General features: G+C 43.1%; 12 protein-coding genes and 1 long non-coding RNA gene across 26 annotated transcripts in view; 4 read left to right on the forward strand and 9 right to left on the reverse strand.

Moving 5' to 3' along the window:
- Positions 1-5,408: 5,408 nt before the first annotated feature.
- On the reverse strand, positions 5,409-8,392 carry LOC128876407 (apolipoprotein D-like). The gene is made up of 5 exons (XM_054122748.1): positions 8,206-8,392; positions 7,059-7,180; positions 6,463-6,593; positions 6,162-6,341; positions 5,409-6,087 (listed from the first exon to the last, which is right to left on the reverse strand). The coding sequence occupies exons 1-5, from the start codon at positions 8,381-8,383 to the stop codon at positions 5,943-5,945; spliced, it is 756 nt and encodes a 251-aa protein (XP_053978723.1). The 5' UTR covers positions 8,384-8,392; the 3' UTR covers positions 5,409-5,942.
- Positions 8,393-9,070: 678 nt separating this feature from the next.
- LOC128876405 (apolipoprotein D-like) lies at positions 9,071-12,462 on the reverse strand. Of its 3 annotated transcripts, none has more exons than XM_054122745.1 (6): positions 12,218-12,462; positions 11,178-12,089; positions 10,960-11,107; positions 10,563-10,690; positions 10,189-10,429; positions 9,071-10,027 (listed from the first exon to the last, which is right to left on the reverse strand). In XM_054122745.1, the coding sequence occupies exons 3-6, from the start codon at positions 11,071-11,073 to the stop codon at positions 9,599-9,601; spliced, it is 912 nt and encodes a 303-aa protein (XP_053978720.1). In that variant the 5' UTR covers positions 11,074-11,107; positions 11,178-12,089; positions 12,218-12,462; the 3' UTR covers positions 9,071-9,598. The 3 variants fall into 3 exon arrangements, with proteins under 3 accessions (XP_053978720.1, XP_053978721.1, XP_053978719.1); XM_054122744.1 differs by having other exon boundaries at positions 9,072-10,027; positions 10,960-11,092; XM_054122746.1 differs by lacking the exon at positions 12,218-12,462 and having other exon boundaries at positions 10,960-11,187.
- A 913-nt stretch (positions 12,463-13,375) lies between these two features.
- LOC128876404 (transcription factor Ken 2) lies at positions 13,376-46,916 on the reverse strand. Its single transcript, XM_054122743.1, has 6 exons — positions 43,626-46,916; positions 19,132-19,422; positions 18,541-18,713; positions 17,984-18,211; positions 17,416-17,707; positions 13,376-16,826 (listed from the first exon to the last, which is right to left on the reverse strand). The coding sequence occupies exons 2-6, from the start codon at positions 19,417-19,419 to the stop codon at positions 16,365-16,367; spliced, it is 1,443 nt and encodes a 480-aa protein (XP_053978718.1). The 5' UTR covers positions 19,420-19,422; positions 43,626-46,916; the 3' UTR covers positions 13,376-16,364.
- A 991-nt stretch (positions 46,917-47,907) lies between these two features.
- LOC128876408 (uncharacterized) lies at positions 47,908-87,926 on the forward strand. Its single transcript, XR_008457020.1, has 3 exons — positions 47,908-48,550; positions 51,005-51,157; positions 87,802-87,926. It is a non-coding gene; the product is annotated as an uncharacterized LOC128876408 (long non-coding RNA).
- A 242-nt stretch (positions 87,927-88,168) lies between these two features.
- LOC128876400 (tyrosine-protein kinase Drl-like) lies at positions 88,169-159,201 on the reverse strand. The gene is made up of 9 exons (XM_054122732.1): positions 158,623-159,201; positions 133,438-133,565; positions 107,986-108,253; positions 102,063-102,237; positions 96,291-96,495; positions 89,567-89,723; positions 88,903-89,170; positions 88,541-88,727; positions 88,169-88,422 (listed from the first exon to the last, which is right to left on the reverse strand). Exons 1-9 carry the CDS (start codon positions 158,765-158,767, stop codon positions 88,174-88,176), a joined length of 1,782 nt encoding a protein of 593 aa, XP_053978707.1. The 5' UTR covers positions 158,768-159,201; the 3' UTR covers positions 88,169-88,173.
- Positions 159,202-181,178: 21,977 nt separating this feature from the next.
- LOC128877171 (uncharacterized) lies at positions 181,179-188,271 on the forward strand. Its single transcript, XM_054124247.1, has 14 exons — positions 181,179-181,277; positions 181,366-181,557; positions 182,186-182,260; positions 182,319-183,022; positions 183,317-183,648; positions 184,018-184,221; positions 184,709-184,844; positions 185,730-185,875; positions 186,315-186,441; positions 186,534-186,645; positions 186,861-186,922; positions 187,713-187,850; positions 187,935-188,018; positions 188,087-188,271. The coding sequence occupies exons 1-14, from the start codon at positions 181,179-181,181 to the stop codon at positions 188,262-188,264; spliced, it is 2,589 nt and encodes an 862-aa protein (XP_053980222.1). The 3' UTR covers positions 188,265-188,271.
- Positions 188,272-190,611: 2,340 nt separating this feature from the next.
- LOC128876399 (cuticlin-4) lies at positions 190,612-215,607 on the reverse strand. 3 transcript variants are annotated; one of them, XM_054122730.1, is made up of 6 exons: positions 214,542-215,607; positions 203,242-203,323; positions 192,480-193,261; positions 191,972-192,289; positions 191,265-191,589; positions 190,612-191,025 (listed from the first exon to the last, which is right to left on the reverse strand). In XM_054122730.1, exons 2-6 carry the CDS (start codon positions 203,308-203,310, stop codon positions 190,615-190,617), a joined length of 1,905 nt encoding a protein of 634 aa, XP_053978705.1. In that variant the 5' UTR covers positions 203,311-203,323; positions 214,542-215,607; the 3' UTR covers positions 190,612-190,614. The 3 variants fall into 3 exon arrangements, with proteins under 3 accessions (XP_053978705.1, XP_053978704.1, XP_053978706.1); XM_054122729.1 differs by lacking the exon at positions 214,542-215,607 and adding an exon at positions 205,199-206,350; XM_054122731.1 differs by lacking the exon at positions 203,242-203,323 and having other exon boundaries at positions 214,542-214,583.
- A 21,727-nt stretch (positions 215,608-237,334) lies between these two features.
- On the forward strand, positions 237,335-245,274 carry LOC128876401 (5'-nucleotidase domain-containing protein 3). 8 transcript variants are annotated; one of them, XM_054122739.1, is made up of 9 exons: positions 237,335-237,352; positions 238,308-238,625; positions 240,625-240,800; positions 241,314-241,541; positions 242,454-242,594; positions 242,777-242,934; positions 243,019-243,205; positions 243,324-243,464; positions 243,594-245,274. In XM_054122739.1, exons 2-9 carry the CDS (start codon positions 238,433-238,435, stop codon positions 243,948-243,950), a joined length of 1,581 nt encoding a protein of 526 aa, XP_053978714.1. In that variant the 5' UTR covers positions 237,335-237,352; positions 238,308-238,432; the 3' UTR covers positions 243,951-245,274. The 8 variants fall into 8 exon arrangements, with proteins under 8 accessions (XP_053978714.1, XP_053978712.1, XP_053978708.1 ...); XM_054122737.1 differs by lacking the exon at positions 237,335-237,352 and adding an exon at positions 237,358-237,375; XM_054122733.1 differs by lacking the exon at positions 237,335-237,352 and adding an exon at positions 237,430-237,971.
- Positions 245,275-245,576: 302 nt separating this feature from the next.
- Positions 245,577-249,240, reverse strand: LOC128876403 (dnaJ homolog subfamily C member 3). The gene is made up of 6 exons (XM_054122742.1): positions 249,045-249,240; positions 248,860-248,970; positions 248,567-248,766; positions 248,107-248,432; positions 247,617-247,960; positions 245,577-247,538 (listed from the first exon to the last, which is right to left on the reverse strand). The coding sequence occupies exons 1-6, from the start codon at positions 249,091-249,093 to the stop codon at positions 247,120-247,122; spliced, it is 1,449 nt and encodes a 482-aa protein (XP_053978717.1). The 5' UTR covers positions 249,094-249,240; the 3' UTR covers positions 245,577-247,119.
- Positions 249,241-250,402: 1,162 nt separating this feature from the next.
- Positions 250,403-259,041, reverse strand: LOC128876397 (ATP-dependent RNA helicase bel). Of its 3 annotated transcripts, XM_054122725.1 has the most exons (9): positions 258,855-259,041; positions 258,630-258,740; positions 257,897-257,984; positions 256,999-257,582; positions 256,449-256,921; positions 256,060-256,364; positions 255,674-255,973; positions 255,325-255,600; positions 250,403-255,212 (listed from the first exon to the last, which is right to left on the reverse strand). In XM_054122725.1, exons 2-9 carry the CDS (start codon positions 258,672-258,674, stop codon positions 255,091-255,093), a joined length of 2,193 nt encoding a protein of 730 aa, XP_053978700.1. In that variant the 5' UTR covers positions 258,675-258,740; positions 258,855-259,041; the 3' UTR covers positions 250,403-255,090. The 3 variants fall into 3 exon arrangements, with proteins under 3 accessions (XP_053978700.1, XP_053978699.1, XP_053978701.1); XM_054122724.1 differs by having other exon boundaries at positions 258,630-259,041; XM_054122726.1 differs by having other exon boundaries at positions 257,903-257,984; positions 258,630-259,034.
- Positions 259,042-259,369: 328 nt separating this feature from the next.
- On the reverse strand, positions 259,370-261,021 carry LOC128876406 (60S ribosomal protein L8). Its single transcript, XM_054122747.1, has 5 exons — positions 260,938-261,021; positions 260,514-260,661; positions 260,163-260,304; positions 259,778-260,091; positions 259,370-259,603 (listed from the first exon to the last, which is right to left on the reverse strand). The coding sequence occupies exons 2-5, from the start codon at positions 260,649-260,651 to the stop codon at positions 259,424-259,426; spliced, it is 774 nt and encodes a 257-aa protein (XP_053978722.1). The 5' UTR covers positions 260,652-260,661; positions 260,938-261,021; the 3' UTR covers positions 259,370-259,423.
- A 204-nt stretch (positions 261,022-261,225) lies between these two features.
- LOC128876398 (proline-, glutamic acid- and leucine-rich protein 1-like) lies at positions 261,226-264,067 on the reverse strand. The gene is made up of 8 exons (XM_054122728.1): positions 263,880-264,067; positions 263,353-263,751; positions 262,935-263,281; positions 262,689-262,868; positions 262,357-262,621; positions 262,064-262,267; positions 261,704-261,996; positions 261,226-261,614 (listed from the first exon to the last, which is right to left on the reverse strand). Exons 1-8 carry the CDS (start codon positions 263,991-263,993, stop codon positions 261,398-261,400), a joined length of 2,019 nt encoding a protein of 672 aa, XP_053978703.1. The 5' UTR covers positions 263,994-264,067; the 3' UTR covers positions 261,226-261,397.
- Positions 264,068-265,637: 1,570 nt separating this feature from the next.
- LOC128876341 (uncharacterized) overlaps positions 265,638-266,419 on the forward strand; it is a 50,682-nt gene continuing 49,900 nt past the window's right edge. Inside the window, exon 1 of the mRNA XM_054122613.1 lies at positions 265,638-266,033. The gene's annotated coding sequence lies outside the window, so the exon portion shown is untranslated. The remainder of the gene's footprint in view (positions 266,034-266,419) is intronic.

The raw sequence follows: 266,419 nt of genomic DNA on the forward strand, positions 1-266,419 counted from the left end.
GCAGATATCGTTGAAAAAGGACGCCATGGCCTGTGCCTGGAAGCTCCCATTTAATCTAGAGCAAATACGGGACGCTCCGCTTAAATCAAGACAGAGTCAAGAAGAGAGAACAGTTTTCTTTGTCGGGTCTAATCTGGACAAACAAGTCGTATATCACCGAGGGTCGTCCAGATTCTTGTTTTATTCCGCATTTATCCTAGTAGCGGCTACCGTACCGTTTACAGGAACCGGAAGTGTCTTCGAAGGACCCCTCTATATTGAAAAAAAATAGGGGTTTCGTTATGGAGAGATGTTTGTTTGCTTTGGTAGAGCAAGAAGGTCTCGACCATGTGACTGCCTCCTCTTTCTCAACTTGGTAATAATAGTTTATTTACTTAGTACCCTTCTTCTAATTCATAAATGTGGCTACTACGATGTTTGTTGTAAAAAAACGCGCCCGTGTAAGCGAACATTTGTTATTGTTTTTGTGGTTTCGATCGACTCCTGAAGTCGATCCGCACATGTTTTGGTACGGCCTCTATAATGGGCGCGACTTTTCAACGGAACGTCATTTGGCCGCGATGCTTTGACGCGCGATTGGTGAAACGGTGAAAAGCGTGCACGTATACCGGGTGTACAGGAAGCAGGAAACGGCGTTCGCTCGTTGTCCTGGGTGGAAAGGAAAAAAAAAATCCGGCAGGCTCTGTCACACGAAGTTTCCCCCCTTTGAAAAGTCTTTCTTTGGCCGATCGTGGCGCGGTCTCCAATTAACGCTTTCCGCGCTGTCAAAAGAACCGACGGCGCGCTATAAAGTGGATTAAAGCGTGCTCCGTTTGCTACCGCCTTTTACAACATTTACCAAACGCGAACCTACGTGTCGCGCTCCTTGTGCTTGCTCCCGATGCCGACTACGTGTTTTCAATTCTCGTCCCTCCTACATCCACCAGCGCGTTCAAATTTTCTAGATCTCTGATTTGCAGCCTCCGGAGTTGGGAGGATCCAAGGGACGAATAAATCGCCGAGTTTGATTCGCGAATAACGAATAAATTCTCTTGGTTCACTCATGAATAACGAATAACTGTTTCATTCGACGAGGTGTTGTTTGATTTTCGACAATATATTTATTATATCACTGGATTCAGATTTATTCAAACAGGGATTAATAATTTAGTATGCAGTGTTATTCTTCTTTATAAAATTGATTCGCAGCCTCCCAAAGCCAATGCTTTGATCCAGCCCTGGCTCTATCCTTTCCAGTCCACATTCGATCGGCTTAAACGCAAAAAACGATTCCGTCCAGCTTTGGATAGTACGCCGTACCACGCATATCGCCCGGTTTAATTACAATTAATGAGACAGAAACGTTTGTGCGTTTCAATTGCGATTCGTGCGCGCCTTTTCTTTGCCACCTGCGTAACGCTCGCGGCAGGTTCAGGCCGTTAACTGACTTTTCGACGTTCGCAGGTCTTTAATTCCTTTGAAGTGTATGAGTGGTAGAATTCAAAGTCCCCCCGTGTTTGAACGTTCTTAGCGACTTTAATTAAGCGTTTTTTAAATGGCAGAGAAACGAGTTCAAAGCAACGTTTTCGTTAGATCGCAAAGTAGACGTGACGATTCTTGAATCTCGCGCGAAACGTTTTTAACTACTCCCCTGTCAACTTTTTTTTTTTTTTTTTTTTTAGTGGACTCGATGCAACATTTTCTTATTTAACTTCAAAGATACTCAGAGATGGTCTGAGGTATATTTAAAAATTTCTGTTTTAAATATTACATTCCTCCTCTAGGTTGTAATATTATTTCATATTTTTGTAAAGATAATTCGTAGTTTAACCTTTTATCGCATAAGCTCGCAAATGATCATTTGCCAGTGGACTCCCCTTTCCAAATCAGATTAGCCCGAGTTCTGACGTCGCGAAGCAAAGGGTTGAAAGTAGAAATTGCAGTAGACGAGGTATATAAAAGGGTGCGTACGAAACCAAAAAGATATAAATAAAAGGAGCTGGCTGCACGTTGGACTAACAAGACTCAGGACTCGGGGGCTATTATCATAATTGTGGGCTGCAGGCAGCGGCTGTGCCCACAAACCAGAATGCCTCTTGTCTCATCTACCTTCGTTTCCTCCTTCTTTCCAGCGTTCCTCCACCTCTACCGCCACCTCTTCGTCTTCTTCTTCCACCGCCAGTTCTTCTTCGAGTCTTTTTACTCAAACCCTCTCGTACTCTCGCATTTTGCACGTCTCTTCGCTGGTCTTTTGCACGTGCTAGAGACAAATGGATCGACCCCCCAGGGCATTTAACTTCCACGACGCGTATTTCCATTTAGATTAAAAAGCTTATGCGATATTTGAAGGATTCTTGGCGAAACGAGATAAAATTTGACCACGGGTATCTACCTATCCGAGAATTCGTGAGCTTTTCGCTCTGAAGCTATCGTTTATCAAAATACAAATGGAACTTATGATATCCGTGCTTCGCAATAAGGAAAGCGACGTCTTAGCAATATCTCTAGGACTGTCGAGCGGAATGCATGCGTCTATAGTTGCAGAGTCTATTCGGAAACAATGGCGAAATCCAAGATGTAATGTCCGTCGAGCATCGTTCCATTCTCTCGTATTTTTACTTTCCTTGATTACATGGCGGACTCTAAGATCCTTCCAAACTATCCATGCGCATTTCGGCTCTCATCCTAAGGAACGACCCAGCGATACGTCCAAGTCGACGTCAAATTGTACAATCCTCTAGATCAAACTTTTTCTAGCGAAGTGCGGGGATTCGAAGTAACTGCGAGTGTTCTGAGATCGCGACAGAAATTCTAAAGTATCCTAAAGAAATACATCTGAACAAATTTTATTTGAACGTAGCAGATTAAATAAATTGTAGTTTGAGCAAAGATTTCGATTGCTCTCAGGGGCTGTAGCGGTGTTTGTAGCTACAGTACGGGCTTAGCAACCCCGAGGTACCCGAGCTAGAGGAGAATAGATGAGAAGCGAGAGATACTGCAAACCGTATTAAAACAATGCAGGAGTCATGTAAGACGTTGATAAGAAGAATGGAAATAAGCTAGTGATAAGTAAGCAGTAGTGCAATAACTTTGTATAATAAGTCACGCACTTTAAATGAATGAATGAATGAACAGTTCTCAACGAGATTGAGATTCGAAACGGGCTGTGAAAATAATATGTACACGTAAGTGGATCTTAAGCAACGTGTCCCACTTAACTTGAGCACCTTAAATGTCTCTGTTGCTTTTGACGATATGAAAACATAGGAGAAAGTTGCCTGGCTCGAGAGAGCAAACATGCTTAAAAGGATAAATTATGTACGCGGAATTATTTTTTGACGTTCGAGTCATCGGTGTTATTTCTAAACAGAATTTCGTGCTTTTTCTCGAGCGATGCTCCAAAGTCCGTACCAAACATGGATTTGAATGTTGAATCGAAAACTCAATATTTCCAAAATCATAATCCCAAGATTTTGAGAAATCAATTATTTCCTCTATGCAAATTAAAGTTCTGGCTGAAGTTTTATTAAAAAATTCGCTGGTGTACGTCTTGTGGGCGAAGCAAGGGCCCAGTTTTCTGCTCAATCTTTCGGTATCTATCATACTTCACCTCTCCATCCTTTAAGTGGCGTGGCTAAATTGTTTCTTTTCTCCTTTTTTCTTACATTTCTTCTCGTGTGTTCTTTCAACGAGAGCTGCCAGGGGCGTGTATGTTTGTTTATCCTCGGTGTACCCTATTATTAGGGTCCGGTGCTCCTCGAAAACCGAATGGCCCACGCGGATATTTGGGCCCCGAGAGACGATCGAGCATCCCCTGGTCCTCTCTCGCTCTTGCCCTCCCGTGTACCTCGATTTTCTTCCTCTCTCCCATCCGAACCACGGCTGCCCGCTTTGTTCAGCGCGTAAGAACAGTGCCAGCCGAAAAGGATAGCCGAACAAATCCGTGGAGCGGTGGTTTCCCACTTGGTTCCCTGGCGGGGTCTCCTTTGGCTGCCCCTCTGGACCCTGATTTAGACTCCACCGCATTTTAATTTATCGCCGTTGATCGCGCCGATTATAGAAACGCCTATTCTCGGGGAAGAACACGTTCCTCGGCGCTTGTAATCAGCTAATGCCTTGGCGAATAGACGTACGCCTTCTGCAGGACGATCAACGTCATTCGCACTGACCAAGACCAGAGATGGAAGGGATTTCGAATCTTTAATTATTTGTTCGATGACGAGGGTGCTAGTTGATAGAATCATGGCGTAGCCAACTAGTCGCGTTAGGGAAAGGATGATTTAAAAAGCTTCGGTATTATTAGATGGAGGATCCAGGTGATAATGAATACTTTGAAGGAACCTTCAGTATCTTGTAACGAAATCAATAGAAACTTCGAAATGATATATTTCGGTGCCCAAAATGTCATTATTTGTAGTTGTAAAGTTACCTATATAGTTCACTGTATCTCTCTCCAATTTGAGCTAATTTTTTTCTTCTACACTCACTTCGTAATTAGAAATAAAAATAACCGATCGTCGTCCACCGCAGTGGACGTTTACACGGCTCCCTTTTCTCGGTGGACGTCAGTTTCAGTAGGGTGTCCCGTGGGATCTTCGGTCTCTTCTTCGCACAATGCCGCGCTGATGACATATCCTGCAGGTCCAGCGATTGAATGGTGTCTGTTTGCACGGATGGCACGTGACACAACAGCGTTGGGGGCAGCCGCAACCGGCCACGCCCCATCGCGTTATTTGTTTAATTTAACGGTATTGTGACGCGATGTTTTCGTTGGTGAACGCTCGATTTATTTCGTTCGGTGCCCCGTTTCCTGCATTTTTAACGTGGGAGAACCTAACGAGGCGAGGCCGTCCAGTTCACCGGCTGATAGATTACGCGCGGTGTCTTCGTGTGAAAATCTACCGCACGTTTTCATGGGTTTGGCCTGTTGCCGAGACACACGCGACGTTTTGCTGTCGGTGCGTTAAGTACGGATGGTTGGGGTCGGAGATTAATATTCATTGATGATTCAGTGCGTCGTTTAGCCGGAGCTCTGGCGGGGAATAATGTGGGAGACATTTTTGGGAACGCCGAGAGAAAATTGTTTCTGAGCTACTGCCTAGGAAAACTATAATATTAAAGTTATGTAATACTGGTAAGTCGAAATACAAAGTAATAGGTAATTAGTTAGGAGACAGTTGGAAGTAATTTTCTTTTAATAGTTACAAGGAAAAGACAGAATTTTTAGCCGTGTAATTAAGTTTCTGATAATTTAGTTGATTCCATAGCAAAACAAGTTCGGTTACATTTTTTGAACGTCGCTCCACGTCGAAGGGCACAACGACATCTAGTACTTCGGACGAGGGATAAGGTAGAGTAGTATCATCGAGGATATTGTCGAACACACCATTGCCCGAGGTTGTCTCGGCACAGTGAGTCTCAATTCCCACCACTAGTAGCGCTGGAGTCTTGTTTCAGACTGAGTGGATAACGTTGAAAATGACAGGAAAGTGATAATTTGACTGACGAACTGCTTTACGATAAAATTATAGACGTAGGATAGTTTAATAATTAAAGCTTAATAATTACAGCAATTTTAATTTTCTTTAAATAACAGAAAATTAGTTCTCCCCGTCTATTTCGATAAACAAAATTTTATTATCGTACATTCCATTGCTCCTCGGTCCATTACATCGCGCGATAAACAAATAAATAAATAAATAAATAAACATAATGCGAGTTCCACGCCCGTTATTGAACGTGCAAAATAAATACGATCTAATAAATTGCTTGAGAACAATACGCTATAAGTCTTAACATAAATATCATGGGAACGATAACTATTTACGATCACGAAACGAATTGAGCATTCACAATGATTTACGATTTTTAAAACAATCGCTGTCCTAAAAAAAAACGTCGTTAACTTATTTTACAACGAAGAAAGACTAAAGATGCCCCGCAGCACATTTCGATGTATTTATTTAATTCCCTTCCGGACAATTCTTTTGATCCGTACGAATGAAGTATGCCCTGCTTATGTTGTTCTTATCGATCACCTGATAAGCTTTTTCCAAAATTGAAACTGGTGGTTTCGGTTCCCTCGTCAGGATCCAAGCGTTCCGCACGCTGTAATTGAATATTCATTTTATTTTCGTGTGAAAATTAGTAAGGATAACTGTTGATTTTTCACTGATTTTTACCTGAATACACCAAAATTTGAACAACTCCAAACAACGGCGTAGGATTTATAGTCTGTGTCGAGTATCCAATATGGCGCGTCGAAAGGCAGTGGCAGGGATGGGAAGGTCACTGTTAACTTAGGATCCTCTGTCCTGCCTATCACCCTTCCAATCCCCTCGATACTAGAAGACACTCCGGTCCTAAATTGAAAATAGAATTGAGAAAATTGAAAAATTTCTTCGATTAAGAGAAGTTCCATAAACGTTCGAAAAATGAAAAATATTATAGAAACAGTCGACTTTGGAATAAAATCGTACTCACAGTGAAGATATTTGCTTGTTCAAGATTTTTATCAATCCATTTTCACCTTGGCTGTAATTCGCAGTCACGCATTTTCCACCGAATTCAAAAATGGCGAAGTACCTCTCCACTTCGTACCATTTCCCTACATACTGAAAAATATACGTTCGATATAATAGTTCATAGATATAAACACCCCTTTCGACATTTCCTAATAAGTCCATTTTTAATTATCAAGTCAAAGAAGTAACCGATTTGTATATTTCAAGAAAATTATACGATGGGTATAATAATTCCTTAAGCGAAAGAAAGATCTCCAATTAGTCTCGTTCTTTATCTTTTACTCGTTACACGAAGCCCTCCATTTAGACAAGAATCTTGGCCATCTCTGCACGAAGAAAGTCAGAACGAACATCCGTGGAACTTGAACAGTTCACGCGTCCCTCGTTACGCCGAATGTATATCACTGTCCCATTGAGGACAACTTTCTAAATGCAGGTTGCATTACCTCATAAGTAAGTCAATAACACAGGAAAAGGCAGGAAAACCCCTATTCTAGTTTCTAATATTTCTCGCTGCTGCTGAAATAGAAAATATGCGTCAAGTGCTATGCTTACCCTGTTCAGATCGAAGTTCGGCATCGTTTCCAAATTTGGGCATTGGCCTAAAAATGGCACCTGTGCCACTGCCACGCTTACAATTATTAGAAATAGACACCCGCGCAGCATCATCTTCCCTTCTGCAAAATAAATTGCATAGATTAGTATTTGTTCAAAGTATTTGGAGTATTGTACTTTTTTTGTTATTGATCTCCTCTTGAGGATGCCCTTTTTGTTATTAAATACTAAACTTCATATTTTATACAATAAATAATAAATACTCTGTAATAAATTCCAAGTACCGAAAGTGTTAGGTTTTTATTACCGATTTTTCTTCCGTAGAACCCCTCGTTTCTTAAAGAAATTATGAATCCAGTTCGAACGAGTCACATCAGAGAACATCAAAAGAACAGTTAACTTTTATTGGACGATGCTGCTGCAGCGATGCAGTCACGATGCAGGTATTTCTTGCATAGTCACCGTTACTTGCCGATATTGGATGAAATAATTCAAAATGATAATACAAATTACACCATTTCGAAACGAGATGGTGACTTTAACGTAAACAACATTCTCCCATAAATTGCAAACTCATTGTGTAATACTTTGATAAATTCTGGATCGAACTAGTCCGTAATTTATTCATTTTCAGTAATCAACACGCGCTTCCTCGTTACGTACATAAATCTTGCGGAACATGTTCTCCCATTAAAAGAGACTTTTATATTATTATGGTACAACATTTTACATTTATCCCTTTTTTATGGAAATTAATGCGTGTTACGCTAAGTGAATTTTTTAAATTATTTGTTAGATGAATACTAATGGCAAGAGAAATAGAGATTCTTGAAAAATGAAAATATCCTATATATTAATTCATTTCGTTTATTTCTTTTTCTGCGCCTGTGAAGATACGAATTTCCAGACATCAAAAGTCAACTTATTACATGCTTTTCATTTTTGCGTACGTTCACCATACTCTATCTCATAAATGCACAAAATCTGCAGTCTATTTATCGCACAAACCAAATCATTTCTATTCCTGTATCAAGTACCCACGAAACCTAACTGATCCGCGCCCCTCTCCCTCATAAATCACCTGTTCGATGTGACAACTGCGAAGATCACGAATCGAATCGATACTGTTATAATACGAAACACGTACCGAATGGATGAACAGTTGTACACACGGTGAACTTGGCAACTCGGAAAACTGTCGTCGGGATGGACTGTGTTACACTTCTCGCGGTGAACTGTCCGCTGGTGACTGGCTTCTTCCTTGTGGCATCCACTAACGCAGACGAACTGTTGAACGCTGAGTGGACGCGTTCGAAAAATTTCATTCAGTTAGTGGGTCAGTAACGGTACGTTCCAAGTTCAAAAAACCCAGCTCCGCGATTCAAATGTACCAGGCGATCAATTCTCTTTTGCGCCGGTTCTTTCGCGGCTGATTTCGATGGGTCAGATGTGGCTTCGTCTAAAACGAGATGAGAATGTGAGCGACGAAATGGTTAACATTCGTTTTCAGGTCATTCTCAATCGATTCTTCGGTATTTGATATTTTTTAAGAGAGAATTTCTGTTATGGATTCGTATAATCGACAGAATTTTTATATAAAATTACAAAAAAAAAAAAGACAGGATATGTTCCTTGTTGAACTTGTTCTCAATTCGATGGAAAGTACATCTATATTCGTTATTGTCAATCAAATACTCATTTCTCAAGGATTGTTCTTTATCCCCGCTGTTTATATTCATGTGGAACGATTTTTATTGCCCTCAGCTCGAGATAGAGAAATCGTCACCTTCCCCACTTTCAAAAATTAAAATGGCGTTCCAGATCCTGTTATTCGAAAATGGAAACTATTGAATCACAAATCGATGAAATTTTTAGATACTCGTGGATGGATCAAGGAAACAACAAAAATATAGAATTACGTAAATTATTATAGAAAGTAACACAAAATTAATTGTTATTACCGATAACGAATGATATGGTCTTCGATATCTTCTAATAAGGTCAGAGAGAGAAATTTCTTGGGCAGAAATTATATTTCTATATATATATATCTCATATTTTTTTATTTCCTATGTTTTCTATATTTCCTAGTACTTCCCACATTTCCTATATTGCTCATATATTCTAAATTTCTTTCAAAATGGTGTCTATTCTAGATTCTTCCCCACTGGCTTCTGCTTCGTGATGCATATTGTTATTACTACAATGAATATAATTATTCAATGAATAAGAGAACTCATTCTAAATAAACATACCACGCAACACATTCAATAAACACAACTAGGATTCCGTAGCAACGTTTTATATAACAATTTATTAAACTTTTCTTTTCGCGTTTGTACATGATTAAAGACAAGCAAGTATCCCCCATTCCGTCCATGAACTTATGAAAGTGACAATTGTCGAAGGTACGATGACTAACGAGCGATCCACGGGCGAGACTGGTCTCCAGGTGGAAACCGCTACAAGCCCGAGACCATTAAACTAATCTTCCACCATCTACACCTGTATTCTCGAACGAGACAAGTCAAACGCTGTTTTCAGACTGTCTTCTCCGTCTGTTTAACAATCTTCGCGGCGGTCTCCTTCTCGAGCTCTTTCTTCTCCTCGGCGATGTCGGCAGGTTGTTCGTCCTTCATGGCCTCGGCCACTTCCATGATTCGCTCGGGAACGGTGTTGATGGATGGTTTCTTCGAGTCCTCGGCGATCAGGACGTTCTTCGCTAGCTCCTTGTCATCTTTGGGGTTCTCCACTTCGACAACCAGCTGTGGAGGCTCTGGCATTGCGGCGGTTCTTACGTTTTCAGAGTCCTTTTCAGGTTTCTTCTCGGGGTTCTTGTCGGCGTCCTCCACGGATGGAGCGGCCTCTCCGGGCTTTGTTTCCTCTGGCTCGGAGTATGCACAGTCATTCTGGTCGGTTTTTACGAAGAACGTTCTAGAGATCTTGTACTTGTCCAGAACTGCGTATGCCTGTAACGAAAAATTGTTATGTTGGAGTCTCGGACGTAAATTAGGTTTGAATTTGATATTAGCAGTGGTTCAAGTTAAATGTTAGTTGGAAAGTAATTATTTTAATAATAGAAAATTCAATTGAAAAGTCTGAAGGCGTTGTTATAGTTTGAAAATCTTACCTTTTGTATGACTGGTCCAGGAGCCAACCTTTCTCTCGTCATCACCCAAGCGTTCTGTGTGTGGAATGGTCCAATACCAGAACAGCTCCACAGGACAGCATAGTTGTCATAGTCTGTTTCTAGAACGTTGTATTTTGTCTCTGGCGTCAAAGGTATCGTGTACTTGACGATCAATTTTCCTTCCTCGGCCTTGGAAGCGGCTTTCTTGATTTCACCGTCTACCACCCTCTTGATGCCGGTGCTAAATATGAAAATAATTAAAAATTACCTATCATCGAGCGATATGAAATGCTTCACTTCAATATTCGATCGTTCACTTTCTGATATAAAATGCAGTCTCGAGGAGTAATTCGTACTGGAGTAACAATACTCACAATCTATTCGTCACTTGGTTGCTGACATGGAATTTACCGCCAGATAGGGTATAGTTCGCCATGACACACCGTGACACTACCTCCGTCAGCTGGAAGTACCTCTCGGTCTCGTACCAAACACCCAGAAACTGCGACAGTAGTAAACACTAATTAACTTAACATTTCAAACAAATACATTTTTCCAAATATAAATTCATACGTAGCACAATCATAAGAGACGACGTTAAATTTGTTAAGGAAGACGAACAAAAAGTTTATTTAACTTTTTCATGCCAAATTCAATTCTCCGTAAGATTTATTCAAACCATTTTTCGAAATTTCGACAAATTACGAATACATATCGGAAAGACCAAGAGACGTATCAATGATAAGTTGTCGATATCAACACCGTACTTACTCTGTTCATGTCGAAGTTCGCCATGGGCACGTAGTCAGGGCAGAATCCCAGGCTGGGTATCTGTGCCCTGGCCAACGCCAGCGCGGAGAGCACCAAAACAATTTTCCCGATCATGTTCGTTGATGATCTGTCGCTAGAATGGTTCGAACTTCTTGTCTTATATACATTACCCGAGGAGTGCAGGTGCGTTGACCGGCCACTACCCCCCTCTGTCTTACCTGCACGTGAGGATCCTTACGGTACTCTCCGGTGGCCCCAGAATCTGGTCGACAGACGACCGTGGTCATTGGTCAATGTTACCGCCGACTTCTTGGCAACCGGGTTCACGGCAGGCCGGTGGACGTCGACTCCATCGAGAAACGGGGAACGCAAGCTCCATTATGCAACTCCTCGTCGACGAACGGTACTTTCGGTCGTTGGGAGACGAATCCCCGTGGTTTGGCGGATTGGTGTCAGTCAATTTGATGGAACGCCAAGATTTCCTGGATATACATGTGGCAATTGTAACGGGGACCCGCATGGGGCTCGAGGACTCTCTTCGGTCGCGGGTTGCGACTTTGGAATCTATTTGATTTCATAAAATGACCCACGTGGTGTAGGAACGTCGATAAGCTACAGGTGGGACGTATATTTTAATTTAATTGAGAATATGTTTGGCGTGGAAGTTAATTTTGGGAATTTCTGAGCTACGCTTGCCATTTATTTATAAACAAGGACTACATCGAGAGAGTTTAGAATTCATTTTTAATATTTCAAAAGGAATATAATATATATGAGAAGAAAAATATATATATATATATCAAATTTATAATACAAAATAGTTGAAAAATATGTGAAATAAGAACGTTGGTACCAGAGTACCCAATGTTAGTTGTGTACTAGAAGATGGCGACGTACGCAACACAAACATCGAATAGTTCGAGCCATGGTTGTTTACATACAGTTCCTCGTAGGCGACTCGATCCTTATCGTCTCGTTCGATTACCGTTACCCAGGTCGACGATTCAAGATCACAGTCTCGTTTGGGACTTTCGTTTGCAACAAGTGGGATTAGAGTGTACCCAGACCGGTCATCTTGGAATGCACGATTGTGAAACTTACACCTCCGATGGCGTTTATTCCTCCTCTTCCTGCAACCATTCATGGAGCCGGTTTTCAGCAACCTCGACCTTTGGCAAGCCTGTATTTATGCTTGCAAACGGAACAGGTAGATGGCAAACGTACCCGAGCCCTCCTCCGGTGCAAAACAAGAACCTACCTATTACTTATCGCGTTGCAATTATGCAATCGACGCTGTCGTCGGTGTGCTTAGCATACACAGCCGCGCCGAACGTTAGGTCTAACGCTAACGGGTCCCACGACGAGTCCTCTTTTTCTATGAAATCGTTGAAGTCATCGAACCGTTAGTTTCGAGTAGACACCGGTTATACTTTGTTCAGACGGTAAACAGGGAACCGGTACGAAGAATTTGAATAAATTTTTCCACCGCCTCTACAAACAATTCTGAAAGCGAGTAAAGTATTTATTCGATTATTACATTCATTGCGATTTATACGAGCTTTAGTAGGGTGCTTCGCTTATTCTTCTGTAGTTTTTTAATAAGTATAAATAAATATTAAACGTATCTGAAACCAATTTTTGAATTCCTGTTTAAAATAACCCATTACTTTTTTCCAGGTCGAATTCTCAGTCGAGCTCTTCAAGTTTGAATGAAATTTACCCAGAAAGGGAGCGGGGGAAAGGATACTGACACGAGCTCAGGTTCGTCCTCGCTCATTTATCTCCTCTTACACGTTTTGTCGTCTGAATTAATTTATTTCTTGTAAACCTATGAACACTAAGAAAGCACGCGGAGAACGGTCTCCGCTCGGAAATTGCTTAAAATCTACGATACCCCGACCGGATGTCCAAAGGGGAGGACAACGAAAGACGAGCCACTTTTTGCACCTCGGGAACACGAAATAACGTTCTGCTCCGATATTGGAAGCCGAAACACGGACAATCCTCGGTCGATTTCGATTCTCTACGCATCTTTGCCTCCGTGAACATTTAATCAGAAACATGTTTTATCCTTTTCTATGTATCGCATGGAGTAAGAAAAATCAGACCTTTCGTACTCGCGGTACCACCTTCCCCTCGAAAGACGATCTTCCTTTCTCCACGCGATACATTCTTCTCCGCTCGATTAGTTAGGAGTAATTTTCTATGTATCGCGCGGAGAAAGAAAAATCGGACTCGAACGATTCGGACATTTTCGGACTTCGGTTAGGTCTAATTACTGAGTAAACGTATACTCGACGCTGTTGGTACTGAATTTATTCGTGGTACCATCTCCCTCTCGGAGGATAATCTTTCTTTCTCCGCGCGGTACATTCTTCTCCGCTTGATTAGTTGGGAGTAACGAATGAATCGTACGATCGATCTAAAATCATTTATTTTCACAAGTATTTTGTTACGCCTGAGAAAGACGACGTGTCCCGTTTGGACATCTGGACGCGAGCGTGTATGTGTGTGTGTACGTGTACGGTGTGTATGTCTTCGTGTGTGTACGTGTATGCATACACGGTAAACGTAACTAACGAACGGTATGATAATCTGTATACGTAACCCTAGTGCACTTACGTCTCGAGAAGGGGGGACGAGAGGGGGTCGGGTAGGGTTCTAGGAGAAGGGGGTTGAAAAGAGAAACGACGAAACGTTGGTTACTAACAATTATTTAGGCGGCCAGCAGATGAAAAGGGATCGTCTGTCGGCGTACCGAGCGAGAGACTAGTTCCTTTTCACTGCGGGTGCCGCAGATTGCGCTCGTGCCGTCGCACGCTAAACAATAATTACTTTATCTTTATTATCATTTAGTATCACATTGCGTTCACTGTTTTGTGCTGGCCGTTTTTTTTCTGGCTTAACGAGAGCGCACACCACCCCTCCAACCTCTTCTTGCGCTCCCGTCCGCGTGCACGAGGATTCCGTGAATTTCACTTGAAAAGGATCGAGAGACATCCTGCATGATCACTGATTCTTGAAATATTCTTTTTTATAAAATCCCAGTGAACATAATTTAGATTCACTTGGCGCAGCCTTGCAGCTAATAAACAGCTCGATAATCGAGATGCACCCACACAGAGAACTTAAGGGAGCCGTTATATTTGTTCCAAAATAAATTTGATCGATACCAGTTGTAGAATTGGGCATCACTCGCAGAGGCTGGATGAAAGCTGATCTTTACGATTCAACTTGTACCTTACTCGTCACGTTTGACCGTGACACCTTGAGCTATGGCTCCTTGGTTTCCCACCTCGAGTCTAGTGAATATTTTCGAGGCTACAAATACTCGTCTTCAGCTATCGCTTCTGCTTGATCGAATTATACGACTATAGGCGAATTTCCAAAAAAATTGACCGTTACAGCAAGGGAGCATGTAATTGTTGCAACTATATCCCCCAACTTTCATCCATCGGTATGACGTTTGCCCCAGCCTCTGTCTCGTGATATTTGCCCTTTTCCACGAGTTCGTAACACACGTCTGAACTAATTTTGCTATTTCTCTTCGTCGACAGAGCCAGCTCGTTTCATGCTCGAGATTTTCACGCGGACGAGAAGCTAAGAAGAGGTCGAGGCCCTTCTTCAAGGCACCTTAGGTAATAATACCTACCTAAAAAAAAAAAAAAAAAAATGATTGATGACGTCCCGCGCCAACGAGAAAGGAATTACAGAGAAACAAAAGCTACTACATACAACGTTCTATCTAGATCCTAACGAAACATGGATTAATTCGAGTGATATTGAAAAACCTTCTACGTGAATTAATTAACGTTTCTTTCGATTCCTAAGCGAGCTCGTATTCGTCATCTTACACGTGTACTTGTACCTTAAGCCTATGAACACATGAAATCACTGCCCAATCGACCAATTTGGACCCATTTGACAAGGCACTCGAGTCGCTGAGATACCAAACATGTCTACGTTGGAAAGAAAAAGAAAGAGAGAAAAAAATAAAACCGCGCACATAGAAGAGGTGTAAAGGGGAGGCAGGAGGGGTGGAGGCTGAGGTGAAGGTGCGAGGGAAGACGAAAGGAGCGACGATGAAAAGTGGAAGACGAGGGGATCGTACGCGGAAGAACATTAGCAACGTTTCGCACTACCGAATTCGGCGCAACATTTTCGCTTCGAGAATTACCGTCGCTACCTTCAAATAAATTCGCGTTCCCGTCGATAATGTTCCTCTTCGTAGGATAAAGGAGAGAAACGCCAATGTCTCGTTATCGTCTCGTTAATCCTTGGCCTTCGGAGATATCGAATCCTTCTCCCCAATGCGTTAATTTCGACACCGTTCAGCTCTCGACGAGCGTAATTTGTTCGAGGCGATTTGGCGGGGCAGGACACCTAAGATCTACCTAAAGACAGAGAAATCGATGGAAAAAAAAAGTCGGTTGGTCCCTTTTTGCAAAGTGTAAAATAAATAAATTCTTATCCGTCTGCTTTGTTATTTTTTTTTCCTACGACCTAAACGTAAACGTTATTTACATGTGAGATTTATTTATGGTGCGCGCGCTGAGGTAAACGAGACGTCTTGCTGAATGTCACGTGACGCTGAACGAAAGCGCTGAAAAGCTTGTTTTCCTTGTCGTCGATAAGTAAGACGCAACGAGACGACGATTCTTTCCAATCGTTCAAATTACTTGTACATTCTTCGCAACCACTCTCGTTTCGACTTCCTTAACGATTACTGATAGAGTGACCGTCAACATAACCGACACACTTCCGACTGACGTCGATTGGCGGAAATATGTTATTTGGTCAGAATTACTGGTCATCGCTTATTATAATAAACTGGTAGTCGGTCGTTGGGACGTCCTAGGGCGACATAGTGCTCCAGGAGTCGACGAAACGACGGAACGCTTCTGTTAGAGGCTCTTCCCCGTGCCACGCGCTGTTCCATCCGCGAAAAACGCGTTCCAACCCTTCCGCGACGACTGGTCCCCCTCTCTGTCCGTTCGTGAAATTTCGTTAGAAACTTTCGAATTGCGCGCGTTCGAAGCAACAGCGGACGTTGCCTGCGTCCTCGGAAGACTCGAAACGTCCGACGTCCCTCGAGACGGTAAAACAGTTCTCGAGTTGCCGTGGAAATTTACGAAAATAATCGCAGACAACCGTCCGATAGCGTCCCGGCGTGCTCGAGATCAATGTGTCCGGACGATTTTTCCTATTAAAAGCAGCGAAAACGAATGCTGGATCTAAACGCGCAAATACTGAAAATGGCTCGCGTCGCGATACAAAAAATTTGGCGAAGGCACTCGTACTTTCTGGACACTCGGTGGGGGGGGGGGGGGGGGCGGGGGGGGGGGATCGTTCGAAGGACGCGTTTTAGGGGATGCTCGGGCACCGAGTCGGCCTTAACCTTGTCGCTAATCGTGCAGATTCTTGCTGAGCAGCAGGTTGTTGTGCGGCCCCGACAAATGCCTGATGAGCTCCTGCAGGCTATCGAAGCTCAACGAACAGAAGCAACACGTGAAGGTATTGTCGGGGGCGGCTATCACCCCTCTGTGGACCGAGCACAGGTGCTTCAGCAGGTGGGCCTTTTGCTTGAACATGGCGACGCAAAGTCTACACGCGAACGGTTTCTCGCCCGTGTGCACTCGCAGATGCGTCTTCAAGTTCCAGGACATTCCGAACTGTTTGCCACAATAACTGCACCGGTACTCGCGAACGGGGGTGGACTTGGGCGGATCGTCCGTCGGTGGAGGCGGCGGGGCCCTGGCCGGTGGCAGGGCCCAAGAGCCCCAGGGTGGCTCCAAGCCGGCTGCCGACGCTGGATCCGCGCTGGGGGGACGGTGAGAGGCTCCTGGGGGTGTCACCGACCTGTCCTGCTGCAGAAAACGAGATTTACGATTAGGTAGGAATAATAGAGTGTTTGAGTTTCAAATTATTGAGATTAAGGAATATTTGAAATGACCTCTGAAATAACCTATGGGTTGGGCCACCGTGATACTAGTGGTAGTCCCAAAGGAGCAAAAAATGGTATCACTTAATTAATCAAAAATAGCAACAGTCTAGAAAAGAAAGAAAAACAAAAAGAATAAGGTAAATGTTATGCGCCTCAATCTGTATAAAGAACCATCAACTTCAAAGTTGAATTCTCATTAAAATGAAACAATGTAATGTTTCTATTAAACAATGTATGTTTAATAGATAAACGATTTCCCGATTACCATCGTTAATTCGTTCATCATCTGCTAGAAAATGTAAAACAAGTGATTGCCGAGGTAGGATTGATAGTTAGTGACATTTACGATCTGTTTGGTATCCGAGTTAACAACAACATCGTATCTCCGGCTCGTTACACGGTAATGTGCGCGTATTTTTATCGCAGCATTTGCCTTTTTCCTGTGCTTGTTACGCAATGAGAATGTTATCGCTATTAATACTGCCAAGAGGAATCATATTTATATATCGTACCAGGTACGGTGGTGCCGAGACGCTGAGGGGATGCGGCGCTTGCAATCGCCTCGGCGTCTCGAATCCAGGATTAAATGGTACGAAAGCCGGATTCTGTGCAGGTGCATTGTGAAAGCCTGGCCTTCGTTTCCTATGAGGCGTTACAACGTACGCCTCCGCAGGTGGGATAGGTATTTCCTCCGGTTTCCGTTTTCCAGGTTCCAAGCTCAGCGCGAGCCGAGCCGCCAATTGCCTTCTTCTCTCCTCCGCCTCCTCCAGAGACTCTCGCCTCTCCAGCAGTTGTTTCTCTTGCCTGGGCAAACAACAACATGTCAAATTCGTCGGCATTGTTATTCGAGTGTTTGATAGTCGAAGATTGATTTTTAATTTGTATTCAAATTGAATTATATTCACCACCTACTTCCATCCCTCTACAAACCGAGCCCAAACAAATTGTTCTACAACACCACAACCAGACCATTCTTTCCCATAACCAGTATCTGAACCTCTCAAATAAATCTCGTGTTTTGGATCTGATTTACATTTACGTATTACCTAAAAATTATCATATCTCCGTATTAATTAATACCTAGGGACGATGTCGTGGGAACTTTCGCTGGTAGTGGAAGTCCCAGAATTTAGACTGAGGTTCACAGGATCGGAGCTATCCCTCCTTCGGGGCGGTTCTATACTGCTTTCCCTGTTCTCCGTGAGTAGCGCCTCCCCCTCGATGCCCTCCACGTCCACTTCCGGTTCCTCCTCGCAGCCCTCGGTCTTGATGAGAACCGAGCAACAGTCCGCGGGATTGTTCGACTGCCTGAAATATCAGGAGCGCACACTACAGACCCACATGTATTCCTTCGCCGTTAAATTGACGGCAATTTTCGAATTATCCCAGCACGATATCACCCTCACGTTCATCTGGGAACGCGACCATAAATGTCGAAAGTAGGCGACCAAAGGCGCGAACCAATGACATTACGCGAACCGATAGCTTGCATAAGCGCGGCGTTCTCTGCTGGAGCAATGATCGAAACGAAATGCAGAAATTAATCTCAATAGTTCCCTATCGCGGAGATTATGGTGTACGTTACGCTGATCATTTTGACATATCACGAACGCTTTAACGCCGATCGCACTACCAACCTGCCGTCGTATTGCGACTCGTAGCTCGAGCTTTCCTGGCCCTCCGAGGGCTGAGGGGTGGGTATTCTCTCGGGGTCGGAATTGCTAGAGGTTTGGGGTTGGTTGGGCTCGAACAGCTCCGACTTGATTTGAAGAAGCTCGAACAGCTCCCTCAGCGGCGTGAGTTCCGTCGACTGAAACGAAACGTTGCTTTTGATGGGAAATTCTCGGAATGGAAGAAGCTTTCAGCAATCGATGAGCTTTAGTGCAAGAGATGGTCGTCCACAAAAATGAAGGTACTCTAGGAAACGAGAAAAAGTTTCTTCTTCTTTCAATTGATATTTATAATTATATCGTTGATATTTTTTATTTGTTATTCGTTACATAATTAATATTTTGTTTTTGTTCTAGGTCATTTTTAACCTAGAAGTGGCTAAAACTGGGGATGACAGACTTCCTCGATGGAGTTTTTACAAAGCAATGAAATAAAACTATGATATTAGAACAGGTTGTCTCCAGGAATGAATATCAACTAGCGAGATGCTTTCTAACCAAGAAGTAGCCGAATGTTATGACTTATTTTTCCACTAATGGTTCCAATGACTCGTTTACCGGTATAAGTGCTTCTCCATTATAGAGAAATTCCAGCAGGTGAGTTAGCTGGGTTTTTCGGACCCCCGACAGGTGGACCACGTGATCCAGGGCGGGGTTACGAAGGAGACCAGCCAATAGAGGACTAGCTGCTGCCAAAACTACGCGATGGGCCTTGACGACGGAACCATCGTCGCAAGCCAACGTCACGTCCACGTGACGGTCCCCGGTGTACCAGGCTCCGACTTCTGCGGCCAAGGTCGCTGGATGCTTCCCATAATGGAGTGTTAGGAGACCGTCAGTATACATCGTCTGCAAAACGAAAGAAAAACAGAAATTACAAAAAAAAAAAATATTTAGTCGGTATCATCAGGGATGTATGAAATTTGAAACAGATGGAATTTTAAACATGGAAATCGAGCGAAGGAGTTGCACACTTTGAGATAACGCGAAATCAATTATAAGAGAAACTGTTGGTACCTTGTGTTATATAATTACGAAGACTGTAAGTGGACTGGAAATCTCAAACAGCGTTAGTCATTCGACAAAAATTTTATACTGCACGACCAACGCTGTCTAACGTTGACTAATTAACTAATTCTTCAAAGTATGCAACTTCGTTTTACGTCTCTTCTATAGATCTAAAATTGTCAGCGTTTTCTTGAAGATGACCAATTGTATTCGATTTTCTTTTTTTTTTTTTTTTAAATTGATCTCACAGCGATTACTCATACCTCTACACGCGATTCGTCACGGAATGTGGAAACGAAATGAGAAAATAATAGAAGCAGCCTATATACAGCGATAATATGCAGCAATGTGGAGCCAAGATACAATTTCCGTGGAAATTCTTTCGCAATAACGAAATAAACGAAAGACGTGTGACGTCCTTAACCCAATAATGCGTTCTTCTCGGTTCGCGTCATGCAAAGGCAGAGCTTCGTTAGACTAATTTCATCCTTCCGTGCCCCGCCTCTCTTAGAAACGGCGGAAGGCGGTGACGTGTCGCAAGATTATGTTTCTCACGTTTCTCTGACATTCGCTTAGCTTTCTGCTAAGGAATTGTGTTTGATGAGAGCTCATTTATGTAATTAAGCACCGAAGCTGTGCTCATTCTTCGAATACGGTACATTAGAATTATGACCGGTGGTCGACGATCGTTCTCGATCTTAGAATGCCTTGAGACGAAGGTATTTCTGAGAGTGGAGATGTCGAAGTTGAAATTATTTTTAAAAACAGGCTAATTGAAATTGATATTATCGTTGAAAATAAAGATGTCCACCCACGCAAGTGAAATAACACATCTTCGAAGTGACTCCTCGCAAAAGTCCCATGAGATAAAACAACCAGCAATCATTTTCGAGTGAAACTATGCGCTTCGTCGAAGGAGCTCAAGGTAATAGCTGCGACGCTACGAATTCAGCTGTTACTCGAACAAATAGAATTTTATCTTTCTGGGAATAGAAATCAACATTGCCTACCCACCGAGATAATTGCTCGCGAGTAACCGTGCATCGATAAACATAATAGAATCTCATCTGGGACGCGGCAACGTAACGAACCACTCGCGTTCTCGCTGATTAATGATCGAGAGGGGAAATCCTGCAGATCTCGAGAAACTTCCTGTTAAAGAAGTAACGCCGAGGAGCAAGCTCCCAACGAAATGTTACCATGATTCACGTAACCGCGGTGCAATTTAATTCGCGATTAGAAAATAACGCGGCAACTCAGTCGTGGAACAAGTCGCGCATTCGCTCGGTGCGTCGTAACAAATTATACATTACGCGTTCTGCATTATGATTTATTTATAATGAATCCACCGCGCATGTCGATTACGGGGACGTGACGCAACCACGCGCGGAGGGGAAGCTTTCAGAAGTTATTTTAATAAATCTGGCATTTCGTGGCGCGAGCCATCGTGGATCGAACCGCCGTCGATCGTGCATTTCTTCGTTTCACGAGGCAAGCCACTGGGAGAGAAAGTTTCGTTTCACGTTGTACTCCCGAGGACCAGAAGTATAATTAACATTATGAAACCAATGCCATAAGCATCGACGCGTTCCGCAATGTCAAACGTGTCCCAGGCACAATGGAGTTTCACGCTTGGGACACGAGAACGCGAGCGAAACTTTCGTTCCTTTTCCTTGTACTGGCTCGAGACTAGGGCTGGGTTTCTTGGAGTTGCTCATTGTTCGAATAGACAAGTATTCGAATAAATCTGTTCGAATGAACATAAATGTGATTAATAATAGTCAAACGATAGCATTCTATTACTCGAGTATTCGAGTGACGATATTCGAGTACTCAAATATTTGAATAATTGTATTTGGATACAAGTAGCTCACGGTGGTACTCGAGTAATGATATTCGAATACATTGCTTGACTCACGTATTCCATAGTGGTATTCGAATACCGATACTCGGATGCTCAAATTACAATTCATGTTCGGATGCCCATACAACATTTGAATATTAAATTAGATGAATAGTCCCAATGTTACTCAGACGAAGAGTGATCAGAAATCACTGTCGCCGTGCCGTCCACGCGTGGTATCGGTTCGGTACAAGAACTCGTCAAACGAATACTCATCGGCGTGACCTTCGATGAGTGATTCGATCGAATTGGAAAGGCAAGGCCTTGGGTAAGAGTCACGAAGAGGACGCGAATTCCATCCATCTAAGCAATCGAGGCTCACGTACGTTACTTTCTTCATTGCGATCCATGTCACAGGTACGTACGTGGCAACGTTCTTGTATCTTAGTCCAATATTAACATTGTTTATGGTCTGCTGACAAATTTCATAAGCGAGAATGTTATCTATTCGAATCAATTCATAAATGGAGCTCCCTGTCTAATGGAAAACGTCCTTCTTATCATGTCTGCGTGAAACTGGAAACATATATGTAAATGGTATGTAGAAAGTATAAGAAAATGATCAATGATCATATTAAGAGCATTATACGCTCGAAGGATGTATCTGCATGAAGGCAACTTCATAGGAAATGACGTAAACCTTTCACAAACTGCTAAAGAGAATCTACCATCACTTTATCTCTTTTCAACGTCAGTAGGAAGTTGAAGGAACTCTAATTAACACATTCGAGATAGGTAAACACACAATGAGCGTAAAAACCGCAATTCAGAGTATTTGCACTCCCTTCTTGCGCACGATACGATGATCCCATCCCCTAATGAAATGGAGTCTTAACCAATAAATCCTAAATACGTGAAGGACCCGATCAGTTAAATGTTTCAAAATCCAGGAAAATTCTTGGAAACCCACGGAGCATAAGTTAATTGCGTTATTTCTCGAAAGAAATGAAAAAGAAAGGCTCGAGCGAAGGAGGAAAGAGGGGCATGATCATTGGACGAGAATTATGGCACGACGGCGATCGCGGGGCATTACTCGATCGCATACGTAATATCGCCGCTTGCTAAGAAAATCGCTGAATAAGGAAATCGTTGCTGATACGTCTGCGTCGGTGCTGTCGCTGTTAACGAACACGGCTTAGCGAAGTTCAAGGTCAATCGCTGGCCGACCGACTGCATTACGTCCGCGCTTACGCTTACGTTCGTCTTTCTTCTTCTATTTGGGCCTTGAAGACCTGCCGGGCGGGGTCTCGCGTGTAGTGGGAGCAAGGCTTCGCATCGATAAGTATAGAAACTGGCCCACTTGCGCGCTGAACGTGGAGGGGCAACCGAGGGGCACCGTAACTCGCGGGCCCTGTTCTGTCCTGCCATCGTCGTGCCGGTTCGAAACTCGCGGCACCCCGTCGGTAAACCTCGACGAATGCCTGCCTTAACGATCGCTGGTCAACGTAAATCCACAGCGTCGGCGCTGTAAGCGGCGAATTCGAACGTTTCGAACTGCAAAATGCGAGCTGGCTCGGCTTACTTCTGAAAGTACTGGTTATTACGATTGCGTTACAGCGGCAGCCACCATGTTTGTGGAATCGGCGGAGATGGATACATCGAACAAAGAGAAAGAGTTGGAAATATTGGGCATCCGTAAGGTGGAGCGCTTTCTTCGAGAAGGAACACTCTTTCCATGCAGTTTACCGAAATATTTTCGGTTCTTACCCAACAAAGGGAAATTTGGAAAGGAGAACGACAGGCATGGCATTTGCGGCAGGAACAAGGGAGACGATGCACAATGGGAATTGGTGCAACGAGTTCGTGAGGAGATAAGATAAGATAAGAGGAGAAAGTCGGTGGAATTCGTAAATTTTGTTGCGCGAACTCCCCGTGCCCGCGGACGACGATTCGCTTATCGTCGCGGCATACTAAGCGCTTTTACGTGTGTATGCCTGTGTGCGCTCGCACTTTCGGTTTGTCACGATCGGTGCACGTACACGGTGGGGGGGGGGGGGGGGGGGCCCCCCCCCCCCCCCCCCCCACACCGGAGCAGCCTCGGTGCAACGATGCGCAGTACCATGCACACGCGAGCATTATAATCTTCTATCCGGATGGCGGACGTTACGATCTACCATTGAATCGAACAATGGCGAAACTGGGTTACGCAAATGTCGAGGCTGGAAATTAAAGCGCGAGACACCAGGGGTGAGGGGAGGGGGCACGGGAGGGGCCGCGACTCGTCGGGGTCGAGTGGTGAAAAAGATTCGCGCACAGAGAGCAAAAAACCGAGGCCTCAAACGGAGAAAACGGCCGTCGATGGGACAATATCGGCCGCGTTGAGAACGGATTAGTCATTGGTCTTTACGGGACACTGTTTTTATTCGAGACGGCTTCACAACGGGAACTCTGTTACGTCTCGTTTCCATACGTTTCGGGGGCACTTTTGGGATATTTGGTTGTAACGAAGTCGGTTAAAATGAAAAACATTTAAATATGTAACTATTTAAATACCATTCTAACAGTCTGCCATTGAAATGCTTGGCTCTTCGAACGTATTGACGACGTGTCTAGATATCTGTAGTTGGCAATAACGTGAAGTAATGCTAAATGTTAAATAAGTGAAAGCAGAATTTTATACAAGTCATTAGTAAGATGTTGACACTGTTCTTCTGTGTAACTTGAGTTTCATTTTCCTCTTAAATCGCGTGGCTCGAAGTGTCAATATATTTAAGAGAGCGAGGAGTATCTCGTGACGTCTATATTGACCTGTTACTAATCATTTAATTACTATCAGATTTGTCAACGATACTATTCATACGTATACAAAATCATATAAAGTGTACTCTTGTACTGTTCAAGAAGCAGTCGGAAATTTAATTACCGCTTAATATACACAGTGGTAAATTGAACAATTTCGAAAGTTTGAAAAATGCTCCGATATGCAATTAAATATTCGTAACGGTTAGAACGTACCTAAGCTTCGACGAAATCTGTAACAGCTGCTCTATGATTAGTCCGATTTGTCATGGAATGACCCATAGACGGAATGCGTCACGATGATTTACCGATAACAAACGGACACGTCGAACGAAACAATCGAGACGTTATCGTACCAGCGGTTACTTTCGTTCCGACGATTAAATAACGACCGAAGAAACAGCGTTACGTCGAGGTCGTCGAAAACTATTTCGCTGGAAAGCGAAACGCGACGAACCCCGTCGACGGAGTATCGTTGGAACGAGTCGACGAACGTCCACGCTCCAGTGGCGTTCAACGATTAGCCCTAGGGATAATAGACGAGGAAGGGAGAGAGGGAATCCTCCAATCCACGAATCAAAAAATCTGAAATCTATCAAGATTATCTATTTATTTAACAAGTGAAATAGTATTTATTGCCTCTTGTGGTCTTTACATTGAAGTATTCATTTAGTCCCTAAAATTAAAATTTGTGTCTTACGATTCAGAAAAACGATGTACCCACTTGGTTGTTTATCGCGAATCGAGCAGATCGTGACGGCGCGGATTAAGGCGAGGCGGTTCAAATCGTTCGAGCTGAAGAGGATTGAGCAACGCGAAGAGAACTCGTTACGAGGCCTGTAATGGGGTCCGTGCGTTTCCGCTCCATTTTTTGTGGGCCCAATTACGTTTCGCCAGCCTCAATAGGCCGTGTTTCGCGGTCTCATCGGGCCTCTCGCGTGTACATACATTCCACCCTCCGGAACCTCGAAAAGCACTCGCTCGGAACAGCGTGGAGCTTCACGGGAGAGGCTACGCGACGCCTCACCGCAAACTCCCATCAGCTTGAAAGAAATTCCGGCGTCGCTGCCAGCCGTGGCTCCTCGGCAACTGGACCATATCGGGTGAACGATAAAATGGTGCTTATAGTTCGAATACTTTTTCTATTTTAAAATGTTGAATAAACTATACACTTTAAATTTACTTCGATCTCCATGGCTGAACTGGAATTTCCAGAACCGATTGACAATGGAGTTGAAATCGAGCGACATTCACTCCGGGTTAGAAAAAGCTTCGTGGCTCGTTAATTCCTCGTGAAGCGGACACCGGTGTTTCATATTTTCGAAACGAAAACGCGTAACTCTAGGGCAGGGTTATGACACCCCGTGAAACCTGTGACTCACACCTTTCCCCGATTTCGAATCGCTATTTTCCACCTGGTCTCTCACGCTCTCCCGGCTGCGCGTCGCTCCGTCGACTGTGACGTACTCTCTCCCGTCGTTCTTTCTCTGTCCCTCCCCTACATTTTCCTCGTACCTCTCGGTTTCCCCGGTTTTCAGCGACCAGTTACGAAAATTCCGCCTCGGCGCCTTCGAACGTTGCGAAAAAGCTATATCGCGAGACGCGAACGAGAAGAACGCCCGTTCGAAAGAAACAGGATCGCCATCGAGTTGCGCGCGCACGCGGGGGTCCCCTATTCCTGCCGTTCGCGGGCAATCCCCTTTGCCGTTTGAACCTCGTTGCATTTCTGACACGCTAGGTGGCGCAATTCAAACTTTATACGAATGAACCGCGCGCGCGCGCATTTAGACTTGTAAATATTCCTATTTTCCGGAACTGTACTGGATGCTTATACATTTTATGTTCTACTTCGTGGAGTTACTTTCTCTTTAGTTATTTCTGTTATATGTTTACTTTATTCATAGTTTCTCCGTGTTATCTGTTAGATGCAGGGAAGTGCTTTACCGTTTTTAAATTTCTTTTAATAAAAGCGATTAGCATATCTACATATTTAAGACTTCATACATACAGGACATAAAAGATGGTGACTTAGCCTCTCAAGAGTAGGAATGGCCTACTTGACACTTGCTAATATGTTGGAATCTAGCCAACAATCATACGTTTGAGTCCTTCGTCCTACTTCATTATAAAATGTCCTAGTAGAATCTTAATGACGAAGACTCGAATTGCGTAATGGTAAATGGCTTTTCAATGTCTCCTTCCACGAGGAATTTGCACGTTTGACTTGCGTTGAGGTCTCCGAAAATAGCGACTTAATTAAAAGCGAGGAACACAGAATTATGACCATTCCTTTCCACAGAAGATTCCCTGACATCACGTTGTCCAGTTCGTCCCTAGACCCAAGGTCCCAATGAAAAAGTCTCAGTTTCTCACTGACCCAGCCTACTTAAAACTTGTGGGTACCAACAATCACAGACACTATCCTTCCAGGTCCATGCTCGCGAAGCATCAGCCGCGGATTTCCGACCGTGCTGGCCGTTCGATTTGGTTCGGTCGCCTCCTGGTCGCTCGGTTTCCGCGATTCCGCAACGCTTTCGTACTCGGCAAGAACAATAACGCGCTGACGCGTTTCTGGATCGTAGCCTCGATAACTGCGCCGCTGCCGCGAAACCTGTTATTATCCTATCCACTTGTCCGTAGCGGCAATTAAACCAGAAATCGGTTCGCGCGAGCGACACCGCGCGGCGCTCGTGTCAGAAGTAACGACGACGACGGCCAGGAAAGCGATGGCGAGGACTCGTTACGACGTAGGGGAACGACGAAGTTCCCTCGGCCGATCGGCGGCCGTCGAGTCACCGGATACATTTCGTTCAAGGCCAGAAAGTAAAAAGCCTTTTCAGCTGCACTTACGTACCAACCTAGCCGACTCTAACTGGTACGCGAACGGTTGCGCGCGCCGCGGCGCACCGACACAACCATAAGTTCTCCAGGTGCACGGGGGACGCGTGTACCGCGACACAAGTCGCGTGGCCTTGTGTGTGTACAGCTAGCGAGGGCGTCTCTCTCTCCGCTCTCTTCTCGTTTCTCTTTCTGTCTCTTGTTTCTCGAGGCGAGTCCGTGAAGCGGCTAGTTACATGATCCATTCATTATATAAGAACAATCGCCTCCTCTAATAGATGCTCCATCATTGTGGATCTGAAGGGCACGCTCGCCGTGCGCATGCGCCGTGTACTTCTACGCTCTATGGGGCAATCCCGTGCACGAGCCGTTGCGCGCGACCCACCGATGCCAAAATTGGGGAAATTCGGTCACCAGATCGGTTGGAAAAGGTTCCAAGGTCGACCAGGGGATACTGTTAGATACATGAAAGGACTTTATTTGTTCATCGGGGTCTTGGACTTTCTTCTATTTCTTAGTTTCCACGAGGGTCGTCTACATTTGCGGTTAGGTTTGGAGGTACCGATTAAAACACGCGTTATTTTCTTTCGACAATGTTTACCTTAGTTGCCTGATACTCCATGTTGCGTGTAATATAGGCGTTAAATAAATAAATAAAGGTCAAGGGGGACTTTCTTTAATTTTTGTTCTCCAAGGACATCAACGTTGGAGATCACGTTTCGAAACAGCATCTCGGGCGTAGCTTCTTTCAACACGTTATTTCTTTTAGCTATATTTACGTTACGTTCATACTGCCACAGGCTTCTCGCAATAATAATTCTTACATAAATTAAATGAATGAATACAAGTCACAGGGATTCTCTCGAACGTTTTCTTTTTGATCGACATCAATGTTAGGTTTCCTGCCCGAGTTTTCTATACGTCATATTTTCTTCAGCAATAATGTCACGAATTCGCAGCAACAAATAAGTGATTAATTGATCGATAAATAACATCCTCTTCCACAACCAAATCAATTCCCCTCCTGTTTTTGTGCCCGAAATCCAAGGTACTGCGAAAGCGTTACAGTCTTTCGACTCTTTTTTCTCCGAGCACTTTGGTTTTTTCTTTCCTTAAGGATTTCACGTGATAAACATGATGTCAGACGTAAGATCGACCGTCTGACACTTTTAACCAGTTGCGTAACCAGAAGGACGTCCGAACGTGGCGCACCGAAGCCGCAGGATCACACGGAAACGCGGAAACGCGACGGAGGAACGATTCCACGTGGCATGGAAGAAAAAGAAGTACATTTCTGCGCGGACTTCGGCAACGTTGCTCTCTCGATCCTCGACGATCGTCCTTTCTCCCGTTGCATCGTTGGATGAACGCGTACCCGAGTGTTCGTGAGCGCACACAGCCTTGGTGCGCGCGAACAGTCGCTTTTATGCCACGCACGCGTCTTTTCGCGATGCGTTCGCGAACAAATGAGCATTTCTGTCAAAGAGGAGGACGCTCCTTGCCCTTTGCGAGATATGAGGATCCTGCCCTCAGGGGCTGTAGCGATGTTTCTTGCTACAGTACGGGCTTAGCAATAACTTGTATAATAAGTTACGCACTTTAAATAAATGAATGAACGAACGATACGAGGATCGAAATGGATCATTGTTAATGCGAGGGAGTGGGTAGGGAAGGTTGAAGATATTTGAAAAAATTGGCATTCGAACGCTATCGGAATAGTTGAGAAATGAAAGCATAACGAGACAAATAATCTGGAATGACGCACGTGGACAGAAGGTTGAAGCGCGTAATTTGCGAGTAAGATTGAAAAAGTTTGCACGAACGCCTACGCTACGAAAGCATCGTTTGCGCAATTAGTATCACGCGAGTCGCGAACAAGGCTCGCCAAAGGGAGGGCAGAGGCGAGAGATTTCGATCCGTTCAATGTCAAAGCCTAACATGCTCTATTGGAGAGCTTCGACTATGCCGTCCGGCAGATGCATCGCGCGCGGTTAGGCTAGTCGAAGCCTCCTCTCGCGAGTTAGTCATCGGCTGGCGGAGATCCGATCGCGTATGCAGCTGTTTGAGGACTATTAAACAGATGACCTTTCACTACCTAGAAGATCTACATACACCTACGTACCGGGAGCGTACGTGGCCGCGAGATACTCGCATGCATTCGAGTTACGCAATCACGATCGTTCTTCTCTCCCCCCGTCTCACTCGCTTCCCCCATTTTCCTCTATTTCTCTCCGCCTCTCCCTCGAAGAGCAAACATGCGCGCAGCTTCACTGTTTCCGAACCAAAGGGTGAATCGACGTATTCTCCCTTCTTGTATAAGAAAAAAAAAGTATTTTAAAAATTTGAAAAATAACATTTGCAATTTTTATTGGTCGATGGTTGGATTCGGTGGTGTAAGATTTGAAGCTGGAGGTTGTCTGGTAGCTGGTATTCGATTATTCGATTGTTTACAAATTCGAATTTTGGAACACGTGAATATTCAGTTATTCGAATTTTTTTAGTATGCGAATGTCAGAGCACTCGAATATTGTCTAAATAGTCACGTATTCAAATACTACTTCGATAGTCAGAAGTGTAACTCATTTGTCATCCGAATACAAATATAATCGACGAGAACAAACTACAGCGCATACATTTCATCCCATGGTTTCTTCAGGCCGCGCGGTACTATAATCCATATGTGTAACAGAATGTCGACAATCGTTCGCGTCTCTTGCGATCCCGTTTTATTGTTAATATCGCGCATCGACAGCTCCTAACGGAGTGGAATTTTACGAGAAGTCATTGAAATGCACCGACACGCGCGTATTTTTTTTCTCGACAAAACGCCACAAGCAAACTTCTTTTATTTAGTTGCACGCGCGTTCACTACCTTGCGATCGCCTTGCAGGCATATTTTAATAAAGCCAAGATCGCTGCTTTTGGCTCGGCCTTGCCGCTGCTTCTAAATGAGTCAGACGGAAACGAGAGACGTCAAGTGATGACCAACGTTTTGCCGCGAAGTAGACTCTTATTCTACGTGCAATTTCGCGTCTCACGCGAGATGAGCATACTTTCTCGAAATAGAACGCGCCATCGCGACGATCTAGCAAAGGATTTTTATTCCGCGACCATTTCGTTTCGTTCGAAGCGACGGGAAAAGAATTTAAGGTTCCTTGAGAACATCAATAGTTGTTAAATTTCTTTAATTTAGTAATTGCTAATATAATGCACTATTAGGAAATATTCTTGGTTTTCTAAATTCCGTTCCATAAATAGAAATACAACAATAAATTCCAGCATTCCCATCGTACTTTCCTCATTTCCAGCTTCTTTAACAATAATTTCTGTCCTCTCGATTCGTGTCTATTTTTAACCCTGTCGCCCAATATCCACTAAGTGTACCGACGTCACTTGTCTCCGTTAATTTGATTCATGTGGGCCACTGCAACTGCAATTACGTAACTCCCATTCCATAAACTTTTCGTTCGAATAGCGATGAAAATAATCGCTACCGTTTTTTCGTTTGACGTCAACGGGAGAAACGAATGCGTTTTCATAAAAGGGTCGCGTACTATTAAACTCCTTAGCGGTCGTCCATATGCGTTTAGCTGGCGCTCTTTAAACTCGACTTTCATCGACGTAGACAGTCGATACAATTGCAACACACACACACGGCCGCAAATGCACACGCATAGGATAGCCTTGAATAATTATTCCCGCTGCCTCGTTACGATTGTCAATTGGCAACCATCGCGTCGAGTCTCCTCTGCTACCGATTGCTGAAAAAGAAAACGAGAAGAGAGAGAGAGAGAGAGAGAGAGAGAGAGAGAGAGAGAGAGAGAGAGACGAAAAAAAGTGGACGAAAAAAATGATCAGAGTCGACGAAACTTGGTGCTCGATTCGATGATCCGAGCCACTGGTCGGTTGTCCATTTGTTTATTCACGCTTGGTCGGTCGTGACGGGACTTCTAGCTAGAGTTAACGATGACTTCCGACACGTTACGTCGACTTTTCAAAATGTTATGCAATCCCGTGTTGCGGTTGATCGTGTGTTACCTGTGAATCCTATTACAGACGCCACTGTTGCATCCATCGATCATGGGCGCAAACGAAATACCGGTCAAACTCGGTTCTGTGCTCTATTCACCGCTGCTCGTTGTAACAGACAATTGGGGGATCGTGTTTCCGAATAGTTTGACGGATCGCATTTTAATTTCTACAGGATTCAGGGTTAGCTTGCGTGAAAACAACTCGACAGCTTTCTTTAGTACAGAGTAGTAGATATTATTGTACTGACCATAATCATTATAAAAATCAACTTTATTTTTTTCAAATAATAATAATAATGTTTCGATATAATATTATAATATAATGGGCAAGACATTGAAATCTTATTAAAAGAAAATAAATTTCAATTTTCATTAAGATGCTTTTGCATTCCGCGCAATAAAATCGTAAATTTGTTTCCTGTTACGAAGAAGAAAGTGACGAAACGAATAGGAAATAAATTAAATTTCAATTTAAATAAACATGCATCGCGTTCGAGATAATATCCGTGTCAAACGTCCGAGTTACGGAGTATGTGGGTGTTTTAAAGTATCGGATACCTCACCCGTGGCAAAGTAGCCATTTAAGTTAACGATCCATTAATTATTTTAAGCATCGTATTTAATTTGTGTCATTTCTCGATCATGAATGCTCGCGTATGCGCACTTAAAAGTGACGAAAGATCATTTAACGAGTCTTGTATGACAATAAATGATATAATTTATACGAATAACAAATACTATGACACAACTGGATATAGTAATCCTTACAACGAACCGAGAACACGGTACTGCTCAAAAGTGTTCGATCATTCGAGTATCCGAATACTGTCTGAATACTAAAAGAATGTGGAATGCATAACTGAAACGTATACGTATAATAAAGAATTTTATTTACAGTCCGCATCGCACCATTCAACAACCACGAATTCCAAGATGCAAAGTACAGAAAAATTCGGCGAACCCAGTTTCACAGATGGATAACAAACTGACAAACGAGGAGTAAACAAAGTCCAGGAAAATCATCTCGCAATCGATGGAAATCGACCAACTTCCCCCCTCCGTGAAATTCTCGCGTGATGGAGAACTATCCGGACGCGATCTGGCGATCTAGAGTGGCATGTGCAGTGCTATCCGATACTTTTATGCGCGTCCACACCGTGGACTGGACACTTACGTAATCGCAATGATCTCACATTGTGGGTGGGGACTTGTCGCTACCGCGTGTGCGACTATTACAACCGTGTCAGAGAGGCGCGCGCTCATGCAACTGGTGTGTAGAAACAGAAGCATACACTGTGTCCAAGAAGTGGACATACACTGGTTCAGAGTATGGTTTGGATGCTCGTAAGGTTCTCAACATCTACAACAACGTTTAAAAGTGCCCAAAGATACAATAAATTATTACTATACAGGATTGCTATAAAGGATCCTAGCAGTACTGTTCAAACAATTTAAAATAATTTCTCATAATCCTTATAGACACCATGAAATATCGCTGCAGGATGCAACATGTCCAAATTCCAACAGAATCCGCAGCGTTCCTCCAATAAACAACCCCTTAAATATACAAGAGGTCCTATCATTACTATTCAAACAGCCGCAAACTGACCAATTTCTATAATTTCTCATAATCCTTACAGACACCATGAAATATCGCTGCAGAGTGCAACGTATCCAAATTCCAACAGACTCTAAACTGATACTCGAAAAGAAATTCCCATTTGTCAGGGATCAAGCCATCCATCGCTCCGTTTGGCCGATCCCGCCAGAGAACGTGAACCAGCGTTAAAGCGGGGCGAGGGGGACGATAACTCATTCATGCGTTTTCGTTCATTCTCTCGACCAGGGCTCGGGTACCGAGCGTCCGGTTAGGTTCGGCGAAAATAACCGGGAAACGGCTCGGTCAACTGCGCTTTCGGTTAGGACAAAGCGGGATGAAATTCGGTATGTGGGTCGGCCGTTCCGTGGCGCGACGTGACAGGCTTCGGGGATGATTAGCGTGTCACGAGAGGGACACGGCGGTTACGAGATCGTTTGACAGCAACAATAGGCGAGGAGAAATTACGCTGTCAGATGGGTGTACGAGAGGACCGTGGAACGCGCAGCACGTCAGTATTCGATCGTACAAGAAAGTTGCGCTTTTTCGAGACGTCCAACAGATCTAACGGACGTTGCCGAGACGCTACGGTCGCCTTTAAGGGTACTTGGTAAATGCCAGACGAAGAAAGTCGGCTCGTTCAGGACAATAGCTACGGTTCGCCCGTTTTGGAAATAAAGTCAGAATTCCTGTAGCGACATTTACAGGAGACCTTTTATTGGCCGCTGTCTGGGCACTCGATACTCTTATTTTAATTAGGGTGAATTTGCATCTATGGTAGAGACAATGGAGGAGACACAGATGTTTAGATTGCTCTTATTAGATAGGATAAGGTCGTAATTTCAATAGACATTTCTTGGGATGGTGTCTAGGTACTCGACAGTTCGATGATTCTTTTTTTCGTAATATATGTCATCTGCATCGATGGTAGGGATAGAGAGAGAATCAGCTTGGTAGTCCTCCTCCCATCAGTTCCCTCGTCGAGGGGAATACCCCCTCTTGGTACCTTGATGGATCGCTTGGATGCTCAGAGCCCGGCAGCACTCGATGAAAGTAGCGATGGGATCGAGGAGATCGCGCGAATTCACGTTATCGTGAGTGTTATAATACCTCGATAAAGTATTACTCACGAAATTGACTAGGTACTCGAGTACTACCATTATTCCTATATGCCACAGGTTTCTACTAACGATCGACATAAATACTTCACCTAGACGAGTTTCGAAGCTAACGACACCGTCGCCCAACGTGCGTATCATTTCGCAGATTGGCGAGATTAATTGGCCGGCTATGGAGATCGATGGAAAGCTATCGAAACGCGGGTGAAAGAATCGGACATCGATCGCGAGCGATAGCGTGGACATAGACGTTTGAACCTCGTACGAAATAAAAGCACGATAATCGGGACAGTCACTGCTTCTAACGAGGCCTTTCGACGCAACAGCCGAACGACAATTGAAACAACGATTGCAACAAGAACTTATAATTGCAAAACGTGAGCGCGGTTATGGTAAGGAGCCAGGAGGAATCCGTGGGCGGGCGTGCGACTGAAAACGTCGACCGATAATCCTTATCGCTGTTACAATTTGCAACATCGTTTGCAACATTTCTTTCGTGCTGTTTACAGAAACAACGATAACTGTTCGAACACCGCGTTACGACAAATGAACAGCGTGGTAGCGATGAGAAATTGTTTTCGAAAAGAAAAACAAATTAGAAACATAGATAATTGGTAAAAGTGTTAGGTTGGCGGCTTCAAAGACAAGAATGACATTCTCAACGTCACGTGCCCCTTTGGATAATTTACGATGGACGATCCATTTTGCTACGCGTGCCTCGGTATTCGTCTCGACAAGCAACAGGAATAAGAGTCGACGGTACGCTCCAAGTCGGTGACGCGCGCCCCGTATTACCGTTAATGTTTTCGGAAACTCTTTCTCTCCTGAAAATTGGGACACTTTCACTGTCGCACGAAAGACTACGGCACTCTGCTCGGCCATATTTCATTCGGGTTACAATGGAAGGTTACAATGCTGTTCGTCTGCTGGTCCCTACTTTCGATCGCGCCAGGTCTTCGTTTTCCATAGTTTCGTTGCTGCCATACTTGTTCCCGCTACTGACCATATTCGAATGTTTTGTTGCTATCGAAAGTTACTGTGACACTTGAAATATTGAAATGACATTCTCAACGTCACGTGCGTCAACGTTACATATTCGAGTATCGTCCTTTAAATATTCGAATATCAGTATTCGAATACGTGACTATTTGAATATCATTCTAGTAATCAATTATCTAAATGATACTCGAATACCTAGTCAAATGTCATATTACATTCGATAGCACCAGGTACTCTAATACGATCCGAGCAAGCACAATTTATATTATAGAAATATGTTAGACCTAAAGTAAACCGCGTTCGCTCAGATTGCATTTACCACGATATTTACGATTCAACTCCGACTGAGAATTAGGAGCCATAGTGTCGTTTGTCCGAGCGTAAAATTAATCCCCTGGACGATTCAAGGCCGAGTCAGCCAGCGAAACAATTCTTTCGTTGCACATGCCGTACATTTTCTTTCTATATTCCCCCCCTTTTTTTTTTTCTTTTCCTGCGGCGCACGTAGAGAGCAAGTAGGTAGCAAAAGAGTAGGCCAAGCGAGCGAGAAGCAGGCGAGTTCTGAAGGGGCCTCGAGTATACGCGATAGATGAAAGTGAAAGGGAAGGTAGAAAGGGTTGGCGGACGTATATACTCTTAGCCGCTGTTACTCGGCCGCGGGGGCCCAGAGCGCAAGATTTACAATCGCCACGAGCCAGAACGGGCCAGAAACCGAGGAAAATACCACCAGCCGGCCGCGAATACCTGCGCGAACTGGCAAGTCGCGATAGCAATTAATGATAACGCGTCCCCTCATCCCGCGAATATCGTCAATTCCAGAAATTCAATGATGATCACTCAGACTCGTGGAACGATTCCATAAGGTCCCACGAATGAAAGGCGCTGGGAGTGCGAAAACAACTCTTGCGAATCGAGAGAGTAGAAACCTTTGATAGGTGTATGAGATTCAATAAAAGTTCACGCGAGTAAAGTTCAGAATGAATTTCTGACCGAGTAGAATGTAACTTTGGTTGAGTAGAATATAATTGAGCGGAACGTTAGTACTCGAGTAGTTTTATATTTGGAGCGATAGTATTCGAATTCTCAGACACTTGAATAATCATTTATTCTACTCAACTACTCGAATACAAGTATTCTAATACTCGAGTTCTCCAGTAATACAGTTCCAATAATAACAGAGATGTTATTCCAAAATCTATTCTTAATTTTGCTATTCACGTTCACGTACTAGATGCTCGTACATATTGTACCACATACATTTTTAGCATTACTATTCTCTTATGCGTATTGACATTACCATATGGGTAACAAGGACGTCCAATAACAGTGATAATACAAAATAAAAATAATAATACAACGTTGGAAGCGTAATCCAACGGATGTTTCATAATCGGACGGTACGTGCCACGCGTCGGCTAAATTCTCGGTGCCCTCTCAAATGTGAAATAATCAAGGTTGCGACACGTATGGCCAAACGCGTCCGTGTGGAAACCATCGATTAGACCAAGGAGAGGCTCTTTCTATCGGAGGTTTTCGTTTCAGGGACGTCGGTACTTTCTTCGAGCACGGCGGTCGCGAGTGATAGCGACTCCTGCTGGCCACCGCATTAAACGTGGCTAAACGGCCGCGGGGAGGATCGTGACAACGCGCCAAACCGTGTTTCGCATAATCGACAAGAAACCTCGTCGCGCGACGTAATCGTATCTGCCAATTCGGCGGGACGACGGCTCCCGAGTGAAAGTGCACGCCGCCCGATGGAACACATTTTCGCCTAACGTCTCGAGCCATTAAAATCGCTCGGCTCTCGGGTTTCGTGCCCCGGGACGTCGCCGATTTTTTATTCACGCGCGGAAACAATAATCGCGATTCGAGCTCGATTTCTTGCGCAGCCGGTTATGCAATCGGAATCTAACCGAACGATGGATTTGAAATGGACTTGAAGTGTTTCAGTTTCATGGAATATCAGCACTAGGAATATAGCATAGGAATGGCTGTATTCGAATTGCGAGCAGTCGGACGCTACTGCTCCGATATTACTGCTTAAATATTAGGTATTATTCGAATATTGTTATTCGATCGATATCGGTCTTTGTAATTTGAAATAATAGTGGTATTCGAATATGAGTAACCGGATACTACCGCTCCAATATTATTACTCGAATATTAGTGTCCAAGTACCGATATTCGACTGCTTAAAATTGCTATCTGAATATTACCAGTCACTACATTGCTGTTCGAATATTTCTACACAGCGACATTTACTCTTTTAACTCGAATGAAAGAATGGCGAGTGGAGGAGTTCGTGAAAGCGTCGAGAGCACCCATCGGAGCGAGTCTGGGCGATCGCGAGCGAAAAGCTACAAGAGACGACAATCCGAGACGGTCAACGTCCACGACCATTGGCGCGCCGAGGGCCGATTATCAAGATCCAAAAGCAGAAATGGGTGGCCGAGGAACGAGACTAAGGACTTCCTCTCTCCCGCGGCGCGAATCGCACGCGCGGTTTCCCACGGTGCGAGATAACGCTTGCCGGAGATAAAGAGAGCCGAGAGAGAACGAGCATGGAGAGATGTCAGCGGCGGCGGCGGGGCGGGGTTACGAGGGGAGGGACGAAACCTTGGATAAAAAGAGGAGGAAAAAAGGAAAGGGAAATAATAAGCGGTGAGAGAGGAAAGGAGAAAAGAGGGAGCAGGGAGGAGGGAAGGAGAGAAAACGGCGAGGACGATGTGGGAAAAGAGGAAGCTAATCAGAAGCGGAAGTACGCTCCGGCGAGGCCCGAGGCCTTGAGAGGCATAGTCAGCCGCGCAGCTTTTAGCTCTCTTAATTGCAACTTCATTTAACGTGTACACCGCGCGCGTCGAAACCGTACGACCAATCGGAGAACACCGTGCGGCGAAACCGCGTCTTAATAACCGTCTTATCGATAGCCGACAAACGCTCGAGGGAGGAGCCGACCGCAACCAGACGGTGGAAGGTGAAAATTCTCCGAAACACGCAAAAAATACTCGTTTCGCCACTTTGTAAACGGATGACAGGATGCACTGGCAAATGAAAGTGGCGCAGGTCCATTCATTCTCGTTTCCAGGTGAAACAAAGGTTTTGCGTCTGGGTCGATCGAAAAATATCGATTAGTTCGAATAGGTCCATTGGAGGAGTCTGATAATCCCGAATACAAGTCGAATTTAACGTGTAAGGAGTTTAGACTAATTATATTCGAATACCTACTCAAGTACTCGAGAAATGATACTCGAATATTCGAAATACGTTCGTAGTATCTGAGTACTCGTAACGTATATTCGAAAATCTACTCGTGTATTTAAATAATAATACTCAAATTCTTACCAAAATATGCCTCTAATAAATCTTAATTACCTACTCGAATATTCGAAGTTTATTCGTACTATTCGAGTACCTATGACGAATACTCGAATATTCAAGCGATTTGAATTATTCCAGGCTTGAAACGGAGCACGCGTACGTCGAAAGTGATAATTTCGTTGTAGGTACGCAGCCCGCTGGTATAGTTGTTCTCCGATCGTCGATAACGCATACTAGACTGTAATATTCGGGTACGTATATATAAGCATCCATGTTTTGCCGTAGGTTATTACTGGCGCGTAGTGTGTCTACGACGTTTAGCGCCAAAACAAAAAATTGCTACAGAGTTAAATATACACACGCGGCGTACACACTATTCGAGCTCCCGATTATAGTTATCTCGCGGCACCTATATTAGTTACAATCGGCTCGCGATAATCGACTTTTTATTATCGACCATGAAACGTTTCTGCGGCGCGATAATTCCGCGCGGTGCAGTCGCGCCGAGTTTGGATCTCGTTGATGACGTATTTAGCCATGATTACTATTTTTAAACCGAGCGTTGAGAATTTTATAGCGACGTTCAAAGATCGGAATTAACAGTGCTGCGCTTATTACTGTAATTTCGAATGTAAAGAAAGTATCGGAAATTGTTGAAACGACGATGTTTTCAAATAGATATTCACTTTTCGAATGTTTCAACAGTCGGAGTAGATAGTTCGCGAAACGTAGAACGAGAGAAGCAAGTAGTCTACCTGTCGATCGCGATTACGCGAAGAAACGTAAACTATAGCCTTACGTAAGATCGATTGGGCGTGATTCACGATTGATTTAGTTGACGCGTCGATCGTCGAGATTTAATCGGCGCCGATAGACGCCAGAGGTGTGAGACATTGTTTCGAGTTGGTATCGTGGTCCTATGTGAACTGTGCGATGCTCATTACGGGCATCCTCGTTAATTAATCGTTCGCGAGTCGCGATTATGGCCTGTAATGAATCGATGACGCGCCCATCAATGGACACGTAACCGTAGATAAAAGGAAAACGGAATTCGCATGCCGAACGTCATCGTTTGGTTGGCTACGGAAAAATAGATGCGTGGAAAAGTAGGTTTAATTCGTTTTTATTCCAACATTGTGACTCGAACGACTCAAATTTTTTATGAATACAGGTCGAATACTTGTGTACACGGAGCATGTAATTTCGAATTAGCATGAGGGTACCTAGACGATTTATTTAACACTGAAGATTTTTATGGAAGATTGGCATAACTTCCTACGAGATTACAGTGTTTGCACAGTGAGTCAATTGAGGATAAGATCATAATTACGCGTTGTCGTACGTGTGATGCAGTACAATTCAGAGAAAGCTACGCGCAAAAGTTCACGTTGAATACTCGCTTGAGAAAGTATTCAAAATATCTGGTGTATTCATCGAGTATTCATATATTCGTAATATTCGTAATATTTGAATAATATAATACCGATTGTAAACAAAGTTCTTTGAATAAGGATTATTCATATTGTATAAATGAAAATGACTCGACGAAGGTTCGCGTCAGATAATTGTTATTGGAACGAAGTACTGTTTTGCCATACAAAACTAACGGTAAAAGCAATATTTATCTTATTCAAATAAAAATTCAAGGCTTACAATTATTGAAAAGAAATATCGATTCAGCGTGCGATATTCATGGTTGGTAAAAACGAACGTAATGTAACCGTTTGAATCATTGCACGTGATGATTTATGTAGTGAAATATGTATATCCTTATGCTAATGTTAATTATATACGACGTGTCAAAATTATTAAGTAGAAAACGATCAGTTTATTGCACCTGCTCATAAGAAATAGATTATAGCTTCGGATTTCTTAAATTCATAATCGACAATATCAGAATTATTAGCTGTTCCTCGTTTATACAACGTGAATAATAAATAATTTAAGCTATCGAGCTGCTAGTAAATCTCACCGAGAATATTTTTATTCGAGCAAATGGTGTTTGAATACTCAAAAAATGGTATTCGAATTTCCATATAATTGAGTAACGCTATTCATATATCGAAATGCTCGAGTATTCAAAGTTTATTCCTAGGATACGAGCACCCAATAAGATATTCAAGATTTAAATTATTTGAATAGCTCTGGCTGCATCGCAATCGCGAACGTTGACTATCGCGGAAAGTTCGTTTACCTACGAGGCTAATAATTTATTCGCGTACGCGTCTGGTAACGTGGAAGCTGCTAAAGCATGCGGCTAACCCGTCTTCGATAAAAATATTTCCTGCCCGTCGCCTGAAACTTATTCCGTTGATGCTCTTCATTTGCACACATTAATCGGATCACCATTTATTCCTAAACGAATATGAATTATTCCTGAATTATAATCCAATAAAAGTCGAAATTTAGACAGTGCAATTATTACTCGATAATAATTGCCTTTTTAATGCATGATTAAGTTTTAAGAAGATTTAAAGGATACTCATCAAGGGAAATATTAGGTTGTCCCAAAAGTTTCTTTCCTTTTAGTAATAATTAATACACACACACACACACAATATTTTATGTTTTATGTTACATTACAAAATTGTGTACAATTCATTTCGCTCCATTACTGTTACAGCATCAATGTCTAAGAAATTAGATTGTCTATTTATATAAACACTGCCACACAAAATAATTGAACGCAACTAACGAAAGAAACTTTTAGGACAACCTAATAGTATCTGTTTTTCTTTATTACAGAACGTTCTTCGAATCTTCTTGAAAGATGATTGGATAATTATTAAAATTACTAGATAAGAAGTTGACAGATATTCGATCGCTCAAATATTTGAATAAAAAGATCGAAGTACAAGTACGTTCAAGTACTGAAGTATCCAAATACTGAAATATTTGAATAGTGCTACTGGAGCACTCAATTATTGGAATCCTGCTATTCGATTATTTTAATATACCAGCTCACGATCCGAACGATAAGTGACCCGGGCCTCTGTCTATCTCCGATAGGCCTCCGATCGGTGGATGACGATGATTCAATCGTGCAGCTATGCAAAAACCTCCTTACCGAACGTATCATTCAAGTTCAGGTGTTCCATGGCCGTACGAACGTTAGTTGCGCAACCGTTTTTAAGAAAGAAGAAGGAGGCGAGCTCGCCGAGAGTCCAATGTGGTCATCAATGGCTCGCGATGACGGATCGTAAAGAAAAAGCGATCTCGAGTCAAGGTCGGGCTCGTCGAAAGGCGTCTTTACGCTCGTCATTTCGTATTCATGTGGCCATTATCTGCCGGATATATTTATGTTACGCTCTCGCGTAGCCCGAGCGCATATAGGAGTTCACATCTACGCAAATATACTCGCGGGATGCAGGTCGGGAAATTACGGTCAAGTTTGAGAGGTGAGCCGGTCGGAATTCCGGGTTAATTTTACTTTTCCTAAACGACCGCGTCGACGTGCAAATTTCGCGAGAGATAACGAAAAAGACCAGAGAGAAGAAAGGGGAACGCGACTAACCGACGATAGAATTCCTCGGTCATAAGCGGAACGAAAAGAAGGACAATTCGTTCGTTTCGGAGCGCAATTTGTATTCCCATCCGTAACAGGGACTTTGTGTCTCGGCTTCTTTTTTTTTTTTTTACCTTTTACTTTCTCGATGAATAATTCCACGTGTCCTTACTTGGCGACTATTCGAGTATTTTATCGGCTGTATAGTACTGTTGGAATATTTGAGTATTTGACTCTCTAATTATCGGATGTGTTTATTATTAGTCGTGTAGTTTGAACAGCAATATTCTTGGTACAAGGAGATGTCTTCGTTTAAATTTACTGCAACAAGGCAACAGCGTTGGAATTACTTTCGCGAACTCGATAATCGCGCAATTTGTTCTACATCGCGCTCCTATCGTCTTCTCCCATTGTCGGTGTGGGTAATCTACCTGGTACTGAATGCGTTAGACACCGCAATCGTTTTTTTATTACAAATCGTGTTACTACTTCAATTTACGGAGCCTTAGAGACTGCTACGTATCCGTGAAAAGAATGATGCAAGTTACGAGTAAATGATAGCTACTTTAGGCTTTCTAAAAAGGAAGACACGTGGGTGAGACTTAGTGGAATAACTCTAAAATGAAGATTAAAAAGTAACACGGATTTTCTACATTAAATTCACGCATGACTCGAACAATCGAGTCTAATAAAAATGAAAAAATGTAATGCGAACTAGCTGAATTAAATTTACACACGAATCACACACACCAAGGTCCAGTGTATCCTACACAAACTCCGCGAGATCTCTTCGATTCGATTCCTCGAACAGATCGAGGCTAGCACAGCAGAAGGCAATGGTGTTGACATCATAAACATTTCTCCTGGTGGGAAGTGGGGTCTCAAATGTCACTCTTTGCGAAAGATATAAACACGAGAAAATAGCCTGGGATCCACCGAACTCCGTGGCATTCTGGGGCTAGGCTACGGATTGTTGCACGGGTAAGCAGAACCCAGACTTTGCCGAAGTAAAAGTACAAGAAATCGATGATGAGAAAATATAGCAAAGTTGGGATGTGAGAAATGAAAAATTCAAAATAAAGAAAGTAAACAAAACATAACGTGTACGAAGTAAGCTATTTGCATCGCAAACATTCTTCCCGGGTGGTTGTAGAACCCCAATTGTCACTGTTTACAAAATATCTAAACACATGAAAATAGTTTACAGTCCACTGGTCTTCAGTGGCACTCTACGCCTAGGCTAGAATGAACCTAAATACATGTTCTGCTCCAAACAGAAACACGAAAATTCACTGATACGAGTATGCAACAGATGAAGACGAGATCGAATAAATAAAATACGCGGAATAAATGGAAAGCAATGGTAACGGTACCGAAATAGGAATAGAACGAAAAAACTAGGGTAAGATGGGAGAATGAGAGCGAATTGCGTATCAATTCCGCGCCAGAAACGGTCGGGCGACGCGGGCGCGAGTTTAATGTAAATATTATCAGCCGTATCGTTCACGTTACGCGTACAAAGAGCTACATTTAGCTACGTAAGTAACGAGATTTACAGAAGTTGTACGTTCAGTCGCGTTTAAATCCATTCGTCGCGATAAGGAAACGTTTACCAATATGTTTACATTAGAGTAACTTCCACGCTCGGAGGCGTCTGTTATTTGCCAGTCGACTCCGAAACACGCTGACAACCGAACGATACGGCTACAGTCTTCGACGAACTACGGATGTTTATGCAGAAATATATAAAACACCAACAACAATATACACTGTCGGCCAGAAGTATCGGAACACCTGTTACATCTGTATCAAATTAGATATTCATCGCAGAATTACGTTTCCCGTTTCTTTTATTTTAGAAAACAAAATAAACATTCCACGAAGTTCCAAATCCTCTTCTGTACCCGTGAAAATATAAATTTGCACAAACATTCGCGATCCGATCATTAGAAGGAAGAGAAAGAAAGCGAATAGCGCAAGCATCGTTGTTCCTCACCTCGTAATTTTGATCGTCCGCACTTTATCCAATATGGTATCCAAAACAATAGGAAACAAATCGGCGAACGCAGTATTATTTATCCGTTAAGACTCTCTCGAGGAGTCACGAAGCATCTCCACGAGCCGACGACCCGAAATCCCGTGATAGCGGCGACGTGGACGACGGTACATACACGTGACGTACATTGATACTCCGGAGCGTAGAATCTCACCACCGAATGAACAGATCGCGGGCACGTTTAGTTGCTGGGGAAAACGTGAAAACGACGAACAAATCGCAACGCGATATCGGCCACTGAGACACTTCACACTGCTGAGCACGTCCACATGGTACAGCGATACGGCGCGCCGTCGAATTTCTGGCGTATTTTCGTTTCGTCGTTGCTACGGAGTTCCTCAGCGTCCGCGGGGAAATTCGATTGGAAAGCGAGCAGCGATTCGTTGGCACGTAGACGTTTCCCGGATGGCACACGTGGCCAGGATTTCGTTTGGCCACCACGAAACGGGGATGCAAACGAAGGAAAATCCACCGACGACGACGACGACGACAACGCGGAGAACTTTTTTCCAACGGGGTCTGCTCCGTTGGCTGCCCAGGGTCAACCGGCTGGCTCCGCGCGCGGCACTTTTACCCGTTGGGTACTCTCAAGGACTCGGAGGTGGCTCCTATTCCTTTCTCTTATCCTTTCGCGCGCGCGCCTTTTTTATCCCGCTAACCTTTTTAAGCGCACTTTTAATTCCGCTCGGCCGCGTGTCCCCGCGCGCGGCGTTCACGGAGAGCTCGAGATCTCGCGATCCAGCGGGATCCACCAGGTTGGGACGAAGGTAAGGAGGAGGTTATCGATCAACGATGTGCCCTGGGAGAATCCAGTTCCAGGACGAAGGGGGGCGGGTGGTGGGGGGGCAAAGTACGAAGATCGGCGAAGCACGCGGTGATAGAGACTCCGTAAGATAACGAGTGGATCCAGCCACATCCGGATCTTCTTGGTAGCGAGGTCCGCGACTGGTCGTCTCGGCTCCTTCGCCCTTTTCCCCTCTTTCCTCCTCGGATGACTCGTTTTCCCGTCCGTCGTCCACCTCGTCGTCGTCCACCCTCGACGGGAGGTGCTCGAACACCGTATCTCCACGATTTCCTGTGGCCGGGGATCGTCTCTCTCTCCTTCGTTTCTTCCTCCCCCTGCCTCTCCCTTTCTCTGTCTCCTTTCTCTTCTGGTTTTGTAATCCGTTTTACGAAACTTCTGCAGCGAGCGGGACGCCGATCGAGGAATCGAGAGACAGGCTTGCGCGCCGATACCGCCGCAGAAATCTGTTCACCAGGCAGGGTAAAGCCTTTTCCGATCTTCGTCCCGGAAGCGGGTTACCGGTGAGATACAGCCGACCTTGAGCACTCGCGTTTCGTTGCGCACGACGCCAGCCCGAGAACAATCGTTTCCATCGCTTTCTTCAGCGGAATCCCGACGGTGACGGTCTATATCCTGCGCTTCCTTCGATCGATTTCCCACCTCGATCGAAATTGCCCGCCGATTTCCGACTAGAAACGTCGCCGTTGCACAATTCCACGGTTCTCTTTCACGACGGTCCCGTTTCCCGTTTCGTGTTCGCGTTCGGTACCGCGGGCGCGCGCGTTCCGCCGTTCGAATTCCTGACAATCACCCGTGTTCTATCCGCGGGAACGACGGTTGATCGACGCACGGTCACGCGGGGACACGCGCGCGTCGAAACAACTGGGTGGGACCGAAATCCGAAAGCAGCCAGAGAGAAAGAGAAAGAGAGAGGTAGGAGAATATTCGGCTATGCCCAGCCTACGAGACAGGATCGGATTTTAGCGCGCTCAGCACGCGCTCCCGCGAGCCCCGAGTCGGCGGTTTCAACTTTTACTTTCAGCTCTTACACAACGGCCGGCCCGCTCTTGCCACGGTACGTAAGCGGTAAACCGAACGGCGAGTTCTCTCGCTCTTCGTTTCTGATGCTTCTTCTTTTCCACGTTTCTTCCCTTTCCTTCTCCTTCACCTTTCACTTCCTTTCTATCGATCGGCTGGCTACGCGTTCCAAGCACGGTGCGCGCCACCGGGTGTGTGCACGCTCCACGTCGACGACACCTGTTTCGGTGAGCGCCGATATTCCCGTGGAATTTCCAACTCGATTCCTTCCAGCTACGAGCGGTCCCACCACGGCTGGAAAACGTCGGGGACGTTTCTCCCGACGGTTCTTCCGGGGGTGTCCCGAATGGACAGGCCGGAGCACGCAAAGCCGGACCTGGCCGTGGAGCACGTGCGTCGTCGAAAGCACGTGCGGATGAGCACGTGTTCCGGTGTGTTTTCGTTCTCGGGGAACGCTCACTGGTGGACACACGATAGCACGCCGCTCGGGGCCTCGTTACGAGACCCTGTCCGTGGAATTTCGCGAGATTAGATCCATGGAAAACCCGGAAGAGGATGGAAACCAATGGGTACCACGTGGCCTCTGTTATCGACGACGACGAAACCGACGAAACGTTGACAACGTCGACGACGACGACGACGACGACGACAACGACGACGACGACGACGTCCTCGTTACCTTTTTGCACTAGCACATGCACACGCGCGCACACACACATACACAGCCCGCGGTACGACACACTGACTCCGACGCACTCGATCGAAAACGATCTATGGTTTTTCGCGCGTGGTCTCTCTTTCGCCGGAGGACTTCTTCAGGGAGAGAGGGTCTCTTCCGGTCTCCGCGGTGTGTCTCACTGTTCCTCGCTCCGTCGTAACTTTTGCGCAAAGCCGAGACCCTCTCTTACTCTTCGCCCTCTCGCTCTTTTGCTCTTTCGCTTTCTCTGTCTGGTCCTAGGTAAACGCGGAGAGAGGTAGACTGGGCAGTCGGCGAGAGATGGTGGTGGTGACGATGGTGGTGGTGGCGGTGGTGGTTGGTGGTGGTGGTCACACACGGATCGGAGCGGCGCGGTGAACGTGTACGTGCAGCACACCATCCAGCGATCGGGACGTCGGTACGGTGACGGTGATGATAAATCGTAACGGTGGTAGTGACTCCCGCTCGTTGGTGGTGGTGGTGGTGGTGACGTTGGTGGTGGTGGTAGAGAAGAGGCCAGGTGGGCCCCGGTGGGTTACAGGCGAGCCCAGAAAGGGTTGAGGGTCCGAAAAGCACGGTTCTCTCTCTCGAGAACTCCCTGGCGGAATACTCACGCTAGAGAGGAGGCCTCGCGAGTCTTGTGAGTTGGTTTGTAAAGGGACCGTAGTATTGGTTCCTCGTCGAGTGGCACCTAGCTCCGTCTCGCTTCCACGGTTGCTCGTTCTCCCTCTGCCTATCTCTTTCCTACGCTTACTCTTTCCTCCCACCATCGCCCTTCCACCTACCACCACCTTCCTCCACTCTCCCTTTCCCCACTGGTGCTCTCACTATTACATTACAAATAGCTCTCTTGCCTAGGCCTCGTTTGTGAGGTGTTGCTCCTTCCGTGTACGTTCACTCGCCGGTGCGGCGAGTGTGTGCGCGTACGTGCGTGCCTCGATTTGCCCGCGTGTGTATGCGCGCGTGCATGCGTGCGACGCCGGCGTCGCGTCGGTGTTGCCTCCCGATGCACATGCACGGGGAACGTCGCGCGATAGGAGTAGAGTCTCTCCGTCTGTCTTTCTCCGTCGACCTTTCCATCTCTCTCGCTCTCGCTCTTCCGCGGTTTTCCTTCTCGTTTCTGTGTCTAGCCGTATGCATAAGTCTATCGCGACGCGCGCGTGCACCGCGTACGCACACACGTTTCACCGTCAACGGTTCTACACGGTGCGCGCTTTCATCCTCGTCGTTCGGATGCGGTCCGATAGAAGGCCTCTTTGTCACGGTAATGGTGTAATACAAGACTCGGCTGGTACTCGTGCACGTAATACGTAAGAATGAAGCGAGAGAGGCTCCCCGCGTAAAATCCCCTCCGCTGGCTCTTTTCCTTTCGTGCAAGTCTTCCCCTCGTCGTCCCTGGTCCCCACGTACGTTTCCGTTCTTTCTGTTCGTCCTCCCATGAGCCTTTTCTTCTTGCGTCCACGCGCTGTCTCTGTAGAATTTCTATCTCGTTTCACCCGATTCGAACCGTCTCCCTTTATCGCTCCAGCCTCCGGGAACTTTATCTTTTGCTTTTCTTCTCCCGCCCCCCTGCTCCCACTCTTTGTCTTTTCCCGCTTCTTTTCTCGCTCCGCCACCGCTCGCGGTGCGCTCTTCATGCGCGAGAACGCGCTTGCGCCGTCTCCTCAGTCTCTCGCGAACCGAGGAGATAGAAGTTACGTTTTCACCCACCTCCTTCTTCCTTCCCTTTCCGCTCTTCCTTTCTTTCTTTTCCCTATGCTCTAGAACCACCTCCAACCTCTCCCCCCCTCCCCCCTCCCCACCACCCTCCGCCACCAATCTCCACGTATGGTTCTTTTCGTCGACCTTCCAACCCGTCTATTCTTCGCGCCACCTATCACGCCCACGTGCTTTCTTTCTCTTGGAGCACGGTTGGCCCGCTCGCGGGGGCCCAATCGGTACTCGCGCAGCCAGCGCGTGAAGAAACTTTTTCATCCGGAGGAATTATTATGCCGTTGCTCTAGTTATGCATCGAATACGCTTTCAGCCGTGATCGATAGTGAAATGCTTGAATGACTCGCTGGTAAACACCTTCGGCTTCAGGTTTCCTCCGTGTTTACTTTCATTACTGGTTTAGCTCGCGACAGCAAACGTCTTTGACGACACTTTGTCGTTTCGCTTAAAACCCCGCGTAAACGTCTTTGCTACGACGCTAGTTGCACCACGACAAGTTTCGCGACTGTGAACGATCTCGATCCTAATCTAGGTTCCTCCTCGCTAGTAGGACAATTTCAGTTAACAAGTTGACCGCCCCGTATATGGCCGACGAGGCTTTTCGTCGAGGAACCGAATGAATTATTACCGAAGGTGAGGTGTTAACGAAAATACTAGGTCATCTCACAAAGTACTAGCGATCATCCGTCACTTATAATTCTGCTACTCGAATTAGTATCTGAAGCATACCTTCCAGTGTTACGAAAAAATGTAATTATCCTCTCTATTTGTGGTATTTCGCCACCTTTCTGGTGAAGTATTTGTGAACGTTAAAGGATGAGGTCGAAGTACGTTTGTCACGGTTATCATTGCTCTTCTAGTGAAAATCAGTCGATGAAAGGACCTTTTTCTCAAAGGGTAAGAGTCGCTACGGTCTTGGTACGCTCTGCAGAGCAGTAAATGCACTGTGCGAATTTCGAATTAGGGTGGGAGTAAAATAATGCTGAAATGGGCATAATAGTGTTTTAGTCGCTCCGAAACGATGAGTAATCGCACAGCTAATAGAAAGACAAGTTGTCCTAGTTTGTTTGGCAGCTCGCAACGGTGATCGAGATAAGGAGGATTTAATCCCAGAGGTTCGTCCTCCTTGCTCCGTTTATGGAATCCTCTTTGGGCAACTCATTTCCCCGAACAAAGGATCGTGTGTGCCGCAAAACAAACTTGGACAATTCGTCCACGTACTGGCTGCGTAATTACTCATTGCGCAATGGATTGGGTCACCATTTGCCTCTGATACAGCTATCCTTGGAATAGATTCATACAGCTTTTGAATAGTTTCCAGTGGAATGTTATCTCGTACTTCTATCGGAATGTTTTCCAATTCCCCTGGAGATGCTGGATGAGAAGACCTATTAGAAGAATATCAAATGGGTATCAGAAAACATTGTTTGTCCACCCATGAACTTAAATGTCTCCTCGCACTCAGAGCCATTAGACCTTGTTTATGTTGGAACGAAGTATTCCACAGGCCTGAAAAATTAACTAAGGCATCGGAGTCTCTAAAACCTCACTAATAATCCTCCATACTTTCTGTCAGGATTTAGGATTAGTTTTCACCTTGGCTCTATAACGAGCAGAAAGTGCCTGGCATGTTTGGGCACCACTGCTCTAAATTGATAGGTGCGTCCCCGTGTCGCGACTTTACGTAACCAGCCATGCCGTCGAAACACCCAAAGTGGCCCACGATCCCTCGAAACCCTTTCATTCATCACGTGGTCGCGCATCGATCGCGCGCCGGACTCGTTTCATTAACGAAACCTTTAGCTCGGTGAGCGTTTTACTTTTCATTGGAACTATTTATAAACATTCTTCGAAAGAATTTCATGGCCGACCGGTGCGGCTTTAATTCGAGTCGGTGTACCAGATACGTGATTGTTTCTTTATCCCTCTTTCTCCGAGCTCGGTCGCGACGGACGGGCGTACCCGCAGCTATTGCCATTCGTAGATTCGGTCAACGATGTGCACGCGTCCGGAGATTACGGCAGCGCCTGGCTATACTTAGAGCGGTAGACGAATTTCGCTCGAGGGCCGCACGGAAAGGAGGTCGAGGAACAGCTGATGCGATATGCACGCCGGCGACGGCGCAATTCGGCGCGATACCCGCTTCCTTTTGCTCTTTCTCGACGCGAAAGTACACGGAATTGCTCGTCGAATTTTTCTGTTTTCGAATACTCCAATTATTCGACGAATCGAATGTTCGGGAGCTGAGTTTGAATATTCGATCATTAAATACGAGAATATTCGAGTATTTAATTATTTAAATGCTACTCGAATATTTCATAGACAAACACTGCTCAAATCTTCGCTTTTTACTCGAATCACCTTTTACTCGAATTATATACGAGTACAGAAAAATTCAACAAGCAGTCTTATAATCAATTGTTTTTGAGCCCACCGCTAAGAACGAGAATGAAATAATAGATGTCAGGATGCAAAATGTCAATGCGCCCTTTTGCGGTCCGTACGAACTTTTCACGACTACGATCGGTCTATTTCGAGGATATTGAGCCATTAAAAATGTCATCTTGCCGAGTAACGATTTAACCTGTAATCGATGAGAAATCGGTAACCTTTTGGACAAATGCGAACGCTCCAGCAACTAACGTTGTCTTAATCAGTCTGACGTTACCGAGTTTGTGTGGCTCCAATCTTTTCGATATCATCGAAAACGATCGATTCCTTTAAACAATTTAATAATACTACGTACAGAATTTCTTTACAATCGAGTTCCACGACCTGACTAGCTCGGCTCGAGTAGTTATAAATTGGGCTTGCCTCTATATTGTTTCGTTGGCCGAAATGAAGTTCGACGAACGACTGCATCCCGAAAAATGCCAACAGTTTCTCAAGGAGCGCGTTGTTACGTCAAATGTTTGCGCGCGTTATCAGCGCGGTCGTAATTGGCGAGAAATTAATTAATTCGCGTGCAGGCCCGCCGGCTCATCCAGCTACCTTGAGTTATCGTGCTAGATATTATTTATTTATTTATGGTGCGGTCTAAATTAAAAGCGCGTCGAGAAGGCCGAACGTTTTGCGTAATCGTTACAGGGAGCACGCGGCTGTTTATCATTACGCGCGAAAGAGAAGAGCGTCAGAAAAGGAGTGAAGACCAGGGGAGGAGGCGGAGAGGATGGAATAGAAAGAGTCAAAGAAGGAGACCGAGAAAAAGAGGGGACGGCTGCAAGGTCCTCTTCAACCTCGGTACGCATGCAATTAAGCACTTTGCTATTTTTTCGCATTCCCTCTTGCGTTTACGCTTTCATGTTACCAAGGCGTTTCGTTATCGCGTTACATCGATACGCACTTATCGTTATTAATTTCCGACAATTTTTATTCAATTTACATCCGCCTCGTTCGATGTTCCAACATGGAAACTCTACTTTTATCACGTGTACTGGGATACTTCGTAAGTGGACGAGATATTCAAGTACTCGAGTAATTGAGTATCCAATAACTATAACAGAAATTATCCCGTACAATTACTCTCGAAAAGCAAAATATTCCAAGTTTATTCGTCATCATTCGTATATCTATAAAATGCTCGTACATTAAACACTTCGGATAGTCGCAGCCCTATCTCGAGCCGGAGAAAAACACGCTCGGCGTTCCGTCAGCTATTTCTAGATTAAAAAGCATCAAATACGCTCAGAGACGTTTCGCTTACGTCGTTACCGTCTACACTGAATTTTATCTCCCTGGAACCCGCGGCAGTTGCTCGCGTAGCTACACGACTACAGCGATAGGTGATACGCAACATTTCTCCTGCTATCCGCGCAATCTTATCAACACGGACGTTGTTTTCCTTGTCTGACTCACGCGACACTATAATTAGGACAGTCTACTTTGCCCGACGACGGCAAACGACGGAGCAAATTCTAATCTCTTTTTAACGGAACCTGAGAGACTCTCTTCCGTATCCCAGCGTTTTCCCGACCTACCAGCCACCAACGAAAATTCAACGATGTAACGTTTTCGCGTAAACGGTTACGCAGCTCCTCCAGAAAATCTGTTGACACGCCACCTCGAAATTATGAAGCAACATCCCCCCTAGGGCCACTTGGTCAGTCGTGAGACAGTCTCACCTTCCCCTGAACTGCACCACTTCTCTTTCTCTCTCTACCCTCTATCGTCTCCTTCCCTGATACTCCTTTCTAACAGTGGCGTCGCTAGGGTTACTGTCAATCTATACGAAAATGTCCCTGCAAATTACAGTAAGAAATTACAGTAAGAAATTTAATAGAAACTGAAGTTTTCCAGGAATTGAATCCAATCTTTGATTTGATTCGCTCCTTTGAATTGCGAAACTTTTACCACGTTGTAGTAGAGTATTACAAATAATTATATTTTGTCCTTAACATATTTTTAATATCTCTTATAGTTTCGGAGATATTAGCGCATGTAGCAGATCCTGTCTAATAAGAGGCGCGCGACTCTCCCCACCACTTCTCGTGAATGATGGCTCGGAGCGCCGCCACCTTGGCTGCTAGCTCTTCTCCACAGATGTAGCATTAATTCTTGTCACTCCCAATTTTGTAACAAGTACGTCTATATTTTCATACAGATGTACAATTACACTTGTAAATATCATTCGAACATTAGTTGATTTCGTTATGCGAGTCAACAAGAAGCATCCGAGCCCCTGGTTGAGGTTCGATCCGCTACCGAGCGCGTTCCACGTTAACAAGAAAAGAATATCTTTATTAAAAAGTAAGAAATTTCTGCGAAAGCACCGTTCGCAAATCGCGCCGAAGGGGTCGTTTCGGTGTGTCGTCCCCTTTGACGGTGTCACGCGGCGCGCAGCTCCCCAGCGACGCCACTGCTCCTTTCTAACACACCTTAGCCTCCACCTCATCCCACGAGGCGGTCGAACGACGGTCGTACTTGCACCTTTCTCACAACGCGACTCGCCGGTTCTAGCCATCCCTTCTTTCCGCGAGAAGTCCCTTTCACTCGAATCGCGTAAGACGAGGACGGACGCCGCGGCGGAACCGGCGAAAGAAGGGAACGGAGAAAAGGGCACCGTCGAGGAGAAGGGGAGGAGATCAAACGTTGTGGCAACGGGATGAGGTGGAGAGAGAGAGGTAAAAGACAAAAAAAAAAGAGACGGAGAGAAATGGGGCCCGCGTGGTGGGGGACCGAGGAGAGAAAGATGGAGAGGGAAGAGAAAGAGAATGCAGAATGAGAAGTAGAAAGATGGAGATCCAGTTTGACCGTATATGTTAGATCCTCGTTGGTCCCGTGTGTTTCGCGGCGACTCGTTTTATTGCGAATCCGGTTTGCTCCCCGTGACGAAGGGAGCGAGAGGACCGCGCGAGGACGACAGGAACAGGAAAGAGAGAGACGGCGAGCTGGGACGCGCTAGGGCTGCGACGGAGGACACGAAGGAAGAGGAGGAGGAGTCCTTAGCAAGAGGAAAGGGAGGGATCTTTCTTTGCTGGTTCCACGGAGTTGAAGGGCGAGGAGAGTGTTGGCGGAAGGGGACCCTTTCTCCTCTTATTCTGCTCTAGTTGTTGCTGCACGACGATGGCTAAGTTGCTCCTCGTTGCTTCCGAAGGGACAGCCTGACGCGCCGGCGTTGAGTCGGGTTCCTGCCACTACCGCCGGTTGCTACCGGTCGCGCTCGTCGGAGCCGCTGATGCGCACCACGCGCCACCGGGCGTAGGTGATAGAGGTGACGAAGTTGGAGGTGGTGGCCAGTTTCAAGGTTACCTCTCCTCAACGGCCGCAACTCCGCGAGACGGTGTACGCTGGTAACTAGGCGTTACTCCTCTTAGGCGATCTCTTACGTTAGGCGTGCTTTCCTACCGGTTTGCGCGTCCCCGGCGTCCGCTCGAGATATGCGCACGCTGACCGTCCGTAAAGTCACCCGACACTCGCCTGTCCGGCTTGGAAAATGCTAATTCAAACTCAGATGCCACTTTTTTTTCTGTTTTTTTTTTTCTTCGCAACGATCTCGTTACCTCGGGTTGTTTGTTTGCCGATTTCGAACAGGGCTCTTTACGATATTTTACGATCGGCCATGCTGGTATTCGAATTAATTCTTGAAATGTACGATGCAGATATCGAAGATGTTGGATATTCCAGTTGCCCATTGGAAACATTATTATTTAAATAAGGACGTGTCCGAGTATTTGAATGTTTGAGTACTCAATGAATAGTTGGACAGACGAATATTCGGAGAGTATTCGAGCAGAAATCGAATGGTCAGTTATTCGAGTCGTATATAAATAATTCTATATTCAAGTAATATTATTAAAACAACGGCTACCGTGGCATTGATCGTGTAAAACTCTGTAACGAGCAACCTTTGCCGCGTTGAGACAGAAACGCGTCTCGTAGATTATTCCATTTTTTGTCCGCGTTGTAAGATGATAACGTCGCGAAACGTGAATTTAAAAATGTGAAAAAACAAGCTCCCTCGCATGAAAAACTCGCACAAACGGCCGCGCCCCGCCAGGATTCGAGGAAAATACCTTTCCATCGTGCTTCGATCGTCGAGCGGTCTTACGTCATTTACGGTCTCTTTGTCTTCCTGTTCGGAATATGTATCGCAGCCGCGGTTTCTCGTAATTGATCACACACTTTTAGCATTATGCCTCAGCGAGATTTTAATTATACATTCGTCGTGTATCGACGGTATGAAAATTATCCTGGCTTTAATGGAATCCGCGATCCAGGAACTTGGAGGAATATAAGACGACGCGATGGAGATTCCTCCGGTAGTCGTTACATTGTCGCGATAAGTGTCGTGGTAACGGTTGATGAAAAAAATGCTTATGTTTCTCCGTGGAAAGATACGGCTTGCTCTAAAACCAGAACAAGGTTGTGCAAGCGTATGCACAGACTGCTAACAGCGATAGGTACACTATTTTCGTGGCGTCGCGTTAGCGCAGTGGTTCTTAACCTTTTTCAACGTGGCATGATTCGTAAAAAAAATTCCTAATTTCTTAACACTAACGATAAAGTTTGATGAGAAATATCTCGATTACATCGAAGCCAGTGTTCGAGTAGTATTTAAATCACACTTATTCGTATAGCAACATTTTTTTAGAATGTAGTAGAACTCCCTCTTCACCTCAAAAAATTCAAGAATAGTGTTTGAACAGTCCGGTATCCGAATACTACGATTTATGAACGAATCCAGTTGTTGGTCTCGAGAAATTCACACGACAGATTTACAACAAATCACATATCGTTAACTCGTCAAACGTTTCCTTCGTTCTCTTCGTCTTATACCACAGCGATTTTCAGTCCTTGAAACTTAAAAGCTTACGTGAACGCGTGGTTAGGCGCGGGAACGATTTTTCCTTCAGCGCTTTCTGTGAAATGCAAATGCAGGAAACAAGCTGAATGGATAGAAACACAAACGCGATGGACGTCGATACAATGTCAGTGTACTAGGAATCGTTTTACGACTTTCAATGAATTTATGAATAATAATTTACTCGCCTCGTTGGCAAAACGTCCGGTGATTTGGTCAATTTTTGCCGCCGACGTTCGGAAAGAAAAGCGCTTAGCATGACAAAAATGGCGCGTGATTTTGCAAACAACGTGAATAGGCTGCATAAATGGATAGATTTGTTCGGGTTCGCACTATTAATAGCACGCTCGAGGAAACACTCGGGACGTTAATTCGAACGTTTCGAGTTTACTATCGATAGGCAAATGAAATTTCGATTAAACGAAGGTTTCTTTCGTTGAGCAGGAACAACGCGTTTCGAGCGAAAAACGTTGATATTCGAGAATTTTTTGAAACGATACCTAATGTTCGATACAAACAATTCTTAGATGTGTTGAAAGTACATACTTTTAACTATATTTCTGCCAATTTTCATAAAAAAATCTTGATCTGTATAGAAAGTACATGCATCCTTGAATGACCTTACCGAAAGTTCCGAGTTGCACTGCGGGGTGGATTTCTCTGGCTTCAGTGGTCCGAATTCAATAAACCTGGAATTTTTAGAAACTAGACGAATGACACTATAGTGCATACGGATTTCTATTTTTTTAGAAAATAGAAACTTTTAGAAAACTTCAATCATTCCCAACTTCCATTTTCAAAATTTACATGTTCTTTTTTGAAAGCTTGCAGTTTTTAATCGCACGAATATTTTTTCAAATCCTTGAATGTGACGATAGCGACATTCATCTAGTTTCGAAAAATTCTGGGTTCATCTAATTCGGACCACTGAAACCAGAAAAATCCCCCTTATTATTCGACTCGAGAATTCTAGTAACGTGTGGCGAGGATGTGTATATTTTCCATATACATGAATATTTTTTAATGAAAATTGGCAGAAACGTTGACCAAAGTATGCTCTTTCAACCCATGCATGGACAATTTATAGTGAACAAGCGGTACCCAAAAAAAAAAATTTCCGAATATCACAATTTTTTGACGTGAAAATTACCTGAAAATTACGTTCAATTGATATTTGAATTTTAATTGTATGGCCTGAAGATCACTCAAACTCAAAATTCGAAAAATTACAATAAACATGCTCTGTTAACGATTAAAAAAAAAAAAAAAGAAAATGGAGCCGACGAGGTTTTGGGGCGACAGAGGGAAACGCGACCGAACGCTGTCGTCGCGGTGAGCGAAGTAATAGAATGTTGTAATAGTGCGGGCTGATGTCATGCGTTAACCTTCTACTTTGCACGTACAGCTGTTCACAGAAACGCGCGCCTACTGCGCCGCTTCACAATAAAGTTTCGCTGGAATATTTTCGCACCGCAGCGTCCACGGAGCTCCGGTCCGGCGAAAAAAGCCGCGACGCGGTCGTAAAATTGCCTAGGAAGTGGTCGCGGGAACGTCCAACGCAATTACTCGTTACGTAATTAGGAATTCCGCTGCGGTTCCGTGGCCGTTACCATTCCGTTAACCTGTTAACCGTGTCGTTTCTCGTCCAGAAACGCTCTCTGTCACGAACAGCCGAAGAAAAGTCACCTCGTCTTGCTGGAGACGCGAGTGAGCATATACAGGGTGATTCAGAATCTTATGATTATGTTTAGAGAAGGAGGTTCGTCGACAGGGGAGGGAGAAAAGGTGTAGTTAATGGATAAATTGAGGCGTTCGGGTGAGGGAAAATTCGATCTTGAGGAAAATTAAATTAAATTAAATTCTGCATTGAAATCTACACTTATTATGGGAACCGATGGAGAAACTTGTAGTTTTAAGGTATAAAGGGAAGCCATATTTGGAGAACGGCGCACCGTGCGGTGGCGATTGTGAGGTCGCGTGCATCTAGTTTCGAAATCAAACAATTGTGCGTGAAAAGAGCCGGTGAACAGAGAATCCGTGACGAATCTTTGTACGGCGTGGAACGGCAGCAGATAAGGCCCCCTTTTTCCGTGAACGTGACCAGATAATGCCTCGAAGGCCCTCGACTTTCCAAAGCGGAAAACGCGCGCGGCGATGTGCACGCGCACGCACCGCGGCCGCCATTTTCCTCGAGGTGTAGCACGATCGCTGTTCCACAGCCCAAAGACGGTTCCAAATCCATTCTTTTCGGGTGTCAACTGTATCGAAACAACATATTCTACATATTCTACACATTCTACACATTTTACATAATTCTGACCGGTTTCGAAACTACAGCTCGCTAACTGTGAACGTGTACCTCCTGCAGCATTCCTTTAAGTTACTCCGAATTTATTTCTGGAAAATAAGATATTTAAAATTCACGTCCAAAATGGTTAGCTCCATTGAGATCGCATGAACAAAATTTCTGTAGAATGGCCAATCGAAGGAAGGAAAATCGCAAACGCTGTTGAATAGGCCCGTAGCCGCGGTAAACAATAGTTAGCCGGCTGCGGGAGAAAATGAGGAAAAAAATCGATGCGAACAAACGTTGATGCAATCTCGGTATCGAGTGCGAACTCTGCTGTAACGAGACTCGAAACGGGTCTTTCGTGAACGGAAAAAAAAAATGGGAAATCTGATGCCAGATAAACTGTTGCTTCGCGGAATTTTCGTCCCGATAGCGATCATCGCGATGCATAATCTGCCGCGCGCCATTGTACGCGAATCTACGATTGATACGAGCAAATTATGTGCGAATAATCTAAGAAGAATATTAAATGGCGTTGTACAGTGTGTCGCAAAAGTATTCGCATATCCCGCGAACGTGTTACTTTCACCCTTTGCACTTGAGAATTATTTTAAAAACAGATTTTCGAAACACAACGCGTTAGGATTTGTTTAATTTTTATTTCATCTATTTAGTACTATTATCGAAGTTTCGATTTATTAACAAAAATTTGCAGAGTGTATCCGATCCAATTTAAGGGATGAAAGATGAATAGCTAGAAAATTTGATTTTCATTTATATCGTCGTAAATTGGGACGTGAAAAGTGGTGACTTTGATCCGTGCCAAAAAAAATAATTGAGAGGGGAAAGAGGAGGAAACGCGTAAACTACCAAGTGAACGAAAATAAATATTACTTTTATGTGCCGTTCGGAGCGAGCAACGTATCCGATCATGGTTGTTTTCGCGTAGTTCCAGAACATTGTCGATTACATTCAGATAAAAATTTGTTTGCTCAGCAGTTAAAAGTGTTGTAACCCTATCGACACGTGGGGAGAGGTCGATCATAGCTCGTGTAATTTAATGGGCAAACTCTATAAAATTTCTTTTTACGATCGGGAAGTATGGATCTGGGCGAATTGAGATAGTTAAACAAATCGATGCACGTCAAACTTTCGGTAACATTCCAAGTGCAAGTTGCTAATCTTTTTAAAAGAATGCGAGGTAAATTTAATCATTATTCGAATAATTTGAATATTCGGATACTTGGTCAGAGCACGAAATAACAGAGTACTCCAAATGCTCGAGTACAACAAATACTTGTCAAATTTGATAAATATTCGGATACTTGATCGGGGCGGAAAAAAATTAGTTTATTCAAGCATTCGATACAGTATTACGAGTACACTCTTTCCTGATAATCTAGGAACGCTCGGGATTGGAGCCCGCGTATCGATTGCTGACCGTTCGGAAGTTCGTCCGCGAGGCGATAAATAGAAAATGCTCGATAAACGACACGACGTATCGCTCGATCTTTCGTCACCTTGACTAGAAGATCATTAAATCCCACATGTACCTTCTTGCCTTTTTCTAGACGATCCTGATCTCTCATCTGGTTGTCGAGCACGGCAGACACGACATTGCAGCGGCATTACAGATCATTATGTAATGTCATAACGTTATGTGAACGTTTTACATTCGATGCCTTGCACCATTGCGGTCTCAAGGTCTTTACATTGTTGTTTGTACAACGAGTTAACGCGTCGATGCGATCCAGGGACGTATTCGTCGGAGAAAATCCCGACGGCGCCACGCGACAACGCTGATCAAGCACGACGATCGTAAAATTCGTTACCATAACAGGAAAACACTTTCGTTCCGTCTCGAAGTCGTCATATACGGTTTCAGGCTACGCGTTGGCGATTTCTACTTATATTGGCAGGAGTCGCAGGGGTTAATTCAACATAGGGTTGGCACCGCGCCGAGTTTTTCAGTATTCGAATACTCGAACTTTTTATCACGAGTCGAATAGTTCCCTATTCGCTATTTATACTTAAATATTGAAATACTTCTTAGAAGTAAATATTCGCGACGCGAATCACAAAGGTAAATTATATCCTTGTTTCCCAAGTAGTGCAATCGTCGAACTCGATAATTCGATAATACGAATTCTCTGTTCGTGAAAGGAGAGCGGGATTATTCCAACGAAACGGTTCGCTGAAATAAACTCAGGCCCGGGATAGTTGGTCGTTTTTTGCTAGACGAAGAAAAAAAAAAGTGTAACCCTGGAAAAGTCTTAAAATTTCCGTCGAGTTACGGGTTCCGGAGGAGAAAATTCTCCGAACCGATCAGCCCCCTGGCCATTCTCCAAACTCTTTCCCTCGCTCGAGTTCGTCGCAACTGGTCCCCGGTCCGTGCGAACGCATCAATAAACCGTGGAAAGCTAGAGACACTGGCTGGGCAATAATTTCGAACGAGAAGCAAAACTTTCCGTCTCTCCGCGAGCCGGAAATGTCGTAAACGTTAATTACTCCGAGCAGGTATAAATAAGGCTCAAACGACGGATCGCCTGTTCTCCAGAACTACCTCGCCGCCGTAAACTTAACCCCTTCACAATGGGACTTGCTCAGCACCGAATTCCGCTCTTGAAAGGGTTCATTGTCGTTTCTCTATCTCCGTAAATTATTTTCTAGTGCTTCGTCGTAACCTTGCGAGAGGATCTCCGTCGGTCCTTGAAACTAGACGTTGGGAAAGATTACTATTCCGATAAAATGGACGATGCTTGTCCTATCACGCTATTCAAATATTTTGTTCCGATATTTGATCGGCGCACAAAATAACAGAATTCTCTAGTATTCAAAACAGTATTCGAATATTAGTTAAGAATATTAGTTCGAAAAATAGTTTAAGCAGTCCCGGAGCATCTGCACACTCACTCAACGTTTGAAAATGTTTAGGGTTGTCGCAAATCACAGATCGGTACGCTTTCCAAAGTCGTCGTCTTGCTTTAACTAGCAGCAAACTGTCTCCAAGCTTCTGAATTATTACCAAGAAAGCCTTCGACTCGACGAGATGCGAAACAGAGTACTGTCGAACTGAAAATCACGGTTGCACGGGTGTACGGTTGACGTTCAGGAGCAATTGCGCAACCCGTTGCTCAGAAACGATGTCAAAAGCAATAATCTTATGGAACTCGCTAAATATCTCGTTAGCTCGATTATTACGCGATTGCGTAAGTTCCATCGCGTCCGGCTTTTTCCTTCAGAGACCGCCTCGGCGAACGTCGTATTCCGTAAACACCATTCTCACTGGACGATAGCAGAAGAATTATATCCTCCTTCCTGTATACGATAATTGCGGAGGACTAATTGCAGCCACGGCGCTCGGTCGTTCTGCCAGTATTTTAATAAACCCCACCTACGCGGCGATCGAGACGAAGGAAAGCCGATGATGCGAGCGTGTTCGATTCATCGTCGGGGCGTGCACGTTTCGCGGATGGCCCGTTGGAAAGGGAGCCATTGAAGGGAGCGAAAGAGGAAACGAGGGCCTCGCTTCCAGGACGCTTTCATTCACGCGACGGTGGCGGCGACCTTCGCAATCCTTTGGCTTCTGTGCGTGGGAAGGGCCTCCGATCGTGCGTGCAGCTGGTCGAAGGCAAAAACTAAAGATAGGCCAACGAGATGTCCGAATGTGAGACGGGACAAAGAAAGTGGAAACGGAAAGCGAAATGGAAATCGAAGGGAGCGAAATGTTGCGGAGGAGGAAGACGCTAGGGATGCTGGTGGACTCCTCTGGTATTCGAATATTTGAACACCTCGGTGGTAGAGTTCTCATATAGTAGTTGAAGAGAGATGTATGAAAAATCAGGGATCTAAATAATAGTCGAAATACAAGGTATTCGTATGGTACTCGTCGAATTAAGTATTTGAATGACAGTAAAAAATCAAGTACTCAAATGGTAGTCGAAACTTCAAGAATTCAAATATTAGTTCAAGGATTAGGTATTCAAATGGTTACATGGAATACATGGTGAAATCATGTATTCGAATGACAGTCGAGTAGTCAGGTATTCGAATAGTATTCAAATTCCAAATAAAAAGCCAACCTGTACACATTCATACATGCACGATTTTTGTGAATTACTACCGACGTTTGCCGTCTATTTCATTCGACAGCCAGGAAAGTAAACGCCGTGGAACTATGTAATAGGCCGAGAAAAAGAGAATCTAGTACAGAGACGCGAAGAGAGAGAGAGAGAGAGAGAAAGGAAGAGCGGGCGGCGGGAAATACGAAGGGAGTCAGAGGAAAATACGGTAGAAGTTAAAGCCGCATGCGTACATTCTGATAAGGCCTTATCGTGTGAAAGCACCGTGGCCTACTTATAGTTGGTGCGCGGTTATACGCGTCTCTGACGTTTACGTGATCGCACGCGCACTTGCGCATCCCATCGCTCACACACATGGCTTCACGCGAGTCGTTGCTAGCGAAGTCTATCTATATGGCGGTGGAAATAAAGTTCTCTTTCTATTTACAACCGATTCACAACTTACTTTCGCAGCGTTTCCGTTTGTTCGACCTCAAACGAGCGTTTCCTCCGCACGAAACTTTCGGACACGGTATAATCGAGCCAGTCCGTCGGCGATCGTGTCACCTGGTGCCACGGAAGAATCACTCAGCGTAGAAATATTTGAACACCCATTGCATCGTATTCGGACGGGCGTATGGCATGCATAATGTATCGCCTTAGAATCTTAAGCAGCGATGATATCAAGTTCGGTCTGTACTCGCGAATGGTAATTAATTTTTAGGCACACGGCTGGCTCTGGTACGATCGACTGGTAGCTGTGAACAGCCAGGTACTCGAATACCCCTATTAAAGTCAAGCATTCGAATACTCGAATCGCTGCAGTATCCCCAGAGAAATTCGACAAGTAGAGTCCCAGCTCTACCCGCAACAAGTGCAATAATCCAATTTCCGATTCGGGTACACGCAACGGACGCGCGCATAGACGACGACGGTCCTAAATAAAAATTCACCCTCTTTGGGCGGAGCCACGCAGGGAGACGTCGATAATCGGTGAACTCTGCCGATCCGGCGAAAGCTGCCACGGTAGAGGAAACAATAAGTCGGCGATTCGACAGTTCGGCATGGTCGGATCGCAGCGGCGTGCATACACACGCGAGGCCCGTACGTAGATACGATAAATTGCGAAATTGGGTCGGCCAGAAATTGAAGCTGATCCGCTTGTTCTTCGCGGCGATGACGGCAACTGCGATGGCGACACGTGAAATTTTACCGATAACGCTTATCGTACCTACGCTACTCGAAACCTTCTTCCCCGAAGACACCCTTAGCTCTTGGTCGAGAAACGTTAAAAGTTTCGGTTCATTTTTTGGATGACTTTGCCTCGATCTGGGTTGATGTGAATACCCATATGATTGACCGGAGAGGAGAGGGGAGGGTATCGAAAGGGTCTCCTTATCGAGGAGGGTCCCCTGGAAAGCGAGTATTGAGAAACTCTGGTTTACATCATTAGGCGTTAGATGTGTTTACTCTCTTCGCGCGAACCGTGAAACGTTGATTCGCAAGAGCGAGAAGTAAATCACGAGTAAATGGAACGTAACGATTTTCTTTTCCCGCGATAGGATTCCGTTTCATACGCGAACGCTTTTTTCTTCCGCGGCACGACGAACGCTTTCCGAGGGAACTTTCCATTTTGTATCTCGAAACGCGGCGTAACAACGGCCCCGGTCGGGGAGATCGCGCACCCGCGAACAACTGCAATAAAACGTAACAGCGAGATAGGGCGCCGTGCTAAAATTCGTGAATGCATTTAACGCCTGCTATTTATGCGCGCGCTAACCGAGATTATGCAATATCATAGATGACACGCGGACTCGAACCGCGGCTTCGCGTCGAAAGCGGTCGCGTAGCCGTGGATCTACTCTCTATTCGTTTTGAAACTAAAATCGACACGAGAGCGTCAAATAGAGACGGGCCATTTCGTTGAATTTTTCTGTATTCGGATATTCGAATGCGGCAGTCAAATGTTGAACGAAGGCACTTTCAGTGTCTGAGTTCTATTCGAATACTCAAGTACTACTCGCATTCCTCGCATTACGAAAGAACACTTGTACTTGAACTCGTTTAAAAGTTATAAAAATTGATCTATGTAATAACGTCGGAAATTAGTGGCTAGTTTAACGCTACGATTTTGTATTTCGTTTTCCTGTGAATCTTGTTTCAGCAGAAAGCTTCAACTAGGGATCGCCTTGGAACGTCTCGATCCACCTTGGGGATTCTTCCTGTCGCGCCTGATTAATTAAGCAATTACGGTTCGACGGAATATCGAGGCTCGATAATACGGAAAATTGATTACACGGTTTCCGTGCCCGTCGTATTGACTTATCGTTGCGAAACGTCGTGCCATGGAACGATGCTCGATCGATTGTGACGCAACGTTCGTAAAATGTAAGCATTCTTTGTCCGTTAGACGTACACAGTTCCACCTCGTAGGAAAGTGTTATTTTTATTTTCTTATTCTATTCGCCTACTGTTATCTGTTTGTGCGCTATCTCGCTTTTCGATGGCCTTGTCTCGTCGTAAAAGTCGCTTTTCAACGATGTGAAATCAGGCTCGCCGCTTACAGATAAAAAAAAAATATTATTTAATTCACGAAGAGCAGCCGAAAGTGTTTCAAAAGTAACAATTGGACACGACCCGTTGCCAAATATCGAGAAAGTTCGAGTGTGGTAACGACAACCTGACTGTTCGTTATGAAAGTGGTACGAGTCCATCTTCTTGAAAAAATGGAGTCACATCGTCGATACCTCTTCGTGGGAATGTTTCGCAAGGAATTTCTTTTTCGATGTGGAGCGCTATTTTTCTTAAGGAAAAGGGATCATTTTGGAAGTAGAAAAATTAGGATTTGCAGTGAAAATATTGCCATTTTCACACTTATAAAATATTCAAGAATAGAAACTTTCTTTGCCCAAGAGAATTTCAATTTGTTGACCAGAGTGGGGTTTGTCACACCCCTCCGTTCAACGCCTTTGCTCTCAACACCCTTTCACATAATAAGTAATGATAATAGTAGTCGCTATTACGTTTCTTTTTTTTTTTTTTCTAACTTTTTCACGTGTTTCCATTTCAGCTATAAAGTATCTCCCCGGTAGCCACGTTAGCCGCTCGGTATTTGATAATTATTTCCTTTGACAATGTATCGAAATTACGCAATCATCGGACGTTATCGATTCCGCGAGCGTTTGCACGCGGCTCCCCGGCGTTTTCCTTCGGCTTCCACCGTGAAAACGCAAAAACTTGCGTCCTGATGGCAGGCAGTATAATCTCGTTGGGAGAAACAGCGCGCGACAAAATTGCAACCTTGAACGAGCAGATAGGAGAAACGAAGCATAGATACCAAAGAACCATCTGAGACAGAAACGCTGTAAAATGTAGCCTCGGCCAACTTAGACGTGGCCATAAACGACGTTCGTGGCAACCGTCAGTACACTCGAGAGGTGAGAAGAGGCGATAAGGATAAACAGTAGGAAACAAAGAAGGGACGAAAATATTCGGTTGTTTGCCGCATTTTTTCAGAAATTTTTCTCGAGAAAATTTTGTGAGCTGTTTCGATAGAATTGCTCCCGAAATTGCCAGGTTTGAAAATTAATTTGCTCGTTACGTCTTGGCACTCGTCATGGAAGAGCTCGGTATTATTTCGTTTACTTAAAGAAACGATCTTTGAAGGAAACGCACGTTTTCAATAGCTTGAAGAAATTTCTAAACTCGTTGATTATTCTCTCTCACTGGTACTTCCGTCGAATAAACAAGCGTAACTCTTTGTTGTAAAAAAAAGCCAACCTTACCTTTGGAACGAAACGAGTAATTTCCCGGCACGTGAAACGAAACGTTTTCGAACATCAACAGTAAACACAGCGTTTGTTCTCTGCATATGCTTTACATATGCGTTAAGAAAAACAGAATCGCAAAGGAAAACGATCTCTTCGCGGAAACGGATAAAAGTGCAAGAAAAACATTTCCAACGTTTGAATAACCATGAAGCACTCCCAGCTCGCCACGGGAATCATTGAAATAAACTTGTACGTCTACGCAAACGTGGTCGTCCGCTAAAAATGCGCCGTAATTTGCATGCTTATTGGGTGGCATAAAAACGATCGTTTATCGTATACACGCAGCGATTTGCACGCGATTTCAACGAGGGTATCGAGGATTATTTGCAAAATTATCTCGCTGATGCATCGATTCGAGCGGAATGTCGACGCTAGTGGTCATTTAATTAGAAATAACCGAAGAGAATATTTCACGGAAACAAGACGTTTCGCTCGTGGAGCTAACGTAACGCGCAATTATTCGAAAACAACGTCTGATTAAGCGGGATAGTTTGTTCATCGTTATTCATAGTTCACTCTTCATTCGATTAATGAAGTTAGGCGCGGAGAAGGTGACGATTACTTCCTCGTCGCTATTATAGAACTTTGAGGAATCGATCGACGGCGTTGAAAATTAATTTACTCGCTACGCCGAAGGAAATATAATTGTGACTATAAAATGGAAGTAAATATTCGATTAAAATGAAGTCACCAAATTCTTTTGCATACGTTTAAATATGGTAAAGACTATGATATACATTTTCATTCGAATTCGCCCAGTCACTCCAAAAAAAAAAAATACCCCCCATGGCCCAAAATGGCCTCCGTGTGTTCCCATTACTCCTAAACTCGAGCTTGAACCGAAACTCAAAGTCGAAGGATCCAAATGAACCCCGAAGGCCGAGAAAACTGCAAAAACCCTTTTCTCCCCCCGCTGCGTCTGTCCAAGGACTGACCAAAAAGGGCCACGGTCGTGGTATTACGAGGCGTTTACGAGGTCGTTTACAAGCGACCGGCTGAAAATTATTCGCCCCGTTACCGGTCACAATGCTCGAGATTATGAGAGTTTTTATGCGCCCCTGAGCAACCCTCTCTTTCGCTCACTACCTAGTCATCTTTCTTCTTTTTTTTTTCTTCTCTTTTTTGTTTTTATTATCGCCACCGTCAAAGAGGTTTGAGGAAGTTGCCTGGGGTTTTTGTAGAGGTTGCGCCCTTTCCGCCGAAGGAAACCGCCGTGTTATCCAAAACGATTTCCACCGGTCTCTCCTCGTCTGTCAGTTTCTTTTCTTCGCGGTGTTTTTCGTCGGACTTTTTGTCAACGCCGTGTCCGTTCGAGGCAAGTAGAGGGCCGCGCGTTTCTCTTATCCTTGAGTCGAAAAGGGGATTAGAAATTGGCCTTCGACGCGCACGTACCGCGAGAGTGCCTCTAAGGGCCACCGACACGGAAACAGGGAGAAACGATTTTATTGCGCTGGCTGCGAGGCTGTTTTCTCTCTCTCTCTCTCTCTCTCTCTCTCTCTCTCTCTCTCTCTCTCTCGGTGGGAAACTGTGTCAGTGAAATCGGCCTTTCGGCAGTTTTGCATCGAATCCTTCGAGAATCGACGCTGCATCTGTTTGACTGATGCCGAGGTTAACAGCTAAGGCCTTTTTTTTCGAGGCGCACCCTTAGAAACGGATTCGGTAAGATTATTGGGGGGTAGGGGGCGGGCTTTCAATGTTTACGGTAATTAGAATTTTTTGCCCCTTCCGGAATGAATATTTTATGACGTAGAATCTTTACCAGAATAAAATTAGATCAAAGAAAATCGCTACTGGTTGCACTTCGGTTTAGCTTCGCCCTCGCAACGTGGCTGCAGTTTTATTTGCGGCCATCTGCATTTTCGCGCGGTCAGTTTTCATTCGAGTAGCCGTTTCTCGTGATACGAATCTATTTAAACGGCCTCACCTCGACTAGAGAAATGGGAGCAAGGTCCGGAAAGTTAGGAAGAGGCTGCTAAGGTGCAATAGGTGGCTCGGAGCCAACTGCTTGGTCAAGTGACTAAATTACTAGAAAATAGATCAGACCGAGAAATATCTCTTCCATCCTCGACGAGTGATCCCTGAATGTTATAAATTGCATCTACTACGCACTCGATGCGTTTGCTTGAATTCTTTGGATAACGTATTCCATATCTACTCGATTAATCGAGAGGTATTCAAATTTCTCGAATTTTTATCTGGTCTAATAATTAAGGAGTATTCGAGTCGTTCGAATGCTTGCACATACACTAGGTAGTTCGAAGAAGAAGTTCGGTAAAATGGGTCGGACAGAGTTGATAGTTTCAGTGTTGATGTAGGAAACATACGGTGTACTTTTTTTAACTCGGCGTGCGTCGGACAGGAAGTTGTGTTCCACGGAAAGGAACTTTTACCAAACAAAGGTCCCCCCTTCTCAGTCGTCCAGGCTCGCTCATGCTATCCTCCTCGGCAGCTAATGATAGCTAGCGGGCTCGCCGACCCAATGTTTGGTCGCTTTACTTTCATTTTCATTTCGTCGGCGTTCGCGGGCACGTTGGCGGTCGGCCGGAATTACGTAAGCGGAGAACGCGGCTCGCCGCAGCGTTGCTCGACCCGAGTCATGTCAAAATAATGGCGCCCCGATTTTATTATGCGTTTCTCTTATTATTATTTACCGAAAGTTAATTTTAGAAATAAGAAAAATTAGAATATACATAAGTTAATTTTGTGGTTTGTGATCAAAAACGCATGTAAACAACCAAAGTATGTATACTATGTGCAATAGTCAAGCTAGGAATTAGAAATAGGAACTGAATTCATTTTAAATAGATACTCGTGCGTGTCGCAGTGATTAGATCTGGCACGACAAATGTGAACTATGATGTTCCGTGGCCTTATTACGTATCTTGGTCCGTCGCAGTCCTCTCGGACCTTTTGCTCCTCTATCGGGAGCACTGGGAATACCTGCCAAGAAAAACTGCTTCAAATCGACCGCCAAATATTTGCGGACGCTCGATCCTCTTGTTCACGAAGGACTGATACCGAATATACCTGGTAAACGAACATGGCGCCCAATGGGACCAGTTCTTTGAAACGTGGCGGAATACTCAAGTATTCGAATCGTTCGAATTCCTACACATGCATCCAACTAGTATTCGAATTATTCGAATGCCCATTTCTTAAATGATTTGAATAGTATACTGGAACCTACTGGAATCTATTGGAATAATCGAGAAGTATTTATATTTTTCATTTACATCGGTTACATCTACTTTGACCAAAGATTATTTTATGTGAAAACACAATCTTTCGTTAATTCTTCAAAGTTAATTTTCACGAAATCATTCATTCTACGAATATGCAAAACGGTGTCATTCACGTCTGAGCTACCCTCCTATTCGCAATTATTCAGGACTGTTACGAACGCAGCCGAGAAACGTGGAGATAAACACGTCAGTTTACCCGTAGCGAGGTTTTCTTATTATTATAATAATGTCTTTATTACGCAAATTAGAAGAAAGCGTGCATGTCATACCAGAGCAGTTGCATAATTGCGTAGAGTCGAGGTACAGTCGAAGGCTGCTTTCAAGAGAGCATGCACAATACACCCGGTAGGGCGAAGAAAGACTATTTTTTTCCCTTCTATACTAAACAGTTTCGCTCATTTCGCGAATTCAATTGTTGGCAAACATCGACCTGCCTTTGACTTTTCCTAGCCCATACAGAAACTTAATACTTTAAGAACACGTTCGACAAAGAAATCACCGTATGCTTTGCTAGTTTAATCCATCGAGGTTTGAATTTACTCGAAATTGAGTTTCGGTAAAAATTAATGTACCACATCCACCTCCGCATCGCACAGCACAAATCTCTTTAAAAATATACGCCGTTAATGGACTAGGCTAGGCCACAATGTCCAATTACCACAACGAATTACAGTTTAATTACTATTCGATTTTTTTTTCATCGGATTGCGGCGCAGTTCGTTTACGAGCACCGTTGCGAAATCGTGGGGAGAGGTGGGAGGTAATTAACATAAATTTGTAAACAAGAAAGTTCGTGCTCGCGAGTCGCTGCGACTGGTTTCCCGCCTACGATTAGAAAAACCGCGGATTTTTACCAGCCGAAATCGATCGACATACTTCTCTTCTCCTTTTTCCGTGTCGGAAAGTCAAACGCCTGCGCGTTGAATTGGCACAATTTTCGTCTCGATCGGTCTACGAGTGGTAAAATAAGGTTAATTTAGTCCCCGGCGGTCTGCGGCGTTGTTTGCAGTAACTCTAACAGGCTTCAAAGAGTGTCGCGAACGACGCATTTAGAAGCGATGCTCCCGTTTCAAGACTAGAGTTAAGGTCGGCCACAGATCGTCGCGACTCGACAACCTCATAGAAGCTCGTCGAAGCACTTTCGACTAGTTTCTTCGAATCGATTTAGAAATTTCAGCGTATCCGTGGGTGCTATGCCTTCTTGTCTGCGAGATGGACTCTTCAGGGGTTGATGCGACGCGTAGGATAAGGGAAGAAGTAGGGAACTTTGAATTCTCATTGAAAAATCGGTATGTACGAGTAGTACTGGTATTATTTCAATTATATACCGAATATCTACTCGAATAATCGAGGAGTATTCGTATTGCTCGAACTTCTACTCGTGTACTCGAATAGTATTCGTGTTATTCGCACTTGTATTCAAATATCTGTATAGTAATCGAATTGTTCGAATGCCAACTCATGTATGCCAACTCATGTATGCCAACATATATTAATCCATCTGCAATCACCAAAAGACGCCACGAATATCTATACAAGCTCGATTACGTTCAAATTCAAGTACGACTCCTTTTGAAACTACACTTTCAAGTCGTGAAATGTCACGTGCGATCGAAAGTGGGTTCCAACTCAGGCGATCGAATATTATCTTACGGTACATCGAGTCGTTATCTAGCCCGGTTGCCTCCAATTATTAATGTCACAAAAACACGACCAAGGTTACTATCGACGGCACGTTATGGCTGACGAGCGTAAACAACGCAGAGTTGCCACATACAAATACTTCGACGTACACGGGAATCATCGAAATACGAAATGTCGATCCAAAGGATGTCTCGAGCGAGATAGCTGGCGCCAGTCGAGTGGCGCCAGTACCGTACGCGCGTGGGAAGCCAGCGTGGCCGAAAAATTGCAAACTGGATCTGACGAATCGAGGAAGAGGGCTTCGTAGCTCTGTCACAATAATCAGGCTGCGCTGTCGCGAGTGTCGCAATCAGCCGATCCAACCATAAGCGCGCGCCCCTCGGTACACGCACTCGACACGCGTTGAACGCAACAGTGTCGTCTACTATTAATAGAGAAGAACGAAGTGGAAGCGCGATGTCAAGGAAGGTGGAAGGCCACGAAGAAAGCCACCGGGTAACCCGAATTTTTCTTAGGGACGTCACTGCCCTCTGACCTATTTTCAGCTTCCCTGCGCTTCTCGAACCCACAGTTATCTGTAGTAACTTTTCCCTAGGATCAGAAGGAGAAATTAAATTTTTCATTCGATCTACTGTTCTATTTCTACTGATTTGTTCGCACTTAATAATGCGGTTGGGTGAATTTTACTCTGGCTCCGATTTCTGCGAAAGGCTATTTCTCTTCCCGCGTGTCCCGTAAAGAGACATTGCCAAATTGCTAGTGCATCTAATGCTGTGTGTTCTAATTGTTATGCGGGAGCTTCCATGCCAAGAAGATGGCATTATAACGTTAAAATGAGACGTTGTGTCTAATCTTTGTTGCAACCGATAGTTGAATACCCGAGTGTTCGAGTAACGATACCGAAGTGCTCAAGTATTGGAATAAATGTACTTGAATATTCGAATATCCAAATATTTTAACAACGATACCAACATATTCGAATGGTTGAGTAATCGCCAACGATTCCAAGTATGTTGACAAGGTTTGCAACAAAATGACTCACGTCGCGACAAACATTGTTGCTAGAACGAGAAATTTGTCGCGTTGGCAAATAGTGGAGAGGAAAAAATAGTCCGCCGACAGTCAGCTGCGTCGTTTCATTAGTAAACAGGAAGAAAAATCGGAGGATAGTTAAACGGCATTGGCGATAAAATAAAACAGTCTTATCCACGATAGCCTGACCTATTTTACGACGGACAATTGCATAAACGCAGTCGCGTAAGCTCGTACGTGTATTTATAGACGAGGAAGGTCGGGAAGAAAGCGCCTAGACCGTTTAACCATTTGGCAGAGGCAGCTGTCAAGCAATCATCCAGACGGGTCACTAATAATATCATCTGCGCGTTGTGTAACGTTATTCCTTGCAAATAAGGATGTAAACGACATTATTGTGCCCTGTACTCGACGCGGACGAATTGGAAAATTATATACACACCGGGCTAATAACACGTTCGCGTCCGCGGTAACGGGCCACTGTCCACCAAGTCGGCGTTTCAGTACCGGAAATCGATGATAGATCGCTCTAACGAGAACGTGATTTACAACTATTGTGAATGCCAACGTTCCTGCGTATTCGAATAATATCACGTATTCGAATAATATTCGAATTGTTCGAACTCCTACTCATATATTCTAGTAATATTCGAATCGTTCCCCTTCGTCAAGAACTTATGAACTTCACGAACCTTTTCATAAATAAATTCTTAAATTCAAACATTTTCTCTGAATACAAACAAAAATCTATTACAAAAATGTATGAAATCTTTACAAACAAAAATCTATCACAGAGAAATCGGTGAAATTCAGAGTGTGAATCGAGGGGGGATCAGTTTTGGAGCGAATCCACGTGGCCCACGGTGGAGTTCTGGCTCGTTAACGCTCGCGTTCGAGTCGAAAGTACCTAGGTGTTCGACGTCGACCTATATTTCGCTCTGAACAATTGTTGCACAAACGATACGCGCTTGTAAGCTCGCACGCACCGTGTCTTTCTAGTTTGCGCGCGCACCAGCTAGATGTACACACATGTACGCTTATTTATAGACTAGGAGGAAGGTCACGAAGAAAGCGCGGCTAGACGAGCGAACCGTTTCGACATCGTTTCCGGCGCTGACCCATTTCGTCCTCGATTCTTTTCGACATCGACGCTTCTAGCGCTCTGACCCAGTTCCTGCGCGCGATAGCCTCTCACGCATTTTTGTTTGCCGGCCACGGCGATCGGCTCGCGCATAATTCTGCATACGAAACGCGACGTCCAACGGAGACGACCGGCTCGCTCGCTAGACTTTGCAACTTTTGAAGTTTGATCTCTTCCTATGACGTAGCGCGGTGACAGCGCCGGGGAAAAGCTGTTTCGAACAACAAGCGACGGGATACGAAGTTCGATTAATTTATTCATTAATCGGATATAATGGATACGTAGATTTATCTGTAAGTTGTATGCGATGATTAAATTGGTTTTGTTCGCGGCTCTCGGTTGATGTTTGAATTATTCATTAACCATGACTGGGAAATTAATTTAATCGATTCGTTATTTACAAGTAACGAAAAAGTCAGTTCGAAATACAAACGCTACTAAAAATTACTTGCTATTCACGAGTATCGATATACTCGGCAATAATAAATAAATAGATTTATCCCTTGATTGTACATGACGAATAAATCGATTCCATTAGCGAATATAAATAATTCATTTATAAACATGACCATTCTATTTCATGAATTCAATTAATTTATCAATGGCCGTTTCTCCGGAGAAATGAATATATTTCAACCATTTCTAGATACTGGCCTTTCAATCGTTCGCTCATAATGCGCTAAATTTATCACAGTCCATTGCTGCCAAACGGGTCAGTATTGGAACTCGAACTTAATGTTAAAAAATTCGAAATTACCAACAACTCTCAATCGCCGGACTACGTCTTAATCTTTCCGTACCCCTTTTAGTACCCTCGCAGGGAGTCGAGGAAGTCAAACGTGGCTGCTTTAAAGCCGCTCGGTACGAGCATTTCACGCCCGAGGCAGGTAAACGTCGCTGCGTGTACACAGTTCGCGACACCTTCCACGGCGAATGAGAAGGAAAGCTAGCACGATTCCTTTTTTTTCCTTTCATCAACGGCGTCACACCGGCGACCTATTTCCGTGACAATCGTGAGCACGCATTTGCACCGCGACGCGGCGCGCGTATTTCTCCCTCGATCGACGATCCAAGACAGTTTTACGGTCCCGACTTCTAAACGATCGACCAAACAATCGGTTTGATCGGAAGTAAATTCTGAACGTTACAGAAAAATTAATCGTTTCTGGTCTCTTCGGTAAAATATTTGTTCATATACTTTGTCGTGATGTTACATTTTTCTTACCATTGAACATTCTTTATCTACTTGTTGCTCATTGGTAGACGACTTTTCAATGCGCACGATAATATTAACATGCAACGAACCGCCGATAACATCAGCAATATGGTAAAATGTTGCAGTCTACCTTAATAAATTTGCGAACTATTCTGAAACATTTTCAAAATCTTCTAAGGAGAACTCTCTGACACAATATTTATCTAATATACGCTTTCGAAAATTGTTGGCAATTTTTTTCGTCAGCAATTTATAAAAAAAAAGAATTAATTGCTATTCATTAAAATAACAAATTTAAGTTTGCTCGGTGTTAAATATTCGATTGTATAAATTGAACTCCAATTTTTGCTCTACGAGTAACTATTAAATCTTCGTTTATTTTTTATTCTCTGTTCGAAATTATGAACTGGATAATAATTCTGTCTTGCTCTCGAATATTTCAATCGGATGGGAAGGAAAAACGAAAGCGCGGACTGGAATAGAATCGACGACGGTTATGGAAAAATGACGATAAAGTCGGTAACAGAAGTACATGTGTAACAAAGTATAATTAATAACACTTGAAAGATAAAGTGTAACTCCGATAAAAAAAACAATGACTACCCGTGAATGAAGGCTCGTTATTGCAGCCATGTACGACGACACTCCGGAGATAAGGTAATACTATACTAATTTTGCATTGCTATCGGCCTTTACGCTCGCGGAAGCCACCGCGAAAGTGATTCGATAATTACCGACAAGGACGATCGATTCTTGTTTTATTGCCGTTTAAGTAATCATTGTTTTATAGGAACAATTAATGACACGACAGAGCCACGGCTTGCGGCGTCGCTTCGTTAATTAATCTTAGCCGTAGTTACTCGCAGTGGTGGATACGCTTATTGAACTTGAAGACAATTACTCAGAAGGGTCCTAGAGAATTTAATAAACTATTTTTTCAAAGGTGCATTTTATCGTTAGAAAAATACTAAGTCTACGCAGTTATAAAAATGCTAATTCCAATAATTCAGAATTAATTATTCCACGCGTATTAATATTTTCCTTTTTCAACGGAAAGTAATACAAAAATTGGTGAAGTTCAAATTAATATAAACAATAAAATAACCAGACGTCAGATCGATGTAGCAAACAAATGGTAGCAAGACCCCAAAGACTCACCGACGCACTCGAAGCCTGGGGGGGCAGCCTCGTCCCAAGGTAACACGCTGACGACCACCTGAGCCCCAATTCGATCCGGGGTACCTGTTTGCTCCAAACACAATTAACCCCCTACAGAGGGTCGCAGCTCCTTTTGTCGCGCCTCACGGGGCGGATTGTCATCGTGGAACGGTCCCACGTCAGTGCCACGCGTTCTACCTGATTTACAGCCGATTTGCATTTTATTTCCAATCTTTTCAACCCCTGACACGGAGACCCCCCCGAGACCCTCTCGCCTCTATTTTCACCGGGGCGATCCGTTGCACAGCACGGAACGGTCAAACAGGAACGCCAGAGGCAAGGAGGAGAAGAGATTTTTCAGCTCTGCAAATCTTGCGAACCATCTTTCGGAAAAACAAGGTCAGTAATGTCAACAGTTGTATGGATTTCCAGCTAAACAACTTGGGGGACCATACTTTGCAGAGATTCATTGTTCTGGTACTCTTTAGGGGGGATTTTGGAGCGTATAAACGTTTCAGATACTTCGGATTTTTACTCTCGAGGAAATTCTGTGAACCATCTACTTTATAAGGAAATAAACAAATCAATAAAATTATTTTCAAAATTTTCGTATAAACGACATCGTTTTTTGAATCAAGTTTGTACGTTACGTTGCGTTTTATAAACGCATTCATTTTTTTTCAAATCAAAACAAGCATAGATCGCTTTAATAAAGAAGAATTTATTTCATCTGCAATCATTCTCTTGCATTGCTTACGCACGATTGTTTATAACTGTGTCTATTTATTAACAGGGATGGAAAGCAGAAGTCGAAATTGAACGTTGCCCGCCGCACGGTGCTGCTCAGACACGTTAGCTCTAATGTTACGGAACGACATGACAGCTGCTGTCGCAGCGTGTCGTTAATTGCTCCGAAGATAAATCCGATCGAGATCCATGGATCTATTCCAGGGATTGTCGTCCGCGCGCTGCTCGATTCGAAAGTTTGTCAGTGACTTAGGAGAACGTACGATCAAAGCCTGCGATTGAATTTAGATTAACTGCTTCCTGAATTATAAATTAGACGATACATCGAAACAGTGATAACGAACGCCGCAGGATTTATCAGGACGAATTCGCTTCTCGAATACTCAGAACCTCGTCTTTAGTTACTCGTTATTCGAACATCGAATCGTTCAAATACCGAATAATTCGAATGAATCCTGTAATACTCGAGTAATAGTATTCAAATTACGTAATTGATCATCGTCGCGGGAGGATCGCCCGTCGCTTCGAGTGAACTTTCGTTCAACGTGAAAACATAAAAATTGAATCGGGAAGGGAGAAAAGTAAGTTTGTTCTTCGCGTGTTAGGTTTGGTGCACGTGAATGGCGGTCTCTGGCGTCTGCCCCGTCGATCAGGGGTCCGGTGGCCCCGTGGTGCAAGAAGCTAGCACGTTTATTTATAACGTTTACAGAGAAGCGGGCAGACAGTAATGGCCGTGTGTACGTATGTGGCGTATGCCTACCTACATTTCCCAGGCAGGCTCTCTCGGGCAGCTTTCTTCTGACATAACCGAATGAAGGCGCGGGCCGCGGTTATGCAATTCGAAAGTGCCCGCCTTACTTTACGTATCGCGGCGAGGATACGCGGTATCTTATGAAGGAGCGCACGCTTAGTCTCGTGCTTTTACTTGCCTGCCAGTCAAGGAGGGGAAAGGGAGTAGAGAACACGGGAGAAGCGAGGAATCGTCGAACGAATTGCACGCGAACGGTTCGCGGTTCGCTGGAAGAGGAAACTCGCGTTTTTGGCGGGATTTTCAAACGCGCACGGAAGACCGCGAGCGAACGAACGCGAGTTTCGGATTTAGAACGTCGCTACGACCTTTCTTGCAGGAAATCAACACGGAATTATGGTTACGATTACGTTACGTTTCTTTAAAATTTTTACGAAAATACTGAAGGATTATTTATGTATGCAGTTTCCTTTAAATTTCCAATTCAAATTCGAGGATTTACTAGGTTTTATTATTAGGTTCAATAGGATAGACAATGGTAACACGAAAATTGAGGAATGATTGGTACATGGGAAGATAAGTCTGTGTTTCATTTTAGTTTAAAAAAACGTCGCTTATATGAATTCAAAAGTAGCGGTAAAATATCGTAATAAGGTATTTTGCAAGTTTCAGCTCGCATGCGACGTTTGAATTCTAAGCGGTTTGATAAACGTTTCCTGTATCGTAAAAATGTTAACAATTTTTGCATACATGCGTTTCTCCGCGCTATCTATTGGAGAACATCATATTCGTGACAGTACCTGGATATTCGTAATACGAAATTTTCATGCGTTTTCACGGTCGCTTTTACAATTAGTAAATACGAAAATTTCAAACCACAACCTTTTCCTACTAGTATTCGAATATTGCTACTCGAGTAGCGGTATCCGAGTACTCGTCGAGTATTCGAATAGTCCTACAATAATACGGATCGACACGTGCGCAGACATGCGTGTTGTGTATTCTCGCTCGCGTACAGCTGGTACATGACATAACCGTGTAATGCACGCGTTTGAAGGAGACCATGGAAGAGATGCGAGCTTTCTTACGGGGGAAAGCGGTGCTCACTTTCACCGGTTCGCAAGGCGTTTACATTGTACGATACGCGCGCAGGGAGCGCACGTCTTTACGCCCGTTTCGATTTGCCGTTTAATATAATGCTCCTGCTGCTCTCACGTAGATCTGCATCGAACTTACGTAATTGGCGACGAAGCCGTTTCATTCCTTGAAATTTCTTTCTTCCTGGAAACACGTCGCAAGATGCTTGACGCAGGATTCAGAATATTCCAATAACTTGAAATTCGAATAATCTAAAGGTATTAGAATTCGGGGAAATGTTTACACTCCAAAAATAACGTTTCTTTAATAATGTCGTATTATTGTTATTAAGAGATGTATACAAATCATCTTACGTCGTTGGTAACGTGTATCAGGGAACGAAATTTCGATAAAAATTCGACTGTACTTTCACTGAAAAGCCTGTGTGGGAGAATTGCCATTATTAGACGAATACTGTTCGTACAACATTCGTTAGAACGTTGCGGTATTATGGCAACGGAGAGACAAGTATAGGTAGCAGTAACGTTTCGCAAACCCTTCTGCTGCGATGTCGACGCTGGTAATGGGTGATTGGTTAAACAGTCATCGGCCTTAGAAAGTGAACCGGCAGGAACTTTTTTCTTCGCCTAGAGTCCTAAACAATTTGGAAATTGACAACGAACGCCGCTGTCGGTGATCGTTCACTAAATTCAATGAAGATATAGTTCGATCTTCGATAAATATAGATTGTCTCTAATAAACAGGAAAGCATATCGAGAATACATTCGTGTCTCTTACACTTCAAAATTTCATTGAATAATAGATGAAATTAGAAATTAAAATAGAACCTCGAGATTAGAAATACTGAAATTAAAAAGAAATTTATCATTTCGTACGAGTTGAAGTTGACTTTCATTGCCAGGATTGCGTACGCGGCTTAACGTTACATTTTATCGTTTGTCACGTCAAACGAGCGTACACTTCTTGCGCGCTGACCAAGTAGCCGCACGCCATTGCGTATACGCCTGACACGGTTCGTTGTACATAGCTTGGGATGCGTGCAGGTGTGCCTAGGGACGTCCCAGCAAGCAACGGGACGCCTGCCGGCGCTCACCGGTCGTCCAGGGTTCTGCGACCTTCGTGACATGCGAACAGTAATCTTAATCAGAATCGAGTCGTCCCGAGGGGGAAGTTTATTCTACCGTGAAAGGCTAAGGAGGCATCAATGTGCAAAGATCAGGCTCTATTTTTATTAGACGAATTATGGCGAAATGCGGGGTTGCTCGTGCTTCGAGCCAATTCGTGGCATTAACCAGTTGATTTCCACCTCACCTTCGGAACAGTGTATGTACCGCTTTCACCTAAATGCCTTTTCTTCATTGGCCCGTTCGATCGTTTACTCCTCGCATGTACTATCTATTCTCGATGAATAGTCAATTAGATACCCGAACGGTTAGGAAAAGACGGTGTCGATGAAGTAGATCGATTACTGCACGAAACATTTGTGGATCTGAAAGAGTGTCCTTTTTAAATCGTAACATTAATTTTTGGACGGTTTGTCGACGTTCGTGTGGGAATTCGAGGCTGCGACTATCCGAATATGGAGTGCTTTTGTATTTGAATATTAGTATTTGATATAAGTATTCAAGCATATTCGAATATCCAGGTATCCTAGTAGCATTGGAATAGTCAAGTGTTCGACTGATATTTAAATATTCAATTATTCGTATACCTAAGTGATTGGAATATTCTTCTAATATTTGAACATTCGCGTATTCGAATAGCCAAGTATACCCTCCCTCTAACGAATCCAGTAGTTCCCCGAATTTTGGAGCTCCGTTCTTTCGTCCGGATCGCCGAGTACAAGATCATGCTCGACTTGTCCCTCGCGGACTGAGTTGTACAGTTTCACGTGTATTTTTGCCCCATGCCGGCGACACGCAGCATTGCTCGAAGCCTGAATATTGGGTAATCTAACGCGTCCAAGGCTAGCCGAGCCTTGAGCCGCCTTTCCAAGTGTTTCACTAACCCGACCGTTCGCTCGATCGCGACGGTTTGATCCGAGTCTCCTTATGATTAGATCTCGGATCGCTCATCCGTTTGTCCAGGTGTGTTGCCATCTACGTGTGAAGCGGCTTTTCACTTTTTCTCTGTCGAGTCGCTGACAGAAACAAAGCCAATGATGAATCTTTGTTACGCTTTCGATCCTCTTTCCTTATTATTACACCGCGATAATTGTATCAACCGTTGGAAATATTCAACTCATTTCTGTACACTTTGCGACATAGCTTGAGTGTCTTGCGATATCAGTCGAATACCTGACTACTCGAAACTTTACTTCGCCCTTCGTCCAAAAATCCGTCCACATTCCTTACGGTATAATTATACATTTCATCATTTCTTGAACCTAAATGAACATCAAAGATAGACTCGCAGACTCCACAGGAGGAACCATGTAATTCGTATTCCACGACAACGGATGCAGTGAAAGGACGACTCCTCGTCAATTTCAGTTTAATCTTTCTGGCTATCAGGACGACAAAACGTTCGTTCGCATTATTCCTTTTCTGAGTTTGTTCATCGCGGTTCCGATCTCCGGTTCGCCGCTCGTGGGACCAGTTTTTCCTTGTCCGAATAAGGACCGGTCGGCTCATGCTCGTTCGTTTATGTAGCCCGGGAGGGTCGATTGTTTTACCCGGTCTAACTGGAAAGCACGATAATTGCTATTTAAGATGAACACGCAAGAAACAAAGAGTTTTGTCAGGGAATCGGCGGTCGGTTCTTCAACCTCCAACACGGAAGCTTGTCTAGGCAGAAAAATTGCACCTATTCCTTCTATGACTTCTCCTCGATGACTTTTATGGCAGCGTTTCATTTTTTATCTTTATCGCAATACACCAGGAAAATTCCTGAAGTAAGAAAACAATTGCACTTTAAATCGCTTACTTATAATCGTGCGTGGATAATTATACATTTCGTGGAGAAATAAACTGGTCATTAAATATGTCATCAAGTAAGTAAATTTTTTAAAATACCGGAGTAAATATTGTGGACTGGTGTCGTTAGAGCAGAGGTACGCCAGCCTAGACCATTCAATACATTGTGTATAGTTGATCAAATCGTTTACTCATCGAGGCATCTAAGAAAGATTTACAAAAAATTAATTTCTATTTTAACCGACGTTTCCATAGCCGACAGCTAACCGGTTCAAACGCAGCCAACTAGTTTCGGTCTGAATTAGGCAATCTTGTCAAATAACATGTGGCCCAACCTTAATTCTAGACCAGAAATTTCAAAACGATGCCAGCATCTCGTAGTCGAACAAATAGACTTTCTAAGCAGATAATGGAATGATTTATTACACACGGCTGAACGGCTCGGTAGACCTTTCGACCTGTTGTTTAAATATTTGACCGTTAATCCAACGCAACAACGAAGCCAACGCGCGAATGTGAATGACTGCCAAAGCGACTCGTCGCGTTTCCTCGTCCAGTTATCAGCGTGGGTAATCCGCGTGACTAATTTAAGAAGATACATTTTTTCTGATATCTCAAATTATGACACCGGTGTAAAGTAGACGACCGGCTAATTAGGCTAAATCAGGGCTGGAGGTGTTTGCGCAATTATCGAGGTAACTGAACCAACAAGAAGTGAGAACAATTACACAGGGTAAGTTATTATAAGAGATGTTGGAATGTGGTGATTGGTAGGTGGTAGTTAGCAGCGGAATGTTGACAGGTGGCAATTGTGACAGTTGACAAGTTATGGTGTAAACCAAAGTTGACAGTTGACAAGCCCCGAGGGGCTGTAGCGATCCCACGGTGCCCAAACTAATTGGTTCATGGATTCGATGTACCTCGAACGATTACCACTTCGAGTACACCGTGCAGGAGCGAAGCAGCGTTGAAAATAAAAATCCAAAGGCTCGAAACCGATGTGAATTGCATTTTTCTGGATTGGATCGCACGTCTCCCCCGATGGGGAAGAAAATCGATTTCTCGTACGAGCTGGGGACTCGTAAAAAGTCGAATCGGCCAGCTCGAAAGTGACGTTTCTCCCGCACCGTAAAACAATGTAATTAGCTTCTTGCGATGGTTTCCATCCTTTTTTTTTTTTACCTACGACCGTGGGGGCAATTCGTTCCCTACCCAACCGGACGCGAGGACGCATGTCCCGTGCCCGAATTATGTAACGTCGCACTTTCGTCGATGCCTCTTATGTCAGTAGGCCTTTACCATCGCTGCCCGAGCACTAACGCCGTTGATTACACGCCTACGAGACGTGTGTTTCGCTTTTTTTTATTTTCTTTTCTTCGTCTATCCTCTCTTTTTCGAACGCCGGTGTCCCATTGTGGGCCCGCGCGGGCAACCTTGTCGCAACGAACGATTGCGACGCGGAACAAAAACGGAAATTAAGTAACGAGAGAAGAAACCTTTCTTACTTTGTTACATCTTAGCCGCGAAAGAGCTTAATGGCATTTTTCACGGTTCGATCGCCTCGAGGATCATTTCTTTCTTTCATAGACACGCGCGTCCGGGTGGTCCTTGACGGAGCCGAGGAGCAGCTTTCTCCTTATCGATACTTTGACGAGTTTCGTTGGCGGGATCGTACGATTTTAGAAAAAAACAGTGATATAGTATCGAGAAGTAGTACTTCGAAACAATTTTCAAGTATCATATGTATAAGAGAAGAATGATTTGTTAAAACTTGTACACAAATTTCTCTTGTCTAGATAAGGAATCTTGTCCATTTCTGGGTGGTAGTAACTATCCAATCATCGTTAATAATTCCATTGTATTCTGTATGTTTCATGGTAAATAGTCAAATTTCCTTTTTTCATACACAAGGAACATACGATACATATATTTTTCAATAGTACATCCAGTTGAAATCTGGATGTATCGGTTTCCATTATAATGCCCCATGTATCGTTAGAGCGGAGGTTGATCGGTATTGAAACAATTTCTAATTACGTAACAACGTCTGACATCAGCGATCGTTGGAGGAATTGTTCGTCGTAGATAACGTGAAATAATCAATTTGTCCCATGGACAGTAGTCATGTTTCCGTCACAATAGCGGTTAATAATCTATTACGATTTATTAAGCCGAAGAGAAAGTTTCGAGATATCGTAATACCAATGATCCATGGTGAATGGCGTAACTAACACGGGTGGAGGGGGGGGGGGGGGATCTTGGGGCTTTCACCCTGCCAAATATTCGTAAGACGTTTTTGGTAACGATAGACTCGACGTGAAAATCAGATAATAACTCGCGGGATTGCTATTGCAGCTGAGATCCTAATCGAATAAACATTGGGAATAAATTTCCGAGAGGCTTTATTCGTCGAATAAAATTATTTCTCGCACTTTAATGTATATTATACACATTTATACCACATGTAAATTAAATCAAAGTGTTTCTAGATGTTTGCTATACTAGATCAAAATTTGTTTATTTATTTAATTTTATATTATATTAAATATGTATATAATATTTATAAAGTGTACATATATACATATATATTTTAGTTTGCATACCGAATATGTTTTTAATATTCTTATACTTTAAATAAAATTTGCCGTCTCCTCGTCACTTTTCTGACGCATCTCGCATCCCCCGCTCTGATTTATCCGCCATTTTCGTGTAAGGGCCTTCTTCAAGGACGTCCGATGTCCAAAGATTTCTAAATTATCAACCACTCGCTGTCCCGCCAGCTTCCGTTGCGAAACCTCCGAGCGAGTAGAATTCTGGCGTCGAGTAGAAATTCTCTCTCTTGCGCACTTTTTCGCGCCATTTTTACGCGCTCTCTGGCTCTTTCGGTTCTTCGAAGATAACGCGCCATTTTGTCAGTTCTGGAATATCTTAAGAAATTCACGTAGGTCCTACTCAGCGTTGAAAGTAGAATATTAATCTGGAACAAGTTGAGTGATTCTCAACGGGAGACATGTGGGGGCCCCCCTCAGTGAGCCATATTTCTTGAGGCCCAGGAGTAAGAGACGTACAAATGGGTAGCCGCAAAAACTCCCGAGCGGGTAGCGAAACAGAATTATCAAAATAAACGTTCGAATGAGGTGTTGCTATCGATGTGTAACAGTGAGCAAGTGAATTTAATATTGGTTCAGGTGTAACGAAAGGTACGTAATTCGTTTTAAACCAATGTAAACAAAAGTATAATATAATATTCCTTCTTATCACGAGGGATCTTGTTCGTTATCAACCTATCCGACCTGGACAGAGAAAAAAGCAATCGAGATGGTGTCAGCCCTTAATCGAAGGGTGTATTAAAAAAATTTGACATCGTTATTTAGCCGACACACCTCGCGTACGACGGTGCCCACGCGTAATCGAAAACCAAGGATCGTTTCAGAGCCGCGGTGTACAACGTCGTCGCACGCCGGGCTTTACGCTTCGTAACAATGCCCCAACTTTCTCCGTCACTTTCATTTTCGTTGGTCGGTTGGCTCGGCTCTCCCGCTTCTCTCTCGCTTGGATTAGGAAATAGTGCGTACCCCACCATTTAGCCAGCGGTCTGGCCCTCCTTTTTCTCGTTCGTGTTCTCTGGTTCTGTCCTTTTCCCGCTAATCCCCCACCATCGGTTGGTCGCTCCTCGTTTCACCTTCTGGGCCCTCTCGTACCGCTTCCGGCCGACTCCCGCGATTTTAGAAAGGGTCTCCTACCAACGCCGACTCTGCCCGTACGGTACCTTCGCGCTCTTTGGAGAACACCGATCGCCGCGCAGATCTACAGCGCAGGGACAGAACGATAGCACGCTCGAAATAATTATTTCTTTCGACGTTTGTTACGCGCCACGTCTGCCTCGCGCGGGGCACGGTTGCCGCCGTTCGAATTATTCGGTAGTCGATTCCTTTACGAGGATGGCTTGGATACCTGAATGGTAGTATTCGTGCATCAGTATTCGTATATTCCTATAAAAATATCGTTAATTTAACATTACTATCCGAATATCGTTACTCGAGTATTGCTATTTGAATACCATTATTCGACGATACGCCGGGGACGGGGATGAGAAAGCACCATCACACGTATCGTTTCCTTTTTTTAACACGTATATTTCACTTTCCGTTGAAAAATAATGCCGTAAATCGTCGTAGGAAATAATAGAATCTGCACAAATCAACTCACTCGGCGCACCACTATTATTCGCTAGAGATATTTACAGTGACTGGAACTGTCTCTCGATGAGGTCTTCGGTTGCGTTCAGGGGGTTGTCGGCGAGATCGAGAATCAGAGGACGTGCATCGAAAAAAGCTCTCCCTCGCCATTTACTTTTTTCTTTTTTTTTCTTCTTTTTTTTTTATCCGTGCGTAGAGCCCTCGTAGAAGGAGGGACGAAAGAGGGGTAACATCGGCGTGGGAAACACGAGGCATTTTCTTTTTTTTTCAAATTGTACAGCGATAGCGAAAAAGTGTGCAGCGCTAGCCTACCCTGTTCCTCCATTAATATCGTAAAAAGACATCCAACGAATAACGAATACCGGGACATATACATATATATATATATATATCATAGTGACGACGATTTCGCGAAATAAGTGAACTCTTAGGACGTCGTAATAAATAGTGGCGAGCGATAAGTTACTTTAAGTAGTAATATTAATTATTAGTAGTGGAATGCTCGTAGCGATAGTTTACGAGGCCCCAGTAGACACGGGGCCTTCTGTATAAATGTCGAAGTATAGTCGTAAAAGGGAGCTTGGGGGAAAGGGACGAAAAAGAGAGAGTGCGATAAAGTTAATGGTCGTAGTCAGGAACATGCGACATTTACACATCGAGTACATTTAAAACGTGTGCGTTACGTCATCTCGCGTCTTTTCAGGAATTTTCTGCCGCGATTATCGCCGGCTTCGAGAACTTCGAGCCGAGGTGGGCGAAATTCGCGTCTAAATAAAGGATCTCGAATAACGAATGAAAGATAAACGGCTTTCGGTTCGTTGTTTGTTCGATCCAAATTAGAGTTTTAATTGTACGCGCGAAGTATATTTCGGTTTGAACGTATAAATAAAGTTGCGAATAAATTGCTGTACAGAGCTTTTATTCGTTATTTACTGTTCGAATAAAATTATTCTGCCCACCTCGATCGATCTATAGCGTCGCGCTATCGAGAATGTCTTCCAACTCTCCGTACATCAAAGTCCAGTTTCAAAGCTAGAATTGGAACCGTGATAATAAATAAATGAATAAATGTACAAAATGAATCTTTTCTCGAAGATGAGATAACTACCAATTAATACTAACTTTCGAAGACTGACTAGATAGAACTCATTTACTTGCTGGCAGGGTCCCAATGAATAAATACAAATCTACTTAAGATACAAAAGTACCCGTTTCGAGAGGGTAAGTAGTTGCTCGATCCACGCGTGGCGCCTAATTTGAAAAGCAGCTCGCATAAAAGACACAAAATATATCCGAACGGTATCGTTCGAACCATTGCTTTCGATTAATCCTTTGCGACCTTTGTTACACTCGACGCAGTTTAAATCAATTTACGAGAATAGCGACGCTTTGTTAGGAATTACGGGATTTATTCGAATCCTTCGAATAAAGATACGAGGAGGTACGAAAACATTATTCGAAGCTGAAGCTGAATAAATATAATATCTTCATTCATCGAATAAGTACACTCAATCTTTATTCGTTAAACAAATACACTTATTCATTATTCCCTTTATCGGATTTTTTTATTAAAATAAGTACTTCATCCATGTCCACGTGCGGATCGAAATGGGTCGCCAAACGATGGTTCTTACTTTCGGTTCTATTCGCTCGACGCGTAAGATGATAACGCCAGGTCGCAAAGGGTTAAATCTGTTAAATGCTCAGCGAAAACCACGACGTCGCGAACTTGCATAATTCGCGCAACCTGACGCGAGACGTGGATATTTAAAGTGACTTGCGCGGTGTGGCTAATAGATACATAACTACGAGTACGTATAGTTCGACCGCCCATTTACGCAACAGCATATGCCTACCGAAGGTCAGACACGACAATAAAGATTTCTACGTGTTCCGAGCTTTGATTTTGCTCTCTCCGTTGTTCCACATACGATCACCTTCGCAATCGCGAATTGTTGATAAATAACTATTGAACAGTCGTGCTTTCGCGCAGTCGGCCGACAGGAAACACTTTGGACCTCTTCGAGGATGACCACGATTTAATCCATCTTTAAGAGATACACGCGCCTGGAGCACCAACAATTTTTCTGGTGTTTGAGAATTTTCTTTTTACGATTTACGATTCAAGATTGGCACACTACAGGAAATCCTTTACAGTGTAATCACCTCTATACGATGAAATATTAAAATAAATAATAACTTTATTTAATATGTAAATTACACGTTCTGGTTGTATGTAAAGAATACTTTGTCAATGCACAGAATATTCGTATACTCGAGTATTCAAACAGGACTCTCAAGTCACGCGTTCGAAAGCTATTCAAATGTTCGAATATTCTAGTGGTATCCGAATACCTTATTGTTCGTATTCGAACACTTCAAATATTTGAGTAGTACCCGAATACTTGACTACTCGAGTACCGTTAGAAGACTCGACTATTCAATTCCTATCCAATACTCAAGTATTCGAGTTACATTCACCGAATCACACGAATCTTGGAATATTGTCGTAACCAACGAAAAACAAAAAAAAAAAAGAAATTGGTTAACTAGCCCCAGCCCTATTCCAAACGAAGAATTCCCATGACGCGCCTGAGCAATGACGTCGCGGCTCTTGCGACGAGCGGCGTCGGTTGCCGGGACGCAGGCGTCGTCGCGGTTTCTGCTGCTGCGTCGCGTTCACCTGTCAAGCTATAAAAAATGTTGTGCGCTTCGAGTGGATTCTTTTTTTTTTGTTTTCTTTGTTTAACTGCTATGGACGGATGTATTCGCGTCGATCTTCCTATCGCCGAGCCGTTCGTCACCCTAATCGAGTCGTTCCAATCCACGAAATTGCGGCGCCGCTCGGTCGACGATCTCCTGTTTTGATTCTCCGGTGCCCTCGAAACGGAATTTCGAAAACGATTACGCCCATCCCACGAATGAGGACGCGTATTGTCGTTGGCAATCAATAATCGCAAATGGGCAGTGATTTTTCGCTCTTCTCTCGTACGATTTCATGTCCACGTTCGTTCTTGATCGAGATTTACGAGCACTGGTACGTGCTCGCGCTCTCGGAGGGTTTCGTCCTTACTTATCACGTACATCGTCCTTGACGATGTTCGTTTTACATCCCGAACATCGTTGTACAAGTTACACCTCGGGTAAAAATTAGACAGAGTTTGTGATCTTGCATGTTTTCTCACAAGTGACTAGGCCATGCGTACTCTCACGCATGGTTTCCATAATTGTAACTGTACAATATTTTCCTTTTATACTTCTAGTATACCGCGACGCTCGAGTCAAAATACGCAAGAGATGGTGGACAGGACTAGAGTCTGGGTTCTGAATTAGACATCAGGCACCTACCACTGGACCCTATGTAGGATGTGACGCGTGGAAGAGGAAGAAGCCCAACCCATAGACTGCCTTGCATTGGGTTACTTATTGACCACATGGAGAATTGCTCTCAGTTTTCCCTTCGACAGAGGGTGCTTTTGTTCATCGCACGTCCAGTTGAACAAGCCTGATCTACGTATCTCATCCTCCCTCTCTCTCTGGACGAGATCCTCGTTTTAATTCTATCCGAGTACGAAACGATTTTTGTCCGATACATTAATTATTCTCAAGGAACCACGCATTCAGGTGCGAATGTTTTATATGAACCCGCCGAGAGCGTCGTGGAAGTCTTGCAGATAGGCTAGGAGCTGGGGCATGGTCGGTCGATCCCTGGAGAGGCCTAGCCAACAAACGGCCATCACGGCGAAGAGTTCGTCGGGGCACGGTCTAGGTTGAGCCAGTCGGTAGCCATCGCGAAGACACGCCATCATCTCGAATGGGTCCACTTCGACGTACGGTTGCTGGCCCAGCGTCGCCAGTTCCCAGAGAAACACTCCGAATGACCACTAAAAAAGGAAATAAGAAGCAGTTCATTAGGTCCGTAATCCGATCGCTCGTTTTCTGCAGCAGCGGATAGCGAAGTGTCAACACTTTATTGGGACGCGATAGAAATTATGACCGTACCACGTCCGTTGCCGTGCTGTACTGACTGTGCTGGAGGGTCTCCAAGGCCATCCAACGAATGGGTCTGTTCTCGTTATCGCCTAGACAATGGTAATCCTGAGGGAAGAGATCTCGCGCCAGAGCAGTGTCGGCTAATCGCACGCGAAGACTGCTTGGCTCGATCAGGCAATTTCGGGCTGCGATGTCCCTGGAAACATAATCTCGGTACCATAATCTCGTCTAGAAATTCGTAACTGTTAGAAAACCAGTTGTACTTTGGATGCCTAGGCATAGTTTTTCGCGCAACTGAATTCTTTCCTACAGGAAGCAGTTCAATTAGCGGTTCGGTCAAGCGCATCGTACAGAGAAACGAAAGTAATCACCTGTGTAGAAGCCCACGACCGTGCATGAATGCCCCTGCCCTGGCAACCTGCGCGCCAACGTGCACGAGATCCCTGGTCACAGGATGGTGGTTCCCGTCGGTAAGGTACAACTTCAGGTTCACCTCGCCGGACGTGCTCGTGTACGCCAACAATGGACAAGAGCTGTCCAGGCAGGCAGCCGCGAGCGAAGCTATGTTTGCGTGCACTAATCCCGCAAGTTGCGAGCCCTCCACCACCAGCAGAGACGCCTGATAGCTCGACGCCACTTCTAAAATTTCAAATTTACCGCGTCAATTCGAATTACCGCTATACCAACGCGGTGAACTTACGAACTTTTCAATTCGAATCGAAAGGGTTTAAAAATCGCAGGGTTTAAAAATCTCGAAGGGTGTTTTTAAAACTAATCTCGCTGTTTTCTGATAGGCGAGAAAATATATCATGCATTTTACATCCATTTATGGTCAAAATACTGTTTTAGAATTTGACTCGAGTTTGTAATCGACTGTCGTGATGTGGATTCTCTATTTTACTGTGCGTCGATAATCTAGAGTGTGTGGATCTCGAGCTGCCATGTATGGGCGCTAAGGAAACGCACGTTTGAATGGTATTAATTAATCTAAGATGGAATTATACTTTAATATTGCATAAAATGACAATATTGTACCTGTCACTGTTTTTATGATGACTTCCTGGTCCCGACCAGCCAGATCCAGGGTGCCCTTATAAACGCGTCCAAATGTGCCCTCCTGAACGAGATTGCGGCAGTATAACGAGGACCTCGACACAGCCAGTGCCCTGGCCTTGTCGCAAGGATCGGTCGACTGCAAATTAATAAATAAAATCAATCAATTTTTCAAGTGTCTATTTACACTAAACAGAAACGACTACTTAATTATATTTCAGGGCCCGACAAATCGGTTACCTATCGACGAAGAAACTGAGAAACTGAAGTTCGAAAGACACCGTATCAGAGGATTCGAATCTGCGCGCGCCCAAACTCCCAAGAATTTCTCCAACAATTTTCCAACAGTTACCAGACCTGAATCAACACACGTGGCGCGCATAATTCATCGCGGAGCACGGAATCCCTTCGCCTAGGAACTCATTAAAAAAGCATTTGTCGCCCGTAACAGGATACGAAGGAGTTCGCGAGGTCCCCGAAGGACGAGAAGCGCCAAGAAGAGAAAAGAACGAACCCTTGGCAAAAAGCGTCGTCGTTATATCGTCGTTCCCGTCGTGGCGGGGTTCTCCTTTGTTCAACGTGGCTTTTCCGTCGGTTCCCGCGCCACTGGAGCTGGGGAAAGCTTCCAGGCGGGAGCCAGTAGCCCGGTTATTCATTAATTTCAATTTTCCAGAGTTTTGCCTCCAAACCCTCCTCCGTTCCATTTGCACACGCCCACGTGTACATGCTTGCGCGAACGCATGCGCCCGATAATGGCAAGGACAATCAAGCCGAAAAGCAACTCGACGATTACAATTTTAAAATTGAGGTTGACTGTAATTATTTCAGGGGACGACGAGTACGAGAACTAGTGCGATGGTGTTACAGTGGCACCACCAGTGATGGGGTAAAATAATGGGGTATTCCCCATCACAATGACAAGAGTGGCCAGGCCTGTTCTAGATACCCAATTTAAAGAATCATCAAGTATTCATTCAATTACAAATAAAATCGACAACTTATATTCATATTGAAACGTACAGGTGACTTTTAAGCCTCTATAGACGCTAGGTTTAGTTTTAATCAATGATAAAACAGCTCGAAGCATAGTAAAGAACGCGTACCTTCCCCGAATGGATGGAAGCGAGTGGAACCGATTCGAGAACATGCAAACAGGGATTGCAGTACCATTCGGTGGGAACGCGAATGCTAATACCAAGGCTTATCGGACACTGTGATTATTACGTAGGCAATTTTCAACGAGGTAGTTTTATACGCAGTCGCAATAAAAAATAAAAAAACCAACTATGTTCTCAAGCGATTCTCCCCTTCGCATTGCTGTTTCCCAGCTTTCGTCGTCTCGAGTGTTTCTCCATTCCGTGTTTCTCGTTTCTCCCTTCGTTTTGCCGCGTGAGAGTCCATCTTGTTCTTCTCCCCTGGATATCCGTCCCCACGTTTGTTCGTAAAAGTGTCACGAGGCAATTTTCATTTCACGAACAAAAGCTTGAACGTGTAAATAGACTAGAGAAACGAATCAACTGTTGCAACGGAGAAAATGTATTATTTTCTTGATTACAACAAAATCGAGAGGCAGTAGTTTATTCACGTTGCTGATATAGTTTGCGAAACAAACACGGCGACCTGCTCGAAGGGACACTGGTACATTGGTCTGTAAATTTCGGTTGCTTTATCATTCCTTTACCTTTATTTGCTTTCTTTATTTTATTTTTATTTTTTCATTCCATCTGCTGATTGCCTTGCTTGCTCTGGACAATATCACATGACACCTACTGGAACGAACGGTAGATCTAAACGATAGTCTAATCGCCCTCATCTCCTGCCACTCGTCCACGTTCAGACCACTTCCTCGGGGATCTTATTATACTCGTCGAACTATACGTGAAACTATACGACGCGCGTACAGGGTGAACCACGTAATAATGGGGATCTCATTAAACTTGTTCAGCTATAGGTGAAAACATGTCGTACAGCGTGGACCACGTAACAATAGCGATCTCATTAAACTTGTTGAGCTACACAAGAAAACATAACACATACGCTAAACCGTGTAGGAATAGGGATCTCATTAAACTTGCTTCAAAACATGACGCACAGCTTGAATAGCATCACTTGTCCACTACTGTTATTTCTGTCGACAATGGGCCAATCGACTTTGCGTTTAAACTCCCATAGAGACAATTACTGCGTCGATATCAAAGTCTACAGTACAAAGAAAAACACGGACCAAGCACCATGTGATCAATCCCAGAAACGCAAAGATGCCCCGCAGAGCTATCAAGCTGCCATCAAATATTATGACAGAAAATGAAGAATAAATGCCATTCGGTGTTGATTGCTATCGTTCGTCGAGTGTTTGTTCGCCGCGATTGATTACTGTGCGCGGAATCGTTCGTCGATAAACGGGGGGAAATGAAAAAAACTGACGAATCGCTCGCAGCAACGCATGGTGCATAATTAACGCCGCGCGCTGCTATTAGTTAAAAAGCAAAAAAGGAGGGAGAAACAGATTCGTAATTGCCGCGGCAAACGAATGGTAGGTAGCGAAATCGAACCGGCGGCGAATGTTTCTGTTGTAATGAATGTAGACTGACGAGTCGCTTTTATACAATCACAATCGCGCTATTGATTTAACGGCGCCAGCAACCAACTTTTTGCTGGATGGGCACGGTTCAGCAATTGGATTTATTTAGCGAGAGGGTCTCGTCAAACATCGCCGTTTGTTTTGCCGGTCGGCCACTCTAAAAGCTTCATTTTCGGGACACCCAGGCCAAGAGCTACCCCGGCCAACTTTCCATTCGACGCACAGTGTGGAATTTCAGCGATCTGCCGAGACAAAACTTATGTTGTCTAATTAGGCCGTTTGCACACGAAGCTGCTCGAAAGAAACGTAAATGGTTGGTGATTGAAATCACAAACTAGTTACTTATTGATTAGTAATGATTTCGAACATTTTTAGATAAAGCGTCTACCGCTACTCGGTATTAGAAACGTAAAATATCTGCTGGTCGGGAATGTGTCGATGTAAACATGTACAATGACGAACATCCTAATGAAATAAGGTAATCAAACATATACCATGTTATACAAAATTTGATAAAGAAGCTAGGAACAATTTCAAATCCCATTAAAATCGTTCCATTTGTTGTTTAGATTAACCAGAACGAACACTCTTAATGTTTATCACTCCAACTTGGCCAAACATTCAGAGATACCCTGTGTACGCTGAACATTTTTGAGAAACTTACCTATCCCTAATACGCCGGTTCCTCCTACCCGTTTTCGCACCGCTATCGAGTTCACCCAATCATGTAATCTGGGAACGTCTTATCCCTCCTGTAAAACGATACGCCTGAGATCCCATTGCCGAAGAAGTTATTACTGCTCCTGTCTACCGGAGATCTTCGGTACAAGAACAGACGCCCGTTTTCCGCCCGATTCTCTGGATAAACGTACAACGACGTTGCCCATTCCGCTCCCAAAACAAGGTATCTTCTTGTTTAAGGAAACGGTCGCCGCGTTCGGACGGTTAAAGCGGCGGATTTCCCCTTAATATGCATAGCTTTGCAGCTGCATGCATTTTAGTTGGAAATTTCTATCGTCTAACGGCTAACTTCTACGAAAATCCCACAGGAATCGCTTTCGACGTCTTTCTTCTTCCTGATACGTTCTTGGACAAACGGTTAATCCACGACGGTGTCCGGAAATTGAGCTCTTCAATTATTTACACAACTCTTGCTTCTGTTCGTAGAAGTTCCAGACAGGCATTGCGTAACAGTGCGGGAGAGCGGACGAAATTATTACGAAGACGCTTCGCTTATTCTATGAAACATGTGTAAGACTATACTCGAGAATGCGACGGCGGTAACGACTCGACACCGCAGACGACCGAAGATGATTAAACCTGAAGTGCGACGATGTTGTGAACCTATCACGCGCATGTGGCATGTTTGCGCCGTAAGTGTTTCAGCTCCGACGCTTGACACGCGTTCAAACCACTTGAAACATTTTAACGCGATTACAATTTATTACTCCATAATATCTGTACAAACTTTGTAGTATACTGTTGAACCTGCATCTTGTTTCACATTTGAAATTAAAAAGATATCAATACTGAATCTTCCATGAAAATCGTTTCAATGATTCCTGACATCAACTAGGTCAAACCCTTTCAATCCTCATCGATTCACGATATCAGCATAGACACAAACTAGCCACGAGCATAAAATCCTCCTGCTCGTAAGGTTGCACAAACATTTAACGATTACCCTGCCCGCTCGCTGATATCCGACGCGTCCAACGTTTGTATGCGTTTGCACAAACACTTGGCTCGTCGTGTTTCTTCGTGTCGGTGCACGAGTCCGCCGACTGAAGGGTGGCGCTTCAGACGACGAAGGGTTCAGGCATACGCGTATACCCGGTAAATTGATCCAAGATCAAAGCCGAAACAATCACAGGACTCACTTCCAGTTTCCCTCTCGTCCCTCCCTCTCCCTCGCGCCCATCCCCTCATCCTGTTTCTGGTTGCGTAGGGTTCCGTCGTAGGAGGAAGGTAACCGCGTGTGTAACCTTCCTCCCGCCTCAAACCCTCTCGACTTCGTCTTTGAATCCCCTCGACTCAGGTGATACCGCGCGCCATTTCTTTTTTCCTGGGGGAATTAACGTAAAACGCTCGTTCCACGAGGGGAAAATGACGGTTAGAACGCGCCGCGAGAGCGGAGCCACGGTCAGCTGCTCTTTCCAAACTCGATTGCATATTTATTCGACATTTCCGCGATCTTTGTTTCCCCATTTTCTTTTTTCGTTCCTCGTCTCCACGGCGCGAAAGGCAGAGAAACGCGCAGGGAACCGGGAAAACGAGCTCCGTGGAGCACGAAGGGTTATTATCCTGGTCGTTTCATGTTCTCGGGGAATTCCCCGCTTTGGGTCCTCGGGATTTTCAAATGATGCCGGGTATTGCGTTCTCGTGTATTGATTTCGAGGACGCGTTTGTGTGCAGTTTCTCGAATAGCGTTTTTTCTTTGATTTATCGAGGAGTGTATAATCATCCTACTTTAAGCATCGAATACATTTTGCGACAGTGAAGTGTAATAAAAATGTAAAAAGGATTACTAAGGACATATTTTATGTATAATTTCTAATATAACCCCCAATTGAAATCGTTCCACGATTAGTGAGAAATATAACTCCTACCGTATAGTCATCCCTGTGACAATTATTTCATGCGCCTAATCCAACATTTAAAAAAATATCTTTAACAACAATTCCTGAAAGTCGCACTGAAGAATTGTTGCAAATAATACCAAATTTAAAGTACACCAAAGATAAAGTTCTTATCGAGACACGTCTAGCCTCCGTCCATGTATCGTTCGATTTCGTACGATCAATTGAAATTTGAATACCGAAGGAGCGAAATGATCAGCCAAGCGGGCGTGCCCCGATGGAAGGCGGCGACAGAAGTGAATAGAGGGATCGTATTCTTCAATGGAGAACACGAGGATGTAAAAGGCCGAAAAAGGCAACCATGACCCTCGTATTCATTTCCCCGCGTCAGTTTGCTTTACGTCGAAGCTGGATGAAAATTGTAAATTGCCGTTTCATTCGCTCGATAACCTCGAGCACTCATGATCGATCACACCGGTCAGGATGAGCTCTTTGTGTACATATGCTCCTGCTTAAAAGCCTCGTGACAAGAGGACCTGATGAATCGAAGCGTGGGACGAAAAGGTTATCGAGTCTTGACGCTAGTTTTTAATATTGGATATATAAATTCTTTCTGAAATTTTACGAATTGTCGATGTGAAACTTTTTAAACGATCATTTTACAAATCAATCTAACACCACCTAAGTTGTATACGTACCAAAAATAAACGTCTAAATTATTATTACTTAAATTACATACACCTCAGGTACCCTACTCGATTCTCACCCTCTGATCGACACGCTCTACAGAAAACCTAACTCTCCGTGCGAGGAACCAAGAACCAATATGTTTCCCTAACGACAAAAGTCCAGAGATCCCAACTTCCTTGAAAGAAAGACCGCTCCCAGCGTAGAAAGGAGAAGCTCGACGAGAGCAACGGGAATCAGGAGGGAAAATAACGAAGAGGGAGGGTTTTACACGTGTATCGGTTTCTCGTGGACAAGGTACGTTCGCTTGGTTGCACGAAGGTTGTAGGTCGGCGGGCTCGGAATAGCTGAATAAAGAGCCGAAGGGCTGGCGAGGGTCGCCTGGAGAGCGAAAGAGAAAGTTGTTGGTAGAAGGCAGCCTCCCATCCCTCTCACGGCCACAAATTCGATAAAGTTTTGAGCTTGCCTCTCGTCTTGCACGAAACACCAGACGAAAGGCGAGGCGTGACGCACGACAAGGAGTCGAATCGCGGTTCCTCCACTTCCGTCATCGAAAGAAAGATCGCGTTGGGAAGAGAAACGTTGCAGGTTCGAGCTAACCTCGCAATGGAGAAGTAGCGTTATTTTTTAATATAATATTTCTATGTATGTACTGAATTTCTCCGTAGTCTCGTCGAGTTTTCTTTGAACAAAAATTCTCCAGCTCCGGCTGCTAACCGTCTCGGAATCCTAGATAGCTTATAACCCCCAGGCTAGAACCGGTTAAACGTTTACTTCGGACTTCCAGCGTTTCTGGCGTACGGGTACTTAATGCAACATCTTCCGCGAAGTTTGCAGCGAAAATGATTCTGCACCGTACCTGGCTGAGATGCGTCACATGGCTGGAAGCGTAGTAACTCGCCCTGGAACCGCACGGCCTCGCATAGAGTGGCTCCAGGTCCGCAATGGTCGCGTAACTTCCGGAATTCGCGCTTCCGGGTCGTGGGTCGACCCTAACCAGAACAGAACTTCTGGCCAGGCCGCCGGTGTCTGCCGCTGAATAGCTGCAGCAGGGCAGCGTTTTCCTGAAAGGACAGACGTCTCTGTAGCCATCTAATGATTATGCACGGGGGTTAATTATTTCGGTAATGGACGACACGCAGCCAGCATCGTCCTAAAGCACGAGTAATAACCGTGGCACGTAGCTGCGCGATGCCACGGGCGGTTCGTCTGTCTTCTCCGTTCCCAGGGCGTGTTTTCTTAGCAGCTCGTAGGACACGGCGGAGAATTTACCGAGGAGACAGTGGACTTCGAGGTGATTACATTTCGAGGACAATGGGACAGGCTTGACCTCCCTGTATCCACGCTGCAGGGAGGGTAACTCGATTTCAGAACTGGGATTTTATTTTTATCGTTACTTTAGGGGTCGATCTTGGTGAAAAGAAATTTTGTATTGGAGAGAGTCGTTGGTCATATGTCGAATTTTATTTATATTTTTTCATTTAATGATTCAGTTGACACGTATAAAGATGGTTGCTCAATAAATACCTATTTGTTGCACTTACTTTCAAATAGTTTCATTCGATGTGCTGGTTCTCATGTGCACGACGTATAAATGTATAAATGATGTTGCTGACATAACACTTGATTTAAGGTTTGCCTTTTTATTTCAGAAACTCGTTCATTTCTAATATTGTACTTTTTCCCTTAGAATGAAATCATCTATTATCGAGAATCTCCATTCATATTTGTATTTTTTTGTTTTTACAAATAATTCCACCGATCGTTTCAACCTCTCGGGACGGATAAATGGCGGGTCCTAATGGTTACATTGAAATGTATATATTATACATACGTCATTCGCGAGCATAATACGTGGAGGTCTACGCGAGAATTCTCCGTATTTCGCACAAGAATTACATTTATCCGCGACGTCGCGAGTAATGATTCTACCGGGTCGCGGCATTATGCGCACTTAATAAAAACTGGCGAATGCACTCTCCCGTGTAATAAAAACGTACGGGTAGGGCGGCGGGGAGGGAGGGACTGGCCGTGATCATATTTCAGTAACTACTCCAAACTGCGGTCCTCGGCCGTATAATTCTCAATGAGAAATTATCTTCTATAAGGTAGTCCTCGACTTTTTCGTATCCCAACGAAATTTACATTTCCTTTGGAGACAGTTGGTAATGCGTCCAGGATTACCCAACCCTTCCCGTTCTTACCAGCGACGACGGTGAAAGTCTGACGGGACCCTTTGAAAGTATCTCGCGAGCGGGTTTAAACTTGCTCCGCCGAAAATCAAGTATGCTCCATGAGTAGATTGTCGAAGCCTCGCTAGACTTCAAGCATAACTCTTTCGTTATCGATCAGACCTAGACAAATTTATTCAACAATTTTAACGGTCGTTGAATTTGATCTCAGTGAGTAACTATTAAGAAAGTGTCATTCTCGGCGGCAGAGTAATCTAAAACCCTCAACCCTCCATAAAAATTCTAACGACAAATTTCTACGATAAAAAGAAATAAAAATGCATTCAAACCGAATAAGACGTTAAAAGCATATTTCGAAACTATCGAAATCGAAGGTCTGAAATACGAGTCTTCAACCCCTGTGCTCCACCTGTGATCATGCTTATCAATTTCCGTGGCAGACGACCCGAAGCGCCCATAGATCCGAAAATTCTCCCTTTTCTTTCTCGGACTGGCATACCGGAAAGTTACCGAATACGGTATCCCGTTTGATCGATTCCGTCGAAGGTCTTCGCAGCGCGTGAAATTACCGTTTAGCCCGCGGGGAAAAATTTTCAAAGAGGGTTCCGCTCCCTTTGCAGCGCGATATTAGAGAGGAGGGCCTGAAAGGCGGCGAGATAGGAGCCGGGAAAGCCGAGAAACGGCGTCGTAGATACCGGGAAAACTGAAATACTGCGCGAGAATCCGCCGAGAAATGGCGGTACCGATATTTCCCTGAGTTTATTGGCCGTTTCGCGCATTACATGTAAATCCGCCCCGGCGCGATTCGGCGGAAAGTCTGAACGAATAGCGGAATGCGTCGCGTCGGCGATTTCAAACGTTCCTGGGGGTGTTACGTGGATTTTTGCATCACCGGGTTCGCGACTGTATTTCACAGTATGCACTGGAAGATTGTGTTTGTCTGGTTTCGTTCGGTTTATTTCGAACATATTCGCACGTTTGTGGAGGGGAATCGTTGGGAGAGCCACGCCTACTCGATATAGCGACGGGAATTCTCTTACGTCTCGGTCTTATATCGAAGGTACGATTTATTGAATATATCTGCGCGCGAATGACGTTAATTGATCGATGAGATGCTTTCGATTAGAACGAGTACCAACACGACCCTATTCGGACGATTTTTTATTTTCGGTTAAAATAAATAAGTCAGTCACGTGACAATCCAAATGCTCCGATGGTGGTCGTGTTTCTATTCGTTTTAATCGCGAGAACCCTACGAATCCATTCGTAACATTTTCATTAAGATGTCGTGAAATAAACACAAATTTCCACAAATATTCGCTTCAAAACAGAAAGGTGAAATCCAAGCAACAAATTATCAATAATAGTGGACGCTAGCCACGGTATGTTCCGTTCAAGCCACGCAGAGAATGCAAGTCAGAGAAACATCCTTATCGCTGTTCACGAACGGAGCATTCGGCCGCAGAGAGCATCGTGTTCCCGTCGAACCCCCAAAATCGTCCTTTGTGCGTCGAGATCGACGCGGCGACGGGTATGGAGGGTGCAAGGATGTGCGCTGTGTTTACTCGAGCGAGCGGATGTAAAATCTGCAGTCTCGCCCCCGGGGGAAACGAACAAGGGGCAGAGAAGGATCCAGGAGCCTCGTTTTCCCGCGCGTTATCAGCCTGGAGAGTCTCAAAAGAGCTAATATATCCCTCGAGAGACAATTGGCCCGTGCCGAGACTTCGCCGATGTAAAAGAGACAGAGAGGGAGAGATACAGAGGACGCGAGAGCGAGACTGGGAAGGAAGGGAAGCTACTTGTACCCAAGCCATGTCCATGCCATAAAGATTCCTTACCATGGAAGCGGCGAGCGTATTAAAACGCGAGATTATTGGGGTACCAGCTATTCCTGCAATGTGACCAGTGGTTTTAAAAAATAACGGAAGTTCAATTACGAAAGGCGATGGTGCAGATCTGATCGTGGTAACGAGAGGGTAAATGAAACCCTTTTTGGTCTTGTGTTGGTATGAAACGATAGAGGGTTGAATCAGGTATGTTGCTCTTGTAAATTATTTTTTTATTCTGGTTTTATTGACGGTGTGGTGAATGAGTATGCAAATTATTCTGTGTCAATGATTACTGAATGTGTCTAATTTATTATTCATGAATAATTAAATATCTTTTTCATTTTTATAATTCTATTTTCAAGGATATTGTTTACTTCTTTTAGTATCAAGGTCCTGAGTAATTACACATCCCGATACGAATGCACGATTATAAAGGCGCAACAGCCAGAAATGAAAAAGATGGAAATTGATACCAGCGATAATTTTCTGCTTCGAGTGGTTTAATTTCGCCCGTCGTGGGGTAATTCAAGTATAATTTGAAGCTTTGCGGGTCGTAGGTCTGGAGATCTAATTTTTACAATTCCATCGCGCTGAAATTAATCCCATTGATATCGTGTAATCGCGCAAGAACGCATTCGGCTCGTCACTACCAGAAATAACTACCGTTTCGCCGAATGCGTAATTAATGTACACACAGAACCGAGAGATTCTCCACTGTACTTGTCGTTAAGTAGATTCCTCGTACGCTCGAGCTTTAATACGACCATTGCGACGAGCGTCTCTTAATTAGAGTTAGACTTAATAAGGGTTTTAATCGAATACCTTGCTCCTGGGTATAATATCTCGCGGGATGCTTCCGTTAATAGCACTTGTTTCTTGTCAAATTTATAGCCGTACACTGTTGGTTAAATGTATTCTATGTTCTTATACTAATTGTAAACTTCTCGGGTTAGAAAGCTTTACTTTAGAAACAGAATTGCTGAAAATCATTAAAATAATGCGAATTTTTACTTCTATCTACGTTGATTGTTTCTATTCGTATGTAAAAAGATTAACGTTATTTTATATTTTATTCACAAAAAAATAGTTTACAATTAAATTTAAAAATACCAGAAAAGTTGCTGCTTTTTCGAGCCAATTTATTAAACAAGATTCGTTAATAAATTGTAAACGATGAACTTACAATGTAAACAAAATTAATTTGCCGAAATTCGACTGTATTTAATTTTTCGTCGCCAGAGAGCAGCGCTTAATCACTAAGCTCGTAATTATAGCGGCGGTGAGGGACGAGGAATAAAAATTGAGAATATAAACTGGATGATACGGATCTCCGAGGATTTGAATTACATCCTTTCCGCGCAAATCGCGCATAAAATCGCGAGTAGAGGAAGTCTCGGAAGAATTAATATATTCAAAGGAAGTATGACAAGTCTGCATAAAGTGGAGGAAAGCTAGACCAAAGGAAAGACGAAGAAGGGCTGGAGAGAGTAAAAGTTTCCTCCTCCTCGAAACTTTGTCTTGGGATCTTCTTTTACCAGAATTTCTTCGGGCAAGGTATCCTTGAGCAGACATACTTCATAATGTATGCACCATAAAATGGATTATAAAAGCTCGATGAAGAAACTATTCTCCCCTAACGCGCGAATGGTGTCCCTCGGTGTCCTGCCTACGTTAAGGAAATATTAAAACATAATCCCCGCTATATTTCTCGGCACGAGTATATGTCTGACCTCCTTGCCACTTTTTGGAACCGCAGGAAGCTAGTTTGCCAAGCCGGAGCGAGCTTTGTACTTTATGGGTGGTAAGAGGGCGACACAAAAAATTGTGATCTGCTCGGTTCATATCCTTGAATATACAATTCAACCAAGAAGAGTCTTATAAATCTTACTAAAATTATCAAGCTTATCATAAACATGCAACAGACCCAAAGCGATTTGTTTTTAGGCAGAGTAACCCGTCTGGTCGGTCACTCGTAAAAGTCGCACAGCTGACGGGTTTTCACGTATCGTCAGGCGCGTTCTCATTTCCCGCGAGCCAGTCGGAGCGAAAAGCAGTCGCGAATTCCCCGGGTGGATTCGTAAACTCGGAGGCTCGCCGGACCCCGGTTCACCGAAGGGAAGAGACAAAAAGGTCGGCGGGAAGATCTCTGCCACCCCCGCGGGGTATTCGTTGGGGGGTGGATAAGCTGGATAGGAACTCGTCCGCATGAAATATCCTTTCAATAAGCCCTGGTGATCCGTCGGTCGCTTGGCACGGCAGCCGACATTTTATTGCAGGGCTACGCGCCTCCGTTGAAGAGGACTCCTCCGGGAGAGGACGTAAGAAGGAGATCCGGAGGAAGGGAAACCGCTATCCTCAGCCTCTGTTCCACCCCTTCACGACCTGGCTCTTCCCTCGATGGGAGCAGAGAACACTTGTCTTCTTCCGAGGCAGGCTAACTTTAACTCGAGGAACGCTTCCTCTATTTGTACCGATAAAGCACAATGATTGCCAAGCCCGTTGATCGATTCTTACCTCGCCGTCGCGTGATCTTTCATTTCATTTTATAGGAAGGGAATTATTTCGTTCGGAGTCATTCTGGAAATTAATTAATTGCGTAATTATACTTACTGCGATTCTTGAATGCGTGCCTTGCTGTTGCGAATGTACAGAGCGCTCGCCACGCTACCGACGACCAATATTAAGGCGCATGCACACGTCGCGGCGACATAAAGAGCCCCCGCACCGTTTACTAGAGGTCCTGGCTCCAAACGAACAGAATCATTCCTTGGAGGCGCTTCCACTCCTAGAACACAAAAATTTCAACGATTTTTGTTGCATTGAAATTCATCTCAATCTATAAAGCGATGGTTGTAGCTTTCATTTGTTGATTGTACTTCTAAGAAAGAGAAAGACATTAAACACATGCACAAACATTGATTCAGAAAGAGTCTCTTCTTCGATTAAATCGAATTTGCTTCCGGAATGAAAATAAAGGAAAATCAAACACCATTGCTAGAGAATGAAATACTCGTAAAAATAAAACGATTTTCCCACGGTTTCCTAGCAATTTCTATTACAAATCTCGAACTTTCCATCGCTAGTACCCTAAATTGCAATTTAAAATCTATCGGAAATGATCGCCGGCGAAAATCAGGCACGCAATGACCGTAATTTGTTAATTGACCACGAACGCTTCCATCGGCGGGAATCGCTCGATGAGATTTCAATACTCTTCGCGTATCATCAAAAATGTATTCCCGCGATATTTACAGTATCGCCGGTTGCGAATATGCCCGCCAAAGTTCCACGGCACGGACAAAGGTAATGCGCCGTTCGCAGGTGTTTCGTTAAAATTCTGGTACTGGAGCGCGACTCTGACAGCGTAATAACAGAGAAATGCGACGATTAACATAGATTCGTGCGCGATTTAATGAGCGGACTTCTGCGCCGCCGTGAAATAATTGCATTACATCCACAAAGCGTGTTTCAGCCGCATTACGCGATCGACAATCCATTTTGTCGATTGAATCGTTTCCCGCCCGGTGCGCGCATGAGAGCCCATTTTCATCCGTGAACCGTCGACACGTTGATGGGTCGGTCGTTTATGGGAACCAGAGACGCGACAATCGTACGAGTCGATACGTCGAGTTGCGTCGACGCTTTTTGCCACGTCGTCGATTTCATCAATTTCTTCCGTGGTGAAATTTCGATACTCGTGGTCTGTTTTCATGAATTTTTATTTCTAGACATACTGCGGGGACGTAATAATTCTTTAAATAATGCCATGTGTGTCTGTTAAATATTATTCAAAATTGAGTATGTGGTAGAATTAATTATTCTTAGTGTCGAATGAAAATTGCGCGAGTACCTAAATACAGTCAGTACCTAAGTACAGTCGCATTGTATATTAAACGGAGCGCTATCATCGTTTTCTTCTCCCCATCACTCCGAGCGATCACCGTTGCAGTCATCCTTTGACGACCTATCGTATCATCATAAACAGCAGAATAAATGGTGATCGCATGTGTCGCGACGCTATCGAGTCAGCGACATCGACGAACCTTCCGAGGGCGCAGGGAGATGGAAAGTAAGGGACGGGAGAACCAAAGGAAGGAAATTCCTTTGAATCAGACCTCCTGGCCTGCTCGGTCCACCGCGAACGACGAATCTTCTACAATGCGCAGCCACCGGTGCAAGCTATATAGTCACATTTCTTTTCACGTTCGTTTGCGCTTTCCGCCGTAGATAACTCTTTGCCGCATTCCACCTTTATGCCCCGCCGGAATCCCGCGTGCTAAACAAAAGTGGAATTTTTGCACCTCCCTTGCAGCCCGCTCCCGACGACGTCATGCAAATTTTCTCACGAACCGCGGGTCGAAATCGCATTCCCGCCTCGTCTTCTTCGAAACGCGTTATTCTCGGGTTTTTTTTTCCCCAGAGGATTGTATTGGAAATTGAAATCCCTTCGCGGTCCGTCGACTCGTTCTCTTCTTCCTTTGAACCGGTGCCCTCCATTTCGCTGGCCATTCTCTTGCGAGTCTAACTTCGGGGGTGGGGAACTCCCGCCTTTGAAATTGCAGCTCGAATCTTTTGAGACATTTTGGTTTGACGAGGTTGAAGTTTGCAACCGTTGGATATCGGTAACGGACTAGTGTTGCTGGCAGATACGGGCTGCAGTTCGATTGCTTCCAAGCTGCGAACTTCTTATTTCGTCGAATTAAGCGCAGCTCGAATTTGTAGGTGGCGAAATGAGATATTAGAGATTCGCGAAGTTGCGAACGTGTTTGTCGAGCACGAGGCGTACCATAAAATTTCTTCCCCTTTCCAAGGAAAATAACAAAACTGTTCTTCAGTAGACGATACAAATACTTCCTCCTTGGAAGAGCTAAATAATGCAAATGGAAAAAATGCATCTCTAGACGTACCAGAACTATTTTCAGAGGAAGATGCATCTTCTGATTAACACTTGCTTTTAGATATCCACCCCACGATAGAGATACTACCCTATTATACATATGCCTAATAATAATGTTTATTTCATAGTTCCTGGAGATTTGCTATACCCATTTCGCCAATTTTTGATATTGTATCTCAACAAAGGAAATTTATATATCAAGGTCAATGCTTTTACTGCGAAATTAAGCTTCGTTTTGAATTAAAATGTGTATTTAAATCTTGCCGAAGAAAATCAGACAACCGCGTGTGGCTCTCTCAAGAAAGACCCTCTGCTGTAACGAATTTTTTCTCGCGTTGTTCCCCCCCCCCCCCCCCGATTTCCAGGCGAAGGAGCAGGACCGGCAGGACTCCGTTTGTTGCCAGAATAAATAACGCGAACCAGACGGATGAGGTTTGGAACCGACGAGAACGTTCGCGAAACACTCGGACCAGGAAGCATTCGCTGGAGCGCGATGAGATGCGCACCGGGAACACCGTGGTAGAGAAAAAGTTAAATAAATCGTGCGGGCTGCCCCACCGGCGCTGCTTTCAACTTCTTAGTGGAATCTTTGCTTCTTTATTCGCCGGGAGACGACATCTTTTTAAAATGTTTCTCTCTTACACGGTGCACGATGCTCGACGAGGCGGACAAACTTTTTAAGTAAGTTTGGTTTTCATTCTTTCCGGCGCGCAACTTTACTTCGGGGGCTGCTTTGACGGATGGCGTTAAGCTCCGTTGTTCCATTTTTTCCTAGCGTCGACGAGGTGATTGAATCGCTCGCGTGTTCACTTATTCTTCGATCCTTCGTTTATTTATTCAACGCCTAGAACGAGTATCGTCGACGATCCACTTAAGAAGTCGCGGCATCGTAAAAGTTTCCTTCGAATCGTAGCACAGGTACCTAATTATGAAATTATGTCGTTCCGGATTCTCCGTCCTTCCTTTTCAGAATGACGGGGGAAGGATTAATGTTTGGAACTGAGCAAAATTTTCTTTCGAACACGTGTTCATTTTATTCCTAAAACATTTGGCAACACAAACAAAAAATGCAGAATACAAAAAATCGTAAAATTAGTACAAAATTCATTTCACTTCCTGCTCCGTCTCCGTCTTGCGTTATTACAGCACACCCCTCGATTCCCTAGTGAGAATCTTTCTCACCCATATGCGGGTGCCTCGGTGGTCAACCGATCGAACCCATTGATTTCAATTTCTAACCTAGGAACCTAAACGTCCACGGTCCCGTCGCTACCAATAGATACGTAAGGCGTTAATCAAGTTTTCCTCCTCCGCGCTTTACATTCAACAAACCACGAATCGGCCCTGCACAAAGCTGAATCACGGTAACCGATGCTCGAGCGCCCTGTAATGAAACCGCGGTGCTTGATTTTTAATTATAAACGCCCGGAGGAAGGTTAACGGGTGGCGGGACAAAGGAATCAATTTGCTCGCGTTAGTCGAGCACGGACGGAGGATCGATTAAACTTCGTCGACGCACCGGGACGGGGAACTTGTGAGTTTAAGAACAAACCAGCGGTGCCGAGAAGCCACGTTGAAGGCCAAAGAGGGGGGTGTATCTCAGTTAAATCCCGACAGGCGATGCTATCCGACGCTATCAAACAAACCTTAACCGAGATTTACGGAGGTCCAGAATTAAGTCCCCGTGGGATTAATGGAATGACCCTCCGCCCGAACCGCGCGATGCCGGTCGCGGAAGGAAAGGTGCGTCTTTCCGCTCGAAACGAATTTCATCCTGAAATACGGACAAATTGTCGCGTTTCCAATTATGTCAATTTATTGCGGTAATTCGTGACCGGTGGAAGTCCGTAATTTAAATTACGAATAATCTGAAGCAGACATATTATCGGAGGTTAACAGTACCGTCAACTTAAAATATTAAAATAAATGCCTTGCAAGCTGTTTGCGAGGGTTAGAAATATTTCCTCGCCGTTGCATCTAATACCAGAAAGAAAGAAGTAAAAATTCGATGTTCATCCTCGGCAATACAGTGACCCAGAACGCTCTTCTCCGCGTTTCCACCGATTTCCCAAAGAAACGAGCGAACAATGCCCGCATTGAAATCGTTCACGGCGCTAATATCCCCTTTCATGCGCCACTTTTCCTCCAATATTTGCCCCTGGACCGCCCTTGGACCATCGAACATTCTTAACCCGGTACCGCGTACAGGAGGAGAAATACGAGCACTCGAGGAGCCGACGCGGGATTCGTTTATTTTCGAACGGTCTCTCCGGATTTCGGATTTCTGCAGGACCTCTCGAGCCCTGAAGAATCCGTACCATTCGTCCACCAGGGGGGACGAGGTTCTACAGCGGGTCAAGAATAAAGCAAATCCCGCCGAAAAAGGGACTCCGTACACGCGCAAGTACTCCTCGTCTTCCCTCGGAGACGATTACTTATTTTCATCCCCTTTCAACCCCCCTCCTACTTTCAGCTCTCTCATCTTCTACTCCACTTTTCCACGGCGGTCGATCCTCTTGATCTCGGCCGGCGAGATCTTTTCCTCCTCTTCTCTTTCATTAAATACACCGACTCCCGACGAGATTCAATTTTATTCGTCGGATTGCTTTTCGTTGTAACGTCGACTGCGCCGGTAACTGGATCCGGATCAGCGTCTGTCAACTTCGTGCTTCTTACTGTTTCTTGTCCCCAGACCTCCTCGCAGACCCGTGTTCCCCTCCAGGGGTCCGTTTTCACGTGACGACGAGTCGAAACTTTGAGTTGGAAACTTTAACGTTGCACACACCCTTTATATCACGCAGCTTTAGTTCATGGACCACCCTGTATCTATCCGTTCAACATATTTACTCGCCACGACTCAAAGAAATAAACGAAAAGTGTATCGACGCTATTATTAAATGCAACAGCGCGGCGAGTATGTTATCGAATCGATCCCATCGTTTCGCCATTTTCCATCCACAGGTGATTAATAAATCCGCTCGACAGAAATTGCCGTCGAAAAGCGCATCACTCGTTCCGTGTATGTAATTGAACGAAATTTGTCGGCCGATCGTTATAACCGAACTTCGATCACTCGATTTTCACAGCGAGGCCGAAGCATAATGGTGGCGAAACGCATAGGCGAGACGCTTGTTTCGGAAATTATGCACCGTTGTTGTTGCCGATCGCGGCTCGGCATAAAGGGTCATAAATCGCGTATAGAAACGCGCTCGGAAGGGACCGCGGGCCGAATTGCAAGCTTCGGCTGTGTTTTAATCGCGAACGCGTCGAAATAGCGACGCCTGTAACGAAGGCATTCACCGGCCGTGGACGAACGTGCTAATTAAATTCGCGATTACATAAAACGAGTAATTATCGAGGGTCGGATGTTGGCGTTGTAACGTTTGCGTGCGTACGCGTCGATTTTAGTCGCGCAGCTGCACCGGTTTCAAGTGACGTGTCGGTAAGGGTGTATTGTAAGGTGTGGGGATTATTACAGTTTTTTTATACGATTTTGTTACAGTTATACAGAATATTGTTTATTGAATTCTTCAATCTCTGCTATATCAAATAATAATATTCCACTTTGCATTGTTATCAATAAACTCCACTGTAATTGTATTTTGTAATTGGGGTTGAAGAAACCTTTTCGCTCACCTTTGAAGCAAATTTTATTTCTCTTGAAAACCAAAATTGTGTCGTTGTATCTGGTCCCAGGTGGAGCAGTGACGTTCAACCTCAAAGCCAGAGGAATCTCGGCGCTCACGAGACCCGAGCACGGCAGCCTGATCCTGAATACTTGTAACGTGACTGGCACTTCTCCTCGGGCTGACACATTCACTCTGGGAGGAAGCAGGGCCATCATCTCCGAGGCGCCGCCTGGGACACCCACCACGTCGTAATCCAGCTCCATCGAGTAGGGTAACTGGAAACAAATGAGAGAAGAAAAAATAAATCCTAAATCCTAAAAATAAATATCGCGGTCAACACATATTTATTATACATAAAGATACTTCTAAATATTGCAGTACGATCATTGTCTCAAAGCTCGAAACATCGAATATCGAATTTGCACGAGTTTCAGTCGATCCACCGCGAAAGAAATTGTTTCTTCGATGTGCTCCTTCTCTTACTCGCATTAAGCAAGATATTCACGTGACCGGGCTGATAACGGACATGCAACGAAAATACTCTGAAAATGGTAACCCTCCGGCATACCGACACGGAAACTTATACTTGGCCGTTTAGGAGCAGAATACGATTATAGACATGCGATATTTTCCGTTGAATCTTCAAACATCTTCTGTATTTTATACTTTGCTGGAATTCCCGCGTGTTGCTTTACTTCTACACCTTCCGGCGGTTATCTTAATGCATACAGAAATTAATTCCATGAAATTTATCTTAAACAGTTTGCCCTGTTGAGATTTTCCTAGAAAAGTGGAATTTGCCTCCAATCGCGAATAGCGTCAAAGTTTGCATTCTCCTATCAATCCCCTAACGTCCAACTATGCGTCATTCCATCGGAAATGCGTCTCGCGATTCTAACCGGAACCCTGGCGCGACGCCAAGATCGCGTAACGTTTAGTTTCCTTCAGCCGTCGCTGATACAAGCAATTCCACTATCAGGAGGCGGTGGATTTCACAAACAGAGGTACTCACCCTTCCTCCCCCTGGCCGCTGTGTAACCTTCCCCGTGAAGAGGGGGATGGTCGACGGCCAACGAGTAGTGTGTTTAGGCACGCCACAAGTTTTACGAGGTGGCATAAATAATGTGGTTAGTGCTTCGTGACGCAATGTCAACGGAGGCGATTCCCACCCTCTGAGACCCCGCGGGAGCCACCGGTAATCGTCGTAATCGTCGCGTCGGGGGGTCGAGATGGCGTGACACCTGCCTATCGCGCTCGTTTCGTTGAAATTTTGTCGATTCTTTTTTCTACCTGAGCCTTTTTTCCACTGCTTGAATTAAAACATCGTTGCACATGATACACCTGGACGGTTCGGTCGAATTCAGGCGAATGGACGAGTATTAGGGTACTTGATGTAGGTGAATTTTTGACAGAATGGATTTAGACATTTAGAAATTATTTTTATAGCGGGGGTGGGTACAATTATTTTTATAGCTTTAATTGTGTTTCGTTCAGTTCGAATAAACCTGTAAAGTGGTATTTCAATTTGTTAATGTTACAAATAAATGCAACCATGAAATTCGTTTAAAAATCTATCGTTCTCTTATTTAAACCAATAAAACTTGAACGGTCTTAATAAATATTTAGACATATTTTAACCAAGTAATAATAATTAAAAGATAATGGGTGAATAAAAACACTTTATTAAAAGATTGCCAACAAAATATCGAAGCAACCAAAGATTGAAAGATGTCAGGTGTAATTACGAAACTTTCGACTTTTAATTGCGGCCTGAACGTCCATTAAGTCGATGACAAGTTCAAACGTCAATGTCTTGTTCCGTGCAGTATCATTTCAATGGTTTCCCGTCGCCCTCCCGTTTATAATTATTCCGAGGGTAGCGATGACACGACGTCAATCCATTCCCTTTACATCCTTGTTAAGGGGTGGCAACTTGTTTCCAGCACCCCATTCGAGCCAGCAATTGACTGAAGTACTTTGAAAAGGGATTCCGTTTCGAAAACGACGCGCCTAATTCCGTGAAAATTCTGTTTGTTAAGATCTAAGAGATTGTTTTGTACAAACAATGTGACAAGGATAATTACTTTAGAATAATTTTATTTTTTTTTAATACTTTGATTGAAACTCGGAATCAAATTTTGTTTGTTAAAACCCAAAATTTAATGATTACTTTACCAAACATTTCACGTTGACATAGGAAATGACTTTAGTATGACTTTACTTGGTATGAAAATTGGATTCGAATTTTCACTGAACACAGAAATATAAACGATTCCCTTTGCGATAAAAGAAAGAACTCGACAGGCCAATCGAACGATAACGTAATCGGCAAAATTTCGAGTGTTAAATCTTTGTTTATTATTCCTATCTGGCACTTGAGACCATCCCGAGAAATTAAACCTAATTCTGATAAACGCGCGAGTTCCGTCGAGGGCGAATGCACCCCTCTGTAATTGAGGAAAGGCATCTTTACATAATCGCCGGAAGCTTCTCTTGTCCTCGTAATATGCATTAATTAGAGAGTAATTAGCGTTTACAGCCACGAGATTACTTAGTTGTGGTAATTACAAGTAGACTAGCACTTCGTGGAGTTCCAGAAAAGGAGTAATTCGTAGTTTAGAGATCCAGTAAAATATATTGAAGTATTAAAAAAATATTAATTCTGTTTATTAAGTGTATATAGTTATATTCACGCTGTAAAATATTTATTTATATATCTCGATTCTATATCCAATCCAAAACCTTGCTTTTTATAGAAACCAAATAGAAAAAGGAAATAGTTAACGTTAAGATTTTCTTGCTCCGCCAGTCTCCCGGTTTCAGGTGACTAACTGGTGGCTATCAATTCGCTTGAAAGCGGGGCAGCTCGTGAATTAACTGACACGAGGTGTCCTGCGCTCTCCTGCCGCTGAAGCGTAAAAAACATTCTCTGTGTTAAGATTGAGTTCCTCTCATTAGAGTGGTCCCAGCTTTGAAGTGACTAAGCGGGGACTTCCATTTCACTTCAAAGTGGAGCACCTGGTGAAATTACCCACGTGAAGTATAAAAACCTTATCAAATGGAGCAGAATTAAAAGACTAACGATTGCGAATTTACTTTCCAGCCAAACTTCGACCCAAACCCAAAGCACAGTTATCCTCCTAAATTAAGTTTTCTCCCTCAACGAGATAAAAGCCTACTAATTTCGTAAGTGTCGCAGCAGACACGCAAACGAGCAAGATGCTCGTAAGCATTTTCTTAATATCCACTTTGGAATCCCTCCGATAGTAAAAATATTTGACCTGGCCTCGTCTGCTTCGGTTCGAAGTACGCTTCGCGAGTACGCAGCCCCTGGACCGGGCGCTTCGAACACTTCAACCGCTTTCCAGTTGCGCATGGTTTCCCTCGCCTGTATCCCATTGTGTACGGAGCAAATTTCCATTCGACTAGAGACCCCGTACACTGGTCGCCATTGTCATCGTCGACGAGAAGGAAACCACGTAGCGAGCGGGATCTATCGTGTGACGCGATAACAGCAGGGTAACGCTTGTACATTGCGAGCCATACAAACGTTTCGATTTATTCCAAAATCGCGACGCCATGATCCCATGACACGTATCGAGCTTGGTGGGCGTTTCCAGATATAGGAATCAGTCTGCTTCCAATACGTGTTGTTCCTTCGTACTCTAGGGAATTGGAATTCGCGATACTCCGACGTATCACGTAGTTGATATTAAAATATAGTCACTGATGTAGTTTATAGTTGGTAGTACACTGTATAGGTCCTGACAATATCATAGTTATAAATCTCTTTATTTTCTATTTCTGTACGCCAGTGATTATTTCAACCCTGCAAAAGCACCCCTACGGACACTCAATCACCCAACAACAACTATAGCAAATAAATTAATCGCACTATCTCCATATATAACTCCAAAGGACTTAAATCGCAGTTGCATCGTTTGTTTTACAACCCGCATGGAACATTTTCCAGACCGAATCGCTTATCCACTTCGTTCTTCGGCACGAGCGAACGCCGTGACAGTTTTATAACTCCCCATTCGCGCAAAAACAAAAACAAAAAAAACAGAGGTAAATAAATGTTTACGGTTTTTTGAACAGTACGTCCCTGTTAAATTATAGTACGCGTCTGCTCAGACGACAAAGGAGGCGGGGCTGGGCTTTAACGGATTGTACGTGTTCGACTGGAAACATTGAAATCCAACTCCGTAAACCATCCGCGCCAATTAATCACCAAAACAGCAGTCATCTGTAACAGTTTCCTCCACACTTCATTCCGCGTTTATCGTCGCACTTTTTGCATGGTTGCACACTTTTCATCGCCCGTGTCCCGCATCGCGGCGCGTAAATGCGGCAATAGCGATCGCCCAACCAGCGCTGTTCATCGGAACGACGCAAAGGACGCGAGCAATAACCGAGTGTAAAAATCCCTGCGGGGGATTTATCTATTCGTTTATTTTGTTCGTTTCGCCGTGCACCTTTTTTTTTTACGCGATTATAATAATGCGGATAGGTGGAGGGCGAAAACGGCGGCGGAAGTGCTGTCGCGAAACTCGCGGGAATATTTATAATTGGCAAGTAACTCATTTTACTCTTTGAAAAGTATGAAAACTAATTTTGCAGATCAAATGAGAATAAAGTTGTATCTTAACCTTCGCCAGCAGCACCTGAAGCGCCTCTTCGTCTCACGGAGAGGGGCCCGTGCACACGTGGCCCCGTTTCGGTCGTGGGCAATCAGTCGTTAGATTTCCTGAGAACGAGGCGCCGTAAGAAAGAAAGTGGAACGCGATTCGTCACGGTAAGAATCGATTCGCAACCTGACGAGCACACGGAGAAATAGAGGGACCCTGAGTTTCGCTGTTTTCCGTCTCCTGATGCAATTACGAAATACCATTGTTCCGTTTCTGCGTTCTGTCCCCCCCAACTGAGAGGAAAAAGTTGCACGTTTACGCTTCGATTTGACTCCCCGCCCCCTCATCCTTGGCTCCTCGTGGTCCGTGAAGTTGCCTGTCGCGGACGCGGAGATTAAATCGAAAGTCTTTGACAGACAGCAAAGAGAGAGAGAGAGAGAGAGAGGGTCCGTGCACCTCGGGAATTCAGAGATCGACTTTGCTTGGAAACTCGAGGGCAGCCTTCAAAGTGCGAGCCACTCCAAAGCGAGAATTTCGATTTGAAACTGATTCTTGCGATCGCTTCGCCGGGAATACGGAATTAAAAGGGGCCAATGGAACCTGTAAACTTTTCTTTAAGGAGATAATAATTCGACCGTTTCGAATTAATTAATGAATCGTATCAAAATTAGAATTCAACTAAAGCCTGTGTGAAACTACGAGGTTGAAATCAAAATTAGTATTAGAATTAAAATTAAATTTTTTTAATTTTTAAAACATCATCAAATGAAACGATACATGGAATGACCGTAATCGCAGAGTTCTAGCTTCCAATCAATTTAGAAGTTGAAGCCAATCATTCTTCGTTTCCTAAATGTCGCGTGTACACAGAAGAGAGTCTTTTATCGTCTAACGACGTCGTCCTAATCGTTATGTCGTCGTCGTCTCTTCGTGAGTAGTTTTTTAGTCGCACGCGAGCGCGTTTAGGCTCTCTGGAATATTTCAATAAAACATTTAACCCCTGACAGTCTTATTCGTAGACACAAACGGAAGGAACTAGCTGCAAAAGGGATCCTCCCCCGCCCTCCCCACCCTCCCGCGTTTCCCCTTTCGATCCTCTTTCGCTGTCTCTCTCTCTGCTACATCCCTCCAAGTTGGATAACATTTACGCACAGGCGGCACAATGCCACTCGTAACGATACGATGAATTAATCATTAACTAACCCTCTCTGTTATCTAGCAGACTCGCATCCCTCTGGCGCCTCACGAACCAAACAGTTTATGCAAAGTAGCTGAAAGTAAAACAAAAATTGGCTGGATGGTGCAAAGAATCGAAACCGGTTACCAGAGGCCAGGAAGACTCGAGATCGAGGGACGAAGTTCGGAAACATCGATCTTACGGATTCTGAATTTTGGAATTATAAAAGACGATTACTTTTAAGGGTGGCGATATTAATTTCGCTGCACCAATCCTAAATTGACCTTCTTACATCCCCTCCCACCCTCCAAATGGTACCTACCCCCCACCCAAAAAAACCAAATCGATCCCTCTCAGGTTTCAATGCAAACGATTCTACCTGGCAAGGTGCAAAGTAACCCAATTTTGCCGACAGAGTGTCAATCAAGAAGACGGACGTTGCTAATTGCAGACCAAGGGAACGTCCTCGATGATGCAGGGCACGCATCGCCACGGTTTAACGAGCGTTTCCAGCTACTTTAATTATTAGCTTGACTGTACTCCAGGGGGTCTTTCGGTTTATGCAAGCGCGACCGAACGCTGGAAAGAAGGAGAGGACAGACGCGCAGGGCGAGAAAGACAGACGAGGGCTGTTTGCACCCTCAGTGTTAACGCAATATGCTCGACTCCGGAGGAGATGGAAACGTTTATATACGCGAGGTCTCGGCTTGCCTCTGCCTGCCTGCGCTTTGACTAAGCGGCTGGTCACGTTCGTACGTATTCTCTTTGTTCCTCTTTCCGTCTCCCTTGTACCGTTTACCGTGTCTTCCTCAATCTCGCCTTTTGACTCGAGATTCGTGTGTAATCTCTAGGCCTCTGTTTATCATTACCCTAATTCCATGCTACGGTTACTACGGGCCCCGCCTAATTATACAGGACGCTCAAAGATGACTCGTCGAGGCATTAAGGGCGTGGATGGGGGATCTCACCTGGATGACTCATTTATCGGGGAAGAAGGTTTCCATGGTTCGATTTCAGAGGTAGAAATATGTTAGGGATTCCTTGGTTCCCGGAGGAGGCCCTAAAGACATTCCGAAGTTTACTACATATTTTCCTTGAGTAGATATTTATTTTTTGTAATTTTAGGGACCTTCTAGTAGAGGACACTTGCCCTTAGCTCGCTCGACTTTCGTTGGGGATCCTTGGACGACGTCTAACCGAACTGAGATGTGTCGAATTTCCAATGCAACGTCACTCTGAATAATAACATACTCGCTTCGTCGTTTCTATTCTTCCTAAATCCCGCCTACAGTCTTATTACAGAACCTTCGGCTTACTACATGTCAGAAAACTTACTTATAATCATACTCTACATGTCAGAAAAATTACTATACTCATACTTATAAATAAATTCTCGAAAGCAAATACATTGTCCCAAAAAATTCGCCCTGGCCAAGTTTAATTAAAAGCCAGCAAATAATTCTCGGGGAGCTCGATGGAATCATAGACGATCTCTTGGAGACAGTTGCGAAACTATGGAGTCCCTAGTAGACGCGGAGACAAAGCAGATCCAATTCGCGATAGCAATAAAGTGTCAACCGTACCGTCACCCCTCCCGCCGCTACATCGGACCGTTTCGGATCCACGTGTCTGGTGTGGCTGAAAACTTTCACCCTCCTGCATTGTCCTACCAGGAGTCTCGGTGTCCCTCGGAAAACTGTCAGGACGATCGCGCCGTCTGCGCGATGAGGCGTTCATCGGGCCGGAAGACGATAATATGCACGAAAGGAAACTGCGTCGAAACTTAGGCGACAAACCGATAGAGAGGCAAACAACAAGCCAGACGTTTTTGAACTTGAAATTCTGAATAAACACTTGTACGCCTCTGTTCGTAATAAAAACTCAGTTTACAGAATTTTCTTGTAAACTACGTTATTTATGAAGCTCATTTGTCAGCCCATGCTTTTTACTAAAACTCGTAGGAGTTCGATAAAGTAGTGGGCACCAAGGTTATCTCGCGCCTCTTAGACAGGATTCACCGTGTTCGTTTAATCGTCCTCCCACTTCACCAAATGCAACGCAATTAAAATTTTGCCCTGGACAGAATGCAACAAAGGGTCGTCGGATAATACCATCGAAGAAGAAAAATCCACAAATTCTTCGATTAACTTCGCCGACGTTGCCGTGAAAAGTCGAGGGGTGACTCGCGTCGAGAAGAATATCGTTTCTGTTTATTCTTCCACCGCTCCTTTCTCGACTTATTTGTTTTTCCCTTCCACCCGTCGTACCCTCGTCGATTCACATCTATCTCTGCGCTCCATTGTGGCGGCATTGTGCGCACGCCTTGTCTCTTTTAGTCGCCTCCGCAGGAAAAATCGAAAAAAAGAAAGAGGAAAAGCGAAACGACATCGTCGGGCGGCCTTAATGGAAATCTGAACCGCAAAGAGAAATTAATTCCTTCGATGGTCAGGGGTCGACGAATTGTCTCTGAGCGGAACGATCGTCGATTGCGTTTCCAGTTTCATTCTCTGGTAAAAGGAAAACGCAATTGTTGCACGTTCGTCGACTGTCGCGGAATATTTTTAGATAAATATTGCATGAAACATATTGTTATGTCAACCATGCGATGCTCTGCTTTTCGATGTTTGAATTTCACGTCATGCAAATTAATATTCGCTATTCAAGTGTCACTATTCAAACATCGCTATTCAAATATCGGTATCGCATTCAAATTCAAATACTTGATGTACGAATAGTTTCCACCACTTTTGTCCGTTACATTTACTCCTGATGTTCGCGTGTTTTACCGGACTTGGTATAAAATGCAACATCGAGGGAAACACTGTTATTTTCTTCAAGGCCGGTTTATCTTTCGTAAATGGAAAACCACGTTTTCGTTTTAGCACCGTGAAAGTGTAGGGATGTTTCGCGTACAACGTTACAAGCTGTTTCCTCGGAAACTCCTAGGGATGCTATACAGCGCATTAAGCGGTTATTCCTTCGACACGAAAAAATCGCGTAAAAACGAGAATTCGTTTTACTTTTACGTCGTATTACGCGCAAAAAACAATACATATTTTCGGACGAATATTCACCCCTCTGTCGCGTTGAATCGAAAGGGTAAGAGTAAATAAAGAAATTATAAGAAAATTTGACGTGGAATCAGAATTCCCTTCGTTAAAATTGAAAATGTAAACATTAATTGTACTCTATTGTTCTATCGCACTTCGTTCACCGCGGCGAATCACACAAAGCTCCAGCTCGCTTTACACTTTGTAAATTTCCATCAGTCTGAGTAAACTCCGTAACGCAACGAGCAGAATATTGAAACAAACGAAACGAAACGTCGCAGAAATACTTTCCATGATTTTGACAACCCGTCGCGCTTGAAATTTCCCAGGCGTAATTTTATTACAAGAAAATCCGGTTAATCGACGCCTCCGGCGTATAAACTGCGTCGTCGCAACGACACAGGCGCCTCGGGTTAACGACGGTTTGCCCCTTAATGCGAAAACATTGCGTCCCTTCGGTGCTACAAACCGGGCGAACCCCGGTGGCCGCAGCGAGGAGTCACGTAAAGGATTGCAGAAACTCCGAGACGAGTTTCGTGTAATGTCTGTCTCGCTTAGAAATCCGCTGCGCCGTTGATATTGGACGTAATTCTCGAAAACGACGGTCTGCGAACTTTATCATCCTTGGGGATGGCCGAAGGATTAAGATGAAAGCACCGATAGCGGACACAGTTAACGTTTGTTGATGTTTGGCTCGATTGGAAATAACAAGGATATACGATGTTCGTAAAGAATTATTATCCATTTCTCGCGTGGAATGGACTACATTCTCGACACAACAAGTACAAGTACAAAACTTGCCGATTCGGATTTGTACGAAGAATTTATTTGGAAGGAAGGTATCTGACGGAATATATGCAAAGAATCGAAATGCAACTATTCAGGACCTCCTATTGTGCCAGGAATATAACAATATAGAGGCTTAAACAATTTTTTCCTCATAGTTTCGAAGCAAAATGGTGGTTTCATCACGCTTCGTTTAATTTGAAAAAATTGTATAGCGAATGGTAAATATCAAACCCCAAAGATTAGTCTAGAAATGACGTTTCCGATGAGAACACCCCCTAACATTACGGGCCATTCACCAGACCCCACGTACGTCGCAATTCTCGTTCCAAACCTCACGCAACGGAAAGGACACTTCTGATAGGGCACGTATCATGTCCTGGAGAGTTCAAACGGGGGTTGTCGTCGAAGGTCAGAAATTTTGTGTACAGGTACGCTTCGGCAGGACCGTTTATAGTCGCATTCGTAACGCGGTAGTTCGAAATTACCGAAGTCCTGATGAAGGACGGAGTAGGACAGGGTGGAGGGGGTGGTCGAGGGTACGTAGGGCAATTTTCGCGTAATTCGATGGGGCGTGATCGTCATAGCAACTCCCGATACCCCCGTCCACCCTCTTTGGAAGCTGGAGCCTGTTCAAACAAGCCTCAAACTCCATAGTGAGGGGTCGTATCCCACCATCTCTCTGTTTCACTCTCTTACTCGCGTTATCTTCCGAGTCTCTTTTCCCGTTACGGCTGAACTCCCTTTCTCTCCCTCCTGGTATTTGTCAGTTTCACTTCCCACAACGATCCTCTAGCGCGTTTTCCACCACCGAGTCCACGAAACGCCACTCGAACGCGGAAATCGCAATAACTATTCAGATTTCCTTTGCACCGCGGTAACTAGGATTTGGACGTTCTATCGTGGTTAAGGTTGAAGCTATTCGAATAGTTCACTGCTCGGATGCATGGTCGCTGTGGGTGAAATTCGAATACCTGATCATTCGAGCATCGCTGTCTCGTTGCTGTGCTGTTCGAATGTTGTTATATAATTAGCAATGGAAGAATAAAAATGTGTCCTATAGAAAAGTGATAATTTCCTAGGTATTATGTATCCAGAACGACCGATTTGCATAAATTTTTAGTCCATCCTAGTTACACGGACTGCGGGTTACATGCCCTGCAGTTATTTCCATAACTAACCCCTTTGCATAATGCAGAAATCCCCCGTGCCTCGCTACTAATTCGTATCATATTATAGTCAGCTACTTGAAAATTATGAGGATCAGATACGTCGAGGGAGGAAGCTCCTTCTTCTACCGTGTAATGGATCGTTGCCGCCTTGGTCGAGTGGACTCGTTACAGCGGATGTCTGAGACGAAACCTGGCAATCGTTTTAAATTATATTATTGCCTTGTTCGACGTTTCGAGAGTTACGAGAGCCGATTACGAGTCGTAATAACATGTTACGAATGCTCGTTATTGACGAATGGAACAATAAAGAGCAACGTTTGATAAATTGTTTCAGAGTCTACCCGTTCCAATTGATATCGTAATCTGCATTCGAAACGTTTCCAATCCAGTTTATTCATTTTTTTTACACCGTTCCCAGTTTTATGCCGTCAGTCGTTCGTCACCGGTCACTTAAAATTTACGTCCGATTCTTTCTCGGTGCTCGAGCGCAGACAACCGCCGGCACGCTCGAGATTAAACAACGACCGTTGGATTCATAATTACGTATTTCTGTTCCCAGAACTTTCTTCCCCTCTTCGATTTTAATTAACCAACTTATCCGTCCGATGCTCGGTCTGCACTACGAATTGAAATTCCTCGCACCAGCGAGAAGAAACTACGCTGCCCCCCCTCACACCCTCACTCCAGCTGGTCTCGACTGTTCCCTCGCATTACCGTAAATTATTGAAAAATTTCCACGAACCGACTGTGGGACCGAAAAAAAAGTATATAGCGAGCATTAAGGAAAGTTGTTTTAAGATTCCATGTAGGTTTGGGTTAGATGGTCTGGATTAGATAAAGTATGTGGAATTTTTTGCTTGTAAATGACATTCGATGATTATTAATCAAATGTATTTGATTTTGGTAATGACAACAGTCTATACTCCCTCGAATAAATTGCAACGGTAATAAATGTATATACAGTAATTTGAACCCACTATCAACATCAATCATCCAAACTTCTACTTTCAGACCCCAATTCACACAAAATCTGAACCATTTTCATCAACCCCAAATATTGCCATATAAAACATGCAGAAAGAGAGAGTGAGAATGATTGCGCCGCCAAAAACCGTCCCGCCAAGTGGAACGAGAGATATAAATTATGAGACAACTCGGTCGGTATTACGAAACACGCTTAATTATAAAACCGATAAATTCATCCTGCGGGACACAGGGCAGACATCTGGAATCCTGGTCGCTTGATAAACGAGCCCCTGATCCCGACCTTCTACCTTATGTACGCGTAGCTGTTCGAGCACCTACGCGGTTGGCTCAAGTTGCCAACGGCTCCCTCCGACGCTCTCGACCCTTCTGTCGTTTCCGTAGCTGCAAGTCGCGCCCGCCTCACGCCTCGACGGACTTGCATCGTCCACTGCCTCCGAACCAAGCCAAGGCGACCGTATAATTAGATCTTTGGCTCGCTAGGCGTGTAATTACATTTGGCAAAAATTCTGGGAGCACGATCACGTGTCCGATACGTGTGAGTTATTCGTTTGATTAGTATACTTGATCCTGGTACGATGTTTGCTGGGGTTGATTTGGTATTTCGTTTGAGCACATCTTCTGCTGTAAAAAATAAAGTCCTTTGGATAGAAAATACTTGATGTATTTTTTATCTTAATTATGGGATCTTTTATTATTCATACTTTATTTTTATCCTGTCTGTTAAATATCATATTATGGAAGGATTTTATGTAAATTTCAGAACAATTTTATGTCGTATAATGTGGTCCTTCCTGTAAGTTATTTTTCGAAAATAAATTCTCGATAAATAGTAGCGCTACCTACTTTTCTAATTTCAAAGTGACTCGTTCCTTCCGAGGAGTCACAGTCGGAACTTGGTATCAGACAATCATAATTTTGTAAATTATACGGTTGGCTACGCGGTGCTCGCGTAATTGCATTTACGACGCGCGAACGTATGAATATCGATCGAGACGTCGCTGGTTGCTCATCAACGCTCCCAATCATCGTGATGACGCGACGCGTGACTTGTTATACGCTAGTACGCGTTGTCACGGGTGTCCGAACACTATGCTTACGGTTTGAAACAGATAGAGCGAAAACTGCCAACTGTTAGTCCAATTTCCAACCAGCGCGTTGCAAGAAGTTAAGGGAGAGGCAAAAATTCAAAAATTTTTGGTCATGATTAAAGTAAACATTACTGTCCTATCCCAAACAGCTCCAAACCCAAAGAAACTAAATAAAAAAGAACACTGACAGTTCCAACCTAATCCCTCCACCAGACACCCTCGAGCCCACACGTTCTCCTCCTCATCCTTGGACCAATTAGCAACGATTAATCAAATCAGTGTCAGTCGTGTTGCCTAGGCTCGTAAAAAAATCAAAGGAACTCGCTGAAAGTACTCGATCCCCGTTGGACGATCTTTATTAATGAGAATCCGACGTCTAGGAGCGCTCGATCGTTGGTCCTCGATCACGAGGGCGACCTGCAAAAATTAGTCGTCGTTAATCATCGACGAGGAATGGACGCGAACGTAGTATTACGTCAGTATCGGAGGTCGTTGCTGGAAATTGGAGGCTCAATTTGGCGCGGCTCCAGATCAGACAGATGTCCCTAATTCTTCGTTTGATAAACGACCGTCTGATCCCGATCCGCCAGGCAGCAGCTGGCGGGCGTTTTCTTCGAAGAGTCGCGAACGTCACCTACGCTCTAAGGACGACACACCGTGGTAGCTAGAATGGGACGACGGGAGTAATTATTGCGGGCAATTGTGACTCCGACACTGGATACGACGTAGGCGCCGTAATGCAATCGGTATTGTGCAGACATGGTCTGGGATTCCGAAGACCGTTTAATAATTCAATGGCGTTGACTTGCTCTCAGGTACAGTCCTCGTGGTTCAGAAGGAAGCAGTACCTAGTGGAAGAAATATGACGAATTGATGAAAGATATGATTTCTGTTTCTTGGATCCGAGTGGCTTCGAATCCACCGTGTCGAATTTCTACATTTTTAGTTCGGAATTCATAAAATATCTATTAAATAGGAAACGTTGAAGTGTCGTAACTCAGCGTGGAATCGTCCGATTCGATTCTAACAAAATTCTAATTGAAGAGCGGAATTTCTACTTAAGGAATAATTAATTAATTGCTATTATTCTCTCTTTTATAATATCACTTGACAATTTTATTCTTACGCGATAGAAGACAACGTGAAAAAGGCTCGAACGTGATCTCAACTACCAAATAAAATGGCGTCGCGATCCGTGGTGATTAATACCATCTACCCTCAGCCATCTCTACTATTATTGGAGTGGTTAAGTCATTTGCTCCCTCCTGTGGTCTTAATTCCCAAGAGGTTTAGTGGATTCCTTTTCCCGGCAGTCACTCCAGGAAACCTCTATCAATTGAGAGAGAGTCGTACAGTTTTCCTACACGTTTGCCAAATAATTCATCTCCCCAATACTTCACAACCTTCAGCTCCATAATGCAGGCTACTCCTCGTTGGCATCTGAAGGATGTATATTTCATCGTCTTGCACGACTCGCATTAAAATGTATCACGTTTGTTTCTTTAACTTGGGTACACGTATTGTTCTCATTGGTTTCTTAGAAAATATTTATGAATCTAAAATTTTTGTTCTCGTATAATTGGGCAGTATATTGTTCGACTATGTTAATACAAAACACCTTTGCACGACACTTCGGTGAATGGAAGAGGGATCATTTATAACACCCTACCTACCTCGCCTTCTCCTTACAAGTAATTACACCTCGGTTGCACCACGAACCAAACCCCATTCTGTATTTCCGTGTATCGACATCGTCCGTTTCGGGGCACACAAGAAACCTCCCCGTGCACGGAATTACAAAAGACCCTTTCAGACGTGTCCCACGGACACAAGACTCGACACGATCCAAGCCTTTCGCGGAGTTTGCCAACTATGAGCGAACCTATGGCAACGACAAATTTCCTCATCTAACTTTCTACTCCGAGATGAGATGATCACTCAATGCCACCCATCGCTAGCGCCGCTATCCTCGCTGTAACTTCGGGCTCATCCACCTACCTCCTTCCCTTCCAAACGTTGCCGCACCTTCGGGGAAAATTAATGATGGAATCCGAGAGTTTTCTATAGGGAAGTTCGCCGTTAGATCCTCCTGGGATGGAAGAAATTCGCAAAGGAGACGGAATGGAAGCCAACGACAATGGATTTTTCCCCAACGCTCGATCCGTGAATGGACACACCGGGCTGCCCCCTCCTTCTCCTTTCCGCTATCCAGGGACCTTTATATACAGCACGACGGGGTCGAACGGTGTCACGAATCGAGTGGCGCGAATTGTCTCATTCGTTAATCATGCGATCGAATTTCATCGACGCGACAAGCAGTTTCAATCACCCCCTTCGATTCCTCTTCCTTGCGACCATTCTTCTTGGAAATTGGACCGGACGAGTGGATCAATTTCTGGGGCTCGCGATTTAATGGGCGTGCACGGAGGAAAAATGTGAGCCGAGGAGGATGGCGGGGGGACATACTCATGTAGACCATTGTCATGGATCTGGAGACTATCGGTAAAATGTTTGGAAGTGGAATCATTACTCGATAATTAATCGACTTTCCAGAAGGAGGAAGTTACCGAACCCTATGTATGCATTTGTACACTTGCATCTTCAGAAAATGGGCGCCCCTTTTACATACAACAGTAACTAAATCGGACTCCAACATTTCAAAGATGCAATTAGTGTCCGTTTAATTCTTCCCCCGGGACATCAATAAGTCACATTCCACGAAGGCATCTGTTGCTGGCAGAAACGAGTCGCGAATGGCAAACGCGCTACCTTGGCAGCTCAGGGGTGGGGGTGAATAGGCCGTTTAATTAAGCAGAAAATTATAATACGTGCATTCTCGCCATCCCGCCAACCGTCTTGTTCGTACGCCCGTCGTGGGCGAACAATCGAATGAAAGCAAAGCTACCCCCGCGTCTCGTTGATAGAAAACCAACCCACGAAACGAACGCGAAAGAAGGAAAGAGTATTCGAATCAACTCTAATCGACTGAATGACCGCTTATTTGCCGAAAGAACGATGAACTTTTCACAAATATTCCAGCGGAGACGCTCCGAGCCGCCATTTTCCGCGTTAATGAGCTCTGGAAAAGGGTTTTCCCGCTCTTTTCCTCCAGCTGGGGGGTTGTTTGTCCTTGGACGGGTGTCACGCGGCTCGAATGAGAACCCATCGAGGCGGTGCCGATGTTTGGCGAGCCTCCTCGAGGATGGTGCTCGTGGTCGTGGGAATTAACGAGCCTATTCGAAGAATCGGAAGGGTATTAAATCGCGGCGCAATTCCGCGGCTCGAGAATTGAATACACTTTCTCCCCCCGTTGAATGGTGAGGGGAGTGGGCTCGATCCTTCGGAGGGGGACGGGGTGGAAGAAGCCTCGTTGGTGCCTTGACGCCGGCGAATGAAATTATTAAAACGTCAACGCCGCGCACAGTGGCGAACGTTTAAACGGAAACGATTGCCTATTACGTTTCCACGAGAATTTTCGTGTTTTTTTCTTTTTGAGATGCGTGAGTGACTTTGACGTTTGTCAATTCAAGAAAAACGTGATTTTTTTTTAGTAAAAAATATACCTCGCAATTTATTCGTAGGATGCTTCGTTTTAGAGGAAATGTGTCTCGAGGATTCATAGATTTGGCTGACACGTCTGACCATTACTCGCTGTTTCTACTTGCGCAGTTTCAAACGGTCGTCGTTCCCATATAACGAGGGTAATATTTAATAATTATATATTCAAAAAAGACAATTGCTTAAGAGTATCTAGCAACGATAGTAGCTACCTATTAGATAGTAGAAATTCCATCCTTTAATTTGAATTTTGTTAGAATCGAATCTGACGATTCCGCGCCGAGCTACATGGTACAATGAGGGTGATATTTAATTCCAAATCTGAACTAAAAATTTAGATATTCAAAATGGCGGATCCAATAAGGCGGACCAGTATTTTAACCGGTTTTAACCAGTAGCTTATTTAACCAGTCCACGTTAAATAGTCATAATTACCTTTTCATCTTTTTCCTTTTCCTAATATGCCAAGAAGAAAAATTCTTTTCCTACGCCTGACGAAGTGGAAAACCCCTTAAATCGGAGCAAAAAAATTGAATATACTCGCGAGAAAAAGGGAAAAGCGGATTCGTTCCTCGGGTACGAGGCCTCGCCGAGTGTTGACGCGACGAACGGAATTATTAAAACGTCAACGCCATGTATATCTGACGATGAAGCTGTTAACACCATGGGACCAGTAAAGAAGGCCAAGGTTCCCCTCCCGGGAAAGGAATACGAAAATGCGCCCGCAACTTGGTTCGTGGAAACAGCCAGTCAGCAATTTTCCAGCGAAACTCGTTTTAACCTTCATCCTCTCGTGGTTATAGCTCGAGAGGTCTTCCTTCGTTGATGTTATCGCGCGGTATTTAAATAATATCGCTACGTCAGCGATGCACAACGATGGGAAAGCGTCGAGTAAGCCTGAATCGAGAAGTCTACTTAGGAGATTTAATTTTTCAAAGAAGCGAAACCTTGATTCTTTTTCGCTGAATACGTGACATGTTTGGATATGTAAGTACATGTAAAGTGAAGCAGGAATATGTGAATTTCTTCGATGGAATTTCTTAAGCTTAAACGAAAAATAGTGTTCCGAACAATTAAACTTTTGAATACCTGAGTATTCGAATATCAAGTAGATATATATTCCATACCGCATATATTTGCTTATGACTAAACGCAGTGAACAAAACAAAACCATTTCAATTTCCCGATCCATTCCCTGAGTAAAATGAGAGCGATCGGAAAGCAAGTAGCTCGTTATCATCGTACGAGTATATAGATACCGAGTAGCAGCCGTCGTTTCCCATCTCCTTCGAGATCGAGAATCAAACTGTCTGCAAAGCTGCCGATCGGCGATTGTATTATGCATTCACTCCCCCCCCCCCCCCACCCGGTCCCTACCACGCTCCTCTACCATCCCGCCCCTTCTCCCAAGTCTGTCTCAGCTTACCGTATACCTTAACATAATAAGATTGCATTATACAGTATATACAAAATTTCCAGTTTAAACACGGCCCACGTTCCTTTAAGGTCTTGTCTAGCGAGCGTTTAAGTTTCCAACTACGCGGGACACGCGAAAAGTTCAACGCAACAAATAAACAGCTTCAATTTATGTTTGGCAATTCGAGAATACTTGAATGAAAATTGAAGGGTGTATAAAAATTAAATTTAAATATTATAGAATTCGCGTAGTTTAAATACCTTCTACAACGAGAATAATAAAAAAAAAAAAATTAATTTCTAATCCAGAAGAAAGAGCGTCCCCTTAATTTTCAAACGTATTTAAAGCAGTGTCGGCAGTGTTAAGTGTCTTAAAGAAAGACACGACAAGGTCGTAGAAACCGATGCTCAACATATTCGTCGTTAAAACTAAACCACGTTATACCAATTCTTCGAATTCACCATCGCGAAACATTCATAGAATAACACGAACCAACCCTTTCGATACCCCATGGCCCAAAAAAATCCGGTGCCTCGAAACACCAAATCATCGGTCTCCTCGTTCCCGTTCAGCGTCGATGGGAAAAAGTCCCCAGGACCGTGGCACGAGAATTACGGGAGAGAAGCTCCCGTTCGTCCGTCGCGTTGGATGGTCGGGTTTCGAGCGATTATGTCGTATAATCCGCGGTGGGTGCGTTTGTCACGGGTTGGGCGGCGTGTAGACCGTTGGTGTCGGGTGTCCCTGTGGGTGATATTCCCTGTTATCCGAAACGCAGGGCTGTTATCCCACAGGACTTACCATACGGAAGCGTCGCGCGACGCGCATCGGCGAGGAAGACCGACGGGGGTGTGAGAGGCAAACGCTGCAAGAAAGGAGACTTTGGGGGGGGGGAGGTACGAAGGGGAGAAAGGGTGTGGTCGGTGTCCGGGATTCGCAGCGGGGACGGACATTAATCACCTCGCGTCACCAGCCGTGATCTCGGCGAATTTGCAATTAATTCGAAATTGCCGTCATCGTTGTGTCTCCGAAGACGAGCCTCGTTCGGCGCCGTCCGGAACTACGGGCCTTCGTGGTTGTGTCGAGTTGTACGTGTGTTTCTCTGTGCAAGGGGTTAAGGTTGGGGAGGCGGGGTTCGTACAAGTGGGGCCCACGCTTCTGTGAATACCTATCGCGTGACGTAATAAATTGTTTGCGGACTCAATTTAATTAATTAGCGACCGGTCGGGTAAGCGAGCCAACTGTACGGGAGCTAGTGATTAAAATGAAAAATGAACATCCGTCTGATAACGAGGATACGAGCGGACTTTGTACGGAGTTCCTCGTAATACGGGTGACACGATTAGGTGGGCACTGGTGTTAGTCCGTCACGGAGATGTTGTTTTCGATCTAGGGGATGAACGGAGTGTTTGGGATCCTTTGTAACAGTGATTTATAATTTTTCTCGGATCGTGATGGGGTAACGATGAAACTTTGTCGACGTACTTCGTCTGTATAAAAATAAAAAAGAAAGTGCTTTTTTAATCTAGGTACAGTTCGATCTAATCATTACTTAATCGATGAAAGTATAAATAAACGAAAAATAGTTTCATTTTTGCGGAATAAAATATGAGTGCTACCTGACACGATTGCTCCAAACATTTGCAGAATTCCATTCTATTGACTGTTTCAAAAACAAACTAAAAAATAGAAATCAAATATTTGCAAATATTCGAGACACGGTGGTTAAAAATCTCTTGTTTGACGCGAGCTGGACGATTTATGCCAGCGAGGTAATTCTATTACCGTGGAAATCATTATACTCGCGAGCACACGAGGGGGTATTAATTTTCAGCTTGTTTAGCCGATTTAATTAATCGCGACGAAAGGTAGAACGCGTTCGATTAAATCGTTCGTGCCCGTCACTTTGTGTTTTACATTTCCCAATTTACGGTCTGGCATAACGAATATAATAATATAAGCGACGTGTAGCGATATTCAGAGAACGTTGCCCGTAATATCGGCTGAAACGATCTTGTAAATATAGGCTTGCGTTTGTTCGCGCCACAGCGATTCCCTTTGTCCACGAATTTTAAATTAATTAATAATTCCCGTTTGTATCGATATCGAACGTTTGTGACGGGTCATTTTAAAAGCGTTTGTATTATTTTTCTGGGGGTGAAATTTAACAGTAACTTTCCAATGCAGCCTCAGAGAAATCATTGGTTCATTGAACAAGGCACCATCAGGTTTAACGTATTTATAACGTATTTATAACAAAGTCAATGTTTTAGTTAATTGAAATTGTGATTAAAATCAAAATCGATTAAATTGATCAACGTTGAATAAAAATTAAATTATTAATCTGTTTAATTTATAATTTTACTACATATTTTACTGTTAACTTTCAGTTTAGTATGTCAGGTACTTCGTTAAAAATAATTTCAATTATTGTGCAATTTTCGAGAAGACACGTGGACCTTGTCTCTGACAACCCGTTTCAGGCCAGAGTCGGTCAAACTCTAGCCACGTCTAAGGCAGGGGTTTGCTGAGTCAGCTTTACTGACCAAACCACCAGCATAACTTGAACGAAACGCCAATTCATCTTCTAACCTTCCTATTTGATGTCCCAATCTAGGAATTGAATTATGTTGATCGACTTATATAGGGTATTCCTTCATCTTTTTCAGCTTTAGGCTAGACTGCAAATATTTATGCGTTTACGCTAAGTGTAAATATAAAGAAAATCTTAAATATACAAATGCATACCTGTATTAAAATAAAAATATTAAAGTACGTGTTACAACGTTCGGAAAACAAAACATACTTCGATTCGAGTCTTTGATCTTCATCCGCGTCTGTAAACACATGAATTTCCATAAGCATCCGCAGTCTAATTGTTACAAAATTTTTCCTTTCATATTTTTCATATTCAATTAAAAACCAGAGTGGATCCGTCCGATCTCCGAAAGTAATTAACTTTTTGCAGTACTACTCGCACGTCGCACACCGCACAATACTCGTACGCGTCGAGGGTGGCTTCCGGTGGATCATCGGCCACGTTCAACTGCGATAAGACAAGGGCGACAGTCCGTGCCCTCTCGCACAATGGGGTGGAGTCGATCTAGGCTGCAGTAATATCCTTTTTTTGGTCGAAAGTGCGCCCCATCAAGTTCCCATCGACCCCATGAGACCGACGGTGTTACAAGTAATTGTCGCCCTGGGGTGGCTTGGGCCCTCCCCACGTTCATCCCTTGCTTCTACTCGATCGGGACGTGGGAGACGAGAGACGAAGACCGACGCCATGAAAGCGAGGAAGTGAAACGAGAGTGGGAGGGAGAACGATCAACTATTTAAAGAGGAAATAAGAAAGGGGGCAATTGTAAGGGTGAGGGGTGCCATCGCACATCCAAGAAAGATACGTTTCTTCTAAATATTCGATGGATGAATAAAAAGTACAGAATATTTAATTATTTGCTCTTACACGTTAACAAAAAAGATACTTTCATATTTTACGATATTTTAATGATACTTCAAATATATTATTATTTAAGATAGGTAAATTACGGACCTATAGTATATATTATACTGTAATATTAAATAAGAAAAGGGATATGTATTTTTAGCTTCAGAGGATTTATTCTAACGATCAACCTGTTACCTAATGCATCGCCTTCGCAACCGGGGGTTGTAAAAAAATTCGTATTTCCAGAATCTAGAATAGCTACATCCCCTGCTTTTATGAATCCTCTGCAGCAAGGGGTGTTCCACGACCCGAGAAAGGAAAACAGACCATTCCAAAAAGGAAACTGTAGGTGTTTGGTAACCATAGACGGAGTAATAGACAAGTGGAAGAATGGAGTGGAAGAATGGGGTGGAAAGAGAGCAATCCCCCGCAATTCTAGAATGAAACGCCCCAACGGTGGCGCGCCCCGCTTGCCATTCGGGGAGCTGGCCCGAGGGAGGGAGAAAAAGTAGCGACGAACTTTCGCCTAACAAGTGGATGATTCACAAATCATCCCCAATTCCGAGCGAGCCACCCCCGCTACGAGAAACTTCGCTCGAGTCTATACACCCCGGGTCCGTGGCGACCAATAACTTTCTTTTTGCTCGCGTCGTTGAATTGAAAAACAAAGAAAGACGAAAAAGGACGGCCGGGGGAGGGAGTGAAAGTAAAACGGTACAACTCAACTCGGTTGTTTCGGGAATATCGAAGTAATCGAGGGTGAGATCGTTGAAAAACAGCCCGTTTTTGCTTCCTTGAATTCGGTGTACGCTATTTCGATTATATCCTCTCTCTATGCTTTCTCAATTGTTCCATTCTATCCGCTCTATTTTTCCATTCTTCAAATTTTATTCTCTCTACTCTTCAATTTCGAATTTTCAATTTTATATTTTCAAACGCATAAACATCCGCAGTGCGATCGTCACAATTAAAACAAACCACACCGTATAGTCCTCGTACACCTTGCCTCTATAACGAACACGATTCAACGACGATACCGTATCAAACAGAAGCACATTCGCCAATATGTTCAGATAAGCATCAACGAGTCCCAGCAAACCTCGCCGACCGAATCACGGCCACCCCTGTTGGGGTGAATTTCGAGGCTGATAAAAGAAACAAAGTGTCGTGAGTCACGAGGGTACGATCCAAGTTTCTGGTCCAGATCGGATCGGATTACTCGCGATCCTCGAGATGCCTCGACGCGATCACGGGGCACAGATGTATGTATATATGGACGAGAAGGACGCGGGTGAGTCAGGTCAACGAAGGTCGGTACTTTTCTCCATGTTCGGGACTAACTTCCCCCGCGAACGAAAAACCGGATTCGTCCCCCTAAACGAGGGGAGGTTAGGTTGTAATCGAGATCGGTAAATTGCACGGGAACAAGCGCGCGAGTCGCGGCGGAAAATCTTGGCCGAACGACGCAACGTTCCCTACGCTGATTGGATATGTTTCGCTTCGTTGGACGGACAATTCTCGACGATCGCATTTTGGATTCCATCGCTTTTTCCGTTCGATCGCGTCGAACGATTCCGATGTAAATTCGCGCCCGGACTACATTTGCGCCGCAACAAAAGCGTCTTTATGTTTGGTATGCTCTCGTAGGTTATTTAAACTTCGCGTGGACCTCTGGGGCTCTACATAAATTACATAATTTAGTAGGAAGGTAGGAAATCCGAACAAATACCACGAGTCAGACTCGTGCTTATTGTTTATGGACCAAATTCTTTACCACGAGTCTCACTCGTGGTTGTAGGCCAGAAGGTTCGATTCAATTTTTTGAGTAACGCATTCATAGTGCAATAAAAAACAAATATGCGCTAGCGAGCGAAAAAACGTCAAAGACCGTGAAAATTCCAAAATAAAGAGGCATTCCAAAATAAAGAGGCATTCCAAAATAAAAATTGTTTCGGAAATTAAATTGCGTACGAAATAGTTGTTGCATCATCGCAATTATGAGAGACATTCAGGCGACCCGGCGCGGTTAAGCCACCCCGAAATACAACCACCCCGGTAAAAATCTGAAATGGAATACGGTAACTGAAATTGAAACCTAGAAAATACACCAACCCACCCCCTAGTGTCCCCAACGGGCGAAGTGAAATGATAAAGCCGGCCCAGATAAGGAACCGAGCGTGTCCCATTCTCGTTAGGAATAAGTTCCCGGAAAGTTCCGGGGTCGGAACGAGGCGCATTTGTTACAGAAATTGGTCCGCGTCGCTAATTCCAGTTCCGCTCGATCCGGGATTCGCCGGAACGATCCGTGGCACCGTTGAGGGGACGCGGAGACTGTCTTCGGGCGAAGAAGATAAGAAGAAACGGCGTTTCCGTGACCGCGAGAATGGAGAGATTTCGCGGTTAACGAACCTACGGGCGAAATCCACGAGATAACGAGTAACGCAAGGGGGGAAAGGGGGGTCGCAGAACGGTCCCCGTTGGATAAGGCGTAGTCGTTGCGTCGTTCCCACGACGCCGATAAAGCGTTACAGGAACGATGCCACCGTGTGAGTGCCCGTACAAACCCACCCGCCCCCCGCCACCCTCTCGGTTTTCGACGAGCGTCGAAATGGCTGGCAATTTTACTAGAGGACGACAGGTAACCGCCATCGACGTTTCGTGGAAATTCGAGGATTCGACAAATTTGCTGGTCGCATTCTGCGGCGACGCTGTTGTCGTTCCATGGGGATGTCATTACACGGGGAGACGTTCGCATGGCTGAGAGATTTCGCGTTCGTTTCGGGCTCGTAACTGTTACACAGAGTCGAGGGGACACGCTTTCAGCAAACACGGCCGGCGTTTGACAAGAGAAACTTTCGGTGGAGGTGTTTTCGAAAATGTTGGCTACAATGTGATTCGTTTGATGGGAGTAGTTTCGCAATTGAAGTGTTCGTATATTTGTACGTAGAATATTGTTATTATCATTTACGTGAACTTTTCCCAATTCGGGATAAAATGGTCCTCTGCTCTATCGAGGGACGCGATGCGCTTGCGCGGGGCTCTACCGAGTAGCCCTCCGGTGCCGAGGAAAATACTCGCACCGACCATTAGCGAGGTGCAACAATGCGGAACAAAGTAAACACGTGACTCGGCCGAAATGGCAACTCGCAGAGGCGTGCTCGTTTGCGTACCCCAGACCGGGACGGATAGCGTCCGTCACGGGTGGCTCGCAACGCCCGGCGAAGGGGGCGAGTTTGCCGAGGGGAGGGGGTCACGGGGTGGGCTGTATCAATACTCTATCAATATGAAATACAAACAGCCAGTATTCGAAAGGGAGACGGAGAAAGGGTGGTTGATGCGAACCAGCGCGGCGCGTTCCCTTCTGGTCGCCAAGGAAACCGAATCCACGGCGCCCAAACCCTCTCAAACGATGGAACACGGGGTGAAAACACGAAAAGTCGCGGCCTGCCGGCCCCCTCCTCTTCTCGACCGGGAACGTTAAACGCGAAGGAAATCGAGCCTACGTGCTTGTCGTTACGCGCTTCGGTTACCGTGAATTCCGTATTAATTTCTGACGAGGGAGGGGATGGCAGATCTGCTTGACTTTATTGCCGAACGTAATTGTTGGTTTGGCGTCTTGAGGGGCCAGGCGCTGCTTATTAATAGTAATTGAATAGGATGTGCCTTTGCCGTACGGAGTTGCGTGAAGGAAGTCGTTATGAGAACGTCGAGGGTTGTACGGATACTAGCGATGCCGAAGGGAGGGGTGGTTTTGAAATGTCGTTGGGCTATTGCGAATTGCGTTATTGCCAATTTGTTGATTATAGTCGTGCGTGAATGTAAGGATAAAATATAATAAAAAATTATTATATTTCTATGTTGTATTATATTATATATCTAATTAATAATAAATAGGGAGGTCAAAAGGGATCAAAATCATTCTTAAGTAAATAGTGAAAGGCTCCTAAGGTCATACACTCTTTGTCTGGATTGCCATGGACTCACATCACTTGTCTGACCAAGAAGTAGAATAAGACTGTACCTAGTCTGGCTAGTATATGAAACGTACATAAATAAACATAAATATATAATAAACGATAATAAATTTGATGTGTTAGTAGTAATCAACGTCTCATGGATTCTCGAAAGAAACCCTTTGCTAATGTACGTACCGGGTGTCCAACGAGACTCTGCCAGGAAAATTCGAGGTCCGCGATGTTCGCTGGCACAGGAACGACAAAGTTCATCGCGTAGGTATTGACCACCCCTTCTCTGACGTAGTACAGCTCAGCTTCGAGTCCTAAAAATAAACATTACTTCAGTCGAGGGTTCAGTTATGGATAAGTTACAACAGCGACGTAAAATTACAAAGGAAAAGTTCCCTCTCCGTTCGTCTTTCCGAGACCACTGAATAAACTATGCGACACATGCGACTTTCTTTTCTTGGGGAAGGATATTGACCAGAACAACGTGCTTCGAACGTGCGGATGAATATTACGGGCATCCTCAAGACGATTAATAATTATAATGTGATACGTATTCAAAATCAATTCGAGATATGTATTATTAAAAAAAGAAGAAATGTTTGAAATACGTAGCGAGATGTTAGCAATAACTCGGCACCACCCTCAAACCATAATTTAATCACGCGTCAAGGCGAACAGCCCCACTCGCACCTTCCCCAATTTTCAGTTTTCGCTCGATAATTATCCATCCAGGGAACGAAGCTTCATTCGATCCGCGTTTCACATTTTGTCCCCAAAATCCCGAACCCGCGAAATCCTTCCGTGCGAGGACCCCGGAGAGCAAACCCCTGAATCCCGATACGGTCACTTCGCTAACAAACCGCCCCTGGTAGAAACTTATCCAACGATTACTGTCGCTACGTTTGTCCCCTCGATAAGATCCCATCTCGACGGTACACGAGTACCATGAGTTCCACTGGTGGTATCGTCTTGGGGCTCAGCGATGCCTATAAGGTCCTGAGACAACAGAACGAATCATCAATCTCCAATCCAAAACAAATCCAGGAGAATAAACGTCGCGCGGTGTCTCTACTTCACTTGTTTGATCGATCGTTGATTTTTCTACTTGCTTGACTAAATATGTTCCCTTTACTACTTTTCCAGCAAGTTAGACGGAGAGAACTCTACTCGTCTGACTCGATACGTTCCCTTTCTACTTTTCAAGTCAGGCGAATAAAACTCTACTTGTGGGTAAGGTAATGGGTAAGGTCACACGTCGTCTGACTTGCTATAGACTCAATCTACTTGTAGAATCATCTACCAGAAAGTAGAATAAGACCTAGTCTGGCCGGTAGAATTAGATCATACATGGTCCGAGCCGGAAACACGCAATTAAAATTAATATCTCCGAATTAAATGAAAACATTTATAACGCACACAGTAACATTTATAAAAATTCTCTGTAAAAAAGAATCCCGTGGCTATTCCACCAGCGGATTTCGCAACACGATCTCTCCAGATCCTCCTCTATTTCGACCTCGTCGCATACTCTGGATCGTGATCTATACTTCTGGCAGTGGCAGAGGAGTTCTCGTAGCACACGTTTCTGGGCTCGTCCGCAGGAAAATCTAGTAGACACACCCGGATACGCGATCTGAATTTTTCTCCGGCGATCGGTGCGTCATTCGTCTGGCTTCACGTATGACTACGCAATTCGATATCACGCTCGCGACATGCCCCAAACCCTTGGTAATCCGTGAGCGTACGTGTACGTACGTGTGTCCACGTGCGCGCATACGGTCGAAGAGTACGAACGCACACCGGAACGGAGACGAGTGTCGCGATAAGACGCCTTTGAGGATGGGAAATATGCAGAGTCTGGAATACGTACGCGTCCGAGGTGAAAGGGTGGAGAGAGTGGGAGGATGAAGAGAAACGATCCTGAAATCTGGACGATGTAGATCACGTCGTGAATGGAGTGTCTTTCCTGGGAATATGAATCTCGGCCAACAGTCGCGCCATCCGATGGGCTGCGATCCGAGGGCAATATTAAGCAGTTTAACTCTTTGAGTCCTGGTGGTTCTGTTGCTGAAGATTGAACTCTTTTCAGAACTTATTACGTCGGTGTATATACTTTCAAGTATATCTCGAAAATGTTACTTTGAATATTCATTAGAATATTCGCTTTTTAATGTTGCCTCTTAAAGGCTAGATTGAGTTTTCTCTTTAATTGTAATATTTAAAATTTTTTAAGTAGGAACAGTACAAATTTTAGTATCTAAATATATATATTTCAAAGTAAATCTCAAAAAATGTTTATCGAAAAAGAAGCCTCGTATCGCGGTCTTTCCCCCGAGGCAGCGTATTTTACACACACATTTTCCGCTTCGTGCTGTTAATAACATTCTAATAAATTAAAATTAATTGCATTCCTGTTTGAGAAGAATACCCTAGACTTGTTACGTTCCCCGCCGTTTAGTAATCATTGCAAACGGCACAAAGAAAAATATTTCCCGGCCTCGCAGAAGAAAGGGAAACGATAAAAAGAATCTGATTGAAATTCTTGCGCAACTTCTCCCTGAACACCCGTCCCAAGCTACCGGAACAACTTAGTTCAATTTATAACACGGCGTTCAATATTAGCTCTACGTTTTCCGAATATATATATATATACAGCGGGATGTTAGTACGCGGAGTTAAGGCGGCGTGGTACAACGTAGACGAGGGTAAGCGCAGTAAGAAGATTAAGCAACTTCTTACTCGGTGGCGGGGCTCTTACGAGCGAAAGACCAACATCAAGCGGAGAAACTGATAATGACAGTTTGCGGAGTATCAAGCAGAGCATCGCGTTAATCGAATCACTCGGCCCAGGATTTCATTCCATCGTCGCGTGTTCGATTGGCGAAACGGAAACGCGATCCGTGAACCTCGAGATCATTCGTGACACTGAAATTGACGAAAATGCTGTTTATAAAACATCACAATGTCCTTCGTATGCAATTTTATTCAACTCTTTGTAGTTAAAAGTGAATTGAAAGCTATCCCACCTTTTGCTTAGCTTTATTATTTTATTTAAATTTTATTTTTTGTCTGACCAGTTCGCACCTATTCTACTTCCTGGCCTAACGCGATGGCCTCACGACAAATCGTGGCGCCAGTTGAATTTCCACGTAGAAACTCCACTTAACAAATGACTGTTTCATGCACATCGCATTCGATCTTCACTCTGACGGCGGCGCGCGACGAATTGCATCCCATAAAAGAAGTTTATCGCGTCACGAGCTCCGAAGACGCAACGCACAGAGGCTTGGTCGCGTTTTTATAATTCCATTCTGCCCTTAGGGAATTTCACGCCGCCAGAGTGTCCGTGTCTGGCGATACGCGCGATGCACAATCGTTGACATATTTCCACGTCGGTTTATCAGTAGCGCCTAACAGGAAATGCCTCCGCGAACGCCCCACGCGCATAAAACGGAAGGGTTGTGGCTCTCACGGAAGGAAGTAAGGTGTTGTCTAGGGTTCGGCAAGATCTCGCCGAGATGGGACGAATGATACTAATTTTTGGCTACGTGGGACGATAAGTAATTGATGAGAGTGTTGTCTATGTACGTAATTATAGAGGGTTATTATAGAAATTGAGAACTGTAGTTTTTTTCACCATGGAGAAACAGAAAATTTTGAATAAAAATAGGCTGGGTTGTTATTTTTCATCCTAAAAAAATACCTACGTTTTCTCACAATTTGAGGATAAAAACGCACTCAACCTGGAACTGATTTCTCCTTCTCTTGACGGTACACTGGGAAGCATATCAGAGAAAAAGTGCTCGCCTGCGTGGCCACGTTTTGACACTGCGGAACTCGACGGTCCGTTCGCACCCTCCAGCAAAATATTCCACGAAGATAAATCTTGGACGATCCCTCGAGAAACACGCGCAACTACCTCGACTGGATTAACTCTCATAACAGAGAGTGGCCAACTAACGGACGCAATCAAAATGCAGACCGTTGCGAAGCGTCGGCGCGCATTAAAAGAATTCTTGTTTAACGCGTTAAAAAAGTAAATTCCTTTTTTCATTTTAATTGGATTTCCTGGACAAAATATAAAATTTATCAGGTAATTTTGCTGTGGTAGAATACCCCAAACAATTGATTTTTTGAAAGTTCTGGACTAGGAGGATACCCCTCGAACTTTTCGTTGAAAAGACGTTCCAATTATTACCTAAGTAATCGGCCCCCTAATTCGAATTCCTCCTTAAGCTGTCGAGATTAGAGCAACGTCTACCGTCCCGTCCATTCGTGTATTTTTGTCTTACCGGAATTCGTCTGTCTTCGCGGGGAATAAGGATTTGCTGATAGGGGAGACTCGCAGTTTAATCGAAACAGAGTGGCAGTTTTTATTTGTGGAGATAAGCGATCCTAAAATGAGATAGCAGATGACTAATGTTTATTTACCAGTGCATCTGTTCGAAGGTTATTTGTAAAACATGATCAATTGAAATTGATTCATTAATGAATGCAAACGAATTAAAATTTCGACATAATATACATCTATAATATTTTTTAAAGCTAAATAGTAATTTCTAAGAAAGCAACATTCCACAGTTCGATACGAATAAAAATAAAATTCTGCTTTCATGGTAGAGTGAGAAATAATGGCACACCTTATTTTTTCTTTTCTTTGCAACACTATGATTCTCCTCTCCTCGTCCATCACTCCATTTTTGAGTTTCCTACCTAAGTTCACTTCTCATTTCTCAAAGAGAATTATTGCTAGAATAGAATAGCACGCAGAATCACGTGAATTTTCACCAGAAATAAAATCTACCACGGGGTAAGAATCGCCAATTTCTATTTCGTCATCGAAAATGACAATTTTAGCGTGGCTAAAATGTATTCACCCTCGTGACGAGATCTTCCAGGGCAAATATGCATGCAAAATTGAATTCACTGGGGACGAAATACATTAAAGTCTCTCTGAAGGAGAGCCACCCCTCACAGAGGGATGAAATAGGGGAAACGGTTATCAGCTTGTCATCGTGTGTTAGAATATTACAAATTCCACGATATCTTCTGTAGATGAAAGGCAAACATAAAACACAGTGGTATGCTGCTCTGAATAAAGAGTGTCTTTCATGTAACATGTTCCATAAAGACACGAAGATTTGCTAAATTGATACAAAGACATTTTCATTCGTTGACATGGCAAGTAGGTAATTCAAATTCAACGCGAATCCAACTTTTAGATTCAATCTTCCATCGGGCTTTTTAAATCTTTCCTTAGATAACAATTTCTCTTTATCGTTTCCTCAATCTTGTACATAATCGTTTACATGAACATCCACAGTCTACCTGTTACATTAAAGAAACATTTTTACTCTCATAATAATCTACACAATTGTCCTCTAACAAACCAACAAAACAACCCAACCATGTTTCTGCCTAAGTAACCAGTAAAGCCACTACAAAGTACACGGAACTGAAGCTGTACCTCCAACTTCCGTTACATCGCTCCTCTTCAAATATAATAAATCTTAATAAAAACCACCCACTCTTCCACGTCCCTTAATACACCACGGTGTTTCGCGATGAAATCGCAGCCAAATCCATCAGACGCTCTCCTCAAATTCCCCCAAGTATAGACTGATCGAGCGCTCAGCGGGTCACGTAGCGATTTATCAATTTAGCTCGGCGAGAGACCGCGGGTGGAAAAATCCGCAAAGAGGATTGCCGCGTTTCCCTCCCGCGGGACCCGATACGGCATATGGGAAGAGTGTCGGAACCAGGAAGACGGGTTATGGATTCCTCTCAGCTGGGTGTCGATGGCTGGGCTCTTCTGCCAGTGCTAAGTAGAAAATCATGTCTCCCGTATGAACAGGCAACCAGTGCCGGGCGGACTGCTAATGCCGAAGGACCGACTGCATCGTTAAACGTCTGTCGAAATCTTGGCCAAGACGGCTCCCGATGCAGTTCGCCGAGTTACGTCAAGTTGATTCGAAGGAGCCATTTAATGCCACTTAGCAATTCCGATTGCAGGTGTTCTCGCCAGCTTCGATGTAAGCTGCATCGAGTGTCTTGCCATTTGTGGGTTACGTCGCTTTCAATGGACCGCGATGCCAGTGTCGAGCGGTCCAACGACCCGACAACGCCATTGTACGCGCGGTATAGTAACCGTGGAATTTATAGGGTGCGATTCGGCGAGCCATATTGGGAAAATTTACAGATGGTTTCCACACCTGAGTGCTAAGCCGGTAGGTTCTAATTAACGTGAAATTTATAGAGATCGAATCGGGAGCCATTTTGGATAATTTACGGACGTCCATATCTGAGGAGCGGGATTAAGGCTCTATTAATCGTGGGTCCTCGAGTTACTCGAGTCGAGTGCACGACCACTTTAAGTTGTTACGTTGCTGTGTAGTAAACTGATTTAAAACAGAGTAGTCTGTAAGACTCGCTAATGTAGAACACTTGGTCGGTGAAGCAGACTGCGCTGTAGCACACTGTCGATCAATTAGGGCTCTGCACTAGCGAACCTTACCGATAGAATCCGCTATACTATCGACTGAATAGTATACCTTACCGTAGGGTAACTTTCCGTTGCCCCATGCACCTCGTTACTCAAGAGACTCTGTAACAGTCTGCTCTCGAGGCTCACATTTAATCATAGAATTAAACTCCTAAGCAATCGATCGACGAACCCACAGCCCTCGCATATCTTTCTGTTCCTCTAAAGGCGAACCAATCAGGAAGACGGGTAAACATCTCACGCGTGGATGTACGTACGAAACGCGAGACCGGAAAGCGGTTCAATCAGGGTCAGGAGCCAAGGTAAACACATTAGGGACATAACGTCCCTGGTAGGAAGCATATCCCGGCCCAATAGGGGAGCGGGATCTGATACGTTCGTCTACGACGGAAATTCGAAGCGTCTTGAGAGTCGAGGGTTGAAAAACTCCACCGTGGGAGGGTTGGTTTCGGCGCCGCCGCACACCCTCAACGACTAATCTCACGTCTGTAAACTCTGTTTCCTCTGGCGGGAGTTTCCTTTTGTTTATCCATTCGTGAATGGACCCGGTCGTTTTCACCGCGTGCAGAGGGTAGATAAAATGTTCGGAACCTCGTTACTTCGCGCTGCGTTTCTATGAAAATCTCCGGGAGGTTCGTTAATGAAGAGAAACAGGAATGTTGCGAGAGGAAATTGCTTTGATCCCGCGGGATTCGTGAACGGGAACAAGCTATCGCGTTTCTGAAAGCGATTTCTTTCTTCGTTTTCACGAAGACGAAGGAGATTCGCGGTTCGATGGAGTTCACAGGGTTTTAATTATGTAACTATGCGGCCCGAAATCTGGACAAAGGTGTGAGCAATCCTTTTGGCAGCGACGATCTGTTCGAAGTGTAAATTAAAATCTTCAATTAATCTAATAAGCACAACTTTTCTTTCAAATAAAAGCACCGAAAATCCTCGCCTCGTGTATTTCGATACAACGATTCGTCCACCGTATCGATCCCACTCGGGATTTAATTTCTGTGTCGCGAGTACGCTTAATCTTTCGCGAATCCGTGGGTAATTACGACGCCAAACAGGGAACGCGGTTTGCCCGTCGACGGGAAACAAAGTTGACAGCGATAACAAGATAGACCGGGGCAAACTCCTCCTTGTTCCAGCGATTGTCGCGATAACGAGATTCACCTGAATCGGCCGGAACGAAATTAACATCTATCGATTACACGCCGCCGCGATGGTTGGACGACTCATGAAAATGTAACGGGGCAACGGTTACGCGAGCGTCGCCGGTTTTCTCCGAACTTTGTCAGCCATAACTAAATTCCGTTGAATCAACGAAAGTTTTCGCCACTCGTGCCGGTCGACGCGACAGTTCGAGAAATTCCGGAAAAGTTTGGAGATCGGTGGCCCGTGATTGCGCTGAAAGACTGCGAGGGAGAAATAGCTACGAGAGGGGGTGAAATTTTTTTATCGCAATTGCGGTATGGATGCGTTCCTGTAAGTTCCGAAGTGTTTGTAACTAAGTAGAAATCGGAAAGTAGGTGGTAAATAGGAAACAAATTCTGTAATGTTTCTCGTGTTAGATTTTCTATTGCGTTGTTTTTTTATTATCCATAGAGGACCATACTTTCACGGAGAAAATGAACAAAATATTTAAGGGTGGATGCTACCTGATGCGTTTCGAACGATGAATTATAATGTTATCGAGGGACGCAGGAATTATCGGGATGAAAATGAACCATGCGTAAAGCAAGTCTTGCTAATTTAATGTCCATTGGCGCGCACGACTTATTTCATCCGAGTCATTTATCGCGACACGGTTCACGCTTTTGCGCTCCCGCTGGCGCCGAATGGAATTTCAGGATACTCATTTGTCGTAACCCGGCGCCCCGAGTCGCGTTGACTGGTCGAATTTGTAATAAAGAAGATAGATGAAACGAGGGGGATACGGCTAATCTTTTACTCCTCCGTTTCTCATCGTTTTCCTTTCTCATTCGTTATTCATTAAGGTTCAGTTTGCTTTGCCGACCGAGCGTCGCACAATTTTCGACGATCCCGAGCTCTTCAAACTTATTCCTTCCTTCGGCTCGGCTTTCTGCCTGCTGACGATTGATTTTCAAACGTTTAAATTAAACCCGTTACCATAAAATAGAATACGTAGGAAGAATATACTTTTGCGCCTTTGGGGTACGCATACTTATCTTCAAATACCACAAATTGCAGGTATTAACATTCCATTGAACTGTACTATTAGATATTTGGGCAATGTTTAACCAAGTAATAAACTGTTTCTAATCACCCAAAAAATTGAGGCGAAAACACTGCTTTGAAAGTTTGTTAAATGACGAATTAAGCTTTGTTGCAATTATCCCTCCATCCATTTTACGACCAAATGAAATTTCTTTTATCGAAACATTCAAACTTCAAATGCGAAAAATTGATTGAAATGTTTCGACCCTCCGTAGTCATTTCCAATTTTTTAATATTGCATTCCAACGTCGACGGACTACTAGATAAATTCTTGAACTTCGCAAAATAATGAAAATTACCTCGAAACAGGTCAAAGAAGAAGCAGCATACCCTCGAGTCGTAAACAGCATCGCTCCCCCAACACTCCGTCCTTTGAGGATGCATCAACCCCCGACTTAAGCATCAGAAAATCCACAATCCCGCGGGCCAAACGCTACACCAGCGCGTACCCGATATCATCCCCAACCACGATTCTCTTAATCCGTCGTAATCGCGGCCATGATACTTTCATAATCTTCGTGAAAGTTTCGCAGCCAGCTAGGTCTATTCCAGCCTCGAGTGTACTCCCAAAGTGGTCCATTTAGGATCGTGTATCTACTCTCGACGTCGAACGCAGAGAGTACCCGACACAAGGGGGATGGTTAGGTACAAGGAGAAACGCTGGAAAGGGTTGGGGGTCATTTCAGCAAGCCGGCGTTACTTTTCGCAAATTATCTCGCCGCCGGAGAGCCCGGAGCACTTCGTCTGAAAATTATCTGCTCCGGTCCGACGGCGGTTCGTCCCTCTGTCCCCTTCCAACCCCTCTGGAAAATTTCCTTCCTCCCTGTTCCGTCGTTTCTCGACGCTCTCGCGTTGCGAATGGGTTGCAGTTGCGTCGGATCGTTTGTGGAGAAAGTAAAAAGGAAGTGCCGCGAGAAATCTGACGGTCGGGGGACGCGCGGGAGGGGTGGAGACAAAGCCAAAGAGCGAGCGAGAGAGAAAGAACAGGCCACGGTGCCAGAGGGAGAATCATTGTTTCCCCGAGTGGGCCGCAAAAGAGCGTCGTCGAGTTAGAGGGATGTTTGTCTTTAATTAAAATCAGTCGCAATCCGTTTCACGTGCACTGACAACTCACCCCCTTCGCTCCAACCCGGACGAGCCACGCCGTTCCGCCCCCTCTCCCCCTCTATGCCGCTCAACCACTTACCAGTTTGTCGAGCAGCAGTCTTAATATTCAATTATTCCGCGGTGCTTTTAAAGAGTCGCGCAAACGGCTTCTCGCGTGGCAGTTCGTCGCTGGAAATCGATCCTCAAAGATTACGACTTCGTCGTTCTAATCGAGGGATGATTTAGGAAAAGGAATGCAAGGTTCGATCAGGTTCAAGGGGTTGTTTGTTAGATATGATAGATAGAATACAATGCTTTTACTGGTATTCATGAGGTTGAACGAATTAGAATGTTTGGTCAATTATGAACTAGATTGTTATGCAGAAATAAGAATTGCAATCTTTCAATAATTTATTAAATAGAATTTTTAAACAATTCATTAATTGTAATCTTTGTTCAAAATATAAAAATTAAATCGTCAAGTAATTCGATGATTATAACTTGTGTTTCAAATTTTTATAATAATGTAATAATCGTATTATATTTCACAATATATAGAATTTAATAATTAAATAATTAAATATTCGAATTGAGTAAAAAAACATGTATTCCTATTCCAACTATTCCAACAACCATGGAATGATTCCTGAACGCTATCCTCTCGCTATTCGCGCAAACGTTAAACATCTCGACAAAACGCTGTCGCTGTTATAATAAAAACTCTGGAGTCCCCTTTTTCCTTCCCCGCGTTCATCTTTCCCGTTTTTATCAACGGGTAACCGCCCTCGACGCTTTTCTTCTCCATTCTCGTGGTTGGTCGGTGTTTACAGCCGCGATTATTTACCAGTTACTGATTCTCGGTAGGAACAATGGGCAAGGTACCGCGATACACCTGGTGTACGCGACAAGAATGGTCCCCCCGCTTGAAAAATGGCGACACGAGGACGCGCCAGGGTGAATTAAAGCCCGCTGCCAGCGACGAACGTGACGGCTAATTGAGAAGCTCGAGGGAAACTTTCTTTAAAGGCTGCGGGAAAGATACCGAGGGCAATTAGAAGAAACGATGATCGCGATTCGTTAGCGTTTACATTGATTCAAATAATAAAGTCCCTTACTGTTGCTTCGAAACGGTTAAAACAATGAAAATGATATTTCATCGGTGGATATGTTTCATTCGCCCTTATGAAAATAAAATCATTTTATACAACCCTGTAATAATTTCAACCCTTGTGAAAAAGTGTCACCGATAAAATAAATTTAGATATTGCCCCATAGAGATAACCGATCGTCTGGCGAATGAGTGGAGGGGGTAGAAAAGAATCAACTCGAGCAGTAATCTCGCGTGAATCCTATAACCGCGCGACGTCTCCGCAAATTGATAGCGCCATAAAATCGAGATATCAGTCGCACGAAAGCTCCAATCAAATCCTCACCGACGAATCCCTCGGATCGTTACCATCCTCGCGATGCACTTCGCGCGGTGAGTGCCTTTCGAGTGCGCCAACCTTTGAGAGCTCGAACATCAACGAAAACACTCATTAAACTAGTCTGAGGAAAGGGATGGAGCGTCTCGTTGGCGTAGCCCGCGCCTCCCGTCGCACGGCCGAGCAACGAAGGAATCGGGTGAAATTCGTTTAAACGTCCTTTCACGAGCAACGGTCGCCCCCGTTGATCGATTCGATTGCTCTTCGAACGAACCCCGGCCAGATACGAGCGGTTTCGGTAAGTGCGAGTCGTGAAACACAATCAACGCGACGACACTCGCGCCAGATCGATCGAGAAACAGCTAGATGGACAGAAACACCGATGGCTCGTTAGGTGGATGGCGACCGAGGGGGTGGGAAACGTTCCAAGGAACGGAGGAGGGGAAAAAAAAGACGACTCGAACGGGGGCACACTTAGACAAATTACGGTGGAACGTCCTGGAGTGAGGCGAATTATTATTATTCGTTTTATTTTCTTTTTAAGTTCGCTGTTGTATCTTCTTTTTGTAATGGGATACAGGGGTGACCATGGAAATTTCAGTATTAGCAATAACGAAAGAAGAGGAAACCATTATTAAAAATACACTCGTGATCAGTTTCACTCGAGCATTAAGCACCGCAATCAGTGGCGCCTCTAGCTCGAACTATTGCTAATATTTAATTAAACATTTGGACTCGTATTCGATAGAAAAACCCGAGTGACTGATAATTGTTCGATGTAGTTAAGTATCATTTATGTTGGAGCCAAATAAAAAAAATCTACTTGGCAAGAGAAGGCCTTCCGGGAAGTTGCTAGTTTCGTTGAATGCTCTCCGCTCATTCCAGCTTCGTGACCAAACCACTAAAAGATGAAACAATCGATAGCGACCGACGGAATGTCTCCTGGAGTAAATTCTTTCACTCCCTGGATCTTAATACGCGCAACGGAAGTTATAGCAAGTCCAGCCACCCCGAAGGAGGCGGAAGGCCGAAGGAGAAAGAGAGGCAGCGAGACCACTGAGACCAGGCAATCAGTTTGTCTGGAGGATATGGTCGTCGATTCGCAACAGGCGGCATCGTCGTAGTCGGGGAAATCCATATCTGATTCGATCGCTCCCCTTCGTCGTTTGCGTGAAAGGAGGAAAAGCGTGGAAAGGGGTACGAAAGAAAAGTTGCCCGTCGTCGACGGATGGAAAAACAATGAAGCAGCGGCGGGAGCGTGTACAAGAGCCGCTCCTTTCAGACGGGTTCGGCTCGTCGTCGAAATTCCGCGATGATTGCCACGACATTTTAATTAACCATCGCTGATTAAGACGCCCATCCTATCGTTCAGCTGCAGCGGCGATAATTAGGCGAGCTCCGCGGGCCGGAATTTTTAATCGGGGAATATCTGCTGGAACAATTTCGTACGAATCGAGGGAACGCGAGGAAAACGAATCGGAACTTCATCCGTAATCAAGCTAATCACGCTGACGGCTGGAACTGGAATTAACGCGTTCACACCTTTTCTCTTTACTGAAGCATCTCATACAGCCTTGGCGTTGTTTATCGGAAATTTTAATCGACTGGCTTATACAAGCAATGTCACACTATGCATTTCTTATAGCTGAGATTGCATCTAGTTCCGAAACGTTGATAATGTGTCCTCTTACATGTCCATTGGAGAATCTAATTGCCTAGTTTGTGCAAACTATTATGATTTCCGAGGTTGTAAAACCAAAATCTCCCTTTTCCCAAAGCGATTTACCCGTTAACAACGACGGATGCCCTCCCATAAATCCCGCCGTGCTGTTCTAACCACCGCGGCTGGTTCAGACACTCGTCACCGGATTTATTTCCTCAACGACGCGTAGCAGGTTATGTACGAGACTTGTCGAATTGGATTTGCGTCGAAAGGATCCTTGCTCAGACGTCAAGAACTTCTCGCTCCTCCACCCGTCTTTGGCCCGACGTAATCCTGCCAACTTCAGGCGGTGATGCACCAACATACGTCTCGCACAATCCTCTTGACGATTCCATCCGTGCGCTGCGTCTCTGACTTTGGACGCTGGATTTATCGCACGGGAGCACTCTTCTATCTTATTGATACATCTGGTAAGCATCCTTGCGAGTTCTCCGCACTGTTTCCCCGAAATGGAGTTTTCGAGTTTTGCTAGGTGTATAGCACGCTACTGGCGTGGATGATGACAGGACATCTTGGCGTTAGGGGTGTCTCGGATGATAGTAAGACCTTGTAGTTATCGAGTTGGAAATTTAGTTGGCCTGTACAAACGCTATCAAACATATTTTCAATCGTTGATAGACAAGAGAAGAAGTGGTGGGAATAACTTCTCGTCTCAAGCCGATGGACATCGAGTCACCGCTGCATTAAACGAACATTCCTCCATCGCAGACGCGAAATGGCAAATTCTGAACGATAGCGAAACGATTCCTCGACGAGCAATCAATCTAACGACTCAACAATTTTTCCCCGGCTTACTGGTAATCGCCTGCGAAAAACGACAAACTATACGGCATTAGAGCGAATACTCTCCGAAAACGCTAGGAAAAGAACAATGGCCTCCCAACAAAAAGTGAGAAAGGAAAGAAAAGCAAGCGGGATAAACGGGCAGGATGAGTGCAGAGAGGCAGAAACATAAAAAATGTTCGAGGATCACGAGCAATTTCCATCGAATGCAGTGGAACGGGTATTACGCCTGCAGGCAGATTTTATGCGGTGATAGAGTTCGACAGATACGACCGTTTTGCAATATGTGCCGGCGCACGGCAGCCACGGGCGTCCAGCGATTTTCTACGCATTCTGATTTCCGTTCCGGCTGGAAAAGTAGCGCTTTTTCGACGCCGATGCTCGACGGTCACCGTCGTTCCCCCCTGGAGCGTGCATTACAGCCCTCGAAGCACTCCGCGCGCGGCAAGTCTAATATTTTACTAGTTAAAGCACTTCCCAGGCCACCATTTGCACAAGCTCGTCGGTTGGCGCCACAGAAAATGCACAGGGACGAATTATGGGGTGGGTTCCACGGAGGCTCTTCGATTTACTTCGTTGAAAATCGGTAGAGAGAAGTGAATATTGATTTTTAATGTTCTATATTTTTTAATTAATTTATGGTAAGACTGTGGATGTTTAAGCAAATTTCTCGATGACACAGAAATAGGAAATTAGACGAAAGACAAATACATTTGTACAAAAAATACTCTGAGAGTACTCTGTAGGTAAATGTACATGAAATATGATTTTCTTTTGTAACAGTTATGCAAGTAGAAGTCTAAGATTGCTTACTCATTTCTGTACTATCAGTACTGATAGAGCAAGAAGAACGTACATAATACACATTCAACGTACACAAAATAAAAAGGTCGATCACCTTCGTTATTCGAACCCTCTATCCAGATAAGAATTTTGCTCATCTCTGTATCCCAAGACCCGCATAGAACTGGACCGGCAAGCATCCACGGTTTTCCCTGTTGTTTTAAGAATCTACGAGCTCCGATCGCCAGTATTCTTCGGAGCAACGTGAACAATTTTCATCGAAGAATGAAAAATCGTTGCTTTGGGAAACACTTTTCCTCCGGGTCCCTTTGTCAGGAATCCCGACCGTCTCGATCGAATATTTAATATAAAGTATACGAAGACAAAGGTTCGAACTTCAGAGGTGAAAGTTTCGTTTGATATTTCGCAGCGTCCATTTTGTATATTCCTGTCACCCGGAAAGTCCCGTCGCGCTAACTTTACGAACCTCTGTTATAACTCTACGTTCAAATATGTATAAATTTTCCCTCTCCCCTCCCCGTCCCGTCTCTCTCGCCCGCCGTCCTCTCTATTTCTACATACATATATGTCTATGTGCAAACGTGCTAAACCACTTTGGACGTCATGCGTGCACCATGCGTTTGGCACGTACCATATGTCACACAGAAACCGATGGCACCTCGGCTCGATCGATGGTCCTAAAAACGTCGAGTGAGCTTGATGGGATTCCAAACGTAAATAAATCATATTACCGCGCGATATTAATCTTGAATCTTTCATCGCAGTCCCGCAATTTTCTAATATTTTGTATTAATTTCGCGCATTGCCTTGGAACGTTCCGATCGAATGGGAAGCTCGACGTTTGAATTAAACGTCCAGTAGGTGACGAACAGCAAATATTTGACACTTGAACAAATAAAGATGATATGAAAATATTTGAGAGTTTGCTCTTGTATTACTATATTACTCTGCTTATTACACTGCTGCTACACTAATAAAAATTCACCGCTCCAGAATCCTTACTCCGATTCAAATTCAATGATTATTATCGTTCCGAGCAGTTGTAGCGAACGAAACAATTAAGCAAAGTATTCGAGGAATTATATCAGGAAACGACGGCGCCTTTGGTCTCGCATTCTATAGACGATGAGGTTAGGTTGCGGATTAAAGGAAAATCCCTAATACCATTTTCCTCGCCATTAGAGGGTTTATTGATCCCTGGATTCTAATCCACTTCAGCGGGAGCGATGCATCTACTCAATGCGAACATCTATTCAGAATGGAATGCCTTCTCGAATCGAATGAAGCGTACTTTCCGCGCAAATGGCGCGCGCCGCGAATCCCAAAAAGTGATAATCTCGACATTTCGAATTTATTTGTCCGTTTGTCGAGGTTCTCCAGGTTGCACTCTGCAGACGTCCTATCATGCTCCAACAATTTTACATGGTCTAACGAAGAGGACAGCTCGACAACCCGAAAATTCATGTAAATTTTAACCTCTGCGAAAGTGTACTTCAAGTGACGTTAACAACCTGACTATAGTCAACCCTCTGCTTATACCGTTTTTATTCAATATGGCACATCAAATTTTTATATATACATTCTATTATTATTATTATTGAATTTTTAGTGTCTCGTACGTTATTGTCTTCTATTTTACTTAATTTACACTCAACTATAATTAACATTATTTGCCATGCTGACAAAGAATTAGGATGCTTCGTACAGAAAAGAGGTGAACAATTTCAATAAAAAAAAAAGGGGGGGGTGCTGATTAATGAACGTCCAACATAGGAATAAATTTCGTTCCCGAAACGCGTCCCGACGAGAAATTTGCATAATAAAATCCACGCGGTCCAAGAGAGCAAATAACAACTTTGGGAAAACGGTGGGAAATATAACTTGGCCGATTTTCGCGTTTCGTCGCTGGACGCGATACATTTTATATTCGTCAGAGGATTAATATTATTCTCGTTTCGTCGAGCGATATTCCCCAAAACCGCGGTCGGGACTTTCCAAACACAACCGGTTTGCACATCGGCCAACGAAATTGTCCTGGCAAACAGAGAAGCGGCTGATGAACATATATTAATTTGCCGTGCAAACAGACGATCGCGGCCGAGGCTTAACCCGCTCCATCGGCGATATCCGAGCGCGGTCGCCGCGGGATGAATTTTTACGCGTCTCCCGGGCTCGCGCGAGTGTTGCGTAAATCACGTGCAAACGACGACGCTGGGGTACACGTGTAAATATACAGGGATTCGCCGGGAAACTGGTGGGCGATCGTGTTTGCTCGTATTGGGCAAGGGACTACTTGTCGATTGGTTTCTATTCGATAAGTATTCGAACAGGTATTCGAGTAGGTAAATATTTGAATTGGCAGGTATTCGATTAGGTACATATTCGAGAAGCATTCGGATGGGTATGTGCTCGATGAGTATTCGAATAGATGAATGTTCAAAGAGTATTCAAATAGTTAAGTATCCTATTAGGCAGACGTCCAATACGTATTCGAATAGGTGAGAATAGGTTCGAATTGCTTAGACATCCAAAGTCTTACCATAAATTAATTAAAAAATATAGAACATCAAAAATCAATATTCACTTCTCTCTACCGATTTTCAACGAAGTAAATCGAAGAGCCTCCGTGGAACCCACCCCATAATTCGTCCCTGTGCATTTTCTGTGGCGCCAACCGACGAGCTTGTGCAAATGGTGAATCTAATACCATTAAAGTAAAGCCAAGCACCGGAATACTATCACGATAGCCAAGAGTCAAATATTCAAATACCGGAATTCTCAAACCTCGTCTAAAAATTTGGGACCAATCGAGTGCCATGCTCGTTCCCATCGATCACGCGGATTTTATGTATCCCGAAACTCCTTGAGTCCCAGTCGGACATCCGGTCGTCGCGCGTTTCACGTCAGGACGGAGATTTCAAGTGTTTCATTGTTAAATTTTTTACACACTCCTCCCCCGACGAGATTTTTCCAGTCTTGCGGAACGCTGGACAATGAAAGGCTCAGCGCAGCCCGCGCGTCGTTCGATGGTCGTTATTTATTGCGCGACGGAATCGCGATAAATAACGACCGCGCGCTGTCGTATTAATTCTTTCCGTGCCGCGTCCGGCGGCGCGCGATAATGGAGAAATAACGTCTGATAGTAAATCGGCCCGGGCGTCGTAAAACAAATGTATTTATCAAACGAAAAATTCAAATCGAGACGGGCGCAGTAACTCCTATCTTCGGGATCGCGAATGGAGAATCGCGAATCGTTGGTTTTCTTTAACGGATGTACGGTGATACTCTCATTAAGATAAATTCAGAAATATAAACATTTTAATCGAACGCTGTTTACTTGGTAGCCGATCGAGTTTCATTTATTCAGTCGCCAGCCAAGCGAGTCGACGGGTAGCTCGCGATAATTAAAAATAAACAGTGGCAGCTATGATTCGTGTCATTATATCCAGGAATTACTGTACCAGCTTCACGAAGAATGAAAAGGAAATAAAAGTTCCAACTTGTTAGTTCGGGATATTAGGATGCTAATCGAAAGCTATGCGTTTGCCAGACACGCCAAAGTTCGCGAAAACGAACCGTTTTCTAGAGCTTTAATCCCTAACTCGATTACTCGCTTAAAGCAATTAAGAGCAGAGCATTTTCCTAGAAAATAGCACGTTCCGAGCGTTTGTACTATAAACCCCAATCTAGAGTCGGCTCACACGCGCAGAGAATTGCGCGTTAGACTGTCTGGGCCTTTAGTAGATTATTCTTAACCCCGGGGAAGAACTCGACCTTGCAACAAGATTTTCTCGGCTTCGGGTCGAGGTAAAAATCGCTTTGCAACGACAGGATCGCTACCAACCCGGCTTTCGAGTATCTACGCCGCTACCAATCCCGCTTTCAAGTAACTAAACACAATCTACTCCATTAACTTTACAATTTTAAAGTGTGTTTCGCGATTAAATAAACTCGATAAACACGGGACGTTTATCGAAAACTCATTGATGCTTCCTTTTTCCACGGTTAACGTCATTTGCTTAACCGCGTGTCCAACAACGTTACAGGAGCCGACTTTCATCGAAAAACTGCATTATCTGGAAATCGTTTTACCGCAAAAATGAATGCATACCCCACCGCCCGACACGCGTAATTTGTCCCCCTTTCATCCGGAGCACGGTTCACGGTGCATTACCAGGAAATTCGCTTATTTTATGTCACTCATTTTTGAATTCATAGCCATCGCAATTTTCCGCGATATATACGCGGCACTCGCTTGAACGTCAATGTCCACGTCACGAGGACTCTTCAACCGGTAGCAGCCGCTAACTTTAGCTCGAGCATAGAGTAAGTTGATTCGATAGAAAACGGGTATAGTAATTAACCGGTTTTAGTAATTTACATTTCATTGCAGTGAAGTACGCGTATGGTATACACTTTGTAGTAAAAGGGAATATACGATGAGTCAAAGGGTAACACTTGAGAGTGAAAAAATTATTGAATAAAAAGTAAGACGATCGAATATTTAATTTATGTTTCGATTTTGGCAGGGCTCATGTTCGGAGTATTAAATCGAAATTTTACGAAATAATTTTCTTGTCACGGGATGAATTAGCCAAAATATGTGGGGTGAGATTTATGCAACTAACATTTTTATATATATTTCTTGTAAAGAAATCTAGCTTAGAATAGTAGAATCTACCCAGGAGTGTAGTAGGAATCTGAATCATAATAGAGGAATCTACTCTGGAATAGAAAAATGCAATTGATAATAGATGATAATAGACGAATTTGTTCTAGAATAAAGATAGCTAGCTCAGAATACAAGAATTTACTCTGAAATAAAAAAAACATCGGGCTCTGAATACGCCAGTCCAGTCGATTTGTCGTCTCCTGCGACAATTCAACACCGAATTCCCTGCAACTTTCGCAGCCGACCTCCCCGATACTCGCTCGTCCGCCGATTAAGAAACGAAATTTCAATCTTTCGCCGAGCTGCTCGTAGTTTATTTACGTCGTACGCGTGTCAGTTGACTCGCACCGGCCGAGTCCCGCTCTCGTTGCCTGTATCAATACGTAATGTATTTGCACTGGCGTCTGCGTGTGCCCCGTGTATTTATGCACATATCGTTGGGAATATGTGAATCCACAGGTACAAACGCGCGTTCGCACGCATCCGACCGTGTACACAAACACGAGACGCCGGGAGATCGCTCAGCCATAAACCATGGCGGTTTACGTTATCGTCTGGTCGGATCTACCCGTCGGCAAACTGCTGCAATTTGGCTAACGCTCCTTGCAGGCTGTGTGCTCGTGGAAATTGATAGGGCCGAAACGGCGCGCCCTGTGGTGTCCTGGGCGCACGCATCGGCTCATCCCGACGTGCCAAGGGTTTTTTTTGTCAATATTTTTACAACGAGGCGGGGTGATAAATGATCCCACCGGAAGACGTCTACGTCGTCGAACGTGCAACGTGTTCCGCGGCCGTCGAAGCGCAATCTTTACGATCGATCTGACGTTCGTCGACCCTTCCAAGAACATCGCCGAATTGATTAGACCAGATTTTTGGGGGAAACTTGACGCGGCGATGCAATTTTCGAATGTATCGGGTTCTCCATAAGAAAATAGGTCTAAATGCAGTGGAGCACCTAGACGCTGCAACGGGATCCACCCTTCAATTGGTCTGCTAAAATATTTGGCGCGGTCGTTGGTCCTATCGGTAGACATTTATCTCGATTAGCGTGAGTTAAGGGGGACGGCGAAAAGGGAACCACGTGAAGTGTTACGCACTGATTTCAATGAAATATCGTATGCGGACGGTGCGCCATAAAATATTAGCCCTGTGTTCGATCGTTCGCGCATACGACAAATATTTGAATCGATATTTAACAATATATATTAGGTTTCGCTTGTGGCACATGGTATCTCTGCGGTTCAAATATTTGTGTGATACGCACTGTCCACGGGATTACAATATATCCAATAACGAGATATATCCAATATATCCAATGATAATATAACACTATGTCGTATTAAATTATTTATAAGGCACCATGGAATACATGGCAACGGGTAAATGTAACTGCTATGGTAAATGTTAACGGCTTTTAAATGTACAATATAAAACCTCACAGAGGATGAAGAAAAAATTAGCAGACTTTTCACGAGTAAATAACTGTTAAAATTGATTCTTTATCTCGCCTAATCTCTTCCGCGCACATTAGTACACCGTAATGTGCACCGAGAAGGAAGAATGCCCGTCCATATAGCTGATAATTCTCCAACACGAGCGGAACGCATTAAAGCACAATAAAGTACCTTGCCCGCTCGTTTGAATAAGCTTTCATGCGGTCTAATCATACTGGGTTCAATTTAATAGAGGTACGCATAGTGGAATATTTCGTGGTATTTTCACTCGTGACCCGTGCATTATTATCTGCGCGGTAAATTTATCAAAATACGCTTCCCCAATTTCACTCGAACGTACGTTTAAGTAACCGCTTCAAAGGGTGGACAATGGCGCATCGATTCGAGTTTTAATAATCGTCGCGGATAAGAAAATTAACGTTCATTGAACATTACCTTGGAAAGAGATTATTTTGCAAGGGAAATATTATAGTTGGGAAGATTTGTTTCCACACAAATCAGTCTAAATAATCAACGACTCAACCTTTCCTCCCATTATCAATAATATCCGAGAAAAAACAGAATATTACACATTGCTATCACCAAGTGTTCCTCATTCGTTTCGCGACAGACCCTATATTTGCAACGAAACTTACGGCAGGCGATTTCAACGTGTCGTTTCCATCGACGGAGTCCAAGTCGAACTATAGTGCGAGAGTTGTTTCACCAGTCAGCCCTGGCAGAGAACGAGAATGAAAATGTTGGCTGTTTGTCGGTCCAGACGGGGCGAAACACGCTGGATGGAGAAGGAGGGGACGGGGGGGGGGCAAACGATTGCGCGTCACGCACCGCCGTGTCTGGGTGCAAATTAAAAATCAATTTCAGGAGCGGGTAATTCGAAAGTGTTCGGACGGCTGTTCCACCGGACAGGGCGGGCGAGTTCGAGCGAAAGCCATTTTCTAAAAGTTTTCGCGACCCCGCCGTCGGGGCGGGATCCCAAAATGCTGGCCAAAAAGAGAGCTGCTCGGTAAAAGTTTTCAGATTTGCCCGAAACTTGACGTATGGGGCTTCTCTGGGCTTTCGGGCTGCGAGTATCGAAATTTTTGATATCACGAAGAGTTCCATTATTCGCATGGCGGACCTGATACGGATGACTTGCGCGCTACAAAGTTGTTGATTTTGCATAAATTGTTTGTTAAATTGCTAATCTGCATTTCATACATACAGTCTTTAAATATTAGTTCGATTTAAATTTAAACTTCGAGGTTTCAAGTGGTCAGCGTTCCTTTACCCAGTTGCAACGCTCTAGAAATCGTCTGGCCAATCAGTGTCGGCTCTCAGGTACGAGCTTTCGAAACTTCTCTCGCGAGATACGTGCTGAATCCGCGCGATGAGTGATGTCAGCCGAATGTGTACTTGTATTTTCATCCCCCCCGGAGGGGTTGGTAGCTCCAGGCCAAGGCTCGCGCGCTCCCTCGTCCTCTCCTACCCTCCTTGTAACGGCAAGCTCTCCCGGCGCTCGTGCATTCCTTCCCATCCCCCGGTTGGCGACCCCTTTTTTCGGTGCTTTCAAGCAATGCTCCGCCGGCGGAACGAAGTTTTCCGGGAGAACTAAAGTCATTTCGTCGGTGCAATCTAAGTTAAGTGACTTTCAAGAGCCCCGACGACTAAACTCGCCTCCGGGTGGATCGGGTCGCGCGAGGACCCGATCAACCCTTTCTCTCCCGGTCGCGGGGCCTTTAGTGGCACCGTTCCGCCGTCACTCGAGATCTAACGAGGATTACGTCGTCCGTTGGGTTTCCACGGGTGCTTAGGCACCTGAGAAATCGACTCGAAAGCCACCATTCTTTCCGTCGACTCGGTGGCTCCGGGCTCGCCCTTCGCTCCTCGCGGCTCACGACTCGATATCCCTTCGCCGCGGACAACCGTAGGGGAGGACGAAGACTAACGGTTCGGAGTTGCATCGTCTACGGGCATTTTTCCGCGCCGCGTCGTTTTTTTGTGCTCGAGAAACGTCGCGGGCGCGCCTTTGTCGAGTCGAAGACTGATGAATTCGAGGTGTCGCGATTGGGGGTGGGTTCGATAGGCTTAAGGTCGATGAGGCGTGAAAGAATTGGGGGAAAGTTTCGTCTCGGGTTGCGGGAATAAATTGTTATCGAATCTTTGGGGATATCATCTGAACGTCGATAAGATGGTAGGCTGGGAATGTTGATGCAAATTTTTTCATACATTATAAAGAAATTGGTTGATTCGATAATGTATTTAATATTATCAATTGTGTACTTCATATATTAATAAAACGTATAGTAATAAAACGATATAATACCTATATTTGCACTGTCCTATTCGATCTAAATTTCAGCAGCTACGCCATTTTTTATTCCGCTAACCTGAATAATAGTATACACTCGATCCAATGAGAAAAGGTCCCTTTTGGAAGTACTAGTACTTCATTAAGCCAGGGAGTACACCGCGGAAAACCCAGAAGAAGCCAGCTGTCGCTTTAATCGGACGCGTTCCGTGCAATTTTTACGCTCTACCCCTGTTTCGCATAGCGGCACGTCGCTATTAGCGCAAATCCGTGGAAAAACGCGTAGATATCCGAGCGTAAGACCATTGACACCAGAAACGAGCGATGGAGCCATTCCGGACGCGACGACGCGCCGCGATTGGCTCGATTTTCGAATAGTCACGGAACGGTTGCTAGCTCGTAAATACAGTTATTTCACTTTTTTCCCCGTTTTCTGCTGGCAGAAAACTGACGGCTACCAAGCTGAGCACACAGAACGGCCAAGCTGTATATGCAGACGGATAGAGGCGAATGAATCATGGAGCCGTAAAGTGATATCGGATGGAACAGAGACTAAGTACATGCAGGTGCGTAAATGGTGCCTGTGTGCATAGCTGTTGACCACCAAAAACGGACGCCTCGCGCCGCAAATTGCTAGAGCAATTGCAACGATCATGGTAACGCCGGTGGGCTCCGGGATTCTCTCTCTAACTGGCGCGGTTGCTGTTTTTTAAGCGTCGCGCAGTTATTCCCTCCGATCCCTGTTCCGCGGAGCGTTAAGAATTTCATTCGAGGCGCAGACAGCGAATGGAAACTTTGGATAGTGAGTTATTCGCAATTCTGTTATATTATTGGACAATCGTCGAGGCAGGCGTTCGTTTAATTACTATAAATTACGATTTGTGTGGTTTAGAGCGTATTTTTGAGTCAACGAATGATGTATTTCGATGGATGTTTTTGGTTTGTTGACTTAGAAGAGTATATTATAATATATTTCAATATTATTTATATTAAAAATATAATTATTTTACCCAAGTACACGACAACACGGACATTCTGTACAGTCGACGAAACTCTGCAAAATTGTGGCAGCCTTAATCTCGATTTATTTCCGTCGCCAAGAATAAACCGCTTTGTCGGTTTTGTCGCCATTTAAGATGCACCCCATTTAATGAAAACGACCGCGGCGTTCCTTTTCTTTTTTTTTTTCTATCTCTGGTTTTTTCGTCGCAACGCTGATCAATACTGTATCAAGAACCACGGGACGAACGGGGGAGGAGACTCGATGTGATTTGCACAGGTGCGCATTATTAAATTCGATCTCGTTCACCACGGCCATTGTTAATTCGGCAATTATACGCAGCCGTGACTCGTTACCAGCCGGTCATGCACAATTGCGCCACACTTCCAATTAAAAATCTACGATACACCGATGCGAATTTATCGGTTTATCTCTTGAGTAACGTTGTTTTCGGAAGCCGACTCGCGTACAAATAACATTGTTTACCGTTGTGTTTAGCCCCGTGACGTATTGCCCATTAATACCAACGATACGTGTTTCGGCCAATTTCGAAATTCCTTCGTCGACACATTTTTCGCATTTTAGCTTTAGAGACGATTTTATCCTTTGCTCATATTGATGTTTATGGCTAAAAGTGTTGTAACTACTGCGAATGGTCATGCGCTTATGAAACATAGAAATACAGGACATATGTGAGAATGTACACGAACGCACAAATATAACATTATGTAATTCCAAACTCTCGTTAAAAAAAATGAATTAATCAAAGGTTATTTATCTTTGCTCACACCCGATGAAACGCACAATAAAATTTTCCTCGCCCGAGTATTTTGACACTTTGACGATACAATGGTCAGCTCTAATTCGACGCGTTCATTGTTCCCTCATCTCGTGTCATTCCTTTCCGCAGTTCTGCCCTGACAACTAAAACGTTCATCGCGTTGCAATTGTAACGGGACCTGTTAACGAACGACGCGCGCGAAAACTTTCGTCAAAGGGGCCGCCAAGTTCTCGTGTATTTTTAACTCCAACGCGGAAAGGAACGAGTTAAGGGGCCATTGTCGCTCGGGAACGGAAAGGAGGTATTCTTTGGGAATTTTTTGCTACGAAGGTATTAACGTGAACGGTTTCAGACTTTAGTTGAAGGTTGGAGAACGTGTATTCTACGCCATGACATTTTTTAATGTGGAAAACACTAACGGAACGTGCATGCATGACTTATTTACGTGCAAAGCGAAATACACGTACACATGTTTCTTTATATTTGTAAATATACATCATTTTTCTTTTTAAATCTCTTTAGGCTTCTGTGACAGATACGAATTTATGGTCTTCGCTTTAGGAAGATATGGAATACATAGCATTTTTTAAAGTAATAATGAAAAATCTCGTCGAGAAACTCACCCAGGAGCTTCATGACCTGGGACTGGCTGATAAAGATGTTCAGGTATCCATCGCTGCACCCGACCAGGACCAGAAGGATGAAGAATTTGCACCTCAACAGATTGCAGTATCCAACACCCCGCCGCATTGTCTCACATAGTAACATCACGCACACGCGCGTAAACCGTGCCCCGAGCACGCGGCCTTTTTTCTATCCCAAACACGTGACAGCCAGTCGACAGTCACTAGCGAACTTCACTCGTTTTCCTTTTACGCGGGGGATCATCGTACGACACCGTTCGATACGCGACGGATCATCGACACGATCGATCGCCGCGCGAGCCTCGATCGTTCGACGTCGAACGTTCGATTCTTCGATTCCCGCTCCGACTTTAAAAATACTGGCGCCGGCAATCGCTAGTTCGCGCAACCATTTGGCGGTCAAATAAGCATGCGACACGATTGGAGCGAGCTCGGTTACGGTTCATCCATCGTGGTGTCAGATTCAAGTAGATCGAGACGGTCACATGGCGTCGTGGTCAGACGCGAGTCGTAGCGTGACGTCTGTGACCGCGAAAGGACGCGCCAACTCCTCGTCGACGTCGGGACGCAACTGAACGGCCAACCCTCGCGACTGGGAAACCCCGACGACGACACGCGACTCGCGCATGCTCGCGGACGGGGTGCGACGGCGAACACGCAAACGGCTGACGAATCACTGGATAAAGCACGCTGTGCGTACGTATTGCGAATCGCGGTAAGTGTAAGTCACACCTTCGGATAGCTGGCGAACCTCGGTGCGACGTGAGAATCGGCGAAATATCCGGGGAACGTGGAATTCCCACGAAGCTCTCCCATCCTTTTGTTCCACTTCTTTACCTGCTTTAGGAGAATTGTTCTTAAAATGAAATTTGATGGTTTAGGAATTAAAGAGTAGGTTGATGTTGAGCGGGATGTCTCGTTTTGGAGTCGAGAAAGTATTGGGTAATTGTTAATATCGGAAGATGACTGGATAACTCCATGAAATAAAGCAGAAGAAAATTTAATGATATTTTTTAATGATATTAGGTCGTCGTAAAAATTCGTGCCATTTATACTTCTATTTCTCAAATTAATATGTGAAACATGCTCTTAAGTGTCACAAGAAAAGATAATCTGTCACTCAAGTGTAACTCATTTCGCAATAGTTTCTCACCTCTCTCAGATAGTCATTATACCGTTACTAGAAAATTTCTGTGTTTTTTTTTATTAAATTTCGACACAGTCTTCGGCACGAACTTATGGAACGACCTAATATTAATTTGTCTTACTTGTGCTAATATTAACTGCCCATGCAAAATCGTACAGAATGTTTCAAATGTAAATATACAAAAATACAGACAGACAGATGTACAATTCAGAAAACAGAGTCTCGTTAAACGTCAATTCAAATTCGCCAGTTTCAAAGTTCTAAGACGCTTCCACGGCGAGGTGTTTGGGTAGGTTTAGAATAGAGATATCCAACGTTCGCTCGTGAGCCAGAAGTTTCCTATGACAGTAAATTCCCTTGACACCGTAATGCCCCATCATGGTACCAGAAACAGGGAACAGAGCGATAGTCTGGCTGTAACACGAGGAAACAGGTGCGAAGTAATAGTAGTACTCCAGAGATTGTAACAAAGACCCAAGCAAGAACAGAGTAATGCAAATCATTTGGAAATTCGTAGCAATTCGAGTTATTTTCGTGTGTTCGTTTGTAAAATATTTGTTGAAAATTCGATAAGCAATTTCTTCCAATCGTAGTCGTCGATACGTTAGCCGTGCCAGAGCGTCGAAACGATTTGTTGTACAGTAGCGCGTGTTTACCTAGAACAAATAAATTGAATTTTCAATAGAACAAATGCTTTAAAATCTTCGTTTCTCGAACTGTATTAAACTTTGTAAACGGGTCTTTGATTTTCCGTCGACAATTCGATGGAGCAGGGGGGCCGGTTCGAAAATGGTCGAATTTAATTAAAGTCTTTTCTCTTTCTAGCCATTAAATCCTCTTCCTCCCCCTCCCTCGACGACCCGCGGTCGGCTGTTTCCCTTTTCTCTTCCATTTTCATTTCGCACGATTCCTCCGCTCTTTCGCAGCACGGCTGCGCGAACACCATGCACAGTTTGCGACTAGGATTCACGATTTGATCTTCGTCGGTTTAACTTTCATGGGATAGTTGCGTTCTCCGTCGGGCGAAACGGGACTTTAATTATACCACGGGGTTAATTAATTCCGTCAAATCCTGCGAAGCGGGACTTCGGTATTCTCTTCACTTTTTCTCCCTGTCTGCCCATCCACCCTCCAACGCAAAATTTATCCTCTGATATACACCTAGAAAGTATCGAACGACGCAACAAATATTTAATTCGTTAATTCATAATTTTATATATAATTAGTGTTGCCGGTTTCTTCATCTACTATACTTTTTAATAATGCGCACGAATGTTAACTACATATGATAAATCGATGAATTTTGTCTAAAATAATGGTTTCTTATTACGAATAAACATACAAGATTCCATTTACAAAAATTAATTTGTTAAATCCCCCAACCACTTTGGTATTTTGTATAAATTATTAATATATATTTAGTTCCGCGTTAAACGTAGATACAACGAGTCTTTCGTTTTGTGAAATGTCTCTGCACGCGCGACTGCATTCGTTAAATTGCTTTCGGGTTCGAATATCTCCTTATTTATTCGAATCGAACAGAGCACGTGTGCAGCAGAACGGAAGTTTAATTATACGGGCGGAATTAATTAACTCCGTGAAATCTCGCGGAACACATCCGGGGTTGATCGGAATCGGTTGGTAACTAATTAATGGTCGATCTGCTTTTTTCTCCCCCCATCGAATTCTGTACCGTCTCCCTGTTCCCCTGAACATCGCCTTGCTCGCTGCCGTATGAAACATAATTTGGAATCGAGGAAATGACAGTAATTGAATGTATTAAATTATAGAAATTCATTGAAGTCTCTTGCAGTACGTACAAAAGAACGTGGTCGAAAACGATGGAGTAAAAATAAACGTTCCGGGAACTACAATGAATTTTGTATTTCTCTAGTTTTTCAAAATTGATAAAATATAATATAAATAAAATCGTGGATTGGCTTGTGAATGAACATGAAAATATTTCTGTCGAACAATTACTAACTCATCGATAAAATACTTGAGTGTCGTGTAATTCTTGGTATTGTAATATTTTTAATATTCCAATCTAAATATTATCTTAAATCTTCTGATTTGAATATTCATATTACGTAAGAAACGTACTTTTCCAACGTACACATAATTCGTCAAAATGGTCGAAACTCCCTAATAAAATACTCGAGAATCGTAGGATCGCAGAAACACTGGTTCGTCTATCTGGAAATGGATAACATTATACACATCGGTTGTCAATTAATCAAGCGGAAGACTTTCATCGGCATCCCTCGGCGTTGGAGCCAAACGAGCGGGCCTTTCCCGATGATTGTTCGAAACGAACGCCTGCGAAATTCCCCGTTGTGTCGCGCACGCGTATAACCGCGGATGCGCGAGTAAAGCTGCGCGCGCCAAAATCGCCGCGAATATGTACAAAGCCGCGGGAGTGGATGTAGCCAAATCCATTAAATATTTGAACGGTCGAAAGAAGCGAGGGAAGGATGATCCCAAGAGGAAGCCTCCCTTCGGCTCTTAGGCATCATACAGTATCCGACTCTCTGTATTAATATTTACATTTACATTTCTTCATCGTCGTTCCTCTTATTTCAACTTGATGCCGCTGCAGCTTTCAGAACACTGACTTGAGTTATCGTATTCTCCTCTTGCTCCATTTTGACGTATTCCACTGTCAAATATTCTACGTTGGGCAGACGTTGCTTCGTGTACGTGTCGCGAGGAGACGTCGGTGGCATCTAAATGAAAAAATTATTTAAATAAAGGTCCGAGTGAAGTGGTGAAGCCTGGCGAAATGGAATTTTGGAACCTCCTTTACCAATTAATGGGGAAGAATATGGCTGGATATGTGAAAACAACGAAAAACAATAAATAGAATCGATTTACTCGATGAGAAACTTGCAAGTGGGAGTAAATTAAAGAAACGTGCGTCTCTTAGAAGGAGAATGGCGCGCCACTAGAGAAACTCTTGAATAAAAGCAAATGGAAAAAAATGTTTACGTAATCTTTTTTTATTATTTTCATGTCTCGATCGATGTGAGCCACGTGTGTTCTTTGTTACCTACGTGCAAGCTTTTGATTTCACGTTTCGACTCTCCGTTGTAGAATCTTTTTCCGAAAGAATAAACAATTTGCTTCAGAGTTTGTAAATAAAAGACCGGCCATAAGTTGGGCGTCACTCGATGCCGGTGAGCGATTGACGATCACGTTACCGTAAAATTGGCGATCTCGTTAATTGAAGGTATCAGGTGACAAAGCGTCGAGACTTCGGAATAAATTGTCAAAGTAGCAACAAAGGTCGCTCGTCGAGTGCAACGTTCCGTAACTCGGTATCGGGGGTGCTCGACGATGAGGAGCTTACGAAAAGCGTCGGCTGTAATCACACTTAATTAACCGTAGAACTCTGAGTGAAAATAACGAGCAATAATTGTTATTGCTCTCAACTGTTGCCTGCATATTTACACAAGTACGAATTATTTTCATGTCCTCCATCAATTATCGCAGTGAAATAATAATATATAAATAAATATTTCCTAACGCTGTAAGTACTTCCCGTCCCCCTCCCAGGATTGCTACTTTAACAATTTAATAACGCGTCGTGCAAAAATGATATATTAGCATCGAGTGCAATTAATGAACCGTGGTATCGGAACGATGGAAATGCATGGAAGTGGGAATTTTTAACGTCGCGGTGGAAAGACGGGCCAGAAAGCGAGTGTCGCGCATGTAGAATACCCTGGAGAGGGGGGAGCCCCCGCCCCACGACTCTGCTGGGAACGGTAACGATCCGACACGTTCGTAATGAAAAGCCCGAACACAATTAGCGGTGAATTTATTTAATTAACGATCACGAGGACACCCGACGAAACTGACGCGACGGACAGGACCGAAAGAACAGATATCTATATCGAAGAAGCAGCCACCGTGGGACTAACAAGGTCCTCGAGACGGGCTCCCTTCCAATCAGCCAGATCATTAACTCCGATAATTAATAATGATTGGAAATCGATCGCAGTAACTCGTCGATTGTTTCGGCGATGTTCCCTGTAACGAATGCCTATTTAGACAGTTCCAGGTTGGAAGTATATCGACGACAGGGTGCCATCTTCTATGTATTAGGTCCAGATTAGATTAGAAATTAGATCTGCGCCTTTCCAAAGGCGTAAATTTAGACGTAGACAAACGCCAAATTTTCGATAAATAATTATTTTTCACAAGTAAAAAATTATCGTTTATAACGCTCTGAAACGATAACATCGCACGATACATTTGCGGGGGTGGAAATATTTTAGGATTACATTTGACATAGGAGAAGCGCTCGAACGTGCCTTCGGCAAATGGCGAATGGTAATTGCTTCTGAGTAAATAAATAAATAAACGAGCAATCGACGTGAACATGCCGAGCAAATAGGAGAAATAGAATCGATTGGCCGTCCCTGAAACACGCGAGCAATCCATTTGAATCATTGAAGGCACTTTCGACCGTTTCCTCTTGAAAACGTGATCTGACACTACGAATTCGAGAATGGGCATTTTTTGTACGGGCCATTGGGTTATCGGTCCTCTTCAAATTTCATAAAGCTCGTTGGAAGTAATATTTACTCTTCAGGATTTTTAGGATAAACTTCGATTCAGTTAATATCCTTAAAATGTGATCTCATTTTGGAAGGTAGAAGATGCACATTTTTAGTGAAAATATACAACTTTTAAATATAATTTGATAACATCTAAATGGCACGTTTCTATATGTAGCAGTATATCTTTAAATTAATTCGAAGCGTTCTATATACATAATATCCATTCATGTTGCATTCCGAAAGGATACTTTCGGTCAGCTTTTCGGATTTTCAGGATCTTCTGACCGTTCGGAGGGACGATGACATTCGCAGCTCGGGGGCATCGAGTCGATTTTCTGTTCTGACGGGCGCAGTCGCTGGAGGCCAAGCAAATCATGGGGAATTCCGGGACGAGCCATTTGAGCGACAGCGCGAAAGAATGAGCTTTGAAAGAGTTTTACAGATTTTTCGGGGCGAGCCAGGACCGCCAACTACCGCCGTACAACCGGCTAGGTTTCGACGAGGATACGATGATGTTACCGTGGTTCGATTGGGGAGGGTTGTACACTGACGTGTATCAGGCTCGATCGATATTTGCCGAGACATAACTCGATAGAATATCGAATGAACGCGTCAAGCCCCACAGGATTGCGCCGAGTCTCCCCCTTAGTAATGAGTCAACCTCACGGAATTGTCCCGCGAGCGGTGACTATTTTTCACTAGGAGAACTTGTGGGATTATACGGCTGCAAAATACTGGACGTACCGTACACATGGCGGCGTAAGTAAAATTCTTATCTAGATTGAAAGTTCGAACGAGAAAGAACTGGTGACTTTCGGTGTTCGCTATCCGATTATTTATACGATGACATCCGAACGCTCAATTATTTGATTAATAACATTCGAGTATTTAATTATTTTAATAATGATATTCGAATAGTATTCAAATACCGTATTCTTCGAGTAATGATATTTCAATGGTACTGGAATACTCAATTCTTCGAGTGACAATGTTCAAATACTCAGTTAGTATCGATCTAGTTTATCGAGTCATCGAGTTTAACTAAAATGACACTCAAGTGTTAAAAATGAATAACTAAAAAGCTTTACGGCAATTTTTAGGAACAATTACTGTAACACTTATTATAATCGACGGATTTAGTTTGCTCTACCTGCCTTGAATTGCAAAGATATTTTATCGTTAAAGAGCATTTAGCATTTCGAAACTATTACAAACCACTCCCTCCTAATCGATATTCGACGACCAACTAAAATATTGCTGCGAGTACAGGGGATCCATGACCGTTTAAATTGAAATCGTACATTTAGATCGACAATTGTTATTAAACGTCTGTAATAAAAACTTTTATAAAGGGAAGAACGACGTCTTTACACGCATTCGTTCGAATAGAGGGAATTGGAAATATGGAAATCTTACTATAAAGAGCGTGGGAGGGAGAACCCAGCCACTACGACTGGCAAATCGAACGCATTAAAAGTCCATTATCGGTCTCTCCACAGAGAGAACAAGGGTCGCAGGGAACGGAGTGAAAGAGGCCGACGGAAAGGGGATGCAAAGGAGAATATAACGAGAGAATTAACACCCTTCTACTTGTTGACCCTTAACTCGGTAACTCACTTCAGTTCTCGAATAGGACACACACGCCAGCCCACACGTGCACGTCGATACTTACGTCTACGTAAAATGCTGCTCATATGGGGCACTGATAGGCGAAATTCTTATCTGGATGAAGGGTTCTAATAACGAGGAAAAGATTACTCTTTATTTGTTATTTAACTACTTCCATAATGATATTCATATTTGTTTGCATAATTATATTCGAATATCTATATCATTCTAATATTAAAATCCGCTTTTATCCCAGCAACAGAAATATACACGTAACGTGCCAAAAGAAGAAAGACGAGTATTCATATCGATTCCACGGCACACACAATCAAACTGTCAAGAGAATTACACAATCTTCGAGTTCCCGAAGTTTTCTCGTTAAACGATAAAGTAACCTTTTGTCTTGTTCCGAGGAGAATGACGATGTCGGGAAGTTTCTACAGCGAACCGTGCCAACGATGTTGTCCAGATAGCGAAAATTTTTTCCTCTCGACCTGTCGAAGCGACATTCTGCCGGGGCGTTCGAGCGGCGCAGCACTTTGAAATATTAAATTTGTACCGTAGCAGTTTCCGCGCGTTTCCTGATCGTACATTGTATCCTCATCGAGGGACTATGATGTTAGCTGCGTATCTGAAAATTGAACAGCTTGCCGCGAGCGTAATTAATTAAGCTCGAGGAAGCATCCTGATCGCGATGGGCTCGTGACTTAATAATCGAATTATGGTTAACATATCTGTCCCGAGGAAGTACCTAACGTTGGTGAACGTAATTTTCGTCGATTATAATGTACTCGGTTCTTCGAAGAATTATTTTTATTTCGTATCCAGGAAATCATTGTTTATTTCGCTGAAAATAATAATAATAAAATAATATATTTAATCGTACGACCGCACGGTCAAATTATGACGAAAAGCTGAGGTTAGTTTGAAGTCTTTACGTATATCTGACTATTCGCAGCTCGTTTATAAGTGGTTTGTCAAAACTCAGAACGCGTCGTCGTGGTATAAACCATGAGGATTTTATCTAAAAAAAGTTACAAAGGAAACGCCGCGCACGACTTAACACCGCGGAAGTTCTGCCTGCTACGAGATATCACGCGTGCAGCTATCTACGATAATTTATGAGAAAGCACCCTTAATTAATGCACCCAGAGATCTCTGTATTAAAACGCATGTGCGTCACTCTACGTACAGGCCGAGTCGAAAGTCTGTCCACAGAAAGAATAATAATACCTCTATTTGTGAAATAGTAATTATAATCACCGCGTTGTAATTGAAGAAGCTACCGTATAATCGGGTGAATCTTAGCCGGATCAATTCGATAGGGGGTCCCTAGGGACGAAACAGAAGAAGGCTCGCGAACCCCAATCGGGTAACGCGTGGGTCATAGCAAGCTGTTCGCTTGGTTATAAGGACTAAAGTAGAGCACACGCTTCGATTGGAATGCTGTCTGTTAAAGATAAGGGTAGCCACCCCACGACGGAAAGGATCCAGGATCCCACAATATGCTAGAGACCATTCTGTCACATACCGGGTGTACGTTTTCGAGTTACTGTCTGGAATGGATTCGTTACGCCTAGAAAAACTTCTGAAGTATCATGAAAGATTTTTAATATTTTGACGAGATACTTTATAATGTTTGTTGTGTTTCATGAATCTCTTTTGTTTATTTCGGTTCATATTCGAGTTGTTTTCAAATTGTACGGTATTTTCGTGAGAATTCGCGCGTGTTTGAATATAGTTTACAATACGCACAATAATATACAGCGCAAACATTCAACGGGGCATCAATGCGTGCGCTCCATAACTTCGAATCTGTCTACCAGCGTCGGTGTTTGCTACGGAAAAACATTGACAATGTTCATTTATCGATGCTTACGCAAATATGTGTGCGCAGAGTAATGAAGAGCCAGTTATGGACACGTGTCCAGTTATAGATAATCAATATTATCTATCGTAATATCTGGTTTAAACTAGTTGCAAAATTGAGTACAACCAACCGGTCTTGTTGTCTTGTAGTTGGCAATTATTTAATTTATTATTCTGACTACCTCGAGGATGTTTTGTATCCTGCAATACTGCGTCTAATTAGCAAATGCACGGTGCTAATTGATTACGCGAATTTCAGACTGAAGCGAGACTTTAGAACGGAGCACCTGGTAATCGAATACAAAGTGAGAGGAAGGTGGTTTCGATCGTTACATGAATTTCGAATAATTTGGATAGAAATTCGTCAGCCGTCTTGTTAGAACACCTAAGAAATAACACTTTGTTGTTTATGCTTTCTGGCGATAGCAAGGAAAGATCGACGTAATTAATTCGATGTGATTGCGAAGTTTATTAGCATTATCTATGGAAGTTCTTTATATTAAAAACAATGAAATGAGTAAATAGTGCGAAAATATGACCAGGCATAATGAAAATAAGTTAACGTAGAGTTCAACCCTCCCGAGGGTAGTTTCATGGCTGAGATATACAGTTGGGGTATACGTGGTAGCACTGCAGGTTTAATATACTTAATATGCAAGGTGTGTCTTAGAAGTAAATGGTGCGACCTCGTTTCTCGGGAACTGGCAGCATTGTGTAAACGCCACAACACCTGGCGAGAAGTTCATCCATACTCTATCTTTCCTTTCAGCTTCGACTTGATAACGTTCCCACGTGCGATTTTATAACGAGCTTCGTTCATTTTTACCCTCCTTTAACCTACGATTTCTTATTTGGAATTCAGAGAGAAGTGGAAGGATTGGACGAATTCCAAAATTAATAACGGAGAGAGCAACAAAAGATTTTATAGTAACAAATCATTCATCGAAGGTGGTAAGTGTCCACGTATCAATAAACGAGAGCGTACGTGAATAAAATTAACCAAGTTGATAGTTTCAGTGTTGCTCCTCGTTACCCTCTCTCGACAATAAAAATTCATTTTCGCTCCAGGGATGAATTACTTGATTCCTCTCTGTACTTCTTTGTTCCATACGGACAGTCCTGTCAAGTTTCTGCAGAGGGCTTGTAAATCACCCCGTAGAGACGCGTAAGCGTACACTAGAGGGTTAGGGGGATGGAGGGCAGGTCGAAGGGCGGTCTTATCACTTCCCGCCACATTGACTGAACGACGAAATACGATTCCACACTTTGTTTCCGCGTGCAGCGGCTGATAATTGCGCGGAAGCGAGAGGTATTGCGTCGCCTAGATTACGTTCGCTTCGTGGCTTCTTTGAGACCGGGCACGAATCGCCCGCGGCTGCACAGACGAGGAAATTTGAAGGCGATGAGCGCGAATAATCACTTTGCCAGCTACGAAACGAACGAGCCGGGCGGTTATTCAGGGTGGTTCCTTTCCCAGACGGCGATTCCTCGTGAAGGGACAGACGGAATTCGCGGAATGAAGTTTTTTGCAAAGCAGAAAGTGGAACGGGGTTATATTTTAAAACTGTTTGTATCGCTGAATTAAAACATGGACATTTAGTTAACCTCTCGAGAGATATTGAAACGTATGTGTACATTTGTTTTTATTCTTAAAAGAATTCTGCACTGCAGAATTTTCTCGTATAGTTAATAATTAATGTCGGTAATGAATGAATACAATGTTAAAGCCAATAATAAATAATGGTAATCAACACGGCGGAGGGTGCAAAAAAAACCTGCTAAATGTTGCAACTTCGTGTACGTGCTCGAAAACACCAGTAGGGGATTCCGATTGATTACATTTCCACATATGAACGCCGAAAGAGTTTTCACAGAGTTTTAAGCTAACCCTCGGCAGCCGGATTAACACAAAGTTTGAATTGTGTATCGAACGTGTCAGTCGTGCCTCCCCCGCGCGGTGGCCGCTTCGTTATGTTAGGTTCATGTGTCGCGTGAAGTATCGTTTTCCCAAACGTGAACTTCGACGCGAAACTTTCCGTCGTTCGCGTACAACCGGTGCCGCGGCAACTTGCCATCCCGACATTTACGTTCTCCGCGTGAGTATTTCGAGCGTCCCCGAGTCTAGAACTTGCTTTTCTTCGAATGCAGACATATGTTAAATTGAACGCGATGGTTTCCGAACAAACGAGTCTTCTTGGTCTTGATATTAAAATGCGTGCACGCTTTTCGAGATGTAAGTTAAAGTTACGAAGGCTTTGGTATTTTTTGGAAGTTTAATATTAGTATTATTTGTTGGAATATTATTGGTATCAATTTATATTTCATACGTTTGCATTTATTTCTCTAAAACAAACGATACGATATCCTATTGATTTAGTATATATTGCATGTACATATATATTAATATAAATAGAATCTTCGCCAACCGAATGAAAAGTAATCCACATTTTCGTACGAGATTCCCAGGTTCACAATCTTTTCGACGTCAATGGCAGACACGGCTCGATTTAAAGATTCATAGATACGTCCCGATCTCGAGTAATAAGAGGGTAACGCGCTAGAGGGTACGAGAAGCATTTGCATAATATACAAGCTTATTTAATTCTATTCGAAAAGGAAGCCCGTCGCTTCTCCCCGGCGTTCTATAACTTTCACGATTTTCTTGGACGCGCGAGTGTGCGCGGAATTAAATTCCAGCTGGGAATCGAACACTCCGGCATGCAATTTGTAAGCTGTCTCGATATTTTCCGGCTCGATAAGCGGAAACAGGTCTCCGCTGTCGTACTGCATCATGAAGTTGTTTAGAAGGAAAACAAAGCGATTTCACGGTATTAAATTAATAGATCCCGACAGACGGGGAAGCTGTTTGCTATTTAAGCCCCCCTACGTGACTCCCGTTAAGACACTCGGCTTATTTTCTTCTCTTGCGCGATCATATTGAACAAACAATCGTATTAAAATCTGTTTGAAATGGTTGTGTATCAATCCAACGGTTCCGTGCTGTCATGCCATGATTCGTCTCCAAAATCTGGTGGGTGATTAGTAGATCGCGGATGTTTATGCAAATTCATATCTTTATCATTTTCGCCAATAATCCGTAAAAATATGAACTCGCATAGATATCCGCAGTTTAATTATATAAATACCCTCGTAACAATGAGTAATTAACTTCAGAGAGAAAACTAACCATTACCCACGGAATATTTCTACATCTTGCGCGCACAGTAAAAAATAGACTCGCAGTATCCCAGTCCTTATTCATCGTCGACCAAAATGTTCTCGATAGAACAATACCTCGGTCCCTATGCGATTTCCAACTTCACGAGATCCTCCCGTCTGCCGTAGCCACGGTCTTTTCCTCCATTTTTTATTTCTTGTCCGTCTCTCTCTCTCTCTTTCTCTCGCTCACTTTTTCCCTACTTTCTTTTATTATCCCTAGAGGCAGGGAAGTTTCAATGGACTTTACCCAATAGTCTGCTCTTCCTAGTTGGCTCGAAGCTAATAAACTATAAATTCACCCTCTTTCTTCCGATATTTTTTTAACCCGTAGCCAACCCCGTCGCAACTTCCTCGACAATAAGGGGCGCCCCCTCTGCTGAGCGGACAAACATCCAAGAAGATAAACGCGTTCGGTGTATACGCACGAATTCGAAGGAAAGTTTTGCGCCTTCGTAAAACCGTATAGAAATTACAGCAATCGATTCGGACCCCGTAATAACACCCCTTTACGACAAGCGCTCTTACTTTTATAGATGCTGCGAGATTAGCCAAATACTCGGGATTTTGCGACGCCGAAGAAATTGAGGGAGGAGGGTGAACGGTTCTTTATTGTATTTTCGCCATTTTTAGATACATCCCGCGAAACATAGCATATAATGGCAATAAAAATTGTATATATTAAATTGAAATTAAAGACAAATTATGGTACAAGTAATTTGATAAAGAAAAATTCTAGAATTTTGGGCCACAACTGCGTGATCCTCAAAGAGAATTAAAAGGCCAATTTAACCAAACACATCCGGTATGAAATATTTACTATAAATGCTTGATCCCGTCGGATGGACGAGTTCTCTGCGAAGCAAGTTTAATGCACCGTGGCGGGTTCCTAATTGCAAAAAACATTGATGAAACTGCGGCCATTCGAGCAGAGATTTCGGCTCCCCATGTGCAAAAGTGGATGGAGCGAAAATGGCGGACAGCCAAATTTTATATATTCCGTCCGTTCGTGGACAGCAATTTGCAGCTCTTTACGACGTACGGCGGGGGTTGAATCAGGTATAGGATGAACGGACACCTCCAACCCCTAACCCCCCTGTTGGTGTCGTCGAAATACGCCGTTGGCGGATCACATTCACCCCCGATGGGCTTAGACGGCGAGGGTCGCTAGGAGGCTGAGCTTTTACGAGCTCTTGGTTCGCTCGAAATTTGTCTGAATGCCATCTGACTATCTCTAACCTCGGTTGTCTCCTTGGCTCGCTAGTGGTAAGGACCGTATCAAGAGACAGCGAGTAATAAAAGAGTCGAGTCACCCTTTCTCTGTCTCCTCCAACCCCTTACATCTCATTGTTACCTTCTAGACTCGCGCACTTTGTACACTTTCCTTTTCCTTCCGTGGCTTTGTTCCGCCTCGAGTCGGAATGGCTACTAAATCTGGTGCTTTCAGGGTTAACGGAAATCATGCCCATGTGGAAGCATGGAGAGGGTTGAGGTCGATATGGGACAGTTATAGAACCAATGATCAATGTTTTACGGCGACTTTGTCCTCTGGAATGTTTCTGATCTTAGTTATTTGGATTTTTACAGTTGATTATTTTTTAAATTTAATTTTTTACCGAGCACGTCATCGTTTTTGTTTACTTGAGGAGTAGATAGATAGGAATGGCTAATTAATTAACTGTCATGAATTTCATAATATTAATATGATAACGAAAATAACAATAATAGTAATAGTAATAGTACCTGCTAACTATGTAGTAAGGATACATGCCCATAATAAAGGACATTCAATGGAAGGATATTAATATATTAATATATATATATATTTATATTTATATATTTGCAATATTAATTAGTGCAAATCATTAGGAAATATAGCACAAGTAAATATTCACAAGCTAATTGAAAATTATTTCTATACATGAAAAATATATAATATGCAATAAATCGTAGCTGCCTAGACAACGCGGACAATAACTCGACTTCACCTCATTCCCGTCTTATTCCTTCGCTGCAATTGCCCCCGCTGGCTGTTGTGGAAGAATAAACGCTGAGGATCGCGTATTTTACAATACACCGATGGAATTACACGGCCCTGGACATCATATTTCAAGGGCGCTTACGCGAACGCCCACGCGGTCGTGCAACTTGCATTTTCTCGTTTACTTCTTGTCACTTGGAACGGAAAGAAATGGTCCCGATCCGAGTGGCGTAGAAAAGAGAAAGGAGGAGGAAGGATCTCGAGCGGGTCTTCCTTTTTTCTCTTTTTGCGCCACTTGAGCGGGGAAGGAGGAAGCACGCTTAGGGGCGGAGGTTGCCGAGAAGGAAAGAAAGAGGCAGGTGATAAATGTTTCAGAAGTCGACGCAATGACAAAACGTTTTCGGGTCGAGGAGCCACGATTCGGAGTAAGGACATCCCTTTGTCTTCCACCAGCGACACGTGAAAGTACACTCTGGGATGCTCTGTTGCCATTCGGCTTGGTTCGATTGATAACGTAAACTCGTTTCTCTAATTGCAATCTAATAAATATTTTTAAGGATGCTTTGGAAGTCTAGTAGTCTAAGAAGACAAGTGTGCTCTACGCGAAATACCTCTCGAGATTTAGACGACACGAGCAGTCCTAATGACGTCCGTTCGGGCGTCGTTTATGGAAAAACGACTAATCGCGTCAAGGATCAACGAATGCGACCAAGAAGATATGCCAACGGCCTCGTAGACCGACAGGCCAATATTCTGTTCCTGATGAGTTAACCCAGACAGTTTTGAATATTAGATTAAACGCCGGTCGATCCCCTGTCATTAGCAGGATGCTCTAATCAAAGTCGATCCAAAGTTCGAAACCGTTCAGCGGGTGATGCGTCTTATTAAACCGGAGACAACCCCTTCCCTCCGTTCCCCTCTTTGGCCGCGCCGCTATCAGCTACACTTTCTGCCCGCTATCCGGTTATTCGCATCGTCGGCTGCCCGTGGCACGTTTCACCCTGAATTAAGGGATCATAGTCATCGTGTGTGCTAAGTAGTTCCTAGAACCGGTTTAAGCGAATCATCTTGCGCCCGGTTTGCGCCGAAAGCTCTCTTACTTGAAACGGAAACACGTTTCCGCGGGAACGTTTATACGGTTGTAACATCGAATGCTTTAAACAAAAAAAGCTGAAGATTTTTCTATTTATTGTACAATTATCATACGAATAATTTCGTTTAAATTTGGATATCTTGTAGTCTTCGGCGACATCGAAACAAGAACTTCCTCCCGAAAGATCCAGCAACAATCCACCCGTCAGTTTTCATGATCCTGCGAGACGTGTAAATCCCACGAGCTGTCGTTGAGTATCCAAGTATTCCATTCATGCGCCATTTCTCGCGCACTCGTTCATGGCCCGTTACTCTTGAACTGCAGGTGCGAACGCGCGCAGGAGTCTCGTTCATGCTAATTTTATCGTCCCGCCGGCCATTACCATGGATTTTGATAATGTCGCGACGCCTCGATTATCCGCGGCACTCGTACAGAGTTCACGCCAAAACGGCAACGCGATATTTACGCTGGAAACAATGCCTGAATTGTTCGCGGTCGCGTACACGCCGCTGGTCGTATATCAATGAAAGTTTAATCGCTCGATAATTTAATCGATGCGTTAATTGCGCTTAATTTTATTGATAACCGAGCCGCGACGCACAGCGTGACATTTCAACGATCTACCGGGACAAACGGTAATTTTCGAAATGTTTCAAATGTGTTTATGGATATTACTTAATTTTGCACGCGACTTTTGTGTGTCGTCCCTGCCAATTTAAATCTAATCTCACTTTACACTTTACACTTTACACTTTGCACTTTGCACTTTGCACTTTACATTTGGCAATTTTTTCAATTCGTTTCAAACAAAAATATTCTAGATACGACGAGAGATACATCCGAGTCGTCTCGCGATGATCGTTTGAATGTATCCCTTGAATTCGATGCTATCAACGAATGCTCGCTGATGGGACTGGAGGATTTAAGTCGTCGATCAGAATGGCATTATTGGGCGGATAGGAAACGTTCGTAGGATTTGAGATCGCTTTTACAGTGGCAGTTTGCAATGAATTTCATGAAGGTATTGAAACGGCGATAAAAACGCGGAGCAAATATTTTATCGGAGATGCGATATCAATTGCGAGGGAAACGGTTGTATGCTTGCTGTACGTTGGCAGTGTAAATAGCTGAATATAGTAACGGAACAAGTTGTTTTGCGTAAATAACTGAATTTAATAACGGAGCAAGTTGCGTGCAGTCGTGCGACTTGTATTTCATGCGTAAAGTAGGTCATCTCGAAGATCATCATTTCGTAAAATTTATTTTCCACTCTTGATCGGATGATGCGAAGTATGCGAGTAAGAAAGGACGTAGGTAAGATCGAGAGGAGGTCTCTGTTGGGAAGGCAGAGCTCTCCATCGATAAAGCAGGGGAATTCCACGTTCTGTCGATACAACAGAGAACAACTTTGGGTTCTAAGCCAAACTATATCGCTTCTCCGACTCCGACTCCGCACCCGGCCACTATTACCACCCTCCAAACGATGGCGAAAGGAGATACACAGACTTTTCCAAGCGGAACGCAGCTGCGTTTAATTTCACCTAGAGCTTTCATAACCTTGTTTCCCATGGACGAAGCGATCCGAATTTCCCAGTAAATCCAACCCGCGTCGCAACAAGATGTCCGTCGCGCACGTCTCAAAATGGGGCACGTTCGACTGTAATTTGATGAAAAGCGATAAAGGAGCTCGGGGTATTCCACGGCGCGGGTACTTCGACGCCATTCCGAAAGCATTCTACCGGCGAGTCGGGATCTTTGCAATTTTCCCCGAAGCTTTTCAGCCGCAAAAGCTCATCTCGTGTAAGTGCACTAGCGCGGCTTTGATGTTCGCCCGACACGGCTGGCGTAGGTGTTCGCCCGCGGGATGCGCTGAAAAGAGCGCGGGAAAACCACCGACCGGCAGTTAGATTTTACGTTTATCCTTATCGATAGACCACCCCCGGGCTGAGAGATGCGCGGAATTGCTGGGCGAGCGGGCGTGAGGGAGGGTCTGGCCACTTGATCGAAGACAAATCAAATTGGCTAGACGGATTTTCTCCGCGACGTAATTACGGTAATCCTTTGGCGATGGAATCGGTTCCCGTTTGGTCTGCCAGTCCACGTACTGGCCATGGCTGAAGCGTTTCTTTTATCTGTATTTGCTTTCGTGCTTGAGAATCCTCATTGGATCTGGGAAATGTTTAGGAGGGGTAGACCTTTCCCAGGAAGGTTGAGAAGTGGAGACTCCTGTGGAGCGTTGAAGAAAAGATGATTGCTGACTTTGAGGGCGGAATGCATTTAACAAACTCGCGGAAATATTTTTAATGCTATTTTAACAGTCTTATACAAAGCGTTTAGTTCGCAACAGGAGAACCGTGATGCAATCACTTTATTTGAGCGCGTTCAGGATCACAAAATAATGCAAATGAATGGGATAGTAATTCTACGGCAACCATGTCCCGTTTATATCATCGTTTTTGCGGGTGGTTTAATCGCGCCTAGGAGTACGGATACCTGCAATCAGGGAGAGAATCGGGCTCAAAGGCCCCCTCGAGGAATTCCTCCGCTTTCAGGACGACTGGATGAACACCCTCGGGCCGAGTGACGCGTCCTTTATACGTCAACTTCTGGGAGCGCAATTTCTCGGGTCCGTAGCGTTAATTGACGAAAGATCCAAGGCGAATCGCGCTCAAAGAGCTCGCCAGCAATAACCGACAATTTATGCGCACCCTAAACTCATCTTTAAATACGAATTTATCTGTAATCACACTAGCCCGGCGCGCTTTGATCAGAAAACGCTTCAAGGCCGTGCCGCGGCGAGAAAATTTCTCTAATTGCGATCTTCTTTCGCCCCCTGGAAAGCGACACGCCGCAAAAATGTAGTAATTGAGAGTCGCCTCGAGGAATTATGTCCTTTGGGCGTTTCCGCGTTTCTCTGTCCGCTCACCTCGTTGTTCGGCGACTAATTGCCGCGATGTTCGCGAAACGCGCTGCAAAGAAAACTGCGAGCGACGGAAACGGCCGTAAGAATTCGAAATCTGATACCGCTGGGCCAGTAATTATTCTGGGAGAAAGTAACGAGGCGCGTGACCAGAAATATCGTAATAGTTGGAAATATATTCGGTCTTGTTGTCATTCGGGTTGAGACGCGGGCTCGAATTTGTATAATACGCGGGGGCATAATGTTTCGTAATCTGAGCTGAGCCCGTTGATCCTCGAGATAAATACAACCAAAGCCCCGACAGAATGCAAAATCAGTGCGTCGGTTTCGAACAGATGTGGCTTGAAGCAGCCATGATTACTTAATTGCTCGTTAGCAGTTGAACAGAGGGACAGAGAGCGAAATAATAGAATACTTTCAGCATCCTAACTATCCATGTCGAGCGTTTCAATTCGATAGCAATGCAGGGGGACCAAATCGAACACATGTCGAGTTCTACGTCGCGGTAAATATTAGATCATCCCACCAGTTCGTGCTATTTATCGTTCTGCCATTTAAATTGATGTGTGGAACGTACCTTTAAGTGTTATGAAAAAAATGTGATCGACTCTCTGTGCTGTTTTTTTTTTTATAAAATATAAACACAATCCGAGACAAGAAGGAATGACTTGATACAATAAATGATTACAATTACGTGATAGATTTCAGTTATGGCTAGACTCCAAATGTTTATGTATATTTATTATTAATATATATACTATATTTTATACATATAGCAAAAGGGCTGCAAAAGGGTTCTAATTATATTTCGAAAGAACAACGGTTTTCTGAACAATTCGGATATTGTTGATATCGTATATAACTAAACTTATATATTAAACGTTCGCAGTCTAGTTACGACAATCTTAGTTATAACTGAGTGAACCCATTCGTTTATACACAGTGTTCCCAGCGCGTTGGACACGCAGTAAACTCTAACGCAATTTCATACTCGCGAAGCATTGCCCAGGAGCCATCAGCTCGTGAATCTAATCTGGTGGTGTTATTCATCCCCTGGCCAGCTGGGGACTTTTCCAACTTCTGGCCAATCTCACCACCGGGGCTCGAAACTTGCAATTCCGATGCATCCGATTAAGGGGACCAGGTAGACGAATTGCTCCAAAATAAACTTTTCTTTGGGAATTAATTCCGGTGGAACGAACGCAATCCCACATCTGTCTTTTTACACGACGTTTTATACGTACTTCAGACATCGACGAATTTTTCATATATAGAAAGAATAAGCATCTTGAAAAAAAATTAATACCCTTGTAATCCTGATTCAGATATCCACAAAATCATGAATTTTTAAAAATACACAGGCGCATAAATCATTTCTCCACCTAATAGAAAGAATAAGCATCTTCAAAAAAAAAAATCAATACCTTTGTATTCCAGATTCAGATATCCACAAAATCAAGCATTTTTAAAAATACACAGGCGCATGATTAATATCTCTACCTGATAATTTCTAAAAGTGACTGTCTCGAGAGCAATCGACCCGGTGCCTTTAATTCACGCGCCACGCTCGCCACGCATTTCATTTTCCACGAAATATTTATATTCCCCGCGAGTAAAATTCTCATCTTCCCGTCGGCGGCGTTCGATTTAAAAACACAACGACCCAAGTACGAGAACATTTAAATTCCGAGCGTCGGAAATTGTCCCGCTTTCGCATACTGGCGCAGGGACTCGCTTCGTTACCCCTCGCGATTATTGCGCATAGAACAGAAAGCACCTCATATGGCGCATACCGAGCTGCTGCACTCTCGCGACGATATTAATATCTCGTGTCGCGATGTTATATTAATACAGCGCACGCACGGAATACGTTGTTCCGGAAGGATATCGTAAATCGTGCGTCGAGGACTTTCTCTTGCTCTATGACCATTATCGTGGCCGAGGGGGATAAAGATGATCCTGCCCTTAAGGGGACAGGACGCTGTAAGGGCACTTTCGAGAGAGGTATATTCGGAAAATTTTTACGAAGAAACTACGCAATGAATTGTTTTCCAACTTTCGAATATCGAAATATCAAAATTTCGAAAATATTTTATTGAATATTCAAACAAAGAATTAGGAGTCGAAAGAGAGACGCTGGCGTTCAGATGACAGCTTTGTGATCACAGGGTTTACGTGAAATGCAAGTCACTATCGCAATAAAGTGGAAAATTAATTATTTGAGTAAAGAATTAAATAAAAGAGGCAAACTAATTTCTAAAAAATTTCTGCTGCATTATGTCTGCTTAAGACATATGAAATCTTCAAGAAAAATGTTTGTTATCCATTCCAGATTAACGCTACTAAAACCATTCTCGATTTTATATTACACTTTGCATCGATGATTAATTATCATTATGTCTACGCTCACCCATTCAGCCCCCGCGGCCATAAATATCGTAGAAAGTCCTCGCGGAACCCTTCGTAGCAATCATATACGTCTATACGTTTACAGCTTTTTCGTTTCGCGAAAGTTTAGCCGCGGCGTTGATTTTACCAGAGCCCCTCCCACGACTGTATTCAAATGAATATTGCAGTTAGGTAAAACCGAGTTGGTACATAAAAGTGCGGGATTCTGTTTGCCGCCAGATAAATTATATCCGGCGCCGTGGAAACTTTTATAAATACAAGGGTGAGTTGGTACAACCCTGGATGTTCCTTGTAATCAGTTAGAGTGACGAAAGGAACAAAAAAATAACCCTCGAAGCTAAGAGGATTTTCACTTACAGACACAATTTTTATTTGTCGGGGCAGTCGAGCGCAATCCCCATTTAAATTTTTCATACGTTACTCCGTTATATCTTTTTCTAGAATTTTATTGGACGAAAGAAGCATAAATGTTCGAAAGAAATCCTGGAAAGGAAAAAAAAAGAGGAACCCTCGAGGCAGAGATTTTTCACTCGCAAACACAATGTTTATTTTTCATGGAATTTTATAATCCCCGTTTAAATTTTTCATAAATTATTGTATCTGCTATAATCTTTTCCGAACAATTTCACCGCGCGAATGTTCAAATGAAAATTGCGTTAACGTCGTTTTCCTGAAATAAATTCTTGTACATTGGTTTATGAAAACTCGCCAACAATTTATCGTTTCACGGGAGTGGTATCGCCTTTACGTTATCGGCGGAGAGGCGAGCGCATCTTTTACACTGAAACTACTGTCGCATAAATAAAAGCAACGGGCTAGCCGATAAAGTGTCGCGTACATCGATATGAAACTGCATAAAACATCGTTGTACGTTACCAACCGTACCGCGTATATCTTGTACGACGCAACGAATGTCAGTTGTTAACTGTCGGCCGTGCGATGAAAACTGTCAAGGGGTATTGATGATAGACCGGGGTGATTGATGTCAGTGCGAATAGAAACAAATGGACTGATCCGCCAAAGAGATTCGAGGTGCGACGTGTAATTATCGAAGCTACTTTGAAATTAACTTTGGTACGGTCGAAGTAACTAAATTTCTTTTTTTTTTTTGGCACGGTGTACATTATTATATCACCCAATTTAATTTTAAATAGAGATTGCGTTAACCTCTTCCGTGCTTGCATCTACGTTCTTTTTTAATTCATTTGAAATGCATTTAAAATCTCATTTGTAAATGAAACTCTCGATTTATTTAAATAATAATATTCAAATACTCAAGTACCCGAATTTTATTGGAATAAACATATTCGAGTAATGATGCTCTTCTTTCCTTTACTTCAGTAAAGAAGCGAAAGACAATAATGTAAATATTCGACAGTGAACCTGGTTAATTACAATCCAAATGGAACTATCCTTGGGGATTCTAGCGAAGTAACAGAAGACCCTTGTCGCAATGCCGTGCCAGAAGTTCTGCTCCTTCCGAAAAGATCGACTAATCGAAGATTCCGAATGGCTGGCACTCGCGCTGCGAATGTTCTTGAGAGCTCATCGTTTATTAACAAATTTCACGGACTTCTTTAGGTCTGTTCGCAGTTACTTAATTAGTGACCGTTACGAAGTACACCGATCTTCTGGAATGTGTGTTAAAAATTAGGTTCCACGTGAGCGGATGTTGCTGCATAGATCACGATAGGATTCCTTTGCACGGAGCCTTAGATGTCGTGACCATGGCAATGAAGACACAGAGACCTGGACTATTTCAAAATACGTTTCCTTGCGTGGAACGTCAAGAAACAGAAGATTTGCCCGATAGTATCGTTCACAAAGTATTTTCAACAATTTATCGCAACGAATTCTTGCTTGCGCGGTCAACCCTCGATATATCATTATTCGTAAAATTATTGTTATAACCAGGTAAATACACTCGTGAGATGCCTGCAGAAATGTTGTGCGATCGAGAGCGTCATAGGCGACGTAAAAGACGTTATGTACATCCTGGAAGAATGTCCTCCAAGTCCCACGTCGGAGAGACTTCAAACTTTGTCCTTCGTTCTAAAAGAAATAACCAAAAACCTTGCTTGCTGTAACCAAAGTTTAGAAGGTGAAGTCTGCGTTATATAACGATCGTATTTCAATAGAATCTCGATAGTTGCAAGAGAAACAGAACCGAGTACCACAAAAGTTTCGAAATTCGCAAACATCGAGGTTCTTCTGTAATTGCATCGATAATTGAACCTGTAGGGACTATAAAAAGCATGAGTAACCATTGATATAGCAAAAGTCGTTAGAAATATGGCACATAAATAATTAGCTGTCGTAAAGCGTAAGGTTAATTAACACGCGTTGCATCCCAGAAAGGATTTTTCTTCGCATCGCTAATGAGATTACGGGGGTCGCTAACGAAGTGCGCATCGAGCATGTTAATTCTCGAGCTTTATACAATTTTTATAACGTCGTAGAACGGCTCCATTGCGCGCAAACGAAGTTGCTGCTGCGGCTGGTCAACCATTTTATTCGTAGCTGGAGCGAGAAGAGGCCTCGAACGGGAGCCCGCGTCAGAGTTTGCAGATTTTGTGATCAAGTTGTCAACCTAACGGCTCGACAATGGGTGGGTGAAGTTTCGGACAAAGAGCTTTGAAATATTTTAAAAATAATATACAGGGCGTGGCAATAACTATTACCACCTCGGATATCTTCAAGTTCCACAGAAATATTTGCTGAAATTCTTTTCCAGGGAACGTTTTGCTGCAAATGCGCGCAGTTGTACAATACCATCTGCGAGGAGTGGGCTCTTCAGCAGTCGATATCGGTTAGTTTCGTATATATAACGCTACGCTGAGCTGTAAATAAGCTTCTGTCGTTAACAGGGCGCCAGTAAGGACGAGTCCAGCGACGAGGAAATAAAATCCAAGTACTCGAAGAGCGGACCGTTTGCAGACGCCGACAGAGATTACGCTAGGACTTATCCAGAGGACTGGAAACGATTCCAAGTGCCAACCAGCATCCGGGCGTCGCAGCTCAGTCGCGTCATGGATTATTATTCCGACAATGCACGATCCAGTGACGAGGATAAAAGCGTAGGTATCGATGGCAGCTTGCAACGATCAGGTGATCCGAGGCCAGCGATGGAACGTTCAGCTCGTGGTGTAAGTGCGAGACGTCGAGCAGGACCTGGAGTGCCCTTGAAAAAAGCAGAGCTGGGAGTAGAGAGTCGAAGATCGGATAAATTCGACGGGGATTTAACGAAGACGTTGGACAAGGACGAAGAAGGATCTGCTGGAAAAATGAGGAAAATTAAAAGGGTCACGGGAAAGGACCCTAATTGGCGTCAGCGTGAAGTTGACGAGGTCTCGGGGAGTCTCAGAGACACGGATGAAAGTGGAGCTGCTCGATCGCGAACAAGGGGGAGGGGAACAGCGGGGAAGAGATATGACAGAAATCGCAAATCTGCCGATGACGAAGAATTCGAGATCGATGATTTCTGGCGACGCAAGAAGAAATCCAGTCGAGGGAAGAAAGATCAGAATGGTAAGGTGCTTGAGGAACCTGGAAGACGGAAGAAGCTTTACAGGTGAGCGATCAGGTGTTCGTCACATTTCATCGCGAGTACATTTAGTTATGGATTTATTTTCGACATCGTAAAATAAAAGAAACCACTAAAATTGTAAAGAAATAAGTATAATCGAACAACAGCAACATCTGTTTGAATTTTTATTCGTTTCAAATAGAAATTCATCCCTGGAGAGGTTAGACGTGTACACATGCATAATATACAACCCGTGCATTAAATGAAACTTTTGCTACGCGTCAAAAATTTCCCCATGGAACTTTCGGGGTTGAAGGTCTTCGAACTCGCTTCTTCCAGGAACGCCGTCACGGATAGTCAAACGGAGGAACGTGTCGGGAAGATGGACGACACCGAGGACGAAGGGAGAACGGCCGGCCAACGAGGCAGAAAGAAATCCCGAAGAGGAAAGGACGACGGAACGGAAGAAATGGCGGATACAAGCGAGAGCAAAGGGACACGAGGGCGAAGGAAGAAAAACTCAGATGCGTTTGACAGCAGAAGGAAGGGGACGTCTTCCGACGACCTTGATGAAGAAGAAACTGCCCTTAAGGGTGATGGAAAGCGGAGAGGTCGCTCGAGCGGAGAACGAGAAGGAACTGATTCTGACTTAATGAGAAAACGTAAAGGCGGTGGGTGCATTTTGTTGGAACTTGAGATTATTGGGTGCTGCTATGTGAGAGAGTTAAAAAAATCAGTGCTTGAATCCGAATCGAATATTTGAGTATTAGAATAAACTTCGAGCGATTGAGCACTCGGATAGCATTCCACTACATTCGAACGAAGATTTAGTTGAATATTTTATTAAGAAATAGTCCGGTTTTGTTAAAATACTAAGGAACCCTTGAATATTGCGTTAATAAAGAAGCCCAGGACTCGAGGAGAGAATTAAAAGTGAAGCACTCGCGGCTTCTCGTTCCTTTGACGGCGAGAAGTCTCGCGTACGATGTATGGAGCAATAAGCATAATGTCGGAATTAAATTTCCCCTTGCATGCGAAAGGTAAGGCACGCGGTACGAGCGCGGCGGATAAATCAACGCTTGATTCAGAGAGCCACGGTAAGAAGGAGACGAACAGGGTTAGCAAGAAGAAGGAACGCCGACTGCTGGATTCGAGTAGAACGGACGACGATTACAGCAAGATAAATGGTTCTCGTTATCGCAAAAGGAACGCGAGAGCTAAGGGGCTACACGATGTCGAAACTGGTGAGACGAGAGTAATTCGATTTTCTAAAATTGACGAACAATTGCCCTCTTATTTCCGCGAGGAAATTAAGAGAAACGAAATTATCGGAATTTTTAGAGAGAGAGAGAGGATTTGATAGAGAAATAGAGTAACTGGTTTTGCTGTGGCTTTATATTCCGAGGATAACCTTCGATTTATATTTATCGAATTTTAAGTACCAAATTCGATTCGTATACAATTCGAATATTCGACTACCCTTAGCAAACTCTTGAACTGATTTCGAGTACGATATCTCGTTTTGGCAACGGCGATATCTAACTCGGCGTCATTATAGAGATTCCTGATACAATGGAGATCGACTGAAGTCCGATACCAAATCGTCATTAATGGGGAACACTTTGGCTCCGCGAACGTTCAGTCATCATTATCGTATCGTATCCAAATAATGCGGTTTACGTATGTACGGTACGCCAAGTTCGCCATCCTCGTGGAATTCCTCTGTTCCAGACCATCGGAGCTCGATCGAGTACCAATTATCAGACCAGCACTTCGTGGAGCAGGGCTGGACCGTACTGCCGATTGCCAAAACCATGAGGAAAATCGTCCAGTACCAAGCAAAGCCAGCGAAACCTCATCTGAACTGGTATGCGAAGCGACTACTGTGAATTCTGCCGCAACCATAGCACAGATTATCGGGTATTTCGCGCGGTGGAGCACCCTTCTTATATTACGCGTGGCAACCCTTAGCGGCGTTACGATTATTAGAGACGGATTCGAAAATCCTGGAATATATCACGCGTAAAAATTAATTCTGTGGCTACGTTCAATTGTTTATAACTGTAAGTTTTCAATATATTTTTATTACGATGAATCTGTATGCATGAGTATCAACCTGGTGGACGGTATACGTGACTGAAAATAAAAGTCGGGGTGTTTTCATCGAATACTTAGGTTTATCGATCGGAATTCGTCGTTGTATTTAAACTAGCGTTATTGGCCACGCTGCTGAGTTCGATTAGGGGACCACGTCATCCGTGGTACTAGATCGTGCGAAGTAGCTCGTTAAATGTTATGCATCAACGAATCGACTTCGTAATACTAACATGGGGGTTATCCCGATGGCAACGATACGCGAGCTCGTACATTTCCCAACGCATCGAACCATTACCAGATAAGTGTACAGGGTGTCGCATAGCGCACGAACACCCCTTTAAGAATGATACAAAAAAAAAGTTCTCGTAAATTCACCTCTGATTTCACCCTGTTTCAAAGTTATCCACTTTGCATTCTATCGACGCTAATAAGAAATTAATTCGAGCACACGCCGCGGTAAACATGGTAAAAATTTACTAACTCGCAATAATAGCCAACCCTGGGACAAACTTGGTAGATTAGTGGTAACGAGGTAACTATTAGCTCGAAGCGTAAAGCTAACAAGACGACGTCACAGACGGTGTCTTGTCCTAATCTGTTCCTGCGGAGTAACTTCTATAGTTCGTTGGCGATTAATCATTAATCTTCTCGGCAGGTTCAAGAAGCACGGATACGATGGGAAAGTGTATTACAACGATGGCTCCGCCGTTTTCCTCAATTTCCGTACCGATGGATCTGGACAAGTGTTTTATCCAAATGGGGAATTGGCTATCGATGTCTGCGGACTGGATCATCGAAAATGTAATCATAATAGCAGAATACCGATTTAGTCTAAGTGGAATCGATGTTCTCGTAGAGAAACGTAAACTTAGGGCGGAATTAATTTCATGATTATTCTAATCACGGTAAATCTAAATAAAAACAATTCTAACGATGCTTATTAATGAATATTTAATTATAACAATATTCATCGATATTTAATATATTTATAAATATTATTATAATTAAATATTCACTGAAATTGATGAATGATAATAATCCGCACAAGTGGAAGTATACTTTTAAAACTCGCCACTGAAAGAAAATAGATAGAGGTAATTGTGATTCTATCGCTTTATCTCACTGTAAAAATTGTCACTCGAAAGGGTATTGGTGTAGTAGCTTCTAGCTTAGTAGCTTAATAAAGACGAAGTCGCGAAGACAGAGGGATGGTACAAATATCGTTGAAATCGATTTCAAGACGATATGTGTACTGTGTTCACCCCAGGAGGCAAGGATTCCATGGGTGTGACGAGAAGATCGCAAATTGTTGCAATGTTCGACACCACGGGCAGCGGTGCTGTCTTCGATCAGGACGGCGCGACGAGGTCCGTGCACGAAAAGAATTTCGCAGGAATTTTTAATTACTGTCGGGGGAAGTCGAGACACCTTCAATTCAAGTTTCCAATTATTTCTACAGGCTGTCCTACAATCAGATTGGAGGAATTTGGAGGGATAATCCGGCAGGACCGCCGCTGACGTGGAAGTGGGACATCGACGAAAAGGAGTCGATAGTCAAGATTGTGTACGAGGTTAGTATCGAAGACGGATAAAATATTATTCAAATACTACGAATTTCCAGATGAATAGCTGACTAGTATATAATGTATTCGAACATTTGAACAGTCGAGTACCTGGATTGTTTCTAGAAGTCATGTATTCGAATACCATCCAAGTACTTGACTATTTGAATGTTACTCGAATACTACTCTATACTTAAGTACTTGGATATTTCATTCTCTCCCAGGAGAAGCCAGCTGCGCACTTGGAGAAACTCTTGCGCCCTGCACTAAGGTCTGCGTTAAAGAGGTAAGAACCTGAAGGGTCCACAGAAAAACGAATCATAGTCCACCCCTTAGTAACGATAAATCACAGAATTTGGGAATCAACCAAATACGTAAGATTCAAAACATTTGAAGAATATTTTATTTCAAACTGCACATTACGATGAAAAGGTTATGCATTTTGTTTCTTAAAGTTGCGACTTTATCTAACGATCTATGGTGATATGATGACGATGATTTATATCATCGATACGAGTATTAACTCGAAGTGCGTTTAGTTCCCGAAGTGGCAAAACAACAACGTCACCGGCGAGCTCGCGAAATAAGGAAAAGAAGGTCGCGGAACTGAAACCTGTTGTCGTGGCAAACGACGACGAAGAAGAGGTCGAGTCCGGGTACGTCAAAGAAAAAAGTAGTACAATTGTACTCGGGGGTTACTAATTACAACGGGATCGCTCCACTCCGCGAAACGTTAATAATCGAGTTTTTCAATTAACGACCGACCATCTTCGACGCCAGCTGCGTCACAGCATGCCTCGCTAAATAGGTTAATGAACGCTGTATGCCGGGTAATTTATCCGGATAAACTGAACCGAGGTTTCCACGTGCAACGATTATTGGCGCCAGTGGCATGCCCAATTCGATGGCGCCAGAATCAATAAGACGACATTTTATATCGACGTTCATATCGTCGCTCGTTTTTATATCGTCGCTATTTGCGAAACCAATTAATTCTTCCACGTAAATCATCGTTCAAATAGTGGTACTTAAATAATTATGGTGGAAGAGCTTATTATTTACTTCGTAAATTTCAGACACGACCTTCAGGATTATCCTGATGAACGTTGTCACCTGAAAGCGATTTGCATGAAGTTAACCGATTACGTCAGCTTGAGGATCCTGAATCGAAGGAACATCAATCTTCAGTTTCTTGCTAATGGAAAGAGTATTAGGTACAAATAGAGTACAATCGACTAATTTAATCTGATTTACATAAGTATTTATCTTGGCTAATGTCACGATTAATTTGTTTACAGAATTGAATTGGGCACGATTTTGGATTTCAACAAGGAAGTGGGGTCGTATTTCGTGGACACCAGTTCCAAAGACGCTGTGTTGGGGTAAACTACCTATCTGGAATTACGCTAATGATAGCGAAACGTTTAACAAAATTTTCTCATCGCGATAGATGGAATTTCGACAAATTGTTGTCATCCGAGCTAGAAGCGGACAGTAGTTTATACAAGTTAGCCAACGAATTGCGCGAAGTTAAGAAAGCGGCCAGACAACGTAAACTCATGATCGCCAAGTATAAACCGTACTTGCATTCGTGGAAATCATTGAAAACTCGATGTCGTCCGTGGTAACTGGAGTTTATTTGTCTTAAAACTTTCGTGTTTAAACCTTTTCGAATTTCATTTGTCGACAAATTTTGTAGCGTTGCAATTATCGTGCTGAATAACATGTATCAAACTCTGATTTCGATTAGAAACTGGATCTTAAATATTTTTTTCGTTTAAATTTATTAAAAACAACCGAACTATCGAAAACAACATTTGAAGCCCAGGTTAGTCACAAAATTTCAGCTATGATTCGACTATCAAGGCGTTTGCTCGAGAGATCGAGAAACGTCACGGGATGTTGAAGGGATGAAGAAGAGGAACGCAGGTATAAATAAAAATGAGTATGTAATTAAAATAATTATGAGATAATCAAATCTTGTCTTAATGTATACATTCCTCGTGCCAGTGTAACGATGTATACAATATGAGACGCGCGCGAGCGCGTGTCCGTGTGTATGGATCCATGATCTAATCGAATCTGCCACATAGAGCATGGAGGTCGGATGTATAATCCTGAGGAATGCGACGAGCTATCATCTTGTACCATCTATTTATTCGTTAAAAGCTCGAGCTCGACCTATACGATAAAAGCTCGAGCTCGACCTATACGATAAAAGCTTTCTCCACCATTTCTGGTTCACTCCTGTGTCGCGAAAACGAAAGCGGGCTACAGTCAGAGCAATTCAGGGAATTGATTCTCCTCTACGTTAAGAGCTCGCGAGCTCTCAACAAATAAATTCATAATACTTGCCGCGAATCTCCGTCTGATCGATAGAACCTGCATTCCATCCAGAACCGAACACCCAAACTCCACGCTATACGTTTCCTGTATACGCGTGTCTGTGTGTTTCTGTGCTAACGACACATACTTAAGCATATCCCCCACTCGGGGAATATGCATCCTTAAAAATCTTAAGTACTAAGCGAAGAGGAGGACGAAGTTAGACGACCAAGAAAGAATGGAAGGAGGAACGGAATATCTTGACAATAATTTCGATGAATAAATTAGGGTTAGATCGATCGAAAGGGGGTTAGAAACGATGCGATAGTTAAAGGGTTCAATAAATAAGCTCGCTTCGCGAGCGTACGATCAACCACGAACTCCGTGAACGTCGACGTGTGACGTCCAGCGTCGCGGCGACCTTCCACCACGGAAGGTCGACGACGCGAAACCCATGGCGCCGCGAGACAATGAGGTAAAACGATGTTGGAAGAAAAACAAACGAATACCTTTCGCGTACACGAAACGTACATGTATATATATGTATAAATAATCAAGTGTACACACGCGCTTCGCGAATCGAGGACGCGGGACTCGAAGGGACCCCGCACGTCTTGAAGGGCCGTCTGACTACTCTCGACTTATTTACAATGCCCTCCGAGACTGTTCTGGCGATCATTCGACGAACCTTGGCTTAGCAACACGCTGCTACTTACTGGTTACTGCGTGATTAGGCTAGCTTCATTTCTACTGCAATCGCAACGTGCCACCAAGTCCGATTCAAGGAATGCTTGGGAGACTACGCTGCTGGGGTACGAATTTTTTAGCGTTGAGGACGGAGTTGTACTCTCTCTCAGACGATGGTTGTAAATAATTTTGCTGTTTCTGAGGTTCGAGGTGTAATAGTAGTTGGTTCATCGGAGGATGGCGAAGATGAAGGATGGGCAACTCGTGAGCCACCAACGAGCACACACGCAGGTAACGTTAGAGTCATGGGCGTTGGCATACTCGATGGTCAAGATACAACAATTCTAGACGTCCCAAGATGACAGACCAACCAGCCTAAATTTAACCGGCACGGTTCTATAGTCGTAAGACTAGTACCTCACTGGGAAAATCCTATGTAGCGGCTCGCACCTTGATATAGATCGCGTTTTCGTATCTTGACCATCGATCACCAGTCGAAGCGGTCACCAGTTGCCCATCCCTGGCATAGAAAGTTCCCAGAGATACTGCTTCTTCCACCAGTATCACGCGATCCCGCAGCAGCGACAATTCTCCGGCATTCTCGATCTTTGATTCGTCCTCCATGTTTCTTTTTCTCTCTCCCGTGGAGTCGCGTTTCTAGGGCACATATTTACACGGTACCCGAACATTCTGCTCGTTCTGCCGAACGGGGAGGAGGCACACGTTTGGCCGAGCCTGAAGAGAAGAGAGCCGGAAGAGAATGAGAATCCAATGGGAACGGCGGGTTGAGAGAACTGGCGGAGGAGAACGAAGAGAATGTACGAGGTGACGCGGGCACAACGATCAAATAACATCCAAGCACGGTCTGTCCTCGAGAGATCGCCCATCCTCGAGTGTCTCTCGTCATCCTTCACTGAGTTCCTTTAATCTGCGACCTTTAATCTTATGATCATCTCGGCGGGAGTCTCAGTTGGCCACCTTCACGAACTCTGGATTGGGCACGCTGCAGTTCTCCGTTGCGTACGCCGGATGCACGAAGCTGGTGCCCGCCATACCGACGTTCTTCCGGTCCACGGCGCGCACCCTGACGAAGAGGAACGCCGCGACCAGCGAGGCGACGACCACCACCAGGAGAAGCATCACCAAGCCACCGACGAATCCTGGGAGGCTCATGCAGATCGTCTCGGGATCGGCGGAGGCGCTGGCGTTCTGAATCACCACCGTGGTGTCGTTGCTGGAGTTCGTCGTCCCCAGGGCGAAGTTCACGTCGCCTGGAGCAACCACCTGAATCGTCCTCGAGGTGTTCACGTCCGTCATCTCTTGGGCTGCTCGCTTGTACACGTGGGTCGAGACCAAGGTGACGGTTCGGTAGATACTCTGTAGAAGATATCGAGGAAATGAGTATCAGAGATCGGTATATGGGTTACTAGTAATTCATGGTTTAGATACGTTGTTAGAAACTAGTCCTACTCCTTAAAGGTGAACCATGATTAGGCCCTACTACTTATAGAAGCATTTTATTCGGAGGACTCTATTACACCTAGAGATTTTTAAAAAATCTTCAAGGTAAGGACCATCGTCCAAATTGGGAACTATAGGCTAGAACTGATACTCACGGAATCGTCATCTTCCAGATGATCGAGGTCGTCGGACCTTCGCCTCCTGGCACCCCTAAGCTCGGCTGGAAAACCTTCTACCGACCTCGGCCGACCCCCGAGGGTGGCCAGGTTGCCCTCGAGCTCCTCGGAACCGGCGGTTCCCTTTCTCTTCACGGTCTGGTAGGCAGCCGCTGGGTGACCAGGAAGAGGGGGTGGAGGTAGGTGAATGTTATCCTGTGGACTTTGCGGCGAGCTGCTGGCCGTCGCGTCACCAGGCGTCGAACTGGGCGAGGAGGATGAGGTTTGCGCTTGCGGCGCCGGCACCACGTCTGCGTTCGGTTCGCTGTCCAAAAAGGATACGGAGTCAGAATCCAGGGTGAAATTGAATTTAGAGGGACTCGCTGCGGGACGTCCCTCGGATAGACGCCATATTGCCGTTAAGGGGATGCTCTTTTTAAATTTTCATCATTTTCTTGAATCAAATGCACTTGTAACTTTTGAAATTTTGTGCGTTTATTTGTACAAGATTCTATTAAAATAAGAAATTTACGTAATATTTTACACGTATCGTACGATACTATCGTACATTTATAAATTGAAATTATATGTATATCGTAATTTTGAAATTGTTTAAATTTGATAGAAGTATCAAGAAAGGAAAAATCCCATTTTCTGATCTAGAAGGAAAAGAGTACCCCCTTCCCATTGGATCGATCCGGACTCACCTGTACGCTCCAGCAGGTCCGCTGGGGTGTCTGGGATCGGCAAACGCCGGTGGTACGCCGTACTCCGGTACCGGAGGCGCCCCATATTCCGAGCCAAGGCTCTGATGCACCGCTGCTGCGTATTCCTGAGATAAACCGTTGGCGGGAGCGCCGTACTCCAAACCGGGGTGTCCACATTTAGGCTCTGGACAGTTGTAGCGACAGACTTGTATGACGCACTGGAAGTGGACGTTCATACTGTCTGGGAACTTGAAAGCTTGGAAGTAGGCGAAGCTGACGACTGAGGCGCTTGGTCCGAAGTTCTTTATCTTTTGGAACCTGCGAGGAAAGAAGAGTTTCGTTAATCATTAAGAAGACATCCCAGCCTAAACAGTCCAAATCTAGGCTTTAGAGTCTATTACCAAACTGATCGATTCTAGTGCTCATAAAAATTATTGAACACTTTTCAAGCCGCCGTATCGGACCAAGAAACTATCCACGTAGAAGCAACAACTGAACGTCCACTCACCTGGACATAATCTTGGGCCTGACGACGCAGCCATACTGGTCCACCAGCTGAATAGGCGCCCTCTTGCCATCGTGAGCCACACAGTTCCTCACCAACATGTCGAATTTATTCTCGTCGTCCTTGATGGCCAAGACCATCGTCATGGTCTGTCCGATCTTCACGATGCCGGACACCTCGCTGGCCCACGGTCCCTTGCCGACCTGTATCTGCATCCAACATTGGAGATTGTCGCCCAGGAAGTTCGCCGTGACGGCGTGCAGCATGTCTACTTGGAACGGCCTGAAGGTCACGGCCTTCTCGTAGAAGTCGTACCAGGTGCAACGCAGCTTCCTCGCCTGGTCCCACACTTCCTGCACGTAGGGATCGTACTGAACGATTATGGTGTTCTCCACGTAGCTTCCCGACGGCGTGGGCGCCCCGTAGGCCGCCACGTTGTGGTTAGCCGAGGAGCTCATCCCGCAGGAGTTCAGGAAGATCTCGAAAGTTGCGCTCAGGTGGCCCGTACCCGGCTTTAAGTGAACGCAGTGAGAGTCCGAGTAGAAGCCCTTGCTGAAGATCATACCGTAGAACGGTCGATCGAACTCGATGTTGACGCGCATGTGCGTCTTCTCGCATTGGACCTGCAGGTGTTTTATTTGGGGTGTGTCAGGAGACGCCAGGGGCCAGTTCTCCTCGGCACCGTGCGTCACTGGGGGACCGTACTGTGCCGGGGCCCCGTAAACGGACCTGTGCTCCAACGGCAGCGCGCTGCTGTCGACCAATGGGGCGTCGCATTTTACTCTCTGCAACGAACGAAAAGAAATTACGTTAGAGTCTTTTTAAATAGTTTCTATATATTTCGCTGTATATTAACATACGATGCCAGTGAGATTCTTTTAAATAGAATTTTCTTGTCATCTTTTAACGGGTAAGGAGATTTTCAGGTTATTGGCAAGTCGATCTGGATATACGTGAACGTGAGCACATCTAACGGTTGTAGCCTAAATCAATTCGTCCGTGAATTCTGTTTCGTTAATAGGTTTTGTGTAATTACAATTACCCCCACCTTCGATTAATAATTATTTCGATCTATTAGGCATGGTTTTAATTTTAGCAGAATTCCTAGGGGGAACCTAAGCTAAATTCTTTCTCAGTCTTCGTACTTTATACATCGTTGAACATTTCGGTCAACTCGTGGAATTCACCTGACACGAGTTCTTTGACTCTATTTATTACGTAAGCCGAGTTCTACTAATCCTTCAATTACCCGATTAGTGTATGCGTTGACATTGGTAGCGATGGATAAACTTTATAAATAATTGTAGTGAAATATTAAATTGTACTATAAATATTAGTGATATATTTATTTATATCTCTATCGGTAATTAAGAGGAAAATACAGATACAAATTTAATTAATAATTTGTCGTAGAAAGAAATTTAATTAGTTCGTTATTTTTTAATTTTGCTACTAATTTACGGGTAGATAATTGAATCAATAATTTGATTGGCTATTACTTTTCGATGCTATGCCGTAGTAAATTATTGCTCGTTTACCAGGATGCCTAACAATAATCGATCGTGGTTTGAGTCGAATCGAGCTCAAACTAGCTGCGGTCGCTTGTGCGGTAGTGGACCGTTGAAAATGACCGAAAACGATTATGGCTGCGGTAATCATTTGCGAAATATTATACTAATTGCAGCATACTTCCGTAATAAAATCTGCGCGTATCCTTTTGTACAATGAACTCTTCGATGTGTTATTATCGCATGCATACGTATACGTGGAATGGCCTGAATTCGCACGTGACAAGCTAACCAGGCTATAACAACTACAAACCATACTATACGAAATACTGTAATTCTGGATCTAAACAAAATTTAACGACTTTTACGAGATTCGATAAAATAAGTTGAACGGCGAGTAAGTTGGTACTATTTTTGAATTTTCGAGGTATTAGAATTTCAATATTCAACATTCAAGTATCATTATTCAATTATTTGAGTATTCGAATATCATTATTCGTAGAAATTCTAAACGACTTTGGTACACGTCAAACTGCCGGGGAATTTGCAAGACAACTCGACGTAAGTGCTATAACAGTTTCCAAGCACTTAAGGGAAATTGGCGAAGTCAGAAAGCTTGAAAAGTGGGCTTCTCATGAGCCTAATGAGGATCAGAAGCACCGACGATATGAGGCGTGCAGTTTACTGCTTCGACATCATCCTATCCAGCCATTCTTGGGGTCGAATAGTAACTCATGACGTGAAACGTAGAATGTATAATAATCGGCGACCATCTGCCCGCTGTACTTGCTTGCCTTTCTTCCCTTGTCCCGAAGACTCTCCACCACGTGTTACTACCTAGCTGGAAGAATCGTCCGCCATACTTCTCAAGAACTTCGGTGAACCCAATCATTCTCGTCGGACGTTTCGACCTGGGTCAAAGTCGTCTTTCCAACTCGTCCCACATTGTTCCACGAAGTTCAGGCCAAAACTCCGCGATAGCTATTCAACTTCCCCAACTCCGTCTTAACAAACCACTGCCGTGCACACGTAGCTTCTCGGCGAGGAGCATCGTCCCTGCGATGACGAAGAAGCCCTCCTCCAAACTTCTGCCAGCGAAGTTGGAAGAACGGAATCGTTTAAAATTCTGCGCTAGCCTTCGGTGTGTTAAGTGCCGCAGTGGACCCAAGTCATGCCAAGAGAAACTACGTAAACATTCCACGAGAGTCAAGTAGATTCAAGTAGGCTATTGTTTCTACTACTAGAGGCTTTCATATTTGATACTTAATAGATTTCAAATCGAATTGACAATTCGTCACTTTTTGTATTCAGAGTTTAAGTTCTAAATATTTTGTTCGAACCATCGCAACTATACAGGCAATACAGCACTGCTACGCATGCGTTAACAATTTTTGTATAGTAACCAACAGATCGAAAATTCTGACGTTAAATACCGCCTGGCTCACGTAACGACCCAATTTTTACGCGACACGTCGAAGAACCGTACGCGCGCAGCGAAGAGGAATTTCTCGAAAGACGAGCGAACGACACTTAACGGAAAATGGACGGACGCGTTTCACGACGGAATTTTCAAGGCCCCGCACGTATGCATAAAAGCAATTCAACCGGCCGTGTTTCGAAACGCCATCCACGGTAAGAGCCATAACGGCGAACCGAAAATATAGCACCGGAAAACGAGCCACTTCCCCTGCCTCCTCTCTTAACTTTTTCTCTCCTTGTTCCTCTTTTTTTTTCTTTCTGCTTTATTTTTCTCTTGTTTTACGACATCTACAAACGGCGTCGAGGCGCCGGTCTTTCTGGAATCACAATGAATGACGACGAACGCCACCACCGGGGGCACGGTGTACAGAAACGTGTTTGCATTATGAATTCCACGAACGTCATTCGCCGTTGCAACCTTTCACGGAATGCCGATCGAACTCTATGTTACGGTGCTCGAGATTCCGTGGAATTCTCCCGCGAATCGACGTCGACCGGTTCGACCTTGATGGATTTACAAGAAGATGAAGTTGGATGCTTCTCTAAGATAAATCGTCCTCTACAAAGTTCATCGAAATTGAAGAAATTACCGGCGATAAACTTGGCAGAAATAAAGGTAGGAAACATTATGGAAGAATCATACAATGACCTGTTCAAACGTCGGAAAGAGAAATATTGAAAACACTGAAAGTACCGCAAAAAGGCTGATTTCTTGCCACGTGCTACTCGTTTATCATTTTTCCTTGCACTTTAACAGTTGACTGCCGCAGTGCCGTTGGATGAAATGACGCCTGACGTTACTCGTCGCACTGGCGCCAGCAAATAGGCCACAGAGGTAACGCTACATCGAGCAATGGTTTATAGAACTATCAAAAATAAAACTACAACTGAGATCCATCTATAATTATTTCGTATTCTTCTCAGGTTGTAGCCAATACAGAAATTAATAATGGAAGAAGAAATTTAAACAACCTTTAACCTTCTTAATTCGAGAAAAAGTGGTATTACTGAACGAATCGATATTATAATACTAATAATAATATTATCGTTGCCTCATCGGGTTAGTGACACGTTAAAAAGGCAGAAAGTAATACCGGGGATGCACATTAACTGGTTTATAAGACGACCACGTGCTGGTAGAATGCGATATAACTTGTTCCCGTTCGAAACATGATTTTACATTTCACGTGTTCACTAGAAGCCTACTAATTTCACTGCTCCCCTACTTTACCTCCACGTATCGCGAAGTGTTTTTCTTTAATTGTAGGGCAATTAAATATTTTTGATTAGGCCTGAAGATTATCGAAAACACTTATTATTAGAACAGTTATTAAAACGTCAGGTGCTTTCCAACGAAATGGTGCATCATAGCATTTTAATCAGTCGATCTATTTCACGAAACTTTTTCGTTTAATTTTATGAGAGTATGCTATGTACATTTGATAAGAATACCGAAAAAGCATCACGTATAGGGACAGTTGAACGTAACTGTACCAGCGGAGTCAGGTTCCCGAAATTACACGAGTTCCTGTTACAAAAGTTACGAAATTCAAGCGTCTCTTTCTACCGGACACTACGGTGTCATCATCGTTTCGCTATAACGCTCTGTTATACGCGATAAAACCATAAATTGCGCGGTAACACGCCACAACTATGTGCAATTTGAAATCGCACGGACACGTGAGACGGGTTTTTAAGCACCATACTCGTCAATTATGTCTCATTAGAGGTACACGATAGGTGTAATTTACTTTTTGTTCCTTCGACACGAACAAAAGTAATTTGTCTTCTCTGTCGTTTAAATTTAAAGCTGGACTTCAAATAACGTATAAAGAACGTATAAAGAGATTTGCCATATTTGACAGTCCTAAACTTTTTTTCAGTATAATTCTTGATTTATTAAAGAAGTTTGTTTTCTACAAAGTGGAATTCTAATCTTGTTTAGCAGAGTACAAATCATGATTCGTATTCAAATTTACATTCGCAGGAGTAAAAAACGAGAAACACTCCAAGATAAGAGCAATTCTCCTGTTATGATAATGCAGATGTGTCACGTGTCGTTCCTCCCATCGCGTGAGATCGACAGAGACGACCGATTCAGGATCAACAGGAAACGCACGGTTCGCGCCTGACCGATAGGCAGGTCGGTCGACCGTACGCATACCTGTCCGCTTTCTTGTTCTACTTGCACCTGCACCCGATCTGGTCTAAGGACTTTCTGGACAGAAAAGTATCGCGGAACCGGTCGATGCGTGAAACGAAATCGTAGAGCGATGCAGCTATCGACGAGAGGAGAAGAAAAAAAACACTCGAGCCTCGATCGAATGCGTCACACTTCCATAAATTTCGAAAACGTAAGAAAACCTACCGTGGGAATTATTCAGAATTAAACGAATTACTGTAGATGGTTCTGAGAAGACAACAGAAGGATATGGAAGAATCGTGTAGCGACTTGTTCAAACGTCAAAGAAATATCGATTACCATAAAACTTCTATCAGTGTCGAATATAAAAAGAATCCAAGATGCGAAAGCCTCGTATAAAACCTTATTTTTGGAACCGACGATGCGAATGTTGGTTGCAGAGATCGTCTTGGATTGGTGAGGCCATACCGATGGCTCGATTCCATCCCTACCGATGGGAGAAGCCAGGTGCCGGAACCGACGGTGTCCGAAGGAAGCACAGCAGCCGTAGAAAGGCCGAGACTGATTTCGTTTTCCCATTGTCGTCCAGTGGGAAGCCCATCCGTTCGCGTTGGACAGCACACTTTCGCTGAACACCGAGGACAAAGCGTGCTCGTTAATTGAGCAATCGACTCGGCCAGCGATTTAGCTTTAAATGGGTATTCCGCTCGAGGGATCTCGAAAAACCAATTTCTGGTTTATTAGATTTTTACATATAATTGGGAGACTCGAAACTACGCGTGGTATGAAAGTTAAATGAGAATGTTTGGTAGTTTTCAGAAAGAAGACGAACAAATCTTTGTTTGTTAAATAGAAATCTATATATGTAGGAATACAATTGTTTTATTAAACATTCATATAGCTACATATATATATATTTGCTGTATATATGTTCTTTTGAACAAAAATATTTCATAAAGTACTACACTCTATACTTCTCAACAATAAAAGTACAAAAAATAATTCATGAATAAAATTCTATCCGGAGAAATGTCTGCGTCCTTCGAAAAAAAGGAACGAGTGCGAGTGCAAGTCCCTGCTTGCGATATTCAATGTAACGAGACACGTCCATCCGAAACCAAACGCGCGACTGCAGCCGGTTGCCGATGAAAATGAGAAAAGTTGAAGGTCGATCGCGAGCAGGAACGGAAAACAGAACGAATCGACGCGAAATAAAAGCCACGGAAACGAATCCAAGCGGCCGAGTTTCTACCCGTTTAGAAAGCAACACGGTTCCGTCGATTCTGCGGGTCCACGTGCTACGGACAGGCGGTATCGAAAATAAGATAGCAGATTTTACGAAGTGAAAACCCGACGTCGTAACGCGACTCCTCCCGCTGCGACGATGGCGGCGAAAAAGTGGGTCGGGTCGGTACGAACGACCGGGTGCCTACATGTCCCGTGCTTTTCGATAACACGACTGCCCACAGAAAGCTGGATAACACCGTGGACAATTTTCCAACGACACCTTACCCGCTTTCGAGTCGATGGATACGTTTCATTTTTTTTTCTCCAAGTTTCGTGGAAGTATTCCTTAAGAGCATGTAAAGATATCAGTATATAGAAAGATCATGTTACGTATAATAAAAAGCGAGGAAGCATAATGTGGAGCTATAGTTGAAGCAGTACGTGACATCTTTTTCATTAAGAAGTGCACCATTTTCCAAGTCGAGAGGTTAAAGAACCTCGTTTTTGTCTTCCTGTGGCGATCTGAAAGGAAGATTGTTCATTCTTCCGTCCGAAATTGTGGCTTCCGGAAAACCAAGGGGCAATTTAATTGCTGCGAGGCGATCAGCAGGACGGCGAGCCGCAGCCGTGAGAATCAGGCTGAGAACCGTCGGCGCGTACGCGCTCTTTTGTCGAAGAAATCTCGCGGGGTGGGATTTTAATTAAAGAGGAACACTGGCAGCCTTGTACTGCTATGCGAAACGACTGTGCGTCGAGTGCGTAAACGTCTGCCCCGTCCCCCGGCAAACTGCATCGTTCCGTTCCATCCCTACGAATTGTTTTACGGACGTGACGAATTCACCGTCGGTCGTCCACGGGGGACGGCTTTCGTTCGTTTCAATTCCGCTGGTTCGTCTAACGCAGGCATGTCTAACGACGTTTGTGGCGGAATTGAAGAATACCTTCTTACATTTAAATTCATACTGTCGTTGGATCGTCCGGAAGGATGGGAATCACGAGGATGATCTCGAATTACGAGATCGAGAGGCGGTTGCATCTCTGCGTGAACGAGTGCAGCGAAAAGCCAGCGGTCGTCCGCAAGATTGTACGTTCCGAGCGGCCGCAAGACGAAGGAGAGTGTTCTTTTCCTATTCACCGGGGTTTATCAATGGCGGTTTGGTATCGGAGCACGAGGAACTACTTGAAATCATGAGCTTTCACTGACGTAGCAGCAACCATGTTTCGTAAAGAACTCGGAGATAAAGAATGAAGCAGTCTTAGCCGAGCAATTTTATTTATAAGTAAATACAATTAAAAATAACAGTCGTAAATACGATTAAGTGAAATTGAATAGGACCTGCAAAGAAGATTCGTCTATTTGACACGCCACGACAGCTGCATTCATATCCCCAAACGATTACATGGTCTGCGAACAGTACTTTTCCCTTTTACAACAGGCTATCCCGTGTTCACATTAATCCTCCAGAACGTATTTCAGCCTAATCTAATTTCGCCCGCGACACGTCTCGCCCAGTCGCCAGGAGTCGGATTTTAAATTTGTTTCGTTGCACAAAATTACGTAGCATTTGGGAGAACTGTGTTTTTTGACGGTGGTAGTATCGATTCAAGTATAATCAAGTATTTATTAAGTACTCGAATAGCACTCGAATAATCAAGCATTCATGTACTATTCAAACTATACTCGTCACTACTATAAACTATCAGAATCTTCGACTACTCGAATACAGAAAAACTGGACAAGTAGTCGAGTCGCCCGTCCTGTAAGTGTCAGACCGCGACGTCGCGACGAGTACGAGCGACGAAGGCCCCTTACGGGGGTCGTCATGTCACTCGAATTCGAGTGACATGGCAGTCGACGTGTCGAGAGGCCTACGAAATCGGAAACGAGACGAGACGAGACGAGACGAGACGAGACGAGACGAGTCGAGTCGAGACGAGTCGAGTCGAGTCGAGTCGAGACGGAACAACGCGAAAACAGGGCGAGACGTTTCTCAGGAAAGAAAGCTGCCGATGGAAAAGAAGTCAATCCTTGGCTGGAACTCGACTAGAATCTGACCCGCTATATATCGTATCGCGGGCTGTTCCCTTGACAGAGAAAGAGAGAAAGAGGGGAACCAGTGGACGGAGACGGAGACCCGCGGCTCAGAGTACGAGAGAAAAAGAAAGAACATCGTCTAGAGAGTATAGTCGAAAGAGGGCAACGCGTCCGGCGCGATGACCTACTATCTTCGCTTGGGCTGCTCGGCTGTGTATAGTTAACGCTGACTACTGTGCGGTGTCGCTTGCAGGTACCACTCTACGCGCACCTTAGACGCTATGGTGCTACCAGGCGCATCGGGAGCCTTCATTCATCGTTTCCCAAGGTCTCGATAAGCCATTGTCGAACTTTTGAGGTCTTCGAGAACTATTACGTTAGTGAAATATTTGAAAACTTGTTTACATCGATAAACTACGCCCCCGAAAGCCGTATATACTTTTTGTCTCCTACCAAGGTTTACCAATCCCAGCATCTGCCAAAACACATCTGGCCATCTGGCAACGATACTTGGCGTTGTACGTGTTTAACGGCGACGTCGCGGGATTTAATTACTCCCCGTTAAATAACGAAAACATCGCGTTTCATCAGTTTGGATTTATGATTCGGGGAAAAGTATCGCGCGTGTTCCCGTGGAAATTAATTGCATCAATTCCGACTCCCGTTTACACGAATATCGGAAAAACGCATTGATCCGCGCGGCGGACAATTACCGTCTGCTGACTGGAATGCAAACACGGCGTAAACGCGGCACGCATCGCGTAATTTCCTTGCGTTTAATCTGTCGCGTCTCCCTATAGACGAAGTTGCGTCGAAATCGATGTGAAACGACGATCCGATCGATGGAATAACGATCGAACGGTTCGGTCGGATTAAACAATAAAAGCTGTGAAAGCGTGGCTTTCAATTTTTTTTCTTTTTTTTTTTAATAAAATGTCAAATAGACTTTAAATCGAATAAGCGCGACTGGACAAAATCGGTCAGTTTGTTGCTGAACAATCGTCTATTCAACCGGACGGAAAAAGTATCAACATGCGTCGACGTCACAGAGTTTTGATTCTATCGCGACGTGGTCCATGTTGGAAAATTCAAACACTATCCGAATACTGCGACGTTAGAATTTCGTTCGATTGCTATTCAAGTACTGCAGTATTCGAATGCTACTCGAGTACTCAAATTCCGATTCGCGCGAGAATGTTTTCGTTCGGGAATAGTTCTGGGTGGTAACCGTTTCATTCAGGCTTTTACCTCGAAACGATCAGTGCCATATCAGACGACAATGTGTGGCACAGAAAATGCCCGGCGGCTACGGTGATTCCTCTTAAGCATTAACGTCGCGTTGCGTCTCAACCGACACGTGCGGCCCGCGAATAGCGGTCCAACCAGCAGACGTTTAGGCGTCGATGAAACGCGCTCGTTCGTTTTCTCCTGGAAGAACTCTCGACATTTTTTAACGGTCCCAAGAATCAGACAGTACTGCTTGAATTGTGCTTGTAGCAATCGAGTGCTCGCATATTCGAGCGGTGATAATCGAATACTGAATTATTCGGATAGTAACGTTCAAATACTAAAAAATTTGAGTAACACCAACCCCAGACGAAAATAACGAACAACACGATCCACCCCAATATTTTTTAAATTATCTCTCCCTAGATTTCGTCGACCAGGATCTCGGAAACAGTCGGTGGTCGCGCACGCATCGCGACAATGCGAGTTAAAGAACTCGGACAGACGCACCGATAGAGAATCGCCTGTTTTACGCAGCGCGGCATAACGGTCACCGTGCACGAGCTGTCTGTCACTTCGAATGAGTAGAACAAGCCACTAACCGCGAGTAGTAATCTCCGTTCGTTCGACGGTAAATTGGTGCCCGCCGATTTAATAATACCGATCACGGCAACGCACGAATCGATTATTTGCCAGGGCGCAACCTGCTCTCGAAGGGAACCGAACGATGTTTCCTCGGTGATGCGACAAGAATCGTTTTCTCGGAGTAAAATTTAATTGGACATTGGCCGTGCATACCCGGGACTAGTAGTTCCCCGTGGGAAAATTCGTGATTCTCGTAACTATTACGAGATGGCGGTCGAAACCGATAATAAATCGATTCTGCGCGCGAAAATGAATCGATAATAGGCGATACAATTTTTCGATACTAGGTCTCGTTTTCGCGAAAATCGATTCTGACGGTGTTACGGATCACGCGCGGGCGTTGAGTCATGCATGCTCCGAGCGTGTCTGTCCATTGCCGATTGATTCTACTTGTTTCGGCGCGCGTTATCTTTACTTCCTCTGGTTCGCTGCAGTGAATCGATCGAAACGGATAGCATCGTCGTCGTGTTTACAAATACGACTAGAACGGCGTGTACTCACAGCCAATAGCAAAGGCAGCAACAAAATTAAAGCTGTCTTCCGTATACTCCACCACGTCCACTCCATCATGCGTATGTCCTCTCTGTAATGAAAAAGGAGAACGAGACATTTTAATTCCGTGCGAATTCTATTATATTCTCACTCCTGGAATCCTTTCAGTGATATATTAATAAGATCAAAGCTTTGCAGTCTCGAATGCGAGTATCAATTTGCTTCTTAATGTTCATTAAGTTCTTTCAATTGAAATCTGAGACATGAAACGTGTGAAATGAATTAATACTTCTACCCAAGACTGTAAACTTTTGGTTTCAATTTCGAATAATAATTATTCGATTACTTGGCAACTCGAATACAAAAACGTTCCACAAGTTCCAGCCCTAATCGCGAGCCCTAACTTCGACGTAAGTGGCGAAGGGACGCGTCCAGGCATACGATGAACAGAATAAATTCGTTTATCACCACTCGAACGGACGAGTAGGGCAATGGCTGTTCGTGGTTCCGCGAAAGACGTTACGCAATGAGCATCTAAACCATATTCCCCGAAAGTCGAACTTCTTAATTAAAAAGTCGCTCTGGGTACAGCGCGACGCACCGAAAGAAAAAGTTTCAACCGCTCCCACAACCCGCTAGGAAATTCAATCTCGCGAGATTCAAAGTCTGCGCGGAGTGAGCTTCGTTTCTGGCTGAAATTGGCTAGGAAATAAAGTTTAACGGTTATAGTGAAAAAATGAAAGAAAACACAATGAAAAAAGAAAGTCGACGACGAGGAGGAAGAAAAAATACATAGAAAAAATTAAATTTCGCGCACAGCACCGGAGATAAGAGAAAAGAGTCCGGAGGTGGAACGCTGGTAAACTCGTAGTTTGAATAAAGCCCAGACATCAAAGGGGAGGATTATTAAGAGCCGCGCGATCGGGAAACACCGAAACTTTGAAGCACGGAAAAGAAAGACCGATGATAGACGCGGGGAACCGGAGACGAGCGAAATTATATTCGAATAAAACTGATGACGAATAAGAAATCCTCGGAAATCCATTCTTAATGGCGGTAACAATTTTTTGTTCAACTGATTAATAACTGTACGTGTCAATGTAAGGGAGACGATTGGACAGATTTCGATGAGCTATTTATTACGTTTCGATTTAGATGTTTTATCTAAAATTGATGAAATCGTTGATATTTTATTTTATGATAGAAGACAAATTTTTAGTATATAAAAATTCATACATAGAAATGTGAATATTGAATTTATAGATAGAAATGAACGCTTGGAGCGAACGAGTTGAAACGTAATAAACAATCATAAACGAAGTTTCATATGTACAAAGGATGATAACTTGAAGTCTCGAACGAGCTGTTACTTATTCTGGCCTTTCGCACAGATATTTTATATTAATTCTATATATATTCCCGAAAATTCAATCAAACGATCTAATGTTATCATTGAACAAAAAAATTCAGATAAAGGACAAATAATTGAAATGTAAATAAAGCAAGTTTGGTATCGCACTATTTCGAACTATTGTTTAACAAAAAAGTAAAAATCATAAGATCCTCCTCTAGATCTTCTCAAACACATTAATCGTACAAAACATCTAAAATAGTCAATTGCAATTAAAGGAACTCAATTACAACATAAAATGAATACCAAGAAAAATCACAAAAATATATAGAATCTCATGATGCAAATTAATTTTCACACCCCCCTCCCTTCACAGTTAATTTTAAATCACAACTTGATCCTGTCCCGAAAAACTAATCCCTACTATACTTTCAATTTCTAACTGTACTTCGTGAGCCTCAAATCATCATCGATTTATTATTATCATAAACAGCACTGAAACTTAAGTAAACAGCTCGACGCAGACTCCGAAATAATCATCCGTCGAAACGTAACGCGCTCGTTTCAGAAATCCGTCCAATCATCCCTAGGCGAGGGGGGGAAACGAGAACGGACCGGAAGCGAAGAGATCGATGCACCTCGATCGTGTCCTCGGTGTCGAAGCACTGTCACCTAGAAGATCCTCCGAATATCTTCGAAATTCTCGTGCTGGTCCCTCTTCGCCCCCCACTGGAGCACGTCGTCGGTCACACGAAATAACCCCGTGACTCGCGGCGTCAGTTGTTCGTCATCGGGCCCGAGCGCGAGCGGTGCTTCCTTTTCCCGTGGAAGTGAAAAAAAAAAAAAAGGAAAAAGGGGAACTCTGGCTGTCTGCCGCGACTGGACGGGCCCAGAGGTGGCTACCTTGGCCAACGGGGACTGACTGAAGGCGCAATCCACGCTCGTCTCGGCCACGAGCCACGTCCCAGTGACCTACTGACGATCTCGATCGTTCCTGGTCTACGCTCGCCCCCTCCTCCTGCTCCTTCCGCCTGCGTCAAGTCCCAAACAGGCCCACCGTGCTCGCGGTACCCCCACCCTTCGGTCGACCGCTCTCTGCCACCGTTTCCATTCCTTCTTTTTCCTCATAATCGCGTCCCTTGCTCTCTTCCTCGGACTTCGTGGTTTCCTTTATCCCCCCGAACGATGCTGCCCGTGCACAGGTGAAAGACGCTTCGAGCGAGGCGCGAGAATCATTAAATAGGGAACAGGGTGGAGGGAGAGAGAGAGAGAGAGGGGGAGAGAGAGCGTTTATTTCGGTGGTCGTTGTTCTTCGGGGAATGCGCCGAAACTTTTGATGAGCTCGTTTCGATCCCGGGGTTACCCGTGGCATGTGGACGTCGTAAATTGGAGGCGATTAGTGGTTTCGAAACTTGACGGGTTTCTTTATCGGTACAGAGGTGGTTAGCGATAGTCAGCGGTGGTCAGCAGACTCATTCGATTTTTGACGATAATTGCAATGCTAATTACAATCCTGGCGGAACGTCCGAGTACCCCATCCAAAGGATGCGACTTACTCAATGAATTCTTAATTTTTACGACATTTATCCTGTCAAATATTGAGAAAATTCAATAGCCAGGGGCGTTTTAACAGCATCGCGGGCCCCAGAGCAAAACTGTGCACTCTTGTTAAAAAGGGTGGGCCCCTTAGTTTGTGAAGACGAGCGCACAGCGTGCCCGTACGTTGAGACTATATTTATTACACAGCAAAACTACATAGCGATAAACACGAAATTTATTCTCGCCGAAATAATCGTGAATTTTCGTCGATGTTTAAAACCCAGAACAAGCTGAAGTCCACAACAAAGGAAACGCGCTAATTGTTAGCGGACCGCGTTTCTTTCCGCGTCTGCGAGCACGTTTCGGTGTGTTTTAGCCCGTCGGAAAGCTTCAACGCGTTGTTCCCCGTTCGGGGGTGGGAAAAGCGATTTTCGCGAGGAAACTCATTTACGGCGAGGCACGTAACAAAACAACCGGTCTCTGTGCGTAACAATATCGCCCAAGCGTCAGCTGGCCCCGTGGGCCAAAACGCGAAGGAGAAACGCCCGGAAAATATTTCAGTTGTCTGTCACACGCAGGTGAAACGAAACGCCGATCGTGACTGGAATAATGGGCGCTCGCGCGAACCGCTGCTGCATCCGCGCGAACCAGACCAGGACGGGAAGGAGCCCACCGTACGAACGAACGATGGAATCGTTTCGTTCGACTAGCTTCGATTTCAATAAATCGCGAGGAGAGGAGAAAACCAAAACGAGGGCGTGTGCTACTCTCCTATAAGTCGAATCGTCGACGCTCCGCCATTTTTCACCGTCCGGAGACCGGATAAACGCGTTCCTCGCGACTCTGCTCGAAAAAGAACGACACGAAAATCTCGAGCACCTGATCGTTTTCCCGCACGATATACGCAAACGGTTCGCGTAAAGGAATGGAAGGATTAAAGGGGGAATATAGTTTAATTGAAAATGAAACAAGAAAGGAGAATTATGGGACGATTGATGATGAATGTAAAGGATTTTTCGAGGTGTTTTTTTTGTATGAAACACAGTTGTAATTTATTCTATAGTCACCAGGACTATTCTAACAGGCTCCTTCCTTCGTTACTTTCTATTATACTTCTACTACTGATTCAGGAAGGGTTGATAATTTTATTTAAATCGTAGAATATGAATATTTTTTGTAAAATTGCAATAGCTTTCAATTGCTGTTTAAATGCAAGTAATAAGACACAAATTGACGAGATAAGGTTGGAGGAAGTAGCGAATGGTATAATGAATGAGGAAATAACGGAATAACCGGCTGGAGTGGGGTGGATAAAAGAGGAAAGGAAATGATACGTGGAAAGTTGAATAAAATCAAAGATAAATATTTCAGAAAAGTAGGATAAGCTGTTGTGTAGAAAGTAAGATAGGATAAGGCGGTTGGCATGATTTCGTACGAGCCGGGTATAAACACGGAGTGAGATACACATATGTGTCAAATGTGTCATAAAACCGACTTCTTTCCGTAGTCGGGAGGCAAAAATTACTAATGAACTCCAGCTTGGGCGCAGAAATGCTTAGAAGAAATATATTGCTGCGTCAAGGCGGAACGAGTCGCTTGAAATACTTTCCAGCTATGCCACCGAAACACCGAAACGTCGGTTTAAATCAAATATACATCTGGCGAAGAAATAGATACCGGAGTGTGCTACTAGGGAAAATATCTCTTCCGATTGTGACGATACAGGAAATATTTTACATGCAATTTGAACTGTATGAACGATTGAAAGAGGTAATATATAAATAAAATTTACTTTGTGTATACGCATCTACTAATAAAAATAAATTATTTTGTCCGAAGACATTTCGCTTGAATTAAATTCGGTGTACCGAACAAGTCGTGGCACGCCAAAGAGAAAACAAACGAACCCCATCTGGGACCAAGCTGAAAGCTTCCATCGTTTTTCATTCGTCCTGCAATCGTCGCGACGAGAGCCGTATAATTAGCATAATTATCGTGCATCTATTAATTACAATGTATCGAGGGAACGTTAACGTCCAGTCGTGCTTATTATAAAACGCTCCACATTCGCAGATACGGGTGATCGCGACTGGCGATAAACCTGGCGGCATGCGAGAGGTATGCCACGGCTCGCTGCACGCGAAAAGAAGTGTAAAGACGTGTTAATTTGAAATCAGTGGCGATCTTTGGCCTAACTTTTCGCGAGAGAGATAAAAGAAACGTCGTTCTTCGTACTATGTAGTTCAGGAAAAAAAAATAAATAACCGTTTTAGATATATGCAAGAGTCACTCGTATGAAACTAATCAAAAATCGAGTCCATTATGGTAATTGCGAGTGGGTCGAACGTATTAGTCAGCCTTTGTAAGGCCTGCGACTATCAAGGAAAGCATTCGACCTGTCTCCCTCCGATTTTAGCCTACTTTCACAGAAGGGTAGATTACAGGTCCCCGTTGCCGCGTGTAAAATATTAGTTGCAACGACTCGATAATACTAGAGATACAGTCGATTGCGGTAACATGGCTCGCAATGTATATTGAGTATCAATCTCTGTCATGGAAGTCTACGCGGATGGTAAATACGAGGGAAACAGAGGAATAAAAATTACTTGCTACGTGGTATTTATTATCGTGTATACTTGCAGCATACTAGTCAACACGAGTCCATTGGTAATGGCGAAAAATTGGAGCACTGGAATGCAAGAAACTAAAAGCCTTAGTTTACGTTTAGTGTAGTCAACGTGAATGTATCGGAAGAGGGTGAAAAGTTCGAATTATTTAATTTACCTATTATTTGTCGTCCAGTATTAAAACGAATTAAAATTTTGGGAAGATACTTTGAGCGGTTCCCTTGCAATCATCGAATTCTCGACGTTGATCACATTCAATTTATTCACGACATCGCGTTCCCCTTATCCCCAGGACTGATCTTCTTCCTCCCTACGATACTTTCGTTTTCTCGAAATGGCTTCGCGAACCGGGATTTGCGTAACACGACGACCGATAAGAACGAGAACTAGAAACGCGAACCGGCGGTCTGGCCCAGATTCCTCGCCCGCATGACGTTAACCCGTCCATCCGGAAGTGGCTTATGGTAGTCGCTGCACGCAGGGATAACGCCAAACGGCAGATAATACGAGAAAGTGCGAGTGAACGTTTCTCCTTCGTTCGCTTTTTCTTTTTTTTCTGACTTGTCACGAATATAGGGCAATTATCCTGGTATCCTAGAATTATCATTTTCAGATGAAGCGACCAGTGAACAGAAAGGGAATTTCCCTTTTTTAATCCTTCAAATATTGATTCAGCTGGGATACGAGTGTTTGCGGAGAATGTAATTGAAAAAGGAGTAATTAGATAAGGTTGGTGGAAATTATAGATGACGGGAGAAACGAGGTAAAAGTGGAACGACCGAAAAAAGTAGAAAGGATAACGAAGAAAAGCAAAAAATGATACCAATTCGAATAAAGCCAAAGATGGATAATTAGGAAGAGTAGAATAAGCTGGGGCATAAAAACGAAGAGAGTATAATGCCAGAGGTAGATGAAATTCTCTTCTGTACGATGGTTCGTATAACAAATTAGAGATTATCTTTCGTGTATTATTAAAATAAAGTTCAACTCGTCTCTGGATAAAATCGATTAGTCGCAGTTTTTATCGAATTAAATTTTCAAGGAAAGAGCACGAGTGACGGATATGTGTTCACACAAATAGCCAATCACGATTTATTTCTCATTCGATTGTTCCCGTGAAATTTCATTTTATATTCGAAGTTCCGTCGGTGTTTTTGTTTCAGAAAAGAAATATGAAATTCCCGGAGTATCGGGGGATACTCGATCGCGACCCTTTGCATACAAATGGAACGTTGGAGTTAATTAAAAGGCCAATCCCAATAGTAATCGTATTACCTCGTAATTCGACGATAACAGCATTAGCTTTCCTGGTAAAGTTACTTCCTCTACTATTTCTTTTAAGAAAAAACGTACAATTGCTTCGCCAGCGGTTATTCGAGGTTTTAAATAAAAATCGCGTATCTCTGAATCTCTGTAATTCGTGACACGGTAATCGTTGGCAGAATAATTACTCTATTACCAGCAATTACCTGAATCGTTAGATTCATGTTCGATTCTGAAAAATTAAAGGAAATATCTATTTTAACAACCTTCCCTTAGTGATCCTTAAAATAGCTCTTCCTTTATTTAAAATTATAGGTTTGATCAAACTGGAATCGGTAAATAATTTGGTTGTGCGAATGAAAGTCACGCGAGAGAAAAATTTAGAAAGTGCTGGAATGGTGGTCCATGAATGACAATTTTAAAATTTCTCGCAAGACAAGGGTGCTGCATCTTCGGCACTTTTTGCACGAGCACAGACAGCCCGGATACAATCGACGCAGAATTTTGTACGTTTTTCGTTCGACGACTTTTCTCGGTTCGATTGCATTTCCCTCGTCTTTCCCATCACGTTCTCCTTTCATTCCCTGAACGACACAAAGGCTTCTTATATTCACTGAAGTTCAAAGACCCTACACATTTTCATCGTGTTCAAGAGTTTTAAAATATTTCTATTTTCGTTGTCTTATACTCTTTCTATAAACCGTTTCTGTAATTAAAATTTGAATTTTCTGCTTGCAATTTAAATTTTGATCTACATATCGTAATTAAATTTCTAGACTTCATTCGCTATCTCATATTTTCACGTTTCATCCTCCGAATGAAATTTCAGTTTACATCGTCCAACTCCGATTTCAATCTGTGTTCCGAAATTTAAATTTTGATTTTCCGGTAGCGATTCAAATTCCGATGTTCGTTGAACGGCTAATGGACAAAGTTCGCTGACTGCTCTTCCGACGGTTATATAATCAGCCCACAGAGAAGTTTGCGCGGAACCGATATTGCGCGAGTAAGTGATACGCGGACACGCTGGAGCTGAAATACCAGATGCAGGCACGGAATGGGATCCGGTAGAAAGGTGGGCTATTAGGAGAAAGCTGGCCCCAAAAATTAATCCTCGAACGTGGCGTCGCGATAGCTCATCGAAAATCGTGAACCTAGGGGGACGAGGTTACCCTAGAATTTCGTTCCGAATACCCAAATTAAAAAAGAGACAGGAATCTACGTTGGACCATCCTCGTGTGTATTCTAAATTTGCATACATACGCCACGTGCCCAAATCTCGACACGTTTTACCTCAGCCTTTTTACTTAGAAATACGTTCGACATAAAAAGAAGCATTTCTAGTCAGGTTTATTTTAGGAAGCATCCGCGAATTTAGGAGAGGCGAGGTGGAATCGTGTAACCACTTCAGAATTAGTGGCGCGTGAGTCTAAAAGGCTTCGAGCACTTAAAGTTTTTAACGAAATTCTTATATTTGAAGTGGGTTAGGAATTTTAATGTAATTCTAGTATCGGGAAACTGAGTTGTCCCATTCACCCACCCTACGAGCACCTACATTTCCATGATTATTGTTCATTGTTGAACTTTCCGTCTTTTTGCGATCTCTTATAAAGGTGAGCCATTTCCCGCAAAGCTATGCGAGCCATCCAAGCTCCCGCCGACAAAACCTCGTGGTAGCGAACCTTCCAAACACAATGAATCGACAATTTTTTTTTGCGCCCAGCTTTTCTCCAATTACATCGTGGCAGTAATTCGCACACCTTTTATCCGAAGAACCGGAGGAAGAATGCATGCGTGTCGAGAATGTGTCGTTCGTGTCCCACGGCCTAAATACTGCTCGTAGACGTCGAGGAAAATGACACCTGATGGAATCGAGACCGCGAAGCATCTTACGAGACGGTGATGGAGAGACGGGGTTCATCTCGGTTAATCCTTGAAATCGCGCTAGATTGACAACCCACGTATTAAACGGCGACCAGCCGAGTCACTGTGTGACCAAGAGTAATCGTTGGACGCCGGTGAAACCGCGCTCAACAATTATTAGAGACCCGCGGCGTGCTTCCTTTAACCTCTTTTCGAGTCCTTCGACCCTCTTCGCCGGAGGAGAAAGGAAACTTTGGGCTGAATAACACGGATATTAAACCACCTCTGCGCCTATCGTTGCAGGGAGAATCGTAACGATTCGTGAAGAACGTATTATTAGATTATTACTTATTCGTTTGGAAATTCATTTGCACTTGTTCGTTCAAAAAAGTCTTACTTGAAATACCATTCGAATACAACTTGAATACTTGGCTGCTCGAATACTATTCTCCTCAAGTATTACTTACTGCTACTAAGTATTACGCTCATTCGTGGACCAAGAAACTTTTCGGAGAAAAATTCGACCTTTTAATAAAACGTATCAGTTTTAAAGGCAAATTTCACGAGAGCAATCCGTGATAATCAAGGTCTGGAGACAGGCCGTCGCCCTGGGCGTCGGAGCGCTCCGAATACGTCGCCGCGCGAACGAAACAAGAAGGCCAGGAGTCCCAGTTTCCCCGTCACGGAAATCAGATATCGTATGGCAACTGCCGCTTCCTCCACGGGCCCGTATTTTTCCCGCGTTGTTGTTATTATTATCATCCGTCGGCGACCGGTGGTGCAACCCTTTGTCCAACCGAAGCGTGACAGGTGCGAGCGCGTGACGTAAGTAACGAGGTACCGTTATACCCGCGATGCACACGCGCGCCAGGCGAAACCCCATAAGAATGCCAGACGACACGGTGCGGAACACCACCGTGGACGGTGTGGCGCGAAATTCTGTACTGTTGTGAAAGTGACATGGGAGACCAGTGGCGTAGCCAACTTTTTCCGACCTTCAGTTTGGCCCTCGCGTTTATATCAAAATTAATTTAAATTGAACACAACATGAAGAAGAAATTGAATAATTTTAGTGACACATGTGTATTTAGTAGGTGGATCCTATGATTCGTTAGAACCTCTAGAATTAGAATCTCATTCGAACGAGTGAAATTATTTTCAGCTCTCATTTTGGACCACCCCCACTTTTAACAAGTTTAATCATAGTTGAATACAAGCGAAAAGGAAGTTAAACAATTTTGACAATTACCTGCAATTTCTTCGTAATTGGTATTTCTTTATGGGACTTGGACAAGTAGGTCCCCTAATTCGACGGGGCCTCTACTCTTTGCCACGGGGTAGCTCATGCATGAGAAAAAAAGATACGAAGGTAAAGAAAGGAACAGAAAATATGGCCCTGGCATGGTAATGGCCACGTTCCACTTATCGACGGAAAGTTAATCGCACAATGGCATTTCAGAGGAAGCTGGAAGGTGGATTGGTCGAGGAGACGCGTGCCAAAGGAAATGATCAAAGGGCTTCTCGGGTCTCGAGTGACCCTACACAATTTCAGATCGTTCGCGAGTGGTTTTGCTGCTACTAAAAATTCTTTTGTTTTCGTAGAAAAAATGTTCCTTCGTCTACGGTTACCTGCCAGCACGGGGTAGAAAGCGAGAAATTAAGGCGACGTCGGGCCGCGGAAAATTGATCTCACGTGGACACGAGTGGTTGCCCAGAAACTTTCGTGAATATTCGTCTCGGTTGTTAAAGGGAGGACGATGGAAGTTCGCGAAACAGTTCGACAACGTTCGAAAATTGTTGACCACAGGGTATAGGATTAGAAGAAGATTAGAAACCCTCGCTCTAGGACGACGGGACTAATTGTCACGTTCCCTGAAAAGTCGACCAGTCTCGATTGCATCTACCAAATCGTCGGCATTTATCGCGGGACCCATCTTCCATGGAGCTAGATCGAGTACGGATCTCGAACGACGCTCGTGAGATTCAGAATGAATTCGTCTTCTTCTAGTGGCGGTCTCTCCTTCTCCACGCCGCTCAGAGGATCTTTCTCTCTGCCTACACGCGGCCTTATTCTCGACATAGACCCGGAGAAGGAAGGACGCCACGAAGAGAGACGTGAGAACGCTGACATACTGACTCGCTACCCCACATACCCTTTTGCCTTTTCAACGCGCGCTCAGAAGATGCCGGAGTGGGGCGTTGAACCGGGAAAACGGAGAATGGAACAACTTCGTTTCGATCAGTCTCCAAAAATATATATTATATATTATCTGTATTTTATACATGAAAGAAATCCCTAATAAAATGCATATATATATCACTAAAATTATTCAACTTTCTCCACACATCGCATTCGATTTAAGTCGATTGAATTCAAATGAAATTCTTTCCTGGAATTAATGGAATTCGTTCTCAAGTCCCCAGAGTCTCAACCCAGTCAAATCATTGTTAAATTATGCTTTTATTTAAATCTTCTCCCGCGATTCTACAATCCCTACGAAAAGATAAAGTAATAGTCACTGTCCGTAGGATCGCGTTACGAAGGATGTTAATTCAGCTCACGCACGAGGAACTGTTCAGCTCACACCCTTCAGAACTGTTCGAGGACAGCGTACGGATTGCGCACCAGACCGGGGTACCACTGATCACAAACTGTTCCCACAAACCTTGATCTTTCCAGTAGGTCGGCAAGGTGGCTCGATATAATCCTATTGACACACACACTTGGCACTTGCGATTCTCGTTGTCGAATGCTTCTCGTTCCTCACGGGTGGTAAAGTCCCAGACGACACCCGTGGCGATCCTCGCGAGTGTGGGAGGGAAAAGTTGAACGAAAGGGAGTCCCGCGTGCCGAGTGATCGATTAATAAACGTGACGGGCGTAAGACACCGACCGGGTATGCCGTGTGAGTTCGTTGTGAGCTCCGCCAGAAACGAAACGCGGCCTATATACTCTCCCCTCTCGGGGTCGTCTGCTTTCACCAAAAACCCTCGGCGAGCCACTCACCTGCCGGAAAAATCGAAATTCGCGTCACAATTGTCAGAAAACTGGGGAAAAAGAAACGGCGAAAGGTAGACAGTAAAATTCGTTTTTAGATTCGAATGAAACTTGAGCACACGTGGAATTCAAGTACTCGGGCGCTGGAATACCATTCGACACTAATCGAATACTCGTAGGGTTGAGTGTTATTCGAATATTTGTGCTGACGATAAACAATACTTTTTTTTAGGAAAGAAGATCGAAAGCTATCGCTTCGGTATTTGAAAAGTTACAAAGTTATCGTTACACCTTTGAAATCCTGTCGACGGATTTATGATTGTATAATAGACTATACAACTATACAACTATACCGTAATCCGAAAGTCTCTTTAGAAAAACCCTTTACATCTCCATGATGGTATCTAGCCCATAAAAACTTCATGACAAGTGAATTTTCTTAAAAATTTGGCATGTCCTACTCCTTCAGGGTACAGCGTTGGAGAATACCTCGGCCGCAGGCTGCACCGCCAGCACGACTTTCTTTTTTCTTAATCATCAAGAGAGCTACAATGGGCACGTAAACGGAGCGAGGTTGAATCACGAAGTTCGTCGGGGAATGACGCGCGATCTCGGTCTACCTACCACGAATACCGGAAGTCTAGCGGGCTCTTGGTGGCAGCGAAAGTTCTCGTGTTTTCAGGGTCGACGAAAAAAATTACGTACGAGTAGGAACGTCCACGGACCTTTTTTTTTTATCTCTCGTTACAACCATAAAGGCAATCATAATACGATCATAATACAATCGTAATACTGTACAACTGTACACTTTTATGTTCTGTTAATGTCTAATTACAATCGTAGAAAGTAGTATTTGAACATCGGAGCACTCGCTCCTCCCCTTCCCTCCCCCTTTCTCTGGTTGGATACCGGAAGTGGAACACGGTCAAGATAGCAGCGAAAGTCATCGACCACGAACGTTCACGGTCACTGTAACTTTTTGGACACTGCATCTGCGATTGCTTACCTTTTACGTGACCCCGTGAGTTATATAAAGAATTTGTCTAGCGGTTGAAAAAGTGGACCTGGGAACGAACCGTGAGAGATTAAAACGGGAATGCTAGAAAGTAGAAAATTTGGTGAAAACGAAAGCAATGTGTCGAAACGGAATGCTTCTAGAACGTAATAACCACGAATTATTTTTATTAATCCGAATGACCTGCTACATTTTTGGTCCGAATACCTTAATTTTTAATATTACTGTATAGTTATATAGCTAGATAGTTGCATAGTCCTACAGTGATGTAGCTATAAAGTGGCATAGTTGCACGGATGATGGACATTTAATTATAATACTTCAAAATCCTGCTCAATAATTCCAAAAGATCATCACTGTCGCCCTCTGACCGACGGTAATTAGCGTCACGTTTCGAACTAATTAAAGAACCCAGCGAATAATTATGATGTACCATAATAACAACCGCCACGCAACGTCGGGAATTGCTGTGATAACGATAGCGGAAAGTTGGCGATAAATTTAAAAATATTGTCTCTGCGAGAGAGCTGCTCAACCCCGTGGGGAAATTACAGAGCGATTTGCGAATTGCAAGGCGAAACCAATCGTAATTAACGCGCATTCCGAAACAGCGACCCCGTTAATTTCCCCGGATTCTCCAGCGATGCTCTAGCCGGCATGCCACGCTTCCGCGGAGTTCCGATTCCGGAAGAAAGCTAACCGAACGAATTTCGCGCCCGCAGAAACGGTGAAATTGCGCAATTTTTCCACGAGCATTGACGTCAGCGGCCATTCACGAGCGCCCGGCTAGCAGCTTTCACACGGATCTTGCTTTGTCATCCGCGTACCTAGATACAACGCCGCTCGAACCATCGGTTTATTCGTTGCGCAAATGAAGGAAAGCTGAGACATTCCTTGCGATGGAAACGATTCTATCGGTAGAAATCAATATACAACGTGAGAAGTCTATCCAGTTTGGAGAGGTTTGGAGATTTTTTAACTATAGAAATTTGTTCAAACTATGGGTAATTAATTTTGTCGGAGTAACACGTAGCTGGAAAGTAACACATATAAGGAAATTGAGCAGTTTGCGACTCGAAGAAAAAAGAGCCTGCGATTTAGGTTAATAGAATGTACTCGCAAAGTTAGAGCAAGCATTTGAGAGACACCCCGAGGGAGGGAAGGCACGGCGTATCAGGTATTTTGAGACGACTTGAAATTTCCGAGGCACGGCTGCAACGTACGTGGAAGAATCCAATCCAATCGCGCGTTTGACCGATTTCTCGCTACGAACCACCGAATCGTAGGAATTCGAGGAGCGTTTCGGTGCCTCGTCGATTCGCAGTCAATTTCGAGGCGGCAACTTGGATCGCTCGTTTCGGGTTAAGTCGAACGGAAGATTTAGTTATGGCATACTTTCCACTGCCAAAACCGCGCTTCTGGACGTTGCTCGCTCTACCGCGCCCAGGAAAATTTATCATTACAAATCGAACGATGCAGGCGAGTAATCGACTGCTGAAAATCGACGTAATGACCATGCGGTGATATGTTAAAGTAGCCACTTTGAAATTTTCTGACTAACGTGAAAACGGGCTTCACTGTTGATCCGTGTTAAAACTCGATGAGAGTTTAAAGAGGAGACTAACGACGTTATGGAAAAACGGATTAACCCACATAGCGAGCCCGTGTATCACCTTCAAGAAACATCGGGTGAAGTAGTACACCAACATTGTAATCAATAACGTAAATGTCAAGTAATTCGTTTCGCAGCCATCAATCGTGCAGCTAAATGAACGCGAACTTCTCTACATTAATATCAGCGAAGATAATTAACGAATCGCTTAAATTGGTTGCAATTTTATATTGACATTTATGTCCGAATCAAATATACGTCTTTTTTGAAATGAGTATAGATTTTTATTAATAGACGTCATTTGCACTCTACGATGAAATATATTGACGCAAATTAATTTGGTTATAAATAACGAGCAATATACAACGTATAGCAACCTTAATTCCAAGAAGGATGTATGGTTGCGTATTGAACTCCTCGAGAGTGTAAAATGTAGCTCTCCGTTCTACTTAAACCCGATGAAAAATACTTCATGTGATCGTCAACATGTTTCACAATTAAATTCGGGCCTGCTTCAAATATTGTGACTGCTCAAACATTTTATTTAACGAAAAATCACATTATTTTTGTATTCATATTACAAAAAGCTGAGCTTCATTCAGGTCTCAATTTCATGCCTCAAAAATACCATGATGTCTAAATGTTTTGTGCGCATAATTAACAATGTAACCCGTACAATTTCCATACTGAAACAGATTTGCCTATATCGAATTTTGTTGTTCTTGTGTATTTATCATCCTGTTCGTGCAAGTTATAAACACCTGGGTAACCTTCATTTAGTGCGATTTGCGAACAATTATTCAGGGAAACTAAGCCGCTTACCATACGGCGTATCCGCAACAGTGATTTTGCGATTGCGCCATATGGCGCGGACCGTCGTTAAGGGGTTGGTATTAAAAGCGCGCGAGAAGAGTGCCATAAACCCCTCCTCCTGGGTTAACCAATTGTACTCCGCTAGACAGTCTCTCGTGCACACCCGCCGCAACAAAAGGCGCCGCTTATTAGAGATCACAGCACTGTCCACTGAACGGATCTCGATGAAACTTGAAATTTAAGTTTTATTTTAACATCGCAAGACCTGTTTCAAATTTGAACGAAATCGGTATGCAAACAATGTTGGTTACCTCTTGTGGTATTTTTATTTTTATTATGCCCATGTCTTATTTATCAACAATTCTGAGAAATGTCCCTAAGAGGTTCATTTCTTCCATCGTTTTCAAGTCGTTCGTATTGCAACGCAAATTCCACTGTTAATATCAATTTATATTCAATAGGGGCTAAATAGGGGAAAGAAAGGTAGCGATTCATTGACCCAAAATTATCGCTCGCGAATTTCCAACGAGCAACCGCCCACGAGCGATTGTCTTCTCAGTGGTGACGGCAGTTTGCGCACAATCCAGCCGTCGAACAATCGAGCACATCCAGGTGTGCCCTCGATGCGGCATCGGCTCGCTGTTCGGGTAGTTTTTCTTCTATGCACGTAGGAATCGCGAGGGAATCGCAGGCGCGAGCTGCCCATGGGCAATTAGCCCGTTAATGTCCCGCGCGCGGTTTGCCCCCACCACCGTCTTTGCAACGTGCATCTTAATTAGCGAGCGAAGAGGTACGGATTTTACACGCCAGGAGAAAGTTGGCTCAAGGTGAACTGCGAGGAACGAAACGATGTCGCGCGTGTAGTCCCCTGTAACGCGCACCGGGACGCTGTGCCTATTTCATCGCACTTTTTCCACCGTGCCTCTTTCGAGTCTGCTGTGTGAATGAAATTCAAGCAGCGGTGATCGTTTTTCTTTGAGATTCAAAGAAGAAACGTCGTATTTTTTAAATTGCGCGGGAAATAATAATATTGACTGGCAATGATGAAATAAAACTTGACCAACTATGTATTTTTATGGAGATTTGTATGGAGATTCTCCACCTTTGGATATTGATAACTGGCGCTACCGATGTTTAAGTATTACGTAAGGTATTACCGTATATTGCTTATGAGGGTCATAAATCCTCCGAATTTACATATTAATCCCCATTATTTCCCAAATCTTGTCTCCCGCAAGTTCTTCCTCTTTCGTCATTGTCCAGTTTGGGCGCGTTGGTAATTATCGCGAGTGGATATAAATCTTCGTTGGTCACCGTGGTCAGACGTACGGATCCTGTTAAGACTTATCGTTTCGCCGATACGAAGGACGCAGGACTATCGCGCGAGGCATCGCGGAGTTAGGTGAATTTATTGCGGCGACAAACATGGCTCGATTATTTGAACATTTCAGCGATGCAATTATTCGGTGTGTATAATTCGAGCTACTGTATTATATTATACAATATTTTTATTCGTTTCGAGAAACGAAATTCTTAACGCCGTTTGTTTCTAAGTATGAATCAACCGATCGAGACGAAAGAATCGAAACACACCCTTTTCTTTCTGTCGAACGTCTTTGTTACACAAACTAGAAGAAAGTGTACATGTCATACCAAGCTACTGACATAATTGCGCGAAGGCGAGGCCCTAGCCACAGGCTGCTTTCAAACCCAGCCTCGAACCGTGTCGAAACGCGAGTGGCATTATAAAGGAATCGAAGTACGTCTAAGCGAAAGAATTTCAGAAAAGTGTTCCAAACGCGAACTGCGAAACCTGTGTCGATTGGTAGCCATTAAACCTCAAGCTTTAAAATCATACGCGTGGTAAAATATTTCGCGTGGGCAAACGTGGTCTCAAACGAAGTGAAAGTTGTACTCGGTTGTCGTCCACCTACGCCTCGAATCATTTCACTGGAAGCAGATCCTTTCGGTATTAAAATTTATTATTCACCTTGTGTTGCCGTGACATGGCGCTACAAACTGACAATTATCAACTTCAGAAGCCTGTATTATTCAAACCACTTTAAGAACAGCAAAGTGATGACTTAAACCTTTCCTAATTTTACGTAAACTACGATATACTGGAATTCCAACAAGATCCCTGAGGTCTTACACAGATGCGATCCGCTTTAAAGCGTGCCATGCTCGATACATTACAGAAGCAGATCGTGCTGAATCGTCCCAGGTGTCGCGACGCTCGGGTGACATGGTCGAAAAATAAAATAAAACAGGAAAAAAAGGAAAGCAGAATAGAGGATTTTAGTGTGTCAGTGTGCCTATATGCTAATCGCGCCGTAGAGCAGTTTAAGCCTGGACGTATCGACGCCTACGGCGATCAGGCTACTCGGCGGGATACCTGAGGAAGCTGAGCTTTTAACACTTTTAGCGCGCCAATAAACGGTATTACTCGTCGCGGCCCCGACGAGTACGAATTACGAGGTAACGCTGCAACTGTATGAATAATTATCAGGACACAAAGGCTTGATGTATGGGACAGTGAGCGCGGGTTACGCGTGTTTACAGGAGGAACGTCGCTTATATTTACGGCCGTACTACTCTCGAATAAAAAAAAAAAGTGTGTAAATTCATTAACGGAGAGATAGAATCGCGACCGGTTGACGGAACCGGCGCGATAACGCGCCGTCGCGGAAATTAGCGATTGTCCGTTGTTGCTCCAAGAGAGGGAGGTCGTCTAACAACTCCGTGACAAACGGCAAACGCTAATTTGTGTTTCCCTTTACGCGTCGGGTTTGTGTGCTCACCTGGGTACTGTATCGGCTATGGCAAACTCACCTATTCTCGTCATGGCGGGGATAGAATTTTTACAAAATATATACGGTGTAGATGCAATTGTGGTACATTCGTAAAAAATCAGAGGAAGGCATCCGATAACGAAAATGTCGAAGAGAAAATGAATGCTATGCAAACAATCCCAACTTATGCTTCGTTACCCTCGGAGGTCTCGAGTCTGTCGCCCATTGATATTCGCTCTATTTTCGCTCGCCGAGCATCCGTTGGGCGACCACGGTCTCGTTAAGTCGTCCGTCCACTCACTTTCACCACCTACACGTGAATTTTCTGTCCGAACGAGCTCTCCCGGCCGTTAACGATTCGCGTGACAATGAGTCACCGACCGAACCTCCGGCTTCTTACTTTCTCGACGTGGTGCAATTTTGAAATTGTTCGCGACGATAACGCGACACGCGGGATCGAGTCACTCCCGGTGTTTCACTTTTCTCGGTCGCCGTCTTTGCATGCGGGCGTCGTCGGTTCCGGTACTCCTAATACGGAGGGAGATTAATATCCATCGAATGGGCCATGCCACTCTCGCTCTCCCTGCAAACGACATTTCTCTTTGCATCATCGCCTATTTTTGTTACGTACGTCATTCCCTTGCTCAATCCCTTGCTGCTTCTTTCAAAAATTCGACGAATCATGCGTCAGTACTTCCGGTGTTCATCGTTCGTGTTCGTGATATGTTGAATTACTCAAATATTACTCGAATACGTGCTAGTATTTATTCAATGATCCCCACGGGGTTTCATCGGCTTCCCTTCCCCTCACAATCCCTTACATGTTACTTAGCGCCTACTCTTACCGCTATTCTTACGCTATCCTTACACTATTTTTTTACATTTGTATCCTTAATCTAATTTAACCTATCGCGCGCGAGAGAGTATTACTCGAATACATAACAATTCGAACAGCAACCGTGTGTTGGATACCATGTTTCAACAGAATTTCGAGTAGGTAAATAGTCAAATATTATTCGAGGTATGCTTAACCATCCGAATACTATTTGAATACATGACTATTCACATGCTTGCACCTTGTGTAATTCTATTTAACGACGAAAACACTTACCGGAATACATGAATAATTGTAAAACGCTGACTGAAAATGTTTTGTGTCAATGGTTATTTTGGATTCTCTCGTTGCATCGAGACTCTGGGGAAAGTCGCAGGAGTAGTTTGCATGAAACGCGCGGCCAACAAAGTGTTAAGTAAGTGGACAAACGAAATGGGAACCGTGTCATCGAAAACCCCGATCGAAAAGATTATCGAGCGCTTTCCTTTCGCGTTCCCGCCCGTCTTTGTCCTCCAAAGGAGAGCAATCCTTTAATCTGTCGACGCGAGGCTACGCCCCTGAACTCACTTTCACCCGCCGCCTCCTGTGCATCCGGAATCCACAGCCATAAACCAGCGCTCCCTTTCGAATTCAGTGCACTTTAATACGGGATGCAAAGCAGACTGTCCAAAGTGGTGGCTTGCAATACTAGTGTAATATTTACCATTGATCGTGACTTAAACGATAATATTTAAATCGATACTTTTAATTAATTAATTTCCTTCTTGATGAATCTAAGTAAAAATCGTGGAATAAACTTTATTTACAAGAAGCACCCTTCGTTAAATAATACTTGCAGTTAATTCAAAGATTTTTTTTTTCACGTAGTACACGTGCAACAAACAATGATCGTCGTTTATTAAGAACGCGAGATATCCCGTTTCCTCGTCGAACATCCGCTTTTAAATAACGGATATAAGAATGCCACGCTCGCCGAGTTTTGCGTTAACGTTCAATTATTTATTCGCTGTACGCTCCTAAGGAGGTAGACCGGACACTTAGCAATTATTCACCGCCCGTTCGAAACATTCCTGTGGCGTTAAAGGATTTCTTAACTGTCCACCGAGTTTCAGACCGTTTTTCCATTTTTACTTCGATAAATTTTCTAATCGTTGCTTTCTCGCGGCCTTTTTATCAAATTTCCGATGCTACTATTGCTTTTCCTTGACACGTCGTGCATTCATGTACGACATTCACATTTTAATTCACACCGAGCACCAAGTCTGACCACGGTGTCATCCAATCCTATTCCACTGCCGCAAAGTCATAAACAAAAACTTTCAAAAAAGAGCCATTAAATCGCTGCATCTCCATCGGTGTATTTGAAAGTCATCAGTCAACCGGTTTACTAATACCTGTCTGTATCCATCACTTAATCTTTCCTGCGCGGCTCATCTCTATATCAACATCGTACATCATTCACTCATCGCCGTCTGTGCGTTTCGCTACGGTCTCCATACCTAAATGCACTTCCTGCACCGTAGGTTTCAAAATAAAATCCATTTTCTCGAAGGTTGCCCACAGTTACAGTTACGTATAATTCAATGTTTATCTTGAGTAGTAGATGATCGCAATTTTATCTCTAGCTTGACTTTAGGATGAATCGAGTTTCGAATATTAGACCACCGCGTATTACATCGGAATTTCCCGGTGCACGATTCTCGGTGCCCGTAAAACATCCATGATTTCACCGACGTCCGGCTGGATAGTCGTATTGGCCAACAATAGACAGCTATGCGCTTTTCTCCGCGTGGAATTCGAGCTGCGTCGTCGCCGCCTCTCCAAGAGAATCGTATCCACTTCTTGGCTACTTTCGCGTGCCGCATCCGGAATCGATCGACGGGCCTCGAGATACGTAAACAGGATACAATCACCGACTCACGCGGCGTGAACTCATCATCGGTCATTAGACCCGTTTGTAGACTAACGCCGTTTGGCTCGTCCGTGAGCGATAGATGCGCGATTTTATGTGAAAATTCATGCACGATTAGCGCCAGCGGCGCGTTATAGGGGGCCTGGATAAAATGGAGTTTGTTGAGATCAAACCATTTAAAAAGAATACATATGCTCGAAGAATGTTTTAAAATTTGATCTTGGTTTATTAGGATGGCTAAAGGAATATTCGAATATTTTGTAAAAATACTGGATTGTTCAGATATTATTCGAATACTATGGTATTCAAATGCTATTAAAACACTTGGGTATCGAAATACTACTGAAATTCTTGAATAATTAAGTTCGATACTCGTCTGATTAAATACTATTCGAATTCATGGTTCAACTCAAATACTCTTCGAATACTTAATTATTGAAATATTCTTCGTGTACTCAGCTATGCAGGCTCCGTTCCTGTCCTCTCGGTCGAGGAATACCGTGAGTCCATTCACCGGTGGCTAATTGCAAGAACATTGTGATGAAACGGTAGCTGAAGCGATGGTAGCGACTTGCTAAAACGTAATCTACTGCGGCCAGCGCGGAAGACGCTCTGATTCCTCAGGTAATCAGAACATGGCGATCGGCGGGATCTCGTCCTGAACAAGATACGAAAATGCATTTCGATGAACAGCTATGGATAAGGAGCCGTCCGGAAGAAACTATGAAAACACGAGAAAGGTTGTCACGATTCGCGTATCGGTAAAATTATTAATATTATTGATTTACCGATCGCTCGAGTGGGTGAAAGTCGAACGAGTATGTAGGGAACAAAGATGAAAGGAGATTTCGTGGAAAAAAAGATCTGCAATTTCTATTTGCGCACGCTATACCGTAACGTCAGTGTTTCTCCGAACCACGAGTTTTTAAGAACCACCAGAATAAAGAACGTTGTTCGGTAGACCCTGTAGAGGTCAAATTTATATTTAACTGCATTTTTGTAAAAATGTGCCGCTGTCATTTAGTTTACAGAGGCTATTATCAACCTTTTTTGGAATAATTCTTGACTGGCATTGTGTATTATTATTCTTGCGATGTGAAAACTGACGAACGTATTTTGATGTTTTTAAATGAAGATGGAGTGTCACGGAATTTTCCAAAATATAAATAATGCGTCCAGTGCACGGTTCGTGTACAGAGTTTATGGATCGTGGCCCGCACTCGGATGCGGTGGATACTCGGCCAATGGAACGTCCCAAATAATACTTTTAGTTGCGCATCCTACATCCACAAGGATTCAGAAAACCACTCGTAATCACGTCCCTTTAAAAGCGAAACGCCAAAATTATGTTCGCAAACGAATAGAATTTTACGGAAAAATCCATTGCTGGCACTTCATATGTTCAATCATACCAAACACCGCTCAAATACAAATCAAATACTACTCGAATATTCGTCCAAAGTCTGATTTCAATAATCTAATAATTTTTTATCGATAAATAATTTAAGTTTCTTATAGTTTAACAAAGTATTAGCTCTCACACTATACAAAAGATGAATATTACACGAGACATGAATGAAAATGAGCGCGTCGCAGTGTTACCACAGCACAACGTTGTTTTTATCTCTATCATCTTTTTATACGCAGAATAAGTCTTGGATTTACGCGTAGCGCCTTCGTGTTGCGATAAAAAGAAAAAGGAAGTTATTCTTACAATACCAGTGTGCAGTAATGATAAGGCGAAACCGTAAAACCGTTGTTCCGTGATTGAAATACAAGCTGTAACGGCAACCCGCCGCTGTAAACGGCGAGAGAAGATGAAAGTGCCATTTTTGTAGTTTTCAAGCGGTACTGCGTGGCACGCAAAGATTCCGAGTGGTAACGCGATCGTCGCGATAAACTCCATAAAATGGAGCTTTCAGAGGTAAAAAGTAAACGCAAACCGTAACGAAATTTGAATTATTATCGTCGAAGGAATTGCTGGAACGTTGTTGCCAAAAATGGTCCCGAAACGATAAACTAAATTAAGGAAACAGAAAACCAGCGAATCCATATTCGTTTATTATTGGGACAAACAAGTTCGTTCGATCGTATTTCAGTAACCGTAAAAATGCTCGTGAATTGTCGAAAATAACGAGAAGAGTAGAATTTGTTTTATCCGGCGATAAAATAGTACCTACGATGTCGAGCAAATATTTAGTTATCACAAATGGGCTGATATAAAAATAGTGTGGGATTTATTGAGGAAAGTACGTATTTGGCGGTTAAAATACTCTTTAACACAACTCTTAATACTAAACTCTTAATAAACTCTGTAAACTCGTAATTGCTCTTTAAAACTAATTAATTTCTTAAATACTAATATTCGCGGGTCGTCGCACTTACATTCTATCGCACTCACTCGCTCTCTCTCTCACACACACACACTCATCCTTACGGCCGTTCACCTGTCGCTTTTGTTGACGTTTCCGAATCGGCTGGTGACCGACAATTCGGAAACATGCGTTGCGGGCAAAAACGCGTTAGACGACTCGCGATCCGGGTTCGATAACCGTTTTACCGCGACGATTGCTAATAATTATTTTACTACTACAATAGGAACATATAGATTTTTGAAGCATTGCGTGAAATCGTGTAATCTGAATATGTAAGCTCCAAAAAGTTAAGAACCACTGGCTCGTCTGTCCCGAGGGATTTCGATAGTCGTAAATACACGATTACCGAACCTGACGACGGAAAACGCATGGCGCGCGAAGCGGTTACCATAATTGAGGATTATTATCGGTCACTACTTACACGCCAACTAGCGACGCAATCATCCGGATTACCGCGAGAAACGATGATAAACGGGGCATGAAATAATTACGCGCGACGACACCTCGTTCGACGCAACAACGGAGATACATACGCAAGCGTGTTTACGCATGATCGGCTTAAACCCCTGGACTACGAACAAATACATAAACTTCTTGCACGTGTCATAAATTTCGAATAACGAATGAGAGACTCAGAGATCGTTCATGCATTAGTCTCTGTGAATACAAAATGAATCTTTGTAGAATGAAGTATTTCAAAGTGACAAAAATAGTTTCGATCGAATGGATGTTAATTTTGGGTGGTATCTAATAATGGAGTAACAACGGTTTGACTAATTTCTGGTTGGAGATACTGTGGAGCTCACAGTAGTATTGGTAGTAGTATTGGTCGAAGATAGGGAAACGCGAGGGTACGCAAAGCGAGGCTACGTAAAGCGAGGAATAGTCCTCCTCTGCTGTTCCTCAGCTGATCCTGCAGCTGTTGCTATAACTCCAGAAGCCCCCGTGCCATAAGCCAGCCCTGTGTGTACGTCCAAGCGACGAGGACGAGCTGTCGTTTCTTCAGGAAGACGCGCACGAGTGTGGGAAGAAGAAGGTGGCACACGTAGCCGAGATCGAATCGAGAGAGGCCACCTTCAGCAGCGGCGCTTGTGAACGCACGAACGACTCGACGAGGAGAAAGTTTCGAAGGCAGGAAGTGAAGTAGGCCACGACTTTGACCGCTCGCAAGGTCCACGTCCCTCCCAAGACACGCCACTTTGAGGTGTTTCCACTGTGTATACAGGCCGGCTCGACATCGTCTCGTCTGATACGTCTCGTGGGAAGAAAAATCAAACTCTGGCAAAATGGTCTTGGAAGATTACCCCAGCATTGACAATATTCGTTGTTTTTTTCATTGGAATTTATCGCTGTGGAACTAGGTGAAGGCGAGTCACCTGGATAACACATTCATTTGGAAGATAGTAGAAACGTTCGAATTAATACTACAACGAATGCTTTTGTAAGACAGAAAATTAAATAAAAAATGTGTACATTTATTTTATCATCCTCTTTTGCATTCTTTCGATACCTGTATCATCGATCGATCAACTTATTCAATTTCTTCAGGTCCGAGCCTTACACCGTACGTTCACCACCGGTATCTACATTCATAGATCCGCATAATCATAGGCCTAGCATCCTCGTGTGGCTCGCGATGGTCTACAAACGTCAGTCACTCCTGAAAGCTGTCTCGAGTTGTTCATTTCGTGTAACTGACACTCGTCGAATAATCAAACGTTCGGTTAACCGGTAATGATGCGCACGGAACGAGACGGGACGAGATTTCTACGATCACGATCTTGATCTCGAAAAATCTCGAAACGTGCATATCGATCTCGAATTTTCGACGATTTCGAATACGTGATCTCGATCTCGACGAGATCTCGACGTGATTTCGACAAGATTGCCAATACAGTTCAAAATATGTCAATATCTGTTAAAGTTTTTGTCTGTCTGTCTGATCTACCGTCGACGAAAAATTAGTTATAAAAGCTATTGTCAATTATTTGCACATCTTCCGAAGTTAAGAATAAAGAAACTTTCGTACTAGTAATCAGTAAATTCTGTTCTTCCCTTCGTTCCTAAAGAAATTTCACACGACCCCATGACAACTCGTGATCCACGGTTCAGGGTGCTATGATCCACGAATCGACCCGTGCGATATCGATTAAAAGCGACAACGAAGCTTCTCGATTTGGAGCACGTGACAGAAAGCGAAAAGCAAAGACGGAAAAGGGCGTAGCGTCGGCTGGAATTAATAATCGAGCCTCTTACGTCACGGCACTCTCTACGTTGCGTGATACGAGAATGCGTCCCTATTGTGGCTAGAGCGGATAAAACGCGCCGGGATGAGTCCCCCTCCAGAAGATACTGTAAAATACCATTTCCTGGGATCGACGATCCGGCTACACGTGGCCACCTCACTGGGTCAAGGTTGCTTTTCGACCTGGAAAACAACCGCTAGGAAGTAGGTTCCCATCCACTATGACATTAGACGCGCCTATTAACCCCTGACGTCGAGTCTTCCATCTTCTGCGGAGTCTGGCTTTTCTCATGGCCAATTTAAAAACAAATTTTAGTCCCAATCGTCGCGCAAAAGAAATCTACATATATTAAAATGGTCCTTGCTTCGATGATTTAATTGCAAACAAGCAAGAAACGTTTAAAATAATATACATACAATATATAAAGGATGTTCTTGTATAACACAGCTAAATTGCTGGAAAATAATATTCCGAGATGCTTATCCAATAATCTGCTCGAGTCAGAAAAAATTCACAGGCGACTCGTTTAATAAAATTAAATACTTGAAAACGAGGAAAACGCGCCCGGCGTAGCTTATGCCGGTTGTACGGCACAGTGATATTGCTGCACGCAGTAATATCGCGGAAGAAGCATGTGTCGCGTGTAATGTCATATCGTAGACGCAACATATTGCATGCAACCCTGTCGGACTGATATGACGTGCAAAGAATGTCACGCACGGCGTGGCGCGTTTGTGAAATCACGAAAGTAGTAAGAAATACGTTTCTGTGGTGCCAGTGTACGCGACGAGGTCAAATATGAGCAAAATTCTTGGCCGAATGGAAATTCTCGAGGTTACCTTTCGGTTTAATCTTAGTGCATTGGGATAACGAAAGACTTGTTTGGATATTTTGTTGACATACTTGATTATTCAAATACTATTCCTCGTCGAATATTTCGTTTCTCCAACGCTACAGTTTGCGCAAATGTCGCGGACACGGTCATGAAAGACACTGCATGGCTGTCGACGTGTTCATCGACTATATCTGTTTTTTTTTTTCAACGTACACAACCATCTTCTTGTTTTTATGGCATACGCCTCTGGACACGTACGGTTCACTCCATTTCCGCTCAAGTTGGCGGCTCGAAAACTTTCTAGCGAGCAAAAAGCCGTCCCATTCGAATACTCGCTGGAAATTCGACACTGACTTTTTACCAGACTGCTGTGATCAGCACCGCCGCTATCGTTCGGTGTATCGGTTCCATGTTGAAGTATCTCGAAAATCGGTAAATTGAAATTTCTCTAATTCGTTCGTATGCGTTTGTTTCCGCTTGTCTAGCGTGACCGTAGTCTGGCATAACGGCCGATCGTTATCCTTGCATTTAATTCGGTAATAACGAAGAAACCGATGCTCAAGCTTTATAGAAAAAGCAGGTTGAGATGACAAGAAATTAATTTACGTAAAAAGATCTGGTAATTCAAAGAACAAACGCAGGCGTGCGTCGCATTTTGACGGCCAAGACGTTCATGATATCGAGTCGTCAAACTATTATTGTGTAACGCGAAACGTTGTTTGACGACTTGGCAACGTTAATCAGAAACGGAAGTCGTTTACATGTCGCGTTCGAAGACAAACCTATTAATAGTCGCGTTATAAACGTATCGCTTTATTTAGAGTCTGTTATTGCTCTGAATAATAACGGCGAGTTTACGAGCAAGCGTATTTACGAATTGAACGAAGATCGTCGGGAACATCTTTTGAATGATCCCCTTAAAAAAAAATCCAAAAATATCCTCGAAAATTGACATTCCAGGATAGAATACCCCTTAAGGCGCCACTAATAAGATCAAGGAAGAAAGCAAATGCTCGCTTTCGAGTCCATCCACGGTCGATTGGTTGGCTCGATCGCGAAATCGATCCGCCATACTTTTACCGCAGCGGTCGATTGCCAAAAATCGTCGACGTTCACCGCTTATTCGGACGGGGTTCCTTATTAACTGTTCATTTCAGCCGCGGTGAGAAAGAAATGAAGAAAAGAAACGGCTGTAATAAAACGAGCGAAAGAGGATTCGTTGTCTCCCGCTGGCAGCATATGTGTGCCGAATACGTTCGGTCCTCTCGCGCGTGCGCATGCGGGCTCGCACACCGAGATCGTTATTTGCTGATCGACGATTTGGTCCGATCAATCTCTGCGCTCCGCGCCGTCGCTGTGCTATTTTATTTGGCGTGACGCGCGAGGCAATTTATAAGGAACACGAAAGTTATAATTGTGGAATGTTAATTCGGGGTCTGAATTAACTTTTTGGTTACTCGTTTCTTGTTTCGGAGAGAGATCTTTGGGGATGGGTGTTCTCTTGTGGGATTAATCGGTTCCGGTGGGATTACTTTCTTTTTGTTGTTAAATTGAATCCTTTGTGATAGTCAAACGGCGAATGTTTATGCGTTCATGATGCACGATAGTATAGAAAATATACGTAAAATATATAATACGTAATGTATGTTTAATATATTCTACATTTGCATTTCATTCGCAAAATAAAATTAAAATTTCTTATAATCACAAACGAGCTATTCGCGAAACAAATTGCTGCAAATGCTGTAACGCATCGCCTCATAATATAAAATAAATTGATGCAAATTAGTTGACGCGTTTCTCGTATTGTGAAATAAAGTGATGCAAATTTTTTTAGCCCGCTCTGCCTCCTTCCTGAAAAATGAGTTTTTCGGAGCATCAGACGTAATTCGATCCTCTCAATTAGACCAAACTTCATTAAAAATAATCTACCCAAGGTGGATTAAAATGGAGGGGGCAACGAAATATGCATTATGCTCGCAAACGTACGTCCGTTGCATCCGATATTGAATTTCGATATCGTAGAAACAAACGCTGCTGCTCGAGTAAAATTGTGCACGGAACGTTACGGGCGAAATTGCCGGTAGAAATAATTGAAGAAATTGAAGGTAAAAGCGGAAACGAAGTTGAGCAATTTTGCGAAGAATGTCGCCTGCTCGTATTCCAAAGTAGATGTGATATGGAATATTAACGTTCAGTCGAACTGTCTCTCGATGGAAGTTCCTCTTTGACGTCTCGCGTCACTTTAAACGTTTCGCTAAAAAGGAAGAAAAACAAACGAGACGTCAACTTTCTAACGAAAAAGCAGGGCATAACTCTCGGCGTTTAATGGTGCTCTACAGGATGCCCCGAAATGTCCGATGCGCTCCGAGAGGAGACGATTTCTCCCGGAAAAATTAATTCCGAAATTCGGAACAAAAGACATTGTGTTGGAATTGAGGATTCTTTAAGAGGAATTTAAATGGAACGCAAAAGAAAATGAATCGACATTTTCGATGAATTAATTAAATTAAACGGATGTACCGAGACGACAGATCATCCTAAACGCTCCTAATCGGTGGGATGCTTCCGGGGCGCGACGCTAACACGAACAAAACGGGCGAAAACATTTATTCGATTACGTTCCCCACGCCGCGTCCTCCTTTCCTCGACGAGGTATAGTTGGCAACGCTAGTTAACGCACACGCACCTGCACCGGCGAGCGGCTATAGTGAGTGATAATCGTAGAGTAGGTCACCGGAACAGCGCCTCTAGCAATCTGCGTTCTTCGGCTCCTCGGGTGCCCGTGTGCGCGGTTTGCCCGTGCTACGTACATTCAAGCGTCGTGCCCGCGTACACGTGAGCACGGATAAAGGCACGCCGACCATGTGCGACAAGAAACGAGTCGGAGACCAGGTAATGTCATCTGGCTCAAACAACCGTCTTCGACTTGGTTCATTCGATCAACGAGAAAACCATCTTCTAGTGACGCTATGGATGGATTAACTGAGGTGGCGTGAAACATTTAAAAAAAAGGACCTCGCGTAACCTATGAGTCGTAGTTTGAGCAGCACTGGTCTAGAGTTAAGGGATGTTACTCTGTACCCTGGCATCCAAACGCCAAGGAATAGATGAAAAGTGAAAAGAAGTGCAAAAGCCTCAAAGGACTTATGAGACATGGCGACATGAACAGTAACGAGAGAACTTCAGATAGATCATGAAGTCAAGCTTGAACAGAACTACTTTCTGCATAGATCTGAAGAGTTCTGAGGCCTCGAACCACTTAAGTCTGAGGACCACTGAACAGCCTATCCTTTCTTCATTATACAATTCGTCGATGATGGATATTTGAAGCCTCGTTTCTCCTTTATTTCTTTATGGCGAAGATCAGCACAACACCACAAGAAATCTACTTCGATTATTTCGTTACAAACAGCAACTATCGCCACGATCAAGGTTTGCCAATTAGACTCATCGATGAGACTCGTGGCAGACGATGTCTAAGGCGTGGCGCTATTAGGAAATCGTTGGAATAATCTGTGCGAAGCAATTCTGTATTAATAAAGCATCGAGCAGTAGGGGACCGTACGTCACTATCGAGGTCAAACATTTGATCAAACAGCGATCACTACCGCGTAAGATGCTCGGAAATGGAATTTTTTAATTGAGCTATACCACGAGTTTCACGAATCCGAGCGATGATACACGGCACGTGCTCGAAGCGTTTCACATCGAGTTTAATTGCGGTATTTTTTCGCGAAACAGGCGAATCTATTATAATCCTGCATCCTCGACCGTTTATTACCTACTTTCTAGGGCCATTAAGAAGGAAAATAAATTACACGGGGCTATATTTAGATGCAAACTACCCGCGTTTTATTAAGTGCTCGTCGAACGCGACGTAGCGGCTCCATCATCGCTTTAATTCGAACAAATTTGCAAAGCATTAGGACCAGCTTCGAGTTTCCGTTTAAATCATCCGTGGTTCGCGAGAGTCGATTCGTGAACGATTCACTCGATAATATTAATTCAAGTACGATTAGGGGGAAAAAGGGATTAAAAGAAAATTGCGGCACTTTAAGCTTAAATACTTTTGTATCCTGAAGAAAAAGAGTACACCCTTATTGAAGCAGTACCTACGTACGGAGCGGCAATTGACTTTTGATAATTGCTCGATGATGAGCAACGATTGCAATGATTCGAGTAACGTGTTTGTCACGATACCTACGTAATACCGGGACAATTCGCTCGATTAAAAACAATCGAGACGAATGGAACGAATGACGACGAAACTAGACAAGCGCGGTTTCCCTCGTTGCGCTGAATCGAATCCAAGAATCGGCCGAACGTTCGACACTCCACAATGGACCGTGAAAAACGTAAGAACCGATGGAGAATGATAATCGACCGGAAAGGGTGGAGCCAGGTGAGAGGTGCAGAGGAGCATAGAAAGTTCGTATCACGAGATTGCATTGCATTCCATAAAGAATGGAAAGTCGGTGCGTATTCCTCTTTCTTTTTTCACCGTTTTGCGCGACGGAATGTGCGAACGTGAAACGAATCACCGTGAAACGTTGCAACGATTCCCAATAGTTCGTTTCTTTCTTTTCCATTATTTGTTGGTTTTTTCTTTAATTGACTAAAAACGCTACATCGCGCACACTCGATCGAAAACATTAAGAAGAGTACGACGACCGACGACTGGGCTAGATTAAGGCAACGAGGTCACGTGCCGCTGATGGCAATGCTATGGTTACGTATGAGCCGTTCCGCGTTAAATCGCACCAGCAACATTCTCATCTAGATAACAAATTCGATCTACGAATAAAAATCAACGACTGCTTTACCGTTAAGTGGAAATTAGAATTCCAGATATATCGGGCTGCCGCGTACGAAATATCCGAATTTTCTACCTCTGGAAGTTATCTTCGTTTCGTTACTTCGTTGAGCTGGATGATGACACTTTCAATATCGATTTAAAGAGTGAGATGCCTGCTCTTTATGAGAAGTTGTTCGTTTGTTTACGAAATAATTGAAGAAATTCGAGTGATTATTCCGCACGAGTTCAAGCCTGCGTATAATGCTATCGAGGCAACTCAAAATTTAAATGAAGGATTTAGAGATGTCAGCATTAATAAAGGAAGAACACACGACTGATTCGACAAAATTCGTTTCGACTGCAGTAAACGATCGTTTGCGATTCACGAAGGAATCTGCATCGCCTTGAATTGTCTCGGTTATTTAAGAAAGTGAATGAACAGCTCGCCGTTGAACGGTTCGACTAACAGCTTTATCGGTGAAGTCATCTCTTGAATATCTGATAAGACTAGAAAGGATCGTTGTTTGTTAATGGTCGGCGAGATGCACTTTCTAACTCTAATTTACGGAGAAAAAGTTTTCTGTACCATTCGTTAATTATATTAATCTTATTCGGTGTATCGCATAAAAATGCAATTGTTCAATTCTTAATTGGTATCAAGGTGACCCGTTTCTTTCGAGCAACGAAACATTGATTACATTAACTTCGAGGCACTGAGATAAATAGAACTTTTTATTAGCGAATCTAATAAACTATGCAACCAAATTTATATATTCACATGTATGTTGACTATTCGAATACCCCTCGAATACTTGTCTAATCAAATTCTATTCGAATTCAAATACTCCTCCGATACTCTTTAAGCTATTCTTCGAGATGTCGATCGTCTTTCCTGTAAATATCTAGACTCGAAAATATAAATAAACTCACCAAAGTTGACGAGTGCTAAATACCTTCCTTTAAAACGAATAGCTGGAAACAGACAAATTGGAAGCAGGCCTCGATCGTATCGGTACCTTCTATTAAGAACGTGAAAGTAAGAAAGATGCGTAGCAGCTACTGCGCAGATCGGTACCAAGCATAACACACGGAAGCTGAAACGTGAGAGCGACCGTCAGAAGGACGCGGTAGATCATTAATCATAACATCGACGTGGCTGTCTCGCGACCGCAACTATTTTTACCAGAGGCTCGAATACTAGCAAATTGAATATCTAAACGGGCGCGCACCTGTGTGCGTGCGCATGTAAACTCGCGTTTCCTGCGATTACAATCAACCGTGAAGTGTGCGCGTCGAAACATCGAAGAATATCGTCGATTTAGGCGGAGATAGTAAAAGCTCATTTATCTGAAGATTATTCATTGGAATTTTACCATGGTCGATTTAGTGATAACGAATTAATTACCGAGCAAATCGAAGCTCTCCGTTTTTTAAATTTCTAAAATCTTTAACACGTTGCCTGCCAGATTAATAATTATGAAAATGGCTACGTGGGTAAAATTTTATTTTTATACCATTAGATATTATAGAATGTAACATCTGCAGTAGTACTTATTTTTAGAACCATCCCTAATTTTATCAGTCCTACCTAGATTCAGTTTCTTTAACGTCTCACCTTCACAGTTTATTTATTTATTTGCTTGGTGAAAATTCTTGTCACCCATACGTGGGTGACGCGGCGCTCGATATGTTAAATGAAAATGATTAATATTTAATTATACATTTTGTCTTGATATCTCAAGTTTATTAAACAACAACAATTTCTTTACCAAGCTTTATCAAGTTACGGTCCCTACAAGTCATTTACCAGTTGGTATAGATTGAAATATCGCTATAATCCGAAGATTGAGCTAGAAGTATGATTGAGTCCACTTATCTGAACGAGAACTAAGTTTATTTTATTAAGTTTATTACTATAGATGAAGTTCTACTTGTACTTTGGTATTCAAGTGCTATCGGAACACTGGAGTATCCAAATACTATTCCAGTACTTGAATACTCTTCGGAATACTTGAATACACAGGCTTCGTACCTGTAACGCGTCGCTGGCATTGTCCCTCGCGAGTGAAACGCATGCGACTCGGAACAATTCGAGGTTGCCTCCTCGGATTCGAGCACTAATTAACCCATTTTCATCGAGATCACCGATTCAGATTACCCGCGAGACATAAATTGCAATTGTTAACCAACAACAACGCGAAGATACGGATCACGTGTGCGACGACAACCTCTTTTCTAATCTTGCGACATCGCTATTTAGGAAACCGTGTATCGTAACATTATATACGGCACAATTTTACAATATTACTTTCCATACTTGTCGCTTCGACTTCGATTACACTTTCTTTCTCGATTGCGAGCGTAACGGAAAGTAATTTGCCTTTTAATCTCTTTTCCTCGTGTTGTGTCTCCGGGTGAGTGGACCGATAATAGATTTTAATTACTCATGTAAAATGAGAAATTATCGCTGTTAGACAACCGTGACGTCGGTTTCGAATGAGTTTACATCAGTCGTATGATAACCTAAGGTATGTTTCATAACCCGTGCGATAATCCAGACCAGGGGTCGGTAAATATTTCCGGAGGATGAATAATAACAATTTTAAACTTCACAGGGCACAAGGTAATCACGGAGAAATTATCTACAGAGTGTCCCGTTAAGTTCCTACCTGTTTCAGCGAAATGATTCTAATTCTATCGAGTATCGTGTATACTGACACAATAATAATCATACTTACTTTCATTACGATACGATCTAATAAAGTATGCAACTACATTTATATATTCTCATGTATATTGACTATTCAAATACCCCTCGAATACTTGTCTAATCAAAATCAAATTCAAATACTCATCCGATACTCTTTAAGCTATTCTTCGAGATGTCGATCGTCTTTCCTGTAAATATCTAGACTCGAAGATATAAACAAACTCGCCAACGTTGACGTGTGCTAAGTACCTTCCTTTAAAACGAATAGCTAGAAACAGGCAAACTGGAAGCAGGCCTTTATTACGATCATTTACATACTTTCTATACGAAAGGCAACAGAAAAAAATTGTATACCTCGAGAATTTCATAACAGAACCTAAGAAACCAACGTCTCGTTTACAGGGACGCCCGTGACTGTATTTTGGTTTGAAAAATCGATTTCCGATAATCGATACGATATTCTGCATAGCGTGCGATCAGGCATTTAGACGCGGAGCGTCCGAGAAGGCGCAGGTGTGGCTACTTTTTTCGGACGCTGTACGTCTATTCTCGTCTAGCAGGTATCACTGCTTTCCCCACTTACGACAGTTCGCTATCTATTATTCGACAACGACGCCGCATGACCGTGCGGCATGATTGAACCGCGATCGTACGCGATCCCTTCAGTCCCTCGCGACGAGGCGATGCGAAGACAAACAGTGAATAGTAAAACGGGGAACGCGGCACACTCGATCGCGCGTGCACTCGTCGTTTCGGACGAAGTCGAGGTGAATTCACGCCGACGCTCCAACTTGGACAATTAGGAGCAGAACGCGCCGGGAGTATAAATAGCGAGTGCCCGACGAACCAGGGGATGCATCTTGCGAGGGAAAGAGGGAGATAAACGAAGAACGGATCTCTATCTTATTGTTAGAGTGCGTGCAAGTCGACGCGCTCGATTACAATCGTGGAATAACACCGAAGATAAACTCCCGAGTAGCCGAATTGATTATTAGGCGCGAGATAAAGAAACTTGGGTTCGTTAAACCCGTTCGAGAAATTTCTGCTCGAGTATCTATTCGATAAATTGTTACTAGTTCCATGTGAGACGTGATTCGTGTAGAAGGTTGAATAGTTGGACCACTCGAGAACAGTTTCTTGAATCGTAACTTTTCAAGTAAAAGAATCTGATAATCCGCGGTCTAATCATTAAAAATACTTTCTATTTCTTCGTCAGGTGTATCAGAATTCCAAAGAGCGTTCAAAGTGGTTCGCTTTAAGTAACCTTTCAATCAAAATTCGAATGTCTAGCGTATATTTTTACTTGATACGTAGAGTCATCGATAAATTCCCCTTATCAAAACTGATTTTTTCAAAAGAGTTTTCCGAAATAGGCATCATGATTTATTTTATAATACGACTCGAATCCTCTTTGGAAAACTCTGTATACCAATATTAATAAGTCGTAAATACTTAATATCAGCAATTTATAAACTGAAAATCGCTCACACAGACTGGGGAAGCAATTAAACGATTAAGCGTCGAAGACGGTGGCGTACCGATTTGAATTTCCCGCCGGGCGAAGCGCCAATCGACGAGCACCGTGTTCTTGGGTGCGTAACCCGCCAATCGTCCGTGATGCTGCACACGAGGACCCTCGCTGTCGCTGCAGCATCGCCGCTAATCGTCGAAAATGTATTGCCGTCGTTGCTGTTCCGTGTTTCGGGAAAACGTTCATCGCGTTTCGCGAGTGAACGTTCCCTCCATCATATCAAGATATCACGGGAGGTCATGCTCGAGAATTACAAGAAGGTCCTCGAGAAGTACAAGTGTAAGTACGAGCACTGGCTGCGGCCATTTTGTCGTCGTTCCTCTCTCGCACACACTGAACGATTGGCGTTCCGTCTTGTTTCCACGCGCGCAGCGCCTCGCGCATGCGCGCACACAGCCTCGACTTCGATATTTCGAATCGAAGATGCGGCTGTTCGAATAAAGTACGGAGAGATGAATATTCAAATTTATCGCGTGATTTTACTTTTTAGATACATGTTTTGTAACTTTATATTGTTTAGCAATGTTTATTTAATAACTATCTCCAATAATGGTATGCTGTATATTCTGCTAGTCAAGTATTCGAATAGTGTTCTACTAATGGAGTATTTAAATAGTATTACGATAATCATGTAACCCTGTATTATTCTAATAATCAAGTTTTCATACAGTGTTCTACTAATAAACTATTTAAATAGTATTACTATAATCGATTAACCCTGTATTATTGTAATTAATCAAGTCCCCGTACAATGTTCTGATACTTAAATGTTCGAATAGTATTCTAACAGTCAATTGGTCGAGTAGCATTCCGAAAGTGAAATATTCGAAGATAAAAAGTTTCGACAAGTTCTGCCAGGCTTATTTCGGATCGATGCAACTAGCGCGAGACCTTGATACATAGCACGTAAATCGCGTGCCGGTGCGGAAATTGTAATTGATATGCCAATGAATACGCTCCCTTCCAGGAAGCGTTCGATTTACGCTTCATCTTAAAGGCGAGATTGCTGGCAAGTAGTCGCGAATGCGTTCACCCGAAAGTATCCGCACGTTTGTCGCCCGAGCGTACGGAATTTTATCACCATTCGCTTTATTTTGGCGAGCGTCCAAAATCTCTGGGCGTAACACAATATGATGGACCATTCCACTCCAAAACGACCATTTCGGGATGGACAGAATATCGGCAATATTAATTATATCGACGGATGAACAATCAAACTTAAGACGATTTAATTTAGAATAAACGAACAATAAATCGTGACAAGGCCACCGGATTTCTGTATGTACCGTTCGGGAGCGAGAAGAATGAATCCGACAACGAGGCATAAATTTCTGATTTATCTGAACATCGTGATATTTGGTTTAGTAACTTCTCCATGCGTGACGTTGACCTCGTTGAATTTTTGGAAAAATGCCTTTCTCTTTTTTTATTTTCAAAAAGAAACTGGGAAAAATTCCAAAACAGTGAAGTGCAGCTCTTATCGCGGATCTGTTGGAACAAAAGGAGGGCACAGACTTATCGTGAATCGAAATAAGAGGAATAATGCCACGCGTTATCCTGGCGCACGTATAGTCCTGATACAAGGCCGCGTGCGGAGTCACGTGCACGTGGATCGTATTCTGCGCTCGCGTTCATCTTGATACGCGATATCTGAGGCTACGCGAAACATTAAACTGAGAGTAGCGCCGGGCCGTTTTTAAATTATACCGCGGCCGATGCATAATGCGATAAGAAAAGTAGAAAACATTAACTACCGTGCAAATAATCGTAACGTCAAGCCTTTTGATGCATGCGCTGTTGATTATTCGCATCCAAACTACGCAGTAGCTTGTACCGTTTGATGTCAAATATTTTGTGGCGTGCGAGATAAATAAATCGTGGAGCCGTGGAACTACGCGGTGTTACGAAAATTGAGTCTTCTTCGAGGATTTATTTTAAGAATGACTTCAAAGGAAACTATTTTCCGTTTATTAATGCTCGAGTACTCAAACATTCGAACACTGAACAATTTTTCTTTTCGTCCCCATTAGGGATTCCATTTTATTAGGGCCTACTGCCCTTCCTCCCAATAGCTCGGGTACCTCGGAATCGCTAGATCCGTGCTGTACCTACGATCAAACATAGCTACAGTTCCTGAAGATTCAATAAGAATATTCGAATACTGAATGCTAAAATATAATTAATTAGTATATAGCCTCAAAAACTTGTCCTCCGTACTCTATACTTCGTACATGATAACAGAACTGGCATATTTAAACCTAAACTAATCCTACTTCAGCTAAGAAGCTCCCTCAAGACGTGAATGCGAAAGGAGTTTTCGCCTGCAACGAACTCGACTTGAAGGAAGTCCAAGTCTATGGATTCGACTACGATTACACTTTGGCCTGTTACAAGCAGTCCATGGACCACTTGCTCTACAATCTTGGCCGAGACATGCTCATCCAAAAGTACAAGGTACGTGCAAGACATCGATCTCGTGGTACACTTAGTATTATACAAGTTTACGTTTTCGTTAAAAACAAATACGTTTGTGTCTATTTTCTCAAGACAAAAAATAAACGAGAAAAACGATACTTTCCCCTAAGAATTCTTTGTTAAATAAAAATTCTCATCGGCCACCCCACGTTTCTGCGAGCTCTGAAAAGGTCCTTTTCTGAATTTTTTCGAGTTGCCAAACTTCTGCCCCCGTAAATCATTGTTCGAAGATGGGTGGAGAGCAAGGGGCGGCGTTCATCGCGAGACGCGTTTATATCGTCGACGAAACGACGGAACGGAAAGTTTCGTGCCGACGTCGTCCCGACGAGACTGTATAATTCGAACGAGCGAACGAAACTTCCCTAACTCGTTTCTGCTCGCGAGTTCGGCTCTCGTCGGGCGGCGTTTTCACGAAAATCAAGCGACAATTACGCCCTGGAACGAGAATTTCAATTGAAACTTGACGCGAAACCCGTTTAATCGGCTGTACAGTACCCCGAGGGAATCGCCAGCCTCAAGTACAAGGAGGATTTCGCCGTTCGTGGCCTCCATTACGACATCGAAAAGGGTCTGCTCCTGAAACTCGACAGCTTCTTGCAAATTCAATTTGGCGCCGTTTACCGCGGTTTGCATCCGTTACCCGACGACGAGGTCCTCAGGCTCTATAAAAACAGGATAATACCGATCGCCTACGTGGAGGCGCCTCATAAACACTCTCACGTAAGCGCGCTCGCTCGAGGGGGAATCCTATTAGTTGCCTTGGGAAATTAATTTGTGTACTTTGAGTGGAATACTGTTATATAATAGTGGGAAATTAATTTTCTACCTTGAGTGGAGTTTTGTTGAATAAGAATGGGTAATTCTGGTTTAACACGTTCCCTTTTTACACGGGTTTTAATTCGGAGTAACGAGGGTACGATATGCGACAAAACATTTCAAAAGAATAATACAAAAATTGTATCGTAACGTTTGCGATTTAATCGTGTGCATGACTGTTTCGACCTTTTTCACGGTTAACATTTTGCATGTACATTGTACATACACGCGAAGGCTGGGACTATTTGTCGAATTTTTCTCTATTCGAATAGTAGATAACAAATATTAGGTTGTCCCAAAAGTTTCTTTCGCTTTATTAATAAGTAATACATGCACAATATTTGATGTTACATTACTGAATTGTGCACGATTCATTTTGCTCCATTACTGTTACAACACGAATATCTATGAAATCGGATTGTCTATTTATATAAACACGACCACATCAAATAATTGAGTGCAACTCGCGAAAGAAACTTTCGGGACAACCTAAAGAATATGAATACTAAAGTAAATTTCAAGTAGTTGACTACTGGAATTCTATTTGAATAGTATTTGAACGTGTACTCGAATGTTCGAATGTTAAATTAATCGAGTAGTTCTAGCCCTAGTTCACACACGTATCCTAAGTTTTGCATTCCCAAACAGAAACTGGAAAAACATGCAACGAATTAAACATCTTCTGTTTGTTTGCATGCGTCGACACGTATGTTTTTCATGATGGATTTTTCCAACGTAAAATATAGAAAGTGAGTACCACCGTTAAATGTATACGTTCGCCTGAGAACGCGTGCATAAAATGAAATTTCAATTCAGGAGGCGCTCCATCGAACGAAAATGGTTCAACTGGCCGATTTATTCTCGGTACCGGAAATGAGCCTACTATGCAACGTCACCGAATACTTTCTTCGAAATCACATCGACTATCACCCCGAAATACTCTTCAGGGACGTTAAGGTAACCGTAAAAGCTTGCGAAATAAAAAAAAAAAAAGAAAACAATTTTCCGAATAACTTTTCTCAAAAATAATTTCAATGATACTCGAGTATTCAAATTTTGAAATAAAGATATTAAAACACCCGAATAGTACTAATAATGACATTCCCTAAAAGAACAAACATTTCTGCTTTTTCATTCAGAACTCGGTGCAAAGTTGTCATCCCATTATGCATGGAATGGTAGTGCAGAACGTGTCGGACTATTTGGAGCAAAACAAAGATTTAAAAAAATTCTTTGATCGGCTTAAGAATGCGAACAAAAAAATGTTTCTGGTAACCAACAGTCCTTTCCACTTTGTGTAAGTATCGGAACTTGGTAGCGCCTAATCGACTACTCAAATATTCGAATAACGTTATTCGAATACTTAAATGTTACTTTACAGCGACACCGGAATGAAATTTTTAGTTGGCGATAATTGGAAAGATTACTTCGACGTAGTGATAGTCCAAGCGAGGAAACCGAAGTTCTTTACCGAAGAGTCGCGTCCATTGCGAATTTATGACGAAGTAAATAGAACCCAGTTGTGGGATCGTGTGACCAAGCTTGAAAAGGGCGTTATATATCTCGAAGTAAGTGCGGTCGTTTTCATCCTGAAACAAAAGAAAATAATTGTTTTCATTTTTGCTGAATCTTATACGGTTCTCTTCGAAAGCTATGCATTATTAATGATAATAATTCCAAACACAGGGCACGGTGAAACAGTTGCAAGATATGACCGGTTGGCAAGGTCATCAAGTATTATATTTCGGCGATCATCCCTACAGCGATTTGGCTGACGTGACATTGGAACATGGTTGGCGAACTGGGGCCATAATTAAAGAATTGACGGTAAATATACAGCGTCTGATACATTGCACTTTGAATAAAAGGATTTAGTAGTCTTGGTGGAGATCAATACATGTCAAATCTACTTCTTAAATTTGCTGCGTATATTAACTTCACTTGTTGGCATTGTAGCACGAAATAAACACACTGAACGATCCGAAGTTCAAGGAAAACGCGAACTGGTTGCAAATGTTGACTGGACTGATCGAGGAGCACCAAGACTTCGAAGGGCCGGACGTACAAGAGGTACTCGACGAATGGATCAGCGAAAGAGACCAATTACGTAACGAGATAAAACGTGTATTCAATAAACAATTCGGCTCCGTGTTTCGAACGTATCATAATCCCACGTACTTTTCGAGGAGACTGTTTAGGTTCGCCGATATTTACATGAGCTCGATCACAAACCTGTTGGAATACTCGACGACTCACACGTTCTATCCGCGAAGAGGCGTCATGCCGCACGAGTACACAAGTTATTTCGTCTAATGTACAGAATCTATTCTTAGACTCGCGACTAGATGTATTTGCCATGTTTTTTTTTTTTCCAAACTTGCCAAGAAGCTTATAGAGCAACGAATCAAAAAATATGCCGCAATCGAATAACCCGTAGAAATATGTTAAACAGTTTACGAATTTAGAATATTTAAAACGCATTTTCGTTCGATGTAAATAAAAGAGAATGTCAGACTGCTTAAATCGATGACGAAAGATGGAGAGCAAGTGACCATAAATTTGTTAGATCGTTGAAATGTATTTTACGCAACGCATAATCATTTAGCGAAATCAATATACTCAGAAGTACCGCTGCGCGTATCTTGTCGATGGAATTTCATTTGTTACATTGTATTGTATATACAAACGTTCCGGAGAATACGAAAAAAAAGTTCTAACGCGAAGGTCTCGATAGTACAAAAATGTATGCAAGTTTCACGAGACAATAAAAAGGTAAAATAACGAAACGAGACAATTAACCTTTTGGCTGCTGCATGTTATTTGGCAATTTTAGGTGATTCGATGCAATCGTTATTTGTTCCAAAGAAAAACATTTACTTTAAACGTTTATGAACGTTGATTTATGAACGTAGAGTTATGCTATCAACACAAAGGTGACCAAAGGTATCGGATCCAAGTGGTCAACACATAATTCAATAAAATATTTATGTATCAGAAAAAAAGATAGTTTTTGTGCGAACAAAGAAAGAAAATTATTTTCCGAACAATATTTCCCGCGGCAGTCAAAGTATTAATAGAACGACAAAGGAAGTTCGGCACTCGTTGAACGCTTAATATGGTTGTATTTTGTATATTTTATTCCTCGTGGCAATGAGATATACGTATAGTTTATTCAGGTACAAAAATTATCGTGTAAGTGTTAAAACTGAAAACCTATTATCAAAGCGTATATGTGTATATCATAGATAAGATATCGCAAAGTGGACGTATAAAACTTATTCTATGATATCCTTACGATAAAGTACAATTTAGACTAAATAGGATACAGAAGTTTAAGTTAGTAGGGGTTGTTCCTAATAACTGTGATTATATTTCTATCGAGCATATTTTCTTTCCTAATAGAACGTCGTGTTACCGCACAGTTAAAAAGCATGTATGTACGTTGAATGCAATTATAACGAACTTACTTGCACGGAAACAATTGTATGTAATTTTTCTTTTTTTTTTTCTAATCGCAATAGCGCAATTTACATTCTTTTGCCGTCTTTCGTGAATACAATGCTTACATAAATGTGTTCAAAATGTACATAAATATAATCGTAATAGCAAGTAAGATCAATAAATCTATACAAAACTATTACTGTATATACAATATTTCTAGCTGCACCGACTTCAACTTGATTTCGATTAACTTTACTAAACTCCTCGATTAAATATTTTTATTTTAACTACACTGCTTTATTAAGCGTTTTATTCAACTTGTTTTATATTAGGGATTTCAATATCTTTTTCTTCCTAGCATTTTCCTGAGAAGAAATTAAACTTTACATTTCTATATTAACATTTTATCCAGCAATACTTGAATCAATGGGGTGAACAAGTATCAGAGAACATAAAAGAAAATAAAAGAAAATATAATAATTTATTTCTTTGAAAATCATAGACTGTTGTGCAATAAAAATATGAAGCTAAATTAATTCTAGAGATGAATATGGAATCTTAGAATCTTATATTATGCATGAAATAACTTTATATTTCTTGGTTTTAGCACAAATAAATTGTCGATATTTTATAACACGGTAACGCTTTTCAGTATACTCATCTGCAAACGAGTACACGAATAATTAACAAAGAAATTAACAGGTACAGGAACAGAATTACTATTTGGAAGAAAGTCTTGATGTCCCTAGATCGATGTACGTTAAGAAAATTTATAAAATATAACGAATGTTGAAGAGCGCTATGTACACCCTTCGCGTACTTTATTATAAAAATTCTCGCACATTTTTTATGCAAATGATACGAGTGTGTTTGTATAAATTATTCAAATATATTTAAACAGATATCAGAGATACAGTATTTACATAAAGTTCTTCTCGCACTCATGCAAGTACAACACGCACACAGCACTGTCCTACGTAACTTTGTATTAATGTCACATAACTGCCACTGCATTCTATACTACGCTATTCACACTTTAAACAAGTGCACTCGATTACTGTATTACCGAAAATGACTTTTCTAGTGTACATTCGATGCAATCATCGTACAGTATCAAGCTAAACTCAACGATCCACAGCCTGCCGTAACACTCGGATGGCAGTGTCGCCGCCGTATATTCTATGGCATTAATTAATTGCGATTCTAATCACTTTTATTTCAGATGAGCCGTCCATTATATGTGATGTGAGTTCAAGTTTTTTTTTTTTTTTTAAATCAAAGAGGAAGGATTTCTTTATTATATCACTTCAATCCATGTCCAGTTCTTACACAGAACCAACATAGCATTCATTATGAAAATGATTTATGTCCAGTTGTAATAATAGAAGAAATATTTTACTACCAGTCGCTAAAAGCATACGAGGCAATTGGCATTTATCAAACTTTTTATATCATGAAGCAGAGGGTATACATGGGTTCGCCACAGTCATAATACACGGCTCATTTATAGAGGGTACGAAATTGATTAGTAAAAAATCTTCATCTAACTGACAACTGATCAGCGTAGTTATACATATACGAGGAATAAAATATATTGTTCAGTAAATCAATTGCCTCGAAATTATTATAATTTACTATGGCGATAGTATGAAATTATTCGTAGATATTATTTATAGGTTAACTTTCAATAATTATATCAACGAACCAATGATTCAGAAACAAACCGAAGATCGAAACGCTTAACATAAAGATGAACCATACTCGTATAGTTATTTGTTTACCTATTTGTTATTTGAAAATGCCGCGAATATCATCACCGTGTGTGACTAATTATTGGTCAGCTATCCAACTTACCGAGTGATTGACATTTTCCGCGTACAGTCTTCCGGTTCAATGCATATGCAAGACGTATGACTACCGTCGAGGTAGATTAGCGAAATTAAACTTCAGCTAAGATTGAAATGGTTATGTCGCGTATAAAGTGACAATATGATAATTTAGAAATTTTACTTGGGCTAGTACCGTGAGATCAAAAAGGTGACTAATTGAAGTGGAACTTAAATTGGAAGGGAGAACCATGGAAGTGATGGAATTCTTGGAAGGGATTGAAACCTTGTTGATGTTTCCCTGATTCTGGATCTAACGGATCTTCTCCTTGGTCGAATTTCGCTCTTTTCTCATCGTCGGTCAATACTTCTTTGGCCGCTGCGATATCAATAAACCTTTTCTCCGCTCGTTTCTTTTCCTCCCCTTCCTGAAAGTTGTCAGGGTGCCACTTTTGTGCAGCTTTTCTATATGCTTTAATAATATCCCGTTTCGATGCTGTCCTCGACACACCCAAAATTTTGTAATAATCCCGCGATTCCGAGAGCTTTTGGCGTTGTTGAGCTTTATGAAGACCCTGCTTCGCCCTTTGTAGACTCGGGTTAATTTCTAAAGCTTCTTTGAAATCCCTTATTGCTGTTTGGACAAAGAATGGTTAAGGAACTAAATTGTAACACCAATGAAAAATTTTTGCGCTACACAAATGTTACCTACCATCGTCAAACATCTCGGCGGCGAGATACGCCTCCGCGCTGTCGCAATACACTCCAGGTTCTTTTCGCATTTTCAAAGCTTCTTGGCAATTCTGAATTGCCTTAGTCGAATCCGAATTGCCAGTATAGCACTTACAGAGAAGTTGATGAGCGAGAAAACGTACATTTGCTATACTTGGTTCGAGCTTAAATACAGCCTGAGCAGAAACTATGCATCCATCGTAATCTCTCGTATCTTCGGACGTTTCCGCGTCTGCTAATAACTTCGCTATTTTCTTTATTTTTTTATAAAATGAAAAGCACTTTGAGTGTTCCGGATCGAGTTTCAAACATTCTCGAATTTCCCTAAACAAGTACAATACTAATGAATATATGGATGGCTGACAGTTCATTCTTTAAATAAATAAATTTTGATTCCCAGTATTAATTATATATTCAGCAGTATGAGGCAAAAATATATTTGAAAAGATAAAATGATTGCTACTACTCACTTCAATGATTCTTCTACTTGTCCAAGACGATAATGCAGTGTAGCTAATTTCAAAAATCCCTCAGTGTTATCAGACTGTAACTTAGTTGTAGACCGGACATCAGAAATAGCACTGATGAAATCCTCGAGTGCTTCATGGCATTCAGCTCTAAGTTCCCTAAGTTTAACAGACCATGGACATACTTCGATGACTGTGGAAAGAGTGTGCATTGCAGACATGTAGTCACCATTTCCCATTAAATTTTCTGCAACTGCCAGAGCTTGCTGTGCAGGTTCTATTTTATATAAAGCATTTAAAGCATCTGTATTGTGTGGTTCTACTGCCAACTGTAACAAATCAATACCAAACATTTGTAGTATAATAGAACTATGTAATGTTTGGAATATATAACTTTCCAAAATAGAATTTTGTATACAATTACAAATATTCATACTTCCATATGATATAAAATTATACCTACCACATCATGAAAATCTGCTTCAGCTTTATCAAATTGAGCCTGTTTAAGCAACACATTACCCCTCTGCAGTCTTGCAGATGTAAAATCTGGCTTTAATACCAAAACTTTATCAAGATCCAGGAGTGCAAATTTTGCTTTACCTAGTGCTAAGTATACTGTGCCTCTCTTATAATATGTCAGATAATTATTGGGGTCTCCCTCTGCAATGAAATTTAACAGTTCTGACTCTTTGTAAATCTACTATAGAAATAAATTAATAAAACCACGTAAAAACAATTAATTGTAAAACATACCGACAGCTGCATGGTAATGTGATAAAGCATCTTGCAGCTGACCCTTAGCTAGAAATTCTTTACCTAATTCCAAATGCCTGTCAATCTCTAATTGAGTAACACTCCCAACCACTGAAACACGAGCTTATTAGAAATTGTACCCTAAAATAGTTGTATTAAAGATGCTAAAGGTTAGGATTATATACCATCTAAAGACAGATCCAATAATACCAATAACAAGCCACAATGATACATGACTAAATAAAAAATTGAGCCACGGCAATACAGACTTCGTAAATAAGAAAATAGGATTCGTTAGCTTCACAAGCTTCAACTCAACCACCAGATAACACAAAACTATTCAGCCACGGCGCCATTGCGATCGTGGTCTTACACGATTGGTCCAAGTTGGTTCAACAGAATTGGTCTCCCACCATTGGGCACATTTATTATCTGATAATATGATACCACCAGTGGCACCATCGGTGGCAAAACACCCAAGTTTGTAGTGAAAATAGTTCCCACCATCTCTATAGAGATGACGCCATCAATACATTTTAATCAATCTTTCTTTATTTTTCATAAATGCATGATTAATAAGATTCTTTGCTTCATAACGCTACAATATATTAGTTAATATGTAAAATTTATCATTTTTATGAATAGTTCTTTAATAAAACAATAATTATCGACGGTTTAGTTAGTGGCGAAATCTAGCAACAACAGTTAGAACTATTTTTACTACAAACTTGGGCATTTTCCCACCGATGACGCTACTAGTATTAAACCACTACCAATACCAAGCTCAGTGTTGATACAAACTTTCAAAGTATGTATCTTGTATGTATCGTATCAAATCTATAAAAGACTGAAAATCGCAACAAAATCCGTCAAGTAGTTCTACAGATTAGCTCGAACAAATAGACAGACGCCTACCAGGAACTTTATTTTATACTATGTAAAGTATGCCGTTATAGAGAACATAAAACAAATTAATTTGCCAGCTGGCAATGTCATAGTATCGATATCTTTTGTATAATGTCAAAGCTTCACTTGCGAAGGTTATTAAACGACTATAAAATTGTAAAGAGTCGCGTGTAATAAAATTGTTGAAAATTCATATGTTCTCAGACATGATTCTTGCTTTCTGAAAAGCATAAGATCTACCTATTGCAGTACGTTATTCAACCATTCAAAATAAATCATCGCATAATCTTTTTCCCTTGTTTATTAGATGGTTCGTTTTATAGAATTCTCCTGTCATTTTGCATAATACTATAAATAAACGTATGAATCACAAAATGAATGAACATTTAAATAATATACGTGATCCATCGTTCTTATGAGGTATTTTTAACAACCGACACTCTACATCATTCTTCACAAGAACACACGTGTTTGGCTTTACCTAAGCACAAGATGCACATGCGCTCATTTCCGCAATGGAACCGACACTTATTGCTAATGAATGACAAAAGTGTATGCACGTTAAATATATATATAGAGATAGATATACATATATGTATGCATCATACACTTTATAAGGTTAAGTTGACATTCCTCGTTTAAATTTCAGACACTTTATTTTTATTTATTCATTCAATAGCCGTACGACGTACAGTTGTTTGCAGATATTTTTTATCCTACTTCTCGTATTTTTCTCGGTTCACCTAATGTAGCGTGTAAATGTGCAATTACTAATAAGAGACCGACAGAATGGTACGTTCACCGTTCCGATTCTTTAACTCTTTCTTCAAACTTTTCTTTTCTTTTTTTTTTCTCTGTTGCCATTTGCTCACCATATTACAGTGAAATAGACATATAGCGGTATCATTTAAAGTTACAATTTAATGATACGGAGGAGTATCATTGGCTGTGGAAAAAAATTTAACACAGCCATCGAGACTCGCTGTTCGGAAGCGCAACAATATTGCTACATACTTCCTTTACATATTTGTTTTTTTTTTCAACGGTGCGCCTTGCCTGTGTTTTCGACTCGAGAAGCGACGCGTTCCCGATTTAAATAATATTCGTTAAAGTTAGAAGAAATCTTTTTTTTTTTTCTTTTGCCATCCCACCTCATTTCGCCTACAAAATTTTGTTTCAACCTACGCGTGTGCTCTTACTTTCACCCATTACGCATTGCCTTCGCTCGCGCTCGTTTGTATCTTTTTTTTTCTTCTTCTGAGTATTAGTTCGATTTTTTTACCGTTTTCCACTTCAACAGAATACCTGCTCGATGTAGACACACTCGCACACAATAAGCGCCACGCAAAATTTCGCTTTTCCGTTTTGCGAAAAAGAGCAAAATCGAACGAACGCAAATTGCAACAAACGTAGCGGTTCACTCGAAGTTCGTCGAAGATGCGTAACATATGTATAGAACAAAGATAAAAAGTAAACTATTACCTACAGCACGCGACGACAACAAAATCGTGTTCGGCGACGCTTTCAACGTGCTCCGATTTTCTTTTTTTTTTTGCTTTTGTTTTATCCCGTTGCGCTTACACGATTATTGGCTTACAATATGTTTCTATCTTGTGTGTATTGTGTGCTTTCGTAAATTGCGCATTCTTTTTTCGTAGTAATGATTGCAGTCACAGTCAAACATCATTTTTTGTTTTTCTCATTTTTTACACAATATGTAATACACGTTTTACTATTCGTAGCCCCTCTCGCTCCAGTTTCTTTCGCACTACAATATTGATCTTTGTCTAATCGTTCCACTCTGCGTAGATCCGTAAATGTTTCATTTGTTTTTTTTTTTCCTAAGGCTGCTCGTCCGATATACAATAGAGGACCAAACATAACGTTAAAAAGGTACTCGTACAGTACAAGTATACGACTGTCCCTTCTGATAGAACAGAACAAAAAATAAATACTTAACACGTTAATAAATAGTCTTGTTTATTATACCATCCTCCTATTTCCTCTAAAGGTGCTAATACGTTCTAAATCATAATGCCGTACTTGAATTTGTACGTGTACCGGTTTACGAAACGGTGGACATCTGACTATCGCACAAATATATTTATCAATCGTCGTTACATTTTTTCATTTCTTTTTCTTTCATATGAAATGTATGTGATAGCTGAATCGTGATTCGTTCGTAATATGGAAAACGAAGAAAAAAAAAATAATACATGGAATCAATGATACCCGTGACTGCTCGACGACCAACACTGTTACGTATAAAAATATCGTTACAACTAGGAGAGAAACAAGTATAAAAATATTTTTGCGTATAGTTGTCGTTACTTGCATGATTTCTGTCCACCATGTTACTCGTAAATTAACATATTTACTTCCAACTGCACAGGACTAAATAACTTACATCGACGCGTCATATGTATTCGTTGCCTTGGTAGACAATTGGGCAATAGAATCCGGAATTCACTCGATTTTCACGATAGTTATTGGATTTTTCGAATTGATTGATTAATTTTGCCTGATGAAGATGAGAAAATTTAAATTTAACACACATTCGGGATACTAGTGTCCAAAAGTCACCCTATACCTTTTCTTCTTCTATCGCAATATAAAATAATGTAACGCAATACAGCAAAGCCGTTGTACAAAAGCTTGCGCGTACACTGTCATCTACGAAATTGACGTAGACGTTGTATATATTAAAAAAAAAAAAATTGAATAGTAATAGTAATATAGTAGTAAATAAGGATAATAGCAATAGTGGTACTAGTAGTATTACGGCAAGATCTATTTTCCTCTTGGCAGACTGAACGTCCAACTGCATAATTCGTTGCCGTAAATGTTGTACTCTATGAACGGAAAGTGATCTCGATCATCACTCTTCATTGTGGATTCTTGTAATGTTCTTGGCAGGGCCTCCGAGTTGACAAAGGAACTCGACGATAAAAAGAGAATCATATTGAAATTTGAAAACCACACGCGCAACGGTCGGAAGCCAACAATATTTACTCGTAACACTATTTGAAAGTTCTAGTTGAAATAATTATCCCTCTGTTAAGAGGCATTCACACCTTGGTCCACGGTCACACGGCATACGATTCACGCACGCGATTGCACTATAAATCTATTAATATAACAGGTATAAGTATGACATGTCTAAAAATCCTGTCAGTTGTCACGCAAATCGAATTTGTACTTTTTCTCACATAGATTAGGTAAGAATCCGACGTTTGCACAAAAGATATCGACATTCTATAAAGCCCTACCAACATCATCAACCAGTAATGACGCGTTCCGCCGTTTATCGTCTATCATTAATGCGCGTTACATTTTCTTTTCTTTTTTTTTTTTTTTTGTTTAAAGTAGAAACAATGCCCCAAAAACGTGTTTTCAGGACTGTAAGAGCTAGCGTTCAGCCCTCCCCGATCGGACAACAGCCACTTAAGTTCTTGATGTATTTGCTTTAACGACTTAATATTTCCCACTCTCGGCTCAAACAACTGAGCTTTATGCTTTCTTGACATTCAATACCGATTAATTAATACATTCAGCATTTGTATTTCATTTAAATTGTTCATTTTATCAATTCGCATGGAAATTGAATGTCACAAGATCGTTCGATATCACAGTCGTTTCTCAATTATTTTAATGTTTATGTATTTACGAATATTACTTAGTATGTATATATATATTTATATATAGCGTACTGATAAATAGAGTTATAAAATATGAGTGCGCCTTTTGCCTTCTCGTCCCAAAGGGCTTGCTTCCTTGTATATTTTTCCTCATTTCTTCTATCCTTTTTCTCTCGTTTAACATTTCCGGAAAGTTGAGCCAACTAACAGTGCATGTATTATTTTTGTTTGCTTTTTTGTTCTTTTCTTTCGAAGTCCCCACCCCACCCCCCTCTGTAACTGCAACCGTATATTTTTTTGTTTACCCGTGTTTTTTTTTAAGTTTTTATAATGTTAGTTTTCGTTCCAGAGCACTCGCACCCACTACTGCGATTTTAGATTTTTATAACGCACCGTACCATTTTTTTTTTTTTTTTTTTTACAGGACGTCTTCGTTACGTTTAGAAATTCTAATTAGAGTACATTAAAAATTCAGGTACAGCAAATATATATCCGATATACATAGTGACCAATAAATACCGACATAGCGACCAAAAAGTTTGAAATGAAATTTACGTAACCATTCAAATTAAATTAAAGGAAAGCGATAAAGTTAACAGTGTCTAACTTTGAAATGTACATACCGTGAACGGAACCCGACATAAGTATAAACAGCATTTCTAAAAGTAGCCTAAGACGTAGCCTGTGTCCTTTTTTATAGTATCGAAGCTGTCGACTATTGGTAATTTTTATCGTGATTTAATCGATTTAAACCATGATATTGCCGGCGCAACGTCGTCTGTGTCTGGGGACGGCAAAACAACAAAGTACCATTCGTCGCTGGACTATAGTAAATTTAAAACAGGAATCGTCACGAAATCTATGGCGATGGCGATATGGCGTATCCGGGGCGCCTAGTTAAATATATGAATTACATTAAAGAAAAGGAAACTAACAAAATAAAAAAAAAAAAAAAAATTACGCCATTAGTTTAATTGAAACTACACAAGTTACTGGCCATTCAGGCAATAGTAATGAAGCACTTGTGCATTTAAAGCTATATAATTACTTGAATCTAGACGCCACAATTCTCAAAGATACGCCCATCACATTCTCCAAAAATTTAAATAATGAAGCCACAACGAGCTCCATAGTCTCGACAGGAGTTCTAAACAATTTCACTAAGTTTCTTCACCTACTATGTGTTGTATCGTAACGTCCTATCTAGACATTCACGATTTGATTCGTTAGTGATTATACTACTTGTGTTCCTCAACACGCACGGCAACGAAACTTTGGATGGATCTTATTACATCTGTATTTAATGCCTGACAAATCTTTATCATCACTCACCGAGTGCTTTCAAAGCGGGATCATTATCGTCCACGTTATTCCGTTTCGCTTTCGTAGATGTTAATGCTGGAATTGCACTTGGGATTTGCCAACGTTTCGTCGCACACGAATAAAAGTATTTGTGGAATTGAATAAACAGTTTTTTTTTCGTTCGAAAAATTGTAGTGCTCAGGCAGTCAGCGAACGTGATGTGTTTATACGTGATACTGTCTGTCTTTTGTAGTGTATATGTAATACGCGCGCAGATACGTGCGTGTTGTATCCGATGTATGTCGTACGTGTCTTTCTTACATATATTTGAATTTACGTGTACAGTAGTAATAATGGTAAAAGTGGAAATTGAGATGATGGTGATTTACTTCTGCCATGGCTTCTCCCACCAATAATCGGAGCCAACTATGCTGCCGTTGTTAGCAGAATTATTGTGCGGAGGTAATGATGAATTACTATCATTACCTCCGTAATTGCCGTAATTTCCTATAGAAATAAAAGCGATCCATATAATACGTAAGCTTTTACTTTCTTATCAATTCTAAAGAGTTTTAATTGAATTTAAAATAATGAATGATTTAGTTAGTTACCAACTAACCTCCGTAACTGCCTGGTCTGTTGGAGGAACCATTATTACGAGTAGGTCCAGAGCCAGATTGTTGGCGATAATCTCTTGCACCAAATCCGCTAAATCGGCCGCCTTTAGTACTACCACCACCTCCACCAGTTCGTCGGGATCCACCTCCAGAATATCTTACATCACCGCACATTTGGTCCAGCCATGATGGAAGTTCTTGGTTAGCCTCATTAAGCAAAGACACCAAATCGCGCACCAAGTTATGATTTTTACTATTGAAAAATGATGTTGCAAGACCTGTTGTGGGAATAAAATTATCATCACACACATGTAAAATAGAATGGAAATAAAAGAGGAAAAAGAAACAAACCTAAGTTGCCCATACGACCGGTACGACCGATGCGATGGACATATTCTTCTACGTCGCCTGGTAAGTCGAAGTTTATCACGTGTTTCACATGTGGAATATCGAGTCCACGGGCAGCAACGGCAGTCGCGACAAGTATTGGCGTTACACCAGCGCGGAAACGACGTAATGCATCTTCTCGTTCACGCTGACTACGATCACCATGAATACTAGTAACTGGGTAGCCCATTTCAGCCAAATAGTCTTCTAACATGTCTGCACCCTTCTTTGTTTCAACGAACACCAAAGTCAATGACTCGGCAGCTAAAGTATCAATGCGATAAATTATGTTACATCTATACAATACAGCCTGTTAGGATTACACGTATACACTAATTTTTGCAACTTACAAGGATCTCTGGCATTACTAGCTTGAAGAAGGTCAAGCAAATTAGAACGTTTGTCGTGTTCTTCTACCCATACAATTTTCTGAGTAATATTTTCAGATGTAGAACCAACACGGCCCACAGCTAAAAAGATATAGTTACTAAGGAAATCCCTAGCCAATATCTGTATTTCTTTCGGGAAAGTAGCTGAAAACATGAGTGTCTGTCTTTCACCGGTCGGAGGCATTCTATCCTCTTGGACTATACGTCTTATTTGTGGTTCGAAACCCATATCCAACATACGATCAGCTTCATCCAATACTAAATATCTAAAACATACGTTAACGTCGAAACAGTTAACCGTGAGGACCCGCGGAGATAAAGCCCGAATTTAATAAAAATTCACTACATACCGGCAATTATGCAAGCCAATTTTACCACGTCCCAGCATATCTACAAGGCGACCAGGCGTTGCTACAAGAAGATGGCAGCCACGATCTAATTCTCGCATTTGGTCTGCTATGTTTGAACCACCATAAACAACAGCAGGGCGCATACGCGATCTGTACGCAAATTTTCTTGCTTCGTCGTATATCTGAGTAGCAAGCTCTCTTGTAGGTGCTAATACTAAACCCAGTGGATACTGTTTACGCTTGCCAGAAGAAGGGCCAAGCGCTGGCGGTGGAAGTGGCCCGCTTTCATAAATCTGATTCAATATTGGCACTAAAAAGGCCGCTGTTTTACCAGACCCCGTTTGGGCACAGGCCATAACGTCACGACGTCCAATGATAATCGGTATCGCGTATTTTTGTACCGGTGTAGGCTTATCATAACCAGCCAAAGCAATGCTGTTCTTTATTATCTCTGTCAGCTTAACCTCGTTGAACTAAAAAATAAATCAAGTGTAAGCATGCATTATTTTATTAACATAAACTATTTTAATTGGGATGTTATAGAACTTACAGATGTGATGTGTGATGGTATGTTATCTCCAGTAGCCTCGACTGGGATATCCTCATATTTACTAAAATTAATGCCAGTATTCCCAGTACCAAATAGCTCCAACTCCAGACGCTCATCCCTGCTAGTGGGAATTGTCCAGTCAATTTCGGAATTTCTTCTTCCTCCGTCTCTATCCTCCTTCCATCTACCGGCGTTGCCGCCGCCGCTGCCAATTCTATGATCATTCCTATTCTCTGGCCAACGACCTCCTGTTCCTCCTCTAGGCTCTTGCCAACGATCATTACCGGAGCTAACCGGGCGATCACGTTCGCGTTCGCGTTCGGAATTGGAGTATCTATAATCTCTTCCATTTTCTTGATTGCCACTACGCCTGTTGCGTGCACAAAAATTTCCAAAGTTTCCAAAATCGCCATCACGAGAATTTCGTTGCTGTGGCTCTGGCCCTCTATACCCTGAACCTCCTCTATCGCCATCACGATCTCGCTCCCTTTCCCTGTCTCGCACACGGTCGCCTCCTCTATCTCGTTCAGAATATGATCTTGAGTTGGAAGAAGAATGATGTTCTCCGCCAGAAGGCACGTTACCTATAAATAATTGCTGATACAGTTTTTTCTACTATTTCATTATCATCAATATTTCTGGCTAATACAGACAGTATTACCAAGAGGTACTACTGACTCACAAATTCTCTCAGTAGCAATAACCTCTACATCATGAAAACTTAGTATTAAATTGAAAATCATTACAATAATTCTTTCATTTTAAATGTATACATGAACTAAATTCAATGTAAATTCTTACAATTTAATTTTCCACTTTAAAGTCAAGAGTCAATATGCTATAAAAATATAAATATGCATGTCTGATAATAATAAATATAGTAAATCTTAATACTGACACTCACTTCCAGATTTATTTCGTAGGTGTGGTGGTATGTAGCGGCCCCCACTTGGTTGGCGGGAGCCCGACAAGTCCAGACCAGCTAACTGAAATGTAAGACATCTAATTTGTAAAATCACTCCTCCTCATAATTAGTATCATTAACATGTTAACCAATCTGGGCTGGTAATTGATTCATCAAAGATAGGATGTGCAAATATCATGTTAAAATATCATGTTAACTGATTTAAAAATATTACAATTGTAAACTGTTTACACGTAGATAATCATGCTTATTAAATAAAAATTTGGAAACGCGATAAATGTGTAATTTTATGGAATCGATTAAATAGACTGTAAAAAAGAAAGGTGTAAAGTGCGTATAACGCGTATAATTCGACTAAGAATGAGATATCGAGCACGATAAAAAATCAACGTGCGAATGCGTCATGGCACAAGGCATGCTGTTCTCAGAATTGGTTGCCGCCATTACAAAGCTGTACGTCACAAACGAAATCGACGAACGACCCTAGTCTATAATGCTTTTTATGTACGAAAAAATATCGCGAGATTAAACAATTCGGAAAGGGATAGGTTATGAAATTACACCTACGAATGCGTTGCACGTTACACGAATTCACTGATGAGGTCGAACAATAAGATACTCGAATAGAAAGGAAGGAAAGAGAGATGGTGCATCGAAACAACGGTTGTCAGTAATACATGACACTAATACTGTTTCTAGACTTTACCTGCTGCTCTAGACCTGATCCATTCTGGTTGGCTGCATTACTCATATTACTCCGCCTCGGTGCGTATTTTTCGTGGCTCTGCCGCAGAAGCTCTTTAGCTGTTTCTCTCGCCTAGACAATCACCAAGCAAAAAAATTTCAATTGTTCGCTCTTATCCTCTCTCCTTTCGTTCCCTGCTGATCTACGAACGAAACTCGTCGATTAAGTCAAGTTAATTATAATTACAGTTTCTGCCTGTCGCTACTTCGATGCAAAGGAAATTCGAAGACTGGACTACTATGAAAGGCCTCTGGCCACACTTGACGTCGACGCAACAAAAATGGCCGAGCGCCGAAATACTGCTAGCAAGATGGCTGACAGCTTGTTTCCGCCGGATATTGCGAAAACTAACGGAGCACACTCTACTGGGCAATTTCCTAGGCGTTTGTCGTTCCCATTATTCTCGTGTATTAAAATTTCAAATTGTAGATTTGTATCTTACACGTGCTATAAAAACGTAACCTTGAACATGTTTGCGTTACCCTTTTAATTTACTTTCCTTAAATACGCATTCGAGATATCGACAACATTTAAATGTTTAGAGTAAATTGCGAAGCTAGGCTTAGACTTCTTTCTTGAGTAGACCATATCATACTAAATATTTTTTTAAATTACAATAATTATTCGATACTTTTTGAATTCGAATTTTCGAAGGAGTTAATATGTTTGACATAAGATACAAATAACTGATACGCAAATAGTCATTTTTTTAGTGTTTTTATTGCGTAAGTTCCAAAATTTAATCAGCATTTAATCTAATCGTCCTTCTTGGTGTCGGTTTTTCCTCCTCTGATTCTTCCTGTACGACGCGCAGCAATAAGACCAATCTTACGACCAGCGCTGGTTCCACGTTTAACTGTCGATGCTTTACCAATGTGTTGATGGTTACCACCACCGTGAGGATGTTCAACAGGATTCATAGCAACACCACGAACCTGCAAATATTAAAAATGTTTCAAATACGATACACCGATGGTATTAACGCATGGTATAGTTGGATTTGCTCAGTAAACAAATTTTCAACAAATTATTCAGGTTTCAAATGTCTGAAAACATCATTGGCATTATTCGCTAGTACATTATATATTATATATTATCAAATACTGTACCTTAGGCCAGCAATTCCTCTTTGCCTTGTACTTGTGATAAGCACGACCAGCTTTAAGAATCGGCTTGTCGATACGTCCACCACCAGCAACAATTCCTACCATTGCCCTGTTGTTCGATGGAATAACTTTTTTGGCACCAGATGGTAATTTAACTCTAGTTTTCTTTGTATCAGGATTGTGAGCTATAACTGTGGCATAATTTCCTGATGCTCTGGCCAATCGACCTCTGTCGCCAGTTTTTTCTTCCAAATTACAAACAATGGTACCTTCAGGCATTTGACCAACAGGCATCACATTTCCAATTTGAAGATTCGCTGCAATAGACATTTTATTCTTAGTAAAAATGTTTTTAACATACAACTTTAACATACAGAAGCTTATTTACCTTTTTTTCCACAGTAAAGAAACTGTCCAGTGTACATTCCTTCGGGGGCAATAAATAATTCTTTGCGCGTTTTAAATTTGTACGGGTCACGGAAATGTACCATTGCTAAGGGTGCTCCACGACCAGGGTCGTGAATAATATCCTATAGAAAAAATAAATAAGTATTACAACAAATTAACTGGAACTGGTGTTATCTTATGAAACAGACGAAACACATCAGAAAGAGCCTCTAGTGTTTACTCTTCATTTGTATTCAGTTAAAGCAGTACTAGAATTCATCACAGTTGTATTTCACGTCAATGTACGATTAAAGGATTCAATACATTTCTAAATTTTAAACAGTATACAAACTTTAACAACACCCTTGATGTATCCATGCCTCTCAGAGAAATCAAGAGAACGAAGTTTTGGTGCTCCCTTTCTCCTTTTTGTGTGAGATCTGAAGACAGACCCAGCTCCTTTACGCTGAGCACGAATTACACGACCCATGGTTTAATACCTACGCAAAAGTAATGCAATACGTTAAATTAATTAATTATTTGTAGCACTGAAAGCAACACGAAACGTGACATTATGGACTGTAACTTGCACAATATAACCTCAAAATGAAACTATATAAATGTAATACTATTTTCTCTTAATAAATTAAATATATTTATTAGAACGTCTAGAGAATCGACCAAACTTCTCTAATCATAACTTCTTTACGTTAGATGTATTTTAATTTTACTTATATTAGCGGATTTCAAGAGGAAGAAAATTACAGGCCACATACCAAGTGAACCCGACATCAAACAGAGGCAGAAGTTGCCGGAAGTTGGTCTGTCGTACGTAACTAATTGGCTACACTGCTTCCCGCCAAAATATTTGAATGAAACAATCCACTATTTATCATTTTTATTTTTTCTTGTCATATGTTTTTTGTCCCACTTTACAGATCAAACAAATTTTATTAAATTAATATATATTTTTGAACTAAATATTATTACAAGGAAGAAACGCTGGATGATAGCTACAGCTAGTAATGGAGCATTTCATTTAGCAACTTTAGTGAAATCAATTTATTTATTAGTATTACTTCAAGACCTCGACATATTGAAATAATTCAAGTTATAACACGCTATAAGTTATTTAGATAAACTGTATTAGAATAAATGATCAATGTTCATCTTATAAATAATATTGTAGAGAGGTTATAGACAATAATGTTAAAACAATTTTGGATAATATTATAATTATGATTGATTGATTGGTTCAGTATTTGGTACATCAGTAACATTTATAACAGATTCCACAGTCTCATCAACATCAGAATTTATTATTTTTAATTTTTTATTTGACGACGGCAGCGTATCATCTGTAATATTTTCAGCATCAAGTGAGAGCACATCTTCTAATACCTCAGTCTGTTCCATATGCTGGTCGCTAACAACAAATTGCTCTTGTATCGTTCTAAAAAATACGTAATTTAACGTATAATATATTACAATAATACTTGTAATATTAATATTTATAAATAGATGCACATTCTTATAACTTACTCCACTTGAGTTAATTGTATAGATGGTGCATGAGGGTGCACAATTTTCTCAAGTTCTGCTAATGCTACTTTAGCCTCTTGAGTAATGCATACATTACTATCGATTAAAGCCATTTGAAATATTTCTAGAGAATATTGAGTAGGTAAAGGCACTAAAGAATGTGGATTCATTTGCAAAGCTCTCAAAACTCTTAATAATAGTAAACGACATTTGGAACTGTCTTTATAAAATTTCTGTTCATTAGAACTCAAATAACAGTCATATAAAAGAGGTATTATAATATTTTGGACAGTCTGAAAAGAATCATTGTTATTGTATTAATTATTGAATTTAATAATTACAGGTAAATAAAAAACTTACTCTAAAGAACGTTTGCTTTAAAAGAGTTCCACTATTAAAAAATATGTTTTGCAAAGTAATAAGAGCCTCTTTACAGACATCCACGTCCAGATAGTATTCTTTGCTAGAAGCTATTCCATTATTATTCAAATATGTACCCTTTTCATATTGACTATCTCGAAGACGTTTTAACGCTCGTTTTGATAAATTGTTGGTTTTCTGAATCTATAACACATATGTTGAAATATCTGCTCATTAGCAGTAGTTGAAATCATATTTTATTAAAATAAAATCTTGATATATTTTAAACTTACAGTCAATAAAACACGATCTTTTTCTGGTACTATATCTTTCAATATAGAAGGAAGACATTCATTTGCTACTGTTTCTACCCCTGATAACGAATTAGTATTTACAAGCCAAGATGTAAGACATTTATAAACAGATATTCTCACGTTTCTGAATGGCTTATTACCACTAATGGTTATGTGATTGTCTGAAACAATCTCTGTCCATTGTAACGTTTGGAGAAACAGTTGTAATATTGTTGAACCAAATGGTATTAACTGTTCTTTAAATCTAAATATTTCAAGCTGATAAATACTATTGTCAATGTTATTAAACCATTGTTTGAATGCATTCTTACCCATCTATTAATGCATCCAAAACGTTGAATAGTGCAATATGTAATTGTGGTAAAATCAAATATAGCATCTGTTCTCTGATCGAGTTACGATTTTTCAAATTTGAAGGCTGTATTGCCAACCCTCTACATAAAATTTTCAAAATCTCATGAGGAAATACTGAGTTTTTTTTGTCAAACCCCCTATAAAATAGATATCATACATACAATAGTACTTCATTAATGTATATTCAAATAAAACTCACTTACTGCAGCATGTAGGCTAAATAAGAACATAAATTCAAAAATCTTTGTTTTTGTTTGAAAAAGAATTGAATAATATTCTCCTCTGATATATTTGGTAAGTCTAGCTTATCCCAGATGCTGACATTTTCTAATTCTATCAAATTAGAAAACAACACATCCATTATAGTGTGTAAATTATTACAAATAAGTGCTTGGTGATATAACCAACCAGTATAAGAGGGTTTTGAAACTGGTGGTTTAAACGAACGCTCTGTTGCTTGAGCTAGAAGAGCATAACACTTTGCACTCGTTTTAACCAAATTCTCCTGAGTTGAATCAATTTGTAATAAAATAATTTTTCTAATGGAAATCTGAAAAAATGGAAACTTTAATATGTCCCATCTATTATTTTTTCTTTATCGTAATAAAAGAGTTCCATTACTTGAAAACGTTCGCAGACTTCAGGATATTGATGCAATAACACAGCAAGCAAATAATAGATTGGACCACTATTTTTTTCTGGATTTAAATTTCCAATAGCATTAACAAGTTGTTTTACATTTTGCATTGATATTTGTTTCTGTATATCAGAAATATTTTTAGTTTGTATAATTAACTGTCCAAGAACTTTACAAGAGATACTTAGTTCTTGTGGTGCACTATGAATACTTTCTAATATTTGTGTAGCTTTTGACATCCATAACATACAATATTTTAGAAGTATATCTTTTGAACAGTGGGACAAAATCTTATCCAAAATTAATAAACCATTATATCGTGTTTGTGATCGGTTTAAATAATTATTAACAGTTGATATAATTATACTTTGTGCTTCATCAACCTATAACCAAAATCTTACATTTGATAAAAAGATATTTTATAAATATTTTATAATTAATAGTGACAAAAAGATCTCCACGAAAACTTAAGCTTTAAAATACAAGGTTAATTTGAAAAATTTCCGTTTACCTCTTCTATGCTAAATGGAACATCTCCGTTAGAACAAATTAAGTTTTGCAAAAATCTGTCATATTCCTTTGAACTATGATCGTAAAAATTAATTAACTCTATTATTGTTGTCATGTTGTACCTTTGTAACGCTATGCTACACGTGCTTCTAATAACTTTGCTAATGAGGTTAGGTACATCAATGTCATAAGTGTTCAACGATAAAATACATCAATACAAATGAGAATGAAGGAAAACTATTAAATATATTTTCGTTTATTAAATAACATATACAGTTTTTATTATATAAGAATACGTTCTTAGGTCCATAGGCCCATAGTATACATCAATGTACAAACTCCTTGTTGATCTGTTGTTGATCTTAATAATCGAAAGAAATATTGTTCTTTACATTTAATTCTCATGCAGAGAACAATCCAGATTAATTGAAATTTTTATTAGTTCCAAAATAAATAACCCAGTTCGCGACATATATTTAATTCTAACTTTTACCGATCGTGTCCTGCGTCTAGATATACCGACTGGGTAAAAAAATGAATTGTTCTAAAACGTACTCTATATCTGAGAACAATAAATCCGGAAAACATTTTCAACTGAGACATCGAAATTGGAATTGGAAACATTAATTCAGCAATCTTGTTCCTACTATCAAAAAATTATGAACTTGGCGTGTTTGAAAAACCAAACTTTATCAAATTCTGTTTACTATGTTTCAGTTCATGCTTCAGAAATTCTTCTTGCAGTTCACCGAACATCATAAAATCGTCACTGTTTCTCCAATGGTATCCAAAGTTCAGTCAATTACAATACTCATTTACCATCACTCTATTTGATAGCAATCGGTTTGTAGGTCGCTACGCATGATGGCGACACTAGCGCGTTTACCAACGGTGGTATCGTCATACTCGTGGTAACTTTGATGGTACTCACTGATATCCTGGGTATGTAGTTAGTTAGTTTATTGTCATTGGTTAACAATTCCCAGGGGTTTAGTAGGTGTTTAGATCTCTCGTATATATCTCCATCTTTCGTTGCAAATCTTCCTCATCAAGCCTCACACTTTTTATTTGAAATCATGGATTCGATATATCTGTGCTTGGATCTTATTGATCTATCGATCAGGGGGTGTCCCAAAAATGTTGTAACACATTGAAAGAGGTGGTTCGGGAGATGATTTGAAACAACTTTTTCCTTAGCGAAAATGTTCTCCGAGGCTTCATTGAGGTGATATTAACGGAAAACACTGACCAATCAGAGTGCGAGTATGCCGGTGGAGCGTAGGCTACGCGATAGGCGGCCGCGGTCATTCGCTACCGCGGCCGCTCCAACGGTATCCGCGCGCTCTGATTGGTCAATGTTTTCCGTTAATATCTCCTCAACGAAGCCTCGGACAACATTTTCGCTAAGGACAAAGTTTTTTCAAATCACCTCCCGAACCACCTCTTTCAATGTGTTACAACATTTTTGGGACACCCTGTACATTAAAATTCAAATATGCCTTTGAATTTTTCTTAAAAATAGGCACGAACTTTCCGGAAAACCCAATTAAATTGAAGTGTAAAATATGAATGTGAATTTAGGCCCCGCAAAATTTTTGAACCCGGCCCCGCAAAAGGTCACGTCGGCCCTGCTCACAGTATGTATATTTGTAACGACTACTAGCGCCTCCTACCTGTCTCCTTCTAACTAAGAACGTGGATTCAAGGTATTACATCCGAGCTTGGACCCCCTGGTACCTCCACGGATCAGTTCCCCTACCTACCGGTGTCCAGTTATGTTGTCGTGGCGAACGTTGCTGGGGCAACGATTCCTTTGAAATTTCCCGTCGCGATTGATCCTGTAGCATCGTTCGGTTTGCCAGTAGCGATACAAGCACCGCGTCGTATCGACGATTGTGCGCGAGTAGTCGTCAAAATCGGAGTACACTCTTTCGTGGATTCCTCGATCTCGTTTGTCGAGACCATTTACATTCCAGACCCACGCGTGGTATCCAGCGCGAAGGATCTGGCTGGTCAGGGAACACATAAACATATACCTTCCCCTCGAGGATCTAGATCGATCGTTATCAGTGAACGATACCTCCTGCCGGAACGTTCTCAACGAATCGAGCAGGGATGCGGTGCGAATCGTTCGCGGAAAATGGACATTAGAGAGGTATGTAGACAGAATACTGCCATATTGAAAACGATCGTTTTACGCAAAATGCCCGATGGTACGGTTTGAGGGGGAAAGAAGTTTTTTGAAACGCTATTCGTTTTCCGTCCGTTAGGGGTTCGTTCGCTTCCTTTACGGTTTGCGAGAGAACGGACCCACCTTCTGACAGGTGGAATGCGGGGCCCCAACATAGCCGTGGGGCCTGACGATCGCGATCGCAGCGACGCCAGGTGATTTGATTGGGTACCACGCCAACGGAGCGTGCTTGGAACGAAAGTATCGGTGCAATAATCATTAGGTCGGTTAACAACTATTCCACCTTTTGGATAGCTTAAAACATTTGCGTATGTAATATGTTGTAATGTGAATGTTGAATGAATGTTAAT

This window comes from Hylaeus volcanicus, chromosome 5 (genome assembly GCF_026283585.1).
Source record: "Hylaeus volcanicus isolate JK05 chromosome 5, UHH_iyHylVolc1.0_haploid, whole genome shotgun sequence".
In the NCBI taxonomy this organism is placed as follows: domain Eukaryota; kingdom Metazoa; phylum Arthropoda; class Insecta; order Hymenoptera; family Colletidae; genus Hylaeus; species Hylaeus volcanicus.

Coding starts and splice junctions, on each gene's coding strand:
- LOC128876398 (XM_054122728.1), bottom strand. CDS start 263,993: ATGACAACAATAATAGAGTTAATTAATTTTTACGATCATAGTTCAAAG. Junction 262,268..262,356: donor AAGATCGTGTTTTATTGACT/GTAAGTTTAAAA, acceptor TATGTGTTATAG/ATTCAGAAAACCAACAATTT. Junction 261,997..262,063: donor TAAAGCAAACGTTCTTTAGA/GTAAGTTTTTTA, acceptor GATTCTTTTCAG/ACTGTCCAAAATATTATAAT.
- LOC128876407 (XM_054122748.1), bottom strand. CDS start 8,383: ATGAAATTTTTCGAACGCGTCCACTCAGCGTTCAACAGTTCGTCTGCG. Junction 7,181..8,205: donor TACAACTGTTCATCCATTCG/GTACGTGTTTCG, acceptor TTTATTTTGCAG/AAGGGAAGATGATGCTGCGC. Junction 6,594..7,058: donor CGAACTTCGATCTGAACAGG/GTAAGCATAGCA, acceptor TATATTTTTCAG/TATGTAGGGAAATGGTACGA.
- LOC128876400 (XM_054122732.1), bottom strand. CDS start 158,767: ATGTTACTATGTGAGACAATGCGGCGGGGTGTTGGATACTGCAATCTG. Junction 96,496..102,062: donor GCACGCATTCAAGAATCGCA/GTAAGTATAATT, acceptor CTGTCCTTTCAG/GAAAACGCTGCCCTGCTGCA. Junction 89,171..89,566: donor CATCATAAAAACAGTGACAG/GTACAATATTGT, acceptor TTGAAATTTTAG/AAGTGGCGTCGAGCTATCAG.
- LOC128876397 (XM_054122725.1), bottom strand. CDS start 258,674: ATGAGTAATGCAGCCAACCAGAATGGATCAGGTCTAGAGCAGCAG. Junction 256,365..256,448: donor ATTGGCTTGCATAATTGCCG/GTATGTAGTGAA, acceptor CGTATGTTTTAG/ATATTTAGTATTGGATGAAG. Junction 255,213..255,324: donor CAGACCAGGCAGTTACGGAG/GTTAGTTGGTAA, acceptor TTATTTCTATAG/GAAATTACGGCAATTACGGA.
- LOC128877171 (XM_054124247.1), top strand. CDS start 181,179: ATGGCAATGAAGACACAGAGACCTGGACTATTTCAAAATACGTTTCCT. Junction 181,558..182,185: donor ACCAAAGTTTAGAAGGTGAA/GTCTGCGTTATA, acceptor ATTCTTTTCCAG/GGAACGTTTTGCTGCAAATG. Junction 183,023..183,316: donor AGACGGAAGAAGCTTTACAG/GTGAGCGATCAG, acceptor CGCTTCTTCCAG/GAACGCCGTCACGGATAGTC.
- LOC128876405 (XM_054122745.1), bottom strand. CDS start 11,073: ATGATCGGGAAAATTGTTTTGGTGCTCTCCGCGCTGGCGTTGGCCAGG. Junction 10,430..10,562: donor AACCAAGTGACGAATAGATT/GTGAGTATTGTT, acceptor TTTCATATTTAG/CACCGGCATCAAGAGGGTGG. Junction 10,028..10,188: donor CTGGACCAGTCATACAAAAG/GTAAGATTTTCA, acceptor TTTTCGTTACAG/GCATACGCAGTTCTGGACAA.
- LOC128876406 (XM_054122747.1), bottom strand. CDS start 260,651: ATGGGTCGTGTAATTCGTGCTCAGCGTAAAGGAGCTGGGTCTGTCTTC. Junction 260,092..260,162: donor TCTTTACTGTGGAAAAAAAG/GTAAATAAGCTT, acceptor TGTCTATTGCAG/CGAATCTTCAAATTGGAAAT. Junction 259,604..259,777: donor AGAGGAATTGCTGGCCTAAG/GTACAGTATTTG, acceptor TAATATTTGCAG/GTTCGTGGTGTTGCTATGAA.
- LOC128876401 (XM_054122739.1), top strand. CDS start 238,433: ATGCTGCACACGAGGACCCTCGCTGTCGCTGCAGCATCGCCGCTAATC. Junction 238,626..240,624: donor GGTCCTCGAGAAGTACAAGT/GTAAGTACGAGC, acceptor ATCCTACTTCAG/CTAAGAAGCTCCCTCAAGAC. Junction 242,595..242,776: donor TACTCTTCAGGGACGTTAAG/GTAACCGTAAAA, acceptor TTTTTCATTCAG/AACTCGGTGCAAAGTTGTCA.
- LOC128876403 (XM_054122742.1), bottom strand. CDS start 249,093: ATGTATCATTGTGGCTTGTTATTGGTATTATTGGATCTGTCTTTAGAT. Junction 248,971..249,044: donor ATTGGATCTGTCTTTAGATG/GTATATAATCCT, acceptor CTCGTGTTTCAG/TGGTTGGGAGTGTTACTCAA. Junction 247,539..247,616: donor CGCCGAGATGTTTGACGATG/GTAGGTAACATT, acceptor TTGTCCAAACAG/CAATAAGGGATTTCAAAGAA.
- LOC128876404 (XM_054122743.1), bottom strand. CDS start 19,419: ATGTATACTGACGGTCTCCTAACACTCCATTATGGGAAGCATCCAGCG. Junction 17,708..17,983: donor TCCCACGACATCGTCCCTAG/GTATTAATTAAT, acceptor TTGTTTGCCCAG/GCAAGAGAAACAACTGCTGG. Junction 16,827..17,415: donor TCTCGGCACCACCGTACCTG/GTACGATATATA, acceptor CGTTTTCTGCAG/CAGGACAGGTCGGTGACACC.
- LOC128876399 (XM_054122730.1), bottom strand. CDS start 203,310: ATGATGGAGTGGACGTGGTGGAGTATACGGAAGACAGCTTTAATTTTG. Junction 193,262..203,241: donor TGCTGCCTTTGCTATTGGCT/GTGAGTACACGC, acceptor CGTTCGTTGCAG/AGAGTAAAATGCGACGCCCC. Junction 191,590..191,971: donor GGACCTGCTGGAGCGTACAG/GTGAGTCCGGAT, acceptor CTTTTTGGACAG/CGAACCGAACGCAGACGTGG.